General features: G+C 39.1%; 1 protein-coding gene and 1 pseudogene across 1 annotated transcript; one reads left to right on the top strand and one right to left on the bottom strand.

The window, feature by feature from the left end:
• Positions 1-70,723: 70,723 nt before the first annotated feature.
• On the top strand, positions 70,724-277,631 carry LOC149159683 (Polynucleotidyl transferase, ribonuclease H-like superfamily protein). The gene is made up of 9 exons (XM_089436539.1): positions 70,724-70,962; positions 71,094-71,181; positions 72,096-72,171; positions 109,766-109,850; positions 176,321-176,429; positions 176,828-176,916; positions 234,859-234,923; positions 235,036-235,117; positions 277,279-277,631. Exons 1-9 carry the CDS (start codon positions 70,861-70,863, stop codon positions 277,366-277,368), a joined length of 786 nt encoding a protein of 261 aa, XP_089292665.1. The 5' UTR covers positions 70,724-70,860; the 3' UTR covers positions 277,369-277,631.
• Positions 192,399-194,985, bottom strand: LOC149159684 (autophagy-related protein 9-like; annotated as a pseudogene).
• Positions 277,632-288,358: the final 10,727 nt, after the last annotated feature.

Below are 288,358 nucleotides of genomic sequence, written 5' to 3'. Positions count from 1 at the left end.
AAACTATTGACAGACAAAATTGCATTGAGCAGGTAGGTGAACATGAAGAATCTTTCTTGCTGATCCTTGGGCGGACTTCGAGCATTTGGTACATGCACTTTTAGCTGGAGAGCCAACATGTCGAACCAATTGAAAGGTTTTCCTTCACTTGCCAACTCATCCAACATAACAACCCAACTCTGCGGGAGGGTCTCCGTACTCTCTTGGCCATACGAGCGACATGAAAAGATGACTAGGAGTTGGTAAGCCTTCATGAGTGTCTTTGTCTTGTATATTTGGTTGGGTGCCATCTTGAACTTTGATGGCTCCCTTACCTAATGATTCAAGATGTCTCTTGTGTTCGCGTTGTTATTGGGAGTGTAGAACGATGCATCCATCCTATTCACCGACTGTGGAAAATGATACATCTATTGATAATCCTTATCCTTGAAGGCAAGAAGCTCGACTCCACTGACACTGCTGAGTATCATTGTCTCAGGATTAGTGTGTGAGACAATCCAGTGCATCATATCTTTACACGAGAAGGTGAGATATCTACATGCAACCTTGTACAACCCTGACTTATGAATGTTGACATAGACATGACGGTCGTCCAGATTCTCCTTAAAATTTCTTGCGAATATAGTGTTGATGTCTTGCCATGTGATCTTGATGTCTTTCTTAATGAATAGATGTGTGTTTTCATAAACGAGCAAGCTCATAGACACCTGTTCAACCACATCTCCAGTACTGATTTCAATTGTGTCCTTTAATCCCGCTCTCTTGGAGGTCATGTTACCTGTACTGTTGAGAAGCTGCTCAACACTTGTTGTACCTAGAGACAAAGAAGACACTCATGAAAAGCCAATGTCAGTTGAAAAACATAAAGCAACTCAGGAATCAATCATGCAGAAAACTAGGTGACTGTTCGGCAAGATTGCACAACATTGACTCTGAGAGGTTGGGAGACTATCAACTAGAACTTTGCATTGTGTAGTCCTAGTTACCAGTGAGGCCCGCTACTGACTAGAACTGCGCAATGTGCAGTCTAGAGAGGCTGACTGTGGACTGGAACTGCACAATACGCAGTTCAATCTAGCTGGGTTGTTGGCTGGAACTACGCATTGCGCAGTCCCAGTGGGCAGGACTGGGCACTGTCTCCTAGGATTGTGTAGAGCACAATAGGGATCTAGTGTCAGGTAGCCTCTGTGCAATTCCTGGAGGCAAGGTAGAGCCTTGACTTCCAGGAATGCGCAGTGCATGCTGGGAGAAGCAAGATCTGGGCCAAGGCAACCCAGATCTGCCCAAGGGCAACCTGAAAACACGAAGGACTAAATGAATGTGAAAATATGGTACAAATCTGAGTGAATAAACATGCATGCAATCAAAGCAAGTGCAGAAATCAGTCAAACGAAAAAACAACGAAGCTCATGAAGGGAGTCGCCACAACGACGACTGCTAGTGCGGAAACAAGGTCATGCATACGACACTAAGGAAATGCAATGAAAACTTGAAACAACACTTCTACAAGTTAAAATACATTGAAACACCAGCAGTCGTTCAATAAAATAAGGAAAAGAACACTCACACAAGCCAAGAAATCAAAAGTGACAGAAAAACAACAAAAGACATGAAAAGCAAAACTTACCCAGAAAAGTTGTGCCAATTGTGCCAAAGGTTCCTAGATGCCTTGGGAATGCCAGAGCTCCAAGATCAAATGAGCTTTGGGGCGTCCATTGAATAGATTTGTTAGATTTAGGGTTTATGACGCGCATGCCACAAATCTAGGAAAAAGCAACACTTGGCGGGAAGTTTCTAAAATCGACTTTGCATGTAACTCCTAGTGCTAAAAATAGATCCCTAAAATCTAGGGATGCTTTTTCACTTTTTACTTTTTGATTTTTTGGGAAAAGATGTCATGCATGCAAGGAAGAATTTTGTTGTTCTGGAGGGAACCGGGAAACCTACCGGCACATGCAACGAACAACCACTGAAGGGAAGCTTCTGCGTTGTTTCTGGACTGAGTGGCTCCGGTTGTCTCTCAAGTTTTGCGCAATTTCCCAGAGTAAGGCAGGTTGCCTGCTGGGTCAGCGCAGTTTTGAGCCTTAGCTCACTGCCGGGATGATCTGCGCAGTTTTCCAAAGGTTGGGCTTCCTGCTTTGTGCAATTTTTGAGTGCAAGGCAACTGTTGGGTTGGTCTGCGCAATTCCTGAGTGCAAGGCAGCTGCCCTCTAGGATGGTACAATTTTCCCAGATAGCACAAAGACCGAATGTGAACCAAGTGCCGAATAAACTTGTGGTTAGTCGACAGAACGAGTAAGTGAACACAAGTTGTTAAGCGAAATATAAAGTCAAAAGAAACACAAGTACCTGAGCAATACAAGATGGCTGCTAATATTTTGAGGAGGGAGGCTCCAAAACGAAGTGAAGGAAAATTTTTGGAGGATGGTTGTAGCCGCTACAATAGGTTATCATGTCATCACAAGGAGAGCATCTAGGGTTATCAATACCTCAATAAAGAATTAAACCATAGAATTGATCGAAAATCTAAATCTTGTTAGGGTTTCAATCATAGCGGAAGCATTTACACCTAGGTTTTAACTTTCATCCCTAAGATCTACCATCAAATTTTTCTAGGGTTTTGTCATAAACCCTAGATACTATCATCAAAACCCTAAAAAGATAGGTTTTTACCAAAGTGAACAAATAGTAAAAGATAATACTACAAGGGTTGATTTTAATCTAGAAATCAAACACCCTAACAATATAAGAATCTTTATGATTCTATAGCAAAACCCTAGAGATGGAATTCATAAAGAAATTTTAAAGACAAAAAATGATTGTACCTTCTTATATGATGGAGACCTGCTATAAGTCTTATAAGTTTAAACATATCTCGAGTTGTTCCTTCTACAAACCTTGAAAGGATTCCTCTAAATCTAGCCATAATCCTTTCTTTCACAAACATTCTTTAGAATATACGTGCAAAACTTATTTCCAAGGAAAACACAAGGGAAAGGATTATAATCAAGTGACAAAAGTAGTATTAGATCTAAAGAAAAAATTTGACAACAATGCAAAGAAAAGAGAAGGAAACAAAATCTTATATTTTTGTCAATAAAGGCTCCCTCTTGAACTAGTATTGATATTTTAGGGTCTTTCATGTTCCTTCCTTTCATCATGCTCACAAAACCATAAGGTTTTTTTTTCTTCTTATTATGTACCAGCAATATTCATTGACAAGTACTACCAAGCAAAAATATACCAGGATAACGACATGATGTCAAGTTTGTTAATCTAGGGATTTTGTGATATCTTAGAGGATGTCATACCCTATACTTCATTTAATTTCATCCTCTCTAGGATTTGATATACACCCTAGACTATATACAAACCCTATAAATCAAGAACAAGGGTTTCAATGAAGGAATAATCATATTAGGGTTAGGGTTTTCACATTGACTAGGGTTCTCTAATTCAATATCCATCTAGGGTTTATAATCCTAGATATTAAAAAATATTCAACAAATGTAAGACTACAAACCCTAGACTCAAAACATAAATAAAAAACTAGTGCATATTTATATCTAGACCCTATTACCCACCACTAGCGGGTGACACCCATGGGAGAAATGTTTCTCCCAAATTGTCTTAAGCTTGCAACCAACAACCTCTTGCAGTGACCAGATAGCTCGATGTGCCACCATCTCTGCCACCCTAGCCAACCATTATGTGCCATCACCCATCTATTATGATTGTATGTTTGAAGGTGGGCCTTCCAACCCCAAAGGTATGGATTTCCTTAAGTAATCGGGTAATTTTGCTTGCCTATCATGGACACATATGGGCATGGATTAGTGGGGGGAGTCAACAAAAAGAATGGGCTTGGTTTGTACTCTTGTCCCCTTGTCCAACTTGGTGGTTAGTCTTGTGTCCTAGTCCTGTGGGATCTCCTCTATTGGTTGCTAGCTTTAACAGTGAAAACACATGGGAAACCCCGATTTTGGTTGCGTGGTCGCACTTCCCGACATCACACATATCACTCCCCTCCACTCATTATAACCCATTTTCACATATTTCCCATATGAGTCCACATTTGTCCATTGGGTCCACAAGGAGTTAGCTTCCTCCTCCCCTTTTCCACACTTTGGGTCGGGCCTGAAACGATGCCCCAAAGGTTGATGCAACTAAAAATAAAGTAAAAAGTATATTTTAGCCGCTCTCAACAGGAAATGCACCATAAAATGCAAAAGATGGTTGGTACATACAAATTTAGCACGTGGGAAAAAGGCAACATGAGCTTTGCCCCTATCATTATGACCATCATCCTAGTTTCTAGGGCCCCTCATATTGGCCCCCTACATCATTAAGCAACCCATGATTGTCCCAAATCTTAGTGAGAGATGAAATACCCTACCTTAAGGGGGTATTCACTGCTATATCATTCACATCATGCTCTCATCCCTTCGAGCCCCGAGAAATTATAAAAGAAAAATCAATAAAAGGAAAAAGGCATATGAAGAAGGGTGGAAAAACAAAGGTCAAGGTAACTCTTGTACCATGATTTCTCCCTCCTACATCTATACACCCAAGTGCGTGCTTCCCTCATCATAGCTACCCTTGTACCATGACATGTGGCGTGGAGCCTTCCCCGATGCCCCACTTCGTTCTATCATTATTTCATATGACACCTCCCATCTAACATATGTACCATGGACCTTGTTGTAGCTCAATCTAGCATGGCTAAAAAGCTCCAGTAAAGGATTTCATTATCAATATTGTCATGTTTTGAATTGGTGTATCTGCAATGGCATCTGGTTTTTCATTGGATGTATGCATTGTTTCTTTCCTATTAAATGATGGAGGATGGAGCTGTAATCTGCCTATTATGGAAATTTTTATAAGATTGACTTGACTTCACACATTATAAGGTTGTTACATCCTTGAAGAAGTTCTTCTTACCTTTCCTCCTGACCAGGTTGAAAATCTAGTGTACCTCAAAGCAACTTCCCATGAAGGAAAGGGTAAAAATAAGGTTTCTATTCCACTTATAGTAAGCCTTTCTAAATCAAAGGATGCACTTGGTGGTATAATTTTATTTTCAATCTCTTTGGTGAAGGCACTAAAAGGTGATATTGTAACTATATAAGTGCTTTCAGTCTTCACACATTCAATAAAGAGGTCTCAGACACATTCAGCGTGTTCTTTATCCTGATAGTGCCTGCGTTCTTTCTCCTTATCTAGTGAAAGTACAAATTACAATCATCAAAATTCCAAGTCCTAGAATAGAATCATATTCCAAAGTTGATCCCACGAAATTGCTGGATACATAACTTAAATACAGTCCATATGGGAATCCTGCTACGTTTTCACTTTGAAGATTATCAGCCATTTGCAGTTAACAAGGAGCTGGTGCGAGAAATACAAATTTTCATATTGAGAAACATTATCTCCTTTTTCATGGTGCTCGAATCAAAGGTGGATTTTCAAGGATTAGATATCAAACAAGACCCAATGCTAGAGGTGCATCATCTTTAAAGAATTTAGTGACAAGACTGCCACCTCAAGCACATTTTATAACCGGGATGAAATTGGGATTATTACTATCTCACATTTGAGAGTTGACTCTAGAAAAGGTCAAGACAAAACTGGAAATTGAACCTCAATACCCTATGTTTGGAGGCTGACAAGCCACTTTTACAGTAAACCACTGCTTACTTCCACAAAATCTTCTCTTCCAAGCAACGGATGACAGGCATTATCTTAATATTATTTTTGCATCATCATTCAATGATGTTGGTCACAGATTTCTTCTGCTTCTTTCTGGCTTATTGTATTCACATGCGGATTTTTCAATTTCAAATTTCAAGCCTGTAGAATTTGACTTCCACTGCTTGCGATTATTGGAAGAAATTGACTAGTAAATTTAGCAAAAGGGTTATGAATTCTAAACCATGACAACCCTCATTACGATACAGGGATTTTTCATTCCAACTCGTTGGATGCTAAAAAGACAGTGAATTGAAGAAAGCAACCATTGTGTAAACCAATTTTCGCAGGTGTCTCAGGAGGCGAATTTTGATTGCTTATTGTACGCAAACAAAGAAAAAATTTAAAAATCCGCGATATGGGTTTTGTGTAGAACGACTCATGTTGGCTTCATCGCTGGAATTTTCTAGAAATTCTGAGCGATTTCAGAGATTTCGTAGGTTCTTTCAATGCCAGTTTTGCAAAAACGTCCTACAAACTTGGAAATGACTCAATTATACGACGACGGTTTCCTTCTCAAACCATACTTGGAGTTCAATCAACTGGCCTTAATCTGGTTCTATTAGCCATAATCTAAGTATTATGATATTGCCAAAATGCTTGAAGTCACGTTAATTTATTACAAATTTCATAAAATACCTGATTTCAAATATCTCTTATCATTTTTGTAGATGAAGTTCTTACTCAGCATGATCGCCATGTTTACTTTTTATTAATGCTAAAAGGTCAATCGCAGATATTCAATTGTGATGGAAAACAAAACTTTTGAAGCCCAACTGCTGAGATCAAAGTCTTCTTGGTTTAATAGATTTCGATTTCATTTGGTTTAATAGCTACCGGACCAAAAAAAAATTATTGGTCATCCAGATGAAATTCAAATAGATGCAGCTAAAAAGAGGTATCAACATTGTTTAAAGTGATAGAGCAACCGATGGCCCAGAGGTTCTGTTTGTAAAATCAATGAAATTCCGGGGGATAAAATACACGGTGTTTAATGGAACAGTGCTCTCCCAAAGCAATATGTTCAACCCACTTATCAAATGATCAACGGACCAGATTAATTACGGGAGCACCCTCCTTGACCTTCATAAACTGCCGAAGTGCCCCCCCTAAACAGTTTCTGGTTTTGATAAATGACATATGCATGACATTGATTGGGATCCACGGTGACATCCATCCTCCAGCGCAAAGACTTGGGCTTGCATGCAATGACTAAAGGATTCGAACACAAGCTTCGTATCATATTAAAGAATTTGAATCATATGAAATATTATATATGTTTAATGTATATAATATCTTAAAAAATTGTAATTTATATATTTTGTTTTAGTTGTAAATCTTTTTAAAAGAAAGGGCAGTTTTATAACCATTCCCAAAATCAGTTTTTGGAACTGATTGAGACAGTTAGTTCAGTGAGGCCAGGGAGCAAAATAAAAGAGCAGAAATTATATTTTAAAGGGGTTGGGAAGGGCATAGTTATCCATCACTAATAATGTAGACAAAATTCATTTTGAAATCTGAACATGATATTGCAGTTTGATTCCAGCATTGGTGTTGCAGTGATTGTTTTTCTCATGTGTTCCAACATTCATATATGTTTTTCCTCTCTTGGATAGTGTAAGATGCAGTTGGTGCTTTAGTTTAGTTTTTAATGAATTTACTTCATTGTACTCATTAAAATTGTGTTGTAATCATTAAAATTAATCCTGAAGCCCTTAATGAAGCGCTCCACATCCAAGAATCTCATTCATACTTTTTCTTCTTCATCCATCATTCTTTCTACAGAGTTGAAGCATAGATTCTTAATTGCATGTGCCAAAACTCTGTCTCCTTCATTTTCTGCTTTACATCTCCACCCTATAGCTCTCATAGTCTCTGGCCATTTTGTTTTAGAAGGCTAGGTTTTCAGACATAGAATTTTTGCTTGCAAAACCTCATGGCTTGTCCTTCCTTCCATTGATTTCAAAATATACTTTTATCCAATCTCAAAATGTCTCAAGTACTGGTTCCTCCACAACCAGGCACTGTCTCCTGAGGTATAATAGACCTGTCACTCCCTTAGAGGTTGTAACCACCTAATAGGGTCATTTATTACCCTCCTTCTTGAACTTGGAGACACCTATACACTCTAAAGTCCATTATGGAAGGGCATGCAGCTATAAAGTGCCCACTTGGTTCCATGACTTGTAAGCTCATTTGCTCAATTACACTAATGATTTGTTGCATTCGAAGATGAGGAGACACATTGGATATTATGCAAGGTTGTAGGCGGATCTTGATCTTGGGGTTTGGTCTCCATATATAGGGTCCAAGCCCTCTAGAGGGTCATATTGGCATTTATAGGTTGTGCATTGAGAGCCGTGGGCCTCCACTATAGAAGAAAGTATATAGCCATACCATGGGATCCTTCAAAACCTCCCATTGCTCACTTGTATTCCACTAATTTGATGATGATGATGCACTTGGACCACCTTGCCTATCGGGATACACACTTGCACCACACACTTGGTAGTTGATCCAAGATCTAGATGGGGTTTTGTCTCACCATGGGAGACAAAGGGAGGGCTTGCCTCATTGTTCCAACCCTTGCAGATGGGATACATTCTTGAGGATGATTTTGTGCCCCCATAGCCACTTGGGGGCACCATAGATCATTTGCTTGGAGATCAAGGGGTCATCCCCTTCATCACTATTTTTGGAGACCTTCCATTCATTTTTTTCACATGTTGGACTTCACTAGGTCTTCTAATGACCCTCCTAACTAATGACCCTCCTAGATATTGATTTATCCTTTCATATTATGGAGTTATTTGGTGGGATTGTCACCAAAAGGTTGTTATTTGTACATTATTTTATTATTAGGGGTATCTTTAGGCCCAATTAAGCAATTTAAATCCCTTATAGGATCATATAAATAGATGAGAAGTTCATTTATTCCTCATCATGACTTAGATTTGGGATATATCTTTTTAGAGATTTCAAAACTACAATTTGTGGAATGATTTGGATGATTAAATGCATTTTGAGGTGTGGAATATTTTCGCTATCTCTCTTAGATCCTTTGTTTTGCAAATGTGATGGACGGATATACTCTCTTGTCATGTAAGTGCTCTTTTCATGTGAATTTATTGATAATTTTTGTCTAATGTATGGAACGCTATGCTTTGATTTTGCTTGTGCCCTAAAATTTAATGCGAATTTATGAAACACTTGTAATCTTGGCTCGTTGCATATGTTATTCATCTTGGAAAGAATAATGAATTTTCCTAGGGGTAGGTTGTGCACCTTTTACCTTGAAATTCCATTAAATATGCATATCGAAGTATAAGTGTCTAAAGTTTCCATGTCTCTCCATATATTAGTGGTGAAGTTGTTCTTTAGGTCTCCTTGAAGAGTGAAGTTCCTAAATCTTGATCATTTTCACTCCAATCTTCCCAATAGCCAGGCACTAGTCCTAGATTCTTGATGGTCAACCCTAAAACTATTTTTCTAACACCTTTTTCTTATTTGTCTGCCCTAACCCTAGAAGGCCAATTAGGGCCTAACATTAATTACATTAGATACATCTCCTTGGGGTGAAAATTAGTACACCACTGCATTGTCCATTTCTTTAAGTGCCCTTAAAGTTTCAAGCAATTCCCGTGGCTAGTTTGAGAGAAATATCGAGCCCTAGCTCCAAAATTGTTTCTATGCTTCACCTTCCTTAGTTAGAGGCATTTCAAGGGTCATTTTCTCTCAAAATCTCAGTGGAATTTCACCTTTCTTTGACCCTTCCTTCTAATCCTTACTTGACCCAGTTATATTGTTGATGATCACCCCAACCCCTAGGCCTCGCTTGGAATCCATAGGTCTCTTTTGTGGTCCTAGCCTTTGTATGATCTATATTTCACTAAGCCTTAAGAGAGGTCTTCTTTCCCTTCTAGGAAACTTCGATTTAGGCATAAATATTTTATTGAATGTCCTTTCACATAGGTTTAGGCCTCCTTCCCTTAAGCCTTTCTTGGAGAGCCCATATTTTTCTTCTAAAACAAACAATCTGTTATCTGAGCCTCTTCTTTGAATGGGATTTGGAAATCACATTATACATTGTTACTGACCTCATCATTCTAGTGATTTCCACCATACTAGGACTCCTCCCATCAGTGAAACTCTGCAAAGAGTAGGGGACATTGACTCAGGTGACAGTGGGTCCTTGTCCTGTTGTTTCCACTTGGTCTAGTAGCAGTCCCTTTGGAACCTCTCCTAGTACCCCTGCAAAATTGAGTGGTAATAGACCCTTAAAAAAAACTCACAAATGAACATGTTATGTCATGTGTACCTTATAACATCCTTACCTTACCCTTCCTTGAAAGTGATTGCTTGTCAAGGATAAAGTTGTACCTCCTTCAGCGCTGTGTTCAAGAGGAACTTCAAAGATGTTAAGTCAATATGTTCTACCTAAAAATGATTAACTGTTGTTCCTTTGGTTAGGGTATGTTGTGGATACTCCTATAAATATTCAAAATGGATTTTTATTACAATTCCTTGCCTCAAATGAACTTTGATTGAGATACCATATTATTTCCTTATTTCACTATTTTTAAAGAGGTTTGATGCCTCTTTAAATTCTTTGAAACTTCTCAAGTTGCTTCACTTCGCTAGCTAGAATTAGGCCACGTAACTTATAATTTTGTTTTTCGTTCTTTCTTGTATATATGCATAGGACATTCAACCTAAAACAGGTCTCTCTTTTGAGCTCAATAAAAAATATGGACCTTTTGAAACTTGACTTATATTCTTCCTTCTTGTTTTATGGATAAATTCCTTCTGTGGGAAGAAGCAATCTCCCTAAACCTAGTGGCTTAGCCTTGAAATAACCAAAACAAAACTACAACGTTATTCCTTAGAGATGTTTGAAATATGAAATGGAAACCTACTTGGAATCCAATGCATGCTTCCTTCTTCTCCTTGCTTGTAGGTTCCAACTCTAACTCCAATTTTTAAAAGTGGAACCTGCAAATCATCCAAAACAAGCAAGATAACAAAATATACAAGATAACATATACAAACAACTCTAAATAAGAGGTCAATGATTCATGTTCCACATATGCATTATCAATACATAATGTATGGGAGAAACAATGCATTTTTGTATTAATAATGGTAAGAAAAGATTACAACCCTTGTAGGCCTTGACTTTGTAAATATCTCCCAACATTCTTGTTCTTCCTTTGCCACAATGGTAAGCCTTCAATCACAAATAAATCACATGGATGGATTATGTATCTCTAGACACAAATCAACAACATAAAGGCATAATCAGAGTCTCCAAAAGCTAACCCAAACCCTATAGTAGGTGCTACATTTATAGGGTAAAAGAGGCAGTTTCAGATTTACCATTCTAGGGCTTCGATCCACTTTAGAGGGAGGTAAGTTCTAGGAGATAAGAGATAATACCTCATTAGTAGGAGTTCGAGATCAAATCCAACAGTAAATGGTTAAATCCACTCTTGAATCTTCTAGAGGGAGAAACTTCAAAAATGTTTTTTTATTCTTACTCATTTGAGGTGTCATCAAACTTTTTGTGAAGGCATCCTACACTGACTAGCACAAGATACATGTGTGAAAATTGTGTCATTACAGGTTGTCTTAAGGGTAAGCGCAAGGATCCCACAAATTAGGGTTTTAAGCCAATGTAACCCAAGATTCTTGTAAAATTTGGAGAGAGAATGCTTTTGGTTTTGTATGGGATGATTGCAAGGTGTAAATGGATGACGATAGATCCAGGTTTAGGGCCATTAGTTTGAATGCGATAAAATGACCTGTAACAAACTCCCCCCTAAAGTACAGAGTCAGAATTTATGGCTGAGGACTGAAGTTTTTTACCATGGGAAAAGTACAGATCAAGAATCAACGGGTTGATATCACCAATTGAATGTTACAATGCATTATCATCATGATACCACTACTGAGGTAGGCATACCCATACTCAACATATAAGCCATTTTACACGTACAACAATTAAAGTCACATCCACTGATTGCACATTGTGGACCCATGCTTGGATGACTTTCTGTAAAATCACAACCATCATACTTTGTAGATCTTGTATGAATCCTAAAATCATAGCCTAGATGGATGAAACTAGATCCAAGATTTTCTACCTCGTCACTCGATAGTATGAGTCTAACCATGTAAATATATGTGTTGGAGTCAAACATGGTAGACACCATCTAATTACCGACCAATGATGAAAGTTGTTAACAGATGTGAGAGGAACCAACATTAATAACAATGGCCCTCAACATACTAAGCACAATCTATGAGGTGTGAATAGATGAGCTAAATTTGAACACCACACAGAATATTCTGGTCGAAGGGAAATGATGAGAACCTGATGCCAAAAGTGAGGAAACTTTCCATTGAGGCTTGCAAGTTCCAAGGCACTAAAAGGAGTTTCTAAGTCAACTTCCTAAATAATGTGTTGATGTCGATAGGAATCGACCCGTTGGAGGAGGGCTTTAATGTATCCCCATCAATGACACGAAGCAAGTATCAATATTTGAGACAGAATGTGATGACTCAAAGGCGGTTCAAGGGTAGTAGACATGAAGGAAGGTGTTGTCATTGCGACAACGACCCTGCAAATTTTTTTCCTAACTCAATTTTGGAGCCTACATGAACATTTCAAGCCCCTTAGTGTCATCACGTTGTTTGATTTGCTATTTTTATGTTTTCTCTAAGTGTTGCATCCTCCTAAGTCAATGTTTTTTAACTGTTGTCACCTAACATTTATAAGTTCTTATGTTATATTGTCTAAGGATAGGTGAAGTCATAGCTTTTCTTGACATAGAAACTAGCCTTATTTTCCACACAAAAGCAAACAAAAGCAAGAAAATCACTTTTAAGGAAAAAGTGCACTTCAAGATGATGAAGACTTGCTCCTGTGTTGAGCACACTCCTTCAGTCTGAAGAACTGCACCCTCCTTGAGCACACTCCTTCATGCTTGGCAAGTGAAACCTCCTTGAGTGCATTCCTTCGGCATGAATACATGTGCCTTCTAGAACTAATGCATGTGCTTTATTGTTGCTTGTGGGCTCCATTGCAACAATCAGAAGAAAAACTAAATTTGGTTAATCCTTCTAATGGTGCTAGGAAAAAACCTAGAAATAAGCCAAAGGGAGAACCCGAGCAAGGAGGCAGCGATCAACAACAATCCCCAAGGGCACCGAGAAGGGATAACCCCAACCAAAACCAAAACCAGGGTATGACCAACAATAAATCGCAGAAATAGGGAAAGAACACTAGTCTCCAGACTAATCATGCATGCGCTATCTGCGTGGAGTACGACTATTATACCCATCATTGTCCTCAACTTCTTGATTTGAAAAGGATGCAATATAGTAGGGGAAAAGGAGGCCAACAAATTGCAGTCATGCTGAACTCCTTCCCCCATCATGGAATTATTAACCCAAAAACAAACTCCCCAAACTCATCCATCTAGAGGGAACCTCAATAATGCTCCTAACCATGATATCTTCATGACAAGAGAGGACATCCTCTTACAAATGAGGAATCAAACTTATGAGACTCCCCCAGAGCCCAATCCATCCACCTCGGCTATGGCCATACCTACTGGATCGTTGACCATCATGCAACCTTCTGTAGATGCCATGCCTAAAATGGTCAAAGGACCCTTACGGTGTGCAGGGCACAATTCAAAAGTTGCCCATAGTTACAGCATAGTCAATGACTTAGCTCAATCACCATCAGCTATGTCAGTGCTTGAAGTCCTGCAGATGTTCCCAACCCAACAGAAAGCCCTACTTTCTGCTTTAGGCGCAATCGACCCATCTGATTCCCGCCTCATGGTCTTTGACTTGGACAAAGCTACTCCATGGCTTCCCTCAGTTGTCACTTTCCAAATCCTTATCTCAGTCCAGAATATCAACATCCATCGTTGCATTTTCGACGAAGGGGTGTCCACATGCATCATGTCAAAAATTTTATGGAAAAAATTAGGATCCCCTGAACTTAAGCCTTATGACATAATGCTTAGAGCATACGACAGACACCCTTCAGCCCCCGTTGGCTTATACCCTAGCGTGCTAGTTAAGTTGGCTGGAAAAATTGTGTTAATAGACATTGAAGTACTAGATTCCCAGTTGGATTACAACATCCTACTAGGTCGAAGCTATATGTACAAAATGCTCGTAGTCACCTCATCGGTGTTTAGAACAATGATGTTCCCCCATGATGGGAAGGTCATTACCATTGATCAACTCACATACTATGAGAAGGCAACTTCACCCACACCAGATGGTGTGTTTCCCTTAGTATCGTCCTCCCAAGAGGTGATCACTACTTACACTGAGCTCAGCCTGGGCCAGTTTAAGCCATCAACCCTCCTAGGAACATTCCCAGGAGACCCTCCGGTAAGACAAGAGTTTGTCCCAAATACCGGAGCACCGGTGTGCATGATGACTTCATCAAACACCGCCCAAACCCCGAAATAAGTTTGAGACACCCCACCCCCTGAAATTGAAGAATTCAGGACTTTACCTCAAGCCATTACACAAACCCCCTTCTTATGCCCCCCACTCGAGTTTGTCTCACACCAAGCCATGGAAACCCTCACATTACCAAATATGGCTCTCGCAATACCAGTTTGGTACCTGGTCCCCATGACCGTGTCGGCTGAGTCAGGACACATGCAGGAAGGAAGCTTCCCTATACCTCCACTTCAGGGGACCACCCCTACTCAAAACCATCCTGTGCCTACCACAACTGGAGTCACCAGAAGGGCGAAACAAAATGATAAAAAAGGAGAAACTTCCAACTCCTCCAGGACCGTGCAACCCTGCGCGTTATGTGAGGAATTCGGGCACCCAACTCATATATGCCCCGAATTAGACAAGTTAAAAAAAATCATGAATGCCTCTAAAACATCGATAACCCCAACTCCACCAAAAGGAGCGAAAGTAATAACCTTGCATAAAAAGGAAGTACGCACCAACCATGCATGCGCTATATGTGATAAACATGAGCACTATACTCATCATTGTCCTAATATCCTTCAACTCCAAGAACAAATAAAAATGCTCATTCAATCCAACATGAATAAGCCAATAGCACCAACCCAAACTCAAAAGGATGATAATTGTCAAAACATATTCTACATACAAGAAGAGGCATCGTCCAGATCTGCACCTGCCTACAACACACAAAGGCGGAATAAGAAGTATTTCCACCCCTCTACTTTACCATGAGCTATATGTGATGACCCTACCCATCTGGTAAATTGCTACCCAAAATTATGGACACTTTACCAAGTCCACCCCACCACCCAGGAGCACCAAAGAAGAAAACCTAGGCGCCAACACCATATATGCACGTTATGCAAGGATAACCATCACAAAAGGAGGTGCCATCACCTTCCCCAATTCCGCAAAACATTGAGTTTCGTATGAAATTCGTAAAGGAAAATCCTTAACTGCTAGACTCAGATGCAAAATCCAAAGAACCCATCCCCCCACTTAGTGAATAAGGACCCCTAGATGTCCTATGTTTTTTTGACAAGAAAAGACGACTAGACCCCTATCATTTCACCTCCCATCACCATCACCATTCTAGACCAGGTAAAAACAATAAAAAAACCACTTGGCAACGAAAGTCGCCCATCACATGCACATTATGTGACAAACCCAACCATTTGATCAATAAATGCCACGAACTGATTAAGTTTAATGACGTCTTTCGCTTAGTGGCCCACATCCCCTATAAGCACCTCTAAAGCCAAGAAAAAATTACGTGGTGTTATTGTAGCATATGCTCTCAATTCCACCACACAAGGAATTGTCAGTTCCTTGCACGGTTCCATGCAGCAAGAGCAACACTAAAACCAATCCACACAAACAAGCCACGCCATAATAAGACCTCGCCCCAGGGATGGATACCTCCATAAAATATTCTATCGTGAAACGACAACAAGGCATCAACATCCCACGCCTTCAGTAGCACTGCCTCTCATACAATCTATTTAGTTAGATCCAAACCAATTCAAAGAAACCTTGCCCATAGCACAACTGATAGCTTTATACCGCACAAATTTTCAGAACAACGAAGCCTATAAGAAGAGGGTCAAGGCCTCATTCGACGGCAACATCACCCCTCTGACATTCACCAAGGGAGTGTTAGTCCTCTGCTATAATGTTTCCCAAGAAACAATAGGACCCAGAAAGTTAGAAACCCTTTGGAAGGGTCCATATATCATCAATAATTTCCTCTGCAAGGGGGCATACATACTTTCAGAGCCCGACAGGACTTGCCTAAAAAATCTTGTCAATGGTCTCTACCTCAAAAAAAATCACCAATAAAATGTTAGAGCAAGCATGTATGTAGAATGACTTAATTTTTATGATGATCACCTCATCATGGACGTATTCTAAAAATCGCTCTCTCATCTGATGTCAACAAATGCATCTTCCACATGTTACAAAATTTTGTCCTTGTCCCTGTACTTCATCGTTCCTCGATCCTAGAGGACCTTACAGTGAACTCTATATGTTTTCCCATCATGAAGAGCATGCCTTTACATCCATCTTCATGTGCAGAACATTCCCCTCTTGCATCATTTCCAAGAATCTTCCTTTAATCCCAGTTTTCAAGAACGATGCTAGTGCTCAGTTCCTTCCCCGCACCGATGTGTAGATTTTGAAACTAGACCTAATGTCGAACGATGCAAGTGAGCCCTTCATCACTCGTGCCAACCCTCTTTTGGCAAGTTTTTAAAAATGGAGTAGAAGCTTCTAGGTCTAGAAGCTTCGTGAACGGAAGTCTTGTAAATGGTTGGGCTGGATAGAGTCGAGAGACTCTATTTGGGCTCCTTTCCCCTATTAAGATGGAACAAACCAAAGAGATAATCCCTCTCCCATCATAATAGGAACCATCTCCCCTTCATCAAAGCTATATAAACTCCTCCTTTTCCAAGTTGAACTTGTCTTTTTGGAGCTTGAATAAACAACATGATATCTATAGCTTTAGCCTTCTAGTTTATGTTTGTGAAGGGAGAATAGTGTAGTGTGTTTGGTTTGGAACTAAAGGGAAGAAGCCTTAAACTTCAATTGTTGAGGCTAACCATGAGATGCTAGAAGAGGTGTGGGAATCCGAATACGTCGAAGGAGACCTGCAACGTCAAGGCTTTGGTTGTATTTCCTTCTGAAGTTTTTATTAATACAACTAATGGTTTATTTCCTACATTAAGTGTCATATTACATTTGATGGCTTAAGATTCCTTGACTTTTTAAGTAGATTGAATGCGATTGTATGCTATCACGTTTGTTGTTGTCTCTTGTGTGTTTGTTTCAGGTATTTGAATGGAAAGAATGAAAGGAAGCTGGAGCAAAGGAGCGAGATCACCATCAAGCGGATTAGCGTTCTAAGAGGTAGGCCCTCTTATTCGATTCTAGTCTAAGGAAGTTTACATTAGGTTGTTTTGTTTGCGGCTAGACCCACTCTTGGGCTAGAGGGATCACCTCTGATTTACCTACTCCACAAATTGGCGACCATACTGGGGAGCCATCCCTCTCTTTTTATTGTTTTCCATTTCGTGGTTTGTGTGAACTTTTGTTGTATCACCCTTTCCCTTTGGTTTTCTATGCTTTGCCTGGTTTACTGCTTTGGTTTTGAAATTTAGAGTGACAGGTATGGTTTTGGTCTTTGGAAATTTTTATTTTTTCTTTTAAATCCTTGATCAATGCATTTTATTTTCTGACAGTTGCGCCGACCAGCGTGACTTGGTATTAAACAGTTGCGCCATACCCCCTTGTGGTGCTTGTTGTCAGTTAGGAAATTGTGTTGATTCGTGTAGGTGAAGATCAGGGTTTCTCCGAAATCATAACCATTGTGTCTTTTCCTCATAATTTCTACCTCTTAGCCTATTTGCCTTTGTTCTCCCTGGCTAGAAAGCTTCATTAGCTTGTTTTGTGTGCTTGTTTGGTTTGAGATTTCCTTACTTGATTTTTTGAGTCTTTGGATGGTTTGTGGCCCTAAAGTATCTAGGTCATTGTCCATTCAGCTATTTGTGTGCTCAAAAAGTCAAGTGGTTGGTTAAGTGCTCCATGAATTTTGTGTTTTAGTCCTTTTATTACTTTGGTTTCAATTGAACAGGTTTGAAAAGTTTCGTTTTCTCTTCTCTTGGTTGAATGTCTCTTTTTGAGCATAGATTACAATTGCCTATCTTGTTTCTATTGAGTCTTTGCATAATTGGTCTGGAAAGAGTTCTCTTTTTCGTGCTTTTCATATGATTGATGTTGATTGTTTGAAAAATTTTCATTGAGGTGTTTATGTGAAAGATTCATTTTATCATTCCATTGAAAAATACATCATTCTAGTTTGCTAAATTGATATGTTGCATTAAGTAGCATCATTGAAAGCTAGAATTGCATTATCATTTGCATTCAAAATGAAATGAACTTCTTTTACCATTGAAAGGACTAGTTGAAGTGCATTTGATAGGAAAATAGGAAGTGGAAAGAATTTTCATTTTTTTATTTTTTTTTAAAGCGAAGTGGTGAAGAGTCATCTTGCTTTCAGTTTCTTGTTTGTTGCATTGATTATTTTCTCTACTCACATTAGTGTAACATTCATCAAATTGAAAGGGTTTTGTCTCATTTAGCTCCATATAGGAGTTTTTTGAGTCACATCAATAGGGCCTGAAAACTGAGACATAATTTCAAGATAAACTTTAAAATGTATTCAATTAACCTAAGGCACATTTGAAACTTAACGCTCACATTTTAGAGGTCTAGGCTAGAGACGTGTTCTAGCGTCTTTAAACCTAGCATTTGTCGTTCGCTTCGGCATTAGACAATGCTAGTATGGACTTGTGCTCCCCGTACCGTCACGTATATAAAGGGAGACCCCACTAGGTTTGCAATCCTTTATCCATAGGAAGCCGAGTCTGTCGCCTTGTAAACATGATACACCAAACACAACATTCGGGGAGATTTCTTGCCCGTACTTCTCGGTTTGCTGAGAGGTATTCTGCAGTTCCCGGTTACCTGGTAATCATTTTGCCTAGATTACCCTGAGAAGATGTTTTGGTCTGTTTGGTCTAGAAACCCTAAAAATAATCTCTTTTCTCTTGAGTATACCTTTAATATATTTTGAAGAAACCCTAAAAATAATCTCTTTTCTCTTGTTGTTTGAGACAAAGTCATCATGGTAGAACCATCAGGTTCACCTAGTTCCTCTTCTCAGGGTAATCTAGGACCTCACCGTGAGTATAACTTTAATATATTTTAAAGAAACCCTAAAAATAATCTCTTTTCTCTTGTTGTTTGAGACAAAGTCATCATGGTAGAACCATCAAGTTCGCCTAGTTCCTCTTCCACTCCTCCATTTGAAAGATCATCTGAGGAGCCTCTTCCTGAACACCCGCAGTCACTCGAGGATCAAGGTGTTGAACTTGTAATTGTTCTGAGTATTCAACCTTTGTCATCTCATCCTCCCCCACCAGATACTGGGTAACCTTATGAATCTGGCCTAGAATCTCCGAATAATCCTATCTAGACTCTTGAGAGTCCACCAACTCCTGAAGGTCAGCAAGGACTGTTTGTTTACCCTCTGAATCCTTTGTTCGATCCTATTGTGATATCACCGCAGTATCGGTATAGTCCGTACAATCAACAAAGTATTCCTTTGGAATTATCCCCTTGAACATCTTTAGTTGTCCATCGTCGTTTGTTTCCCCCCATGGAATCAGAAGGCGAGATTTCAGTCTCCTCTCTAGGTCACTTGGAGGTTTTTGCTACCCACACTCCTCACGTAGTTGATGAACAGTGATATCCATTCACTCCCGAAGGTTTCCCCTACACGGGAAGCATTCCGACCAGCATTTACCCTAAGTATAACGTGAGTATAGCAGGCCTTCATTGTTGCATGGTTATACCTCGCTAGCTTAGTTGGCGTCGGAAACTTCTAGTGCTTTGTCGTTATATCACAACCCTATTTGGTCATTTGGCACTATGCCTACCTCAAGTCCGTTCGTTCAGAACCCGACCTCTCAACCGATTTTGCATACTGTAGTCACTTCATTTCCGATGCAACCCATCATTCTGAATCCACTTGTTTTGTCGTTCCAAGTTACTCTTCCAGTTCAACCAATGGTCTCGAGTCAAATCTCAGTAAGTTCTTCAACCCCCCCAGTGAGTGGACAGACTCTACCACCACCTGGGGGAAAAACCCGAATATTTCCATGATGTATGATGCAACCATTGTGAGTGGCTGACAAACTCACATGGTTGGAATGAACCAACCCTCTTCCGGTGTCATTTTGAACCCTGCTAGTCCAGCGAGATCGAATAATGTCCAATACCAGTAGCCGAACCCCATTGTTCGTCTGGGTCAAGTAACGTCTAGTACCAGAAGCCATATGTGGCTCAGGTTCAATACCAACCTCCTTATGTTCCATTTGGTTCACAAGCGATGGTAAATCCACCTTACATCCCTCAAGTTGGACCTTATGTTCAGCCTCGTCCATCCGTCGTGCCTGGTGGATATGGCTAGATCCAATTTAGGAACTTTCAATACCCTCAAGGTATCGCTCCAGGAACTGTCCAAGTACCCTTGCAGTAGCAAGGGAAACGCTTGCCGCATCAAGGGCGACCTTTACAGTAGCAAGGGCCATCCTTGTAGCAGCAAAGGTAGGTAGTGCAGCAGCAAGGACAGCTGCAACAACTGTAGGGGCACCCCACCCTTGCAACAGTCGCAACAAACTTTACAGCCGCAGATGCAGTTTGTTCACCAGTCCTCCCTATCTATGTCCTCACAAGGTCAAACTCTACAGCCACATGGACAACCTTTACAGCAGCAAGGCCAGCCCTTATAGCAACAAGGTCACCCCGGGCAGCAGAAACCCTTGTATTCATATCAACAGGGTCAACCTTTGCAAGGTCAAGGTCAAGTCCTGTAGTATTAGGCTCAAAATCCTTATGTCAAAGGGAAACAGGTTCAGAATCCTTATGTCCAAGGGCAGCAGATTCTAAACCCTTATGCCTAGGGCAGCAGGGGCAGAATCCGTATGTCCAAGGTCAACGAGCTCAATAGCCTTTTAACCCGTATGTTGCTTGTTAGCAGCCTATGGCTGGACAATATCAAGGCTACCTAGGTCAGAATCCTCCCTACGGGAAAGGTAACCTACAGTGGGGGAAAAATCAGATGCCATATGGACAAAATCCTCCACTATGGGGACAAAATCCTTACCAACAAGGATAGGTTCTGTAATCCGGGCCTACTAAGAGGCCCCAAATTCCTTTTAATACACAATTGCCATTCTTGGCCATAATGGAGCTACCATATGTTTCTAGACTCACGAATGATCCCATTCTTCATTCACCATACTGGCCTCCAATTCTGTCCAATATTTTGAGCAATTGTCCGAAGTTTGAGGGAAAAGCGAAGGAGGATCCACAAGCCCACGTGATGAAATATCACCTCTGGTGCTCCTCCAATTCGCACATTGATGATTCCATTCGTCTTTGACTTTTTCAACGAACTCTCACAGGTGTTGCAGCCAAGTGGTACATCGAATTGCCTCGAGGTATCTACAATGACTTCAACACTCTTGCTATTGCTTTCCTCACACATTTTCAACTGTCAATTCGCTATGAAATTGGCACCCATCTACTTACGTTCTTTAAGCAAGACACTGTGACCCATATCTCCGATCATATCTATGAATGGATGCGTCAGTGTCGCCTGATCAAGTTTGAAATTGATGATCAGTTGTTGACAGAATGGTTTACCAAAATATCCATCAGAAAAATTGTTGAAGACATAGCTATGGGTGTCTATGTCACTGAGGAGCAAGCCATCGCCTGTGCCCAGTATTTAGACCTCATCTACTCGCAATCTAGCATGTTATATGATATGTTACCCGATGCTCCAAGACCATCATCCGATCTAACAGCATTGAAGTCTCCGACTACCCCACCTGTTGATGGAGTGATTGGTTCCGTGTCTCATACCCCCGTGAAATTTTCTTCCAAACAAAAGGTGGTCTCAAACGCTAGTTCCAATGATCCCTCGCGAAATTCACGTGGTCTTGGTAAAATCTCTGAGGTTCATGATGTCTAGTCTAGTGCAGCGGACAAATCCTCTAAAGGTAAAAAGAAGGGACAAGGCAAGGCCAAAGTCGATGCCCTGAATAGGGCCCTCCTAAGTCATCTGTTGGCAATGCTTCTCAAAGGAAGCCCAAGTATCCATGCCTCATTTATGAGGAGGATCACTATACTAAAGATTATCCCCGATGGTCCGAAGTTAGTCGCTTGCTTAAAGGGACCCCAACTATCTTGAAAGAGCCCTTTCCGTCTGAGTAGGCTCAAATAGTAGACCAACCTCAGTCTTCTGCTTCCTCAGGTTCCCAAGTGTTTATGATGAGTACGCCTATAAATGTGGCTACCAGATCGAAAGATTATCAAACACCTACTCTGATAACAGGGAAAGAGAAAGAAGGTGCCCCTTCCTCCTCTATCTCGTCTACCTCTGGTCCTCTCCATATAGAGCGACCTAATCCTGATTCCACTATTCGACCACCCTCTCAGGGTGTGTTGTGAAATTCCTCGTATAATCCAAATGCTCAAGCCACTCAACATTATAACATTGTTGAGGATTTGGCTCAAGCACCATTAACCATGTCTGCTCTCGAGGTCCTTGAAACTTGTCCTTCTCAGCGGAAATCATTGATGTTGGCTATTGGAGGTATTAATCCATCTAATTCCAATCTCATTTGTTTTGATCTGGAAAACCATGTTCCACGTTTAGCTCATCAAATTTCCTTTCTCATTCAAGTGATCATTAATGAGAAGACAATTCACAGGACCGTCATTAATGAAGGTGCTTCCACCTGCGTCATGTCTGTCTCTTGTTGGAAGGAAATTGGTTCTCCTATGTTGAACTAATCACCTAACACTTTGGAAGCCTTTGATGGGCATGACTCTCAACCATTTAGTGTCCTTCCTAATCTTGCCATTACCTTGGAAGGCAAGACGGTACATGTCGAAGTGGAAATTGTGGATGCAAATCTTAACTATAATCTTCTACTCGGATGGAGTTGGACCCATGCTATGCATGTTGTGGCCTCTTCTCTATTCCGCATGCTCCATTTTCCCCATCAAGGGAAGATCGTCACGGTCGACTAGTTGTCTTTATTTGCCTCTTCTTCCTCGAATGGAAACATTCCTTACGTGAAGCATACGTGTTCCTTATGAGAGCGTGAGGGATGGAATTTTTACATATCCTGCCTTGATGGGTGTTTGTCCTCTCCCACCTCTACATGTTGCCTCAGCCAACATGATCTTGGTTAAGTCTGATCCTTGGGTCATTCCCCCTCCTGATCTTGTTGATACATGGGGTGATGTCATGCCGTTAAGCCCTGTCGAGATCAATTATCTGGAGATTGTTTCAGCTTTAGCTTTGGTACCTACTGATCATATTGTTTCGAATATGTCTCTTGACACATATTCCCAATCCCCGTGGCTTGGTTCTTCAGATTCTACCAATCCCTTAATCGAGACTTTTCCTTCTGACGAAAGTATCATGGAAATTATGTCTCTGGAGGAAGCACCATGGACTGATACTCGTCATCATTCCTTATTCTTGCTTGGCCTGGTGGTCATGTTTACCTGTCTTGAGAAGTTATCTTCTCATTTCCTGACCCAACCACTTCAAACACCTATTATGACTCATGAAGTTTGATCAAAAGGAAACATGGGTACTATTACCCAAAAGATGCCCATTGACATTTCCGTTAAACCACGTATCGTTGAAAATGTTCATATTGGGGTGACTTGTTCTCTTAATGAGATCAAGCTCTATACTTGTCTTTTTCAAGAGTTTCAAGACGTTTTTGCATGGTCGTATGAAGAGATGCCCGGCATTGACCCAATTATAGTCATGCATGAGATTCCAACTTATCCTAACGTGAAGCTTGTTCAACAACAACTTCGTCTAGTTCACCCTAGAAAAGTGGCCGCCACTAAAGTGGAAGTTGAAAAACTTCTTAAATATGGAATTCTTTATCCAATTCCTCTAACAGATTGGGTGTCAAATATCGTACCAGTGACAAAGAAGCAGGGCACCATTTGGGTCTGTGTTGATTACCGTGACCTTAATTGTGCCTGTCCAAAGGATAATTACCCCACTCCTTTTATCGACCAGATCATCGATGAATGCGTTGGGAGTGAGATTTTCTCCTTTATGGACAGTTTTTCTGGTTACAACCAGATAAACATTGCATTGATCGATCAAGATAAGACCGCCTTCATCTGCCCGTGGGGGATTTTTGCATATAAAAAGCTCCCTTTTGGCCTTAAGAATGTTGGGGCTACTTTTCAAAGAGTGATGTCCTATGCTTTCCATGACATTAAAAACATCATTCAACCTTATTTGGATGATCTTCTTGCTCATTCACGTAAGCGCCATCACCATCCCGATCATCTTCGACAAATATTTCTTCATTGTAAACACTATAACATTAAGCTAAATCCGCATAAGTGTGTCTTCTGCATTGAATGCAAGCGACTGCTTGGTTTTATTGTTTCGAAAGATGGAATTCATATTGATCCTCTCAAAGTCGAGGCTATTGTTAATCTACCCCCTCCCTCTTTGTTGCATCAATTACAAAGGCTGCAAGGGAAAGTGAATTTCCTTTTTCACTTTATGCCTAACTATGCTGAGCTAGCTTCAAGGTTCACCCGGTTGCTTACACAAGGGACATCATTCATTTGGGATGAGGTTGCCCAAAAATATTTTGATCACTTAAAATTTTTCCTCATTAATGCCCCTTTGTTGCACCCTCCGAACTATCATTGCGATTATTTCCTCTATCTAGTTGCAACCTCTAGCACCATTGCTATGGTGCTGGTGCAAGACGATGACGAAGATCATGGACATGTTATTTATTACCTAAGTTGCAATCTCCTCTATACTGAGACCCATTATGATCATGTCGAGAAGTTGGCTTTGGCTGATGTTCAGGTTGTTCAACGCTTTCAGCATTATATTCTCCTCCGCACTACAACTATGATTTATGAGTGTAACCCCATGACTTACATTCTGACTCGTCAGTTACTTGGGGGCAAGTATTCTAAGTGGATTTTCATCCTACAGGAATTCGATTTGGTGTTCACTACTGCGACATCCAAGAAATCACTTGTATTTTTTGAGTTGATTTGCTCTCTTCCCTCTGCTTCTCTTCCTACTGGTGTTGATGAGCAGCTCCCTGACGAGACTCTTTTTCTGATTAGCACTCTTGACCCTTGGTACGGTGATATCATCGTGTATCTCCAAACTTCCACCTTCCAGTCTGCGTTGACCAAGGATGATCGCCGATGCATTCAGGATCAATCCCAACCTTACTCCATCATTGGGAATACTTTATACCACATTAGTGTTGATTCAATTCTTCGCCATTGTTTAACTCTCGATGAGGTTGAAAGAGTCTTGAATGACTGCCATTCTAGCGCATGTAGCGGTCATCTGTTTGGCTATGCCATTGCTCAAAATATACTCTGCGCTGGTTATTTCTGGCCCTCTATCTTTAAGGATTGCATCCTTTCTTTTCACAAATGCCATGAGTGCCAGATTTATCAGTAGAAAATGCGTGCCCTGCCCACTCACCTTCACCCTGTTATTACAGTTGGTCGCTTTTCCAAACGGGGCATTGACTATATGACATGTAACCCTCATTCGGCTAGGGGGCGTGGTTATATTATCATTTCTATGGATTACTTCACCAAATGGGCCGAAGCGATGCCTACATATTCAACTGAAGGTAAAACGGCTGCACAATTTCTATTCAATCATGTTATTTCTAGGTTTGGCGTGCCTCACGCCATTGTCACTGACCATGGCTCCCATTTTTGCGATTACATGATGGTTGAGTTAACTTCTACATTGATCTTGTGTCACGACAACTCAACTCCATATTACCCTCAGGCCAACGACCAATTTGAAGCTGTAAACAAAGTGTTAGTTACTATGCTTCAACGCACCATTTGGATGCACAAATCCAATTGGCATCTCATGATTTTTTCATCTCTATGGGCCTACCAAACCTCGACTAAAGACGCAACTGGATTCACACATTTCCCGCTCGTCTATGGTCTGGAAGCAACTTTACCGATTGAGTGTGAAATTCCCTCCCTCAAGCTGGTTGTCGAACTACTGCCTGAAACCTCACCTCAAGAAGAGCACCTCTTGTATTTAGAACGACTGGATGAAACCCGTCGTCTTGTTGTTTTAGTCATTGAAGCGCAAAAAAGTGGGTTAAGTCCCATTTTGATCAGCCGGTTTCTCCTTGTGCTTTTTTTGAAGGCGATTTGGTCCTGCTATATGACCAAGCTAATGATAAGTTGGGGGCAGGTAAATTCAAACCCATGTGGCATGGGCCCTATATTTTCAAATGTGTGACATTTACAAAAAGGGGCCTATGAGTTGATTGATTATGAGGGCAACCCATTGGACAAGCCCCACAATGGGCTATATCTCAAAAAGTACTATGCCTGAGTCATCTCGCATGGCTACTTTTGTACATAAGTGTGTTATTCATTTTTGTGCAAGTTTGGTTTGGTGTGTTTTTTCAAGTAGCTTTCCTTCTTATTATGTCTTCACCTGCTTTGCAGATGTCTGTGACTCCTTACGTCGGTTTCGCTGATGGTGCTTGCCGTAGTACCCAGAATCTATCTTCCATGGCATGGGCTATCTATGCTCCTAATGGTGAGTTGATTGATCTTCAAGGTATTTTTTTGGGTCAAACAACTAATAACATTGTTGAATATAGTGCAGTTATCGAACTCTTGTCAGAAGCCATCGCTCTTGACATTCGGGAAATGGTTGTTAACCTTGATTCACAACTTGTTGTTCTTCAGCTCAATGGGCAATATTCTGTCAGAAACCCTCACATATTGAGAATGTATTTGTGTATTCATCTATTAGAAAGAAATTTTGATTATATCACATATCATCACATTCCTAGACATATGAATACATTAACATATGCATTAGCTAATTATGTGTTAGACAGACATTTACGCAACATGTGAAAAACAAAACATTGTATCATAGTAAACAGGAAATATAGCATATATATATATATATATATATATATATATATAATGTTTGAGTGTCATACATCAAAACCCAAAAATAATATATGTGTTCAGTACATCCGTGGCTTGCAGGCCTCAAAACTGTAAATGCTAAAACTATGGACTACTCGACATGGTGCTCATGATAGCATGTCACTGCTCATACTACTCGAGTCAGTAAACGACGGATCCGATTTGACACTCCCACTGTGTGCCGCTAATACTAGTGTGGGATGTTACCCATTCAGGCATACTCTGGGATACCTCAGGTCAAGTTGTCAAGGTTCCGTGCAATCTCCTCCTCCTTGTCGACTCCTTCCTGATAAGGAGCGATCTCAAACTATTGAGCAATGTGTCTAGCACTCAAGGACATCCCGGTTGGTCGATTTGGTCCCACATCTGCAATTACAAAATCGAAATGTCACAAATACATATATTTCAAAAACAATAAAAAATCAAAAAATCAAAAATATTTTTCCTACCTCCATCATCAAAATCTTCCCCCTCTAGAGCAGCATGTCAGGATTGTCGCATAATTCAATACCACTATATGGCCAATCCTCTACCACAATCAACTAACACCTCAGACACGCAAAGAAGGCGGGTTTGTATGACATGTGATGGCCCCCACCGGTTCTGGGCACCAGTTCACTCGATTGGACCATCTGTGGATCTCGTGGCAATGGGGGGATTACTTCTGCCAACTGATAGTGGAATAGTGGGATTCATTCCAAAAAGAAGGTCACCAGAACAGAACCACATCCAAACTGCCTTGGGTTCCCTGCCTTAGCTTTGGATAACTGGCGCTTCATGTTCACCTTCATGGCTTCTTCCCAGTTAAAGACAGTGGTTGTTGTGCAGTCTATGGCATACTGGAACTTAGACTTGTTGGACTCATGCAATGCCTGAGCCCCAACAACTTTGTTTATGGTCAAGAGAAGCACTTTCAGTACAAGGTCGTTAACAGTCATGATATCTACATTGCCACTCTTTGATTTCAGTGCTTCTGGGCAGTGTTCTGCAAGAAACATGTTCACACTTGCCTCAATGGGCCTGGCCCCATACAAATTGACTGGTTCCCCTCTTCGGGACAGTCCGATGATGAAGTAGATTTCTAAAGTCTCTAGTTCCATCTCTTGGTCATGGATCAGAAAGACTTCTTGTCCAACATCCCACAAACTGATCAAGTATTGTAATAGCTCAGGTTGAGCCTAAAGGCCCGGTGTAAGGAAGAATTTGAGGAGCCCACAGTTCCTTAGAGAATCTAGATAGTTTGGATCTACCAATGCCTGTGCATCAATTGCCTCATGCTCACATTCTTTCCAATCAACCATTTTTCACTGTATTTTGCTTGCAAACATCATGCATTCAAGTCAACATCAGTATTGGATCAATTAATTTCGAATTTGCGGCATTTAAATTGGGTAAAAATGAAATTTTTTCTTCTCTTTGTGCCAGCGCGACTGTTTTAAAAATAGTAGTGTTGATAGTGCAGGTACCTGTGCTATTAACCCTCAATCGGCGCGATCTCGTGCCTGGATCTCGCGCTGATCGAGGGTAATTTTTTTTTGTTGAAAGTCCCTCAAAAAATCTGAAAAATGGTTCAAAACAGGAAAAACAGGTATGAAAATAAAGCTTAGCATCTCAGCTCTTGCCTGCAACTGATGGTTCATCGATCGGCCTCCTGGATCTCTCGCAATCCGCTCTTGAAAATTTAGGGCACGAGTGGGTAAATATTGCTTCAAGCAAGGTGAAAAAGGTAAATGGTAAAAACTGATTTAATTTTCCCCTTTTTATTCACTTTTCATGATATTTGAGGGTTTTAAAATCATTTTTTGCCTATTTTTACCTTAGAAATCGGATAATGCGTTTGCTTCTTATGCAACTATAGGTGATGGATTGTTGATGATGGTATTAGAGTTGTGTTTAAGCTCTTTTCTCAACTCGTAAAAACTCAAATGAAAAGATCGTCGAGTATTTTTCCCTTTTTGACTCGTTAAAGAAAATAAAAATGGGGGGTCTTCTTTCAGCGCTTTTCCGACTCTTTAAACACTAAAATATTGTCGAGATCTTGTCGTTTTGAACTTGTTAAAGGCTGTGAAATGTCATTACCCAATATACGTTTACCCCTTTTTCAGGTTGGGATAAACTATTTACAAAAAAGGTACTCCTTGACTAACATGGTCAAGCGGTTTTCTCAAGTATTATTTTCTACCTTTTCGGGTTCAAGAGACACAAATATACAAAAAGGGACCTTTTGAAGTTTTCTTTTCTGTGTCTTTTTCAAACTCTCTAAACATGAAAAAGATACTGAGTTATACCTTCGTCAAACTCGTTAAAAGATTAAACGACGTCATATTTGTCACCATGACAAACATGAGCTTCTTGTTCCTAGGGCTCATTAATCTTACTAGGTCAGATTCATCCTAAGGATGGACTTACAGCACAATCACATGTTATCCCCTTCAAGCTTGCGGTAAAAAATAATTGGGGTACCTGCCATAAATGGTGCGGGAAAATGGGAAATTCTATTAGTTGTGTCGGCAGCTCACTCTTGAACATGACACTTTCTGCTTCGTGTCGAGTTGGGATATCCACACTTCATCGTTGACTTTCCTGGGTTGGGCCGTTCATTTTTTCCTTTTCCATTTGATCTTTGCCGCGTCATCATGACCTTCAATCCTATGGATCCAAAAGCTGCCAAACTCCAGAGTTGTGTCGCCGATATGTTAAAGAGTTATCCTTCTGCAGTTACACTCATTCCTGATTCTCTGTATAATCCATAACCGTTACATCCCTTTTTCTCACGTCGATGATGTGGGATACATCATGGCCCTCCTTCGACAAGGTCACTACCTGTTGACTTCAGCTCATTATCTGGGAAGTCGGCCAAGAGACTCCCTTCCAGTACCTTAGAGCTTGCATGCCCTAATGGCAAGTTCTTCACACTCGACAACAATTTCACATCATTGGATTTCGATCGAGTGATTTCATGGGTGTTTGACTTCAATTCCTTATTCACATTTCGTGGATTGTGCTACAGGTACCTTGAGAGCCATTGTCATTATTGGTGGTTTCTCTCGTGCTTGTTATCAGTTCACATCAATGACCGGTAATCAAGCAACTTTCTAGCATGTTTGACTTTGATACATCTATTCACATGTTATAATTTGTACTTTGATTGGGTCATGTTGGAGCGCAAGACCCTGAGCTCAGATTACTAAAGTCCAGGTTGCAAGGCGATGTGGCATGATCATGTTGATATACATCTCTCTTTCAGATGGATGGTTGCGACCCTACCATGAGTTGTTATATTTTATCCTTCTCATTATTGGATGGTTGTGACCATACCTTAGGTTTGATATGATCCTCCTTACTGGATGGTTGCACCCATACCTTGGATCCCTTTACATGGTATTTCTCTGGATGGCTGCATCCATAACATGATTCATGTATCATTTATAAAAAAATTCAGTGATGTATATGTATCTATGCTTGCTTGCAGGTTTTTCAATGACTGTCTCTAGTTCCACGCATCTACTTGTAAAGCATTTCACCCCTCACTCTAGTTCGGTCTTCACACTTTAGGGGGCATCTGTTACACATCATTTTGTCACTTTCCCTATACTCACTGTTCCTTGATCCTGGAGGACCTCTACAGTGAACCCTATATGCTTTCCCATCATGAAGAGCATGCCTTTACATCCCTCTTCATGTGCAGAACATTCCCCTCTTGCATCATTTCCCAAGAATATTCCTTCAATCCCAATTTTCAAGACCGACACTAGTGCTCAGTTCCTTCCCCGCGTTGATTTGCAGAGTTTGAAACCAGAACTAGCGCCAAACGACACAAGTGAGCCCTTCATCACTCGTGTTGACCCTCTTTTGGCAAGTTTTTAAAAATGGAGTCGAAGCTTCCAAGTCTAGAAGCTTCGTGAATGGAAGTCTGGTAAATGGTTGGGCTAGATAGAGCCAAGAGAGTCTGTTTGGGCTCCTTTCCCCTATTAAGATGGAACAAAACAAATAGATAAGCCCTCTCCCATAATAAGAGGAACCATCTCCCCTCCATCAAAGCTATGTAAACTCCTCCTTTTCTAAGTTGAACTCATCTTTTTGGAGCTTGAATAACCAACAATATATCTATACCTTTAGCCTTCTAGTTTATGTTTGTGAAGGGAGAATAGTGTAGTGTGTTTGGTTTGGAATTAAAGGGAAAAAGCCTTAAACTTTCATTGTTGAGGCTAACCATGAGATGCTAGCAGAGGCGTGGGAACTCGGATACGTCGGAGGAGATCTGCAACGTCAAGGCTTTGGTTGTATTTCCTTCTGAAGTTTTTATTAATACAACTAATGGTTTATTTCCTACATTAAGTGTCATATTACATTTGATGGCTTAGGATTCCTTGAGTTTTTAAGTAGATTGAATGCGATTGTATGCTATTGTATGCCCACGTGATCAGCTAGGTCGACCTTAAAAAGGCCATACAAGGGACCCCTATATGGCCTACCTAACCTAAAGGACTCAAAATTCAAAAAGGTTAGGGCTCAACCTCTTACTCGTCTCTCTCCGCGCAAATCCTAGGTGCACAGGCTTACCACAATGGCAATAAATGCTCCAGGAAAGCTCTCTAACCTCTACAACTCACCAATGCAAATTATTGATATTTTGGCCCCTTGGTCCTATCTATTGCCCTTTTTTCAATCTATTGGGGTACATTATAGAAGCTTGGGATCTCTGTTGAAAAAACTAAAAGAGACGCAAATATCAATCCCACAACATCTTCATCATGGAACTCTCCATTCCGGTAAATACAAAAAAATATTTTTTGGGCCTATCGCACATGTCAGGTACTTCTCTAGCTCTCTAAGTCCATAACATTCATTTTATATTTATGTCTTCAATGATTCTTTCACTACAGTTTTTGGTTGTATCCATTTTAGGAACATCTCACATGGTCTGCTTCAACCAACATCTCAACAAGTGAAAATAGAGCAAGTATCATTCTCCACTTAGGATGATAGGATTCCCCCTAAAAATATTTGCATATCCTGATATTGTTTCTCTAAAATGCATCATAAGGTCCATCATCTCAACCATGTTTATCACCATCCCGCACTTTTACATGATAAGCATTGACGTCGGTTGATAGAAACCTCCCCCATGGCTCCCTTCATCAATGTAGATCCTTCTTCACACAAAGGATCCATGACCACTCACTCTGGCTCGGGAACCATCTCACATGCATATCTAAAAGTTTAGCCTCATTATGCTACATTCATTATGCATTCACCTCATTTCCCAGGCCCTCTCACAATACTAACAGATGCACCTCCACGTCCTACATTTGGCCTATCGTTCATCCACATCACATAGCCCATTTGTACCACTTCACCCACGTCATCCACCCGACACGGAGACCAACCAATGGGGCCCCCACCCTTAATAGATACATTACACCTTCACACAGGTTACTATCATCATGGGGCACCCGTCTCCGTGGCTGTACATCCAAACTAACCCCTATTCTTTTAGCAAGTGTACAAAGATTTTTTTATTTTATTTTTTAAATCTCCCATCCACATTTGATTTTTTCAATCCATGGCCTTCGCCCAACTACAGTCTCTAAAAACCTTCAGTGATAGCTCACCAGCAAATCACCCCCATTTTTCACGTCTGTCAAAAATCACTTACACCCATCTTGGAAATCCTACCAACTCTAGGATCATCAGAAAGCATGTTTTTGACCGTCGTCGTTTGCATATCAAGCTTTGACCTCAGAATAGATATTTGTATCCTCCAATATTGATAGCCCTTGCTATCATGACTATCTGACCCAAGTTATTACAATATGTTCATATCTCACATTGATTTCCCGACTCACCATGTCGGGCGGATGACACCCCTTTCTTGTCGACTTCAACAAATATATTCCAGGAAAGAGGTAGTACCTTGGATACTCCCTCCCTTAATAGGGATATCCTCGGGTGGCACATTGGGAACCATTATTGCCCAGTGATGTCATCGGTCCCCTTGACATTCGACATCAACTCAATCATTCATGTCAAGGTGGTGTCGTACTTAGTTACTGTTGCAGTTCATTCACATAGTTGAAGACCCCCACATCACTAAGAACCTCATTCAGTAGTGCTTATATTATGATATGGGGGAGGTACCTACCGCCAAATACCTATGCATACCACAACACCCATCAACAAAGTGCTTCACCAAGATATGCATAGGAGAACAATATTTTGCCTATTTGACCAGAAAGCACCCCTGAGGGCATCAACATTTTTCATCGTCAGCTATCAACACGTCAACAACCACCACGTTGACTGGACAAAAATCAGTTGTTGTCCGATTGTAATCAGTTTTGATTAGCCATAATAATGAGCATGGGACATGCCTGCCTCGTATAGACACACCATTATTGTAGTTTTTTCACCAGAGCATGGGTATCATTCATACTCAGTCAAGGGGTTTTTCTCTACTCATCTCCGCAACAAGCTATCCTCTCTCTCGAAAATTTAATTAGAATCTCCAAAGGAAATGAAAACATGATGTATTTCGGCTATAGGTTTGCTCCTAACCTCATACATCTGGGGGAAATTGTTAACACTAAAAAATCGTACACTTGTTAGTACAATCCAGGAGACAGTAAAAGTGTCAAGCATAATGCACAGGTGGACATTTTTCTAGCCGAATACATTATGAAGATTTAAAAATCAAAAGTTCTCCGAAAGTCCAAAATTTATAAAGGAAATCAATTAAGGTCATGCGTATGTTTCTTGAATAAATGCACGCGCATGGCATAACCTCCAAAAGTCGCGCAGTTTCAGAAAAGGATGACTTAGTTGTCCAATACCACTCTACACACTTGGAGCTGATTTTGTGACATGAGATCGGCCTAGTACAGCCGAATTCGAGTCACCTTGGAGAAGTGAAACCCTCAATGGAATCCTCTTATACCACTCATGTGTCTTTATCATACATGTACAAAGAGAGGGAAGAGGGATTCAAAAAAAATCTATATAAACAAGCCATGGGAGAGCCAAAACAAGAGACATTGTTATGCTAGTGAAATTGTTGTTTGAGAAAACCACTATTCCATTATTGAAACCAAGGAAGTGAAGAGTGAGTGAAGAGGAATCCACCTTTTGGAAAGTCTTCACACTTATTTGAGAGAGAGGAGAAACTTGCAAAGAGATTGAGGAAACGAAAACCCCTTGCTGAGGATTTTTGAGCTCCCTAGCTTAAATAATTCTTATCAAATGTCTAAGATTCTAATTGTATTCAACCTTTACCACCAGCAATCAATAAAGGGATATTTTTCCATATATTATTTATGTGTTTGCTCCATTTGAGCATTGTTTTGTTTATGTGCCTCTTTGTTTAAGTTTATGTTTATGTATGCATTGTTTCCACTATTTACAATGTTGTGTTTATTTAAGTCTCTCCACTAACAACACCAATTTTTACTGTGATCATTTGCAGGTAACACTCCACTGCTAAGGGGGTGTTTTTTGGTACACTTGTGCTCCAAAAACACTACAACAATAGGAGCCCACTTTACTTCTCTTAACTAACACATTGATCCATCGACAAGTGAAGAGAATGCATGAGACGAATTTTCATGTAATATATTTTAAATCAACCCACTTAATCATTCTTTTGAATAATCATTATCATCTAGGTTGGCACACATCTTTGGATCAGGAATCTCTTTGTCGACCTTCATTCAAGGTAAGTTTTGCATGCCAAATCTATTGGTTTCCTTTCATGCTTTTACTGATGATCTTGCTTTCCTTCTATAATTTCTTTTCTTTTTAGTTTATTTATTAGCGTTCTAGTTCATTATTTCCTCTACCAGAGTTAATCTTCTGTCGTAGGTTGCAAGTCTACATATTCCTTAACTCTTCACATTATAATCATGATTGAGACAACACCCATAAAAATTTACAGATATTTCCTCTCCACATTTCTATCGTTCAATCTTGTTGTTGGTCTTGTCCTTGAGCCATTATATGACAGAGTGAACTTCTAGAAGCTGAAGGCCTGACTAACTTAGAAAACTGCGCCTAGAAAAGATAATTTTTCCTCAAGAGCACACTCCTTCATCACGAAGAACTACACCCTACTTGAGTGCATGAGCACACCCCGAAGGCTTGAATATTTTCCCTTCGTCCCTTCAACATGCACCCTTGTGCCCTCCTTGTCCTCATGAGCACATGAGCACACCTTGAAGGCCTAAAGGCTCGAAGCCTGAACCCTTCGTCTCTTCGGAGTGCACTCTTTCCCCCTCTTGTCTCTCTAAGCACATGAGCACACCTTGAAGGTATGAAGGATTTTCCTTCATGCTTCGTCAATGTGACTTGCACCCTTGATATTTTATCTGTCTTTCTTGAGAGCATGAGTGCACTTCAATGCCTCGAATGACCCTTGAACTCCCTTCATGCTTTAAAAGTGTGCACTCCTTATTTTAGTGCAGATTTCTTACCCATGCAAATAACTATGTGTCATCATTAATAGGCTTACATTGTAAGTTATATTTGATGGTTTTTTTAATATGATTTTCTAAGCTATTGCTTGTAATAGATAGAATATTTTATAAAGATAATCCTTGTTTCCATGAGTGTGCTTCCACATACATGTGTTCAAGTTGCAAGTATTGTTACTCTTTCATCATCTATTAGAACCATGCTCCCATTACATGTCAAGTGGCCTCCAAAGAAGCTTCAGAGGCGAGCACTGAAGAAGTAATTGAAGTTACAAATCATACCATTCTCATCTATGTAGATACAAAGTGCTTCATAGATAAGTCTACTGAGGTCACATGGAATTCCATCAAAGACACATTCATGCAACAATTCGTTGAAAACTTGGAAGATCTAGAAGTATACAATAATATCAAGCAGTCCAGGATACATAGGATCGCATGCAGGTTCCTAGACATCCCTTGTGCAGAAGTGATTGAGTGGATTCTTACACACATGGATGATTTTAATTTTGTTCTTTGTAGCGAAAGTGGTGGTCAACTTGCCACCTATTATGGGGATGACATGTAGACCTATAATAATATGCAAAGGCCCACTAAATATGCCAACAACAACTTTTACACTAGATGGGATGATCTTGACACAAGTGACATCATTACATATTAGTGTCAAGAGCCTGCTAAGTTCTGACACCACCCATCTACAGTTTACCCAATTAGGATTATAGAGATGTATATCAGTATCCCATTTCTATGTGTTGTAGGTTGCATGGGTGAAAGAACACTGAAGTATTTGAAGAGAACTAAATACATATGCTCAATATGGTGGTTACCAATGGTAAAGTCTTCAATTGGGCATATATATTGTCATTTGAGTTGCAACATCATGTTGGGTAGAGTAAATCATCTCTAAGGTCAAACCAGGCACCATAATTATACATGTTTGCATTACTATTTGATGGGATTTGGGCATGATATGCATTGCTAGGAATGTAATTGAACTAGACCCCATAGGATAAGTTCCCAATTTACTTCCACTGCAAGGTGTTTTCTGATTTGAGCTTTAGAGGGGCATACTAGAGGTTAGCAGAGAATTTCTTCACAGTCATATTTCAGATGATATATGAGATCGATCCTCCCTCCATAGTCGACCAAGTAAATGAATCCTTACATGATATTGCAAATTGGTTTGTCGCGCTTAAGGGTACATACATCTGATGCTTTGGATGTCATATTTCTCCTCATCTCATGCCACGATATGTAACTAATAAGGTGGTCATCCAAGAAGTGGCTTATCATTTGAGAAAGGGATTGTCATGAGTCCTTCATGGAAGGAAGAAATCCCCTTAGCCTACTTTTCCTTTGAGGATAAGATTGTATGAGTTTAAGAGCCATAAGGCAACGATGACAAAATTACAGGAGCTAGATTGCTTGCACTTTGTAACTAAGGATTTTCATGGATATGATCCCAGAAGAGTTCGCAGGTAGCATTGTGAAAGGATTGGTTTCACTTGGGGTTATTCATCAATGTCTACAATAGAATATGACAAGGTAAAGAACTAGTATAATGCAGTAAGAAGAACACATCGAGGGATTGAAGCCATTTCTTCTGAAGCTATACAGGTATAGAATGCACCAGAATCAATTCCTCGAGCAAAGAGTACAACTCCTAGGAAAAGGATCAAGCATGATTCGACATGAGAAAGTAGCACGAAGTGGAAAGAAGTAGGAATAAGAAGAGGACGAGAGGAAGAAGGAAGAGTTTCTCAGGAAGCAATAGGAAGAAGAGGAGGAGAGAAAGAGAGTAGAAAAAGAATGTAAAAGGCACTCGTAAGAGGATGAAGTAGCATAGAGGCTGGAGGAAGAACAATTGTCTCAAGAGATAGAGGAAGATGATACCATCCAACCCATAGATGTTGAATAAGGTTCTCCAGTAGAACCTCCTCTTACAAGTGGTCATCTATTATTCAATGAAATGGAAATAACACCTCCACCTGAAGAGAGAGTCATGGATGTGTGCAATGTCACGTTTGCTCAACTTAAGAATAAGATTGTGAAAAAAAGTGTAGATACTTCCCAAATGATCCTCAAAATCTACTCTCAATATCTATAGAAAATGTGATAATTGTTAATACTAGGAGGAACCCTAGGGCAATCACGATGATCGTTATTTCTTTTTCTATTGCAGCACGAGACAACTCATAGTATTTGTTGAATGATAATGTAGTATTAAGGAAGGAGTTAGTTGTGGTAAAGCAACAAGAAGAACATCTCATTGCGAAAAATCAACAACTATCTTCTAACAACTTCACCACGACATAATGGTATTCAACCATATAGGAGGAATTGGGGCCAATAGAAGATACCATGACACAATTGTATGATGGGATGATACTTTTACTACAATTGGTGGCTCCTCTCATTGACATTCAGAAGAAATCACAAGAAGTCTTAAAGCCCCTAAAAGTGGAAAACAAAGTGGTTGATTAACTCCAGGAATGGGCTGCCAAATATCTCAATGTTCCGCAACATATTGTTAAAAAGGACAAGGTTACCACTAAGATAGACATAGTGCAGTTGAGACTCCATCATCAGAATTACATCCGCCTTGGAGAACAATTGACTAACAATATTGATGCTTATGTTCAACTGCAAAATGGATTCGAATATCTGACATAGAAACATGGTATGCCTTTAGTAGGATCACCTGAAGAGATGAGAGGCAGGGAAATCATCTTTCAGGAAATCAAGTAGTACATAGAGCAAATCAATCAAGCATGAAAATAAGAAGGTTTGGATATCACCAAAGACATTATTGTATAATATTCCATTGCACCATTCAAAGTTCACATGAAACTCTCATGGATATGGAATAATGTACAATCAAGCTCCAAGATTATATTGACAGAAGCGTTGGAGGTGAAGATGCAATATGCAACAGATTTACTGGTTCAAATCAAAGTCATCTCTACGGAGTTCAGATCATGGCACACATACATCACCAATGAGGTCCATGAGGAAGCAAATGACTTGTCAATTTGATAACATTTTGTCCTATCATATGTGGAATGTGAAAATCCACATATGAAATGTAAAAGGTCATATATGGAATATGAATTTTTTTTTAGAATCCCATAGGTCATAGAGTTGGAGAGTCAAGAGGAAGCTCAACAGTCATTGCCATTTGTTATAAATAGCTCATCATAACTCAAGTAAAAGGCTTGGGTTCTTGGAGGTGCAACCATCACTTGACACTCTGGTGCTGGATATAGGAAGCAATTCAATTCCTTGGCTATCTTACAAGGAATAAAATTATGGGTACTTCCTTAATCAATCAACACTATAACCTTTTTCTTCTTGGTATGTTCTTCTATCTTGATAGTTTGAGGAGTGGTAATTCCAACTAATGCATTACAATATATGGTCAGATTCATTTCTTCTTTCTCTAGGGTTTGTTCCTAGTGTATATCCTCTTCTTTTGACGTTTCTTGTTCCTTTTCTTTCTCCTCTTCACAATCTATGTAAAATAATTTCTTCTCAACACACTTATGACCTTTAGTGTATGTGCTATCACAACTGTAACAAAGCCCTTTTGCTCTTTTTTCTTCCAATTATTGTGGTTTGAACCTTGTAGGTTGTGGAAGGCTAGGGGCAACAACACTTCAATCTTTATAGTTTTGAGTGGTAGGCTTCCTAGTTTCCATAATTTTGCTTTCCATTTTTCTTGCCAACTTGAACGCCTTCTCCAATGAATCAGGTTCCCAAAGGCGCACCTCATGCTAGCTATTATCCTTTAAAGTCCCTATGAACACATCAATCCTATGCTCCTCTGGAATATCTTTTACCCTTATATTTAATTTTTGGAAGTCCTCAATGTGCTCCATCATTGAACCCTTTTGTTTGAGATTTATTAATTGGCTAAAAAAGGTGTTGCTTTTTGTTTCCTCATAATGTGCTATCATTTATTCTGTAAAAATTGCCCAAGTGACAATTTGTTTACCAGAGCAAAGCCATTGATACCATACAAACTGATTTGGTTCCAAATATAAAGTTGCAATGTGTACATTTTGTGTGTTTTGCACACTATGGAGATCGAAATATTGCTCCATCTGTAGTATCCATGTTATGGGATCCTTGCCATCAAACTTCCTCAGATCGATCTTTGGAACATAGTTGGTCTTCAATCAAACATTCGAGTCTATGAAATCATGATTAACATTTCTTTTGTTCTCATCATGAGTTTCCTTTACTACCCTTTCACGATTATTAAACATTTCTTGCAACAACTTTGTCAAATCTGTCTTCGAATCTTCCATTTTTCCTTCCATCTTAGTTTCCACGTCTTCCACACCTTTCTTTAAACCATCCATCTTAGCTTCCATGCATTTCTTTAAACCATCCATCTTATCTTCCACGCCATCCATCTTAGCTTCCACTCATTTCTTTAAACCATCCATCTTAGCTTCTATTACTTTTTGTGAGAGTGAATTTTGCTGCACTTGGTCTTGTAATTTTGATATATCATGTTGCATTTCTTCCTCTTCTTCACGATTCATGCTAGATCTTTCAGATTGCTTCATTATGTCCTTTTAATTCCTTCAAACTAATTTTTCAAACCAAACTTATGCAAAATTAAAAATAAAAATAAAAAATAAAAAATAAAAGAAACTAAACACCTTTTTTTTCACTTTATAGGAGCTCGATATTGAATTTGATGTATATCTAAAATTTCGGATCTCCAAGGTCTGAAATTGTGAACCGTGGTAGCCCTCTAAGTCCTCTTTCCAACACCACCAATTTGATCGAAATTAGATTCTCCAAGGAAGAGTTATGTCCAATCTCCCAATATGACCTGATTATACACTTTTTCAGTAGAGCAAACTTGTACAAAGTGCCACAGGTCATTATTTAAACCTTCAGACCTGAAAACAATGTATAGAAAACTAAAGTTTGTCTATTTCTATAAATTCTTACGAAATTTCAATCTGATACCCAGAGACAAAGTTATGATGATTTTCCCAAGGTCACCTGTTTGGGATGTAATTCGAAAGCCTGCAAAAACCCTAACTTCCTTATATCATTTCTCTGAAAATATAGTGAGAGAAGATCTGAAATTTGAAATTGAGGATCATCGAGATTTCGACTCAAATGGGTTTTTTTTTTAGCTTCTGCAACGTCGCATAAAAAAAGTTATAAAGAAAATTCCATGATGACCCGTTTGGAGCAGCGAAACCCTATAACCCAAAGCTCTTATACTAAATGTTATGAACCAGCTCACAAAAAATATAGAAAAGATAGATCAACGACTTCACAATCAGCCTCTTCGAGGGGTCAACCTTCTTTGCATTACACAAATGAACAATTCTTGGATGATACAAATTACTAAACCTCCTTTCTGTATATAGGAGTCTAAGGGATCACAATATAATCAAAGCCAACATAACAATAATAATATAAGGGCACAACAATAAAAATAGTGGGCTTCTGTGGGGCACACTAATAACAATATGGGGACAATAAGGGCACAACAATAACAATAAGGGCTACAATAACAATAGTAATGGGGGAATCACTAGTATTATAGGGACCTAACATAATGTGGGATTTACTTGATTTATTGGACGATGTGTAGGTTTTATATGCACATTAAGTATGTGATTAAGGTATTGTATGTCATGACCGCACATGAAATACAATGTGTCGAAAGATCAATTTAAATTGTCTATTATCATTCACTCGACCAATATGGTAAATAACCATCTTGATTGCACCAGGTAAAAACAACAAGTCACTTGTCAAACCAATGATGCATTTTTTACGCAACCTAATGAATTTAGATCCTATTTTCTATGGATTAAATTGAGTTAAGTTGATTTTTAAAAGGAGAAATCATTGATAAAAAAAAATCATTATAATCCTTATTGTACGAAAACTAGAGTACAAGAAATGAGAGAGAATAAAGGAAGAATAGGACAAATAAGATGTCTTTCACGCCACAATATATGAATTGACCCCATTGTTCCTTATGGCAGTTCCAAAAAAGCGTACTTCTAGATCTAAAAAAAATCATAAAAATGTTTGGAAGGGAAAAGCATATCGGGCCACAATAAAAAAATCAAATGATAGGGGTAGGGGTACTATATCCCACTATCATAAGAAACTTTAATTTTTTCCTTTCTTTTCCTACCAACTTGATTTTGATGTCGCAAGCAATAAACTTGCGATTAAAATAATTGTCAAGAAATATATCAATAACAAACAAAAAAAAAGATAACAATAACAAAAAAATCAAAACAAAAGTTATATTTTTTTTCAATTGCATCATATATATATATATAAACCTAACCTAACCTGTAGATTATTATAAGATAAAGATATATATATATATATAGATTCAGTGATGAGTGTCCAAAAATCTGTTGAATATTCTTTTTCACCTCACTATATAACATCCTAAGTTATAAAAAAACATAAATGCAATTAATTTAGATTTTAAATCCATTTTATTATTATTATTATTATTAAAAATCTGTACTTTTTCAAATTTCCTAAACACAACTCAAATCAGATTTTTTTATGAATTGTCTCATCTTTTCACTCTCCATTCACAACTGAAATTCACTGGTACAATATGGATGAAAATCTAATAGATTTGATTCTAAGTTATATGCCTGAAGCACAGATTGAGCGTTCTCCTCATATCAATGGCCCATACAAGATTCGTGGCCAATAACTGTGAATAAGATGGTTGGATACAAAGAACTGAGAAAAGCTTTGAAAGAGTATGGAGTTAAGCCCATGTGCAACATTTGCCATCAAAGGAATACCAAGTTCAGGTATTTTGATAACAATTCTTCTCAGGTTTTGCAGGCCAGATACAAATGTTTGGATTGCAATAGTTACTTTACTCTAGGAGGAAAAAAATATTCTAAAGATCAGAGCTCTATTGTTAAAGCTGATAGCAACATAGTTGATCCAATAAGAAGGTTAAATGCGAGTTTCTTGGAAGAAGATGATTTAGAGACTGAAATTGCAGAGACAAAACGAATAAGAAGATTGGAATGGCTTCTGTTAGCAGGTCAGAGAGCATGAATATTGGAAGTAACATTGAGTTACATCATGATTGTCTATTACCCACTGAATAATCATTAGCTTATCAGTATCCCATAGTTGACTTACAACAAGGGCAATTGGGTGAACAACCTACACATGGTACCAATATCTGCATCCCCTTCCTCCTATTGAAAGTGACTTGATGAGGGATTTTTCTTCTATTCCACCCTTTCTTGCAATTGGAGAAGCAACTACATTTAGTGACATGCATCCTAGAGTTCAAGATTCTAATGATCCCATGTTTAATGAGCTTTTGTCTAACAGGGATGTAGAGTTGATGAAATCACAGGGGCTTTTGCAAGCTTTAACTCTGCCATATATGCAACCACCAAGAGTTGGTAATGTTGACTTTGATATTGCATTAGCAATGCCAATTATGCAACCACTAGAAGTTGGAAACATTGCTTCTGATTCTAATATCAATGCTTCTAGGTCTATTAAGGAGGGTGCAGACCAATCTAACATCAAAGAAGACACAAACACAAGCGATGAATTGAAGGCTCTACTTAACAGTCCTGAAAAAGAATATTCAACAGATTTTTGGACACTCATCACTGAATATATATATATATATATATATATATATATATCATTTTGTGCTATGCAATGAAAAAAATTATAACTTTTGTTTTGACTTTTTTGGTTATTTTTATCTTTCTTAATGTTATCAATAGATTTCTCGACAATTATTTTAATTGTAAGTTTATTCCCTGCGATAACAATTCGAGTTGGTAGGAAAATAAAAAAATAATAATTAAAGTTTCTTATGATAATGGGATATAATACCCCTACCCCTATGTGTGATTATGACATACTTAATGTGCATATAAAACCTACATATCGTCCAATAAATCAAGTAAATCCCACCAGGTCTATAAATAAATCTACATGAAAATCCATTTGAGATCCAAGTATCTAAAACATCATGATAATGTGCTTTAGAAGTCCTTCTAGATTCGGATACGTTGAAAACAAATGTAAACTTTATCCAAGTATTTGGAACTTTGCAAGTGATCTACTATATGCTAGCTCTTGGATGCAAATTTGATAACTCAACGAAAAGAGATCAGGCATCCAACTATTTTGAAAAGCACCATTCCATTAATTAATAGGAAAGTGCAGAAGTTTAACCCAAATCAACATTGCAGAGGGAATTTCATTTCTCTGGTTGCAATCAAGGCTCCATCTATCTAGATAGAGCCCCTGAGCACTAATAAATAGGGATTGCTTCTGAATATCATATTCGATCAATCTTTTCTTTGAAGTGGAAGGTGAAAAACCCCTTCCACAGAACGAAGTTGATACCTTTCCTTTTATCACAAGTCTCCAATTTTTATCCAGCTAGAGATTTTGGGATTTTGGGAAGAGACAAATCCCCATAAATTTCTCAATAAGATATTGATTTACCAAATGAAGAACCATGAAACATGATTAATTCACATTAATAACATTTTTTGGGATATCATTAAGTTTTTTAATGAGTGTGGTCGGGCATAACTTTGGAGCTCTACTTCTAGAGGAGATCAATGAGTTGATGTTTGGAATTGGGTGGAGTGGAGGAGGGGTTGAACCCCCAAAACCAAATGGCATCTAAAAACCTGCAAAATATCAGTCAGGTTTTCAGGGCTCATGATGAGAAATTCGAGCTAAAAAGTTGATTTGCCTATAAAAACACTAAAAACACACCAATATGTGAGCACGCACACACACAAATTGTATGAATCCGTGCATATATAATGCATGCACGCTGCACATATATGATTATAAATATATACATATATTGCATGTATATGGATATGTCACACATATACATACACAATAAAACACCATATATATATATATATATACATCCAATGATGTGTGTGTGTGTATTTGATGTATATTACAACATTTATATACTTGTTACATTTATGCATAAATATATCCCATTTAAGGTTGAAGATGCATGAAACTATCATCAACATTATGTTGTGTAAAATTATCATCAATATTATGGTGCATCTCTCTCTCTCTCTCTCTCTCTCTCTCTCTCTCTCTCTCTCTATATATATATATATATATATATATATATTACTTATTACCAAGATAGATGTGCTTATTTTGGAATATGGCTTTTAGAATTTTAATTTAAATATCAATAATTATTAGGTGATGGTAGGGATTCAATCTCAACCAAATATATTTTTAGTAGTCAAAAATATAGGTTGAGATTGAATTTAAAGGTAGTTATGCTCTTTTAGTTTTTCAATTTAATTTAAAAAATATCATGTCTACGAGTGTCAAACACTATTTGGTTTTTATTTATAGCATTGAACTCTGATTGCTTAGTGTTACTTTAGTATATTTTTTTAGTTATATGTTTTTTTTTAAATATATAATAATTTCCATGGTAAAGTGGAGGTGAATCTCCATGGTTAAGAATGTAAGATGTATCATGGAGCGAGTGTTATGATGCTCATCATGGATTAATGTCTATTGTAGTTTACCAACCATTTAATTTATATGACTGCCCTAATATATATTTAACTCATATATTAATTATTTTTATGATAAACAATAATATAGTAATAATTCAAAATAAAGTTATAATTTAGTTATTTTTTATGTTTTTTTTTAATCCTAATAGAGTGAGATGTATCACAAGGTAAGTGTCTTGATGTTTTTTATGAATAGATATCTATGTACATTTTACCAACCATTTAATTTATTAGGTTACTACGATTATACATGTTAGGTCTCTATAATACTAGTGTATTCCCTTATTATTATTATTATCATTGTAGCCCCTTATTGTTATTGTTGTGCCCATGTTTCCCCATATTGTTATTATTGTGCCCCATAGAAGCCCACTCTTGTTATTGTTTTACCCTTACATTATTATTATTATGTCGACTTTGATTATATTGTGACCCCTTAGACTCATATAGAAAGGAGGCTGTGTCATTTGTATCATCCAAGAATTGTTCATTTGTGTAATGTAAAGGAGGTTTCCCCCTCGAAGAGGCTACTTTTGAAGTCGTTGATCTATCTCATTCTTCTATTTTGTGAGTTGGTTGCATAACAATTGGTATGAGAGCTTTGGATTCTAGGGTTTCGCTGCTTCAAACAGGTCATCGTGGAATTTTCGCTATAACTTATTTTCTACGAAGCTTCAGAAGATGAAATTAAAACCCATTTGAACTGAAATCATGATGAACCTCAGGACTGAATTTCAGATCTTGTCTCACTATATTTTCGGAGATACGAACTGAGGAAGTTAGGGTTTTTGCATGTTCCCGAATTCGATCTCAAACATGTCACCTTGGGAAAATCGTTATAACTTTTTCTCTGAGCATTAGATTGAAAGTTTGTAAGCAATTACAGAAAGAGGACGGACTGTAGTTTTCTATGTATCATTTTCAAGTCCGAAGGTCAAAACAGTGACACGTGGCACTTCATACAAGTTCACTCTACAGAATCAATTTATAATCAGGTCATCGTGGGAGATTTGACATAACTCTTTCTTGGAGAATCAAATCTGGATCAGATTTGTGGGGTTGGAAAAAGGACACAAAGGTCTATCACGGGCTGAAATTTTAGACCTTGGAGATCCGAAATTATAGATATACAACATATTCAATGTCGAGCTCTTATAAAGAGAAAAAAAGGTTTGTATTCTTTTTAAAAATTTTGCATAAGTTTGGTTTGAAAATTTTTCTTGAAGTGATTCAAAGGGCACAATGAAGCATATTTATCATTAATTGATTCCTCGAAGAAAGAAAATGGAAACACCTAGGAGGCAACCTGAAATCTCTAACATGACTCATGAAGAAGAGGAAGAAATGCAACATGATATATCAAAATTACGAGACCAATTGCATCAAATTTCACTCTCACAAAAAGCAATAGAAGCTAAGATGGATGGTTTAAAGAAAGGCATGGAATCTAAGATGAGTGGCGTGGAAGCTAATATGGATGGTTTAGAAGTAAACATTAAAGATTTGAAGAAAGACATGGAAGGTTTGAAAGGAGGTTTAGAAAAGTTGGTACAAGAAATGCTTCCTAATACCGAAAAGGTAGTAGAGGAAACTCATGATGAGAACAAAAAGAATGTTAGTCATGATTTCATAGACTCTGATGTTGGATTGATGACCCACCATGTTCCAAAGATCGATATGAGGAAGTTTAATGGCAAGGATCCCGTAACATGGATACTACAAATGGAGCAATATTTCAATCTCCATAATGTGCAAAACACACAAAAGGTACGCATTGCGACTTTATATTTGGAACCCAATCAGTTTGTATGGTATCGATGGCTTTGCTCTCGTAAACAAATTGTCACTTGGGCAATTTTTGTGGAAGCAATGATAGCACATTATGAGGATACAAAAAGCAACACCTTTTTTAGCCAATTGATAAATTTCAAACAAAAGGGTTTAATGGTGGAGTACATTGAGGACTTCCAAACATTAAATATAAGAGTAAAAGATATTCTAGAGGAGCATAGGATTGATGTGTCCATAGGGTATTTAAAGGATAACATCCAACATGATGTTCTCCTTGCCTCAACTTGATTCATTGGGGAAGGCATTGAGGTTGGCAAGAAAAATTGGAAGCAAAATTATGGCAACAAGGAAGCCTACCAATCACAACTATAAAGATGAAAGTGTTGTTGCCCCTAGCCTTTCACAACCTACAAGGTTGACACCACAACAATTGGAAGAAAAAAGAGAGAAAGGGCTTTGTTATAGTTGTGATAGCAAATATATTACAGGTCATAAGTGTGCTGAGAAGAAATTATTTTTTACATAGATTGTGAAGAGGAAGAAGAAAAATGAATAAGAAATATCAAAAGAAGAGGATACACACCAGGAAAAAACCTTAGAGAAAAAAGAAATGAATCCGACCATATTTTTTAATGCATTGGCCGGAATTACCACTCCTTAAACTATCAAGATAGAAGGACATATCAAGAAGAAAAATTTAATAGTGTTGATTGATTCAGGCAATACCCATAATTTTATTCATTGTAAGATAGCGAAGGAATTGAATTGATTCCTATATCTTGCACCAGAGTGTCAAGTGATGGTTGCAAATGGAGGAACCATAAATTTTTATGGAAAGTGCCATAATATCAAGCTATCCATGGGAGAATATGTGTTGAATAGTTTAATGCTTTCCATTCCAATGGGTGGTGCTGATGTTGTACTAGGATTCCAATGGCTACAATCTTTGGGTACGATAGCTTTTAATTTTCAAGAACTTTTCTTGAATTTTTTTCAGAAGGAAAGGAAGTTGAATTAAGGGGTATCGCAGGGAAACCAGGAAAGATAATCAGCTCTAACGACATGACAAAGCTTCTAAAGAAAGAACAACGTGGCATAATTTCACTATTATGTTCGCTGGAGGTTCCCACATCGAAATCATCTATTTCTCCAGATCTCCAAAAAGTCTTGGAAAACCATTCCAAGGTATTTGAGGCTCCCAAAGGCCTCCCACCTATTCGTGATCATGATCATGCTATTCATTTGATTCCAAGAAGTGTTCCTCCAAACATCAAGCCTTACAGATATCCCTATGCCCAAAAGAGTGAAATTGAACATATGGTTGCAGAAATGCTAGAGGCTGGTATAATTCAACCTAGTCAAAGTTCTTTCTCTGCTCTAGTAGTATTGGTTCACAAGAAGGATGGATCATGGTGCATTTGTCCGGATTATAGGGAGCTCAACAAGCTCACTATTAAAGATAAATTTTCCATTCTCGTCATTGATGAATTGTTGGATGAATTGCATGGAGCAATTTACTTCACCAAGTTGGACCTTCGTTCAGGATATCATCAAATTAGAATGAAGACTGAAGACATTTTGAAAACAACATTTAGAACTCATGAGGGTCATTATGAATTTTTGGCCATGCCTTTTGGCCTTACAAATGCACCTTCTACATTTCAAGCTTTGATGAATTCCACTTTCAAACCCTTCCTTAGAAAAATTGTGTTAGTATTTTTTGATGATATACTAATCTGCAACAAGTCTTGTAAGGATCACGTTCAACATGTTGATAGAGTGCTCAAACTATTAGAGGAGAAACAATTATATGCAAAAACCTCCAAATGTTTCTTTGGAGTACAAGAGGTGGAATATTTGGGTCATATTGTATCTCGTGAAGGTGTTAAGGTAGACCCTAGCAAAATTAAAGCCATTAAGGAATTGAAAATACCCACATCCATAAAGCATATGCGAGGATTTATAGGGTTGACAGGGTATTATCGCAAGTTTGTTAAGAATTATGGGAGAATAGCAGCACCTTTAATAACATTACTGAAGAAAGATGCATTTTCTTGGACTCGAGAATCAATGAAAGCCTTTGAACATCTTAAAGAGGCAATGTGCCAAGCACAGGTCTTAGCTATGCCAAACTTCACAAAAACCTTTATTGTGGAATGTGATGCCTTAGGAAATGGAATTGGTGTTGTTTTAATGCAAGAAGAAAGACCCCTTCCTTTTGAAAGTCGTCCAATCAAAGGAAAGTATTTACATAAAGCTATTTATGAGAAGGAAATGTTGGCAATACTGCATGCACTTAAGAAATGATGACCTTACCTAATGGGAAGACACTTCAAGGTAAAAACAAATCATGATACCCTTAAATACTTTTTAGAACAAAGATTATCTTCAGAAGAGTAGCAAAAATGGGTCACAAAGAGAGAAAATTTTAAGAACCACCCTAAATTTATATGTATAATAAATGGGCGAATCCCCATGATACATACGAAAAATGGGAGACGATTGTGCCAATAATATAATATGTATATATAATTTTTTTGGCGAATCTCTCACCAGATTATATTATCTTGTAAAGTCATGGAATTTTTTTTTACTGAAGTATAAAATCTTGTAAGATCTTGGCAAATATTTCATTGAATAATAAAACATTGTGAAGTCTTGGCGAATGTTTTGTTAAAGTATGAAACCATATATGATAATAGGAAAACATATTCATTAAACTGTAATATACTAACATACATGTTTGGAAAAAAGAAACACAATTTTCTCTTCCTACAAACAATGTTGCAAGTTTTAGTGGCCGTGTTTGTCAAGGTTCTTACTGTACACTCTTTCATATCCTCATATTAGTTTTGATAATATTCCACAACAAATTTCTTGTAGGTGGTGATCATCAGTGGCTGTGTTTGTCAAGGTTCTTATAATACACTCTTTCATACCCTTCTATTAGATTTGATAATATTCCACAACAAAGTTCTTGTAGGTGTTGATCTTGACCACAATTCTGTCAACGCAGGAGAGATTAATCTTTTCTCTACCGCTTTTGTCAAGCTATCAAATTTCTTTCTTATTCCATAGACTCCAACTGCACACCCAAAAAAAAAAAAAAACACATCAAGTTTGTTTACCCCAACACGCCAACAAGTAGCAAGCCCCAACTATATAATATAAGAAAGTAGTAGATATCCCAAAGTCCTGAAGGGGATCTAATGGAAAGAAGTGACCGTTGTCAGAATCCTTCCAATCAATATATAAATGTAGATTTATTATTATTTTAATTGGAAATCTTCAATTAAATAATAAAATTTAATTATGTCTCTCCCAATCTAAATTGCTTATTAGCATAATTCACTACCTTCATACGTCTTGCATTTTTTAACAGCGTTGTAACATGTGGATTAATTTCCTTTTTGGTGCACAATCTCCACCTTTTAGGACAATATGGTGCAGTGGCCCAACCCCTACAGATCATTACGACAAACTAAGAATAATAGAGAAGATGAAAGGTTGTACAAACCAGCATATTTTTCAAACAACTAATCCAACATCAGTACCTTAACTTTTTCATGAAGATATCATATTGAGAACGTTTGAAAATGGTGGGAAATCTGGGCAGCGACTATCTCTCTTCTGCGAGGGTGATGCGGAAAGAGTGATAAGATTTCACTGTTTTGATTTTTTTTTGTTAAATCAGAAAAACCAATATTAATGGAGATATTGGTATTTTTTACTAAATTTTGTGAAGTGACTAAATGTAGCTTTAACCATTCACCTTAAGATGTTTTTTACAATATAATTTCCTAAGTCTATTTAATATATTCATTATCATAAAACCAACTTATATCCATCTTAACGCTACATCTACCACTCTTAGAAGGATGAAATCTATTTATCCCTCTCAGCACTTGGTAGACCTAGAATTAAGATGGATCTAAGCTAATAGAATTTCCCCTTTAAATAGTCTATGCTCACATGAATACCATGGTATTACCATGGGTTATCATAAACTTGAGCTTAACAACTATTATTAATAATTTATAACAATTAATAAAATTATTTTTTTATTTTTTTATTTTTATTTTTTTTAACCAAGTTAAAATGTTTAAGTGACATTAAATTACAAATCCCTTTTTACTCTTGATCTACCAAGCCCCGAGAGGGATCAAATATTTTTTCACTCTATGCTAGTTTGCATATCACGATATTTGATCCCTCTCAGGGCTTAGTAGATCGAGAATAAAGATGGATCTATGCTGATTTAATTTCCCCCCTTTAAATAGGCTACATTCCACATGAATACCATGGGTCAATACCATGTGCCATCTTTATTTTTATTAATACTAATATTAGGGTTAATAATGTTTTTTTGCATGGTATTAATAATCATTTGGCTCATAGGCTTCACCTAAATATAACGCATTTTTTTAGTGTTCGTAAATATGAGGTGACTTGAGTAAATATAAAAAAAAATGTTTTATTTATTTACCATACTTCTCATTTATTTATATTTATATTTTATAAATATGGTATTTGGCCCATAGTATTTACTTAAATAAAACCTCATTTTTTTAACCTTCTTAAATAGAAAGAGGGTTATGGACTAAATATAAAAAGAGGTTTTATTTATTTACCATACCTCTACTTTATTTATATTTTTATTTATATACACCCTTGCGTGTTCATAAATATAAGGTGATTTATGGAGTAAATAAAAAAAAAAATTAAAAAAAAAAATGTTTTATTTATTTACCATACCTCTCATTTATTTATATTTTTATTAATTTACCATACTTCTTTTATAAATATGGTATTTGGCCCTTAGGATTCACTTAAACAAAACCTATTTTTTGAGCCTTCTTAAATAGAAAGAGGGTTATGGACTAAATATAAAAAGATGTTTTATTTATTTACCATATCTCTAATTTATTTATATTTTTATTTATTTACCATACCTTTGGAGTAACTATAAAAAGAGGTTTTATTTATTTACCATACCTCCACTTTATTTGTATTTTTATTTATTGGGACCAAATACAACCTCCCAAACCAGAAAATGGGCGATTGCAAACAAATTTAACATTGCAAATTAGAAAATCGAGCGATTGTAATGGAATATAGCCTCCCAAGCCAGGTGAATCTGGTCAAATGAGTCTTTTCATAGTTTATCCGCCCGTTTTGTTTTGGGCTAAATTGAAAAAAATAATTATTTTTTTAATAAAAGTTGGGCTAAATATATGAAATTGGTATTTTATAAAAATTTCGCCCCTCTAAAATGAAAAACCCCTTAAATTTCGCCCTTGGGCTAAAATTCGCCCCTAAAATTTACCATGGTCACAAAGATGTTGGATTATGACTTTGAAATCATCTACAAAAAAGGGAAGCAAAATGTTGTTGCAGATGCACTCTCAAGAAAAGATGAGGATGTTGAAGCATTGTTTCGTGTCATTTCTATTATCCAACCAGATTAGATAAACGAAGCAAGGGATGAATGAAAGAATGACGAAAAAGTGTGGGAACTCATTCAAAAGTTGCAACAAGATCCCACTACATCTGATACATTTAGTTGGAAAAATGATTCGTTATGATACAAATATTGCTTATACCTCTGTAAGAAGTCCCAACTCAAACAAAAGATTCTTCTGGAATTGCACACATGTCCCTTAGGAGGGAATTCAGGATTTTTAAAAACTTACCACAGGGTTAAGAAGGAATTTTTTTGAGATGGCCTTAAATTTATTATTCAAAAGTTTGTGGCAGAATGTTTGGTTTGCCAACAAAATAAAGTTGAGACAATTAAGACCCTAGGTCTATTACAACCTTTATCCATTCCAAGTCAACATTCGGAGGAGGTTTCAATGGAATTTATCGCAGATTTACCCAAGTCCGAAGAAAAAAGTGTCATCATGGTGGTAGTTGATAGACTTACCAAGTATGCACACTTTTGTGCATTATCTCATCCATTTAAAGCCAATACAATTGGTACTACATTTATGGAAACAATTCAAAAGTTACATGGAAACCCAAAGATTATTGTAAGCGACAAAGATCTTATTTTCACTGGAAATTTTTGGATATAATTATTTTCTTGTCTCGGTACTCAATTAGCTCATAGTTCATCTTATCATCCTCAATCTGATGGGAAAACTCAGATAATGAACAAATGTTTGGAAGGATATCTTCGTTGCTTTGTATCTGATAAATAGACACAGTGGGTCAAATGGTTGCCTATCGTTGAATGGTGGTATAACACTTCCTCCCATACTGCAGCAAAAATGACCCCATTTATGACACTTTATGGATATCATCCACCGTCCATCACATCATATTTAAGAGAAAATTCTAAGGTTCAAGCAATGGAATATCACAACGAACCTCAACAAAAAGTTCTCCAACTCTTAAAGGATAACCTGACTTTGGCGCATAATAGAATGAATCAACATGCAAATAAGCATCGCAACGAAAGAAGTTTTGATGTAGGTAACTGGGTATTTCTACTACTACAACCATACAAACAAACGTCCCTCGAGCAAGTTAAGAAGGATAATAAATTATCACCAAAGTTTTATGGACCGTACAAGGTGTTGCAAAATATTGGTACTATGGTATACAAATTGGAACTTCCTGCATCTTCCCGAGTGCACCGAGTTTTCCATGTTCCAAGCTTAAAGAAGGTTATAGGTGACAAGCTCCCAGTTCAAACAATATTGCCAGAACTTGACGAGGAAAGAAAAATCATATTGGAACCTGAAGCAGTCATTGAAATAAGAACTCGACAACTATGAAATCGATCAATTTCAGAGTATGTCATCAAGTGGAAGAACTTACCCGCTGAAGATTCCACATGGGAGGATGAGAATTTTATACAAAATCATCAAGAACTACTCAGGCATTGAGGACAACACTTTTTTGAAGGAGAGGGGCATGTTAGGTCCCTATAATACTAGTGTATTCCCTTATCATTATTATTATCATTGTAGTCCCTTATTGTTATTGTTGTGCCCATGTTTCCCCATATTGTTATTATTGTGCCCCATAAAAGCCCACTATTGTTATTGTTGTACCCTTACATTATTATTGTTATGTCGGTTGTGATTATAGTGTGACCCCTTAGACTCCTATATATAGAAAGGAGGTATTGTCATTTGTATCATCCAATAATTCTTCATTTGTGTAATATAAAGGAGGTTGCCCCCTCGAAGAGGCTACTTTTGAAGTCATTGATCTATCTCATTCTTTTATTTTGTGAGTTGGTTGCATAACAATACATTAAATATACAATAATAAATATATAGTCTAATACTTAGAATAAAAATTATACAACTTAATACTAGAATAAATACTATACAACCCAATACTAATTAATAAGGCAAGTACTATAATTCATGGTTGACTTTGTATTATTTATGTTTTGACTATACATATTTACCTATTTATTAATGTAAAACATTTTTTTAAACAATAATGAGAACATTTAGAGAATCAACAACTTCGATGATCTACTGCCACTATTACGCCTACTACAACTATTCATAAATACCAGTGACAGGTTATACAATTCAATAGTAGAATAAATATTATACAACCCAATACTTACTAGTAAGGCAAGTAATATAATTCAAGGTTGACTTTGTATTAATTATGTTTTGACTATACATATTTACCTATTTGTTAATATACATTTTGACTATACATATTTACCTATTTGCTAATATAAAATATATTTTTAAACAATAATGAGAACATCTAATTGACAACTTCGATGATCTACTTCCACTATTACACCCACTACAACTATTCATAAATACCACTAACAGGTCAGTTACAACATGTCTTTGAAGACATGAACCTCCGCAATTAGGGCAACAAATTGTTCACCAAACCACTCAAGCTAAGATCCTTTGACTATAAATGTAAAACATTTGGCAACTATTGCAAAAAAAAAAATTACGAAAGTCAATTTTTTTCTTTGAATTGAAACTCATTGTATTCATAATAAAAAAAGAGTTACATTGAGTTCATCAAAATCTAACTCAGAACCCCCCAAAATACTAGATAAACTAAACTAATTGAACACCTCCATTACAACAATTAGAACAAATATGTTCTTCAATATATTAGTCACCACACCAACAGCTCATATGTATATGAGATTCCAGACTACAATGACAAAGTATGAGCCCGCTACATTATTAAGTGCATACCAGGAAACCAAAATGAAAGAGATCGCCATGAAACCAAGGAATACTAGCTAATGAGAGATATACCACTTACTCCTTAGTGGGCTAAAGTCTTCTATAATGACCTATTCAAACAATGCCCATCTACTCTTCACTTCAAATATTCACCAAGATGTGTACATATATGTCTAGAAACAATGAGAGAAGGAGGTAGTAGAAAACCTAAAGTTCAACAACCAAAATTTTGTATAATGTTTCCAGCACATAACGATCATCATCATATCTTGAGACAAAAGCATACTTAGCCAACGGACCAATATAAACCAAGTTGCAAATGCATGCAGGACATCAACCCAGACAAGCTTCGTCTACATCGAAAGAGAGTATTGTCCACAACAAATCTGGAACAAACACAACATGCCACAAAGATTTTTGAAAGTGTATCAACAAAAAAACAATGAGAACCATCCACCTCCAAACCGTAAACAAAATGTCTATAACAAGAGTCCCTCTAGAGTCCATGGAAAACTCGGGAAATCGAATTCACCATTGATAAGTCCATAAGAAAGGAAATAAGAGCCCAAATGCTCTAGATCAAATTAGGTAGACCATAAACATAAATTCCCATACAAATTGTAGCTGAAGGACACATGACCAAAACTTGACAAAAAAACCTTTTGAAGCCCATCATCATTAATCTTGATATGAGGAAATTATAGTAGGGGTTTGCCCACTACCAACTGGAGTATCAATGAGGTCTTCGGAGGTAGAGTCACTCGCCAAGAAACTTTCTACATGAGCCAAGCAAGAATCCACACTATCCAAACAATACATGAGATTACGAATCATTCATTTGACATCCTCTAGTGAAGAAAATATATTTGTCCTTGAATATCAAATGCAGTAGAGTGGTCATTTGTTGGTACAAGGCTAATGAATTCACAACATGAAGTTGTTTCTTCCTAAATCTACCATGGTCTGGTACCCATTTCAAATCCTTCCCCATCATCTCCGAATTTGAGTGATATAGGCAGTCCCCTACCTCTTTACTTTCCAACAGTAAAATATCTTCTCTAACTTCCAAAGGAACTGCATAAAAAAAGGTGGCCACAGAGTCATAGGCAAAAGGTCAACTTCTTTTAGAGCCAACATTGCCTCCTCCACCTCTCCTACTACACATCCTTTGCATATGAGGCATAAGCGTAACAACCAAAGAACACTAAGAACAAGAAAGAAAAGAACCCGTGCCTCCAAAACAAGAAAAGGGGTGATATACACTACCATGAATTCCATACTTGAGAACTACCAAATCATCCCCCAAATGCTAAACAATATGAGCAATTTCAAGCAAATTTTCAATCGCCCTACAACTTAGAGACATGATATTACACCAGAACCAATAGTGGAATACTTCAAAGCATAATCTAATTCAAAGAAGCTGAGACAACATCTAGAACTCTTAACACTTCCAATTGATAGAAAACTTAGTTAATTGACTAAATTAAACTGGGACAATTAACTAGGACCCCAACACATTAGGACGCAAAAACAAAGACCTTTAGTGGGCAAATACCATGAGTACAATTACCAATTACCCACCATTCAACAACGCCTTTAAAGACCATAAAAATATGAAAATGACCTTCAATAAATCACACAAGGAGAATAAAAGGAAAACCTTGCCAAAATCATAACACCAGTCCAACACATGAGAAGTGACAAACTTGACAACTTTCAGTAATCTTATCTGAGTAATATTGTGTGGCCTATTACACACCAATTGCCTAAGAAATTTACCATGCCACTATGGAAGAGTGAGGCTAATTAGAAAAAGCACCAACTTACAACACATAAGGGAGGACAAGGAGCAAACCTCACCTCCATTCACACATACCTCATAACTTTGCCACATTGTCTTCATAACTATGAAATTAAAGTAGCAAACCCAGCTAGTAACCTTACCTTGCACCTCAACCATCCTCTGCCACTTCATTAAGAAGACATTACATTTGTGAGGGATGGCACACCATCCAACGACTCTCCCATGACCAGAACATCACCCCCACCGGGGTATAAAAGGCAAAATTAAAAGGCAATAGTTTTTTAATTATTATTACGAAATTCAAAATTACAAAGCCAAAAAAAAAACAATAACAACAACGAACAAAACAAAAAATGTTGAAAATGCAACAATATGATGGAGCTTAGTGAAAAGAAGTCGCCTTCACTAAGTGGGCCCGCAGGCTATTTTTGGCGCAAAGTCTATTTTTAGACATATGGATCATGGTCCATGAGTTGCAAGATGTTATTTGTGGATGATTGGTCATGTTGGTAAAAATAGATGGACTTCTATTTTTAGACATATGGGCGGAGTCTATTTTTAGACTGCCAGGCTAAAAATAGAACAGTCGAATATTATTATCTCTTAATAATATTTGGACTATAAACATTATCTTATCCTCTTGGAGCACTTCAGTTCAAGCTACGGATGTGGCACATGCAACTGCCAGAAGGAAATACACTTTTCTTATGGGTCAGTTGAGCTATTGCATGATGGACTTCAGTTAGAACTCAAGTGATTGAGTTTGGTGGAGTTGATGGAGTTGTGTTCAGTTTGACTTGGTTGAACTAGTTGTATTTAGTCTAACTGCAGAATACACTAGTGATGAGTGATGTGAATCAATTACTAATTAATTCACTAATTATTAACTCATAAAGCAACTAAAGAATACATCAGTTAACTCAGCATATGGACAGTTCAATGGAGACAGGTGTTAGAGGTGGAGACTACTATCAGTTGTGAATATAGTTGTGCATGAGATTTGTACAATCAGTGATTGAGATTTCCAATGAGGATTGCGCAGTACAAGCCAAGGAAAATGAGCTTGGATCATTCCTATTCTGACATTGGATTGCGCAGTAGAGGCAGGCAGATAGCGGAGGAGATTTGAACCGGTGACTTGATTTAGATCTGAGCTAGTTTGTGTGTAACAGGTGGAGATAGTACTGAGTACTTGTGAGGAGTATTGTACTATGTATTGTTACATGTTCTCTATCATTATAATATAAAGATAGTTGGGGTTTTTCAGCTGTATGCTTTCCCGGTTACATACTGTGTTGATATGTGTGATTGATGTTTCAATGTGCGCATGTGATTGTTTTTGATTCCGCAAATTGATGACCAACGTAGAGGAGGTTATGTATTATGCATGCATTCCGCAAATAGTGTATAATCGGGATAATCTCTATGAATAAGTGTTTTATTATTCAAAATTTCTACATGGTATTGGAGCAGAGTTGATCATCAGATCTATTATTCAGAAAGTGATTACATTTTATTTCTTCAGGCAGAGTTTGTAATCGGGCCAGGTAGCCTCTGGATTCATCCTTCTTTTGGAAGGTGAGATATCCGGTAAAAGCCCATATAGTCAATCTCTGTACGAGAAATACTTTGTTCTCACGAATTTTAGATCAGAAGCGGTTGAGTTTTGAGCTGGTGGAATTCGAATTTGCAGCAGTGTTTTCTTGGTGTCAAAGTTGAAATGTCTTTCAACGGATTGCAATTGGAGTATGCTCTTGAGGGCAGCTCGAATTATATTGCATGGAAAGACAGGATGGAGGCAGTGTTAGATGACAGTGGGCTGAAGGAGTTCATAGAGGCTGAGGTCCCAAAGCCTACTCATGCTGCTCACGTTGAGGCTTGGCAAAAGAAGACAGCAAAGTGTCGAAGGATTCTGTTGGAGGGCATGAAGGATCACATTATGTCCAGCCTGCATGGAAAGGCTTCTCCATACTTGATGTTGGCGCTCAAGTATAAACTCATAAACATTAAGTGTGAGAAAGGAGACAATATGCCCAAGTATCTCACGAAGTTCACTCAATTCTGGGATGAGCTGGGAAGTGTGGGGTGATTGTCGATGATGAGGACTTGGTGAGCTTGGCTCTACTTGGTCTTCCGAAGAGTTGGCATTCCTATCAGGACTTTGTCAATGGTCGAGAGAAATTGCCAGGATGGGAGAGACTTTGGTCGGATCTTGTGCAAGAGGAGATCAGGCGGAATACCAGGGACGGATCTTCATCAAAGGCACCTGATGAAGAAAATTGCGCTTTGGCTGCCAAAGCAAAGAAGGGGAAGAAAAAGAAAGCTTCTCATTCCGGTGCGAAAGGCAAGAAGCAGGACATGTCCAAGGTGAAGTGCTTTCACTGTCACCAGCACGGACATTATGCCACAAATTGTCCGCAGAAGAAGAAAAATAAGCAAGTTGATGGATCTGCAGCGGGAGAGGCCTTAGCCTCGCAGTTTGAACAGGAATTTTCGTTGATCGCATGCTTGGTATCAAGTGTGATGGGATCGGTATGGTTCTTGGACAGTGGTGCGTCTTTTCACATGACAGGAGATCGAGATTTGTTTTCTGATCTAGAGGAGAAAGATCTTGGAGTGCACATCGAGATGGGCGATGATGGTAGATACAGTGCGACCGATATCGGTACCATTTCCTTTGAGAGGGAGTCTGGTAAACCCTTCATATTGAAGGAAGTGATGCATGTTCCAGGATTGAAGAAGAATCTTATCTCTGTGGCAATATTAGAAGACAAGGGATATGATGTTGTTTTCAGCGAGGGAAAGGCTTTCCTGCGCAGTAAGACAACTGGAGAAACCCGGAAGATAGGGGTTTGAATCAGGAACCTTTATCAGTTGCATGTAGATGGCTGCGCAACAATGGCATGCAAGGCAAAAAGATTGGTGAGCCGGGATGATGGTGAGCTGTGGCACAAGAAATTGGGCCACCTTCACCATGGAGCCTTGAAGATACTGCAGCAGATTACTACTGGGCTTCCTAAAGGCACTCTTGTGCAGTCAGATCAGTGTAAGGGGTGTACTTTGGGAAAATTTGTGAAAGCCACCTTTCACAAGAAGGATAGTCGCGCCACGACGATCCTTGAGAGAATTCACACAGACGTGTGTGGACCTTTCTCAGTAGCTTCGACAGCAAAGCACATGTACTATGTGATCTTTGTTTATGATTTCTCTCGAAAGTGTTGGATCTTCTTCATGCAGAAGAAGAGCGAGACATACTCAAAGTTCTGTGATTTCAAAGCACTGGTCGAGAAGGAATCGGGGAAGAAGGTGAAGGCTCTTAGGAGCGACAATGGTGGTGAATTCATCTCTAGCGAGTTCAAGGACTTCTGCAGCGCAGAAGGGATTCGAAGAGAGCTCATAGCTCCCCATAACCCACAGCAGAATGGGGTTGCTGAGCAGAAGAACAGAACGATCATGGGTGCTGCACGGGCGATGTTGCATGATGAGGGCCTACCCCTTCACTTGTAGGCGGAGGCATGAAATACTGCAGTATATGTGCAGAACCGTTTTCCTCACAGGATACTTGGCATGAATACACCCGAGGAGGCTTCTTCTGGTAAGAGGCCTGATATTTCTCATTTGAGGATTTTTGGTTCTAACGTTTACATGCATATGACGAAGGATGCCAGAAAGAAGCTGGAGCCGACTGCAGAGGTTGGGATATTTGTGGGGTACACTGATATGCCCCACAACTATCGTGTGTATTTTCCAGACAGTCGCAAGACTGTTGTGCGACGAGATATCAAATTTTAGGAGGAGAAAGCCATGAAGTGTTCGCTTGAGAGGGAACCACACTTGCATGCAGATGAGGAGCTATTAGTTCCTAAGGATGAGCTTCGGGACGTGGATCAGCCACAAGATGAAGTTCATGGAGTGGAAGAGACCACTCATGCAGCACCAACCATTAGAGGGTGAAAGCGCACTACAGAAGCTGAGTGACTGGCTCAAGATGCAGAGAAGGCTGTAGGACCACCTACAGGACAACGCAGACAGAGACAGTCACCTGATCGGTACACTGGATACATGGCTCTTGTGAGCAAATGTGCTGTGACTGAGCCATCCTCTTTCGAGGAAGCTGTGGAGGATCCCGCATGGGTAGATGCCATGGTGGAAGAGTATGATTCGATTGTCAGAAACAGTGCATGGGAGATTGTCCCAAGACCGGAAGGGAAATCAGTGGTGGGTTCGAGATGGATCTACAAAGTGAAGCAGGCAGCTGACGGGAGTGTGGAGAAGTACAAGGCAAGATTTGTTGCCCGAGGCTTCTCACAGATAGAGAGGATCGCTTATGAGGAGACCTTTGCACCTGTCACAAGGTATTCTTCCATACGGACGATTCTTGCTCTCTCAGTGCAGATGGGGTGGCACATTCATCAGATGGATGTGAAGACTGCGTTCCTCAACGGAGTCATTGAGGAGGAGGTGTACATAGAGCAGCCCGAAGGTTTCGAGATCTTCAGCAGCAAGTCGCATGTGTGCAGGCTCAAGAGAGCGTTGTATGGGTTGAAACAAGCACCACGTGCTTGGTACACACGGATAGACAATTATTTCACCGGACTTGGATTCTCCAAGAGAGGCAGATCCTAACCTATATTAGATTGTGGTGGAGGGTAAGTTGCTTATCATTGTACTTTATGTAGATGATTTGATTTTGACGAGAAATGAGTTGTTGATACTTTCATGCAAGGATGATCTTGCTAGAGAGTTTGAGATGAAGGACTTGGGCCTCCTTCATTATTTCCTGGGATTGGAAATTTGGCAGCGCAGTGATGGACTATTTGTTTCTCAGGGTAAGTATGCTTGGGAGATACTGGAGAAGTTCAACATGCATGGCTGCAAGCCTGTTGATACTCCTCTTCCTGGAGGTTGGAGGAATGAGGATGCTACTTTAGCAGAGGTAGTGGATGCCACTGTTTATCGACAGTTGGTGGGGTCGCTTATGTATCTGGTCAATACACGACCCGATATATGCTATGCTGTTAACCAGCTTTCACAAGCTATGGTTAAGCCAACCAAGCTCTTCTGGAAGGCAGGCAAGCATGTATTGCGTTATCTCAGAGGCACATCGGGATATGGATTGTGGTACAGACAGGAGGATGAGGTGAAGCTATGTGGCTTCACGGATGCAGATTGGGAAGGGAGCCCAACGGACAAAAAGAGCACATCTGGAGGGATCTTTAGTATCGGGTCGATAGCAGTTTCTTGGTACAGCAGGAAGCAGAGATCCGTGACACTCAGTTCAGTAGAGGCCGAGTATATGGCAGCAAGTTTGGCTGCATGCGAGGCTATATGGATGAGGAAGATCCTGGTCGGGTTGTTCGGGTCACACTTGGAGCCTACAATGATTTATTGTGATAACCAGAGTTGCATTAAACTCTCGGCTAATCCAGTATTTCATGATAGATCCAAGCACATTGACATCAGGTGCCATCATATCAGAGATTGTGTGCAGCGGAGAACCATGTTACTTTCATACATTCCAACGGAGGATCAGGATGCTGATATCTTGACGAAGGTGCTCACCAGGAGCAAATTCGAATACCACCGAGGCAGGATAGGGGTTGCAGATAATCCATATCTTGTTGAGAGGGAGTGTTGAAAATGAACAAGATGATGGAGCTTAGTGAAAAGAAGTCGCCTTCACTAAGTGGGCCCGCAGGCTATTTTTTGCGCAAAGTCTATTTTTAGACATATGGATCATGGTCTATGAGTTGCAGGATGTTATTTGTGGATGATTGGTCATGTTGGTAAAAATAGATGGACTTCTATTTTTAGACATATGGGTGGAGTCTATTTTTAGACTGCCAGGCTAAAAATAGAACAATCGAATATTATTAGCTCTTAATAATATTTGAACTATAAACATTAACTTATCCTCTTGGAGCACTTCAATTCGAGCTACGAATGTGGCACATGCAATTGCCAGAAGGAAATACGCTTTTCTTATGGGTCAGTTGAGCTATTGCATGATGGACTTCAGTTAGAACTCAAGTGATTGAGTTTGGTGGAGTTGATGGAGTTGTGTTCAGTTTGACTTGGTTGAACTAGTTGTATTTAGTCTAACTGCAGAATACACTAGTGATGAGTGATGTGAATTAATTATTAATTAATTCACTAATATTTACTCATAAAGCAACTAAAGAATACATCAGTTAACTCAGTGCATGGATAGTTCAGTGGAAACAGGTGTTAGAGGTGGAGACTACTATTAGTTGTGACTATAGCTGTGCATGAGATTTGCACAATCAGTGATTGAGATTGCCAATGAGGATTGCGCAGTACAAGCCAAGGAAAACGAGCTTGGATCATTCCTATTCTGACATTGGATTGCGCAGTAGAGGCAGGAAGACATCGGAGGAGATTTGAATCGGTGACTTGATTCAGATCTGAGCTAGTTTGTGTGTAACAGGTGGAGATAGTACTGAGTACTTGTGAGGAGTATTGTACTATGTATTGTTACATGTTCTCTATCATTATAATAAACAGATAGTTGGGGTTTTTCAGCTGTATGCTTTCCCCAGTTACATACTGTGTTGATATGTGTGATTGATGTTTCAATGTGCGCATGTGATTGTTTTTTATTCCGCAAATTGATGATCAACGTAGAGGAGGTTATGTATTATGCATGCATTCCGCAAATAGTGTATAATCGGGATAATCTCTATGAATAAGTGTTTTATTATTCAAAATTTCTACAAAAAAAAAAAAACAAAACTTATTACCCAAAAAAAGGTAAAAGCCATTTTAATATTTTTTAAACTTAAAACTCCCAATCTTGTGAAGTTTTTTTAACAACATTATATATAAATGTATAAAATATAAATATACTAATACTATATATGTTTATTATAAACATAGTTTATGATATATATGTACTATCTATCAATCATAGATCCATGTTAACTTCGAATGTATAAAATGTTAAGAGTGATAAAATCTCTCAAGATGCAAACATCTTTTTGAATGCAAAACTTGATGAAAGATTTAACATAATATATGATATATATTTAAGTCGTAAGGTGTTCCCTCTGGGAAAAACTCCCCCAATTGCCACTCTGTACTCCTCTACATCGTTAAATCCAATGTTAGATGATTAAAAGTTCTTCCACCCTTATATCTCACTCCTTTAACTGTCCACTGAATCTTGATTCGTGCAAGCATTCAACTTATTAATCTTTATTATAACCCATGAATGTATTGGAGATACGCTAAAAAGTAAGTAGACAAACAATCACTCCACCAAGGAAGTGCAATACTAAGGAATACCATACTTTCATGTCTAGGTTCCCAACCTGTGCGCTCGGATGCCAACACCCCGTCGTCTACCCCAACCCCCCTGGATAAGAGGACAACTGTCAATGCGCGTATACGTTTACAATGTAGGCTATAATGAAAATAAGGAAGCCAGATTCAGTATGACAACTTGCTCAATGCTTCTTTCGCTGAAAAGCAATGGACCAAGAAACCTGGACATAATTTTATGTCTACAAGTACTCAATTTCCACAAACTAACGAGCGAAATATTGATATGAATGAATCTTTCTTCCTTTCAGAGTCAACCCTAGAGGAAGGATCTTTGAAGTAATTATTCTAACAACCTCAAGGGACCTTTTGGAGCATAAATCCATGAGTAAAATAGGATCCAAATTGAAAAACAGAGAAAATGAAAACTACCGCTACTCCATGCATCAAAGTCTATGTGTGTGAAATTGCTTGACATACCTTCTCAAGCAAAAGAATGCACTATGCCTGGTTCACAGACGTAGTCTCATGCTTTTGGAGTACTTGAAGGACATTGAGCAAATGGGAGGCAATAGAATCATTGAAGTGTTGATCCAATGAACCTTGTGTAAGCACAACAACACAACCAACCTTGTTGAAAGGGCAGGGGACCACTTTATTTGGGCAGATTGTGGAACAATGGTTCTCCATGTCTTTCCTTAAGATACTGGCTTTACAACCTTGCTTGCAGGGAAATAATTTGAATGGACATGTACCATCATGCTCCTCATAGTGAATAGCTGACAACACCTTTGCACAACCTTCATTGGCACACATCACAGGCCTTAATGGGCATTTTGCCTTGTGTTCTACAAGCTCTAGTCTCTTCTCAAACCTCATTTGACAATAATAAATTCTACTCTAATCAACCCTTTTAAGCAAAGACTTGGCTACAACTTCTCTTTTTCCTGCTAGCCATGACCCTATCTTGTCGATCTCTTGAGAAAATTCATCAATCCTCCCATCATTTATGTCCCCATAAATAATTTTGCTCAAAACACGTCTAAACAGAATTCTCTTAGACCTTAGAAATCTTTGTAAAGCATTCCTTAAGACGTTAACTGGGAAAGGTGTACAAGTTTCAGCACAGGGGAACCCAGATGTTGTACGCCCTTAAGGTCGTCCATGACAACCATGACCTTTTCACCCGTCACCAGATCGTTTGTGAGATGGACATCCTGCGGAAAAATCTAATAGTCTTCCAGGTTTAGGGATCGACAGTGGCAAGCACAACAATGATAACACAAGGCATAACAGGAAGAGGGAGGGCGAAATATCTAGAACTGTAATTGAACAAATGTCATAATCATATGGTGCACATATGTGACACTTAAACAGAAAAAGGTAGACAAAAATCTGAGGTCAATTGATTCAAAAGAAAGGCTTATTGACCTTAATATTTTATTTTTCTTTTTACTTACTTTTGGCTTAAGGTCAATATACAATTATTTTTATTCATATGTAAATCAAAATATTTAATTTATTTATGGTCATATGAAAAATAATCGAGCACAGGTATATGGACTCTACTAGGGACTTTTGTTATCCAAAGAACATCAGGTGGACACACTTACAGTTATGGGAGATTCTTTCTTAATCCTACATCATCTAGTTAAAGGCTCCCTCCCAAATGAGAATTTGTGTAAAATATCATGAAAAGAGTGAGGAAAATGTAGAAGATGTCCCTTCAAAAGCATATTTCCATGTCATACGAGTTTTCAATAGAGAAGTAAACAAGTATGCTAATGCTAGGTGTAAATGAAAGATAGTTGAATTAAAGGTTAATGGCCAAATCAAGCCTACTATAATTACTTGACGGTGGATAGAGTCTATTAAAATTTTTTCCTAGTAATATTATGTGCCATACATTATGTTTTGTTGGGGCACTTTTGTATGGAATTCACCTATAATACCCCTTTTTTGTTGCTCACATATATTCTTCCGAGGATTATTGAATTTTTATATTACTTTTAATTAAAACTAACCAAATATATACAATCATTATGACTTTTTATTATAGCCTACATTGTAAAGGTAACATGCGAGTTCAAGTTTGAGCATGAAAAGAATTACACATCTTCCATATTGAGTTGTAGAATGTACTTTGTGCAATAAATATGTCATTTCACATGATATTGATATTATTAAAATATCATTACATCCTTCCCTTGAGTTACATGGGAAAATTGGAAATTTGGCAATTCCTGATACTTTGACACCATCTAAAGCAAGAATTTTTCAGCTTTACCATACTTTTTCCACACATACTTAATTATATCCAAATTAGATATTACTTTTATAATGTTTTTTAGTCTTCTAAATCATTAAAACTATGATAATTTTATAATTATTCCCTTAAAGAATAAAAAGTAATATTTTAAAAAAATCTAAATAATTTATTACTTTTTATTCTATTATCAATTTAAATTAATAATCATCATCATTAAAAACATTTAAAAACTAATAAAATACTAATAATTATTTTATTTAAATAAATTTATTAAACAGTGTTATTATTACTATTTATTATATAAAAAGTTAAAGAATAAGATGATGTTGATTTATATCAAAATAAGTCTTTCGGATTAATCACATTGTTAGGATTTGGTCGATGTTTTGAACCAACTAATGTGGTTCATCCTCAGGATAAGGTGAGAAATCCATTGATAAGAAGGAATAAATAGTAAGGACGCAACATTGCCCAAAGTTAGCCATTAGAGATTAGCTCTTTACCTACTAACTAATTCACCAACGACTAATCTCTAACGGCTAACTCTAGGCAATACCGCATCCTTACTATTTATTCCTTCTGATCAATGGATTTCTCACCTTGTCTTGAGGATGAACCACATTAGTTGGTTCGAAACGTCAACCAAATCCTAAAAATGTGATTAATCCAAAAGACTTATTTCTAAATCATAATATTACTTAATTAAAAATTAATGACGTCAAAAATATTTCGAAATTAAAAAATATATTAAACTATTTAAAAAATTATATATAATATAACTTACTAAACATTAAAATAAAAAATAAAATTTATTATAACTATTATAAATAGGACCCACCTTGTTGTTAAAATCTGTTGATCTTCAACTATTTTGTCAAGTTTTTGTAATTTTAACCAAAGATTCGGGAAATGTTGAATATTCTTATTTTTCATAAATTAAAAAATAAATTTCTATTTTTTGTAAATCTTATTTCTTATTTTCCATTGGTTCAATGAGTCTTGATGTGACATAATTCCCTTCGTGGAGGGTGATTTATTTTTGGGACAGGTCAGTTCCTAAAAAATCATTTAAAAAAAATAAAAAAACTTGAAAGTGGTCATTTCATTGGTGAGTGCTCTAACACTAACACTGTTATGCCTGGCATTGCTACTACTTTGCCTAATGATGCCAGAACTGATGGGGTCTAGGTCCCTTATGTAAGTGAGGGGGTGGAGGCTGAACAAATCTCCACAACGTTGATACATTATGCAGTGTGCGAAGGTGCGGATGAATCTTTCTTCCTCCACACCTCCGCACTTCACATAATGTATCAACGTTTCCTATCGGTAACGATAATTATTTTCAGTCAGTATTTAATTATGAACATGGCTTCTTGCTAAATTTATATCTTAATCAAGTCTATATTGAGAAATTAGGAGTCTTCATTGTGATTATGATTGCAAGTTATGTACATTTATTACAACTTTGCAAATGGACATGATCAGTCCTCTGCATATAAACATTTTCAATGCACTTAAATACAAGGATTCTCACTATAATTAAGAGCCAAATTATTCAGTACTCAATACATAATCTCATAATGCTTAATATCAAGAGTTGTAGTCCAATATAGTAAGGATAAGTGAATTATGATATTAGGTTTCGAGTGTTCCCAACTCATCCTTTGATACATCACAGCGAGAGGAGGACAACGATAACAATGTGTGGTGAGCCCACTGAAGCCCAACTAATTGCTTTGCATAAGTAGGCCTGACATGGTGATGATATATCAACTCCTGCTCATTAAAACCTAGAGGTTGGTAACTTTGTTTTATGATATCAATGAAATAAAATAGAATACCCAAAGTTGTAAGAGGGACAAGGAAGATACCACAACTAAACTGCAAATTTCTTTTTTCTATAAGAGATCAAGAAAGTTATGCCTAGTAGCCAACACCACAGAGCAAGACATGTTCGCCAATTCAACAACTGCTACCAAATCTCTCTCGATGCTAGAGTTATTTTCTCCATAGCCTTGTTTTTATTGCTTTTGAAGAAAGCTATGCCGAGTAGCCACACCGCAAAGCAAGACATGTCCACCAATTCCAAAGTTGCTACCAAATCTCTCTAAGTGCTAGAGTTATTTTCGCATTATCCTTGTTTTTACTACTCTTGAAGTGATGAAAGCCACTGCTCCATATATATTTTACTATTTGCACAAAGAACAAAAGTGACCAACTTCATATCAGCTACTGAAAAAACAAGAACATGGTAGACACCAAGGAGATTAGTGGTAAAGAATAATGTGATCTTTTGAATAGTTTCATGGATCATGAAGGAAATAATACAAAGGTGATTCAACAGTCAGAAGAGAAACATAGGCAATTTTATCAAGAAGAGTTGTTGTTGATGTTATTCTTGGGTTCAATTTCCAGATTGGAGATATGTGCAATTTTATTCAAGGGTAGATCTTAATTCACATAAAAATTCAAAATTTATTTACAAAATTGTTATAGTCCTTTGTAGACACATGTTTCAAACTATAAAAAAATTGCTTTGTACTGATTAAGGTTATCTATAGCACAAGGAAGTGATCAAGAAGAAATATGCAAGAATCGTACCAAAACAACCTTTGATTTCGAAAGTAGCAAATCATGATCTATTTCTTTATTTACGAGGCATTCCAGTTAGCATAATTAGACAAGGTATTTAACTTCAACATAGTCCTCATGATTTGTAAGGCTCAAAGAAGCAATACTGCAGTAAGATTTCATTATATCATGGTTAATGGATGTCATAAAATAATTTGGACTTGCCAATGACTAAATTCTCACGGGGACCACAAAGGTCACTATGTACAATTCCACATGCATGTTTTTTCTTCATCCATTTTTTTTGTCAAATTTATCCCTATGTTTCCTGTCTAAAATGCAAAATTCACAATAACTCTTTCATGTCTTTACCAGTTAGATAGACAAGTAGTTTATATAAATTTTGCGGCCAAAACTTTAAAACCAAGGTGAAGTGTGGTCTTTTGATGTAAAAAAATTGTATTTTCATTGTGGTGCTTATGGAAGGTCTTTAACTTCAACATAGGCCTCATGATTTGTAAGGCTCAAGGAAGAAATATTGTAGTGAGATTTTCATTGTAGCATGGTCCTTGCCTTTTCTTAATTTTTTTTTGGCTTTCAACAATTGTCGAATAAACATTAATTAGTGCTACATGCTATTGTCTTAAGACGTTTTATTTGCAACATCTGATGTAATTGCTAGTTATGTTACCTTTTATTATTTGCACAATATTAATAATAATATATATGAGATGATATGAGTATATTTCATAACAATAGTATCAATACTTAATTTATAGTTGATGGCTATTAATATGAATTTGTTTTTGAAAAGATTTAAATTTTCTTTTGCTTTTAAAATGGTTTATTTTTTTTACAAATTCATCAAATAAATGATATATTAAATTTAATTATCCATTATATATTTTCCAATTTCATAGTAAAAATCAATAATGTCATCAATAAATATGCAAAAGCTATATTGTGATGCAATATTTGTTGTGTGTGTTGTTTTAATGTTTGATGATATTATTATTACATATCCGTAATGAATATGCATTCTTATTCATTGCATTTGCGTGGGCATAGTCTAAACACTCAAACATCTAATTTTGAGAAAATTTTGCAAATTTTTTTGAAAATCCAAGTTATCACGCTGAAGATTTTGAATGTCCCAAGAGTTATTACAATGTTGTTTCTCCCATAAAAAATGATTTAAATACTTCCACACTCAAATTTATAAAAAAATTTGGCAGAAATTTTTGAAAATCCAAGTTACAACTATCAAATTTTGAATGTCTTAGGAGTTAGTTATTGATCATATAAAAAAAATAAATGATATTTTAAGGTTCACGAGACTAAAAATACTCTATGAGACCATTAGTTCCCTGTTTTTCACTTTTTGCAATTCAATCCTTTTCCGATTCAAATTGATGATGAGCTGGCCCAACCTTCCAACAATCCCTTGCTAAAAAGACAATGCCAACGCATTGATGCTAACATGTTCTCATAAATTTCTCTTATGTCTTTGAATGCATCACATTCCAAATGTTTTTCCGATTCCACAGCCTTAGATGTGCAAAATGTACACACCCGTTCTTCCCAAGCGTCTTTAGGCCTTTTCCACCTTCCTGTTTCACACCAAAATTAATGTGAGTTGGTCCTTAATTAAGCAATAAGAACTTTTTGTTTCTACTGTAAAAACGATTTAAACATTCCCGCTTTAAAATTTATTTAAAAAAAATCACCCATTCTTAAATTTTTTTTAGCAATTTAGTGACGTAGTTAGACAACGAGTTAATTGGTCGAAAGGTGTGTTGCTCGCCCACGTCATTTTATAGCATCAACACAGAGCGATCCCAAACGTAAACATAAAATATGTAGTTAGAAAGACCCGCTGACCTCCGCAATGCTGTTCCCACTTATGTTCTCCCACATGCACATACATATAAATAGTTAGTTTAGAAAGACACCCATCTTTCGTATTTTGTTTACGGACTGCACAGCAATGGCGGGCAAGAGACGTCGCGATGACAGAGATAACCCTAAAAAAGAAGGCACTCCCCTTACTTCTACGACATTGAATCCGAACTGGGCACAGCTCAAAGCGGTAAGTTTCATATTACCCTAAATTCGTTTCAAACATAAAATCGTCTGCGAATCGATGTTTATGCCCAAAACTGAAACAAGATAACGATACCGCAAACATTGGTGTTCTGATTCTGATTCTTAAATTCGCAGAAACTGAATTCTTATACTGACAAACGTAAGCACTTCAAGCCGGAGACCAAAATAACACAATTTCGGGCCCCAGGAGGGAAAAGTTCAGGTATAATGATGAGTTTCAGCTTATTCGAAGGGTTTACAGGGTTTGGTCGAGTTCTTTTTCGTTTATTTGTAATTGTTCTGTCCACAACAACAAACTTTAAAATAAAAGACGTGATATAAGCGTCGAATACTCTGAATTTATTAAACAGTTAGCAATATATAACAAAGAACATTTCTAAAAAAATGACTTCTTGTTATGATCCTATATAGCAAAAAAAGCACTACTACTGCAAAAGACTAAGATGGTCCGAATAGTAGCGGAGCTATAACAGAACTAAAACCCCAATTGAATAGAAGTAATTCAAAAATAGCAAATTATTACGGCCTAAGAGCCATTAACTCTGGATAATTGTTTTGAGTCTTTGTCTAGTGATACCTTCATTGAACCCTATTATTTACCGTGAGAAATAAAACAATCCCAGTACTTCTATACCGAGAGTCTTGGCTTGAACCATCCAAACGCCCCATGCCTGCTATTTGTTAATATTCAAATGCTGTATCTACCTTACCTTTTTCTGTACGACCGGAATTTTATATGCACATGCCAATGCGCTAATTTGACAGGCTACAGAGAATTATGTGCTAACCAAACCCTACAACAGGATAACCCCCCAACACGATGGCATTGAATTTGTTATGCATCGCACATAAGCAAAATGGGTTACATAAAGAACAATAAGACCGAATGCAATTGATATTACAAGTAGAGTGCTGGGCCATAACGGCACAAGGGTATGCTCTTTATCTATGGAAACTTCGTGAGTACGAGATTTAGGACATAATAGTTTCAGACGGATTTTGTTGTTTGGCAAATTTAATTTCCAACAATTTGGTTGAGAAGTAGATGTTTGGCGATAAACCATCCATAAATATTTTTGGTTTGATTGCCTAGCTGTCTCTGGTTTCCCTTGTTAGCAGACAACCCAGGAGTGACTGCGGATGGAACATCAAGCACGCTGGCCTCATTGAAGCCTGTAAATGATGATTGCAGGTATGGTAGATTCTAATTAATCATGGTGTCATTTCGTTTCCTTTTTCCTTTGTTTGTTGCCAGCCACATAATGCATTGTAAAAATGAAAACTTGAACAGTTTGCAGAGAGTAATTGTATGAGTTGAAACTTGTCAGGAAAAGTATGAATTGGATAAACGTGGAATGTGTTTTAGGTTGACAGGGTCACTAGCAGTATGTTTTTCTTTGACGAACTGATTCATAATTAAAAGAAATATTTACAACTGCGACTATGGTAGCTATGCCACTAGAAAATATATAACATACTAACCAGCTGTAGTTCCATAGCTATCCAAAAGGGCCAACTGAGAGAGGGTTTGCCTTCCTACTGTTTTCCTATGTTGCTAAAACATAAAAACAATTAAAATTCATATTACAGAAGTGCTTATTCCTTTCATAGAACATAGAAAGTCATCAGGAACAGCTTGTACAATTAAAAAAAAGTTATTCTGAAAGCTTGCACAAACATTTTTGCAATGTGGCCTAGTAGTTGAGGTGTCATCACTGCTCATGTCATGATATTTTAATCAGGTTAATATATCTTTTAATTTGTCGGTTTCAGGTTGCATCATGTTCACCCTGATTGGTAGTTGAGGTCCATTATGTACACATAGTATGGTAATTGCTGCAAAATATTGACTTCTCCATGGTCTGCTTAAGGTTTACCTCTCTTGTGCTCCTTTTGGGTATTTAAGCCCTCTTACTTATGTTATCCAACATTGTTTAAAGTTTACCAACCATTAAGCACATGGCAGTGATAAGAATTTGATGTATGTCACCTACCTTCTTCCTAGTTTTTTAGCAAGCCTGTCAAGTAATTATCTAGCCAATGTATTTAAAATGGGCCCTCCCCATTTTTTGGGTTGTGAATGAATGCTTTTGTCAGCCTCCATCTTTAGCTTATAGGGATGTGAGAAATGAACCTTCTCAAGAACTCAAAGGCTAAAGCAGTAGGGGAATTTTGATCACATTACAGCTTATTAGGAAAGGAGACTCCCGCAGCTTCATAGCTGAGCTGTCTGAATGACGCTCTTTGTAAAAAGAATCTCTTAAGGAAGATGCTGTGAAACAATGGGGTGAGACTACCATCATACACCAACCTTACATTTTCTTGGGTGGACATACATGGTAATGGGAAGTGAGGCATGAAAGAAGACCTGTCCTTGGCATAAAGCAGATTCAAAGATGTTCCCATTTAGGACTCTGGAATTTGGTGATTATATAAACCTTTAATTCGTTGTCTTGGAGAGTTGTCCCCACATATGCTAGGTGATCTACGTTCGTATTGTTGCATCTTTGGGGTACCTTCAAATGAGAAATACTTGAACTAACAATTTGATTTCTTCATCAAAACCTGGAGGTGTAGGTTTTTGTTGATTGATACATTGTTTGACTGATTGATTGTTTGTTTGGAGTCCCTTTTGACTTTGATGCTTCTAATTCCAATCTTCAATGGAAGTTATATACATGAAATTGGGATCTTAAACTTTTCTATGTTGTTGTTGCTAGGTCCCATCTCTCTATCAATCAAGAAAATCCAGTAGAAAACCTCTTGCATGAACCAGCAAAGAGTTTTGCTAGTCTGTCCCATAAAAGCATGATTTGCGAAGGTTGTCCTATTTGATCGAAAAGCCTCTGTAGGTGGACGAAGTTATTTTAGATTTTTGCCCAATTGACTAGTTTAAGTTCTTCCATCCACATTCTTCCATTATTTTCATATCTCTGCCATCCTTATTCTAGCTTGCAATTTGCCTAACTCAAATATATGATTCTCACCATTACATGAACTCAAAATTGTGTTTGTGTTTTGAGATTTTCCTTTAATTAATGTTCCACAAGGATGCAAGCCCAATAGTGGGGGTGCGTTTCCTTGAATTTCCTTCATCCAAGGGATTACAGAGGTGGGTACCTGTTTGAGGGAATGTCCTTTGCTGCCTCTAGAAAACAGGGGATGACTTTTACCTTGGGATGTCCAACGGACTTTTCTTAGCTTGGGGTGTTCTGTAGGCATCTGTCGACAAGGTTGGGGATGCTTGGACATCCTTTGATGTGAAGTTAAGTAACTACTCAAATATTCACTTAAACTAGTTGAGCTGAGAGGCTCATTATACAACCTGGTATGAGGGCGATGTGTAATTCCGCCCTTGCTTAAAGTGGAGTTGACAAGTGTCCCTTTCAAAATAAAAATAAAATATTCTTTAAATTAAAAAATAATGTCGCTATAATCAAAATAAAAAACAAATATACATACTTGGTTAGTTTTCCTTAAAAGTATTATAAAATGTAGTCCCACTCTAATTGTGCTTGCACTATTGGTTGTTGATATTACAACCCAATACAAAGGAAATATGGTAAAAATATTTTACTCTTACTTATAAATAAAATATTTCCATGTCCATATGCAATAAGATAATTTTATATCAACTTTTAAAATTCTTTTAAAGTAATTAAAACAAAAAACAAATAAAGTTGATATTATTTATATTTTCATATTTCAATTGGATACATAAATAAACCATTTTAATATCCATGTTAACTAATTTATTTTAATATCAACTTTAGGAAAAACATAAATATTTCAATATGTAAAATTAAGTAATATTGAAATGTATTTAAAAATATATTAATAAAAAAAATCTTTAATATGGACAATGTAATCCATAAATAAAATATCTCAATGTTCATGTTAACTAAATTATTTCAATGTCAACAATTTACATATTATATATGGTTTAAAATAATAATAATAATAATAATAATAATAAAATGTCTATATATTATATAAAGTAATTGAAAAATTAAATTATTATTGTTATAGCATTTCAAGTATCATTATTTTACATTTTGATCCTTTTATTAAGGGTTAATTTTGAATGGAGCAAATATTTGTTGGAATTGCATGTTTAAGCTATTTTATTCCATGTATTCAAGGGATTTTCAAGGGGTTGAATCCATTTTTGCACTAAAAAATGAATATATATATATATATATATATAGGATGAGAGAGAGAGATTCAGCTTAACCATCATCTATCAAGTCTGCAAAGAGATGCAATCTTTGGAGGTGCATATTATTTTAAGTTTTGCATTATAAAAATGGTTTGCATCTCAAGAGATTTGATCCCTCTCTGCTCTTGCTAGATCTGTGGTTAAGATAGATCCCTCTCAGCTCTTGCTAGATCTGTGGTTAAGATAGATTCCTCTCAGCTCTTGCTAGATCTGTGGTTAAGATAGATCTATACTGGTTATAATAGTTCTTTACTATACATCACAATTGGTTATCTTTAAACAATTTAATAGTTTTATGTTGAAAATCAACATTTTGCAAGGTAACACTAGTTGGTTGATTCTTAGTTGCACACCTATGGGAGTCCATTATAAGTTTGGGGGAGACTATGTTTTTAAATTCCAAGGTGGAAAAGGGAAAACTTTGCACTGGTTTAGGAGAAAGATTGGTTGGAATTGGCTAGTTTGGTTTGAATTGTTCAAATTTGAGAAAACTAGTCATATGTTGTATGCATTTGAAATTTATGTATTTGAGTTTCAAATTGGATAATTTGTAATTTCTAAAATATTTTTCAGTATGTCATTCCATGGAACTTGGGAGTCTCTCCAATCATCTTTGAAACTTGTCCTCTCACCTTCTTGTCCCCAAAACTTGGTGAAACAACTTTGTTCCTTTTGATTCACACGTTCTAAAGCAAAAATTTGACGAGTGATGGCTAATGGACTTTTGTTTTGAGGTGTTTTTGGATGCAAACGAGGATAATCTTAAATTAAGTGACACTAATGCCTGTTATAATTGAAATTAACTCGTGTATCTCTCCAAGTGCATCAACAAACCTCCTTTATGAAATTACACATAAAGGATGTCATGTCCTCTTCTTCTTGAGTCTTTGTAATTGACACATTTAGTAGGACCTTCAATCTCTATTATTTTAGAAGCTAGCAACTATTGGAATTTTATTATACGTAGTAAGCCATAAGACCATGACTTTGCAATTCCCAACATTCCAACATAATTTTGAGATTGCTTGATTTCCACCTCACTCCAAGGATCTCTTTTTGCTCACATCCTCATGGCCTTTTATCCCCATTAAACATCAAATGGACCTTTATCTATTGTCTCTATTCTATATCTGTGGACCACCCTCATCTTTTCTTTTTCTGTTTCTTCCCTTTTCAATATACCCTTACCCTTTTTTCGGCTAAGGAGGGCTTGTATGGTTCCTCTTGCTTCAAAAAGCATTTCCTTCCTCCTAGATTAGGCATGGTCAAGAGCTAAGTGAGACAAGTTTGAGGCTTAACCTAGAAAATCACTACAAGGTCAAGCTCATAAATAAACTAACATTAAAGAGTAGATTAATTAAATAGGTATTGAGGGTAATAAACTAACATTAAAGAGTAGATTAATTAAATAGGTATTGAGGGTAGAGAAGTGCATGAATAACTCAAAGGAAAAATGAAGCCCAACCCCTTATTGAGGATGAAAAACCAACCCCTTTGAAGACCTAGTAGTTGCACTAAAATTGAGAGGATATGTAGTGGGAAGCTTGAATATCTAAACCGATGGACCTGAAACTCAAAAGATCCAAGAGGCCCTTACTTCTAAGTTCTCTAGAGGCCAAGGCTTGCATGAAATCCAATAAACCTTGACCTAAAGAAACCATACATTGCCTCAAACTAGGCATTGGGCAAGGATAAATGAACTTGAGGCTTAATAACATCTTAAGATTCTCTTGCCATAATTTCCTTGTGTTTCCAGTCTCATCAATGACATCAATACCATTCATTTTCTCACACAATGGGGAAACATTTTATATTGTTATCCCTTGCTCATGCTTAATATGGGCATTAATTAGAATCACAGGAGGTAGTATGTCAAGGTTCCACATGGTCACATTGTTTAAAGTAGGGGTCTTGATCACTGTAGAAGGAACTGTCCCTTCCCCCAGACACCAAGGTTTGGAGGCTGAAACCACGCACCATGTGGATTTGTGCCCAAACCACCCTTGGAACTGTTCTCCCCCACCACCCCCCCGGGTGAATTTTGGAACCATAGTAACTCCAATTTCACATGCTTCTTGAAATTTAGCCCAAATTTTAATGCTGCTAACTACAATATACCTCCAAAATACAAAAACGATGAATTTCTCCACCATTTCAGTGAAATAATATGTTAGAATTGCACACAGTTCAGCTCTGCAAAAGTTTCAACTCCTCCAAATAGCAAATACAAACCATGCAAGGTCCAAAACTAAAGCTCTGGTGCACAGTATTAAGACAACAAGTCACAACAACATTTGACAAGGTTTATTACTGTCACAACACCACCCAACAAGGCCCAATGTTCACTATCCATAGCCCAACAGTGCCCAATGTCCACTATCCACTATCCACCAACACCCAACAAGATCAATTACTCTGTTAAAATTTGCAACTAGGGCCAAACTCCACCTTGGACAACTCATATGATGGAAATGATATTTTTATTGGATTCCTCTTTCCAAGAGGTGCAAGATTGATCTAAAGATCATCTCATTCTGACAAGCAGAAATGGAATTATGAATTTATTTCTTCTATGGACAAATTGTCAAGGTCGGCCAAAAGTCTAATATAGGCTCATTCTAACAAGCAGAAATGGAATTTTGAATTTATTTATTCTATGGACAAATTGTCAAGGTCAGCCAGAAGTCCAATGTAGGCTCATGAAGACCAACAAACATGTCTCTTCACCCTCAACGTTGTGTATAAATAGAAGAGGCATTTTCCTCATTTGGACACACCTCAACACACATCTTTCTCTCTCCTCTCCTCATTGGTTCGTACAACAAAGGAGCAACTCTTCTTCTTCATGCGTTGACTTGGGTTGACCAAAAATTTTAGGCTGGAATTTCAAGACTGTTTTTGGGTCATCTGCAGCAGCGTTGACCAGCGTTGACCGAGGGTCAAACTCACTCCTTTGACTGTGTTTTTCAAGCAGGAAATCTGATTTCCTTAGGCCACATCTCCTGGCACAAAAATTGAGGAATTTGCTGTTGTTTGGCCTATGTTGACTGAGTTTGACCGAATTTTTCAGGACTATTTTGGGCTGATTCAGATTGTCTTTGGAGGCCGAGTTGATTGGGTTTGATTGCGCGAATTTTGAGAAGACTTTTTGCTGGTTTGACCAACGTTGACTTTCTGATTAGGGCATCTTGTTGACTGCTGTTTGACTGGACTATTTACAGTGATTGGGCAAGTAAATTTTGTATGATGTACTCTCTCTGCTGAACTTTTGAAGAATAATAAGAAGATTTGATCAAAGGGTTTTCCCCACATTGGGGTTTTTCCCTGGCATTTGCCAAATATTGTGTCCTCTTGTCTTGGCTTGTCTTTTGTTTATTGTTTATGTTCTATTTGCATTTACTATCATTTTTGTGTGATTGCTTATCTGGAAATTGATATTGGGCTAATAAAAAAAATTGAAGTAAACCGCTCTAAAACATAGAACATACCATTGTTATCTAAAATTAACATGGTATCAGAACTGAGGTGAAAACAAAGCCCAAGCAAGAGTGAGAAAAGCAATCACTGAGTTTTGTTTGACAAGGACAAGATTCAATGGCCTCCTCATCTTACTCTAAATCTGATGACAAGCTCAATGATAAGTCTGATTATCATGCATGGAAGATGTCTTTTGACTTGACTTTGGAAGAGCATGATGCTATGGACTATGTGCAGGGAAAGATTGTTGAACCTCTTTCAAATGCACCCGTTGCCGCTAAGACAAAGTACAAGAAAGGTGAGGTCAAAGCTAAGAAGATGATCAGGGATTCCATTCATAAGCATTTAGTTGCTTAAATCTTCGATTTGGGCACATCTAAGGAGATGTATGACAAGTTGGTTAGCATGTTTAAGGCTAGCAATGCAAACAAAGTCCTCTTTCTCAAGAACGCGTTGAAGGACATGAAGGGAAGAGGAGAAGATATCCAATCCTACTTCATGAGGATCACTGAAATAAAAATGATCTTTTATCATTTGGAGAAGTTATTGCTGATAGGGAGCTCACACTCGTTGGCCTTGGAGGTCTCCCTCGTGAATGGGATGTGTTCAACACTACTATCCTCAACAATGACTGGATTCCAGGGTTTTATGAATTGTTGACTAGATGTACTCAAGAAGAAGCAAGGATGATAGAGAGAGACACACCTTCAAATAGGAATGATCCTACTGCATTCTCCGCTCATGCTAAAAGCACATTGTAGGTTCAAAGAAGCAATGTCAAGGAAGACCGAGATTCAAAGATGGAAGAAAGGATAGATGCTTCATTTGTAACAGGTTTGGCCACTATGGTAGGGAGTGTCCTAATAAAAGGGATACACCTCGGGATGATGACAACAACAACTGCAACAATTTCAGGGGCAACAACAATCAAAGGAATGGTAGTTTCAACAACAAAGGAAAAACGAATGCTCCTGCTACTCAACATGGAAATGGTCAACCTCCCAAAAGATCAAGAAACTCCAGATATGATAAATCTAATGTTTTAGATAACAAGTAGATTTTTTTTTATCTTATATCTGCCCTCTCTACTGCCACTCCTCCAGATACCTTGGGAAATTGGTTGATTGATAGTGGTGCCTCAAGGCACTTCACTGGGTATAAGGAAGCTATTTCAAATTTGATAGAAAATGATACAAATTTGGAAATCATTCTTGTAGACAATGCCACCTATCTCATGAAAGGAGTTGCGAATGTTACTCTTCAATTGAATCAAGGCAACACCATTCATCTACAAGAAGTACTATATGTACCCGATCTAAATAAGAACCTGGTATCTATCTCGACAATGGAGGACAAAGGATTCAAGGTAGCATCATTGATGGAAAGGTACGTGTTTGGAAAATAAATTTCAAAGAAGCATTTTTTCTTGGATCCAGGGTTGACAGCGTATGTCAAGTTGGAGGAAGTCCATTGGGAGCTATGTCTTGTGACACATCTCTTCAATCCGAATTATGGCACTGAAGGTTTTCTCATCTTCATTATAAAGCCCTACTGGATGCAAGGAAGATGGTGATAGGTATGCCCAAATTTAAAGTAGAACATGAGGGTGTTTGTTAGGGATGTGCCGAAGGAAAACATACAAGGGGACCATTCCCCTTAAGTGATAGCAAGACTACCGATATTTTGCAATGGGTTCATTCTGATCTATCTGGTATGTTGCTCGTGACATCTTTGGGAGGATATTTATATTATGCTATCTTTGTGGATGACTTTGCTCGCAAAACTTGGATTTATTTCTTAAAGAAGGACAAAGTGTTCACATGGTTCCGCTCTTTCAAAGCCTTGGTCGAAAATCAAACAGGGAAGAAGATCAAAATATTGAGGACCAATAATGGAACCAAATATGAATCAAATAAGTTCAATGACTATTGTAGAGAAGCTGGCATTGAGAGGGAGACTACTACTGCATATACTCTTGAGCAAAATGGTGTTGCTGAAAGGAAGAATCGTTCTATTATAGAAGCCACTGGTGCCATGCTTCATGATCAAGGCCTTCCGAAGTTCCTATGGGGAGAAGCTGCCAACACTATCATGTATGTCCAAAATGGATGCCCACATCAAGCATTGGACTCCAAAACTCCTGAAGAAGTTTAACCGGTAAGAACCTGCTGTTTCTCACTTTAGAATTTTTGGTAGCCCCATGTATTTTTATGTGCCGAAAGAAAAGAGAAGCAAATTGTATGCATCTGGGAAGAAAGGAACATTTGTGGGCTGTAGTGAAACTTCAAAGGCATATAGAATCTATGTGCCTGGTCAAAGAGAAGTGGAAATAAGTCATGATGTCACCTTCAATGAAGATGCTGCCCTTGGGAAGATTAGGAACCTTCCTATTCTAAGGAAGGACAAAGAAGAAGATACATGAAAGTAGGGAGAACCATAGGATGAGCCGATGCCTGATGCTGAAGGACCGATGGATCTTATTGATCCACCTCCCCATGAGCCCTCCTCCTAAAAACGAAGACCCTCATGGCCTAGGGACACTCTCAAAGATGCTGAGAAACATATTGCACCAAGGGGGACATTTCATGAAAGTAAGAAGCCGAATAGGTACCAAGGGTACTTAGCTGCCATGACCACCATTGTTCAAACTGAGCCTTGCACATTTGAAGAAGCTGTGAAGCACCAAGTTTGGAAGGATGCTATGACCGAAGAGTATGAGTCAATTATGAAGAATGATGTCTAGGATGTGGTCCCTAGACCCAAGTACAAATCTGTTGTCACCTTGAAATGGCTCTACAAGATAAAAAACGGAGTTGATGGAAGTGCTGAAAAGTTCAAGGTTAGGTTTGTTGCTCAAGGCTTCTCTCAAAAGGAAGGTGTGGACTATGATGAGATATTTGCACTAGTTGCCCGATATACCACCCTCCATTTTATCATTGCCCTTGCTGCCTCTCAAGGATGGAGTTTACATCAAATGGATGTCAAGACCGCCTTCTTACATGGTTCACTTAAGGAGGAAGGCTATGTATAACAACCCGAGGGGTTCGAAGTTCTAGATCAAAAGACACATGTATGCAGGTTGAAGAAAGCCCTCTATGGGTTGAAACAAGCTCCTCGAGCTTGGTATGAGAGGATTGATAACTATCTGATGAAGCTGGGTTTTACAAGAAGTGAAGCTGATTCGAACCTTTATTTCAAGGTTGAAAACAATAGACCTCTCATCTTGGTACTTTATGTGGACGATCTCTTTCTGACAAGTGAAAACCCTCTTATTTATCAATGCAAGAGGGAGTTGGCTTTCGAATTCGAGATGAAGGACCTAGGATTGATGCACTACTTCCTAGGCTTGGAGGTCCGACGAAAGCCAGGTGAGATTTTCCTTTCCCAAGGAAAATACATTATGAAGCCTACTTGAAAGATTTGGGATGGTGGATTGTAAGTCCGTAACTACTACGATGGAACTTAACTTCAAGAAGTTATGCGGAAGTGCTGCTGGGCCCAATTTGGGAAATCCTTATGAGTATCGTCAACTCGTGGGGGCTCTGATGTTCTTAGTGAAGTCCCGTTCGGACATATGCTTTATAGTGAATACACTGAGTCAATTTATGGTCAAGCCTCATCACATACGTTGGATTTCTGCCAAGAATCTTTTGAGATATCTCCGGGGCACAATCACCTATGGACTATGATACAGTGCCAAGAATTTGACGCTCCATGGTTATTCTGATGCTGACTGGCTTGGCAGTGTAGTGGATCGTAAGAGCACATTAGGATGTTGTTTCTCACTAGGTTCTGCTTTGATACCTTGGATGAGCAGGAAGCATAAATCGGTTGCTTTGAGCACCTTCGAGGTCGAATATATTGCTGCTAGTATGGCCTGATTTGAAGTTGTTTGGTTGATGAAGCTCTTTAGTGCGTTGTTTGGGCATGTGCTGGATACCGTTGTGATCTACTGCGGCAACCAAAGTCGGATTTGTCTTTCTGAGAATTCCGTATTTCATGACTGCTCCAAGCATATTGATTTCAGGTACCACTTTATCTGGGATATGGTACAACAAGGAGCAATAAGGCTCCACCACATTGGGATTGATGAATAGGTCGCAGATATTCTTACGAAGCCCCTGGGGAAGGTCAAATTCTTAACCTTCTGTGAACGACTTGGAGTCATGGAGAGACCCTCTTATAGGGTCCCGTTTGAGTTGGATATTGAGCTCTGGGAGCTTCGGGGGGCTTGGGGTACTTCTTGGAGCTATGAGCGATCATAGGGTGAGTGGTTCACCTTCCCCTAGTGGTGTGCTGTGTATAGGGTGAGTGGTTCATCTTCCCCTATGATACCCCATGATGGTTGATATATGCATAGGATGAGTGGTTCACCTTCTCCTATGGCATATGAGCAGGATGAGTGGTTCATCTTCTCCTTTTGATACATCCTACCCATGCAATTCGGGACTAATTGGAAGTATCTCTCATCTGGCCAATGCGTTGGGAAATGAGGATAGGGACCATAATATTACCAATGGACGCATTGTGTACTACCATACTCCCTATGCTAGGATGTTTGATATTGATCTAGGATCAATGGAGACTGACTTCTGGTTAGTGGAGAGTGGTATGATATAATCTCGATCATCTCTTCTTCATTATTTCTTCATGGTTCAGTAGAGTAGAGCAGGGATGACAGAGATGGTGCAGATTGACATATGGTTTGGTAGGTGGATTTCTCCCTAGTTGAGAGGGAGTGTTAAAATTGGCAACTAGGGTCAAAGTCACGTTGGACAACTCATATGATGGAGATGATATTTTTATTGGATTCCTCTTTTAAAGAGGTGCAAGATTGATCTAAAGATCATCTCATTCTAACAAGTAGAAATGGAATTATGAATTTATTTCTTCTATGGACAAATTGTCAAGGTTGGCCAAAAGTCTAATGTAGGCTCATGAAGCCCAACAGACGTGTCTCTTCACCCTCAACGTTGTGTATAAATAGAAGAGGCATTTTCCTCATTTGGGCACACCTCAACACACATCTTTCTCTCTTCTCTCCTCATTGGTTCGTATAGCAAAGGAGCAACTCTTTTTCTTCATGCGTTGACTTGGGTTGATTGAAAATTTCAGGCTGAAAATTCAGGATTGTTTTTGGGCCATTTGCAACAGCGTTGGCCAACATTGATCGAGGGTCAAACTCACTCCTTTGACTTCGTTTTTCAGGTAGGAAATCCGATTTCCTTAGGCCGCATCTCCTGGCACAAAAATCGAGGAATTTGCTGTTGTTTGACCTGCGTTGACCGCAGAGTTGAATGTGTGTTGAGCGAGTTTGACCGAATTTTTAAGGATTGCTTTGGGCTGATTCAGACTGTCTTTGGAGGCCGAGTTGACTGGGTTTGACCAAGCTAATTTGGAGAAGAATTTTTGTTGGTTTGACCTATTTTGACTTTCTGGTTTGGGCATCCTGTTGACTGCTGTTTGATTGGATTGTTTTATAGTGATTGGGCAAGTAGATTTTGTGTGATGTACTCTCTCTCTGCTGAACTTTTGAAGAATAATAAGAAGATTTGATCAAAGGGTTTTCCCCACATTGGGGTTCTTCCCTGGGATCCGCCAAATATTGTGTCCTCTTGTCTTGGCTTGTCTTTTGCTTATTGTTTATGTTATATTTGCATTTACTATCAATGTTAATGTGATTGCTTATCTAGAAATTGATATTGGGCTAATAAGAAAAAATGTCACATCACATAGTCTCTAGTCAATGTCTTTTTGAGTTAACTCTTCCCAAGTTCTCATGGTGGGCAAGTGAAATAAAGGCAAATAGGCGTAAGTTTATGTTAATTTTAGGCAACAATGGTATGTTTTATGCTTTAGAGCAATTTTACTTCAATTGCTTTATTAGCCCAGTATCAATATTCAGATTAGCAATCACATCAACATGATAGTAAAATGTGGATAAAACATAAACATAAACAGTAAAAGACAAGCCAAGACAAGAGGACACAAGATGTGGCACCAGCCAGGGACAAACCCCAATGTGGGGAAACCCTTGATCAAATCTTCTTTTAGTCTTCAATAATTCAACAAAGAGAGATAGTACAATTTACAAATCTGATAATTTATAACTGCAGTGATAGAGCCCTAACAAGAAAAGTCAACATTGGTCAACAAGGCAGATTTGACACTCAACAAATCGGTCAACATCAGTCAACTTCGGCCTCCAACAACAAGATAAAACAACCACCAAAACAGTCAAATCCAGCCTAGTCAAAGTCTGGTCAAACAACCCACCTGCGGGCAACCCTAGTTGCAGTCAACGTTGGTCAACAATCAACATTTAGCCTCGATTTTTGTGCCTAGAAATGCAGGCTGCCCAAACAGAGATATCCCTCACAAAAAACGCAGTCAAAGGAGGTCAACGCATGCTGGTCAACGCTTGGTCACACTGTCCAGAAATTCGGCCTCCTGAAATTTTGGCCTCCTGAAATTTCGGCCTCCTATTTCGCTCTCCTGAACTTTCACTCTCTTGAAATTTCAGAAGAGAGCGGCCCAAAAATTCGTACCCAATCAATGAGGAGAGAGAGAGAGAAGTGTGCAGATGAGTGTGTCCAAATGAGGCTAAGTCACCTTCTATTTATATGCAACGTTGAGGATGAATAGATGTGACTGTTGGGCTTATGAGCGTACATAAGTTTGCTGGTCGACCTTGGCAATTTGACCATAATCAAAATAAATTCATAACTTCAATTGTACATGTCAGAATCGGATGATCTTTAGATCAATCCTACACCTCTCAGAGAGAGGAATCCAAGAAAAATATCAGCTGTCATAAATAAGATGACCCATGTGGAGTTTGGCCCTATTTGCCAATTTTAACTGTTTATAATATATAGATGTTGCTTTAATGTACTATTTATTTATTATTATTATTATTTTTTTTTATAGAAACGGTTATGGGATTTCATTAGATTTTTGGCATAAAGCCACAATTCAGATTACAGATAATGGAGCTGGTTTTTGAGTGCCTCTCCAACAAGAGGATCAAAGCGCATACGCTTATGAATCGCCTCTTCTTACATTTTACAATGAGATCTATTTCTGTTATTTTCCTGAGCTTATGAATGCATACAAATTGCTTCAATAAAATGCAGTAAAACATGGAAGATTAAGGAATTGGATCCCATGAAGTTTCTTTGTCTCTGAGAATAGTCCCAGCAGATAACTGGACTGCCTTGTTTGCCTCAATGTCTGCCTCTTTGTTGTTTATTCTCAGCACATGGAAGAATTTCAATTTCAAGGGCTTTGCCATATCTTTGATTCTTGTAATCGTCCTTGCAAGACGCAAATCTGCTGGGTTAGAGTTTGTCGCCATTGTTTTGATGATGACTTGCGAATCGCCAAAAACATTTGCCTCCTTGAGTCCCAACTCTTTGAGTAGTTTGATCCCTTGAAGAAGGGCCAACGCTTCAGCTTGCATGCTAGAGGAGTGACCCAGTCCCCAAGCATATCTGTGAGTAGGAGTTTCTTCTATGTTTATTATGAGCCCTCCTGCGCCAGCAATTCCTGGATTTCCCTTGGCTGCCCCGTCAAAGAAGAGAGAAGGAAGTGTTTGCTTGGAAATCTAGGACTGAAATTCTTCTTCATTTTTTCTGATTTGCCATTCTTTGGGAGAAATGGGGATGGTGGTCGATTTTTGGAATTGGAGATTGAGTGCAACACCCAACTCAATATCTTGCTGGCATAGATTTGAATCATCCATTTTGTCTCTCAAACATTCATTTAGCTGACATTTTACTGTGTTTGCAACAAGTCTGAAATCCTGCTCTTTATTTCTGAATATCCTTCTATTCCTCTCTAACCAAATTTGCCAACTGATGAATTTGGGAAGAGCAGTCCAAGCTGCTATGATTAGTTTGTTTTTTGGGGTTGGACCTGGGTATCTGGCCAGCCATCCAGCAAACAGATCCGGGATGGAACAGGGGAAGATGAAGTTACGTTTCCAAGCTCCAAGGAGCTCTTGCCAGATAAGGCCTGCAAATTTGCATTCCAGCATGAGATGAAGGGCGGTTTCAGGCTTTTCTTTGCATAACATGCATCTTGAAGGACCAAGAAAACCCCTCTTTTGCAACCTGTCATCTGTAAGAATTTTTTTGTGGTAGAGCAGCCAACAGAAGTGGTCGATTTTTGGGATGGAGGGGAATTTCCATATCCCAATCCAAGGAGCAGGGTCAGGCTGGACGTAAGGCCTTTCCACGCACTTAGAGTACCCCAATGCCACCGTGTAACCTTCACGATGCATACCCCAACCTCAGACATCTTTCCTCCGAGCGTGGATGGGAGCCAGCCCATGTAGGAGGTTAAGGAGAGCTGCGCAATCATTTTGGAGAGCAGGAGGGACCGGGAGCTGCTTCCAGCCAGACCAACAATCACCGCTCCAGCACGATATATCCCACAATGAGTTGATATGGGCGTCCGACATCCATTTCCTCAGCGCGTGCAAGGGGTTCGATTCAGCCAGCGGGAGCCTGTTCATGATGCAATCTTCCCAGAGGTTGATATATTGGCCATTCCCAGGTATCCAGAAGGCCTGCGCATTCACCAGAGGAGCTGCTTTATTGCTAAGCATGCAGAAGGGGGATCTGAGGTGGGATTTGGGCTTATCCAAGCAGCGAAGTCGCCGTCCTCTGAAGTATTTTTTCCATAATGCTAAATGCGCCCAGCCTGGATTGGGAGCTATAATTCTCCAAATCAGCTTTGCTCCCATGGCTAAGTTTTGAGCACAAAGATTTTTGAAATTCAGTCCTCCCTCCTGAAGTGGCTTGGTAACAATTTCCCAGTTGACAAGAGGGATTTTCTTTTCGTTTTGCTTGCCTCCCTTCCAGAAAAATTTTCTAATTAGATCCTCCATCTTCTTGAGAATACCCACAGGTGCTAAGAGGACAAAAAATTAGAATAGAGGTAGGCTACTGAGTACTGCTTTGCCAGCAATATTGAGCCAGGAGGATCCCCAGGCCTGCATTTTTGATTTGAATTTCTCAAGCTGAGGGTTCCAATCTTTGCTCAAGGCCCTCTTGAGGAAGATGGGAAGGCCAAGATATTTGAAAGAGGTCCAATTTGAAGAGGCTGCAAAGCCTAGACATTTGGCAATGGAGTTTGCGGACGAGGTAGAGATATTCCAGCAGTAAATATGGCATTTGCCATTATTTAATTTGTTGCCCGAGACTTCACTGAAATCGTCCAACACTTCTTTAAATTTGGCAGCTGAAAGTGAAGTTGCAGCCCCCAGCAGCAAGGTGTCGTCAGCGAAGAGGGCATGGTTGATGTTTTTTACCCCTCTTGCTATGCTAAGGCCAACTATTTCTTGATCTTGCTGTTTCTTATCTAGATAAAAGCTGAGGACAGAAGCCTGCAGCACAAAGAGGAGGGGTGAGAGGGGACACCCCTGCCTCAGCCCTCTAGTGGCTTTGAAGAAATCTGCAGCCCTACCATTTACCAGGGGAGCAATCCAGGGCTCCGAGATACAAGCCCGAATCCAGTTTATAATATTTTGTCCAAACCCCATCTTGTGCAAAACATCTATCAAAAAGCTATGTCTAACTCGGTCAAATGCATTTGCTAGATCGAGTTTGATGACCATACCTTTTTCTTTTCGATGAAGGCTGGAATGGATCGCCTCTTGGACCAAGATGAAGTTGTCTACTAGCTGTCTGCCATGAATGAATCCTCCTTGGTTCTCCGGGATGATTTTGGGGAGAATTTTTCTCAGCCTGTTCACTATAACCTTGGTTATCACTTTGTATCCAATGTTACATAAGGAGATCGGGCGGAATCTATTGAAGGAGTTTGCTCCTTTTTCCTTGGGGATAAGGGCGAGGAATGCTGAATTTGTGCAACCTCCAATTTTCTGGCAATCTTGGGATTTTTGAATCATTTTAAAGAACTCCTTCTCCACAATCTGCCAACAAGTCTGGAGAAATCTGGCTGTGAAACCATCCAGTCCTGGAGCTTTGTCGGGGTCCATATCAAAGAGGGCGTCCCTGACTTCATTTTTGTTGATTTTGGCTTCTAACAGCTGATTCATTCTAGCAGTGATAAGGAGGGGAACTGCATCCAGGAGTTTAGAGCTTTGGCCAGCCTCCATTTCCTCACTATACAACTTCTTAAAGTGTTCGGAAGCTGCCTTTTTGATGCTGGTAAAATCATTTAATGTGCAGTTTTCTTCTTTGATTTCAGAGATGGAGTTACAACATTTCCTGGCTTGAGCTTGCTTATGAAAAAAGGAGGAGTTTCTATCACCTGCTTTGAGCCAAAGACTCCTGGATTTGAGCCTCCAGAATTCTTCCTCGGCCAAGCAAGCCTTGTGTAGTTTCTGCTGAAGCTGCGTCTCCTTGTCCAGATCTTCTTTTGTGATTTCAGTTGCTTCTAGGTGAAGATGGTGCATTTCTAAGGAGCTTTGAATTTTTTTCCTTTCAGTTGCAGGATTGGGCAAGGTCTTGGCCCAGCTTTTCAGCATTGCTTTTACTCTTCTAAGTTTTTCCTCCCAAACAAAAAAAGGGGAACCCTTGACTGGATCTTTCCAACAGTCTCTAACCTTTTGCATGAAGTCTGCCTCTTTGGTCCATAGAGAACTGAATCTGAAAGGGATAGGGCCCAGGTCCTTGGGAGCCAACAGCTCAAGTCTTACGGGCTTGTGATCTGAAACACTGCTATGAAGGATGTGCATTCTAGCCTCTAGACCGAGAAGAAGGAAGGAGCTTTGAACAAAGAATCTATCAAGTCTTGCAGCTATATGACCAGGACCGACTCTCTTATTTGACCAAGTAAACTTACCAGTAACAGGCTTGATGTCTAGCAGGTCCCAGTCCTGCATGAGATCCTCTGCCCATTCCCTTGCCGGATCCCTTACAATGCTGCCTCCTCTTTTTTCTGACGAGAGAAGGATGAGATTGAGATCTCCAGCTATGATGATATTTTCCAGATTCTCTAGATCTGCCAGACTTTTTATGGAATCCCAACAACTCTTTTTCTCACCTGCATTATTAGGAACATACACATTGAATAGGCAAATGATCTCCTTGGTTACTAGGTGCTGCATTTTTAAGAAAATCCAATGAGTATTCAAAGTCTCAGAGATTATTGAGAACTTATTAGGGTTCCAGAGCGATCCAAGCCCTCCCGAGGCTCCACGAGCAGAGATAGCTTGCGCTCCGCTTTTATTCCAAATTTTTTTACTTGCTTGGAGGAAAGCTGTGTCCTCCATTTTGGTCTCCTGGATGAGGAGGATATCTGGGGCTTCCAATCTTGTTAAACTTTTCATTGCTTCTTCCTTGGCTCTAGTGCCCATACCCCTACAATTCCAAGAGACTATCTTCATCATTATTATTTGTTGTGATGGACTCCCTTGGAGCCCTGGGATTGATTCCTCATCGTCTTCGGGGTTTTTGCTAGTAACTTCTCTAGTGTTGGCTGGCTGCCCTGAAGCTTGTCCTTGTAGGTTTCTTGTTCTCTTTTTTCCCTTGCAGACTTGCGTCCTCTTGTGGATCTTCTGGGAGAGGATTGAGAGTCTCCTATTTCTCCTTCTTCTTCTGATTCCTCAGATTCTTGGATTTCCTCCTCCTCTTCTGAGAGCTTCCCTTTGGATCTCTCTGTTGCACTTCCACCTTTGATCGAGACGGAGGGGGAAGCTTTGGCGGGAGAAATTTCCTTTGGGATCTCGACCTCTTGGGAGGTCATGATTTCAGATCTTAGGAGCTCGAATTTGTTCCCTTGTCCTTCCATGGTTGGTTTCTGAGCAGGACCCGTCTGCGGGGCTTTAACATTTGCATTTGCAGTCTTCTTGTGAGAAGTCTTGGTGCGCTTGACCTGGTTCCAGCCTTCTTCTTTCCCTTTTTCTTCCACCCCATTGGACGGACAGCCTCTGGCAAAGTGGCCATAGACGTGGCATTTCCGACATTTGAAGGGCAGCTGCTCATAGTCGAGTTTCTGCACATGAGTCCAGGGACCTACGATAATTTTGATGGCTTCCGGTAGCCCGACCTCTAGATCTACCTCCACGCAGATTCTGGCACAGTCATACTGGTCTTTGTTGTTAGCCCAGTCTATAAATTTGCCTAGGGTGTTGCCTATGTGTTTCAGAGAATCCCAATTCCAACAATGCACTGGTAGGTTGGGGAGTCTCACCCACACCGGGACCGCTGTGGGCACATCCACTGCCGGATCGAAATCTGGCGTCCATTTATTCAAATACAATCCTTGAGGGCCCATGAAGTAAGGTCCATTTCGGAAAATCAGATCCTTGTCCTCTTTTGCAGTGAACTCAAACAAAAAGTAGCCTCTCCCGAGAAAGTATGAGGTTACTTTGTCTTTTATCAAGGGTGCCCAGTTCTTGGTGACCCAGTTCTCTGTGGATTTTGGGGAAGGCCAGAGCCCTGTGAACTGGCCGACTAGGGCTCGATCTGCTAGAGACAGAGCGACTTGGATTGGCCCTTCTGGCGGGAGAGAAATCTCGGGAATGTCATCCAATTTCTTCACGAACTTTGCAGCTTCGACTTTCTTCTTCTTAGGTAAGGAAGCCAACAGAGATTTGAATGCTTCAAAGGCAGAAGGCGGAGGAGGAGAGATGGGTGGCCCCTGAGGAGTGCCCAGCACCTCCATGAAGGCGGGCGACCTTAGGCCCAGCCAAGGCGAAGACGGCCGCGACCTGCAGCGCAGATCAAAACTCCTTGGCAGGAACACGCATGCAGTTGTAGAGCGATGGAGCTATGTTGCTTTAATGTACTATTGATGGCATCTCTATCTTGATTTATGTACAAATGTGCATGTTTTCATATATTCTACAACTAATTTGGCATTTTGGATGTTTTTTTTTTGAATATTGATGCAATTTAATATTCTATTTATATCTATATCTATACACATGCACGCACATAGGCGCCTTTGAGGATTTTCGGAAACTAACATTTCTGACGTTTTGCTTTTGGAAAATACACTCTCTTTGTCCTTGCTATGTGTAACACTGGGATTGATGCATATCAACCTAGTTGTACGGGGTGACCATTGTCGTCACCTTGGGTGATCATTCATACACACCACACCTTGTTACCAATCATCCATTTTCCTTGGCATTAGCTCCCTAATTTGTTAGTGAAGTTAGTTGTTGACAACATTTTATTATTAGGTGTTTACCTATGTATGGCTCATATTATGGTGCTTAACTACACAATATTCTTTGGTAATTACACAATTATATTCCTTGAAATGTGTCACAAGGTGAATAAATATTGTTAGGGTCTTACCTTGACTTCTCTACTTTGGGGTACTTAAGTGTTAGTAATTAATGTAGTATGCTATCTTCTTTGAATGTGGCCCATGAGATAGTTACTCAATATAAAAGGGCCACGTTTATTAAATGAGGTTGAATACTCATTAGTGATGGGATTAGAAGACATTAGGGTTCTGCTAGATAAAAACTATATAATAAACTGGTAGGTTATGTAGTGTTTTGTTGTGTGTTATTACTCTATTTGAGCTCTATTCATAGGAGGCTGACCCCCCCAAAGAGGCTTGTGAACATTGCTCTCTCTTTTTTGAATTATCAATGCAAGGGTTATATTCTGTAGGTTCTATAACAATGTCTCTCTTATTTACTTTTGTGCAGTTTACATTTCTTGAATAATTTCTCAATAATCACTTTTCTTTTGGTTAAGTACATTACAAGTGGTATTAGAGCTATTGACTTGTGAACATTGCTCTCTCTTTTTTGGATTATCAATACAAGGGTTATGTTTTGTAGGTTCTACAACATTGTCTCTCTTATTTACTTTTCTATTGTTTACACTTTTTGAATAATTGCTCAATAATCGCTTTTCCACTGGGTAAGTGCATTATAGTGGTATTAGAGATTTTGTCTGTGATAATATCTACTAGAATTGGTTTTTCTTTTTATGCTAGAGATGTGTTTCAATGTCTTTAAACACAAATATTTGTTGAGTAAAACTATGGTTGGGGAAGCATACATGTGGGGAATACAAGTGGAGTTACTAGGTTGGACACCCTTGTACACCTTCAAGTAGTATTGCATTAGTCAAAATTTAGGTTTAGGTTCAATCGTCTATGTGCCTTTGGGTATATTGGAAGCCACCCTTGATGCAATGGAGACTAACCTTTTCATAAGCCTCTTAGCCGTCCTATTGGTATAGTAAACTAAGAACAATACCCAGGGAGATCACCCTCATGTATGACGGAATCAGTTAGAAAGGCGAAGGTTACAATCTATCCTTGTTAGTTACGCTTTGAAAGATTCAATCAAGTACTATTATTGGAAAACCTTAGGTATATCAAAAAGCTATAACGCTAGACGCTTATTTATCCTTAGAATCCTACAAACCCTAGGCTCTATATAATGGACAACTTTAAAACAATTTTGTTGGAATATCAAGAATTTGTGAATTTTGTCAATGTAGGGTTTAGGCCCGGTTTGCACCCTTAAGAGACCTATCTCAAAAGGTTCCTTGTGTTGCATTGGTCAAAATTGGTATAACTCTCTAGTAACTAATTATTTTGTGAAAGGGGTTGGCATATCTAACTGATGTAGCCAACTAACTTATTTTATTGAAATTTGTAGGAAGGTTGACATAATTTGAGCAAGGCCCATGGGCGCATATTTGCAAATAAGTCTAGACTTATTTAAAATTTTTGATATTCTACAATTTTCTATGATTTTGTATTTTGGGAGTGGTGGATGAAAATTATTTGTGTGGCTCTAGAAGTAGGGTTGTAGTTTACTTCTTTGGTGTGATAGGATAGTAGTAATACTTGTTCAAATTGATTTGGCATGTTTGGCATTATAAATGGATACTGTTACCCATGTTTTGTTGGAAGGCAATCATAAGTTCAATGGGAAAAATTCTAACATTGGAAACATAGAATGATTGTTGAATTGAGGCTTCTGTGATCCATATCAAATTTATGAGAGATTCTTCAGTGTAAATCACATAAAATTTCATTTGTCGACGCGTTTCGAACCAACTAGTGTGGTTCATCGTCAGGACGAGTTGAAGGAACAGATCCAGCTTAGCATGTTAAATAGTCTGAGCAGAGTCTCCAACGGCTAATTTGACCAATGGCTAATTTTGACTTTAGGACCAGGGTCAAATTTTTATTTATTTATTTTTTTAATTTAATGGAAATTAGTTAAATTAGGTGACCAATAAAAATATATAAATAAATAAAATAATTTTAATTGGTGTTAATGGTTAGTTAAAAAGGTAATTTATTTATTAATTATTATTATTATTATTATTTATTTATTATTTTAATTAAAAATTATAATAATAAGTTGTTAAGATAAAAGTTAGTTAGAATTAATAAAAATATTGGAACGAAGTAACTTAAATATCTTAAAAATAAAAATAAAAATAAATAAATAAATAACTACTAATATATAAATTAATTAAGAAAATAGATGGTTATAAAAGGTATTAATATTGAAAAAAATAAAAAATAAAAATAATAATAATAAAAATAAATAAATAAGTGATAAAAAATAAAAAAAAATAAAAATAAAAATAAAAAAATAAATAAAAAATAAAAAATAAAAATAAAAAAATAAAATAAAATAATATAAAATAAAATAAAATTAATTAATTAAAAGTTGGATATATATATATATATATATATATATATATATATATATATATATAACGAGAAATTACTATCAAGTTAACTTAAAAAAAATAAAAAAATAAAAAAATCATATTCCTTCAACTAGGAAGAGAGGGCTAGGATACAACAACTGCTTATCTTCCATCTGTCTTCTCTATTGAGATTGTTCGGTCTTTTCTCAATTTCAAGGGCTTCCCTAAATTTTCGGTGATGGAATTGCGAAACCCTAGCGATAACCCCCGCCTCCTCTATGCAAACATGAGGCGATAACACTCGCCTCCTCGCCTCATCATGTTTGCATAGAGGAGGCGAGTGTTATCGCTAGGGTTTCGCAATTCCATCACCAAAAATTTAGGGAAGCCCTTGAGATTGAGAAAAGATCGAACAATCTCAATAGAGAAGACGGATGGAAGATAAGCAGTTGCTAGATCCCAACCCTCTCTTCCTAGTTGAAGGAATATGATTTTTTGTTTTTTTGTTTGTTAAGTTAACTTGATAGTAATTTCTCGTTATTTATTTATTATATATATATATATATATATATTTATTTATTTTTTTTTTCCAACTTTTAATTAATTAATTAAATTTAATTATTATTATTATTATTTTTATTTTTTTTTTATTTTTTATCACTTATTTATTTATTTTTATTATTATTATATTTTTTTTTTCAATATTAGTACCTTTTATAATCATCTACTTTCTTAATTAATTTATATATTAGTTTTTTTTTTAAGATATTTAAGTTACCTCGTTCCAATATTTTTATTAATTCTAACTAACTTTTATCTTAACAACCCATTATTATAATTTTTAATTAAAATAATAAATAAATAAATAAATAATAATAATAATAATAATAAATAAATAAATAAATTACCTTTTTAACTAACCATTAACACCGATTAAAATTATTTTATTTATTTATATATTTTTATTGGTCACCTAATTTAACTAATTTCCATTAAATTAAAAATAAAAATAAAAAAATAAATAAAAATTTGACCCTTGTCCTAAAGTCAAAATTAGCAGTTGGTCAAATAATAATTTTTAATTAAAATAATAAATAAATAAATAATAATAATAAAAATAATAATAATTAATAAATAAATAAATTACCTTTTTAACTAACCATTAACACCAATTAAAATTATTTTATTTATTTATATATTTTTATTGGTCACCTAATTAAACTAATTTCCATTAAATTAAAAATAAAAATAAAAATAAAAAAATAAATAAAAATTTGACCCTGGTCCTAAAGTCAAAATTAGCCGTTGGAGACTCTGCTCAGACTATTTAACATGCTAAGCTGGATTGTTTCTTCAACTTGTCCTGACGATGAACCACACTAGTTGGTTCGAAACGCGTCGACAAATGAAATTTTATGTGATTTATGCTGAAGAATCTCTCATAAACATAGAATGATGTTAATTTTTGAATATACAGATTCATTTGAAACCTAGATATATTAAGCATCGCGAGGGATCGCTTTTTTTTTCATCTCTATTATTTAGGACAAAATTATTATATTAGCATAAGAGGGTTGCAGTAGAACTAACAACGGTTACATAATACTATCTAATGCTTCAAAAAACTAAACTAGGTAGTTCTCTATTGCTAGTAGCTACAACGTGTAGTTCAAAACAAACCATATGATAAATGTATAATGTATTCTTGCGTGTTGCTTGCTTGACAAAAACTTCTAAAATTCAAATGACTTTCAAAAACATAAGATTTAACGGAAGACAAGATCACTGTTTACTTCCTCTCGACCAACGTCTAAGGGTGGAGAGTTCTATGTGTATTGGTTGCTTTAGTTGATGGATTGTTTCTTCCGATTTAATGTTTGATTGAGTTGAGTTGCCAAATGTCTGATTATTTGTACCTATAGAGAACATATCTGTGCAGAGATTTAAGACTAGATTTCTTAGCATATTGCGGTCAAGTTCTAGAATGCTTATCTTTTGCTTTTGGTGGAACAACATATTCATATAGTTGGAATTCTAAGATATACAATGATGCTTGATTTCATTCACCTTTGAGGAGATTGAAAACAAAAAGCTTGAACTGTATACTTTACTCCTCTTGGAAAGATTCTCTTGAATTCCACACTTTCTCTATTGTCCATGCTTAGCACCTCTTTAGATTGGGACAAATGATGAGTTATCAAACAAAAGGAATACTTTTGGCTCTATCGAGCATAGGGGATGCCTTCAAAATCCTTGTTTTCTAATTCTAGGTTAGAAAGAGTGTCAATACCAAGAACTAAATTGATTTCGTTGATAGAATCACTAGAACTATAATTAGAGACAAGTAAAGAAAGGGAGTGTTGATGTTTGTAGCTTTGGCAGGTGCTTTTGCATAGGTCTAAGTGTCTAGGCATGCAAAAGTTGCCCACAAGGTCTCCCTAGAATACTTGTTTTAGGTTGAGCAAGTTGCTTCGTAACTTAGGAAAAACACAAATACTATGTTGGCTCATTGAGCTAGAGTAAACTTAGGAAAAGTAAAGTAATGTGCTTTAGTGATATTGTTTAATCTCAGCTGTTTATCTCAAGTTAGGCGAGATCTAATCTTGACTGTCAATCACTTTGGAGATTAGGGTTAGGGATTTAACTCAACATAAAGTTATAAAATAAAGACTAGGGAGAGGGTGAAGGCACACCATACAACTACATTAGCCTCAGGAGGAGTGTGATACTCTAGAGTGTTGGATCTAAGGAAGTACAAGAGGGAGCCTAGAGATCTAGATCTGCCAAGGAGATCGAGTGCTGATCTAGGGCCAAATCTGCTGACTCTAATCCAAGGCATTTGTAAAGTTATAAAATCAAGACTACGGAGAGGGAGAAGACACACCATACAACTACATTAGCCTCAGGAGGAGTGTAATAGTCTACCTACTCTAGAGTGTTGGATCTGAGGAAGTACAAGAGGGAGCTTGGAGATCTAGATCTGCCAAGGAGATCGAGTGCTGATCTAGGGCAGATCTGCTGGCTCTAATCCAAGGCATTTGTATTTTCTTAGTTGGGCCATTGTCTTAGGATGGGAGCTTAAGTAGGTTCTGGATCATTATTAATTATGAACTGGTTTGATTGGGTAGAATCTCTTTGTGTTATTATGATTGAGGTCAGTATATTTGCTTTCGCTGAATTTTCATGTATTAACGAATTTAGTTGTGTGTTTAATTAGTAGACCTATTAACTTTGCTAGGATTTAAGTGTCGGGTGCTAGGTTTGTAGGAAATTTGACATGGTATCAGAACATAAACTCTTAATTGATCTCAAAATCACAACTGTTGTTCATATTGGATTGCCAATGGCCATGTTTCGCTGCAATCATTTGAAGGGGAGAATTTCTTTTTTAAAACGAAGGTTGAAGGCATTGGTCGTATGACCCATCAAGTGATTTTTTTTTCAAGGTGCAGGAGCCAAATTCGTTTTTCTTTGTGTGGCCTGCAAAGAATTTAAAAAGAAAAGGAGGGTCTGTGGGTGGCCGACAAGACTAGCGACCCACCTAGAGGCACCTAGCCAAATCCAAAGTGGCCGACAGTGTTGCGCATCGACACATTAATTTTGGGTCAGCCTGACGAAAACACGACAACAGGAGCAAAGGAGGCCGACACTGTCAGAAGCAGACCGCTGACAAGTAGAGCATGGTGTGGGGTTGACTATCGAGAGAGGAATTAGCCGAAGACTAGTTGCTAGATCACGCTGGTGCATATATGTTTATAGGGTCAAATACCTGCGCGTAGAGGGGATTGAAGCGGAAGACAACACAAAGTGAACTGTCGGTCGTGGAATAGAGCCTATCACAAGTACCCAACAACCAAGCTGCTAGGACAAGAAGGCTGATAGGTAGTGGTTGGTCAACAACCAAGGTATACATATGCCTAGAACTAGTTATCATAAAAAAGTCTACAACAGAGAGGTCACAGGGCATGTGGGTACCTAGCTAACAGGTTGGGGTGTGCGACAAGTTGAAGTGTTGAAGTTTCCTTTGCCCTCTAGATTTGGTATGTGCCCTAGCTAGGAGCACGACACACTAGAGAAGCCCATCATAAAAGCACTTTGAACAGCGAGAATATAACAATAGTGAAATCAATAAAATTACATATGTTTTATGAAGCCAAATCTCGATTTTTATTAGTCCATTAATAAAGAATCCTTAGGGCTCTCGTACTAGGTATCATGGCCCTTTAGATCTCTGTTACAACTAGTATGCATAGTACACAAAAATCTAAGTCTTGAGATCTGATCCTACATATTCTCAATCTGCCCAATACAAATACAAAGACAAATCTTGATTTGCTAATGGCAATAATTTGCCCTAAGCTCCTTCAATCCTCTTGTCCACTGCTCTTTTGGTTGTCCTTTGCCTCCAGTTCACATAGTGGTTAACTCCCTTTAGATCACTGCCAATCTTGTTGCCCTTTTAGTGGACTTTGGAATCAACTCCTTAGATCTGGGCTTGTCTTTTTAGCCCACTCACTCAACAATCCTCCTTTAAACAGATTCCACTGCTTACACTTCATCCTGAGACACTTAGGCTTCCTGATCACAGGGTTGAGGCTTCTCGACTTCCTTTTCTGTATGCGGCCTAGCCCCAGAGCAACTACGATCACTTCAAATCACCTTGGATGACCTCCTTAAGGCCTCGACCCTCTAGACCTACTTAATCTGACCCTCTACGACCCTAACCAACCTATTTGTGCCCTTGACCAAGTCCTCTTGCCCTCAACTATTTTGTAAAACTCAAAATAGACCCTCCAATGGTCTATTATAGACCTTGACCAGTCTTCCTAAGCATAGATCTGCCCTTGACCTTTCTGTCCAAACCTTCTGCTGTTACTACAACAACCCTTACCCTCTGAACCAACCCTCTTTTAGCCATGATTAACTCTTTCTTGGCTTTGTTTTGCCCTTGATCTACTACAACCAGCTCTGTCCAACACTGTAACACCCCCTAGTTGATTTTCCATGTAAATAAAAATAAGACCAAGGTCATGGGACATATATTCCAAGCTGAATGTTGGGAAAAACATAGTGATGGGGATCACTTGTGAATAATTAATGGCTATGGAAATTGGCAAAGGCAAAGTGACATTAATTGACATTTTATTTATGAAATAAAGGAAAATAAGAGAAAAAGGGAGATGAAAGGTCACAAATTTGCATGAGGAGGAAATTGAAGGAAAAATGAAGGAAAATGAAGAAAATAGAGGCCTCAATGATAAAAAGGTTTCTGAAGATCAGTTCATAGCTTTTGTCAGTTTTAGCTTGGAGCTCTCTTCTATTCTCTCACACTCTTGCACACTTAGTGAAATCTTGGAGCATTATTGGAGCACTTTGGCATACTTGGATTGGAAAAAGAAGGCAAAGGAAAGCAGGAAAGCATAAGGGAACATGTGGATCAACAGCTACAATTGGATTGCTTTACAGGTAATAGGTTGCATGTGTGTTTTCCTTGTTGATCTATGGATGCATGGTGTATGCATGTGATTATCTGGTTATGTGTTGTTATTGGCACGGAGGATTTCCTGAATTGACAGTGTTTCTAGCCTTGCCTTGCCATTTCTTGGATAGCCATGGTGTGTGGGTTTTTCCACTTGATTTTTTTTTGATTGGTGCTCATGTTCCTTATGGCTGTGGGTTGGAGCAAATGCTCTGGAAGCTTTGGAACAACTTGGGTTGAGTTACTAGTCCTAGGGCCTAGGTTGGGACAAACGCTCTGGAGCTCTTGGTGGGTTGAGTTACTAGTCATTGGAGCTGGGTTGGACAAATGCTTTGGAGCCCTGGAAGGCTGTGGGTTGAGTTACTAGTTCTTGGAGCCCTAGACAACTTGGGTAGAGACTGATCTAGTTGGTGTCAGTGATGTTCGACAGTGAGGTGGAATCACTAGTTGAGGGTTGAGGTGGTTTGACCTTTGGAAGCCCCGATTTGGTTTGGTTTATTCCATGAGATCCCACATTCATGCTTGGAATATGGTACCGGGGTGATTGGCTAAAAGAGAGATTTGGTTCAACTCAATCTATGATCGGGTGGTAAGAGCTATTCTTCTATTGGGATTCATGTATATATGTAGCGATTATGTTGGTGATATTATGGCTGAGTTGCATGGTTTCTATGCTGGTCATTTATTGGTTATTTGCTAGTTACATTATGTATGTTATTTATGGCTCCTGTCATGAATGGTTTAGCCATTGATTGGTTGATGAATACATAGACTGATAACTGTTGTTGCAGCTATGTGAAGAGGGCATAGGGCCTTCTTGGCGATTCTCAGATGAATCTCAGACTATTATGATTAGATATGCATTCATGACCTGTAGCTTACATGTTTTCCATGTGTTTGACGAAATGTCTAGTGTGTTTTAGGCGGTTCAAGATTGAATGTTTAGCTTTGTCATTGTGTCAATTATGATTCTCTGGTGAGATTTTTGAATTAATGAACATATATGTATTTATAACCTATTGGTACTATGTACACAAACTGTTTGGTATAAATGAGTAATTCGGACCTCCAACTTCTTGGGGTCATAACTTTGGCATATGATCTCCGTTCGACTATCATAATACCTTGTTTCGAAGATCTACTTGAGAAGGCCGAGTGAAAAATTTGTGAAATAGATGTTGGCACTTTTCTAGTCTCTCTGTTTTCCCTAAAATGTTGTTTAGGCCCTCAAAACAACCGCAGAAGTTTAGAACCCGAAAAATTGCCAAAAATAGAAAGTTTTGTTAAATTTAAGGAGACAAAACTGAAAAGAAATAGTGTTAGGTCAAGTTGGGTTGATAACAGTGTGATCATGTGTCGCTGGGTGGTTGTAATGAGCTTTGGACATATGGACCCAATTTTCCATAAGTGCATCGGAAATCGGGTCTCGCATAATAACTCTCATCTTCATGTTTATCTTAGTGAGCATGTTAAAGTGGGTAAATATGGGGTGAGTTGGTTACAAACACTTTGCCCTACCCCTAGGGGTAAAACACCTGCCACTGCCCTTCTCAACCACAGGACAGACATGTGGTTGGGCTTACCAGGCCACAAATAGGCCTCGACCTAACAGAGTAAGGCATCGACCCTCTTCTCCATTCCACATCTTGCCCTTGCTAGGGTTCTGCACGTCCAAACCAATCACAAATTTGCTCCAACTAGACTCAGCTCACTCTTGCTTAGCGGATACTCAGCTGGACATCTTGAACGAACTTATTTACTTGGTCCTATGGCTTCTCTTGGGCAAATCTCAATCTCCATGAACAAAGCTTGGCCTTCTCTAGGGCTCTTTCACTCCACACTATTATCCTTCATAATGTGTCTCTAGGCCTGTCCTTTGGCCTCTTATTTATACTTTTGTGTGAGTGATCTGAGGGGTTTTCCTTGTCCATCAAGAAACACCTATTTTATCACTCAACAACAAATTAGATTAAACAATTAATTAACTCGAGACTCAATCCCACAACTTTGGGTCAAAACCCAAACCACATGGGTAACTTGCCCAACCAACCCCCTTTTGGTGGGTTTTCTCCTCTCTGCAATACCTTCCGAGCTACCCAATTTGCAACACTCCCTATTAGTGAGGAAGGTATTTCCATCATAGCTTGAAATCTCCAACTACACGACTTTCCTTGCGTACCCATGACTGTCCTCGCATGAGCCATGACTTTCCTTGCATGGCCATGACTGCCCTCGCATGTGCCACATCTTCTTTTGTACTAGACCTAGCTTTATCTTGCATGGTGCATGGTTGTCCTCACATGCAACATGACTTTTCCTTCCACCACCATGAGTGTTCTCACATGGTTTGTGACTGTCCTTACATGGGTTGAAAAGTCCACTTGCTTGCTTGAACCTAAAGGTTTGACTTCCATTGGGCGGCTAACATTCCTTTGCAGTTTCCCTTTCAGCACACACAACCTCCACTTGCTCACTCTACTTTCCCTCTCAGAAAGTGCTGCCATTGAATTTGTGTCCTTCCAAAGTGAGCCTCGAGCTGTGGTTGAACACTGGGTCTAATCCACTCTAGACTACCGCAACTCAACTCTGCGTGAGTCCTCATCTTCCTTCGTCAAATACCTTATGTGCACATGGCTTCATTGTCGGATGTGCAACTTCACAACCCAACGAAGATACTATCCAATGATTAATTTGCCATCCACACGGAGATATCTCGTCCATGTCAAAGAACTTTTTCTATTGAACCTTATGCTCCATGTCTAGCCGTTTCACACCTCCCTCTTTAGCTGCTTCTTGTGCACTCTTTGATCCACCTGTGTTCAAAGTAGCTCTGATACCATGTTGAAATTTCCTTTGCCCTCTAGATCTAGTATGTGCCCTAGCTAGGGACACAACACATTAGAGAAGCCCAACATAAAAGCACTTTGCACAACGAAAATATAACAATAGTGAAGTCAATAAAGTACACATGTTTTATGATCCCAAATCTCGATCTTTATTAGTCCATTAATGAAGAATCCATAAGGCTCTCGTACCAGGTATCACAACCGTTCAGATCTCTAATACAACTAGTATACATAATATACAAAAGTCGAGGGCTTGAGATATGATCCTATAGATCCTCAAACTGCCCAATACAAATACAATGACAAATCTTGACTTACTTGCTAATGGAAATCCTTTGTCCCTAGCTCCTTTAGTTCTCTTGTCCACCGCTCTCTTGGTTGTCCTTTGCCTCTGATATTCACACAGTGATAAGCTCCCTTTAGATCGCTGTCAATCTTGTTGCCCTCTTGGCAGACTTCAGGATCAACTCCTCAGATTTGTGCTTGTCTCTTTAGCCCACTCACTCAACAATCCTCCTTTCAACAGATTCACTTCTTACACATCATCCTGAGGCAAATAGGCTTTTTGATCATAGGGTTGAGGCTTCTCGGTCTCCTCTGTCTGCGGCCTAGCCTCATAACCGCTGTGGTCACTTCAGATCACCTTGGCTGACCTCCTTGAAGCCTCGACCGTCTAGATCTACCTGATCTAATCCTCTGCGGCCCTAACTAGCCTATTTGTTCCCTCGACCAAGTATTCTTGCCCTCAATTGTTTTATACAACTCAAAACAAACCCTTTGTCGGTCTATTATAGGCCTCGACCAGTGTTCCTAAGCACAAATCTACCCTCGACCTTTCTGTGGAAACCTTTTCTTTTGCTACAACAACCCTTAATCTTTGATCCAACCATCTTCCAACCACGATTAACTCTGTCCTGCCTTTGTTTTGCCCTTGATTTGCTAGAACTAACTTTGTCCAACACTCTTCCCTACTCATAGGGCTAAAACACCTACGATTGGCCCTTTATATCTCTGCGACTGCCTTAGAAATCACAGGACAAACTTGCCGTTGGAATTACTAGGCCACAAACAAGCATCTACTTAACAAAACAAGGCCTCGATCCCCTTCTCCAATCCACAGGTTGCCCTTGCTATGGTTCCGCACCTCCAACCCAGTCACAAATTTGCTCCACCCAGACATGGCTCACTCTTGCTTAGCAGATACTCAACTCAACATCTTGAATGGACTTATTTACTTACTCCTGTGGCTTCTCTTGGGCAGATCTTGGCCCCCATGAATACAACTCAGCCCTATCTTGGTCAGTTTCACTCCACACTATTATCCTTCACAATGTTTCTCTAGGCTTCTCCTTTGGCCTCTTATTTATACTTTTGTGTGAGTGGTCTAAGGGGTTTTCTCATCCATGCCCACAATTTTGGGTCAAAACCCCAACCACTTGGGTAACTTGCCCAACCAACTCCCTGTTGGTGGGTTGTGTCCTCTTAGAAGTACCTTTCAAGCTACCCAATTTTCAACATGAAGTTGCACATGGGTGTTCCAGAAAAAGGCAACTGACAATAGTTGTCGCGAAGAAGCATAGAGTAGTCATCCTGTCAACAGGGCCAATAGTTTGGAGAGTTCATAGTGGGATCCAAAGATTGGGTTGGGATACAACGAAGCAGTAGTAGACTTGAGCTTGGGCAAGTGGCAGCTGCGCAGAGGTATGATTGGATCGATGCTAGTAGAAGCCAACTAGGCCAGATTGAGGAGATAGGTAAACCAAAGCCAACAAAGGAGCTTAGACATCACCCCAAGTTGTGGGTGCAATAACTAAACAAAGGAGTATCATGTTGTAGGCAGAATGTTGCGTTGGGCCCTATCAAATATCTGGATCTAATGGGCAACAAGGAGTCGTTGGGTAGGGGATATGCTGCAATAGGTTATGAGTAGAAGTACCTGTAGGGTTTGGCCAAGGACAGTACCAGTAGAGCTTGCTAGACGGATTGACAGACTTCAATCCTCAGAGGAAGAGAGGGAGATTGTTCCAGTCGGGGGATTGAAAATAGATTTCTGTGGGTGTCTCAAAGGACCGAGACAGACCCACAAGGAAGATCCTTGTAGATTTATACATTGACATATTTTTTTGTGGGTGCCAGAAGGACTTAGCATAAGAGCAATGACAAGAAGCATTTTAGTGACAAAGAATAAGGAGCGGGAGGTTCCAAAGGTCGAGCAACTCAGAGGGAGTCAGTGTTCAGTTTCAAGTAGGGGGGAGCAACTGATAGATTCCTTCAAGTCTGTCAAGAAGGTATCTTGGGATGAGATGACCTTATAGGATGTTCAAGAGCAAAGGCTTCTAGGAACAATGCCAAGGGGAGTTGTACTTCGAGGATCTTTCTAGACCAGGTGGCAGAAAAGGTTCTAGCTTAGAGGGAGCTTCCAAAGTAGTGGATACAAGTCCAGGTCAAGGACAGTTTTAGGGGGAAGAAGTACCTCCCTTGCTAATTGGGAGTGTTGATATTTGTAGCTTGGGTAGGTGCTTTTGCACATGCCTATGTGCCTAGGTGTCCAGAAGTCACCCACAAGATCTCCCTAGGATACTTGCTCTAGGTTGGGCAAGTTGCTTTGTTACTTAGGAAAAGCACGTAAGTATTATGTTGGCTCATTGAGCTAAAGTAAAGTTAGGTAAAGTAATTTACTTTAATGATTGTGTTTTAATCTCAGCCGTTGATCTCAAGTGAGGCGATATCTAATCTTGACCGTTAATCACTTTGGAGATCAGGGTTAGGGATTTAGCTCAATGTAAAGTTATAAAAGCAAGGCTAGGGAGAGGGAGAAGACACACAGTACCAAGAAAACTTAATTATTGACCCTTGACCAAGTCAACACCAAAAAGTAAAAAAAATGACCCTCCAAAATCAAATATAAATTTACCTTGTTGACCTCTCATTTGGACATCACATCAAGCATCAAATCATCTCTGAAATGGCAAGTTGAGTTCACACGTGTGAAGGGGAGAGAGAGTTCTGTTTTGACTTGTGTTGACTTTTCTGTCTTGGGATTGTGTTGACCAGCGTTGATTTTATTTTGATTGGGCTATCTTCTACTACTTTGACTGTCTTGGAGGTTGAGTTGAAGGATACTTTGATCGAATTGTTCAAGGCACTTTGACTAGATTTGACTGCAGGCTGAAGCTAGGGTTTGATTGCAGGTTGATTGTGGAAGTTTGACCAAATTACAGAAGGATATTTTGGACCTGTTTTGATTGAGTTTGACTAAGTAAGGAAGGTCGAATTTAGGGTTGAGTTGACTGAAATTTTCTGAGCAGTTGGACCATTGAATTTGACTAATTAGGGTAGACCGTTGACTATTGTTGACTGTTCCTCCGCAGGCCAAAATTTTGTAGACTGATATTTTGACTTTATCTCTCATAATTGGATTGGTTTACTTGGGAAGTCAAAGCTTGACTTTGACTGGTTCTTGGATGTACTATTGAATTGATGTATCTCATGCTGAACATTGATTGATTAATAGCAGAAGAAGAATTGATCAAAGGGTTTCCCCCCTTGTGGGGTTTTTCCTTGGTCTTTGACCAAATCTCTGTCTCATTGTGCTTGGCTATCTACTATTGCACATTTATTGTTTACTGTTCTATCTATAATTGCTTATCTGTTATTGGGGTCATTAAAATTGAATTGTTTAAAGTGATTATAACTTCATAGAAATTTGTGAAAAATTAACACCTTGGAGGGAAAGTGGGGGCCACCAAGGAGGGCGCATGGGGCTAGGCTTATTTAAAGGCAAAGAGGGGTCACTCCACATTATTCTTTTGACTATTACACTTAACAATTCATCTTCTCTTGGAACTGTTCAACGCAAGGGTTGGAGTGCTATTTAGCACAAGGGTTTCAAGCGAAATTCAAGCTGGTTTCAGAGGACTTCGAGTGTCTCCCTAGCTGGATATTAGAGAAGTTTATCACGGGCCTCATCATAGCTTCACTTTCAGCGATTAGAGGAGCGGTGCATATTTCTAGGCGTGGGAGAGAGGTCGACTTGGCCAACACATAGATTGTGGAAGAGTTCGTGGGAAAATCTGCAGGGGTTGTTATCATGCCGGAAGAGTGTATTTTTGGTGATGGATTGTGGAGGATTTTTGGGGCCATTTTTGAGGGCTGAATTCATCATTTTCTGGCAGTGCGTTGGCTTCACTAGAGGAAGCTTGCGCAGACATAAGAGCTAGGAAGTTTGGGAGCTTGAGGGCTGAAGAATTTGAGCTTTTTAGAGGCAAATTTCTGATCAATTGGGAGTTCTTTTGTTGCAGAGTTGAGGGCTACTTCCAACAGAGGATTTTTGCAGTGGTGCACACTAGTTGGCCAGTTGGGCCATTCACACTAGTTGGAGGGATTCTTCGCTGCTTGGGACCGGACCAAACCATTTCCGAGTTTTTGTGGGTTTTTGGAGAGGAGACCATAGGAGAAGTTTCAAGCTGATCCGAGCAGTATTCGGACTAGAACCCATCATTCCAGTAGTCAATCAACAACAGTTTATTCGTTAGGCCAACAACATCACCATTATGAGTTCTCTATTGCTTGGGTCAACAACATATTTATGGGTTTTGCTCAGCGTGCTTGGCAAGCCCAGGTTCCATTGTTTTATCTCATTTTATGTACTTAGATCCATGTTTTAATACAATGGCTCAAATTGTTATGCTGGTTTCATTTGCGTATTAAATTTGTGGCCGTTGTTACTTCATTTTTTCGCTGTTCCAAGTTCATTGTTTTTGGTATCTACTGTTGATTTTCCATTAGGAATATTACACAGTCACCAAGGGCAAGTGCCATGTCCTAGATTAGCCTATCAATTTGTAGGGGGGTGGAGCTCATGCTTGGCTTTTGCCCATGTGCTAAACAAATTCCCCATCTATCTTTTGCATTTTATCTTTTTCTTTCATTGTGGCTTTCTTATGCTTATATCTTTCTTTTAGCTGCATCATTCTGCAGGGGTCAGTTTTATGGGCCCAAGCTCAAGGATGAGGATGTAAGGTGTCAATTCTAATAACCAATGACCACTGGCCTGAAGAATGGAGAGGATTAGTGGGGAAATATGATAGTGGTAAGTATGGAATGTCTTGGATATGTTACTCCAATTAGTGCCTTCCCAGTAGTGCTCTTCCTAAAACCATAGAGCCTCAGAGGAGATCCCACTAGACAAAAGTCAAAGACTAACGTCCTTGGTGAAGTGAGGGAACAAGAATACAATCAAGATTGGTCAATTATCCAGTTTGCCCCTTGATCCATATAAGTATGCCCATAACATTAAGAGAAAGCACATGATTGCAAAATGGTTAAGGTACCTGTCGATGGATGACCCACCTTCCTTCAAGAAGGAATGTTGGATGGGAGAGAGAAATTTGAGCACAACAAGAAGTGGAGGATCTTGGCATCATGTTAGATGCTGATCAAATAGGGCTGCTGGCTAGCTGGTTGTCCAAGGAGAACCGTTTTCTTCTGTGGGTTACCCAATTTTTGGTAACAGTTTGAAACCCCCCATAAAATTACAAGTTCATTTCCTCCCATTGTTTGTTTCACTAACACCAGCAAGAGTGAATCAAGATTTATTGCTTGTGCTTGTTATTAACTTATTTGTCAAAGTTAAAACTTTTACCGATGTATGAATTGCAGCTTCTACGTTTCCCAAATCCCGTGAAATTTGGTTCCAAAATCATTTCCAATTCTTAACCCATTGCTTTTTCCTATTTCATGCAACTTGGACTCAAAGTCTATTGTCTATCATTTCTGCTGAAGTTTACTGACTATTCCTCCTGAAACTCCTCTATCCATCATAGTTTTTTTAACTAAATACAAAACTTTGATGGGCTTCTTTGCTTTTTCTTCTAGAAGTATTTATTTTATTACTTGTTCCTGGTCCTTGTATTCTAGGAGAGGAATTTCATCTAAACTTCAGTTTTTTTTGGATTTGAAAAGGATCTTTGATTTTAGCTGGGTTTGTTTTCCTTTCTTGGCATTCTTCCAGGTATCTTTCTTGAGTGATTCTGCCTTAGGAAACCTTCCTGCTTTTCGCTTCTTAATTCTGTACCACTTCCCTTCTTAATCCTCTTTGTCATTTGGAGTGCTCATTTCCAATTAACAAGGGACTATTTCCTCATATAATCTGATTTATTAGATGAATGTTCTTTTAAGTCGTTGCTTGACTTGGAACGTTGGCTTACTTCTTGCACTCCCAGTACCATTACTAGTGAGTTGTCATTTTCTCCGTCTTCTTAGGGAGGAATGGGTTGAATACTTTAATAATTACTTAACAATAAGTTTTTCTTTGAGGTGGAGGCTCCTTCCTTTCCTAGTTCTTGGAAACTTAAGTTTCTCTCTTTAATAATGGAGGCTTTTCTTGTTTTGCTTGTTCCTTAGGATCCTTCTCTTTCTTTTGTTGATAATCAATCAGGAATGTTCATAAGCATGCATGATCTGGTATTTGGGATTTGATTATAGTCTAGCTTTTGTACATGTGTCTATTGTTTGTTATCCTGCTGAATTTTGAATTTGATTGGCCACCTTGAGGGTGCTTGCTTCTAGCTTTACTTCCAACAAATTTTGGCGCAGGCTATAATTTCTTCTTCTTTAATTTGGTCTGAAGACATCAAGTGTGTGCCTATTCGGCCAAGTCTCTGAACTGAAAAGAGATCGTGCACCAGGGAATAAAACCTCTTATAGCACCTGACCTCCCCGTCTCCATTTGGAGGATTTCAAATTTAGCGAGGTGCCTTGAATGGAAAGCAAGCCCAACTCAAACATGGCAAATTCAGAAGAACCAGGGAGCGTGGAATAAAAGAATATTGTTCAGAATATGTGAGATTGAAATAGTTACATTAAAATCTAAAAAGTTTGAATTTTTGATGAGAGAGTTGTTTCGTTCAGTTGTAGAGTTTATGTCTCCTAACTATTTTTCACCAACCCTTTCTAGCACCTATGATGTGCAACATTATATAATGTTTTCTGTTCCATGGGATTTTTGGTGTTTGTAGAAATTGGCCAAGCATTTTGGTCTTGGAAAATTTTGATAAGACAGAAGTTGTTAAATCCACTATATTACTTTCTTTGTAATTTTTAAAGGTCCTTGAGAATCCGTCTTGACTTCTGAATTTGAATAGCCCAACAAATGCAGTAGCCATGGATTGCGAAATGGTTGGTGTTGGCAGTGATGGCAGCAGAAATGCACTTGCAAGGGTTACGTTGGTATACACTTAACATTTTTTTCACTTCAATACTATTGATATGTAGTGTACTTTCATACATCTGAAGTGACCTTTGAGTCAAATTAAAATTCAGAATATTGCTAGGTGACAACGTATTGTGCTGAACCCAGTAGAATTCACTCGTATGTTATTGAATAAAAGCTGTATTGCATGTTTTACTTTAGATATTTCCCCAAAGAAGTACCATTATGGTCCAAAATTGTCTTCCATCAAAACTTTACTATGTATGGGGACAAAACACTCCAGCCTTGCCAAAATTGTATATTCTGAATTTTTTGATAGGATTCTTCTGAGTTAAAATTCTAAATATTCTGTTAAATGAGATATAATTGGAACAATTGGATAATTCTTGGACTTTTGCATTTAACTATTCCATATCACTATAGACATTGGTAGGTTTCCTGAAGAGTAATCCTGTTCCTTTCAGACATTTGAACAACGAATAATGCTAGGCAATTGGAAAGGCCTCATTAGATATTGGTAAACATTGTCTCAGTGAAATGTTGAAAGATTTGAAAGAAATCATATCGAATGTTCCATGCAAACTGAAAGCTATTTTTTCTCTAAGCTATTATGTGTGCTCTGCATGTTTCACAAAAGTTATCTTTAGGACATGACCAACATGATAAACATGAAATGAAATGAAACATTTATTGTCATCCATGTAATACTGTTAATTTTAGGATAACAATGGTATGTTCTATGCTTAGGGCAATTTTACTTCAATTTCTTTATTAGCCCAATATCAATATCCAGTTTAGCAATGACATCAATATGATAGTAAAATGCAGATAGAACATAAACAATAATAGTAGAAGATTAGCGAAGACAAGAGGACACAAGATATGGCACCAGCCAGGGACAAACCCCAATGTGGGGAAACCCTTGATCAATTTTTCTTATAATTCCTGAAAAGTTTAGGGGAGAGAGAGAGAGTACAATGTATAATATTCACTTGTCCAATTATAGTGAAAATCTGATCAGTCAAACAGAAGAAACAGAAAGCCCTAACCAGAAAGTCAATGCTGGTCAACAGGGCAGATTTCTTCCTCAATTCAGCTTGGTCAAACCCAGTCAACTTCAGCCTCCAACAACAAGTCTAATCAGCCCAAAACAGTCTGAAAAAGTCCAGTCAAAACTGGTCAACAAAAGTCAACTCTGCGGCCAGCCCTAGTACAGTCAACGCTGGTCAAACAGGTCAGATTGCCTCGGTTCTTGTGCCCAGAACTGTGGCCTGCTAGGACAGAATTCCTCCACCCAAAACTGCACCAAAACAGGTCAACGCTTGGTCAACGCAGTCCAAAAACAGCCTCTGCAATTTTGGTCAAATCTGGTCAACGCTGGAACAGAAAACCCTTTCTTCCCTTCGCACGTGTGGAGAGCAGCTTCTGATTTTTGTACCCAATCAATGAAGGAGAGAGAAGATGAGTGAGTGAAGTGTGTCCAAATGAGGAGGAGGCATCATGTATTTATAGGCTAGCATTGAGGATGAATAGACACGACCGTTGGGCTTCTGAGACTACAGGAGTTTGCTGGCTGACCTTGGCAATTTTTCCATAATCAAAATAAATTCATAATTCCATTTGTACATGTCAGAATGGGATGATCTTTAGATCAATCCTACACCTCTCGAAGAGAGGAATCCAAGAAAAATATGAGCTACCTCATATGAGTTGTCCAATGTGAAGTTTGGCCCTAGTTTCCAAATTTAACACTCCCTCTCAACTAGGGAGAACTTCACTTGCCAAACTGTCTGACAATCTGTACCATCACTTTCTCTGCTCTGGTGAACTATGAAGAAAGAAGAAATGATCGAGAATGTTTCATAGCATTCTCCACTGACCCGAAGTTAGTCTCCAATAATAGAGAGTGTCATGCCACTCTTAACCGACCCGAAGTCAATTTCCATTAATCTTAGATCAATATCAACATCCTAGCATAGGGAGTACAGTAGTACACGATGCGTCCATTGGTAGTACTATGGTCCCTATCCTCATTTCCCTACTCATTGGTCAGATGAGAGGTACTTCCCATGACTCTCAGACTGCATGGGTAGGATGTGCCGGCAGGAGAAGGTGAACCACTCATCCTGCTCATATGCCATAGGAGAAGGTGAACCGCTTATCCTATGCATATTCCACCATGGGGTATCACAAAGGAAGGTGATCCAAAAATGGATCTTGGATAAACCTCTAAGTCTAAAAGATTTCATATAAGAGGTGAAAGGTGCCAAATTGCACAAACCATTTGTAAATTAGAGGAAAGTGAAAGTCCAAGGAAGTCCCTGGAACTAGCCCCATTGCAGAGATCGTCCCATTCGGAATCTACTGCAACTTGAATGGGAAAAAGCTGACTTAGGATGCAGAAGCTATCATAAAATGAAGCTGCCCTTTTTCAAAGGAAAAAGAGGCAAAATCCCTCGATAATGGGTCCTAAAACCCTCCTAAGTCTTCATCAATCTCCTAAAAGGTCAAAACCACCGAAAAAGGGAAAGTCTTAAGGATATCGGATTACACTATTGGAACCTTAAAAACAGGAGAAAACAACGAAAATGAGGCAATCGGGGGCTTGAACAGTGTTTGCACAGGGGCCGTCGGATCTGGCCAATCAATGGTCCAAATCCGATCGGCAATCACAATCGGCGGTGACAGTCGGAGGCATAATGCGATGGAACCGGGCCGATGCAATACCGCAATCGCAGATATCGGCGGATCGCAATCAGCGAACACAATGGAGCGGGGCCTATGTATATATGCGGTGCAATATGCCGATCGCCGATGATCGGATTGGAGAATCAGTATCGGCGATGGCCGGACCCGATGGAAATATAGACTGTGTTCTATATATTTTTAAATCTGAAAAAATTGAAGTCCGGGAACAATGTTCTCTGCGGATTTTTCCGTGTTTTACAGTGTTCTCTATGTAAATAGAGAACGATTGTTTTTGAAGGATTTCAAGCGCCGATGGGTCCATTTCGTTACGAAACAGGTGGCCGCCTGCACTAAAGGCGTTATGCAATGATTATTGAACGCTAGAAGAGGGATTTGAGCGAACCAAAGCCGAAAGTTACAGAGCCCGAAAGGGAAAATGAACAGACAACACTGATTTGGCTTAAAAAGCCACAAAACAACAGAACGAGAAGAGGGTTGGTTGCTGTTGTTGATCGTTGGAGGTTTTGTTGCTGAAAGTGAAGCCAAGGCGAAGGAGGCAACACAGAAGCCAAAGAGGCAGCACAAAAGCAAAAGGCAACCAAGGGAGTCACTTGGAGTTCAAGTGAAAAGCTCAGAGAGAGCTGTAACCTGATAGAAGGCAGAAAGAAGCCAGAGCAAAGAGCAGAGAGCCAGAGCCAAAGAGTCAGAGTCAGAGCCAAGAGCCAGAACCAAGAGCTAAAGAGCCAGAGTCAGAGCCAATAGCCAAGAGCTAGAGCCAGAGCAAAGAGCCAAAGCTTCAAGAGCCAGAGCCAGAGCAAAGAGCCAAAGCTTCAAGAGCCAAGGGATAAAATGGTGTCTAAACCCACTGTTTATGTGTAGAACAACAGGAGTTGAGCCAAATAGCTTTTAAAAAGACTTATACCATAATCCCAGAGAGCCTAGTTGAGTTGACTAGAGCTCACAGAGATGTAGCCCAAGAAGTGTGGGTGAATTCCTAATTAAATTGCCGTTTCTGTGTGTGTTCTATTGTTGCAGTATCTCTGCTGTTTTATTTAGTGTTATATGTATTTATACATCAGTGTCAACACACTAATTTACAACACAACCACAGAAATTAAAGCAAGTAATCAGTTGAAAATAAATACAAGCATACACCCATATTTTCAAGCATTTCTTAATTCCGCATTGGTTAATCAATAAGACTTGGGAAAATTTAAAGCTTTGGAAGTGGGAGAGGTTCTTGTAAGTTAGACAAGAAGCCTTAAGTGCCCCATTTTCAGATCAGAAGGTGAACCACTCAGCCTGTACATCGCGCACCAATAGGGAAAGGTGAACCACTCACCCTATGGTCGCGCATTGCTCCAAGAAGTACCCCAAGCCCCCTAGAGCTCCTAGAGCTCAACATCCATCTCATACGAGACCCTCATAAGAGGGTTTCTCCACGACTCCAAGTCGTTCACGGAAGGTCAAGAATTTGAACTTCCCTAGGTGCTTCATAAGAATATCGGTGACCTGATCATCAGTCCCAATGTGTTGGAGCCTTATTGCTCCGTGTTGTACCATATCCTGTATAAAGTTGTAAGTGATATCAATATGCTTGGAGTGGTCATGAAACATAGGGTTCTCAGAAAGACGAATCCCACTCTAGTTGTCGTAGAAGATCACGGTGGTATCCAACACATGTCCAAACAACTCACTAAAGAGCTTCCTGAACCAAACAGCTTCACAGGAGGCTAAACTAGCAACAATGTATTCAGCCTTAGTGGTGCTCAAGGCAACCGACTTCTACTTCCTGCTCATCCATGATATCGAAGCAAAATTTGGAGAGGAGCAACATCCAGATGTGCTTTTATGATCCAACACATTGCTAGCCCAGTCTGCCTCAGAGTAACCATGGAGCCTCACATTCTCGACGGTGTATCTCAGTCCATAAGTGATTGTGCCCCGAAGATATCTCAAGAGATTCTTGGCAACAATCCAATGTATGTGATGAGGCTCGACCATAAAATGACTCAATGTATTCATTGCAAAACATAGGAGTTCACCAAGAACATCAAGGCCCCCACGAGTTGACGATACTCAAAAGGATTTCCCAAATCAGGCCCAACAACACTTCCGCATAACTTCTTGAATTTAAGTTCCATCGGAGTAGTCACGGACTTGCAGTGCACCATCCCAAATCTTTAAAGTATCTTCCCAATATATTTTCCTTGAGAAAGGAAAATGTCACCTGGCTTTTGCCATACCTCAAACCCTAGGAAATAATGCATCAGTCCTAGCTCCTTCAGAAGCCAACTCCCTCTTACATTGATGAATAAGAGGGTCCACACTTGTCAGAAAGAGATTGTCCACATAGAATACCAAGATGAGAGGTCTATCATTCTCAACCTTAAGTTTGGATCAACTTCACTTCTTGTAAATCCCAGCTTCATTAAATAGCTAGCGATCCTCTCATACCAAGCCCGAGGTGCTTGCTTCAACCCATAGAGGGCTTTTTTCAACCTGCATACATGTGTTTGATGATCTTGAACTTCGAACCCCTCAGGTTGTTCTACATAGACTTCCTCCTTAAGTGAACCATGCAAGAGGGTAGTCTTGACATTCATTTGATGAAGATTCCATCCTTGCGAGGCAGAAAGGGCTATAATCGAACAAATGGTGGTGTAGCGGACAACCGGTGCAAATATCTTATCATAAGCTACACCTTCCTTTTGAGAGGAGCCTCGAGCAACAAATCTACCCTTGAACTTTTTAGCACTTCCATGAGCTCCATGCTTGATCTTGAAGAGCCATTTCGAGGTGACAACAGATTTGTCCTTGGGTCTAGGAACCACATCCCAAACATCATTCTTCATAATCGAATCATACCCTTCGTTCATAGCATCCTTCCAAACTTGGTGCTTCACAGCTTCTTCGAATGTGCAAGGCTCAGATTGAACAATGGTGCTCATAATAGTTAAATACCCTTGGTACCTATTCGGCTTCTTGCTTACACGAAATGTCCCTCTAGGTGCAACATGTCTCTCGACATCTTCGAGAGTCTCCCTAAGCCATGATGGTCTCCTTTTCAAGGAGGAGGGATCATGAGGGGGTGGATCAATGGGATCCATTGGTCCTTCAACATCAGGCATTTGCTCATCCTGCGGTTCTCCCAGCTTTCCAGAATCTGCTTCTTTGTCCTTCCTTGGAAGAGGAAGGTTACTGATCTTCCCAAGGGCAACATCCTCATCGAAAGTGACATCATGACTTATCTCCACTTCTCTTTGACCAGACTTCGGCCCATAAGAACTTCGAAAGACTTTGATTATGAAGCATGGCACGAGTGGCTTCTGTTGAAGAATCTAGGGCAAACATAATTAAGGTGATTCTTCTTTAATATGATAACAATTTGTGAAGTATTCATACAATTTATCTTAGCTTGATGTTCCATTCATTATTAGTGTATTTGTTTACTTCATCATACTGCTATAAAAAACAAAAGAGACAAGAACACAAATGTTTGGCTTTCTGCCAGGGCCAAAACCTCTCCTTCTTGGAGAGGAAAACCCACAAAAAATTCTTCTAATAGAGATTCCATCGACAAATACCTATTTCCAAGACCATGACCCTTGACACAATCTGCCTCTCCAAGACCAAGACATCAATCCTCTTCTTCAATGTTGCTGGGATCATCATCCTTGCTGCACCTCTGCCTCACTGAGATCTTCATTATTGTTGACATCATTGTTGCACCATGATTGTCTCTTTGTCACTTATCATTGTTGTCAACATAGTTTCCTTTAGTATCATAACAATTACTGTCATCACTGCTTCCTCATCTTGCACCACTTGAAACATCTGGAAACCCTCATCACTATTATGATACCGAAACTACTATAGAGATATCATTTTGGATCTTCTTCATTGTCAGTATGCCGAGACTCTAGTACAACTCCTTATTATAAACAGACTGTAATACGGCTTCTTCTCCTTATGTCGAGATAGTGAGATTGTGACTGTGTCTTATTATGAGATCACCGAGATGCATACATACGGGTCCGAATCTCATTGTGATATATTCATAATTCTGTCACAGTTATGCTGAGATTGTTAGGGCTAGTGTAGGATTCAAAGATCCCTTTCTTCCATCAAAAGATAATCATCGTGCTTCCTTTCATTGAGATATGTGCCACCGAGGAGGAGAGCACTACCCTCTATATCACTGTGATCATCACCGAGACTTCATGTAATCTGAGATATTGCTGTTTGTCTAGACTGCTACAGGAACACTGTCGAGATTCATATGCCAAGACTTGCTCCTTGTCATGCGAGATCAGGCTGTCTTTAATGCCGAGATTATCATCATGGAGATTAGGTCTATATCTAGCCCAGACTTCAACTCATTGCTATGTCGTTATCCGAAGTTGCTTCTACTCCATATATGCGAGATCATGATTGCACCAAAAACCCAAACTAGGTGCAGTCAAGCCCTACTGTGACTCTGCTCCTATATGCGAAATTTCAGAGACATTCGAAATTTTCCTTGGTCTATTTTCGTTTACCCTTCGTGGGTATTTATCGTAGTTTGTGCACATATAATAAGCCGACGTGAATCCATTAACCGACATGACTAATTCACTGAGCCAACGTGACTTTCATTTATACATTTAATTCAGTATTGAAGTCAACATGAGGAATTCATTTTTGTTTTCACTTGCAGACTTCTAGAGGATTATGATTGGTCTTTGGAGGGCTGCTACACATCTTGTAGGTTAGAATACAGTGCATATAGGCTCATACAGAGCTTCTTAATACATGACATGACTCTTTGACATACAAATAAAAATCCTAAAGACATCAAGAAGAAGTCTTTGACCTAATTACTCTTCTTGCTCATGAAACCCATGAAGCAAGATATACAAAAATAATTTATTACTTCATTTAATACATCAGTTACAAAGATCATGTCATTATGAAGACCGAACCTAGTTACACTTTTTTCAACAACTTCTAAGATAGAATGATTCTTCCTTTCAGCAACACCATTTTGCTCAAGAGTATATGCGGTAGTAGTCTCCCTCTTAATGCCAACTTCTCTACAATAATCTTTGAACTCATTTGATTCGCATTCGGTTCCATTATCAGTCCTCAATATTTTGATCTTCTTCCCGGTTTGATTTTCAATCAAGGCTTTGAAAGAACGAAACCATGAGAATAATTCATCCTTGTTCTTCAAGAAATATATCCAAGTCTTGCGAGAGAAATGATCTATAAAGGTTGCATAATATAAGTATCCTCTCAATTAGTTCACGAGCATTGCACCAGATAGATCAAAATGAATCAATTGCAATATGTCAGTAGTCTTGCTATCACTTGAGGGGAATGGTCCCTTTGTATGCTTCCCTTCGGCACACCCCTGACAAACACCTTCATGTTCTACTTTAAATTTGGGCATACCTGTCACCATATTCTTTGCATCGGGTAGAGCCTTATAATGTAGATGAGCAAACCTCCAGTGCCATAATTCAGATTGAAGTGATGTTTCGCAAGACATAGCTCCCAATGGGCTTCCTCCAACTTGATATAGGCTATCAACCCTGAAGCCAAGTGTAAATGCATCTGTGAAATTTTTATTCCACACACGTACCTTTCCATCGACAAATGCCACCTTGAATCCTTTGTCCTTCATCGCCGAGATAGATACCAGGTTCTTCTTTAGAACGAGTACATATAGTACTTCTTGTAGATGAATGGTGTTACCCTGATGCAATTGAAGAGTAACATTCCCAACTCCCTTCACGGGATAGGTGGCATTGTCTCCAAGGATATTTTCTAAATTTCTATCCCTTTCAATTAGATTTGAAAGAGCTTCCTTATACCCAGTGAAGTACCTCGAGGAACCACTATCAATCAACCAATTTCCCAAAGTGTCAAGAGGAGATGCAGTAGAAAGGGAAGATATAGGATAGAATTCTTTTTGCTTGTTATCATCAATATTAGATTCATCATACTTGGTGTTTCTTGATCTCTTGGAAGGGCGACCATTTCCTTGATGAGAAGCGGGAGCATTCCTTTTTCCTTGGTTGTTGAATTTGCCATTTCTTTGATTGTTGTTGCCCCTGAAATTGTTGTTATTGTGGTTGTCATCATCATGAGGTGTATCCCTTCTATTAGGACACTCCCTAGCATAGTGACCAAACTTGTTGCAAATGAAGCATCTTCCCTTCCTTCCATTTTTGAAACCTGGCCTTCCTTGACATTGCTTCTTTGAACCTGCATTGTTCTTCTTTTTAGCATGAGCAGAGAATGCAGTAGGATCATTCCTATTTGAAGGCATATCTAGTTCCATCATCCTTGTTTCTTCTTGAGAGCATCTAGTCAGCAATTCTTCAAAACTTGGAATCCTGTCGTTATTAAGAATAGTAGTGTTCAACACGTGCCATTCACGAGGGAGTCCTCCAAGAGCAATGAGGGTAAGCTCTCTATCAACAATAACTTCTCTAATCTAAAGAAGATCATTTTTGATCTCAGTAATCCTCATGAAGTAGGATTGAATATCTTCATTTCTTCCTTTCTTTATATCCTTTAGCTTATTCTTGAACAAAAGAATTTGATTTGCATTGCTAGATTTGAACATGCCAACCAACCTGTCATATATCTCCTTTGATGTGTTCAAATTAGAAATATAAGCAACTAAATGCTTATGAATAGAATCCCTGATGATCTTCTTGGCTTTGACTTCACCCTTATTGTATTTGATCTTAGCAGCATCCGACGCATTAGAAGGAGGTTTTGAAATCTTTCCCTGCACATAATCCATCACATCTTGCTCGTCTAATGTCAAATCAAGAGACATCTTTCATGCATGATAATCAAACTTATCATGAAGCTTATCATCAGATTTGAAGTAGGATGTGAAAGCCATTGAATTTGTCTTTGATTAGTGATTGCTCTTTTCACTCTTTCTTAGGCTTTGTCTTCACCTCAGCTTTGATACCATGTTAATTTTAGGATAACAATGGTATGTTCTATGCTTAGAGCAATTTTGCTTCAATTTCTTTATTAGCCCAATATCAATATCCAGTTTAACAATCACATCAATATGATAGTAAAATGCAGATAGAACATAAACAATAACAGTAGAAGACTAGCCAAGACAAGAGGACACAAGATATGGCACTAGCTAGGGACAAACCCCAATGTGGGGAAACCCTTGATCAATTCTTCTTATAATTCTTCAAAAGTTCAACAGAGAGAGAGAGTACAATGTATAATATTCACTTGTCCACCTACAGTGAAAATCTGATTAGTCAAACAACATAAACAAAAAGCCATAACCAGAAAGTGAATGTTGGTCAACACGGCAGATTTCTTCCTTAATTTAGCTTGGTCAAACCCAATTAACTTCGGCCTCCAACAACAAGTCTAATTAGTCCAAAACAGTATGAAAAATTCCAATCAAAACTGGTCAACAAAAGTCAACTCTGCGGCCAGACCTGGTACAGTCAACACTGGTCAAACAGGAGGTCAGATTGCCTCGGTTCTTGTGTCCAGAACTGCGGCCTGCTAGGACAAAATTCCTCCACCCAAAACTGCACCAAAACAGGTCAACACAGTCCAAAAACAACCTCTGCAATTTCGGTTAAATCTGGTCAATGCTGGAATAGAAAACCCTTTCTTCCCTTCGCACGTGTGGAGAGCAACTTCTGATTTTTGTACCCAATCAATGAAGGAGAGAGAAGATGAGTGAGTGAAGTGAGTCCAAATGAGGAGGAGGCATCATGTATTTACAGGCAAGCGTTGAGGATGAATAGATGTGACTGTTGTGCTTTTGAGCCTACATGAGTTCACTAGCTGACCTTGACAATTTGTTCAGAATCAAAATAAATTCATAATTCCATTTGTACATGTCAGAATTGGATGATCTTTAGATCAATCCTACACCTCTCGGAGAGAGGTATCCAAGAAAAATATGAGCTGTCCAATGTGAAGTTTGGCCCTAGTTGGCAAATTTAACAAATACCAACAAAATTTAAGGGATGTCTTAAAAATAGAGTACATAACTTTTGTACAGTTCTATATAGTTGTATAAGAAATGTGATATTTTTCTTCTAGGTAACAAATCTTTGGGAAATCCCTTGGGCACTTCCCCTCATTCTAAGAATGGTATCCAGAGTAAACCCTAGATGCTTCAGGGCACAAAGCCTGGTCAACAGCAGGGCTCAAAGCCATTACAGCCATATACTCATTGTGATCTCAACATGTCACTTACGGGAATAGAACCTGGGTGGAGAGGATAACTCTTCATTCTACAATCACTCAATCTAAACCCAATATATATATATATGATATGTAAATAGAAGATATATATTTCCAAAAATAAAATCTAAACCAACAAATTGAGTAAACATGCAGGCTTAAGCCTTATAGTGAATAGACAGAAAAGTAAATTGTGGGCTTATCTTTTGCAAAAGGTAAAGGCCCATAATGATGATTGGAAGGGTTCTTGAATGGCCTTTGTCAAAGACTAGCAGTCTGATGGGAATCAAATGAGTGCTTGAAACTTTGACATAAAGAAGAACTCCATTCCAATTGCAGAGAATACTCCATTTTTCAATCAGCTAAGTAAATGCAGGGGCATTTTTTTATTTTTTACCCATACTTTGCTACACCTTGACATGTATGGGTAACTAGCAGATACTTTTTACTTCTGATTCTTATCACAATCAGTGGTTCCATAGATGAGATTTATGATTTTCATGGATAGTTGGCCAGAGATGCTCCCTGCATTTACTTAGCTCGCTCTCAACGATGATTATTCTTGTGAGGCTTGATATGCATGTTGTACATGGTCATATTTCATTACATTGGTCATATATGGTGTCATATTTTTAAAAACCGGAACTGGTGACCGGACCAGTCCACCTAATAAACCGGGTTTCAAACCGGAACTGGTCAGGTCTCAATGAACCGGTTTTAAAAAAAATACATTAGATAATTAATTTTAATGAAAAAAACTATTTTTAAGATTTAAACCTATGATTCCAAGCCAATAGAGACAAAATATGCAAAGTTTGCTCATTTATATACCATGTAAAGGTGAATATATTAAAATGGCACCAAGTGCAATACATATCATTGGCAAAATAAATAAGCAATGAGGCTCTAAATGGTCTATAAAGTCCAAAACAATGCTACAAGCTATGAGGCTATTGGGCCACTACAAGACTACAAATCTACACATGATCAATCATCAAATTCATCACCACTACTAGACACAAGACCATCATCAGGGGCTACATAGACATCATCTGGTTCAGAGTCTGAGGATGCCTCAGCCTGATATGCAACCTCAGTAGCACTACCACCAATAACAATAGAAGTGGACCTAATGAAAGCACGAGTTGGTCGAGTTGCACGACTAGTGCCTTCCATTAGTTGTTTGCCTTTCCTTGATGCAACTACTAATCCTAGCTTTGATGGCACCACCAAATCTGCTTCATCCCCCGCTAATGACATGTCAATATCAAAATCAACATCAAACACAGGATCTTCAATCTCCTCCACCCATTCTGATGTTGGATCAATATCGTCCAACACAATGGGATCTAGATCAGGTGTTCTGTTCATCATTTGGTTCCGCCTTTATTGAAGGTTGTATTGCACGAAGACAAGATCATTTAACCATTTTTGTTCCAAACGATTTCTCTTCTTCGTGTGTATGCGCTCAAAAACAGAGCAATTACGCTCACAACCTGAAGCACTACAAGTTTGACTGAGGACTCTAATTGCAAACTTTTGCAATTGAGGACATTGGCCACCAAATGACTCCCACTAATGTACTGCAAAGAAAAACACATTAAATAGTAACTTAGTTCATTTCATTACTTATCTACAAATTACAAGTATTTATATATTATTTGAATATTAAATTTGTAAACAATTTAACTTGAAAAGAAAAACAAATTGGAATTTCTTACCTGGTTGATCCACATCTCTTGCCAAGTTTTTGCAAAGGTACCAACTGCCATAGTGAAAAGAGTAAGTTGTTTAAGTATTTCCAATTGGTCTGCATGGATAGGGACGATGCACTCCAAGCAATCAATCAATCCAGCTCTGACCTCCCCATCCTGCAAATCTCCTAGCCAAGCTTTATAATGACATTTGGCTTCAAAAAATACTAAGCTGCATGTATAGGACGATGCAATTGATTGTTTCATCTGTTATCAGTGATCTCCCATATACGACCATACTTAGCTAACCTATCCTTGTAAACTGCCCATATTTGCTCCTATGCGTGATCCATAGCTTCATAAATGTAGCCCATGGCCAATTTTTCCTCATCCAACATCGTTAGCAACTTAACAAGGGGCTCGGTAATTTTCACAAGCCCTGCAGACCTATTCCAAAAATAATTGTCAAAAACTTTCTTTTTGGTGTCTTTGCCATCTTGTCTACGAGCCCACTGAGATTCGATCTAATCATTAGAAGAAAACATTTTTTGCAAGTTTTTCTGTTGAGAATTGAGACATTCCAGTGTGAGGAAGTGAGTTGCAAATCTCGTAATTGCAGGGCTGACAAGCTCTTTGCCCCTGGTGTGTTTTCTCATTAGGCACAATACCCATGAGTGGTTGTAAATGTATTTTGTAATGCACTTGGCATGCTCTACGATGTTTTTTACCCACTCCACTCTGCCTATGTCCTCAAGTATGAGGTCTATACAATGTGCAACACATGGAGTCCAAAATATGGTCTTATATTTGGACTCAAGCATCTTTCCAGCAAGAAAGGCATTATGTGTGATGACCTGCACAACATTCTGCTCCCCCACTTCCTGAATAATGTCATCTAAAAGCTCAAATAGAAGGGTTGCATCCTTCACCTTATCAGATGCATCAATTGATCTAAAAAACATGGTTCCATGAGGGCAAGATATAAGGAAATTAATGATAGTGCGGTTCTTTCTGTCGGTCCATCCATTTGACTTGATGGAACAACCTGTTTTGAGCCATGACTTTCTATACTCAGCGAAATACTCATCAATCAAAGAAATATCTTTCTGCAAAAGAGCTCCCCTCAAGTCATGCATACTAGGGCCTTTGAAGCCCTTTCCTGCAGCTATAATGGAGTCCCACGTAGCTTGGTAATAAGGGAAGCGAGCAACATTAGATGATATATCTGCATCATACCACCATCGAGCAATGTATTGATAAGAAGTTTCTTTGCATTGTTTTTTCCAATCTTGATCCAAAGTGGGTTGACGACTTAGCTTGGAGGAAGTGGGATTAGCAGAGGCAATGGTGTTAGAGGATGAGAAATAACTCTGGATGTTTGTTCTCTTTGTTCCTCTTGATTGTTGGCCAAGAGAAGGAGGAACATAGTGAAAGGGGTCATTGGTGGAAGGGATAAAAGAGGAGTCTTGAATCTCGTAATCATCACACCCACACTTTCATGGCTTCTAATAATTACCTCTTCATTGCAATTTCATCTTGGATGACCTTCTCCCTAGCCTTATTCTCCTCAAACTTTTCAAGCTTGGAAAGGTATTCTGCCCTAACAGGACCTAACACTTTATTTGGTGCTTCACATGGCTTTACTTGGCCTCTTATCCCAGCCAAGTGTTGTTTCAATTTGAGAATACCCCCACCTCCAATAGATTTATTGCAAAATTTGCATATCATTTTTCCATAAATCAAAATACAATGAGCACATGCACTGGCCTTGGCTTTTGGAGCCATGTTGGCTTGAAATAATTAAAATTTGCAAAGAAATCTGCCATTTAAAAATATTGCAGCTAAGAAAAATGGAAAACCAAAGCTAAATTTAGGAAAAAAATGCACATTGTAGGCTACAAAATTTGATAGCATAGAACACAAAAAAATTTAATACATGGAAAACAGTGAAATGAGGAATTTTTCAAGTGAAAATCCTTACCTGGAAATGCAAACTAACTTCCTTAGCCTCCTTTTGAAGATGCCAATTCTACTGAAAACTCCAAACTATCTCCAAAATAGCTCCAACTTCAACTCCAAGCCTCTAAGATGACTACTCCATCAAAAACTCAACACTCTCCAAGCTCCCAATCAAACTCACAAAAACTCCAAATGAGATGTGTGAGACAAATGGGAGGGGTAAGCTCCTTTTAAAGGCTTGTAGAGGGTGTTTTTGGAGGGAAACAACCCTTATTTTCCCTCCACAACACCTTGGAACCTTCCTAAACCACGGGTCCACCGTGGCCTTGGCAATGAACCAACCGATTTATGATGGAACCGACTGGTTAGGCCGGTTTAGGACAGAACTGGCTGGTTAGCGCTGTTTTTTATTTTTATTTTTGGGCGAAATGGAGGCATCATGAACTTGGTTTTTGTGCTAGTTTGACCCAGTCGGCCAATGAACCGACTGGTTTGACCATTTTCCAGTTCAAGTCGACTAGTTTTTAAAACTATGTATGGTGTTAATGTCTCATGTACTTGTCATGAAGGTGGTGATCATTGCTTGAGTCAGATAAGGAATCATAACGCTCTAAATTAATGTTATTTTCTTGTTTTGCCATGGTGGATCATAATCATCTGTTATACAAGTGATTGTCACTCGTGGGTTGAGTTGCACCATTGGGTGCTTAGGAAGGTGTAGCGTGTCCATATCCCAATCTGTAGTTAACACGTTCTATATCTTGATCAATGGAGGAAGATACTCCACTCATGGTTGGTTGCCATATGTCATAAAAAGGTTAGTACTTCATAGTCTCCTTAGAAAAGCCTCATCTCTAAAAAATGGAGCGGTAAGCTTGAGGTTGATGCAACCAAATAAAAAATTCAAAAGCCGAAATAAAGCTTGAGCAATGCCCCCTCACTATGAAGCCATTACCCTAAGTCCTATGCTTAACAATGCATATCTAAATAAAATGTACTACTTGAAATTAAAAAAAAAGGAAAAGAAGGGGTAGTAAGAAATTATGTCGAGGGAATGGTAACTCAATGCAAAAGTGCACCCTCATGTTTTAAAGGCACTCATATGGTTGAATATCTTTAACAAACCTCACCTAGTTATGTGATGCAACTCATGGAGTTACTTATCAAGTCATACTATCTAGCACTACACATTCTCGTTACCTAGCGTCCTAAGAACTACTACTAATCTTAAGGCTTGGCACATGTGATAGGGGTTGATGTTGCCCCCATCATGTTTTAACTTGGAAAATGGTATAAATTTTAAGTTATTGTGAAGTTAGAAGATGATACTTAATGTTTCTCTACCTAATGGCATTTGCATTTTGACGCAACAAACTGTTTATGTTGCATTGAGATTTGTGTACACGCCTTAGGACCCACGTATTGTATTGGGATCTGTGAGCCTTGCCTTGGATGTTGTACACTACATGGTCATTGTGCTTGCATGGGAGATGATGTTAGGTCCATTACACACTTGGATGGGCCTGTTTGCACCTTTGGAGGAGGTCATTGAGACCGTTTAGGAGGCTATTCCACTTGTTGAAAGGATCGTTCCCTATGTTGTGGGGAACATTACACTTTGGAGACCATTTCATGCCTTGTTTTGTGCTTGTTGAGTGAGTTGTCCACTCCTAGATGTCAAGCCAGGAGGTAACTCCTCAAATGAATTGTGTTTTTGCATTAAGGTTGATCATATAAATATACATGGAGGGAGAGACTCTTGGGCTTCATCTCCCAGTGTCTCTTCTTATTCCAATTCTCCTTATTTTCTATTTACACTATTTTACATGGATTCACCTAATCCCAATGATTAGGTGTCAACATTCCCCACCTTAATCTGAAGGGATGTTGGTGAATCCAAGCATCGTTCTGAATCATTTGAACTTTTCTCTTCTGAGCGCTTTGGTGAAGATGTCTACAATTTGCTCATTGTGGAACAATGGCGTAGATGGATTGTCTTGGCCTCAACATGATGTCGAATCAGATGGTATTTTGTATTGATTTGCTTCTTTCGATCATGGAACTTTGGGTTCTTGGCCAACTCTATTGCATAAGTGTTATCAATCATGAGAGGAGTTGAATGCACTTGTTTATCCTGCAAATCTTCCAAAATTTTCTTGAGCCACACAATTTCCTTCTGTTGCTTTAGCTGCTGCCACATACTCTGCCTCAGTTGTGGAGTCCGCTAGAACTGATTGTTTGCGTGACCTCTAAGAGACAACTCCAGATCCAAGACTCATAGCATAACCTGAAGTAGATACCCCAGTTTTTTTATCTCCATCGAAGTCTGAATCAGAGTATCCAATCAAGTTGAAGTCACCCACCTGTGTATACATAAGTCCAAAGTCTTGAGTTCCCTTAAAGTACTTTAGAACTCTTTTCGTAGCGGACCAATGTCCCTCACAAGGCTTTTGCATAAACTTAGAAAGGATTCCAACAACAAATGAAATGTCTGCTCTGGTAGTAGTCAGGTAGTTGAGACTTCCTACAAGCTATCTATACTTTGTTGCATCCTCAAATTCTTTTCCTTCAGTGGACGTGAGCTTTAAGTTTTGTTCCATTGGAGTAGTCAAAGGATTGCACTCAGCCATACCAAACTTGTTTAACAAATCTTCAATGTACTTCTTCTGAGATAGGAATATAAACTTCGGATGTTGAGTTACTTCAATACCAAGATAGTAGTGAACATACCCAAAGTCTGTGATCTGAAAACCTTTCTTCAATTCCTTATTTATGGATGCAATATAACTCTCATTGTTCTTTGTCATCAAAAGATCATCTACATACACCACAAGATATACAACTATTTTGCCAACTTTTTTGACAAACAAAGTTGCATCATCAAGATCACAATGTTTGAAGTTGAGTTTCAGAAGATGCTCAGTTAACTTCTCGTACCAGGCTCACGGTGCTTGCTTGAGGCCATACAAGGATTTTACAAGCTTGCATACTTTATGTACTTGTCCCTTCACAACAGATCCTTCTGCCTGGGACATAAAAACATTCCCTTTCAGATCTCCATTCAAAAAAACAGTTTTTACATCCATTTGATGGACTTTCCAACCGTTCCGAGTTGCCAAGGCGAGAGTGTTTGGATGGTAGCCCATTTTGCTGTGGGGGCAAAAGTCTCCTCATAGTTAACCCCTTCTTTCTGTGCAAAACCTTTTTCCACAAGCTTGACTTTGTGCTTGTCAAGTGAGCAATCAACTTTATACTTGTTCTTGTAGGCCCACTTGTAACGTATTGGTTTGGTTCTCAATGGAGGATCAACCAGCTTCCAAGTGCTATTCTTTATCAAGGCATTATACTCTTTTTGCATCGCTTCTTTCCATTCATCATGAGAAACAATTTCTTTGAAGGAAGTTGGTTCAAAATCTGTAGACAAATTCAATTCACAATCATAAGAAACATCCATTTCAATAGATGAATCATAATCGTTTACATCATCTCCATTATGTGTAGTAGAGCTCCTTGTTCCTGTCTTTCCAATCTCATCAGGATGAACACTTTCAAGTGTCTTTGTCAGCCATTTTGGAGGACCTTTTTGAGATGGCCCAGGCTGCTCAATTGATTGAGTTGGGGCTGAATCAAGATTTTGTCTCCCAATTTTGTTAATCACATCACTTTAAGTGTCATCTGGATTAGTGGGTGGAGCTTCATGCGGGGGAGAAAGTGCTTTAGAAGAAGATTCCACAGATTGATCCAATATAGGAACCCCCCCTCAAGATGTGGAATCTCATTATCAAGTTTTTGAAAAGACTTTGCATATCCGAATCTATCCAAGCGATCAAGCTGCTGCTCAACAACATTGTCAGCCTTGGAAGATTCAAGAAATATCACATCTCTAGATACTACAAACCAATGTTGCACAAAGCGCGATCGGGATTTAATCGGCGCCGGGAAAAAAGCGGAAAAAATCGTTAAAAGTGGGAAAAAAGCGTTTGGCACAAAAATATTCATTTTTTTTCAATTTTTTTAATATCTAAACCATCTACAACATAAAATAAATACATTGACACATAAATATGATAAAAAAACTAATATATAAGATGTTTAATATCATTTCTAGCGCTAAAATCACACATAACATTGAATCATGTCCTGAATAGTAAGTCCTGAGTCCCAACTCAGCCTCAAAATATCAACAAAAAATATGATAATGTATCTCATTATGTCATAATGTCATATACAATAAAATGAAAGTCTAATCCTATTGATTTCCTCCAGCTCCTCTCCCTCACCTCTTCTCCTCCTCCTCCGCGCGCAAACAGCAAAATGACATAAAAAAAATCGATTTTCGCCTATTAAAAGCCCGCTGCCCCGTGCCTCTGCGATTTTTTCTGTAAAAATCGCGATTTTTTGGAAAAAATCGCTATAAAAAAAAGTCCGCGATTTTTTGGTATAAAAATCGCGATTTGATCGGGCAGAGGAAAAAATCGCGATTTTCCGATAAAATCGCGATTTTAACAACACTGCTACAAACTTCTTATTAACTTCATAATAGAGACAATATGCCTTGGAGGTATTTGAATACCCCAAGAAGATACACTTACGACTCCTTTCACCAAGTTTATTTCTTTGTTCCTTAGGTATCAAGCCATAACATGTGGAATCAAAGACCTTGAGATGCTTTATCTGGCCGTACCACATTTCATAAGGGTCTTGTTTTTAATAGCATTAGATGGACACCTACTTTTTACATACATAACACATAGAACTGCATCAACCCAAAACATTAATTTTACATTCTTGAAAAACATCATGGAACGTACCATATTTAAGATTTTCCTATTCATTCTTTCAGCTACTCCGTTTTGTTGGGGATTATAAAGCACAAATGTTTGATGTTTGATCCCATGTTGGCGAAGATAGTTTTCAAATTCTTTTGAACTGTATTCTTTTCCATTATCAGTGCAAATAGAGCCAATATGAGATTGTGCAGCATTTTCAATCCATGCATGAAAGTTCTTGAATGTTTGAAAAGCATCAGATTTGTTCTTCAATAAATAAACCCAACACATTCTAGTGTAGTCATCAATAAATGTCATCATATATTTATTTCCACTTGCAGAAGGAATAGGCATTGGGCCACATAACTCTGAATGAATAAGTTCAAGTTTTCTATGTGCTCTGGAATGTGAATCATGAAAAGACAGTTTGCTGTGCTTTCCTAAAATACAAGCATCACATTGCTTAATTTTCCTAGGAATTGTAGGAAAACCAGTGACACCACTTTTCTTCAACATGCAAAGGCGGTCATAATTCAAGTGTCCAAATCTATCATTCCATAAAAGACTTGATGGAATTGCACCTTCATCATAATGAGAACTGTGTGAGAAGCTCTTTGCATGAGCAAAGGTTCCTTGCAACTTCTAAAGTCTTTCTTCTTCTATCCCTGTCATGACAAGTGAGCGATTTGATGCTTTTCTGACCTCAAACTTGCCATCAAACATATGAATGGAGTGTCCTTGCTGGCAGATGTGGACCAAAGACAACAAGTTTCTCCTCAGCTCTAGGAGATATAGAACATCATGCAGAAGAAAGTCTAGAAGACTAGACAGTTTGAGCCTGATGGTGCCAAGCCCTGATGGCTTGAGTTTTGACTTGTCTGCAAAGAATATTGCTCCATCAACATTTTCAGTAAATTCTTCCAAAAAATCTCTTCTAAAAGTCACGTTGCAAGTTGCTTCCGAATCAAGCAACCAATCATTTTTCCAAGAAGCAAGTGAAGCGTTAAATAAGTCTTCAATTACTCCAATATTGCAATGTGCCACAACATAGTGAGTGGATTCGGGTGCTTTACCTTTCCCTTTGTCATTGGTTTTACCTTTGCCTTCATTTCTTTCCTACTCAATTCGGTCCCAAGGCAACTTACATGTGGATGCATCATTTCCATCTCTTTTGCATCGTATGCAATGAAGATCAAACTTTTTTCCTTGGAACAGTTTGCCCCCTCTGCGTCTAAAATTCCTTCTTCCTCTTTCTCTTCGGCCACCTCTTCTTCTTGAAGAATCTTGTGCATGATTCTTCTCTCTATGTGCAAGACACACAACTTCTTCAGAAGGCCGAGCAACTGTCTCCTTCCCAAAAGCCTTCTTTCTCTCAACAAACTTCTTCTCAAGGGAGTCAAAGGTAATCTCCTTGAGGTTTCCGCTTGCTTGCCATGATTCAAGGTAATTTGAATAAGTGGGATATAGTGCCTTGACATAAGCTATGAGAGGAATGTCTATTTCAACACCAGTGGCTTTTATATCATGCATAATGGATCTTACTTTTGATGCTAAAGCAAGAGGGTCATCATTTCTTAATTCAAGACTGAACAATTTAATGATCAATTGGACAATTTCAAGTTCAGAGTGTGAGTCATACAATTCCTTCAACTTCTGTAAGGCTTCAAAAGCATTTGAAAATCGTGAAATATGACGACTTACCTCTTCATTTACATATGCTGCAATCAAGGCATAGGCGTTGCTGTTCTTACTTTCCCAAATGGCAATCTCCTTATTTGAATTGGGCTTTGCAGGTTCATTATTTCCTCCTCTTACACAAACTCCTTTCCACAACTCATTGAAAATGACAGTGTGTTTTATCTTCCTTGACCATTCATAATAGTTCTCTTTTCTAGAGAGAACAACTCCAATAATAAATATCAATGAATGCATTTTAAAATCTGTGTAATGTGTTATAAAAATGTACTTCTGTTGGCAAAAAAATGCACTTCTTTTGGTAATTTTGTAAAAAAATACAATTCTGATATATATATATACACACACACACACACAAAACAGAGGTATTATTTGGGGGAGGTGGTATGGGGAGGGTGTATATGGGGGAGGTATTATTTGACAGGTTGTTTGGTGGGTAGTATGGTAGTTTCATATGGTGGGTCATATGCCAGTTTGGTGGGAGGCGGTTATATATTAATGGTATGGCAATTATATATTAAAACCACAGTTATATATTAAAAACTGGGAGTTGGGAGGAGGCGGTATTGGTGGTATTGACTATTGGTATGGCAGAAGAGTATGTGGTATGGGAGGATTATACCATCGGAGGAACAATCGTGCTCTAATACACAGTGTTATTAAGCGGATTATGAACCGATGGGAGGAGCGCAACAGGGAGCCACGAGCGGTGGTTTCAGGCCACCTGCAAAGGAGTAGTGGTATGGAGAGGAGGAGAGGTGATGGTATTGGAGCGATATGGATAGGGACAAAGCAATGACGTATGGTGGGAGTCGAGTGTGGTATGGCAGGAATGCGGTGGTATGGGGAGCAGTCGGGCATTAACAAACCAACTGCAAGTAATATAGCACTGCAGACCACGAGCTCGACTGAGGGGGAGTGACACCAGTGGTAACACTGGTTAATATATATCGTTGCAAATACACAGTCACAGTGACACAGTAATACCATCAATGCCATTCAACGTAACCTCCAACAACCATTCAGGTTCAGTCATTCACCATATACTCATCGACCATTGCAAAAAAAACTTCAATGCAAAGTGCGTGAATGCACACCAGATTTAATCAATGCATATAAAATAATTTGTACTGGCATATAACTCATGTTAATCTCCTCAATCAATGCAGATTCTCCACAGATTGATATATTGCAGGGTCATTCATTCTTCTACCAAATGCAGAGTGTACTCTATGCAACACCATGCTCCAGTAGACAAGGTTTATGTGCATTCAATGGGCTCCAACAGACCACATTTTCACTACAAACTCTATGCAGGAACAACGCTCCAGGGAATAATAGACTGCAAATTCTATGTAGGGATTTGACAGATTGCAAAAAAAATGATAGAAGGGAGTTACAAGTGTAGAAAGGGAAGCCAAAAATGGAGTTGGCTCTAATACCATGTTAGGCAAGGAGGTAACTCCTGAAATGAATTGTGTTTTGCATTAAGGTTGATCATAGATATATATATGGAGGGAGAGACTCTTGGGCTTCATCTCCCAGTGTCTCTTCATATTCCAATTCTCTTTATTTTCTATTTACACTATTTTACATGGATTCACCTAATCCCAATGATTAGGTTTCAACACTAGAGCTCACATGTCCCACAAGTGGGACTTTTCATGCAATTGAGGAAAACAACTTGGTAGTTAAGCTCACTTTGCCTTATTTGGGGAGCATCTTGACGGTCTCTTGACTTAATTACTCATGTATCATGGATATTATTGCATAGGTGGCAATGGGCATAACCACCTCATAGTTTACTCATTATTTACCAGACCTCTATGACCTCTATGGTTTGTTGAGGTCCGAAGAGATAATGGTATTTTATGTTTCTCTAGGCTAGATCTAGGAGAATATTATTTTATATTGAGAAGAGGTGCTTATATTGATAAGCACCTGTTGTTGTAATTCATTGCTAAAATTTGTGGAGAAAACTCTTTGTCTACTTTTTGTATGATGCTGTGGATGGCTAGCTAGAGTGCTCTCTTGGAGACTTTTGTCTCATGGATGCTTTGCAATTGATGGATGTTCATGGATCAATGGTTTTGTGAATAGATTTGATGAATAAGTGGTCTGTTTGAATCCTTTTGGAATTTCATTTTGAATTGTTGCAAGTGTGGTTATGCCCTCTCTCTCTTGTTGATAGGTCCTTTCTCAAAACTATTGGAGCATTTATAGTGGAGGATCTTTCCCTTGATCATCGTGATGAAGCTTGTAAACTACTAGGATGATTTGCTGGGGTTTGTGTTGAGAAATCTAGAGGGCAGTGTTTAGGATGATTTCTCTTATCTTGATAACTACTTGTGATGTCTTTTTACTTTTTTCTTACTTAATAGCTTCTTCTCTTATTATTATGTTTGTTCTTATCATCAAACAACTACCAAAGCAAGAAGAACAATAGTACACAAGAACACAGGTTATAGGCTGCAAGCTAGGGCTAAAACCTCTCCAGTTGAGAGGAAAACCCATAAATCTCCTCTTTGTATACATTCTTCAATTGACGAATTCCAAGACCTCTAGACCAAGACCAATACCTTTCTAAGACCAAGTTCGACCTTCTTGATGATGTGCTTCTTTTGTCCAAGTCAAACCTAGTCAAATCTCTTCCAGCAGCACAACTTCGACCCCTAGCTTTAGAATTTCGACCTCTACTATAGGTTTTGAAATTTTCGGCCTCTGCAACTGCTACTGCATACACACATGTGTGAAATTTAGCCTTCCAAGGCCTCCTAGCAGCTTCGCTTGGCTCGCTTCCTTGTCTAGGGCTAGAAAGTGACCTATTAGGCTCCTCTTCCAACAACTTTGATCTTCTTCCAACAACTTGAGAATTTTGACCTTGAAGTAGTAAAACCCAAGCCTTCCTTCTCTGCACGTGTGAGATTGAGAGAGAAATAGCCCAAAAACAACTTCTTTCGTCCTTCTCCTTCTTTGCTAGCCTTCTTCTGCTTCTCCTTCGCTTGGATGATGAAAATTGAATGTGTGTCCAAAGGAGGTCAAGTTCCCTCCTTTATATAGGCTTCTAAGGTGGATGTGGCTCCTCAAAATAGGCCGACTTCTTAGCTTCCAGGCCGACTTGGTCTTGAAGGGTATTCTGACACTTTTAAATACAAAATTAATTCTTTTTACAAGTTACAATGTGCCCGGTGGGGTCTTCAACTTATGACAATGACTCTTTAAACTTCTTGACTTAGGACAAACCCTAGAAGCACTCAATGGGTGCTTGACCTCTAAAATAAAAGACCTTGAACATGAAACCCATGCTCCAAAATATTAATAATAATTTTTCATTCATTTTAAAATATTCAAGAATCAAATGTACATTTCATATTTATGAAGACTGAAACTAGTTACACGTTTTTCAACACTCCCTCTTAACTAGGGAGGTATTCGTAAATGGTACATGGACATTATCAATCTCAAGATATCTCATAAGAAGAGTCGAATTGGTAACCCATTTGTTTAGCATCATAACAACCAATATTGTCACATAGCAAGGCCTTGACTAACAACTCTATCTCTCCACAAGATCAGAGCACAATGCTGGTGAGACCAATGATTTATAGACACCATCATCATTGTCTCTCAAGGCACATACCCCACCCAAGTGTTCACAGAGTATGTCCTTCCAGGACTATTCTTATCTTGGATAGACAATCCTCAAAGAATATTGGTCCTTTACAACTACTCTTATCTTGGATGCCCTGCCTCATCCTCAAAGAGTATAGGATGCCAGATGCTTACCCAATCCTCCATTCTTTCTTCCCAAGTGAAGACAAGAAATGATGTGTATATCTGTCCTTCTCAATTAGGGAGGATATATCAACCAGACCAAGCTTGTCTCTCAAATACGCAAGCTTCTTATTAGGAAGCGATTTAGTCAATACATAAGCTACTTGCATATCGGTGGAGATATATCGTAGCCGCAACACACCATCTTGTACTAGCTTTGGAATGTAGTGATACTTGTTATTTATATGCTTTGTCTTTCCATGAAAAACTGGGTCTTTAGGCAACCTTATACAACTGGTGTTATCACAATGTATCACTATAGGGTCTATTGTTCCTTCAAACAAGTCAGACAACAACTTCCTCAACCAGACAACTTCTCTGCTTACTTCACAAGCTGCAACATATTCAGCCGCAACACTACTAAAAGCAATCGATTCTTGCTTTCTACGCATCCATGAGACCATGCAAGATCCCATACTAAAACATCCTCCTGTAGTGCTTCTTCCATTTTGCTTACTGCCTCCCTAGTCGAAATTTGTATATCCAATCAAGTGGACATGCTGCTGCTTATCATATTTCAGGTAGTAGTGGATCGTTCCTTGTAGATATCTCAGTATGTGCTTGTCTGCTATTCAATGATCATGCTTGGGATCCATTTGGAACTGACTGAGAATATTCACTGCAAAACATGTTTGTTCGAGTATTCACCAAGTACATCAACAAGCCAATCAATTCTCTATACCTGGTAGGATCCAATGGGTTTGATTCCTAACTTCTTAGCCTCTTCAAGTTTGTGATCATGGGGGTTGTTGTAGGTTTGCAATCCATCATGTCAAACCTCTTCAACATCTTGATCACATACTTTCCTTAACTAGATAAATCCCATCCAGTACCTGCCAAACTTCTAGTCCCAAATAATAATGCATCAACCCTAGATCATTCATGTTGAATTTTGCTACTAGGTTCCTCTTACATTCTTGGATTTGACCTTCCACACTTGTCATGGAAAGATCATCCACATATAGAAGAATGATTACAGGGTCATTCTTTAGAACTTTGATATAGAGATTCAGATTAGGAGAACTCTTTGTGAAGCCCAATCTTTGTAGGTATGCATCCATCCTTGCATACCATGCCCTTGGTTCTTGCTTAAGGCCATATAATGCCTTCTTCAATCTGCAAACATAAGCCTCTCTATCTTTGACTTCAAATCCCAAGGGTTTCTCTATATAGACTTCTTCATCTACAGTGCCATTCAGAAATGCAGTCATCGATGTTGCGAGAGAGACCAGTGAATATATAGTTGTATAACTTGCTGTGGGAGCAAATGTATCTTCATAATTGATGCCTTCTTGTTGAGAGAAGCCCCTAGCCGCAAATCTTGCCACATGTTTATTCTTGTAGACCATTTGGAAGTTACCACTGATTTGTATTCAGGCATAAGTACGATCTCCCAAACCCCGTTCTTCATTATCGATTGATACTCTTCATTCATGGCATCTTTCCATTCCTGATGATTAACAACCTCTTCAAAGGTGGATGGTTCTCCTTCTACTAGCTTTGTCATATAGGCTGCACACCCAAAATATCTTTTGGGTTTTTGCTTTCTCTGAATGTGCCTTTGGCTGCCCCATGTCCCTTTGCATCTAATAGAGCATATTTCAATTTTCAACCAGTTAGGTCTCTTTCTAGTTTCGGGGATGACCACAGGTTGCATGGGTTCACTAGAACCTTCATCTTCATGATTTGATTCTTCTTCCTCCCTTGGAACTTCCTCTTCAAATATATGAAGTTCTTCATCACTTGAGTCCATCGGGAGATCCTTTGATTACTTGAATGCAATACTTTCATCCAATATCACATCTCGACTAATCTCTATTCGGTGTCCTTCTTTTATGTAGATCCTGTATGCCTTTGAAGTATTACTGTAGCCAACAAATGTTCCCTTCATGCCTGAAGGATCCAATTTCTTTCTCTTGTCCTTTGATATATGAATATAGTCAGGACAACCAAAAATTCAGAGATTCTTCACGCTCGATTTCTTCCCAGTGAATGCTTCTTCAAGAGTCATGTTGTCTAGTGATCTTTGAGGACATTAATTTTGAATATATACAACAGCCTTTGTTGCTTCACCCCACAATTTTTTTGCTAATCTTGATCATGTAACATAGCTTTTAGACTTTCTTCAATAGATTGATTCTTTCATTATGCAACTCCTTTTCTTTTGGGATTATATGGGACTTGTTAGAGTCGGTCTGGTCAACCCTCCGTTAGAGATCAAAAGTCTTTGTGCATTTCAATTTTAGGTGTCCCGCTCCATTCACTCAACTGCATTTCACTAGGGGCATGCCATGATCTGACGAAGAAAGTCATGCTAATCATTTCCCTTCATGTCTGGCTCTTGCTGGCTCAGGTCTTTTGCCAATAATCACCAAAGTCCATGACAGTCAAGGTCTGGTCCTTTACAGGACAAAAGTCATTTTCTATGTTTGGGTCTAGGAATTCATCAATTTGGTCTTTGAAACATGTCCAGAAAAGCCATGCAGGCCAGAGGGAGGCCCTTACACAGCTATGGTTCAGAGAGCTTCATCGTCACGTGGATAGACTTCGACTCTTCTTCAAAACTCTGTTTTGAAGAAAAGTCAAACAAGGTCATTTATGACAAAATTTTCCAAAAAATCACCAGTTGACTTTTCAGATGCAGTTATGGTTTCCGTGGCCAAATGCTCTGTCATACAGTCCCTGCAAAGATGTGCCGAAAATTTCATCATTTGAGCCAAAATGTCAAAGGGAAAGTGAAAATCAGTGTGTTCTAAAGTCAATGAAAAAGTGCAAAACACAACATTAGAAAAATGGGTTTTCAAGGAAGCAAAAATTAAACCCATCTCTTCCAAGGCTATATATACTTGTTTTTACCCAAATCAAAGGCATTGTGCTATTACAAGACTTGGAGAAGACATTGCAAAGGTGTGAGTGTGAGATTGGAGCGTTTGAGTGAGTGGGAGCAGGTTTTAGAGGGCGCGGCACACATACCCAGGAGCGCGGCAGCCAGCCCACAGTTGAAGGTTTACACAGGCGCGGCGCATACCCAGCGCGCGGCGCACACAGACCAGGGGCCGAGAAACATTGCCAAACCACTCCAAATTTTGGTGAAGGCTATCAAATCGAGAGGTAAGCCTTACGACATCACCTGTTCATCAAATTTTATCAAGGATATGGTGTTTTTGGAGATGTTTGAATGTCACCAAAATGCATAAGGTCAACCATAAGAAAATCACCAAGAAAACGATGGCTAGGGTTGTCAAATTGTGTTGTTAGTGCCAAGGTTTCACTCCACTCACCTTTTTCCCCTCACCTATCATTTTTCCCATCTCCCCTTGATCATTTTTCCTAAAACCCCACCCTAAATCACTACCAAACCCTCTCCCTATTCCTCCACTATTTGGTTAACTCAAAATCACCATAAGACCAGCTTATTGTGCAAGCAAGGCTGTGGAAGAAAGGTGCATGGTCGAAACGTTGAAGAGTCAAATGATTAGGAGCAATTTAGGGTGATTTCAGGGCGCGCGGCGCACACACCAAGGAGCATGGCGCACTCATTGGGCGCGGCGCACACACCAAGGAGCGTGGCGCACTCATTGGGCGCGGCGCACACAGAGCCCGTCCACTGTGTAAATCCGCCACTGGCGCGACGCACTCAGAGCACGCGGCGCATTGGGCATTGCATGCGGCGCACATAGATATAAAGCCCAAAAAATAATTAATTTGCTTAAATTTTTTTGGATGCTCATCAAATTTGAAAGGTAGGCAACTTACCTCCACTCTAGCATCAAACTTGAAAGGAATAGCATGGTTTTAGGAGTATAAATCAAATGCAAAAATTTTTATAAAGCAAACAAAAGAGAACACAAAGAAATCATGATCCTAGGGTTTATACTACAGTGACAGTGCGGCCAAGGTGTTTCAAACCCTACCCCATCAACACTATACCCAAAGTACTCCCAAATCCCTGACAAATCTCTCCCTTTAACCCCTATTCCCATTTCATCATTCCCCTCCTAATACTCCCTGTTTTATTGTCCCCTTGGTGGCAGATTTTCAGAGCAACTACCAGCTTCATTGGAATTAAAGGGCAGCATAAAACTCAGGGTACAAACAACAGTAATGGCATCCGAAGTTTCATTAGAATATGAGGAGGAGACCCACAGTGACACAGCTTTAGGAGAAAGGGCCCAAAGGAGACATCACCAGAGTGGCAGACATCTTAGAGATGAGCCAAACACCCTCACCAAGTTGCAGGCATGCCCTCTTGCTATGTCTTGTTTCCAGCACTTAGCATGTTTTGAATTTTGTCAGAGGGTGGCAAATGTCAGAGTTCATCATGAGTTGGCCAGTGTTCTTGCACTTCACCTACATGGAGGACAGTTTATCTTGGCTGGGGTCACTTTCACATTGACACCTGAAACCATATCAGTGGCAACAGGCATACCAAACATTGGAGAGCAGTGGCATAAGAAGAAGAAGGTGGAGAGGCATCATTATGAGCCTTACATCAAGGACAGCTGTTTGAGCCACCTCACGAGAGTTTTTCCGTTCAGATTTCTGAAAGATGAGTATGCCTCGCTCATGAAACTGATCATGAAGTACTTCAGTTGCAAGAGGAGGTTTTCTCGCCTTTATGCCTATCACATCAGACTGCTCATGCACTTTACCAGGGTGCGGATGATGAACCTCCCATTTTTCATCTGCGGGAACATAGAGAAAATGAGAAATTTCATGCAACACAAGACCCCTCGATAGCAGCTCAATAATGTGTATCACTTTGCCCTTATCCGGATTTTGGTGGACCATAAGTTGGGATTGCAGGGTATTGCTTGGGAGGACTTCATCTCCCATGACTTCTTCAGTGCTCCACAAGTGGTTTCAGAGGCAGAGCATGAGATAGGGGGCCCATCTCATCAGTATGAGCGACATGAGACTGCCACTATGCCAGTATACATCACCTATCAGAAAGGCAGTAGACCCTTATTTGTAGTAGCAAAGCGAGTGTTATCTCCACCCGAGGTGGAAGGGGCCTCGCTTCCGACATCAGCATCACAAGAGCAGGGTAAGGGTAAGGAGCCAGTGCAGGAGGAAGGGCCATCAGGTGAGTTAGAGATTGAGTTTGTTCTCCTCCAAGATGATGAGACAGATGCAGAACCAACAAATGCGGAGCTTACAGAGATCATCCAGGAGCAGCAGTCAGTGATTGAGTCCTTATCCCTTGACTTGGAGAGGGCCAAGTGGAACATGAAATACCTGGAGCAGAGAAACAAACAGCTTGAGGACCAACAGACGATCATGGAGCTGCAAAATATTCGTGAGCATCACCAAGCTGCTCAAAGAAGAAGGGTTGCGCTCACATCTTTGGAGCAAGCAATCAATGAGGATCGGGAGGCCAACCTTGAGAGGGTCAACATGCATTTGGAGAGGCTGCTGGACAAAGCCATCCAGGACCTTGCTCTGTTGAGATATATGGCTTTCCGTTATAGGGTGCGAAACATGAGTGCACAGGCCCGGATAAGGAACTTGAAGGCAAAATTGAGGAAAGCAATAAGAAGGGCAAAAAGGGCAAAAGAGCAAGATCGGCTTCGAATCTTGGCTGAGGCTTCCTTGGCCATCATAACACCCCATAGAGATCCTCCAGCCCAAATTTCAAAAAATTTGGGGAAATTTTGGTCACTTAGTAATTTTTTGGGTAAAAAACAGGGATTTTCTCCTTGTGCGCTGCGCCACTGGCGCAACGCTAAAATTCTAGGGCTCCAAATGAGGAATGGCTTGCAGATTTGGATTCAACATGGAAAATTACGACTACTGGTGTCCGGGCAAGAGATTTGGGCAAAATCTGGGTCTCCTAAAGGTAAAAAAACACCCAAAAATGGCCTCTCTGCCACTTTTTTGACACACAGAAAGCAGTCTTGGGAGAATGGAGATTTGGAGGGGCAAATGAGCACCAAATTTGAAAATTCCAGTTGGGTTAGGAAGTAGACAGGACAGGCTTTCCAGCAAGCCCACTTGGGCACATTTTGGACACCTGCAAGTGCCCCAAAATAGGTCCCAAAGTAGCGCGACGCACAGAAAAAATGGTGCAGCGCACAGAGGAAAAAATTGCCAATTTGCTTCCATTTCGCGAAATTTCGGTTCGCGACTTCTCCAAGTGGGCCCGCTCATCTACATTTCAGTTTTTTGGCACCAAAGGAGCATTTAAAGAGTTTTTTCTCCAGATTGGCTTATATCCAAGTGGCGAAGGAAGGCAAACGGTCACCCCAAGCCAAATGTCATGTTTGCAGCGCTGCACCTGTAGCTGATGGTTGGCTCTCCATCTCCATTTTGTAATGATTCGAGTAACTCCCCAACCCTTGGGCGTTCTATCTCTTCCTCACACATTCTATATATTGTATGCAAGTTATTTGCAAAGGGTTGGTTGGCTTGTAACTTCTTGGAGACTGTGGTAAAGAAACTTTGTTTCTTCACTGTGTAATTTTGACAGATAATTAATGAAAGGCAGCGACTCTGTTTCATGAGATTCTTGTGGTTGTGAGTGTAGCAAATGTGTCTCTTATGTTTTCATATGTATTTCGTTATGTTTCATAATTCAATTCATGTTCATTTCCAGTGAAATTTTCTGAGTGAGATTAGGTAGAATTCAATTTTATTGCTCTGCTTGTGGGAAAATTTCATGTTCAGTGTTATTCTTCTGTTGAAAAGGATTCATGTCACTATGCCCTTTTCACTTTCTTCAGCAATCTATTCATGCCGCGGTACCTCAAACTAAATTGTTACATTTTCCGCCTACCTTGCCTCACGAAATAATCTGTGCCTTTGTATTAAATTCTCTGTTCTTTGCTGAGCGCCGGTCCCATAACATCCTAGAAGCTCAGTCATTCATGAAAATTGTTTCCAGAATCCCTATTCACTTACTAGCCTACGGTAAATATTGCATTGTAAGTCATCTCAGATCGTTTTTGATTATCTATTCACTGAGCGTGACTCGGAGAGAGCCCTCTCTTGCTCTGGTAGGGCTAGCTACCAGACTGAGCGTGGTTTGTGGTTACCCTAATTTTTGCTTTCCTTCAGCCTAAGGCAGATTTAGGTGCTAACAGGACTACCAACTCCTTCTTAATCCCACGCTCCTTACAGAAGGCTATGATTTCCTTTGAAGTATATTCTCCTCCATTATCAAACCTTAATATCTTTATTCTCCTTTTTGTAAGGTTCTCCACTTCAGCTTTGAATTCTTGAAATTTGACGAATACTTCATCCTTGGATTTCATCAAATAAACCCAAGTTTTCCTTGAATGGTCATCAATGAATGTTACATAATATAGATGACCTCCAAGAGACTTTGGAGACATAGGACCACAAACATCGGAATGAATGAGATCCATAATTTATTTTGACCTTGAAGCACTACTTCCAAATGGTCTCTTGGTATTTTTACCCAATGCACATCCCTTGCATACTCCTTCATAATCCTCCTTGAGTTCGGGGATGCCATTCACCATTGAATTTAGAGTTTGTAAGATTTTGTAGTGAAGGTGCCAAACCTTCTATGCCAAAGTTCACATGGGCTAACTTCAATGTGAACCAAAGCTTGAGAGAGGGGAGTTAGCAATCTGTAGAGTCTTCCATCACGTATCCCAATCATCTTTGAATTTTTGATGCTAGAGTTTTTATCCCATACTACATACAACCTTTCCATCTATGAAAGCGATTCTATCTCCCTTATCTTCTAGACATTAAATGGAAAGCATATTCTTATGCAAACTTGGAACAAATAGGATGTTGTTGAGATGAATATTTCCTCCATTCTCCAGCTCCAACAAGTTTGATCCAATTCCTTTCACAGGATATCTCTTCTTGTCACCAAGCTTAATGGAGTAAGAAGATTTTCCTCTTGACAATGTCTTTAGTTGCTTGTGCTCACTAGTCATATGTCTTGATTCTCTACTGTTGATCACCCAAATATTTTCATCTTCAAATGTGCCAGTAAGTGCTAAGAATAGTCCTTCTTCCTTTGTAGATGTCTTGGTCATATCCTTCTTGAGAGAAAGTAGGAGATCCCATAGTTCTTTAATGCCCTTCTTGAGATGACTTGCCACCATAGTACACTTCTTTAGGAACTTATTCAATGTAGTAGAGATCTTCGTCATGCCCTTAGCTAACCTTAGCTCTGATACCATGTTGAGAAATCTAGAGGGCAGTAGTTAGGATGATTTCTCTTTTCTTGATAACTGCTTGTGATGTCTTTTTACTTTTCCTTACTTATTAGCTTCTTCTCTTATTATTATGTTTGTTCTTATCATCAAACAACTACCAAAACAAGAAGAACAATAGTACACAAGAACACAGGATATAGGCTACAAGCCAGGGCCAAAACCTCTCCACTTGAGAGGAAAACCCGTAAATCTCTTCTCTTCTTATAGATTCTTCAATTGACGAATTCCAAGACCTCTAGACCAAGACTAATACCCTTCCAAGACCAAGTCCGACCTTCTTGATGATGTGCTTCTTTTGTCCAAGTCAAACCCAGTCAAATATCTTCCAACAACACAACTTTTACCCCCAGCTTCAGAATTTCAGCCTCTATTGCAGGTCTGAAATTTTCGGCCCCTGCAATTGCTACTGCATCCACACGTGTGAGCGAAATTTAGCCTTCCAAGGCCTCCCAGCAACTTCGCTTGGCTTGCTTCCTTGTCTAGGGCTAGAAAGTGACCTATTAGGCTCCTCTTCCAACAACTTTGATCTTCTTCCAACAACTTGAGAATTTTGACCTTGAATTAGTAAAAACCCAAGCTTTCCTTCTTTGCATGTGTGAGATAGAGAGAGAGAGATAGCCCAAAAACTTCTTCCTTTGTCCTTCTCCTCCTTCTTCGCTAGCCTTCTTCTGCTTCTCTTTCGCTTGGATGATGAGAAGTGAATGTGTGTCCAAAGGAGGTCGAGTTCCCTCCTTTATATAGGCTTCTAAGGTGGACTAGGCTCTTCAAATTAGGCCGACGTGGCCTTGAAGGGTATTTTGACACTTTTAAATACAAAATTAATTCTCTTTACAAGTTACAATGTGCCTAATGGGGTCTTCAACTTATGACAATGATTCTTTTCACTTTTTGACCTAGGACAAACCCTAAAAGCACTCAATGGGTGCTTGACCTCTAAAATAAAAAACCTTGAGCATGAAACCCATGCTCCAAAATAGCAATAATAATTTTTTTTTCATTTTACAATATTCAAAAATCAAAAGTACATTTCATATTTATGAAGACCAAACCAAGTTACACATTTTTCAACAGCTTGTAGTGGATAGCCCTAACTATCACCTTGTTTACACTTGTTTTTTTTGAAGAGGAGCCTTAGTTGACCCCATATGCCTATTAAATCAAATGGGTACTACTCTTCATTATTTTGTCAATCATAAGTTAAAAATTCAAAATCTTCCTTTTTGTTTAGGGTAAATCTGAATTTTGTAGCTTGCATTTAAATTTTTAACCATAAAAGCTGAGAAATGCTTGCATTTTTGGTCATTGCATTTTAGAGGCTCGCTTATCTGAGGTTCTTATTACACTTATACTACTGTGACTTGCTCATCTGAGGCTCGCGCTGCTTGATGGCTCGCATATGTTTTGTAGCTTGCCCACATACTTATACTATGAGGCTTGAATCGTTATACCCCATGGCTAGCATTTCATGGATCATATTATTACACCAGTGAATTCGTTTAGCTTTGAGGATCGTGGTTCTATATTACTTTGATTGACTTCGCATTAGTGGTATCTCACATTATGGCATAACATCATATTATGGCATCATTTGATTTTGTGGATTACATCATACATTACAGTGAGGGATCACATCATGTTTTACAGGTGGACTCGCACCTTTGTGACGTGTTCTTTGTAGCACGCTCTCCGTGGTTACCGTATTACAGTGGCATCAAATTATATTGATACATTGGCATCGCTTGACTGACTAGTGGCATCACTTGACTTTATATTGATTGCGTATTGGCGTTGCTCTTTATGCTCTGCGGCATCGCAAAACACTCCGTGGTATCACACATTATATTCTATGGTGGCATTACATTATATTCAGTGGCAATGTGGTGGCCTGGGTGCAGGTGTAATGGATAATCGTTCAAATGCAGAAATGATTTCTACAAGTTCAGGTGGAATTTCTTCTTGGATTTCCTTTGGAGTATCAGTCATCTACCTCCAAACTTAGCTATTCTGCTAAATTAGTAGAACTGCTTAATTTTAACTACAATATGACAAACCTTTCATTTGCCACGGAATCAAAAGGAATTCAAACTTTGGTTTATTTCCTTATCGCGTCCGCTTTTTCACAAATACTACCGCGTTAATTCTTCGCCGTTGATCTTACACTTCAATCCGACGGTTGATGGTTCACCTGATCAAGGAAACTAATCAACAATCCTCCACTGTTGATCAAGACACATTTGATCCAACGGTTAACAATGACATTAGATGAGCCACTTGCACGAGGTTTACCCGCCTGATAAAGTGGTTTTCTCTCTCCACCTGAGTGCTACGTGTCGGTTGATTAATGGAATCGGGTGACCACCCCGAATTACCACTTACCACTTTTTCTTCACCCGATAAACAACTTCTCTGAATAAACCGCTTTTCTTCTTTGACTATCCCAAGAGCTTATTGGCGCGTGATGACTGTTAGATCTATTGGATCTATAGATTGGACGTCTCTTGCTCTTCTTCCGGGTTTACCACGATTTGTTAGGCTTCCCTCTGTTCCGCTATGATTTTAGCGCTTCCGCTAGGTTGAGTTCTACTCTTTGTAATTCGAAGCTTAGTTAATTAAAGCTCTGTGGTTCGAAACACATTCAATCTAACTTAATACACAGTGAAAGAGGAATTAAACGCGACCACACCAGATCATACAAAACTCTAAATTTTCAGGCCAATCTGAAATTCAATAAGACACAGAGATACTATTCGAAGGAATGCAACATCCAGAATTGACCAATTTTACACGTTACACACACAGAGATTCAGTTTCTGCAACTTAATCTTATATGGCCAAATCAACGAAAATCAGTGAAAATCCCCTTACAATCATTCAGAACTTACATAAATACCATTTCATTCTAACAATCAGATCCTTAATCACTGGATCGAATTTGCCTAATCTTAAACAATATCTAATCTGGTTGATATTCTCCTCGAGAATCTCCGCTGAATCTAAGCTACTTGAATTAATTACAAAATCACTCAATCCCTAAATCCTAGCTCAAATCCTATCTAGAAAACTTGTGAATTGATAGCTAAAGGATCCCACTCCTTTGATTATAAACTTTTTTTGTATTTTTGGAATAAATCGAAGCCTTTTGTCTTCAAGCCTCATGCTCCTGCATCAGACTCTTGAGGACAAAATTATTCATGGGCTCTTGTCCATGAGCTCTTCTACAAAACTGCCCAACTTTTGTAGCATGGCATCTGTCATCCAAGTAGCTTCAGCAATTGGCTGATCCTTCCACTTGACCAAATACTGAAAATACTCCTGTCCTCTTGTCTTCTTCAATAATTTCTTGTCCAAAATCCTCTCTGTCTATAATTCTTTTGCTATAGGTAATTGTTTTATCCAATCAATCTCTTGTTCTTCTTGATCCTCTGCTTTGCCATCTGCATTTCCACTTTCATACCTATACAAATCAACAACATTGAAAATTGGAGATATTCCAATATCAGGGGGTAATTCAATTTCATATGCATTTGCAGAAAATTTCCTCAAGACTCTGCATGGTCCAATTTTCTTAAACTTTAGCTTATTATACTCCCTTTTTGGAAATCTTCCCTTCCTTAGGCGTGCTAAAACCAAATCTCCAACCTCAAAATTAACTTCTCTTTTCTTGTATTTTATGTTGTTGTCCTGTAGTTGCTGTTTTACCTATTCATATATTGCTTGAACTTATGTAGCAAAATCTTCTCCTTTAGCACTTCTCCTCTCAGCTTTTCCCAAGTCTCTCAATTCAGATACTCCTCTTGGGTGCATTCCATAGATTATATGGAATGGACTCTGCCCTGTACTCCTGTTAGGAGAATCATTATATGCATATTCTGCTTGTGCCAATACTTGATCCCACTGTTTTTGATGTTCACCTGCAAGACTTCTCAGAAGATTACCTAAGCTTTTATTTACAACTTCTGTCTGTCCATCAGTCTGAGGATGATAAGCAGAACTGAAACTTAGTTTAGTTCCAAGCTTCTTCCACAATGTCCTCCAAAAATGTCCAACAAATCTGGTGTCTCTGTATGAAACAATGCTCTTATGTAACCCATGTAATCTTACAATCTCCTTAAAAAACAGATTAGCAATGTGAGTAGCATCACTGGTTTTATAACATGGAATAAAATGTGCCATTTTTGAAAATCTGTCAACTACAACATAAATTGAATCATTTCCCCTTTGAGTTTTTGGTAAACCCAAAACAAAATCCATACTTACCATATCCCAAGGCCTATCTGGAATAGATAATGGAGCATACAAACCTGTGTTTTGGCTCCTTCCCTTTGCATACTGACAGACTTTACAATTTTTCACATACTTTCCCACTTCAGACCTCATTTTCGGCCAAAAATAAAACCGATTCAACTGTTCATAAGTCTTGTCTGCACCAAAATGTCCTCCTAGTCCACCACTATGTTTCTCCTTGATCAAATTTGCTCTCATAGAACAACTTGGTATGCATAGCTGATTTCTTTTAAACAACAGTCCCTCTTGCAGGAAATAATTCAGCCACTTGCTTCTGTCTAACAAAACAGGATTTCTACAAGCTTCAAATGCCTCTTTAAAATCTAGATCTTCCTCATATAACTCCTTAAGGAAATCAAAACCCATTACTTGAATTTGACTTTCTTGCACTAGAATGTTTCTCATGCTTAAGGCATCTGCTACTTTGTTTGATTGACCAGTTATATGTTTTAACACAAAATTAAAACTTTGGAGGTATTCTACCCATTTTGCATGCTTCTGGTTAAGCTTTGGCTGTTGCATAATGTACTGTAATGCATGGTTATCCAAATACAATATGAACTCCTTGGACATCAAGTAATGTCTCCACTTCTTCAAAGACTGCACCACTGCATAAAACTCCTTGTCATAAGAAGAATATTTCTTCTTTGTCTCATTTAATCAATGAATGAATTGAATTGATATTCATGAGCAAATGAAGCTCAATAAGTAATACATAGATATTTAGTGTAATAGAAACATCAAGTTTCTATTAGGAAATAGAAACAACCAGTTTCATCTAAGAAACTGCTAAAATAATAAAAATAGCAACAACAAATAAGAATGAGCATTAAACACTAAATAACATTATTCTAATACCCTCCCTTAATGCTCAATCTATTTACAACATCGATAGACCCTCTGAATTTTACAAACTTAATTCAGATGTCTCACATGTTGTGGGAACATATCGCAACTGAACAGATCCGTCTTCAACAAGCTGGTGAATGTCGTGGCAATGGGTTTCCACATGCTTTGTTCGTTCATGAAAGACTGGATTCTTGGCAAGTTTGAGCACTCCCTGATTATCACAGAACAAGGGAGTAGGACTTGTCTAAGATACATGCATATCCGCAACCATACGTCGAAGCCAAACTGCCTCACAAGATGCCTTAACTGCTCCCTGATACTTTGCTTTTGTTGAGGAGAGAGCCACTGCCTGCTGCTTCTTACTAGTCTAGGTGATAGCACCAGATCCTAGACTAAACACATACCCAGCTGTAGATTTACGGTCATCAACCGAATCGGCCCAGTCAGAATCTGTGTAACCACTGAGTATAGGATCGGAATTTAGAGTGTATAGGAGTCCATAATCAGGAGTGCCATGCACATAATGTAGCACACGCTTTGCTGCTATCCAATGATAAACCTTAGAAGCTGACATGAAGCGGGAAATGTAGCTCACTGCAAAACTGATGTCAGGGCTAGTGGTAGTAAGGTAGATGAGGCTGCCCACTAATTGCTTGAATAAAGTTTCATCCACAAGGGGGGAGGATGACTGAGCTGAAAGTTTGAGCCCTGGTTCCATAGGAGTCGTGGCCGGTTTGCAATCCTGCATTCTGAACCTGTCCACAAGATTTTTGGCATACTTGGACTGAGAGAGAAAGATGTTGTTCTCAGTCTGCCAAACTTTAGCCCCCAGACAGTAATGAAGAAGTCCCAAGTCTGTCATATCAAAGGTGCTGCATAGTCTTGTTTGATCCCATGGATCAAATGTGCAGAGCTACCAGTAATGATAAGGTCATCCACATAGACAACCACAAACAAAATATCATCACCAGTATGCTTGATATAAAGGTTTGCATCAGATGGGCTCCGCTGAAAGCCATGATCTGTCAAGTACTGATGAATTTTCATGTACCAAGCCCGAGGAGCTTGTTTCAATCCATAGAGTGCTTTAACTAATCTACACACTTTCTGTTCTTGACCGGCAACCTTGAATCCTGGAGGCTGCATCATGTAGACTTTTTCCTGTAAGTTACCATTTAGGAAAGCACTCTTTACATCCATCTGATGAACTTTACAATTGAACTGAGCTGCTAGGGCAAGGACAAGCCGTATGGTACTCATCTTGGCTGTAGGAGCAAAGGTCTCCTCATAGCCGATGCCTTCCTTCTGTGAGAACCCTCGAGCAACAAGACGAGCTTTATACTTGTCTAGGGTTCCGTCAGCTTTGTATTTCACTTTATACACCCATTTGCAGCTGATGGGCTTTTTCCCTGCAGGAAGATCAGAAGGGGTCCACGTGTGATTCTTCTAATGTTGCCAAATTTCGGCAGCTGTTTTGCCGGAAGGAATTTGTGGTAATTGATCATCAGTCATAGAGAGTTTGAGAAGCATAACAGCCTCTTGATTTTGATCATCAAACTTATCTTGATTTGTACCAGGTGTACCAGGCTTGATCTCTTTTCCCAAAACGAGTTGGTCAAGACGCCTATATTCAAAAATGGTCAACATTCTCTGTTTCCAAATGTTATAATTGGTGCCATTAAAGCGCTGATTGCCTTCCAACATCAAATTGGTTAGCGAGGCCATCGGACAAAATCTGACCGGAGTTGGTGCAATATAAAAGAGAACCAGAATGAAAACTTGGTCCTTGCAACCAGCCTTGAAATCTCACTGATTAAACCTCAGACTCTGAGCCAAATATAGCAGAAACTCTCCTGGTAATACGTACCTCAAATGTCAGGCTGATATTTTCTGGGCCTTCTTACCCAAAAAATCTTGGTCTGACTTCTGCCTGGAAACCACCACAAAATAGCCTGTACCAGTTTCTGCTAAATCGAATTATATAACTATGAACTGATGTTTGATTTTTGCAGTCTGATGATCGATTTAGGCCAAGAATTTGTTTCGGGAAAATCAAAACGTGATGACAAATGACGTCTGGCAGAGAGTAGCACATACCATAAAAAATTCTAAAGTGCGTGCCCGGCACAGCGTGTTCGCCCTCGTCGTCTCCAGTTCTGCCGGAGCTTCACTTTCAATCTTTCGGTAATATCAGACAGCAGCGCAGTGTACCTGGTGGTCGGAACGCTGCCTTTTGATCTGTCGTTTACCGTTTTCGTCCCAGTTTCTGCTAAATCGAATCAAGATCCTTGGTTTTCTGTGACAAACTTCTCCGTGGCCCTCCCAAGAGAAAAATGAAACCCTGGACGCAAAAACTTCACACGCTTTGATGAAAAAATTCCTTCATGCTATCGCAAAGAACAGAAGCGCGCCGCATCACTCGTCAATATTTTATGACAAATCGCATAAAATTCTCAAAGTTGCCGTTAATGCCGCGAGTTTACTCCCAACGAGAAAACCTACGGGCTCATTGATTGTGCTTGCACTTGTGGATTGAATAAGGTAGCGGAAGCAAGAAGGCGAGGATGAAGCACAAATTGTAGCAACGACTCTGAGATCCGCGCGAGTGAACGATGACGATAAACTAGATTTCTTGTTAAGTCAGGTCGAGGGCAAAGACATAACATAAGTGAACAGAATGCTGGACGAACAGGTGAATAGAATGCTGGACGAGATGCTGGCGATGAGCTGCGTGCCCGATCTCGAATTCTGGCACAGATCCCACACCAACGGTTTTGGTCTTTCAACAGCCCGCTGGTCTTGACTTAGCCGACAAAGAAATGACTATCCAAAAAAATTTCCAGACTCGTAGAGAGCAATTTCGAAATGAAGCATGAAATTTTTCAAACAATGAAAAATTAGTTCGAAAAAATACCTAAGCTCTGATACCATAATCAGTGAATGAATTGAATTGATATTCATGAGCAAATGAAGCTCAATAAGTAATACAGATATATTTACAGTAATAGAAACATTAAGTTTCTATTAGGAAATAGCAACAACTAATAAGAATGAGCACTAAATAGCATTATTCTAATATCATTTAGCTTTTCACTAAAATAAGCTACAGGTCTGTCTTCCTGACTCAAAACAGCTCCAATGGCTTCTCCACTGGCATCACACTTTACTCGAAAAGGTTTATTAAAATCAGGTAAAATCAAAATAGGCTTCTCAGTAATCTTTCTCTTCAACAACTGGATGTTCTTTTCTGCTTCAACAGTGCATTTAAATGGTTGTCTGTTCTTCTTTATTGTGTCAATAATTGAAGCATTAATCTTACTAAATTTTCTTATGAATTTCTTGTGAAAACTAGCAAGACCGTGAAAACTTCTTACCGCAAAGACACTTCTTGGTGAAGGCCACTCCATGATAGCCTTGATTTTCTCTGGATCCATCTTTAACCCATCAGTAGAAACAACAAAGCCCAAATATACCAATTCTTCCTTCATGAATGAACATTTCTTTAAATTTAACAATAACTTTTCTTGTTGTAGCCTCTGTAAGACTTAATTCAGATGTCTCACATGTTCCTCTTTTGATATGTTGTAAACTAATATATCATCCAGATATACTATTACGAATTTACCAATAAATTCCTTCAGAACTTCATTCATAAGTCTCATAAATGTACTAGGAGCATTTGATAACCCAAAAGGCATTACCATCCATTCGTACAATCCTTCATTGGTTTTAAAAGCAATTTTCCACTCATGTCCCTCGTTAATTCTGATTTGATGATAACCACTTTTTAAATCTAACTTTGGAAAATATCTAGCTCCACTCAAACAATCCATCAAATCTTCGATTCTAGGTAAAGGAAATTTGTACTTGATTGTTATCTTATTGATTGCTTTTGAATCAGTGCACATTGTCCAACCTCCATCTTTCTTTGGGCTCAACACTGTTGCCACTGCACAAGGACTCAAATTCTCTCTATAATCAGTCCCTTGTCTAATAGTTCTTGAACCTGTTTCCTGATCTCTTCATTCTCTGTGGGAGTCATCCTGTAAGCTGCTTTATTAGGTAGATTTGCTCCTAGAATCAAATCTATGTGATGACTGATTTTTCTAATGGGTGGTAATTCATCAGGCAAATCATCTACAATGATATCACAATAACTGTCCAGCATCTCTTGAATTTCAATTTGTAAATCATAAACTTTTGTGGGAGTAATTATAACTTTGGGTTTGCAAACCAATGCAAAACTTACCTCATCTTCTTCCATCTGCTTCAAGTACTCCTTTCCACTCAGCAAAAGGGTCTTCGGATTAGGTTTCTTTGATGTATCCTCCTCTTCTATTGGCAGCAATGTATGATTGACACCATCTTTGCTAAATTTGTACGTGTTCTTGTTTCCATCATGCATAGCTCCTCTGTCATACTGCCAAGGTCTACCCAACAATATATGATACACATCCATAGGCATCACATTGCACAGAATTTTGTCTTTGTATTTACCCAACTACAACTCCACTTCACATTGTTCATTCGCTACCAACTGATATCCCTTTTGAAGCCATGACACCTTGTAAGGTGTTGGATGTTTCTTTGTTTTCAATTTCAACTTCTCCACCACTTATGTGGAGACCAAATTATCTACTAACCTTTGAAATCCTTTCAAATACTAACAATGACTATTTTCTGTTTTACACAGAGAAACGTTGCAACACTGTGAAATCCCGCCAAGCTCTGTTCATTTTGGACTTCAAAAGTCCTTAAACATGGTCTATTCATCTATTGGGTCCGTCCTTATCGCTATCGCAAGTCGTAAATCGCCTATTCCCAGTCTTCCCTTTGTATTTTGAAATACGTTAAAAACACTATAAATCTTGAAAAAATGGCTTTGGCGGATCTGAAATATTATTTATTTTCATTCCCGAGCCCCTTCGGGTCCGGGTTTTATCGCATCAACGCTGTCTCTTTATATTTCGTTAAATAACGAAATATGTGAAAATACATAGGAAAATGCCTTTCGGCGGATCTCAAATCTTATGCAATAATATTTATATAACCGTCGGGTCCGGTTAATTGCATCGCACATCGCTCATGCCCCGGGCCGATGTAAGCGCTCCTTGTATTTTCCGATAGCGATCCTGCGATGCAACGTGGGCCGTCGATCTGCGTGCTTGATCGACGGTCCACGTTGCATCGTCGAGCCATCGCAAGTTCCACACAGTCCGCCCTCAATCCACCGATTGCCTCCACCGATCAGATTTGGACTGTTGATCGGCCAGATCTGACGGCTGCTGTGCATTTCACTGTTTATGCCTCCGATACTCTGTTTTTCACTGTTTTTATGTGTTTTTGGCTTCCTGATAGTGCTTTTTCGCCATTCTAATGGCTCTCCTCCTGCGATTATTTTGATCTTTGCCCTGATTTTACTAACTTTTGAAGACTTAGAGAGCATATTTGGATCCATTTTGGCCCACATGCTAACAAGGCTAACAAAGCCTACATCAAATGGACGTCAAATTGCTTTCTTGCATGGCTTGCTTAAGGAGGAAGTCTACTTGGAACAACCTCAGGGGTTTGAGGTTCAAGATCAAAGGACACATATATGTAGGTTGAAGAAATCCCTCTATGGGTTGAAGCAAGCCCCTAGGGCTTGGTACAAAAGGATTGACAATTATTTTATGAAGCTGGGATTTACAAGGAGCTATGCTGATCCTAACTTATATTCCAAGGTTGAAAAGGACATGCCTCTTATTTTGGTCCTTTATGTTGATGATCTCTTTCTAATAGGTGCAAACCCTCTCATTTATCAATGCAACAAGGAGTTGATTTCCGAGTTCGAGATGAAGGACCTAGAACTGATGCAGTACTTCCTAGGCTTGGAGGTCTGGCTAAAGCCAGGTGAGATTTTCCTTTTTTCAAGGAAAATACATTGTGAAGTTGCTAGAGAGATGCGGGTGTTGGCCCCTAATTTTGACCTTTTTCACCATGCACATTCTACCATTCTATCATTCCTTACCACCATATCATGATCATATTTGTCATATTTTGGCCTCTTTTTGCACATTAAGGTAAAATAATTATGTCTTTTAATTTTTAGAATTTTTAGTAAAAATTGAGTATTAAAAAGTTTTATTGGCAGAAACAAAATTTCTTGTAATGGCTCTATTAAAGGCGTATGTGCAAGACACCTGGGCACAAACTGAAGATAGATTCAAGAAGTACAATAAACAATGATGAACAGACTCCTATTAACACACTCCAAATGAGTCAGAACAAGCCTGGACAAAGCTGGTCAAACTTGACCAGTCACTCAGGAAAACACCTGATTTAGGAGCAATTCTGTAATTTTGTGGAAACTTCCCATATTTTGTGCAACAAAGGGATGAATTTGACCCTAGTAGGTGGAATAAGACTCTCATTGGTTGTTACAACCATTATAGCTGATTTAGTTATACTTTTAGCTTATTTAAGCACAACAACTAAACAACTATGGGCATACATTATTATCATTGTGATTACTCTCTTTCTGAATACATTTGAAGACTTTCTCTATACTTTTTATGCTTCATTGCTATGGGATTTGAATGGTGAATTGCTGTAGTTGATTGTTTTAGAGGTGTACCAAGCAAAGGTGGAGGGCCCCCATTCTAAGCTAAGTACACTATTTTGTGAATTAATATGCATAATTGTGAATAAGTTAGCATTTTAGTTTTCTGTATGACCTATTGTGAAATTTTTCTATATAAATTCATTAGCATTGTATGATCACTTAGTTTTTGGAATTGATCTCCTTTCAGTGACTAGTTTTGATAAAGAAGGACAACCGAGGCCTCCAAGTTGGAGCCTCTTCTTTTTGGACTAAGAATTGGATTGAAATCTCTTTCTTGCATTCATCTTTTCTTTCTTTATTAAATCAGTGTCTTTCTTAAATCAAGTGTTATGCTTTATGGTGGAATTGGTTTTGTTGGAATAGGAATGATGAGGAAGGACAACTAGGACCTCTAAGTTAGAGCCTCTTCCTTGTTGGCTATACTCCACATAAAATCTTTGCACATTTGCTTTTAGATCAAAATTTCAATGCCTTTTTTACAATCAATAAACTACATTTGTAACATGCATTTGCATTATTTTAATCTAAACAACTACTTCCTACATTAGTTAAATCTAACTTCTATGCCTTGGTGTGATTTTAAGTTTACTAACCCGGATTGATATTAAAACAGATGCTCTAATTCAACTCCATAAATTAGACTGACAGTGGGTTGGTGGAATGCAAGTCTGTGTCTACTCCAATGGAACTTAACTTCAAAAAGCTATGTGGAAGTGTTGCTGGGCCCGAATTGGCAAACCCTTTTGAGTATAGACAACTTGTGGGGGCCCTGATGTTCTTGATAGACTCCCGCCTGGACATATGCTTCACTGTACATACTTTGAGTCAATTTATGGTTGAGCCTCATCACGTACATTGGATTGCTGCTAAGAATCTCTTGAGATATCTCGGTGGAACAATCAACCATGGGCTGAGATAGACTGCCAAGAATTTGAGCCTACATGGATATTCCGATGCTGATCTGATTGGCAATGTGGTGGATAGAAAGAGCATGTTAGGATGTTTCTCATTGGGATTTGCTTCAATTTCATGGATGGGCAGGAAACAAAAATTGGTTGCTCTAAGCACTGTCGAGGCTGAATACATTGCCATTAGTATGGCCTGTTGTGAAGCTATTTGGTTGAGGAAGCTCTTCAGTGAGCTATTTGAGCAAGTGCTAGATACCACTGTTATCTATTGCGATAACCAGAGTGGGATTCGCCTTTCAGAGAATCCTGTGTTCCATGACCGCTCCAGGAATATTGATATCAGACACCACTTTATCCTCACGAAGCCCTTGGGGAAGGTCAAATTCTTAACCATCCGAGAGAGACTTGGAGTCGTGGAAGGACCCTCCCATGAGGGTCCCACTTGAGTTGGGCATTGAGCTCTAGAAGCTCGTGGGGGCCTAGGGTGTTTCTTGGAGCTATGAGTGACAATAGGGTGAGTGGTTCACCTTCCCCTATAGGTACATTGTGTACAGGGTGAGTGGTTCACCTTCTTCTGTGATACCCCATGGTGATATATGAGAGCATAGGATGAGTGGCTCACCTTCCCCTATAGTTGATGATATATGCATGGGATGAGTGGTCCACCTTCTCCTTTGGATGCCCCAATATATATCCAACCCTTGTAGTTTGAGACAAGTGGGAAGTACCTCTCATCTGGCCAATGAGTTGGGAAAAGTGGATAGGGACCATAACACTACAAATGGACGTATTGTGTACTGCCGTACTCCCTATGTATAGGATGTGTTGTATTTAACAACTTGATCTGGGATAAAATCTGATTGGTATTCTACCATTGGAATAACTTTTGTCAGTGGAGAGTGGCAAGGTCTTGTGACTCACTCTTGATCGATTCTTCTTCATTATCTACATCAGTGTTCAACAAAGTTGAGACGAGACGCAAATATGGTATATGACGATCGCTTGTCAGATATTGGCAGGTGGAATTCTCTCTAGTTGAGAGGGAGTGTTAAAATTGACAACTAGGGCCAAATTGCACTTTGGACAACTCATTTGATGGAGATAATTGTTGCATTGAATTCCTCTTTTCGAGAGGAACAAAATTGATCTATAGATCACTAAATTTGGACAAGGAGAAATGTGTTTTTGAAGTGAAGCCCACACATGTGCAATTGTCAAGGTCAATCACATCATCATGTAGGCTCATGAAGCCCAACAAACATGTCTTTTGGCCCTCAACGACTTGTGTGGTAGGAAGGAGGACGAAATTACAGGACCGAAATTTTGAAGTTTTTTGTAGTTTGACCAGGGTTTTACAATTGTTGAGTTTGACTTTTTCGGCACCTTTTGACTTCAATTTTTTGGGAGAATATCTGTCTTAACGGACCACATTTATTGGCACAAAAATCGAGGTGATTTGAGCACTTTGACCTGCGTTGACTGCAAGTTTGACTTCAATTTGATCGATTTTGATTACTGTTTTTCTGACTGTTTTGGGCTGACTTTGAATAGTAAGGAAGGCCGAATTTGATTGGGTTTGACCCAATGTTTTAAAACTCCGACTTGGGTTTGGAACTGGCCAAGGGTCGACTTCGACTCAGACTCAGACTCAGTGTTGACTCAGTCGGTTTGATTTCAATGACTTTGTTGTTGTAAAAAATACATCAAATATTTATTTTTTAATGAAAAAACATAATTTTAAAGATTTTCATTCATGTTTCCAAACACAAAGCATTAGAATATAGAAATAAGAAAAGATATGTTCAAAGTAAGCTCATGAATATATCCATTATATCAAAATGGCACCCATGCACTGTCCAATACATACATTATATAGAGATCAGAACAAAAACACATAACCAAGGAGGCTCTAAATGGCCTCTACAGGAAAAGTAAAACATCACTAGTCATTAGTCGCTATTGGCTACAGCTGGAGAAGCCAACATCATCTAGCTCAGACTTTGAATCAGAGTTAGACAGGGAAACCGATGACTCCTTCTCCTCATCACCATCTCCAACTGCAACTGTAGAAGTAGCGGCACTAGCAGGCGCAACAACTGCACACTGAGATAGATGAGATATGTGCTTCTGTCGTGGCTGAGTAGAGGAAGTGCCTGCAACTAGAGGAGTTGGGGCTAGGCCTAGTACTAGTGGATTTGCATTTAACTGAACATGATGTTCAGCGACTGCCTCCATCTGTAATTCCAAATCAATACCAATATCCTCATCAGAATCAAACTCTATTGGATGACTCTCCACTACCCAATCTGATGTTGGATCAATATCTTCCAACACAATGGGATTTGTATAAGGTCTTATGTTCAACAATTGGTTGTGTCTTAGCCAAAGGTTGTATTGCACATAGACAAGATCATTTAATCGTTTTTGTTCCAAATGGTTTCTCTTCTTCGTGTGAATCGTCTCAAAAACAGACCAATTGCGCTCACACCCAGTAGCATTGCAAGTTTGACTTAAAATACGGGTTGCAAACTTCTGCGATTGAAGACAATGGCTACCAAATGCCTCTCACCATTGTGCTGCAAAAAGCATAGTTGCGTAATGAGTTAGCTCAGCAAATTATATCCAACTTTCAAATTGTAAACAATTTAACAAAATAAGAATTGGAAAATTGAAATTGTTTGTTTACCTAGCTCATCTGCTTCCCTTGCAATCCTTGCTAGGTTCTTGCCAAAGGTACTTGTGGGTCTGCTAAAACAAGTGATTTATTGGTGTATCTCCAGCTGGTCACTCTCCTTAGGGACCATGCGATCGATGTTGTCAATCAATCCATCTCTAACCTCCCCAGTCAAAGCTTCTGCCTCTAGAGCTTTATAATGATACCTTGGGTTCAGAAAATACCTAGCTGCACGTATAGGGTGATGGAGTTGATTGTTCCATATTTGATCAATGATTTCCCAAATGGGCCCATACTTAGCCACTCTATCCTTGTATGCTGCCTTTATTTGGTCCTTTGCTTGATCCCTAACCTCATAAATGAAGCCCATAGCCAATCTTTCCCATCCACCAACCGCAACACCTTAACGAGTGGCTCAACAACCTTCACAATCTTTGCTACCTTTTTCAAAAATATTTCTTCATTAACTTTCTTTCTCACATCTTTGCCATCCTGTTTGCAAGACCATTGAAATTCATTCCATTCATCAATGGAAATCACCCTTTGCAAGTCTCTAGGTTGGGAAAGCATAGATTGCAATGTCAAAAAATGAGTTGCAAATCTAGTGATGGCAGGCCTAATAATATCCCTACCCCCTGTGTGTTTCCTCATAAGGTTCAAAATCCATGAGTGATTGTAGATATATTTTCTTATGCTTTTGGCATGCTCTACAATGTTCTTGATCAAATCTATTTTACCAATATCCTCAAGCATGATGGCTATGCAATGTGCAACACGTGGTCCAAAAGATGGTTTTGTGTTTTCCTCTAACATTTTATTAGCAAGAACATAGTTAGAGGCATTATCTGTGATGATTTGAACAACATTAGCCAACCCCACCTCTTCAACAACCTCATCCAAAACTTGAAACAACAAGTGTGCATCTTTCACCCTATCACACACATCAAATGATTTTAGAAACATGGTTCCCTGAGGGCAAAAGATGAGAAAGTTTATGATGGTACGGTTTTTTTGACCAGTCCACCCATCTGACGTGATGGTACATCCTGTTTTTGCTAATGAGCTTTTGAAATCTTTCAAATATTCATCAATGGACAAAATCTCTTTTTGCAAAAGAGATCCCCTTAACTCATGCATAGTAGGGCCTTTGATGCCCTTTCCAACAACAAATATGGCGTCAAACATAGGTCCATAATATGGTGAACAACAAGCATTGAAGGGGATATCAACATCATACCACCATCTAGCTATGTAATCACAAGCAATTTCTCTGGACTCTTTCTTCCAATAGTCATCTAAAGCAGGTTGCATTTGACCTCTATTAGCTTGAGGACCATGTGCACTATCAAAGGGAGAGGAGGGTGTGAAATAACTTTAAATATCACCCTTCTTTTTCATTTTACCCTTACCCTTTTCTTGAATAGACTCCAAAAAGGGAGGAACATAGCGAAAGGGGTTGGATGCATTAGTGCAAGGGATAGATGAAGAGCCCTCATAATCAAAATTGGGGTTGGCAGCCATCATGTGTTTTATACTCCTCTTCCTCCCAATTTCAACTTCTATTTCTTTTTGTCTAACTTTTTCTTCCTCAAAGTTCTCGATTTTTTCTATCAACTCTTTCTTAATATCCCCAATTTGTTCTGTTGGTGCTGCACATGGAGCAATTTAGCCTCTAATACCAACTGAGTGTTGTTTCAACCTATGAATGCCCTCTCCACCTTCCTTAATTTTTCTATGACAAAATTTACAATGCATTTGATTATCAATCATTTCAGCATATGCCAAAGCAACATCTTTCATTCTAGGAGCCATTTTCTAATATTTGGACTTGGAAACGAAAGGAAACAAATCTAAAAACGAAAAGAAAAAAAAACAACACTTCAATGTTCATTTCTTTTACAAAAATTACTCTTTTCAATTTCCAGATTTGCAAAAAACACAAGCAAAGGGAGATTTTAGAAGTGAAAAAAGAATACCTCTAGGCTCTAGCCTCCTCAATGCTGCTCCAAGAAACTAACTCCTCAATCCTACTCCGTTGGCTGTCCAAAAAGCTCCTTACTGCTGCTCCAAAAGCCAACTCCACAACTTTTCACAAATTTCTCACAAATTCTCACACAAATGCAATGAGATAGCTGTGAGGAAATGCGAGGGGGTTGGATGGCTTTTATAGGCTTGGGAGAGCTTATACGGGCAAACAGAAAACGTAAAACCAAAATTTAAATGAGTTTAGGGTCCGCATTCCCTCCAAAACGTGTCGCTGACCGAGTTTGATTGGCTCAACCAGTGTAAGTTGGACTCGGTCGAGCCGGTTGGTCTATTATCGAACCGGCTGAGTTGGTGACCGACTTAGCTGGTTCAGTAACAGACTGGCCAATGAACTGGTTTTTGTATCGAGTCGACTCGGGCAAGGGTTTGGCTCGGTCGGCTTGGCCGAATCTGATTCAGTTCGGCCGAATTTTAAAACACGGGTTTGACTGAGCTCCAAAAGGCACTGCTTGTTGCTGCATTGACCACGGTTGACTCTCTGGTTAGGGATTTTTGACTGGAAGCAGAATATTATTGTTTTGACAACACTGTTTTGGATAGTGATTTTGCAAGTCAATTTTGACTTTATTGTACTCTTTCTCTTTGCTGAACATTTGATATAATAATAAGAAGAATTGATCGAAGGGTTTTCCCCATCTTGGGGTTTTTCCCTGGCATTCGCCAAACACTGGTGTTCTCTTGTCTTGGCTTGTCTTCTACTTCTATTGTTTATGTTTTATTTATAGTTACTGTTAATGTGATTGCTATTGGAAATTGTCATTAGGCTAACTAAAGGACATTGGAGTAATTGTTGCAACCATAGAACATACCATTGCTATCTAAAATTAACAAATTAACACAAGAGAATGAATTAATGCCTTTCTCAATGAAGGGTTAATGGAGTCTAAGGCGAACTATCTATGTAAGATGATCAATGGAAGCAGTTTCAAGGAGAGAGAGAAAGCTACACTTAAGTTTCTCAATCCTTTAAACCTTAACATCATTCTTTCTCCTTTGGAGATAAAATGGGTGGAAGCTACACCTAGGTTTCTCAAGAGAAAATTGATGAAAGTCTTGTGATGGAGATGTTAGAGCTATGAAAGATTCAACAATACTTTGGTGAAAATTTCTAGAAGTTACACCATAGTTAGATTAATACCCATTAATTATTTTAATTTCCTAAGTTTAGACTTAGGTACCCATTAAAAATAATTAATTATTTTAATAAAACTGTCTCTGGGTGGAATTCCCAAAACACTTTCTGGGTTCTTTGGAATACATGTGCTCAAGCCTCCCTACAAAATTTGAGACTTACAACACATTCGATGCTACTAGAAATCAACAAGACCCTAATACTAAAACAAATACGCGATCAAAGAAGATATTTACGATAAATTGGCACAAAATCATCATGGAAATACCATGCATCATGCAAGAGAGAGAACCATCCAAGACAATATCTTTCCAAGGTAAATTTGCTCATTTAATGCTCCATAGAGACCAAGAGAGAAGAAACAAGCTAGTGGGCACTACACTTCAAGTGTGTGTGACAATCATCCAATGCTAAATTGAGTTCCCTCTACTTAGATGGGCACAAACAAGCTGTTAGACTAAAGGCCTGCGCTGCCACTATGTGGGCCAACGTCTACCTCTATTTGGACGTCGTTTTGCCCTCTATGATTTGTACTATTCGGCCCAGGAAAACTTCCTTCTTCCGGATACTATCTCTGCCCCCCGTTGCAAAAGATCACTTTGATCACTCCTCTAGCAATTGCTGCGCTTCCCTCTCTGAGAAATTTGATCTTCTTGATCTCTCACGGTGTGTTTTCCAAATGACCCTCAAGCCTCCTTAAATAATCTTCTCGTTGACATTCAATGACCCAAATTAGAAGCTAATCAATGGCTAAGATCATTTCTGCTTGATCCTCGTCTTCTTCTAGAAGTTATACCCACAGTCAGATTATACCCATTAATTATTTTAATTTCCTAAGTTTAGACTTAGGGACCCATTAAAAATAATTAAATATTTTAATAAAACTGTCTCTGGGTGGAATTTTCCAAAACGCTTTCTAGGTTCTTTGGAATACATGTGCCCAAGCCTCCCTACAAAATTTGAGACTTAGAGCACATCCGATGCTACCAGAAATCAACACTCCCTCTTAGCGACAAATGTGCTCTAGAAATGCTTCCCACTAAAGCATCACCATAACTTGATAACATTGTCCCACTCAGGTGCTGCATCTGTGCTGCTGCTAGTACTGCCACTGCTAACACTTCATTTGCACTGAAACTAAAAAACATCCCAAAATATGAACAAGTGTTCAACATAGATGCATCTCGATGCTGAAGATCTGACTACTGCTAGTCCCACGCTATCCCTCTGAAGCCATTGTGCTGCTGTTGGTACTGCACTGTGCCTCCCTGCACTTCTGCAGCTCTGCACTGTGCTGCTCAGACTTGGCGTTCTAGCCATTGCATCTGTCGCTCCAACACTCCTCTGCACTAACTAACATTGGTCCATCTTGCTACTTTTGGTCCGGGCTCCCGTAGCAAGGAATTGATCCAAGAGGTGGGCTCCTCAAGGATCTTGCCCATTTGTTGCTCTTTCGAACTACAACTCTAAATCAGCCCACCTCCCTCTTGGAGGTATCTTGACTGTCATGGCAAACTTCTCCTCCTCGATCTTCGCGGGTGTAGCCTTCGGATTGTATTTTTCATCTTTGTCCTTCTTCCTGAGAGGACACTAAGTTGCGTAGTGACCCATTTCACCACGCTTGAAAGATTTTCTCTTCGAGACGTCCTTCTTCCTGTAAGAACCGAAAAACAGATGCAAATACAGTAAAGGAGTTTATATCATGAACTTGTAATTAATTTCCTGAAAACTTACAAAATTTAAGTATGGGGGATTTACGCAGTGCATTATATTAGATATCATTTTTGGGATTCAACTGCGTTAAGTAAGTCATTCAAACGTATGACCATTTCCATGAGAGGTAGTCGTAACTGACTAATTTCTCATGATTTTTGAATAGTTCACTTAGCACTCATTGCATCGGGTGATGCTCACAGGGGTGAAGAAGTGGGATTGAAACTAGTGAAATGTGGAGAACGAATCACATAGCATCAATCATCACTAACTTACAAAATTAACCAACAAAACTGCTGAGGTACCTACTTGTGCGCCTGCGGTTGAAGATGCCTTCGGCTACCTTGCTTCGGTTACCAAAAGACCGAATCCACCCAGCCAAACTGAGTAGAACCTGGCTGCTCAGTCCAGTAAGCTTCTTAGTTGAAGCAAATTGTTCCCTTCGTGCCCAGAAACTCAGAACAATTCAGGCTCTTCCTGTGGATAATTTCAGTTTATCACGTTCTTCTTCCTTTAGTTTTCCTTTCCTCTGTGCTTTTCTTCTGTTACTCCCATTCCCCGTAAACTTCTGCTTGGTGGCCTTTATCTGGTTTCTTGGCAATGGCCGCTCTTCCACCAGCAGGCCACCACTTAATCCCCTGGTGACACCCTCCCATGTGACATATCACCTTCTCTATCTCATTTTATGGTCACATATATATATATATATATATATACTTTGTGATTTACTAAATGGCATTTCTTTATGTTTTATTAAAGTACTTTTAAATATTAAAATTATAACATTATTTTAAGTACCCTTTTAATTAATTTCTTATATATATTTTTAATCATTTTATTAATTTATTAATATAATTTTTATTAATAATCTGAGATATATAATTTATTAGCCCTCTTTTAGTATTTACTCATTAATCATAATACATTAAGCAATATGGGTGTTGATGGATGAGTAGAACCTCCGTTCGAAGAAGTGTCATGATATTTAATACCTATAGTTAATTTCGTATATAAATACTAGTGTGGTGTATGCGACACATGCATATGTAGTTATCATACGCATGCATTGTATCCCTGCTATTATTCTCGCGTTCTCTATATTTATAGATAGGTCGTTACACTTCCGCTTTCGTTGCTCCTGCCACCCCTTGGATGCAAGGGTTGCATTCTCTTCCTCCTCCTTAGGCTTCGACCCACTGCTGCAGCTTCCGTCAAGCTTACACTTGACTAGATCTCTCCTCAGCTCTTCCTGTTTGAGAGCTGCCCACATACTATCCCAGTTTGGAAAAGCTACCTTGCCCAGGATGCTCTAGACAAAGACTTGCCACTCTTCTGAGACTAAGTTTAGGGCCAGTCTCACCATCTTAGAAGCTTGAGGTGTAGACCCGACAACTGCTAACTCATCCTGGGTCTCCTGAAGCTTCATGAGGAACAGATCTATGCACTCCTCCTTTAGCATATGTGCAGATCTCAATTTCTGCTCTAAGTACATCTACCACTGCTCGAAAGATCCTTGATACAACATCGCCAGGCATCCCACATCTCTTTAGCAGTCCCTCTGCTAGTGATGTGACAGACTACATGATCCTTTACTCCATCAAGGATCATCCTCTTGGCCTTCGCTATTTCTCCCTTGTACTTCTTCAGCTGATCTGGATTCGCGGGCTCAGCCACCACGCTGTCGACATAGACCTTGAGAAAATGTTCATCTAGAAGGCACGACATCCTTGCTTTCCAAATCACATAGTTGGATACCCCATCCAACCTGTCCTGATCTCTCAGTCCACTTGCTGCCATCTTTGCCACAAAAATGTCGAACTGCCCCTCTTTCTCTTACTGCTGCTACTCAGTCAATAAGAAAACAAACTTCTTGGCAGGAAGTTTACTGAGAAAAGAATTCTCACTGTGCTTCTTCTCTCTCTGCTGACGATTTTCTACCTAGCAAAGTGCCTGCAGAAAAACTGCATCCCACCAGTGCTTCCTCAACGCTGAAGCTTTGCACTGCTCCCTCTGGCATGAAAAAATTTCGATTTGGAAGCCCTTCCTCTCTTTCAACTCACTCAGAGAGAGACTTTCCTCGAAAATTCAGCCCTCTTGGCCTGGACAACACAATCCCTCTAGGGATTCGAACTGTTGCCTCCTGCAGCTATTTGACCTCCTTCTCTGCTCAGTGCTGGGTTCTCTGGCACCACTCTTCTTGTTTCAGCTGCACTCTGTTAGGTCCCTATACCACTAGTGTAACCCATTATTTTTATTAGTACAACCCCCTTATCATATTGTTGTGCCCATGTAGTCCCCATATTGTTATTATTGTGCCCCATAGAAGCCCACTATTGTTATTATTGTGCCCTTATATTATTATTGTTATGTCGGATCTGAATATATTATGACCCCTTAGACTCCTATATATAGAAAGGGGGTCTTGTCATTTGTATCATCTAATAATTGTTCATTTGTGTAATGTAAAGGAGGTTGCCCCCTCGAAAAGGCTGATTTATAAGGTGTTGATCTATCTTTTCTATCTTTTTGTGAGCTGGTTTCATAACATTTGGTATCAAAGCTTTGGATTCTAGGGTTTCGTTGCTCCAAAGAGGTCATTGTGGCATTTTCGCTATAACGTTTTTCTTGCAATGTGTCAGAAGCTAACAAAAATACCCATTTGAGAGGGAAGCTCGCTGAACCTCGAGTCCGAATTTCAGATTTTGTCTCACTATATTTTCGGAGATATGATCTGAGGAAGTTAGGGTTTTTGCAAGCTCCATAATTTCATCTAAAACAGGTCATCGTGGAAGTTTCGCAATAACTTGTTCGCTACGAAGTTTTAGAAGCTAAGAAAAAAACCCATTTGAGAAGAAAGCGATTTGAACCTGATCTGAAAATGGGGCACTTAGGCTTCTTGTCTAACTTTCAAGAACCTCTTCCACTTCCAAAGCTTTAAATATTCCCAAGTCTTTATGATTAACCAATGCAGAATTAAATATGTGCTTGAAAATAAGGTGTATGCTTATGGTTATTTTAACTGTTTATGTGCTTTAAAATCTGTTGTTTGTGCTGATATGTAAATACATGTAATAGTGCAAACAGTGTGGCAAATAATAAACACATAAGACAACAACTTAATATGGAGTTCACCCAAAATTCTTGGGCTACATCTCCTTGAGCTTTAGTTAACTTGACTAGGCTCTCTGGGATTATGGCAAAGTCCTTTTACATGCTCTTTGGCTCAAATCCACTGTTTTACACAGGAACAATGGGATTAGAACACCATCTCTTCCTGGCTCTTGAAGCTCTCGGATTTCTGGCTCTCGGCTCTGGCTCTTTCTTTTCTGCAACCTTCAGCTCTCTAGCTTTTCACTTGACCTCCAAGTGACTCCAAAGACTCCCTCAGCTGCTCTGCGCATTAGCTTTCGCTCCCTCTGGCTTTTTGTTTTTTTTTGCTTCTGCACCGCCTGCTTATTCTGTGTTTTAGCAACAACAACTCCCCTCTGTCTCTGTCATTCTGTGGCTTTAAAGCCAATCAGCGCTATCTGTTCATTTCCTCTTCACGGGCTCTTTCGCTCCCGACCTCTATCCGCTCGAATCCCCCTCTGAGCGTTAGCAATCATTGCTAAACGCCTTTAGGGATGGTGGCCACCTGTTCTGTAATGGAAGGAACCATCGGCGCTTGAAATCCCCTAGAAACAATCGTTCCCTTTTTACACAGAGAAACACTATAAAACATGGGAAAATCTACCGAAACGCAGCCTATCAGAGTTCAAATTATGTCGCATCCACCCTAATATTGCATCGGGTCCGCCGTTGGCCTCTATGGCGCTGTCCACCGTCGATCTACGGGATCCCTGATCCAACGGTCACCATGCAGTTTCAGGCGGCTTAGGAGTACGGGGGTTACCCGCCCAAAAAGGCGGTTTCCCTGTTCCTTCGCCAAGCCATGCGTCGTTCACTGTGTGGGATCGGGCGGAGCCAGCCCAAAACCATTTTCCGCTTGAGGCCCGCCCGAAATCCGCCTTTACGGAACTCAAAACACATCTTGCTGCGTATAAAACCCTTTCGGGTCTGTTATATCGCCCCATTCGCATTTCCTTTGTATTAATAAAAATACATTAGAACACTGAAAATACTGTCGAATGGCTTTATGGCGGACTTTGAATAATATACATTTGTATTTATAAACCCTTTCGGGTTCGGATTCATCGCTTATCACATCGCATATGTGTTTTGGGTAAAATCCCAAATACACGGGAAATACGTGAAAATCCGAATTCCCAGACCTAAAATTTTATACAATTGGGCTTTGAAAACTTATCGGGTCTGGCCTTTTTATCGACATCGGGGGTCATCGATCGCCGATCGCCGATTTCAGCGATCGCAATGTCGCTCGGTTCGGGGTTTTGTGCATCGTCGATGCCGATTCGCTGATCCGATCGTCAGCGATCGGCGTATCACATGATCGTAATCGCCAGATCTAGGGTCCCGATATCGCATATGTGTCTACTTCTGATCTGATATGTTGGGGATTGGCGATCGGGGGTTTCTCCCCTTTCCGCTTAAGTCCGCTCTTTTGCCCTGGTCCGATGTGATTCCCCTTTATAAGGGTTTTTTGCTCATTTTTAGGGGATTTTGCCTCTTTTTCTAAGGAACAAAGGGCATCTTCTTTGAGCGATAACTTCTGCATGCTAAGTCCATTTTTGCCCATTCAAGTTGCAGTAGATTCAGAATGAAAAGATCTTTGCAATGGGGCTATGTCCAGGAACTTCCTTGGCCTTTCATTTTCCTCTGTGAGGAACACTTAGACTTAGGAGTCTATCCCAAAATCCATTTTGGATCAGAACCTCGGGTCCAAATTTCAGATCTTGTCTCACTATATTTTAGGATATATGATCTGAGGAAGTTAGGGTTTTTGCAGACTCTCGAATTACATCTTAAACAAGTGATCTTGGAAAAATCATCATAACTTCCTCTCTGAGCATCAAATTGAAAATTCTATAAGAAGTTACAGAAAGAGGACGGACTTCAGTTTCTTGTTTATATTTTTCAGATTCGAAGGTCAAAACAGTGACACATGGCACTTCATACAAGTTCGTTCTTCTAAAAAGGTATATAATCAGGTCATCTTGGGAGATTGTGCATAACTCTTCCTTGGAGAATCCAATTTCGATTAGACTAGTGGCATTGGAAAGAGGACGCAGAGGGCTACTACAGGTCACAATTTCAGAACTGGAAAATCCGAAATTACAGAGTTATAGTCGTTTCAAGATCGAGCTCCTAAAATCAAGAAAAGGCAATATGAGGAAGTTTGATGGCAAGGATCCGGTAAATTGGATACTACAGATGGAGCAATATTTTGATCTACATGAGGTGCAACTATTACAAAAGGTACGTATTGCATCTTCATATTTAGAACCGGATCAATTTTTGTGGTATAAAGGGCTGTGTTCTTGTAAAGCACTTGTCACATGGCCAATTTTCATGGAAGAAATGATAGCACATTATGAGGATACAAAGAGTAACACCTTCTTTAGCCAATTGATAAATCTCAAACAAAAGGGTTCAATGGCAGAGCACATTGAGGATTTCAAAAAATTGAATATAAGGGTAAATGATATTCCAGAGAAGAAAATGATTGATGTCTTCGTAGGGACTTTAAAGGATAACATTCAACTTGAGGTTCGTCTTTGAGAACCTGATTGATTGGAGAAGGCATTCAGGTTGGCAAGAAAAATTGAAAGCGGAATTATGGAAACAAGGAATCCTACCACTCACAGCTATAAATATGGAAGCGTTTTTTTTTCTAGCCTTCCACAACCTACAAGGCTTACACGACAACAATTGGAAGAAAAAAGAGAAAAAGGACTTTGTTACATTTGTGATAGCAAATACACTAAAGGTCATAATGTGCTGAGAAGAAATTATTTTACGTAGATTTTGAAGAGGAAGAAAAGGATCAAGAAACATCAAAAGAAGAAATGAATCCAAACATATCTTGTAAAGCATTGGAAAGAATTACCACTCCTCAAACTCTCAAGATAGAAGGACATATCAAAAAAAAAGGTTCAAGAAGTGAAAGATCACATCGAGAAAGAAGAAATGAATCCGGCCATATCTTGTAATGCATTGGCCAGAATTACCACTCCTCAAACTATCAAGATAGAAGGACATATCAAGAAGAAAAAGGTAATAGTGTTGATTGATTCGGGCAGTACGCATAATTTTATTCATTGTAAGATAGCCAAGGAATTGAATTGCTTCGTATATCCAACACCAGAGTGTCAAGTGATGGTTGCAAGTGGAGGAACCATAAATTGCTTTGGAAAGCGCCATAATATCAAGTTATCCATGGGAGAATATGTATTGAATAGCCCATTGCTTTCCATTCCAATGGGTGGTGTTGATGTTGTACTAAGATTCCAATGGCTACAATCCATGGGTACAATAACTTTTAATTTTCAAAAACTTTTCATGAAATTTTCTTCGGAAGGAAAGGATGTTGAATTAAGGGGTATCACAGGGAAACCAGGAAAGATAAATCAGTGCTAACGGACTGACAAAGCTTCTAAAGAAAGAAAAGCAAGGTGTAATTGCACAATTATGTTTGCTAGAGGTTCCCACATCGAAATCATATATTTCTCTGGATCTCCAAAAAGTCTTGGACAATCATTCCAAGGTACTGGAGACTCTCAAAGGCCTCCCACCTATTCGTGATCATGATCATTCTATTCATTTCATTCCAGGAAGTGTTCCTCCAAACATCAGGCCTTACAGATATCCCTATGCCCAAAAGAGTGAAATTGAACGTATGTTTGCAAAAATGCTAGAGGATGGTATAATTCAGCGTAATCAAAGCTCTTTCTCTGCTCCAGTAGTATTGATGCACAAGAAGGATGGGTCATGGCGCATGTGTTCGGATTATAAGGAGCTCAACAAGCTCACTATTAAAGATTAATTTCCCATTCCTATCATTGATGAATTATTGGATGAATTGCATGGATCAATTTACTTCACCAGGTTGGATCCTCGTTCAGGATATCATCAAATCAGAACGAAGACTGAAGACATTTTGAAAACAACATTTAGAACTCATGAGGGTCATTATGAATTTTTGGTCATGCCTTTTGGCCTTACAAATGCACCTTCTACATTTCAAGGTTTGATGAATTCCATTTTCAAACCCTTAGAAGATTTGTGCTAGTATTTTTTGATGATACGCTAATCTACAACAAGTCTTGGAAGGATCATGTTCAACATGTTGACAGGGTGCTCAAACTATTGGAGGAGAAACAATTATATGCAAAAAGCTCCAAATGTTTCTTTGGAGTACAAGAGGTGGAATATCTGGGTCATATTGTATCTCATGAAGGTGTTAAGGTAGACCCTACCAAAATTAAAGCCATTAAGGAATGGAAAATCTCCACATCCATAAAGCATCTGTGAGGATTTCTTGGGTTTATAGGGTATTATCGCAAGTTTGTTAAGAATTATGGGAGAATAGCAGCACCTCTAACAATATTAGTGAAGAAAGATGCTTTTTCATGGACTCCAGAAGCAACAAAGGCCTTCGAACATCTTAAAGAGGCAATGTGCCAAGCATCGGTCTTAGCTATGCCGGACTTCACAAAAACCTTTATTGTGGAATGTGATGCTTCAGTGAATGGAATTGGTGCTATTTTAATGCAAGATGAAAGACCCATTGCTTTCGAAAGTAATCCAATCAAAGGAAAGTATTTACACAGTTATTTATGAGAAGGAAATGTTGGCAATACTACATGCACTTAAGAAATGGTGACCCTACCTAATGGGAAGACACTTCAAGGTAAAAACATATCATGATAGTCTTAAATACATTTTAGAACAAAGATTATCCTTTGAAGAGCAACAAAAATGGGTCACGAAGATGTTGGGTTATGAATTTGAAATCATCTACAAAAAAGGGAAGCAAAATGTTATGGCAGATGCACTCTCAAGAAAGGATGAGGATGTGGAAGCATTGTTTTGTGCTATTTCTATTATCCAACCAGATTGGATAAACGAAGCAAGGAATGAATGGAAGAAGGATGAAGAAGTGCGACCACTCATTCAAAAGTTGCAGAAGATCCTAGTTCAAACTATATTGCCATAACTTAACAAGTAAGGAAAAATCATATTGGAGCCTGGAGCAGTCACAGAAACAAGAACCCGACAGCTACGAAATTGATCAATTTCAGAGTATCTCATCAAGTGGAAGAACTTACCTGCTGAAAATTGCACATGGGAGGACAATAATTTTATACAAAAGCATCAAGAACTACTCAAGCATTGAGGACAACACTTTTTGAAGGAGAGGGGCATGTTAGGTCCCTATACTACTAGTGTAACCCCTTATTGTTATTAGTACAACTCCCTTATTATATTGTTGTGCCCATGTAGTCCCCATATTGTTATTATTGTGCCCCATAGAAGCCCACTATTGTTATTATTGTGCCCTTATATTATTATTGTTATGTTGACTTTGAATATATTATGACCCCTTAGACTCATATATATAGAAAGGAGGTCTTGTCATTTGTATCATCTAAGAATTGTTCATTTATGTAATGTAAAGGAGGTTGCCCCCTCAAAGAGGCTTATTTTTAAGGCGTTGATCTATCTTTTTGTGAGCTGGTTTCATAACACACTCGCTTTGATACCATTGTTATCTAAAATTAACAAATTGACACAAGAGAATGAATTAATGCCTTTCTCAATGAAGGGTTAATGGAGTCTAAGGCGAATTATCTATGTAAGATGATCAATGGAAGCAATTTCAAGGAGAGAGAGAAAGCTATAGTTAAGTTTCTCAATCCTTTAAACCCTAACGTCATTCTGTCTCCTTTGGAGATAAAATGGGTGGAGGCGACAGCTGGGTTTCTCAAGACAAAATTGATGAAAGTCTTGTGATGGAGGTGTTAGAGCCATGAAAGATTCAACAATACTTTGGTGAAAATTTCATTAAGACCCTAATACTAAAACAAATACAAGATCAAAGAAGATATTTACAATAAATTAGCACAAAATTGTCATGGAAATACCATCCATCATGCAAGAGAGAGAACCATCCAATACAATATCCTTCCAAGGTAAATTTGCTCATTTAATGCTCCATAGAGACCAAGAGAGAAGAAACAAGCTAGTGCGCACTACACTCCAAGTGTGTGTGACAATCATCGAAGGCTAAATTGAGTTCCCTGTACTTAGATGAGCACAAACAAGTTGTTTTAGTCTAAAATTAGATTAAAAGCCCTAAAAATAATGGAGAATGTGATTACAAGTTGGATAGGTCACATGTCGACCCCAAAAGATAACTAAATCAATATTAGAACATAAAACAAGCCTTTTTAGACTCACACTTGTGAGCTAATATGCCTCCAAGGGAGATGCCATCCTCGAAAAGGTACATTTCTCATCAAAATATGCCATGGATGACTTAAGGAAGTACATTTGATTCCAAATGTCGCATCAACTCATCAAAAGGTATCCAATCATCAAGCAAAGGCTCCCTCAACAAGGCATTACCATCAAATAAGCCCACATCATCAATCCAAGCTTCATGAAGGGGACATCATGGAGCTAGGGCATGACCTCCTCATGCAAAGCTGTGTACCATTCTTGCTAGAGGGGTCTTAAATCATCATCATACAAAAATCATCTCAAAAACAGGGCAACATCTATCAAGAAGGTGCAATGTTAGCCTAGGGGCGTCTTGTCATATTTGGGGTACATTAGCTTTCTAAGCAACGCGTTGGCTCAGATTTGCAACGTTCTAAGTCCTGGAGGGAGAAGAAGTGTCATTAATTGAGTTGAATACATCCTAAGGTCAACACTTCTCAAAATTGGTCATCGTCCTAGCTATAGTGCCCATTAGAGTTATGAAGTGAGGTTGGATGTACTCTCTGAAGTGTTTGAGAAGCATCATACAATCCATCAAGGGTTGGCAACTATACTTGGGAACAAACATCTAACACAACTTACAGATCAAGAGTGATTAACATCATAGGTGCAAGGACCATAATAGTATCGGAGTGGACCACATTTAATGTAAAAGGCACCAAAGTATTTTACACAAGTATCATCTTCAAATGTTTTCCTAGTTTATGATTTGTAAACAAGTTATGGGAGGGTTATCACAATACCCTATTATGTGTTTCCATTCCTAAAGGGGGATAATTCTTAGGCGACGCATTGATCAATAGGTGCAAGCAATTAATGACATGACATTGGGTTTACTTGATGGAGGATGCCCTTGTCTTGTGCCAAAAATTTCGACATCCTTGAGTGTTATGATGTGAAGAGGCAGCAATAATGGGACTTGAGTTACCCCTTTCCTTGGCCTATTTTTACCACCTCCCTTGTGCACCTTTTTATCAGTTGATTTTCTTTTTCTTTTATGAATATAGATTGAGTTACAAGCTCTCACCGATTCATCATTGACCCCCTAAAGATAAATTGTTTCAATGATCATCATGGTTGGGATATTCAAAGTTTCTTTTATTTAGATAGGTTGTGTATGAGCCAGGAGCTGGGTGAAGGCTAATGAGGGGGTAGAGCTCAGGCTAGGCTTTTGTCCACACACTTTCATTTATCCTTGCCAATATTTTGCGTTTGTAACAGTATGGCTCATGCTTTTTCTTTTATTTCTGTTGCATCAACCTGTTAAAGGCAAGTTTTCAGGCCCCTACCCAAGGATGAGGAGAATAGGGAAGCGATTTCAGTGATGGATAACAATAAACCTGAAGATGGGATGTGGATACAAGGGAGAGATGGAAGGTGTTAAGTATAGATTACCATGGACATGCAAAATCAATCTGAATCTCCTATTTGTGCTTGTCCTGGACAGTGAAAGAGAAGGCCTCAAGGAAGGTCACATTGGACTATGGGCAATTGATAACCACAAGGTGAAGCATGGGAAAAAGAGCACAACCAAAAGCAATCTGTCATCCAATTTAACATGTGATCCCTTTAAACATTAAATGAAAGCACTTGAATAAAAAAATTGTTTGATGTACCTTATTATAGACGATCCATCTTCATTGGATGAGCAGGCTAGATGAGATAAAGCACTGATCGGAGCATGGATTAGAGGCATTTGAGACTAGCCATCTGTTGATCATGATAGGTCTGCTGGCTGGCAAGCTGAAACAATAGGAGGAAATTTTCCTCCTAGGGGTTATCCATGTAGGTGGGTAACAGGTCCATATGGGGCAAATAGGTGTGCTAAATCATTGGTGTGACAACTCTTAATAAGTGCAATCACCTTTTAGTATTTACATAGCAATAAAGTGAGTAACTAGGGCTCCTACAAATCATGTGTCCTAGTAGATCCATCCCAAGATACCTGAATACCTACCCAAGACATAAATGCATGATATGATGGGGGTTACTGCCACCAAGGGATAGTTGGTCAGTGCAATTAAACCAAACCCCTTGAGAATGGGGACTAAAAGGTTCTTCCATGGCCATTCACCATAGGGGATCCAAGCCAGTACTAGCCAAACCTGTACAAGTGGTCATCCCACATGGCCACGTGCATAGAAATCATCACGCTTTGGGTATATACGTAGAAATCATCACACTTTGGGTATATACGTAGAAATCATCACAATTTGGGTTCATCAGCAGTCACATTTTGTAAACAAAATGTAGGGCACACAACAGAGGATCTGAGATGTAACACGAACAACTTTATAGTTTGCTTTGTATGCACCCTGGATTAGGCTTCATCGTTGGTTTTCAACTTTTCCCCTTTAGTCCATTTATAGTCTCACTCTTTTTTTAAGGCCAAATTATCCTTATGCTGTCATACATTGCCTCTTGGGAATATACTCTGCAGAGACTGCAAACACTCCCATACAGTCATAGATTTCGAGAACATGGTAGGAGCTGGATTAATAGGTGGTGGCCGCCTTCAATTCATAAGAATCTTCTGCCGAATAGTGGGGTCAAAACTCTCATTCAAGACAAGAGCCATACCTTTGAGTGTTGAATGCCAATGCCAGCAGCAGCTCCGTTTGGCCCTCTTAAACAATGTTGTGAACATAGCGATCGGCATTAAATCAGAGAGGGTCCGAAATCGGAAAAAATCGTAAAAATCGGTAAAATTCGGCAAAATAGCGGCAAACTTAAAAAAATACAAAAATCAAATTTTTTTTAAAAATGGCGAATTTTTTTTATTTTTATTTTTATTTTTTATTTATTTATTTATTATTATTATTTTTTTTTTTCCAAAAAAATCGGGATTAAATCGTTTCACGCAAAAAAATCGCGATTTTTTGAAAAAATCATGATTAAATTGCGATTTTCGCAACGCTGCTCTTAAATGAGGAAACAGAGATTCTTTCACGAACAATGAGCAAATACATGTTACTTGTTCCACCAACATGATACCATATGTTAATGGGTGAATATGTAAAACCTCCAAACATCAAACATTTCATCCCCAAGGTTTCTTTCAAATGATTTGCCTACTGTGCACTATTGAATAAAACCCTGAACCACTTTGTGGAGTTGGTATTTCCAAGGGATGACACAATGATTTGCTTAGGCTGACTGATGGTTCAAATCCTTTTTGTTATCACACACAAACCTTTGGCAACTTCAAACCTTCTCATCTATGCAACCTTCAGTCCTGATCTCTAGAAGCCTGAACGCAATAAACCAATCTGAGTGTCTTCCACTTTTGATGTGCCATCAAGGAATAAAGGAGTTCTTCATTGATGACAGTACCAGCTAGCCCCTTTTAAACTTGCAAACTATCTGGGATTGTGTTCACTGTTAACTATATGCCATTGATAAAGATACCCATTCTCCCAAAGAGTGCCTTCAGGATGTTCAAATTTTGAGACAACACAGTGATTTTTTTCTTTTGTCCTTGCAATTGGTCATTTCATACGTGGCTCTTTATTATCATGACATGTATTTTCAAGTTTAACTAAAAATACAGCTGGATGAGATGATCTAAAAACTGGAGAAGTCAGACTTGTCCTTGGAGAAAATTTGTCTTTTTGCACATGCAATGTTTGATATGGTGAAGACACTATCAATTTTCAAAATATCATAGCTCATTAAATTATTACGTGCTGAATAGCAGAAGCTGCAACCGCATAAGATCATTTCGCAGTTTCCATTCCATCTTCTCCATTCGTTGTCACTTTTCAGAATTTTGAGAGCTTTATTTGAAATGCATGTCTCAGGTAAATGCATGGGGAAATGCCATATATGATGAGTATGTTCGTCCACTAGAGGTTGTTTCTGACTTTAGATCAAATATTAGCGGAGTTCGTGCTCATCACCTGAAGAAAGGTTGGCTGATTTATTTTACAATTTTTTTTGATGGAATTTCTCTATTTTTTAAGTCTTAGATTAGACCATAAAATGCTCCTATAAATTAGTTTGGTGTCATGTTCTTCCTCTGAAGCTTTTCTTATCAGAGTAGTACTTATTTGAAGCTTGCTCACGATCTAAGGTATACTGAAGTCAATAGACTTGGGTTTCTTGCCTTGCATTGTTAATCACATCTCATTGCCTGCTCCTTTCAAAGTTCATTTCTGATTGGATTTAAAAGTTGATACTGAACTTCCCATCAAGTTTAATTTGTACTAAAGTTAATTCAAAATTTCTTTGGTCCTTGATTTTTGTGCTTTAGGAAAGTATTACCTGTTGCTTCTACACTCATGAAGCTCAATCGTATTTTTCTGCAGCGAAGGACTTGTGGAGTGTTCAGAAAGATGTATCAGAACTGATCAAAGGGCGGATTCTTGTAGGCCATGCACTACAAAATGATTTAAAGGTAAATCAAATATTATATATATTGCAGAATTTGTGATATATTTTTCCAATTTGGCTGCTTAATTATTTTCAAATGCAAGGAAATGTCTGATATTGGGATTTAAATTTATTTTTGGAGCCTTGATTAATGTTGTGGCTATGGTATTGGATTCAAGCATTTAGTTGAAGGATTCATGTAACATGTTACAGCACGAGGATCTTGAGTTTCTGTACTATTTTTTATTCACAATGCGTTGGTATTACTATTTTGTTTGCATTATTTATAAATAATAAGCAACTTGGAGCTGTCAACTTGACCAGTTGATGAGATATGCAATATAGTCACCATTCAATGCAGTAATGGTTGTTGGATCAGTTACGTTTCTTAAAATTCTGGTGTTCGCATCTATGGGAACTCAGTTCCAGAAAACTCTGCCCCATTGTACTTTATTTACTATTCAGATTTGGGACTTGAAAATAATTTAATACTCATGGATTATTTGACAGTGCTGGAAACACAGTAAATATTTTTGCATTGTTGGACATGTTTTCATGCTTTCCAGATGCATTATCTTACACTCGTTGCACCTTTGTTCAGTTTTTTTAAACTGGTTCTTTCTACATCTTTCTTTCCCTTTTTTAGTTTGCTGAATGAGCTGTTATTTATGTGTTTTTGAATTGTTTGATATGCTTTCCCTGTCAAGGCAGAAAACCTTAGCATTAGCATTTTCTTAATTCCTTATTTTTGAGTTTCTGCTTCCTTGTCTTATTCTCAATGCCATTATTTCTTATTTCATTATAATGATTTTATATTTTATTGCCTCATGTGGACTGAAGTAGCTTTGCCAAACTTGCGTTAGATGAAATTGGCAAACAGGTTTTGCGGAACATTTTTTGATACTTGTTCCTGGTTACATGTAATCAGGCCAGAGATTTTTTTATTTTCTTCTTCCCAGTTTTTAATTATTATCACTTGTATGCCTTTTGCATTCTGCGATTGATATTTCAACTATGCATATACAGATCTAATAGATAAGTGTTGATCATGTGTGTTATGGATTTAATTTCGTTTCTTTGCTTTTCATCATTTTATTGTTTATTTCAGTGCTAAACAAGTTCAAAATATACTGTTTATACTTTTTTTAGAGATGCATTATAATTACTTCATGGAACAAAGAGTCACATCAATCTAACAACTGGATTACAAGGAAATTCATTTCCTGAAAAAGACGGAAATGTAACGTTTGAGCTTGCACCCCAATAAGTAGGGACTAGATATTTATGGAAAATCCCAAATTTGGCTTTTACAAGCCAACCAAATGCCTGCTTAAAAAGCCTCAGTTTCCCTAAACTAATGGGGGATAGTTCCTCATGAAAAGTAGCTTTGCAGTTGGATTTCCACAGAAATTTTGCAGCTCTCTCTAATCAGTCAAATGTTTCCAAGGAGAGGGCCTTTACAAGAAAGTAAAGCATTTAAGAAATAGTTGAATTCAGCCTGAAACCATGCTCAAGGAGTCTTGACAGATGTGCATCTCCGAAGACATGCTCAATTGTTTCATCTACCACAAAGCTTGCATGCAATATTTTTAACACCAACTTTTTGAAACCTGGCCTTGACAACCAAATCTCAGCAGAGCATAATGTGGCAATTTTAACCAGACAATGTAAAGCCCTGATTGTGCAATTTTAACCAGACAGGAGTTGGAATTTAAAAATTTAAATTGCAGAAGAATACCTGGAAACAGTTGAAGGTGTTTTGGATTGTGGTTGTTCCCGTTGCTGCAGTTACCAAGCCACCCTTTAGCTCCCAGCCTATCTGGGGTCTACCTGTATGGTCTCTTGATCCAGAAGACAAATTTTCTGGCCCCTGTGCCCAAAATTCCAAGAACAATCAAGCTCAATATCTGTGACTCTGTTAGAAATTCCCGTCTCTCTGTAAAGCTCCCCAAAATCTCCTCCCTGTTATGGTCTTCTTCACTCCCTTATATGCTCAACTCTACCGCCTCCCTACTTCCTCGCTGTCGGCCTCCTTCCTCCACCGTTTCCTCTTTCTTCTCGCTGTCACCCTCCCCCCCCACCAATTTTCTTGACCCTTCTCTTCCTTTTGGATAGAGGCGGTGGTCCATCTATTTAGTTTAGTTTTTGACAATGTTTTATTAAATTAATTCCAATTTATTAAATTAATTTCCAATTAATTAAATTGATTTATTTATAGCTTTAACAAAGATTGATTTAAATTTTATTTAAATATAAATAAATGATTTTATTTACTTTAATTAAATATAAATTAAATAAAATTTCATATACATTTCATTATCTTTATCATATATATTTATATACATATCGAGGCCCCACTTGATATATTTATTATATTCCGATAAGATAGGAATTAATTTCGATAATCAATTCATTAACCTAAACTTAGACATTTTCCATTTTAGCCAGTGTGTATACTAGTGTAATACATGTGGTTCATGCATATGTAGCTATCATATACATATGCATGCGTCGTATGCTTGGTAATGTTCCTATGTTCTTTGTAATTTGATGGGTCATTAGATTATATCCTTCCTTTAGAAAAACTTCGTCCCAAAGTTAGGGTTTATGTAGTATATCAACAATTATTTAGTGATTAATATAATTATGTAGGATTTCTGTTTTGAACATTTATAGTTTTACAATCTTAATAGTCATACTCTGCCCCAGCTGAGCTCCCAAGCTATCTTATAATCATCATATCCTTCTTAATCTCTTCCGCTCCCATCCTATCTGTCCTCTACTAGAATATGCCATGGCATTAGTTACACTGACCTAACCATTCATAGACCTCAAGGATGACAACGTCGATCATATCGACTTGATTTCCTGGTAGGTCTCCGACAGTCATCATCACATGTCTAAGGGAGCGTGACTCCCACAGTCCTCCCATGACTCCAGGTTTTGGAGGATAAACAGTGGGCAACACATTCACCCCTCCTAGCCAGAGTCAACACCCTATCATGGAATTTCATTGAGCCTCAATTGTTCTTGGAATTGTCATCATGTGGTCAGTTTGGTAACGATGTTATCTGCAATCTAAACATTTGTCCACACATTATAACATATGAACAATATATATTCAAAACAAATTGTATTTAAATAACAATTTTTGTGTATTTCACATATGTTGCTATCTACGGTATTGATCTTTTCGTTTATATAACGTACATGGCTATGTTCAACCCATATATTTGTATATTAACTTTCATATTAAAATGTAGTCATTTTTTTATTTCCATCTCATCAATTATGTCGATATACATAAATGAAATAAAATTATAGACATCTAATCCATAACATAATTCATAATTTAGATTTCATAGCAAGGTTAATCAAATATTAAACTTCATATTGGTACCCATATTCTAGCATTGTTAATTAAATAACATATTTCATATTGGTATCCACGTACCAGCAAAATAAAAATTCATTTTTATATGTGATAATCCAAAATAATAGTTTTAAGTATCCAACTTTGTTAAGTTTAGGTATGTCTATGCTTAGAGCAATTTATTTCAATTTTCACACTTAGCTCAATATCTTTAGCAATCACATCAGCATTAAAGTAAATTGCACATAGAACATAAATATAAATCGCAGAGTACAAGCCAAGACAAGAGGACACAAGATGTGGCGCTAGCCAGGGACAAACCCCAATGTGGTGAAACCCTTGATCAATTCTTCTTATATGTTCTTCAATAGTTCAGCAGAGAGAGAGAGAGAGATAGTACATTTACAACAGAAGTCCATACTTCGACTAATATATTATCTCTACATGAGATTAGTTGAAGACATGCTGCTTCAATTGATTCTCCAAGGTGACAAATTCACCTATCATGTGCTGCATCTCGTCCATATGCTGCACCTCAACGTGCTGCACCATGCTGTACCCATCATCACAATACTGGACCTCATGCCGCAGCTATCCCAGTGTTTACCCAGTGCCACGACTGCGCCATGCTATGCCCATGTGCTTGCTGCACCATTGTTGCTTTGTGTCCTAGCTGCATCAAATACTATACTGCTGTCCCATAAAGCACTCTACTTGCAGCTATCCATGCTTTACCATGTTGCTGTTGTCCATGATTCTTCATGCTTGCAGCTGTCCCATGTTGCATCATGTTTTACCATGCATGCTATAATACCTCATCATTGCCATGCTGTCCCATTGCAGCACTAATGTCTGGCAATATTGATCATATGTATTGCTGCCCATTGTTGTTATGACTGTGTTCAGGTTAGGGCTACCACACAGTCAGGAGATAAGTCCTTTTAGGATTGCAGTTTATCTTGAAGAGCTTTCCCTCATGCCACATGCCTTTTGAAGGTGCTGTCCACCTTTGACAGTCCTTGACACAACCTCGGTTGTGTGCTCTGGTTTGCAACCTAGCACAACAACTAGCTGTAGCACTCCGCCTTCCCAAATGACACCCAAACAACAATGTTTCTTTCCTCATGAACTCGGGCAAGCTGACAACACTTACCTGCACTCAAACACATACATATACAGCCTTGAATCTCTCCTCCTTGTGACTGCGACTTCCTTGTCTTGTTGCTGTCCATGCCCACGTTGCTTCATGTTATGATAAGGTCCATTCTGCTATGGATGAAGTCCTTCTTATGCTATGGCTAAGGCCTTGACTCAGGGCTTCTCTTGACAGTAGTTTAGGGCTTCCTCTTGACATTGGTTTAGGGCTCCCATTAGCTACAAATAAGGGCTTTTCCTTTGCTGTGGTTAGAGCTCCCTTTGCTGTGGATTAGAGCCTTCCCTTTGCTGCGGATTAGGGCTCCCTTTGTTGTGGATTAGAGCCTTCCCTTTGCTGCGGATTAGGGCTCCCTTACTGTGCATTAGAACTCCTATTGACTGCAGCTAGGGCTTCTTAGATCTGCGGCCAGATCTCCTCCAAGACTGCGGCTAGGGCTCTCCTAGATGACTGCATCTAGGGCTCTTTTAGATGACCCTCTCCACTGCGTCTTCCTTGAGAGAAGACAAACCCAAAACAAGTGGAGAGAGGGAGATCATGAGAGTTGTGTTCTCAAATGATTCAAGGCACCTTTATTTATACAAAAACGTGGAGCACATGAGGGGTTTATTTGGTTGTTGGCTGACCTTGACGAATTGTCCCATAACACAAATAAATTCATATCTCCATGAATACTTATCGGAATCGGATGATCTTTAGATCAATCCTACACCTCTCGATGAGAGGGATCCAAGAAAAATATTAGCTATCATTAATAAGATGACCCACATGGAGTTTGGCCCTAGTTACCATTTTTAACACTCCCTCTCAACTAGGGAGAACTCCATTCGCTGATCTATAGGTCTGACTGTACTATCTTTGCCATTAGTGCCCTGCACTGTTCTGCTTTGCTCTGGTGAGCTCTGCTCAGTTTTGCTCTGGTGAGCTCTGCTCTGCTCTGCTGAACCATGAAGAAGAAGAATTGATCGAGAATGTCTCATACCATTCTCTACTGACGGAAGTCAGTGTCATCTGAAGAGAGTGTGTCATATCATTCTTGCTGATCCGAAGTCAGTTTTATTGATCCCAGATCAATATCCCAAGAGAGTGTCTTAAACCACTCATACTGATCCTAGATCAGTTTCATTGATCCCAGATCAATGGAGGTCATCCTAGCATAGGGAGTACATAGATACAACGATGCGCCATCGATAGTACTACTATGGTCCCTAACCCCATTTCCCTGTTCATTGATCAGATGAGAGGTACTTCCCATGAGTCCCAGACTGCATGGGTAGGATGCTCGACAGGGGAACTAATCATCCTGTCCACAGGAGAACGGATCATCCTATCCATTGGTCGCCATATGAGAAGTAATCATCTGGGCCTAGAGGAGAACTAATCATCTTGGCTCATAGTCGCCACGGGAGAACTAATCATCCCGGCCCACAGGAGAACTAATCATCCTGTTCCATAGTTGCCACGAGAGAACTAATCATCTCGGCACACAGGAGAACTAATCATCCTGTTCCATAGTTGCCACGAGGTATCATAGGGAAAGGTTGACCCTGTCACCATGTACATAGTGCACCACCAGGGGAGGGTGAGTTTCCCTGTGGTTGTATGTCGCTCCAGTAAGTACCGCAAGCCCCCTAGAGCTCCCAGAGCTCAGTGCATGCAACATGTAGGACCCTTATACGAAGGTCTCTCAACGACTCCAAGTCGTTCGGGAAAATCACAGATTTGACCTTTCCCCGGGGCTTTGACAAAGTGTCTGCGACCTGTACATTAGTCTCAATGCGATGGAGCCTCCTCACTCATCGACTTACCATATCCCAGATAAGGTAGTATCTGATGTCTATCTACTGGAGCAATCATCGAATACGAGATTCCTCAATAATCGAATCCCCCCCTGGTTGTCACAAAGAATCACAATGGTATTCATCATGAAACAACTCACTGATGAGCTTCCACAACCAGGCAGCTTCACACGAGATCATACTCGTAGCTATGTATTCGGTCTCGACGGTGCTTATAGAAACCGACTTCTGCTTCCTGCTCATCCATGATATCGAAGCAGAATCCAGAGAGAACCAACACTGAGAAGTGCTCTAGCGATCCTCCACACTGTCTGCCCAGTCAGCATTTGAATAATCATGCAGCTTCATATATCCGACAGTGTATCTCAATCCATGAGAGATTGTGCCCTAAAGATATCCCAAAAGATTCTTGGCACCAATCTATTGAGGCTCAACCAAATATGAGCTCACCATGCTAACTGCAAAGCATATATACGGATAGAAGTTCACCAAGAACATCAATGCAGATGAGTTTATGAAACTTAGAGGCATTTCCTAAATCTAGTCTGGCATCACCACCATATAACTTCTGAAAGTTAATATCCTCGAGGTAGTCACGAGCTTGCAGTTTGCCATTCCATATCTGGAATCCAACTCCCTCTTACTTCTGCAAGTGAGAGGGTCTGCACCTGTCAGAAATAGGTCGTCCTTAAAAGGTGTTGGTATGAGAGGTCTATCGTCCACAACCTTCGAGCAATGGTTTGGATTGGTTTCACTCCTAGTGAATCTCAGCTTCATCAGATAGTTATCGGTCCTCTCATACTATGCCCGGGGTGTTATACTTCAAGCCATAGAGGGATTTCTTCCACCTGTATACATGAGATTCCCGATCATGAATCTCAAACTCCTTGGGTTGTTCCAAACCTGTGGACCTGCTATATGAGGGGAATGGTCCCCTTGTAAGATTTTCCTTCGGTACATCTCAGACATGTACCTTCATGCTCTTCTTGAATTCAGGCATCTGAGTCACCATCTGACTCATATCGGGTAGGGCCCCATAAGTAGACCTCCTATGCTATAGATCAGATGTGTCAACTGATATGGTCCACAATGGACCATCCTGCAACTTGATACAAATTACCAACCCTGAACTCAAAATCATCTTAGAAAGTTTTTTTTTTTGAACACGTACCTTTCCATTGATGAATGCCACCCTGAAACCTTTGACTTCCATTGCCGAAATGGACACTATATTCTTCTTGCAATCAGGTACATAAAAGAGATTTTGTAAGTCAATCAAGTTACCCTCATTCAATTGATAGGTAACATTCCCTACACCCTTTTCGGGATAGGTGGCATCGGCTCCAAGTATAATCCCACGATTGTTTGCATCTCTACTAAATTAGAGAGAACACCCTTCTATACAATGGAGTACCTTGAGGCACTACAATAAATAAGCCATATTCCCAAAGAATCTGAAGGAGAGGGCCAATACAAGATAACACTTCTTTATCTTATCAGAAACAACATTTGATTCTTCATATGTGGGGTTCCTTGCTTTCTTGAAGAGTTAGTTGTTACCTTGATGACCTGCACTGTCATTCCTCTGATCATTGAAGATGTCCCTGGAATGATTGTTATCGTCATCAAGTGATGTGTCCCTGCCATTCAGACACTCCTTCACATAATGGCAGAACTAGTTATCTGCCTTTCCTTCCATCCTGAGATCCGGTCTTCCCAATGAAGTGACCTTTAGGTAGGCCATATTCCGCTGCGCCATTATGATAATATTCTCTGCTTCGATTTCACCCTCAGTGAATTTGAAGAGGGATGAGGAACCCATTGACCCTTTTGTCCTTTCCTAACTGTCTTGGGTGATTGCTCTTTCACTCTTGCTTGGGCATTGTCTTCACCTCAGCTCTGATACCATGTTAAGTTTAGGTATTTTCTATGCTTAGAGCAATTTATTTCAATTTTCACAGTTAGCTCAATATCTTTAGCAATCACATCAGCATTAAAGTAAACTGCAGATAGAACATAAATATAAATCACAAAAGACAAGCCAAGACAAGAGGACACAAGATGTGGCGCTAGCTAGGGACAAACCCCAATGTGGGGAAACCCTTGATCAATGCTTCTTATATGTTCTTCAATAGTTCAGTATAGAGAGAGAGAGAGATAGTACATTTACAACATAAGTCAATACTTCGACTAATATATTATCTCTACATGAGATCAGTTGAAGACATGCTACTTCAACTGATTCTCTAAGGTGACTCATTCACCTATCATGTGCTGCATCTCACTGCGCTGCACCATGTTGCACCCATCATCACAATACTGGACCTTATGCTGCTGCTATCCTAGTGTTTACCCAGTGCCAAGGCTACACCATGCTATGCCCATGTGCTTGCTGCACCATTGCTGCTTTGTGTCCTAGCTGCATCAAGTACTATACTACTGTCCCATAAAGCACTCTACTTGCAGCTGTCCATGCTTTACCATGTTGCTGCTGTCCATGATTCTTCATGCTTGCAGCTGTCCCATGTTGCATCATGTTTTACCATGCATGCCGTAATACCTCATCATTGCCATGCTGTCCCATTGCAGCACCTATGTCTAGCAATACTGATCATATGTATTGCTGCCCAATGCTATTATGACTGTGTTCAGGTTAGGGCTACCACACAGTCAGGAGATAAGTCCTTTTAGGACTGCAGTTTATCTTGAAGAGCTTTCCCTCATGCCACACTGCCCTTTGAAGGTGCTGTCCACCCTTGACAGTCCTTGACACAACCTCAGCTATGTGCTCTGGCTTGCAGCCTAGCACGACAGCTAGCTATAGCACTTCGCCTTCCCAAATGATACCCAAACAACAACGTTTCTTTCCTGATAAACTCGGGCAAGCTGACAACACTTACCTGCACTCAAACAAATACATATACAGCCTTGAATCTCTCCTCCTTGTGACTGCGACTTCCTTGTCTTGCTGCTGTCCATGTCCACGTTGCTTCATGCTATGATAAGGTCCCTTCTGCTGCGGATGAAGTCCTTCTTATGTTGCGGCTAAGGCCTTGACTCAGGGCTCCTCTTGACAGCAGTTTAGGGCTTTCTCTTGACACTGGTTTAGGGCTCCCATTAACTACGGATAAGGGCCTTCCCTTTGCTGTGGTTAGAGCTCCCTTTGCTGTGGATTAGAGCCTGCCCTTTGTTGTGGATTAGGGCTCCCTTTGTTGTGGATTAGAGCCTTCCCTTTGCTGCGGATTAGGGCTCCCTTACTGCGGATTAGGGCTCCTATTGACTGCAGTGAGGGCTTCTTAGATCTGCGGCCAGATCTCCTCCAAGACTGTAGCTAGCGCTCTCCTAGATGACTGCATCTAGGGCTCTTTTAGATGACCCTCTCCATTGCGTCTTCCTTGAGAGAAGCAAACCCAAAACAAGTGGAGAGAGGGAGATCATGAGAGTTGTGTTCTCAAATGATTCAAGGCACCTTTATTTATAAAAAAACGTGGAGCAGATGAGGGTTTTATTTGGTTGCTAGCCGACCTTAACAAATTGTCCCATAACACAAATAAATTATATCTCCATGAATATTTATTGGAATTGGATGATCTTTAGATCAATCCTACACCTCTCAATGAGAGGGATCCAAGAAAAATATCAGCCGTCATTAATAAGATGACCCACATGGAGTGTGGCCCTAGTTGCCAATTTTAACATTCCCTCTCAACTAGGGAGAACTCCATCCGCTAATCTATATGTCTGACTGTACTATCTTTGCCATTAGTGCCCTGCACTGTTCTGCTTTGCTGAGCTCTGCTTTGCTCTGCTCAGTTCTGCTTTGCTGAACCATGAAGAAGAAGAATTGATCGAGAATATCTCATACCATTCTCTGTTGACCGGAAGTCAGTTTCATCTGAAAAGAGTGTGTCATATCACTCTTACTGACCCGAAGTCAGTTTTATTGATCCTAGATCAATATCACAAGAGAGTGTCTCAAACCACTCATACTGATCCTAGATCAGTTTCATTGGTCCCAGATCAATGGAGGTCATCCTGTTCATTGATTAGATGAGAGGTACTTCCCATGAGTCCTAGATTGCATGGGTAGGATGTCTCGACAGAAGAACTAATCATCCTGTCCACAGGAGAACGAATCGTCCTGTCCATTGGTCGCCATAGGAGAACTAATCATCTTGGCCCAGAGGAGAACTAATCATCCTGGCTCATAGTCACCATGGGAGAACTAATCATCCCGTTCCATAGTTGCCATGAGAGAACTAATCATCTTGGACCATAGGAGAACTAATCATCTTGTTCCATAGTTGCCACGAGGTATCATAGGGAAAGGTTGAACCTGTCACTTTGTACATAGCGCACCACCAGGGGAGGGTGAGTCACACTGTGGTCGTATGTCGCTCTAGTAAGTACCCCAAGCCCCCTAGAGCTCCCAGAGCTTAGTGCATGCAACATGTAGGACCCTTATATGAAGGTCTCTCAACAACTCCAAGTTGTTCGGGAAAATCACAGATTTGACCTTTCCCCGAGGCTTTGACAAAGTGTCTGCGACCTGTACATCAATCTCAATGCGATGGAGCCTCGTCGCTCATCGACTTACCATATCCCAGATAAAGTAGTATCTGATGTCTATCTGCTGGAGCAATCACCGAATATAGGATTCCTCAATAATCGAATCCCCCCCTTGGTTGTCACAAAGAATCACAGTGGTATTCATCATGGAACAACTCACTGATGAGCTTCCACAACCAGGCAGCTTCACACGAGATCATACTCATAGCTATGTATTTGGTCTCGACAGTGCTTATAGCAACCGAATTCTGCTTCCTGCTCATCCATGATATCGAAGCAGAATCTAGAGAGAGCCAACACTGAGAAGTGTTCTAGTGATCCTCCACACTGTTGTGCAGTCAGAATTCGAATTATTATGCAGGTTCATTTTTCTGCAGTGTATCTCAATCCATGAGAGATTGTGCCTTGAAGATATCTCAAAAGATATTTGGCACCAATCTAGTGAGGCTCAACCAAATATGAGCTCACCATGCTATCTGCAAAGCATATATATGGACGGAAGTTCACCAAGAAAATCAATGTAGATGAGTTTATGAAACTCGAGGCATTTCCCAAATTTGGTCCGGCCAGATGCCCGATGATTACCCAATCCTCCCATTCTTTCTGCCCAAGTGAAGACAAGAATGTTGTGTCTATCACTTCTTCTCAATTGAGGAAGACATGCCCAAGTATCCTTTAACAAGGTACTTGTCCAAGTTCCTTTGTAATTGGGAACTTGTTATAACTCCCTCTTCGCTAGGGACTTGTCCCTTCATCAACAACATCTTCTCTGTCGGTTTTCCAATTGCTTGATCTCCTTCTTTCCTTCGATGTCATGAAGTCTCCGTTCAAACTTCTTTGTGGTAGGGTACCATCCATTGATTACTTTCCTTCCTTCTTTGTCATGTCATTGCTTCCTTCGTGGAAAGTGGCATTCTTGTCATATATTAGGTTCTCTTGTCATCTGGTTATCTCTTGTCATCTTGTCTATGCTTCAGACTACTCTTCACATGGATGCTTCTTTGTACTTGTTTGTTCCCATGGTTTGATCTAGTAGCCCTTCATGACTTCATCCTGATATTGCTTCAACATTAAATGGAACTTTTACTAGATGACGACTTCATCATGACATCTTCGTAGAGTAGAATCAGTTATTTGCACCTTTCATATCTCCAAGGCCTTCACAGACGTCAAGGGTCCTTTGATCTTTTTCTTCCTTTGTCAGAGTTGTCATGCCTTCTTTCGGTAGATACCTTCAAATTATCTTGTCAGATAGTGATTCTTGGTGATCATGGTGTTCTTCACATGCTTGATCTCTTTCCTTATTTGCTTCTTCTTGGATAGATTTGTCAACCACCTTATGCTCCTTGTTAGAGCACTTCTTCATTGCTTGCTTCTGGGACTAGTTAGCATTCTTATACTCCTTATGTGAGTATTTCTTTTGTTGACCTTCATTGCATTGTAGTACATGCCTTCGAGCATGTCATTGGTGAAAGAGATTCTTTCCTACTTGATCATGTCATAGAACTATTGCCATGACTCAATAATATACATATGATAACATGACTAAACTTTTATGCATACATACCTCATCTTGATTCTCCTTTGATCATCTTAGCTTCATTTGGTTGTCCTTGGTGTGGCCCTTTTTGCTTCATCTTAGCTTGCTTGCATATCATCATTTTCTTGAATCCCATGAATGAGATTCCCAATGAGACATCTGCGTTTGTTTATGAATCTTATTTTGAAGATTCCATCATAGGATCTTGAAGACCCTTACCCTGCAAATGTTTCTTTCCTTTTGATGATGGAGATCTTCTAAGATTTTTAATTGTGATTAATTTCCTCTCATTGTGGATGAGTTCCTATTCTAGGTATGCTCCTTCTACATGAATATCTTGAGCTATATCTATCATGCTCCTATATTCTCAAAGATATTTTTAACCATGCATATTGTTTTTATTTATAAATGCTCTTTCTACATGAGTATCTAGAACTCTATGTACTTCATGCTTTTAGATTTTAGAAGATGTTTCTAGCCATGCAATTTTATTTTATTCCTACATTCTCCTATCCTACTAAAAACTTTGAAAGAAGACTTTAAGTAAAGAGTTTGACTTAGTCATAGTAGAGATCCAAAGGATCTTCCTTTTTTTGCTTCTTTTTTTTTTGTTTCACCTCTTGAGTCATGTGAGCTTCTTCCCTCTTTCTTTTGTTGTTGTTGTCCTTCTTAAGTTTAGGACAATTCCTTTTATAGTGACCATATTATTGGCATACAAAGCATTGGACTTTGGACATATCTTTGTTGTTTGTTCTTCGTGGACCAAATTTACCAAATTTTCCCTTTCTCTTGGACATGGTAGCAAATGCTTGCTCTTTTGATCCCACATCTTCCTTGGCTTTGAGTTTGGTTTCCTCTGTCTTGCATAGAGACCACATTTCACTTAGTGTGGTAGCTTTCGTCTTGGCATATATGCTTGATGTGAAGTTGCCCCAATCCTCAGGTAGAGCATTGAGTACTACAATTGTCATTTCTTTATTGGACATGAATTCCCTAGCTCTTGAAGTTGATCTCTCATCTCAAAGATTTTCATGAAGTAGGGAGCTATTCCTTCCTTTCATATCTTCATCTTGTACAATTCGTTTCTTAGAGACATCACTTTTCCAACTGTGGTTAACGAGAATAGCTCTACTAGTTTATCATAGATTTCTTTTGATGTTTCAAATTTGGAGACATAAGGAATGAGAGAGCCCTTGATAGATTCTATTAGAATCCTTTGAGCTCTTGTTTCATCCTTATTGTACTTGGCTAAGGCTTGGGTTTGTTCCTTAGCAAGGATAGTGATATTCCCTTTGATATGTTCTAGAAGTTCATTCTCCTTGAGAAGTAAATCAATCCCTTCTTCCATGCAAGAAAGTTATTGGTACCTTCCAATTTTTTGCTTTCCTTGCAAAAAGACATTGATGTATATTCAGAAGGGGACATATACTTACATGATAGATTTTTAGATGTAGTGGATTTGCTTTCTCTTTGAAGTCTTGATGGCTTGCCTTCCTAGGATGTTGATGTTCTTCAAGTTGCCTTTTCCAAGTGGACTTGCTTGATGATGAGATTTGCTTGATGACTTGTAGATGATGTAGGTCCCTCTTTGATCTGCTCTTCTTTGTGGGTGCCTTTATGTAAGGCACTTCTTGCTTTGTAGTCTTCCTTGATGAATGATAGATGGTAGACCTTCTTGTCCTTGAAGTGATTGAGACTTCTTGGCTTGATGCTTCAACTTTGTAGATGTCCTCCCTTTATGAGTCACCTTATGAGTGTTCTTGAGATGCCCTTTCCTTGATGTGTCACCTTAGCTTTGATTCCATGTTGAAGAATCTAGGGCAATAAGATGTAGAGTGATTCTTCAGGACTAGATAACAATTTGTGAAGTCTTTTTACAATTTGTCTTTGTTAGCTTAATCTTCTTCTTCTCTTATTAATGCATGTGTGTACTTCATCAAACTGCTATTAAAAACATAAAACAAGAACACAAGATATTGGCTCTCTGCTAGGGCCAAAACCTCTCTTCTCTTGAACGGAAAACCCTTCAGTAAGTTTTTTCTCGTTGAAGCTTCTTTCTTGATCAATGGCAAACCCTAGACCCTTGACTAGAAGATCCTCCAAGCACAAGTCAAGTCCTTCCTTTTCTCTGCACTATGTCTCCCCGACACTTTGTCCACCTTCTTCCGACACTTTGTCCTCCTTCCGGCACTTTGTTCTCCTTCCACTGTTAGTAGTTGTTAAAATTGGCAACTACGGCCAAACTCCACATGGGTCAGCTTATTTATGACAACTAATATTTTTCTTGGATTCCTCTCTCCGAGAGGTGTAGGATTGATCTAAAGATCATCCCATTCCGACATGTAAAAATAAAGATATGAATTTATTTGTATTATGGACAAATTGTTAAGGTCGGCCAGCAAGCAAGACAGGCATTTTAACCCCCTGCTGTAACATAAAAACTATGACTGAAGTATGAAAACTGATAGCTTGTAGGCTTAATTGTATAAATACACACAGGTATTTTTAAATAATAATTTATTAATATATATAATGTATAAGATGATTTGAATGTACAATGAGGCCCTGCTTTTATACCTCAGTAGGTGATTTTTTGTGAATGGGCATGTCTTTTAGACATGCCTTTTCACTTAATTTAATGACTATTTAATGTAAATAATATTTATTTAATATTAATATTTATTTTATTTATCTAATTGTTATGAATTATATTCATAACATAGCCTTTTCCTTCGAAAGCTTTGTCCTCAAAGCTTTAATGCTTGGGTTTTTCTTCACTTAGTATATGTCGTCTTCGATGTATATAATCTAGCCATCCTCTTCTCTTATAGCTCATCGGTAATATTTCTTTAGATTTATTTATTATTATTTTTTTAATATAACTCTAATAATTTTTTTTTTTTTAATGATGGTAACTGAGGTCAGAGAAATTACATATATCATTCAGCAAGAAGCAGTTCATGAAAAAGCCCATCCATTAACCTGTTAACTTTTTGATGGGCTTTCTTGAAATTACCATTTCAACAGAGTGAAACAGCTTTGTTCTAAGAAGATGAAGAATCAAATGAAGGAATGCCCAGTACTCTATTTCATTCTTCTTTATCCTCATTAGCGTCAAGTCTCAGCTTCCATTTGGACGTAGTAACTGGACGTTCATACACATCACCAAAGGGTAGATCAAATGCAGCACCGTTTTCATCTGTAAAAGGAAAACCTGCAAAAGATTCTTTCATTGCCAGTATTGTGTCGCTCATTTTGTCATCATAGGGAAAATCAAATGCATCCAAATTGTCATCAGTGAAAGTAATTTCATAGGCAGCAGAGGACCTCTTCATTCCCCATGTTGCATCGTGCTCTTTGTCACTCTCATAAGAAGCCTCGTCAATAGTATTTTCTAAGTGACCAATCCCAAACAATGGAGGCGGCTCCAAGAAGCTTCCCTGGCCATGAATCGATGCAGGTCTTTTTCTTTCCCACCAGTTTTCACCCACGTGTCCTGGCTGCTCAATGCCACTTTGTCGAATCATACTCTCGTGAAAAACTCTACTTGAAGTTGAGGCTTCCATGTTACTTCCTAAATGCTCATCCATGCCAAGTCCATGAGCTTCCTTTTGGCCCCTTGGCAGTTGTCTGCCTGCAGAATAAGATATACCAAAACCACCCTCGCTTGGAAGCAAGTCATGTTGCAATCCAGATGTACCAGCATTGTTGTACCTCACATATGAACCATGAAGTGACTGGAAAGTATAGTACCGATCAAGCCAGTACAAATTATCTTTTTGTTCCATCTCGCTAGTTCTAGATGGGTCCAATTGACCAGGCTGAACTTCAATAGAATGTGATCTAGGCAAGGGCCAACTGTACAGAAGTCCTTCCCTCAAACCTGAACTATAGCCACTACCTAAAGCTCTTAAAGCTGGAAATCTTTGTGAAATTTGATCAGGTGAATACATCTGTATTGTTTGCCTGTCCTGTTCTTGCTGCCGGAAATCCAAAAGAGTAGATAGGAATTGCTTTCCCTGGGCATTTGGCTCCCAACTAGGGTAGCTGCTCTTAAAACTAAGGAATGATTTCTCCATTTTCCCTTGGCAGCTCCTGCGGTCCTTTGACGTATTGAAAGGTGACCCATACTTACTATTTCCATGATGCTCAAAATCAAAGACACTTAAACTACAAACATCCCCAACACCTTCTACATTCACAGCGAAATCCATTATGAATTGCAGAATATCATCAACACGCTTTGGTAGTAAAAGGAAAAGAACGTATGGGGTCACAAATATTGAGATCATCTCCTCCAATAACATCATGCCAGTATACTGAAAAAATGATTCAAATTCGCTTCTAACATCTTCAGAATTTTCTGCTCCACGCCAACTCTTTGGCATATAATGTGTATGTTGAGCTACTAATGCCATCGATCCTTCAGGATCAAATACTAGGAACTCATCAGTAATAGTTGCTCTACTGATTACTGTCACAGTTCCAAAGACAGCAGCAAGCTGCTCTACTGATTGCTGTCACAGTTCCAAAGACAGCAGCATACCAAAACAAATTGTGGCCAAACAGATGTGCCTCAAGAAGAGATTCATCCAAGAATGCAATAATGATAAGAATCGCCGCAAAACCACCTGCCACAAATGCGTTGAACTAGAGATTAGAGATACAATTGAAGAAGGAAACTGCTTCACATAATCAATTGCATGTTTGATGCTAGCATTTAGCCTGTGTTTGAAAAGATGGTCCAGCTCATTGAACTCTCTGAAAAACCACCTTGACAAGTTAGACCACCTCGGTGATGCCACTGTGCTTGGACGGTCGTAAAACTGTTCTGTGTGCCACCGATTCCGACGTATGTTATGACCATTAACCGACGCGACGTGATCATTAGTGGATGGTGACCACAACGTTTGACTAGCGGAACGTTTATTCCAATCAAGCCGTCGTTTGAGCATGGAGCCTTCGTGGCTTCGAATAACAAGGGCGATTGGAACTCGGAATAGAACCCACATCGCTTTGATCTTGTTCGACTGATCCATTAACCCATGTTGCGGTAAACGAAAATAAAATGCTGACATAACTGAACCCTTGCCGGTGACCCAACACTTGACCGGGGACATAGCCTGTGACGACGACATGTTAAATTGGTGCTGAAAGCGAAGTGAAGGGCGGCTAATGGGTTTGTGTGAGGAATTTGTAGGGGTAGACGGTAGTGGTCGGAAATTGCAGTGGTCCGAGGAATTGCAGTGGTCGGCGAAAGCAGAAGCATCCGCCTCTATGCCATCCTCTAGAATCCTTCCAAGAATTCGCAGGATCCACGACAGTTGCTCCAACATATGTTGTTTATCATCGATACTACGGACTTGGTGGTTTTGATTTGCAAGGGTGTTGAAAACATAGATTTGCAGTGTGCGCTGAAGGGAGGGTGGATTTTTGAGGGCTTCCTGGATATCGGTCTTCTTTCTGGTCAGAGCGGCGTCCACCCTAGCCTCAAATTCAAGCAACTGGGTATACAAAGCGGACTTCGGTAGTAGCGCAACAACTCGGTCGGGAACCTGCTTCTCGAGAGCCTTGCGCTTCTTCCTTCGAGGGTTCGGGCCTAACTCTGTGGGTTTGAATGGGGACGATGAAGGATTTCCAGTTAGAGATATGGCTCCCATGAGGTGGACAAAAGGCTTCTTCTGACCACGCTTAGGGTTTGACGAGGTGGAAACGCCAGGTTGTGGTGGCGTAGCAGCCAACTAGGGTTGGGGTTGGGTCTGACTCTAACCGTGGCTGGACCTAGAAGTGTGAGGATGCAAGAGTTGAATGTGTAATTGTTGAGTGGAGGTTTGTCACGTGTGCAGTGGGGTTAGGACTAGGGTTTGAAAACCCTGCCATATTTGTTGCAATGGAAGAGGGATTCGGCCTAGTGGGTAATCCAACATCACCCATATGGAAACCTTCACTGGGAGGTTTTGTCAACTGCTTTACCTGAAACCTCACACACAAGGGAACATTATCGTCTTGATCTACATTATTCTCATCAGGATCATCATCTAGATCATTTTCTGCGACATCTACTTTTGTTTCACCATCGCTATCATCTTTCTTATTATCAATTTCTTTTTGATATTCATTAACTTCTGCATATGATTTTTCTAAACGCTGAAATGCTTCTTGAATACTAAACTGTTCAACGTAATCAAGATGTGAATGTACTGGCACATTGTGTGGCGAACTACGTTCAAAGGCCTGCATGATTATTTCGTGTGCCATAGCTCTGATACCACTGTAACAAAAAAACTATGACTGAAGTATGAAAACTGATAGCTTGTAGGCTTAATTGTATAAATACACACAGGTATTCTTAAATAATAATTTATTAATATATATAATGTATAAGATGATTTGAATGTACAATGAGGCCCTGCTTTTATACCTCAGCAGGTGACTTTTCGTGAATGGGCATAGACACGCGTTTTCACTTAATTTAATGACTATTTAACCTAAATAATATTTAATTATTTAATATTTATATTTATTTTATTTATCTAATTGTTATGAATTATATTCATAACACCAGCTCATCCTCAACGTCGCATATAAAGGGAGGAGACCTCGAGTCATTCTTTCATCATCTCATCTCATGATGTCTTTCTCCACTTGTTTGGGTATGTCTTCTCTAAAGGAAGACTTGGTGGAAAGGAGGATCTCAAGCCCTAGATGCAGTAAAGAAGGAGCCTGGAAGGACAACGTGGGAATTTCTGTTTGCTGTAGGTGATAGCGTGGTGAATGAGGCTGTTCTAGGGCATGAGTTAAGGGTTGTTTTAGGTGTGTTTGCAAGGCAAGGAAGCCACAACTATAAGGAGAAGTTATGCGTTGAAGAGGTCTGCCCTAAAAGGCTAAGGACAGATCAACGTAGGGCTGGATGTGTATGCGGTTGGGTGCTTGAAGGCGCAAACAGCTAGGCTGAGTACTTGAAGGCTAAAATGCTGCTGATTTGATGGTAGATAGAACATTAACTTAAGGATCATATGAAGACAACCAAGCACAAATATGAGACACTGGGAGTTAGGTCCAATGACCAGGGCAAAACCCCCACAAGGGGAAAACCCAAATGATTCTCCTTCTATTAGATTTCTTCAATTGTTTAGCAGAGTACAAAGAGAGAGAGAGAGAATGAGAATAAATAAATTCACCAATGTCTGATCAACTTGCAGTTGAAGTGCTCTTTCTCTTTGCTTGAAGATCTCCTCCTTTTCTTGATTAAATCTTGTTCTTCACACTTGCTCCAGATCTTCACTTGCTCTTACTCTTCACTTGCTCTCACTCTTCACTTGCTCTCACACTTCTCTTGCACACACTCAACACTACCTCTCCTTTTTCACAATGAACATCCTACATCGACTCTCACTTTCCCTTGCTTAAGTAGATGAGAAATGAGAGGAGTTACAAAATGAATTCATGCCTTGAGCCAATAATAGGAGAATCCAATTTCTTGAGGGAGGAGTTACTTGAGGAGAAGTGTAACTTATTCCAAGAATAGAGAGAGAGATACACATGTCTTTAGGAGTTACAATTTGAATTAAGGAGAAAGAGAGTTACACTTAGACATGAGAGAATATTTGGTGAGAGTTACAAATCGAATTGAATGAGGGAGTTACAAGTGCATTTAATGAGGTGTTACACTTCAGCCATGCATTGAATTAGTGAGGGAGAGTTACATTCTCTTAAGAGTGGAGTTACTATTTTATTCCAAGAGATAGGTTCAATTTGCCAAGTAAGAGATTCTCAATTTAATTTACTTATTTCATGATAGAATTCGTTTTTATTAATCCATTAAAAGTGAATGACTTTAAACTATTTTATAAATAATAGTATCATAATAATAATAATACTAGTAAGGATAAAAATATTGATTCTTGACTTGTATAATCATGATTGACTTGATTTTAAAGTGGATTCTATATGTCGAGATCATCCTTGATCATTTAGACATGACTTTCTATTTTTGGAAAGTCACTTCCAAATTGAGATGTGACTTACTATTTTTGGAAAGTCATATTAGAATTATTAAAAATGAAATTCTATTATAAGAGGTTCAAACAGAATTGAAAGATATGATTTCTTCTAGGAGAAATTCATCCTTGAGCTACCAAATTTTAACAAGAATCCTACGGAACATCTTTCAAGTAAGTCTCTTCAAAGATCTTGAAGGCATCAAGAAGATTGAAGACATCATCAAGGAGAATCTTGGTTTCAAGAAAATATCATATTATTACATCATGTTTGCAAGGACAACAATAAGCTCATTGGAGATTCAAATTATTTAGGATGAAGGAAAAGGGTTGACTTGATACTCAAAGAACAAGAAGTAATGGAGTATGTTGTTGGGGAAATTAATGAACGCAACAAAGACAAGACACAAGAACTAGCAAGAAAGGGGAAGTAAGGGATCAAAGGGTCATAGTTGAATCAAGTAAGGATTCTCTTGTTCCATTTGTTGCAAACTTGAAGACTTCCAAGGCTATGTATGACAGGTTAGCGAATTTGTACTCTATAAGTACAAGAAGACAAAATATGTCTTTGCAGAATAAATTATACAGAATGAAGAAATCAAAGGATGAGGATGTGGCATCCTTTCTCATGAGAGTCTCTCAACTAAGAGACCATCTGCAAGGACTTGGGAAAATATTTGTTTCAGAAGTGACCATCTGTGTACTAAATGCACTACCACCAGAATGGAGCAACTTTGCAACAAGCAGCGACTCCAAGAAGGATTCAACTCAATTTGATCAGTTGTGGGCCCAATGCATATTCGAGGAATCAAGGATCAAGGTCAAGAATGATATTGGATCAGATGAGCAATCTCAAGCTTTTCTAGCCTAAGTCAAGAAGCAAAAGAAGGGAAAGTTTAGTAAGTCCAAGAAAAAAACATGTCCAATGTTCAATGCTTTAAGTGCAATGAGTTTCGACACTTTAAGAGGGACTGCCCAAGTCAACAGAACAATAAGAGAAAGGAAAGAAGCGAAGATCATGTAGCGAGGAAGTGGGAGAACTTGAGAAGAAGCAGAAGAAGGAAGAAGTAAAGGATCTTTACTACTATAGAAGGCACTCTATTTGGCAGGTTCTTTATATGAAATGTTCTTTCCTTTAGATGGTAAGCTTTGTTAATCTTGATTATGTATAACATCATAGAAAGAAGCATACGATATTAGCATGTCTAGAATTTACTGTTGGTTTTTGGTAGAGCATCGAATGTGCTCTAGCCATGAAAATTGGTGGAGAGGCTAAGGCACATGAGTTCCAAGAAACCATTTGGTGAAATTCCACCTGGATTGTATTTTATTAAAATAATTAGTATTTTTAATGGGGTTCCTAAGTCTGAACTTAGGTAAATTAAAGTATTAATGGGTATTAATCAAAATATGGGTGAGAATGATCTAGAAGGCAGATCAAGTCAAGTTTTAATCTTAGCCGTTGATTAGAGACATAATCTCGGCCGTTGAAGTCTCAACGAGAAAAGTATAAGAAGGGGGGCTTAGGGTTCATTTTGAAATACACACAGAGAGAACGAATTGATCCGAAGTTTGATTTTTGGGGCTAGGAAGTTGAGAATTTGAACTGAGTGATCATTCTGCAGCAGAGGGGCAGGGATACTTCGGAAATATTGAACAAAGAGGTGGAGAGCCACTAGTGGAGGTAGCACAACAGCTAGAAGGATTGACGGTGGGCTAGTATGGGCCCACGTAGCCCTGATGCAGAGCAGAAGTTGCCCTCACGTAGAAAGCCGGAACTGTTGAAACAGTCTAGAGAGGTTGACGCAGAAGTTCCAGAGGCAGAAGAGACAACGTAGAAGCTGATGCAGAGCCTATAAGGTTGACGTAGGGTCTACGCAGGGCTAGTGCAGAGATAGCTGGGGTTAGCCAGTTTTGCTGTTGGATCAACCCGAATCTGTTGGGTGAAGTGAGGTAAAACTCACTCAGTTTTCTGCCATTATATTTTCTCTGTCACTGGATTGCCGGGAGGGCATCCAACATTGTATTCAGAATTACTGCTTAATAATAGAAAACCCTTAGAGTTGCTGCACCGGTTTTCCCGCATTGGGTTTTTTCGGGGACTATTTTGTGCAAAAATAATTGTGTTCTATGTATCTTGTTCTTTGCTCAGTTTTCTGTTTCATGTAATCAAATTTAAGGGAGTGTAGGCTGCAAAAGTAATTTACTTCATTTTTCAGAAAATAACTTGATAAATGTATATTAAGTTCAAGTAGGAGAAGTAAATTCAGTTTTTGTTGCAGTAGGGGTTCCTTTGAGTAGGAATTTTCACATTTACATGATTAAGTTGCTTTGTAGAGATCATCTAGATAGATGGATAGATAGACCATTTTTGCATAATGTTCATCTAGGTATTATCTAACATTATGTTAGAAGTTGTCATCCTGCTTAGTTGGATCATCATGATTTAGGAAGAACCATCATTTTGGAAGGTCCTTGGGAAAAGCATCATGACAAGGTTAGTAGACATTCCATGTAATGTGGAATCAATATTGTTAAAGGGATGAAGGAATGCAATGGGTCAAGTTGCAGGCTCACTTTAGGGAAGATAGCTAGATGATTGGGTGAAAGCATAGGAATGCATGTTGGATGTAAAACTTTGGATAAGATTCATATGTATAGAATCTTGTGAAAAGAAAGTTGGTCATAGAATATGCTTAAGTATATGGATATATGATGCTTGAAAAAATAGGATTTGACTTACTTTAAGGTGAATAAAAGAGTAGGACTTTCTCTAGAATATATAAATAGTGATTAACATCCAGTATAAATCTCCAGAAGAAAAGTTGTAACTTGGTAATCAAGTTCGATCCTTGGGCACTTTGATGCATGAAGGAAGTTTCAAGTGGAGATGGTCGATGAGGATGTTGATGGTACGATAAGGTCATCATGATGAGGTATGTCTGATTTTAATTGTTGGTTATCTGGTTAACATATTATTTTTGCTACCTGGAAGAATGTTGCAGGAATACATGATGACAATTGAGGCAAGGTCAACTGTATGGATGAAGAGTATTGAGGGAAGCTCAATATCTGGTACTTGGCAAATATGAAGTCAAGATATGATCATCTTGAGGGCAGCAAAATGAGAAGATAACCATAAGGTCAAAGAAGATCACTTTCATAAAAAGCTTGAAGTTTGGGAAGGCTTAATGCAATGCCTTCATATCAAAGAAGAAAGTGACAAGTAAGAGAGATGCCCTAGATCCTGTCACGAGAATGAAGAGTGAAGATGGCTCCAAGACAGCTCGAAAGAAAGCAAGCTCGATACAAGGAAAGAGGGAGCCTAACAACTATGGAGAATTGGTAGCTTGTACTTTGTGTTATGAATATAATTCATATAAATATAATAATAACAAATAATAATTAATTAACTAATAGATAGTTAGTTAGTAATGAAGAGGCATGTCTTAGAGATATGACCATTCATAAAAGGGCACTTGCCTAGGTATATAAGCGGGTCCTCATTGTAATCATTACACACATATTTTGCACATTCAACAATTCTTTTATATAATTACTACTTGTCCTATAATGAATACTTACATATTTCAATTCTTTTGAATTATTCCGCATCGTATTTGTTTTGTTCGTAATATAATATGAATATAAAAATATAAAAATAATAAATAAATATAAAATAATAATTAAATAATTAGTTAGTTAGTAATGAAGAGGCATCTCTTAGAGACATGACCATTCATAAAAAGGCCCCTGCTTAGGTATATAAGTGAACCCTCATTGTAATCATTACACTCATCTTTTGCACATTCAACAATTCTTATATACAATTATTACTTGTTCTACGATGGACACTTACATATTTCAGTTCTTCTGAATTATCCCACTGCATATACGAATCATTACATTGTTATTAGAGTTACGTTCTCCAATTCCTGCCATTGGCCATTAAAATGTTCGTCAATGTAGTTGTCATCACGATCAAGCGTTTCGCTATATAGTTGGAGGTTCTCCATTCCGCCGAATTCGCTGTCAGGCCTTTGGCCATTGAATTTAAAAAAAAAATCATATAAACAATATATATATATATATATATATATATATATATATATAAGAAAAAAGGGTCAAGAAAGGAACAAAAAAAGAGTGAGAAAATTTACCCAAAGAAGAAAAATAAAAAAATAGAAAACAAAAAAAATTAGAAGAAAAGTATATAGTTCATGTAAAGGAAAAACCAACGTACTTGACTAGCCCGCACACAACCTCACAGGCCATCAAGCCACATTTAGATTGAACAAGCGTGCACTGGCTCATCTGCAACCAATTTTTTGTGCTAACTGCTACCTTCATCCGCCGTCTTCCAGCCAGCCGGTTGACACCCTGCAATCAATTGATTTACGCTGGCTTGATCTTGTGCCACCACTGCACCATTTTCCCTCACCGTTGTTCGACCACCTTTTGCTTGCCACCATAGTTGACAATTCACATGTTTCCTTTCCCCGCTGACGTGCCGCAGTCCCTCCATTCACGTCGTTGTCCCTCTTTCCCTCCATTCAGCCTTCCGACCTCTACCTATCTCCTGTGCCTCCATCTCGCTTTTCCATCCGACAATACCTCGTCCATATTTCCCTTAGCCGCTACTTCTTCTAAACTGCAAAGTCATTGGTTGACTGTCTTGTCCTCCACGAATTGCGACGTCTCTGTACGTTGTCCTTTTCCCCACCATACGAAGGCCTTTGAAAATTATAAAACCTTATTAAATAGTTTAATATATAAATTTATTATATAGTTTGAATTTATATAATTAATTAATAACTAAAAGTATATAATTCAAAAATATATATATATATATATATATATATATATATAGCGAAAAAAAAGAATATACAAATCCACCTTATATAATTAAGAATTAAGTTTATAAGGTATACAGATTTCAATTACAACAAGTCAATGGAAAGTTATTGAAGGAATAAATAAGTTCCAAAGTTTTATTAAAAAAAGGTGTTTGAGGTACAAAAGAACAAAAAAAAAGATATTCAAGGGGCCAGTTATCATTGAGGTAAAAAAATATTTAAAACAAAACAAAGAAGAGAAGATGAGTTCCACACAATCTTTATTTTGGACTAAACGTTTATTTTGCCTAAACGAAATTGGATATACATATATTCAAATAAATTACAATTTAAGTTGTCCAGCGCGTGGAAGATTATTTTGTACCGAAGAGCATCAAGGTAATACACGAACACAAATAAAAATATTAGAGAAAGAATTTGCAAAGCATGAACAAAAAAACAATGCTTCGGAAAAGAAATATAAAGATTTGAAGACATTCTACAATAAGTCAAAAGAAAAGGACGAAGAAATTTTACACCTAAGCGACCATAATAAAAAATTACTTGAATAGATCAAGAAGTCCAAGGTTATGAAGCAAAAATTAAAACAAGAAAATGAAAGTTCTAAGAAGGAATTCAACGAGAATCTATCGAAGAAGGAAGAAGAAAATTTGCACTTATAAAACCTTAATCAAAGGTTATTGGAACAAATCAAAGATTTAAAAAATAGAAATCTTGAATGTTAAAACTCTGAAAATAAGGTTGATAAATTCGAAACTAAAGAACTCATACGTCTCAAAAATCACAATCAAAATCTGCTCACTCAAATTAACAAACTTAAAAATGAAAAATATTCATTGAAAAACAAACTAGAGGAACTTATTACGAAAGAAGCATTGAAGTCCTCAGACATAATAGTCCAAGTTAAAGATAAAGAAACAAATACCGATCTAGTCAATATCATAATTCAAGAAGATGGGAAACCAACAAAAGTTAAAACATATTTAGATGTTGAAGTTCAAACAATGACAATTTGTTAAAATTGGCAACTAGGGCCAAACTCCATGTGGGTCATCTTATTAATGGAAGATGATATTTTTCTTGGATCCCTCTCATCAAGAGGTGTAGGATTGATCTAAAGATCATCCAATTCTGATAAGTATTCATGGAGATATGAATTTATTTGTGTTATGGGACAATTCGTCAAGGTCGGCCAGCAACCAAATAAACCCCTCTTGTGCTCAACGTTTTAGTATAAATAGAGATGGCCTTCAAGTCATTTTCAACGCACTTGGGATCTCTTCCTCTCTACTTGTCTTTGGGTTTTAGTAGGAGGAGAGATCCTAAGGGATAACGCTGCCCTAATCTAAAGGGTAGAAGCCGGAACTGTCGGGAATTGCTGGGAAGAGCCGGAACATCCGGAACTGCCGAAACTGCCAGGGATAGCCAACACTGCCAAAACTGCTAGGAATAGCCAACACTGCCAAAACTGTCAGGAACTACCGGAATAGTTGGAAACAGTCGGAACTATCGGAACTGCTGGGATTGCTGGGACTACCGGGAATTGCTGGGAACAGTCGGAACATCCGGAACTGCCAGAACTGCCGGGAACAGCCGGAACTGCCAGAACAACCGAAACTGTAAGAGCATTTGTCTCCGAAGGAGAGCAACATGCAAAGGACAACTAACTAACATTGGGATGGTTGTATGGTACTTAGCAGCAAATACGTCGAGCATGCAATGTTACAGCTAACATGCAAGGGAGAACTAGCATGCAACAACAAGCATGCTAAGGACAACAAGCATGCTAGGGACAACAAGCAAGCAAGGTGCAGCCAGAGCATAGGTTAGTACGACAACATGGTGTAGCAATGGCACATAATGCAGTACAGTGATGGGTACAATCATGATTAATGAAGCGTGATGAGATGTAGCATAGTGATGATGGGTGCAGCATGGTGCAACGCGATGAGGTGCAACATGATGACGAAATGCAACGCAACGATAGGTGAAGGAGTCACCTTAGAGAATCAGTTGAAGCAACATGTCTTCAATCGAGCTCATGTATCATCTTCTTAGAGATGATCTTTGCTCTTATCTAGATAAGTCAAAGTGTTGACTTCTGTTGTAAACGTACTATCTCTCTCTTTGTCTGCTGAACTATTGAAGAACATATAAGAAGAATTGATCAAGGGTTTCCCCACATTGGGGTTTGTCCCTGGTTAGCGCCACATTTTGTGTCCTCTTGTCTTGGCTTGTCTTCTGCGATTTATGTTTATGTTCTATTTGCAGTTTACTTTAATGCTGATGTGATTGCTAATCTGGAAAAGATATTGTGCTAACTATGAAAATTGAAATAAATTGCACTAAGCATAGAACATACCTAAATTTAACATGGTATCAGAGCTGAGGTGAAGACAATACCCAAGCAAGAGTGAAAGAACAATTATCGAAGACGTTTGGGAAAGGACAAAAGGATTAGTGGATTCTTCATCCCTCTTCAAATTCACCGAGGGTGAAGTCGAAGCAGAGAATATTATCAGAATGGTGCAGGGGAAGTTTCTGATGGCCTACCTAAAGATCACTTCATTGGGAAGTCCGGATCTAAGGGTGGGAGGAAAGGCAGATGCCTTGGTTGTAATAAGTTCGGCCATTATGCGAAGGAGTGTCCGAATGGCAGAGACACATCTCTTGATGAAGATAACAATCATTCCAAGGACATCTTCAATGATCAAAGGAATGACAGGTAATGCAAGCCATCAAGGAAATGGCCGACTCTTAAAAAAAGAAGCAAGGAACCCTAGGTATGAAGAATCAAATGTTGTTTTTGATAAGATAAAGAAGTGTCATCTTGTATTGGCCCTCTCCTTCAGATTATTTGGGAATTTGGCTTATTGATTGTAGTGCTTCAAGGCACTTCATCGGATAGTAGGGTGCACTCTCTAATTTGGTAAGATGGAAAAAATCGTGGGATTATACTTGGAGCCGCTGCCACCTATCCCGGAAAGGGTGTAGGGAATGTTACCCCTCAATTGAATGAGGGTAACTCGATTCATTTACAAAATCTCTTTTATGTACCTGATTGCAAGAAGAACCTGGTGTCCATTTCGACAATGGAAGTCAAAGGTTACAGGGTGGCACTCATCGATGGAAAGGTATGTGTTTGAAAATAGAGTTTTCAAAGATGTTTTTGAGTTCAGGGTTGTATCAAGTTGCAGGAAGTCCACTGGGGACCATGTCCATTGACACATAGCATTGGAGGTCTATGAGTCAGATGGTGACAGGGATGCCTGAATTCAAAAGGAGCACGAAAGTACATGTCTGAGATGTACCGAAGGAAAATCTTACAAGGGGACCATTCCTCTTATGTAGCAGGTCCACAGGTTTGGAACAACCCGAGGGGTTTGAGATTCATGTTCAGGAATCTCATGTATGCAGGTGGAAGAAAGCCCTCTATGGCTTGAAGCAAAATTCCCCGGGCGTAGTATGAGAGGATTGATAGCTGTCAGATGAAGCTGAGATTCACTAAGAGTGAAGCTGTTCCAAACCATTATTTGAAGGTTGTGGATGATAGACCTCTCATACCAACACCTTTTGAGGACGACCTATTTCAAATAGGTGCAGACCCTCTCACTTGTAGAAGTAAGAGGGAGTTGGATTCTGAATTTGGAATGGTAAACTGCAAGCTCGTGACTACCTTGAGGATCTTAACTTTAAAAAATTATATGGTGATGATGCCAGACCAGATTTGGGAAATGCCTCTGAGTTCCATAAACTCATTTGCATTGATGTTCTTGGTGAACTTCTGTCCGGACATATGTTTTACAGTTAGCATGGTGAACTCATATTTGGTTGAGCCTCATTGGATTGGTGCTAAGAATCTTCTCAGATATCTTCGGGGCACAATCTCTCATGGATTGAGATACACTGCCAGAAATATGAAGCTGCACGATTATTCGAATGCTGATTGAGCAGGCAGTGTGGAGGATCACTAGAGCACTTCTCAGCGCTGGTTCTCTTTGGGTTCTGCTTCGATATCATGGATGAGAAGGAAGCAGAAGTCGGTTGCTATAAGAACCGCCGAGACCAAATACATAGCTACGTGTATGATCTCGTATGAAGCTGCCTAGTTGTGGAAGCTTTTCAGTGAGCTGTTTGTACATATGATGAATACCACTGTGATTCTCTGTGACAGCCAGAGGGGGGATTCGATTATTGAGGAATCTCGTATTCGATGATTGCTCCAGCAAATAGACATCAAATACTGCCCTATCTAGGATATGGTAAGTCGATGAGCGAGGAGGCTCCATCACATTGAGACTGATGTACAGGTCATAGACATTTTGTCAAAGCCTTGGCAAAGGTCAAATCTGTGACTTTCCCGAACGACTTGGAGTTGTTGAGAGACCTTATAAGGGTCCTACATGTTGCATGCATTGAGCTCTGGGAGCTCTGGGGGGCTTGGGGTATTTACTGGAGCAACATACGACCACAGGGCGACTCACCCTCCCCTGGTGGTGCGCTATGTATAGGATGATAGATTCAACCTTCCCCTGTGATACCCCGTGGCAACTTTGAAACAGGATGATTAGTTCTCCTGTGGCAACTGTGGAACGGGATGATTAGTTCTCCTGTGGGCCAGGATGATTAATTCTATCGTGGCAACTGTGAAACAAGATGATTAGTTCTCCTGTGGGCCGGGATGATTAGTTCTCCCGTGGCGACTGTGGGGCAGGATGATGCGTTCTCCTGTGGACAAGATGATTAATTCTCCTGTGGAAGCATCCTACCCATGCAGTCTGGGACTCATGGGAAGTACCTCTCATCTGATCAATGAGCAAGGAAATGGGGTTAGGGACCATAGTCGTACTATCGGTGGACACATCGTTGTATCTACCGTACTGCCTATGCTAGGATGACCTCCATTGATCTGGGATCAATGAAACTGATTTGGGATCAGTATGAGTGGTTTGAGACACTCTCTTGTGATATTGATCTGGGATCAATAAAATTGACTTCGGGTCAGTAAGAGTGATGTGACACACTCTCTTCAGATGAAATTGACTTCGGGTCAGTAGAGAATGGTATGAGACATTCTCTATCAATTCTTCTTCATCATGGTTCAACAGAGCAGAGCAAAGCAAAGCAAAGCTCAACAGAGAAGAGCAAAGCTTAGTAGAGCAGATCAAAGAAAAGCTTAGCAGAGCAAAGCAGAGCTCAGTAGAGTAGATCAGTGCAGGGCACTAATGGTAGAGATAGTATAATTGGACATATGGATCAGCGGATGGAGTTCTCCCTAGTTGAGAGTGAGGGTTAAAATTGGCAACTAGGGCCAAACTCCATGTGGGTCATCTTATTAATGGAAGCTGATATTTCTCTTGGATCCCTCTCATCGAGAGGTGTAGGATTGATCTAAAGATCATGCAATTCCGATAAGTATTCATGGAGATATGAATTTATTTGTGTTATGGGACAATTCGTCAGGGTTGGCCAACAACCAAATAAACCCCACTTGTGCTCAACGTTTTAGTATAAATAGAGGTGGCCTTCAAGTCATTTTCAACACACTTGGAATTTCTTCCTCTCCACTTGTCTTTGGGTTTTAGTAGGAGGAGAGATCCTATGGGATAACGTTGCCCTAATCTAGAGGGCAGAAGCCGGAACTGCCGGGAACAGCCGGAACTGTCGGGAACAGCCGGAACATCCGGAATTGTCGGAACTGCTGGGAACTGCCGGAACATTCGGGAACTACTGGGAACAATCGAAACTGCCGAGAACTGCCAGAATAGTCAGAACAACCAGAAATTGCCGAAACAGCTGGGATTGTCGGAACTGCCGGAACATCAGGAACTGCTGGAACTGTTGGGAATTGCTGGAACTGTCGGAACTGTTGGAAACTGCCGGAGCTGGTGGAACAATCGGAACTGCCGGAGTATTTGTCTTCGAAGGAGAGCAACATGCAAGGGAAAACTAACATTGGGACGGTTGTATGGTACTTAGCAGCAAATGCAACAAGCATGCAATGTTACAAACCCCAATGCGGGGAAACCTTTTAATCAAATCTTCTTTTATCTTCAGTAATTCAGTAGAGAGAGAGATAGCACAATATCACTAATCAATGATTTACAACAAGAGTAATGAAACCCTTGAACAACAATAGCAAAAGGGATCAATCAGCTCCCAAAATGTCTTTGTGAACTCCCGTCCAGATATATGCTTTGTAGTCAACACATTGAGTCAACATATGGTTGAACCTCACCACACACATTGGATTGATGCCAAGAATCTATTGAGATATCTTCATGGCACAATCACTCATGGGTTGAGATACACTGCCGGAGATGTGAGACTACTTGGATATACCAATGCTGATTGGGCAGGCAGTGTGGTGGACCAAAAGAGCACTTCCAGGTGCTGTTTCCCTTTGGGATTTGCCCCAATATCCTGGATGAGTAGGAAGCAGAAGTCGGTGGCTTTGAGCACCGTCGAGGCAGAGTACATTGTTGCTAGTATGGCCTCTTGTGAGGTGGTCTGGCTGAGAAAGATCTTCAGTGCGCTGTTTGGATTTACATTGGATACCACCGTGATCCTGTGTGACAACTAGGGCGGGATTCGTTTATCAGAGAATCCCGTATTTCATGATCGCTCCAAGCATATCGATATTAGGTACCACTATATTCGGGATATGGTGCAGCCGGGAGCAATAAGGCTCCAACATATCGGTACAGATGAACAAGTTGCTGACATTTTGACGAAGTCCTTGGGAAAGGTCAAATTCTTGACTTTCCGAGAGCGACTTGGTGTCGTTTAGAAACCCTCTTATGAGGGTCGAGTATGATGTATTGAGCTCTGGGAGCTCCAGGGGGCGTGGGGTACTTCTTGGAGTGACATGCGACCACAGGGCGACTCACCATCCACTGCTGGTGCACTAGGTACAGGGTGAAAGGTTCAACCTTCCGCTCTGACACGCTGTGGCGACTATGGGACAGGATGATTAGTTCTCCTGTGGGCCAGGATTATTAGTTCTCTGTGGTGACTGTGGAATAGAATGATTAGTTCTCCTATGGGCTAGGATGATTAGTTCTCTTGTGGCGACTGTTGGACAGGATGATTAGTTCTCTTGTTGAGGCATCCTACCCATGCAGTCTGGGACTCATGGGAAGTACTTCTCATTTGATCAATGAGCAGGGAAATGGGGTTAGTGACCATAGTAGTACTATCAATGGACGCATCGTTGTATCTACCGTACTCCCTATGCTAGGATGACCTCCATTGATCTGGGATCAATGATACTGATCTGGGATCAGTGAGAGTGGTATGACACACTCTGAGACTGACTTCGGGTCAGTGGAGGATGGTATGATACATCCTCGATCATTTCTTCTTCTTCATAGTTCGAGCAGAGCAGAGCAGGGCCAAGCTGTGCAGGGCAATGCATTTGATGGCTGGGATAGTAGCGATGGTCAGACGAATTGCAGATGGAGTTCTCCCTAGTTGAGAGGGAGTGTTAAAATTGGCAACTAGGGCCAAAATCCATGTGGGTCACATCATTTATGCCAACTGATATTTTTCCTAGATTCCTCTTGTCGAGAGGTGTAGGATTGATCTAAAGATCATCCGATTCCAACAAGTGTTTATGGAGATATGAATTTATTTGTAATAGATTGACAAATTGTCAAGGTCGGCCAGTAGTTAAGTGTGTGGCACTCTTGCCCATTGTTGCATATAAATAGAGGAGAGGTTGAGTCATTATCAAAACTCATCTCATCCTCTCATCTCTTCTTTTGTCTCTTGGGTATACAAAGGAAGGAGGATGCAGATCTCACGTGTGAAAGAGGACACAACTAGGGAAGCATTGGAGGAGGACGCAGTTAGGGCAGCAAAGATGAAGGAAGGTGCAACAAGTGGTTTAGGCCTGCGTTGACCAACATATTGCCTCCATTGATTGCGGCCTTGTGTGGGTAGCCTCTCCTAGGCTAGCCGAAGAGCTAAACAAGTCTGTGTTGACTGTTTGAGGGCACATTTATGACAGCGTTGACTGGTTAGGGCTGGCTGCAGTATGTTGTAGCATTCATTGCTGTTTTGACCATGTTACTTTGACTGTTTTGGGCTGCCACTACTTCTGTTGGAGACCGAGTTCTCCTAGGTTGTCTTGAGGACATTTTGGGAGCTGATTGATCCCTTTTGCTATCGCTGTTCAAGGGTTTCATTGCTGCTGTTGTAAATCACTGATTAGTGATATTGTACTATCTCTCTCTCTCTGCTGAATTATTGAAGCTAAAAGAAGATTTGATCAAAGGGTTTCCCCGCATTGGGATTTGTCCCTGGCTAGCTGCCACATCTGGTGTCTCTTGTCTTGGCTTGTTTTCTGTCGATCTTTTAATGTTCTATCTGCACTTACTTTATGTTTATGTGATTGCTAAATAGTGGTTAATAAGAAGAAAAGAAGTAAACTGCTCTAAGCATAGAACATACCATAATTTAACAATAATCCATTACAAAATTCTGGTGATCGGAAGATTCTACAAAAGATTAATCTTGGATGGTTAGTTCCATTCTCAGTTTGACAATTTTGTTTATTACTTAAAGGATCATATCATCTTGTATCAACAAAGATGAAAGTTATGAGACAAGAAGATATTCAAAACAAGAAAGGAGATCTAGTCCTTTCATCAGTAAGCTTTGAGGACAAATCTTTTTGAAGAGGGGCAATGTTATGAATATAATTCATATAAAAATAATAAATGTATATGTAAATATAATAATAATAAATAATAATTACTTAACTAATCGTTAGTTAGTTAATAATGAAGTGGCATGTCTTAGAGACATGACCATTCATGAAAGGCCCCCTGCCTAGGTATATAAGCAAACCCTCATTTTAATCATTACATACATCTTTTGCACATTCAACAATTCTTATATACAATTACTACTTGTCCTATGATGGGTACTTAGATATTTTATTTCTTCTGAATTATTCCGCTGCGTATACAAACTTTGTTCGTTACACTTTGATGAAAACAAACTATAAGGTGTTGACTTTCCAGTTTGAAAGGAAGTCAAGAATCTCCTCTGGTTTTGAGAGGGAATAAAGGAGTCTCCTTGAATAATGAGCAAGGTTCTATCCTCAAGATTAAGCGAGAATAGGGATGTCCTCTCGGTTTGAGAGGGAGTGATGTTAGACATCACATGGGCATTCTTTTCTTCATGTGTCATTCACTTGACCAAGACTAATAGCCGTAAGTCTAAGTGAAGGTCATGAAGAAAGAATGGAATAGGATTGGATAAGCATATGTGGTTTCCTTGATGATATAACATCCAAGAAAGGAAAGGTATTTACACTCTTTGAGGATGGGACAGGAATCCAAGAGAAGAATGGTTGGAGAGGACCGATATTCTTCGAAGACTCAAGTATCGAGATCCAAGATAAGAATAGTCCTAAAGGGACATACTTTGTGGACATTCGGATGGGGTATGTGACTTGTAGAGGTAGTGCAATATCACACGTAAAGCCACGCAACATAATGCTCTTAATTAAAGAAGAGCTTGTCTAGTTAGGCCTCAGAGACAGTGCTGGTCATGATGATGCTTACAATATGGCTTATCAATCTGACTCTTCTTATGAGAACTCTTCAGATTGAGAATGATGTTGTACTAGTTGTACAATTATGAATACGTCCCTAGTTAACAGGGAGTGTTGGTAAATGTAACTAATTTGGGTCTTCATATTTGGTGTACTCATTTCAATGTGTATCTTATGAACAAACAAGAAAATAAAAGAAAAAGTTATTATTATTAGAGCATGGGTTTCATGCTCTTTATTGATGGTCCTCTAGGTAAAAGCATGTTCTTTGTGCTTCTAGGGTTTGTTAGGTCTTAGGATTTATTGTCATGAGTTTAAGGAGTCAACGTCATGTTTATAAGACCCTTCCAGGCAATTTGTAATTGTAAAAAGAATTATTTTTGAGTCTAGAAAGTCTAGGAGACTCCAAAAGTACAAGTCGACCCAAAGGAGGGAAGTCGACCCTTTGAGAAGGATATATAAAGGAAGTAATTCGGCCTCATTTGGCAATCACTCAAGAAGATCGATCTCTCTTGAAAGGTACCAAACAGATTTGAAGGTATAGAACTGGGTACAAAACAAGCCGAAGTTATAGAACTGGGTGCGGAACAGGCCAAAGGTACATAATCGGGTGCGAAACAGGACAAATGTATAGAACTAGGTGCAGAACAGGCCGAAGGTGCATAACCAAGTGCGGAACAGGCCGAAGGTACAAAACCGGGTGCAAAACAGGCCGAAGGTACAAAATTAGGTGCAAAACAGGCCATAGGTATAACTGGTGAAGGTGTAGAACTAAGGTAATAGTTGTAGGTTGTAGCTAGTTGATGCAGGTTCAAGGAAGGACTTGTTGGAAGGGTTGACTTGGTACTTGGAGAAGGACTTGGTCTAGGGTTTGGGTCTTTGTGTCTCAATTGAAGCAGATTCTAAGAAGAGAAGAGTTTTTGGGTTTTCCCCTTGGAGGGGTTTTTCCCTAGCTTGGAGCCGAATTTCTGTGTCCTCTGTTGTTGTTGTTTCGTTATTGATATTTGTTTGATGAAAAGATCTAACTAAAGAACACAAGAGGAATAAGTAAGGTCACAAGCAAAAATTAAGGTTAAGGAAAATAAGATTTAAATAAGTTGTCACTTTAGATTTTCTAACACATTGTTACCAGATTCCAACTGATTGGATGTATTCGCAATTCCTTTGACTACATTGCTATGGTTGTCTCCAAGCTCTACACTTTGTGATAATGTTCTTTTGTTCATGCTAGTGAGATTGCCACGATTTCTTGTCATATGTCTTGAAGCACCACTATCCACCAACCACATATCATCGTCATCTACAATAGACCCTGTTAGAGTAGAAAAATAAATGAAGTCTTTGTCACCTTTGGATTTCTTTGGATGTTCATCAATGTTTGTTGTTGAAGCATGTTGTTTACCTTTTGTCTTTCTATCATTCGTGTCTTCAAGACATTGGCTCATATAGTGACCAAATCTGTGACAACGATAACATTGAATTTTTGACATACCTTTCTTTCCTTGTGGAGCAGGTCTTCCTTTTGTATTTCTGTTTTGGAAGCCAAACTTCTTCTTTCCTCCATTCTTCTTCTTGAAGCATGTTGCAAATGCTTGAGAGTCTCCTTCCTTTCTATCTCTTGATGTAATTATTGATTCTTCTTGAGCCCAAGAGGTCCATAGTTCTTCAAAAGAGGGATTTTCCTTCCTACTACTTATACCAGCTGCAAATGCTTCCCATGATCTAGGTAGTCCATTAAGTGCTGTAGTCACAAGTTCCTTCTTGGAGATGATTTCGTCAATTGCTTGAAGTTGGTCTTTTAGTTGAGAGATTCTTATGAAATATGAAGCCACAATGTTATCATTTGCCATCCTTACATCACGAAGCTCATTCTTCAAACTCATGACATGACCAATCTTGTTGACTGTATATAGATTATTCAGGGCATCATAGTTCATACATCTTGTTTGAAGTTTCAAGCTTTGATATATAGGGGATTAGATGATCTCTAATAGATCCACAATAAGGCTCATGGCATTGATGTCATCCTCAAAATTTTCTTTTCTTGCATCATCTGATGGTTCTTCAATATTGCCCTTTACAATATCCAAAACTTAGTTCCTTGCAAGAATAAGATCAATCCTAGTTTTCCAAGCTCTGAAATTTGAAGCCCCTTCTAACTTGTCCTCTAACTTCATAGAAGAAGCCATGGATGTAGATCAACAATCAAGAAGGTCTAAACAATAGTGATCTTAATGTAGGTTTTTTCAAGAGTGATCTCAGTGTCCCTTCCTTCACTGAAGCTCTAAAACCATGTTGATTTTTTCAAGTGCAATAGATACAAGCACAACATTTCTGAAAACTGATAATTACTTCTAATGATGTTGAACTTCTTTTGACTTTTCTAATATATCATTAAGCAATTACACTTCAGAAATTCAACCATATAAAATTAGTGTGACAATAGAAATCATAATGCACAAAGAAAACACAAGATTTACCCTGGGAAAATCCCAACAACCTTTTCAATAGAGAAATTCTTCTTTTCAACAAGAGACACACCTAGACATCTAGTCAACAACTAGGTCAAACTTGACCTTCAGCAAATCAAACTTGGTCAACAACCTCCAAGTCAAGGCTCCACCCAACAACTCGGCCTTCTTGTTCTGCCCTCGCTCGAAATTTGGCCACCCAGTAACTGCCCAAAAAAATCAGCCCTGCAACTGCAACTTGTCCATAAACTTATGTGAGCTGGAGAGAGAGAGAGAGATCCTTCACACGTGTGAGCTAGATAGAGAGAGAAAGAGATGAATTCCTCTTTTTTCATCCTCCTTGTCCTCCTTGTCCTTCGCTTTGATGCCCAGTGTTGGATTTGTATGGTCAGTCTTCATATTGATGTACTTGTCAAAAATTTTTATTTATCAAAAAGAAAAAAAATTAAATTTTTGAAATTTAGTTTTTGCTCCCAAGTGTTCAAGTCAGCCCTTCGTCTCCTCAAGTCGGCTCACCTAGCAATGGCACCCATTTGACCTCATAAGTGGCTATAAATAAGTGTTATTTGTCCTCCATGACACAATTCGTCTGATCATATATACATCATTTTGGGCATGCAAAGCAGGTCAAAGAAGTCTCTTGAATACAAAGTATCTTGGTGAAATCTCTTGAAGTGATTTGTATCCTGTACACAAGCCAAATCTCCATGTCAAATATTCTGTGGTGATATGTTGTGAACAGAGATCCGCATTTGTGCTAGAAGGCCGAGACTGTGGTGATATGTTGTGAACAGAGGTCTGCATTTGTGCTAGAAGGCTGAGACTGTGGTGATATGTTGTGAACAGAGGTCCACATTTGTGCTAGAAGGCCGAGACTGTGGTACATTGTGAATAAAGGTTCGCATCTGTGCTAGAAGACCGAGACTGGTGATATGTTGTGTACACATATCAAATATTCTGTGGTGATATGTTGTGAACAGAAGTCTGCATTTGTGCTAGAAGGCCAAGACTGTGGTGATATGTTGTGAACAGAGGTCTGCATTTGTGCTAGAAGGTCGAGATTGTGGTGATATGGTGTGAACAGAGGTCCACATTTGTGCTAGAAGGCCGAGAATGCGGTACATTGTGAATAGAGGTTCGCATCTGTGCTAGAAGGCCGAGACTGTGGTAATACATTGTGAACAAAGGCACAAATTCTGTGCTAAAGGACATAGGTTTGTGGTGAATGGTGTGATAAAAATCCGAATCTACAACAGAGGTCTGAACCTATGACAGAGGGTTGACGTGGACACTTGGTGAGGCTGGTTACTTTGACCATAACTTGACTTTGATATCTATTGTTGGATTGATTCTCTAAGGAAAGAAGCTTGCTAGGTTTTCCCCTAAGTTACCAGGATTCGGATACGGATACGGATACGGATTCGGATCCGGATCCGCCAATGTTTTGAAAAGTCAGGATCCGGATACGCGAAGGAAACAGCAAGTACAAATAATATAAATATTTTTTTTATAATTTTAAAAATAAGAATTATAAATTTTATAATATATAGTTTATATATATTTGTAAAATGTAATACTTATATAAAATAATTAATATATTCCATTAATAAGCTTAGAATTAATATATTATTTATGTATTAAATAATAAGTATTCATACAAATTAAATAGTTTATAATTAACGTAAAACATAATAATAACTATTATAAAAATGATTATTATTATAGTTTATAAATTACCTATTAAATTTTTTTTATTATAAATTAAATTAAAGAACAAAACTATTGAGATTCATTTATAAAGTGAATTGAATTATAAATTATCAAGATAAAGTATCGGAGACCAAACTCTTGGGAGCTGGGAATTTAAAATATTTAATTATTATAAATTAAATTAAAGTGAATTGAATTATAAATTATCAAGATAAAGTATCGGAGACCAAACTCTTGGGAGCTGGGAATTTAAAATATTTAATTATTATAAACTAAATTAAAGAACAAAACTATTTAGATTCATTTATAAAATGAATTGGATTAGAAATTTAATAAGATAAAGTATAGAGACCAAACACTTGGGAGATGGGAAGTTAAAATCCACGTTAAGTGCTATGTGGGCAAAATAATTTTACGTGGAAACTGGAGGCTAACAATCGCGTGACACACATATGTTCCGACAGACATTTATCAATGTTAAATAATATGTTAAATGCCCATTTGAATAATCGTTTGACGCACATATGTTCTGACAGACTTTTGTTACCCAACTGGTCCAACCAACGCACCTTCATTTGCAGAATCGATCAAGCCGCCGCCATAGAACACATGATTTTGTAGGTTTGGATTTATTTACTACGAAAGGTTCATTATTTTTGAAAGTGACTCTTAAAGTGCACAGTGCGGATCCCAGTGGATCCGGATCCGGATCCGTATCTGATCCGGGGATCCGCGGATCCAACTACCTAGCCCCACGGATCCGGTAACATAGGTTTTCCCCTTGTGGGTTTGTCCTTGGCCACTGGCCTAATTTCTGGTGTCTCTTGTCTATTGTGCACTGTGATCTTTGCTTTCTTGTCGTTGCTATTAGTTGAATTTCTGAAGTGTAATTATTTGATGAAGAAGAAAGATTAAAGGAAGTCCTAATAACTCATAGATAATTATCAATAATTCATAAATAGTACTTATACACATTGTAGTTGGTTTTTCAAGATGGTATTAGAGCTAGTTCGGAAGAGCAGTCTGAGATGAAGTACGAATTATTTTTGTGGTTAGGGTACAAATTATTTTTGTGATTAGGTCCTCCTCTTTGTGATCTAAGTTACCTATGTAAAGTAATCCGAGTTCTCTCTGTGGAGAATGACATCCAATTTGAAGTTGTGATATCTCTGTGATACCTGAGTTGAAAGTATTGCATTCTAGCCTCCTCTTATAGGTCCGAGCTCCTAGAATAATCCAAAGTCCAAGGAAATGCTCAAAGTTGAAGTTCGAATTATGAAAAAGTAGTCCAAAACCTATCCAGCAGGTCTGAGATCTGAGTCTTTTCTTTGAACAAATCTGGAGACAAATCTGAGCATAGTTCAAGAAGGAGACACTTTACAGGACAAGGTTCTGAGCTTATTTCTGTACTCAAATTAAAAATCTGTGGTGATAAGACAGAAATCATCGAAAGAATCAGATTGCTCCTCAAGGTGTTGCAATTGAAGGCCATCAAGAATAAGTTTATCCTCAAGATCAAGGTCTCATACCTTACTCCATGCAAGTCTTCAAGAACGAAGAAGGATAAAATCTAGTTTCAGCAGGCCGAAAATCTTGAAAGTTGTCTCAACTAATTCTTAATCTCAGAATTTATGACCGAGAGGAGACATCCGCCAGCTAAGGTCTAAGTGTCAGACCGAAGAATATAAGTTATAACGTATTCAAAAGTTCAATTTTTGTTTAAGACACCTCCGAACCAAATCTGTGTCTGAAGATTGATCTTATTATAGTGACGAGATATTTTTGATCTAGCCATGTCATGTTGATTGACCTCTGTTCCATATATAATAGAAGGTGACATCTCATTGAAAAGGAGCTGACCTGACAATGAAAGCTCAATGAAATTAGAAGATCCTCTGATCTGGTATGTATTTCTTATTGTTCTTATAGATATGTTATTTTAAGCTTGTTACTATGTGAGCTCTTTTGAGGACTGAAAGGCCAAGATCTCGAGTTGCAATGGGATTTGAAGTTTAACATGTAAGTCTATAAGCCAGAGGCAGGCCTTTGTTCATTGATGACCTTGTATGAAAGGAAAGTTTTACAGTTCAAGATTGATATACTTAGTAGACAGAACAAGGAGATTAAACCAAGTTATATTTGTGTCAAGAATGCTGGATATTTTGTAGATGAGTTGAATTAAGCCTTTGTATGGACCTGCGGTCATCACTCCCTCTTGCAGTGATGAATGAGAGAGTCATCACCTGTTAGAAAGAGATCATCCACATAAAGGACTAGAACGAGAGGCTTGACCTTTTCAACCTTGAAGTATAGGTTTGGATCAGCATCGCTTCTTGTAAAACCCAGCTTCATAAGATAGTTATCAATCCTCTCATACCAAGCCCTACAGGCTTTCTTCAACCCATAGAGGGCTTTCTTCAACCTGAATACATGTGTCTTACGATCTTGAACTTCAAACCCCTCGGGTTGTTCTACATTGACCTCTTTAAGCGATCCATGCAAGAAGGAAATTTTGACATCCATTTGTTGTAGGCTCCATCCTTGCGAGGCAGAAAGGGCTATGATTGAAAGGATGGTGGTATATTGGGCAACCGGTGCAAATATCTCATCGCAGTCCACTCCCTCCTTTTGAGAGAAGCCTCGAGCAATGAATCTGGCCTTGAACTTTTCAGCATTCCCATCAGCTCCATGTTTGATCTTGTAGAGCCATTTTGAAGTGACCATAGATTTGTACTTGGGTCTAGGAACCACATCCCAGACATCATTCTTCATGATTGACTCATACTCCACATTCATCGCATCCTTCCAAACTTGGTGTTTCACGGCTTCTTCGAATGTACAGGGCTTAAAGTGTACAATGGTACTCATGGCAACTAAGTACCCTTGGTACTTGTTTGGCTTCTTACTTTCACGAAATGTCCCCCTCGGTGCAATGTGGTTCTCAACATTTTCAAGAGTATCTTTGAGCCACAAAGATCTTTTTCTTGAAGTAGAGGGCTCACTAGAAGGTGGATCAATGGGATCAGGTCATCAGGCATCGGGCATCAGGTCATCAGTCGGAGGTTCATCTTGCTTTCTTGCATCATTATCATTATTGTCCTTCCTAGGGATAGGAAGGTCTCTGACTTTCCTAAGGGCAAAATCTTCATCGAAAGTGACACCGTGACTTATTTCCACTTCCGTTTGACTAGGCGCATAGATTATATATGCCTTTGAAGTTTCACTATAGCCCACAAACGTTCATTTCTTCCCAGATGCATCTAGCTTGTTTATTTTCTCTTTCGACACATGAAAATATATGGGACAACCAAAAATTATAAAATGAGAAACATCAGGTTTCTTACTGTTGAAAACTTCTTCGGGTGATTTGAAGTCCAATGCTTGATGTGGGCATCTATTTTGAACATACACAGTGGTGTTGGCAACTTCTCCCCATAAGAACTTTGGTAGACCTTGTTCATGAAGCATGGCACGGGTGGCTTCTATGATAGTTCAATTCTTCCTTCCGGCAACACCATTTTGTCCAGGAGTATATGTAGTAGTGGTCTCACCGTCTCCCTCTTAATGCCAACTTCTCTACAATAGTCATTGAATTCATTTTACTCATATTCGGTCCCATTATCAGTCCTCAATATTTTGATCTTCATCCCTGTTTGATTCTCAACCAAAGCTTTGAAAGAGGGGGACCATTTGAACACTTTGTCCTTCTTCTTTAAGAAATAGATCCATGTTTTGCGAAATAAGTCATCTATAAAAATTGCATAGTACAAATATCCACCCAAAGATATCAAAGGCAACATACCTGATAGATCAGAATGGACCAATTGAAGAATATTGGTAGTTTGACTTTGACATGAGGGGAATGGTCCCTTGTATGTTTTCCAGTGGCACAACCCTGACAAACTACTTCATGATCTAAGTTGAATTCGGGCATACCTATGACGATCTTCCTTACATCAGGTAAGGCTTTGTAATGAAGGCGAGCAAATCTTCAGTGCGATAATTCAGATTGAAGAGAAGTATCGCAAGTCATTGCTCCCAATGGACTTCCTCCACCCTGATAAAGACCTTCAACCTTGACTCCAAGAGTGAATGCATCTCTCGAGTTCCTTTTACAAACACAAACCTTCCCATCAATGAATGTTACCTTGAAACCTTTATCTTTCATCGCAGAAATAGAGACCAAGTTCCTTTTCAGATCAGGTACATACAACACTTCTTGTAAATGAAGGGTTTGATCTTGATTTAAGTGAAGAGTAACAGTCCCAATTCCTTTCATAGGATAAGTAGCATTACCCCAAGTATAATCTCCATATTTGTCTTCTTCTCAATCAAGTTTGATAGAGCCTCTTTGTACGCAGTGAAGTCCCTTGAGGCACCACTATCAATCAACCAATGATCCAATGTATCCGGAGGAGAGGCGACGGTGAGGGTAGAAATAAGATAAAATTCTTTTTGCTTTTCTACAACATTAACTTCTTCATACCTGGAGTTTCTCGACTTCTTGGGAGGATGAACATTTCCATTTCGAGTAGCGGGAGCATTTCTTTTTCCTTTGTTTTTGAACCTGTTCCTTTTTCCATTGCCTTTGTAGTTGTTGTTATTGTTGTCATCATCTCTTGGAGTATCCTTCTTGTGAGGACACTCTCTAGCGAAGTGGCCAAACAGGTTGCAATTGAAGCATCTCCCTTTTCTTCCTTCTTTGAATCTCGACTTGAACCCTTGACCTTGTCTTTTTGGACCAGCATTGTTCTTCCTTTTAGCATGGGCGGAGAAGGTGGTGGATTGTTTCCATTTGAGGGCTTGTCTTTTTCCATCATCCTTATTTCTTCTTGAGTGCATCTAGCCAATAATTCATCAAGTCCCAAAATCTTGTCATTATTGAGGATGGCAGTGTTAAACACATCCCATTCTCTTTTAAGGCCTCCAAGTGCAATAAGAGTGAGCTTCCTGTCACCAATGACTTCTCCAATAGATAGGAGATCATTCTTGATTTCGGTAATCCTCATGAAGTAGGATTGAATGGATTCTCCTCTATCCATCTTGATGTCTTTCAACTTGTTTTTGAGAAAGAGAACTTGATTTGCATTATTTACTTTGAACATCCCAACCAACTTGGCATACATCTCCTTAGATGTTTCCAAATCAGAAGTATAGGCAACCAAAGGCTTGTGAATAGAATCAACAATAATTTACTTAGCTTTAAACTCACATTTCATGTACTTTGTTTGTGCAGCAGCGAATGCATTTGAAGGAGGCTCCACTACTCTTCCTTTGACATAGTCCATGGCATCATTTTCTTCCAAAGTCAAATCTAGAGCCATCTTCCATGCATGATAATCAGATTTATCCTTAAGCTTGTCCTTAGATTTGAAGTAAGATGTAGTCCTCATTGGGACTAGTTCCAAGTTCTTGTCCAATAGCATCCCTTATTGATTGTTTTTCCTCACCCTTGCTTGGGCTTTATCTTCACCTGAGCTCTAATACATGTTAATTTTAGGTAATAGTGGTATGTTCTATGCTTTAGCACAATTTACTTCAATGTTCCTTATCAACCCGATGACAATTTCAAATTATTTCCAGCAGCAATCACATTGAAAGTAACTACAGATAGAAAATAAAAACAAGTGCAAAAGACAAGTGGACAAAATATTTGACGAATGCCAAGGAAAAACCCCAATGTGGGGAAAACCCTTTGATCAAATCTTCTTATTATTATTCAATAGTTCAGCAGAGAGAGAGAGTACATAGATCAAATTCACTTGCCCAATACATAGTCAAAAACAACCCTGTCAAAATCAGTAGTCAATTTCAGCCCTAACTAGAAAGTCAACGTTGGTCAAAATAACAACAACACTTCACCAATGTAACTTGGTCCTCCTTGGTCAAAATCGGCTTGGGGAGGAGGCCAAATGCAGCCCAAAATAACTTGGTCAAACCTGGTTAAAGGAGAGAGAAAATCTGTTGTGATTTTCTCTGGTTTAAACAGAAGTCAACCTGAAGTCAACGCTGGTCAAACTATCCCAAACACTTCGATTTCTGTGTCAATAAATGTGGCCTCAAGAGATAAAAAAATTTCCCCTGAAAACGCAGTTAAACATGGTCAAATCAACATTGGTCAACGCTGAACTGTTGCTTTGAAATTTCGGCTTGTTCTACCCTTGAAATTTTCGGCCTCCTGCCACATGTGCGAAGAAGAGAAAGAGGTTGCCCAACCTGTACGAACCAATCAAGAGAAGAGAGAGAAGAATGATGTGTGTGAGTGATGTCCAAATGAGGAGAGGAGTCACTCCTATTTATACAATTCGTTGAGGGTGAGGAAACACATCGATTGGGCTTCTTGAACCTACTTTTGACTAAGGCCGACCTTGACAATTTGTGCAAGAGAGAGAATAAATTCAAAATTCTACTTCTTCTTCTCTGAATGAGATGATCTTTATATCAAAATTGGACCTCTTGAAAAGAGGAATCCAATGCAATAATCATCTCCATCATATGAGTTGTCCTAAGGTGGAATTTGGCCCTAGTTGCCAATTTCAACATAAGCCTTAGTACTTAGGGTTGTTAATGAAATCTAGAAAACCTATTCATTTTTATGTTTATGGGTTTTGGTATGGTTATGATAGAAACCCTAGTCCTTTAGGGTTTGTTGTTAATGTTTAAGTTATGTATTAAAACCAGTGTTGCGAAAATCGCGATAACAATAAAAAATCGCGAGTTTTTAAAATCCCAATATTATCGCCCGATTACTACGCAATTTTTTCTCCAAAAAATCGGTGAAAAAATCGTGATAATTGCGAAGTTATCATGATTTGATGGGAAGTTATCGTGGGGGTGGCGGACAACGCGTTTTTATGAGGGAAAACATGTTTTTTTTTTTGTCATTTTGAACAGACAACAACGTGGATTGAGAGCTGAGGAGGAGAGGAACCTTGGAAGGCGTCTACTAGGGCAGAGGAGGAGGAAGCTTGGAGATTTTAGCATTCCAAGCAAGAGGATTTCGTCTTTGGATCAAATTTCTTCGGCAAACCGTGGTTTCCAGGTATGGGCACCAAATTTGGCCATTTTGTTTTGGTTTTTTTCTTGTTTTTGCTTGGGTTTCTATAATCCATTGTTTATCAAAGATTTTTGAGTGGATTTGATGGTGTTTTTTTTCATTTTTGTTGCACAGAGTGGAGAGAGTTCATTTTGGATTGAGTTGAGGTTTTTTTGTTTGTTAAATTGTCAAAAATTCAATGTGTTGTGTTATGTATGTAATTTTTTTTTTAAATTTTTGTAACTTGCAATTCTTATTGTGGCATAGGTTCAACTTCAAATTTCAAACTTTATCTTACATTAAAACTCAAGAGTTCAACCAAGTTACAAACATGCCAAGGAAATTGGATCCTCTGTGGGAATTTGGTGACCTTGATGGAGGGTTTGATAGATTGAACTTGTCTTACAAGTTGTGTGGGCATCATATGTCAGGGGGGCCTTATAGATTGAAGTATCACCTTGCACAAATCCCTGGACATGATGTAGGGCCTTGCGACAATACAAATGCAGAAATCATCCGAAGAGCCATGAGATCATTGGAAGAATTAGAATAAGAGAGAGTGGCCAAAGCAAAAACGAAAAAGCAACTAGCAGGGAGGGTGTTAGGGTCAAGTGAATATGGAAGTGGCACTGGTTCTACTTCAGCATCAATGTTTACAACCAACCTTGTAGCTGCCTCATCATTTTTTGTTCCTAGAACCACGCCTGGTTCACAACCATCTATCACTTCAATGCTTAAAAAAAATGAGAAAGAATAAGCTGAAAAATTGTTGGGCAAGTTTCTCCTTTGGAGTGATATTCCTTTCAGCGTTGCAAGGAATAATCCATTCTTCCAGCCTGCTATTGATGCTATTGCAACTGTTAGCCCAGGGTACAAAATCCCTTCTTATGATGTCTTTAGAGGCCGCATTCTTCAAGATGAAAAGGTTGATTGCACCAAAAGATTGGAGGAGTTTAGGGCATCATCAACACAAACAGGATGCACTGTGATGTCAGATGGTTGGATCGACCAAAAAGGGAGAACCCTTGTAAAATTCTTGGTTAGTTGTCCCAAGGGGACAATGTTTATGAAATCTGTTGATGCATCTTCACATATCAAATATTGAAAAACTTTATGTGATTTGCTGGATGTGTTTATTTTGGAGGTGGGTGTAGAAGTTTAGAACATGTTGTCCAAGTCATAACGAACAATGCTGCAAATTATGTTGCTGCTAGCAAGATACTTATGTAGAGACATCCTACTTTATTTTGGACACCTTGTGCTGCATGTTGTATTGATTTGATGTTGGAGGACATAGGAAAAATTTCCTTTGTCAAAGATATTGTTGACTTATCAAAAAGCATTACAAAATTTATGTATAATCATGCATCTGTGCTTAGCTTGATGAGAAAATTCACCAACAACAGGAGTTGGTGCGCCCCACCATTACACGGTTTGCCACCAGTTTCATATTTTTTCAATCCCTCTTGAATTCTATGTGGGATGTGAAGAGAATGTTTCTTTTAGATTAGTGATGTGATTTGACAGTGAGCCACAAATTATAGGGAGAGGCCGTATGCAGATTAGTTTCATACTAGGAAGACTTCTAGGCGGGAGTGCAGGAGGTGTGCACCATTACTGAACCTTTGGTAAAGGTTCTTCGATTAGTTGATGGTGAGAAGCCCACAATGGGCTATTTGTATGAGGCCATGGACAGGGCCAAAGAATCCATTTGGCCTACTATGATGGTAAGGGAGATGAGGGGTTTCAGAAACAACTCCTATGGGAAGTGATTGATGAACGATGGAACAACACACTCCATCGTCCCATTCATGTTGCATGGATCTACCTGTACCCCGCATTTTCTTATCCATGTGGGTTTGTATTTGATGCTGAGATCATGGATGGATTCTTAACCTATGTTCAAAGGATGGTGCGATCTCCAGCAGAACGTGAATGGAGATATACAGGATGGCGGGTGGCAAATTTGGCTTTGAGATGGTTGTGAATGATAGGACAACTAAAATGCCAGGTATTTTTTAGTTTGTTTCAAATTTCATTGTCTCTTCAAGTTCATAACTTCATACTTTGCTTTAACTTTCAAATATCATTTTTTTCTTGTGTTTATTTTATTTGTAATTTTGTTGTAGATGCATGGTGGAGAATCTATGGTGCCAGAGTACCCCATCTGCAAAAGCTTGCCATTCAAATCCTCAACCAAACATGTAGCTCCTTAAGATGCAAGTGCAACTAGAGTGTATTTGAAAAAATACACAACAAGAAGCGCAACAGGTTAAACTTAAAACTTAAAATATTGCAAATTTTCAATTAATTTTTTGAATTCATTCAACAATATTTTTTTTTTATAGTTATTATTTTATGATTTTTGTACAGGTTAGAGTCCCAACGATTCAATGACATGGTCTATGTGTACTACAATATTTGATTGTGGGTGAGGCAACTTGAGATGATAACTGATATGGGGGCCATCTCATTGGATGGGATTGAGACCACTGCTGCATGGAGGGTTGAGGCCGAGAGGCCTCTCATGGAGGCTGCCGATGATTGGTTAGAGCAGGAGGTAGTGGAAGGCGTAGAGGGGGAGGAGGAGGAGGAGGAGCAACAGGAGGAGGTGACAACACCTACCCGAGCTACCCTTGCCACCAGTAGAGGACGTGGTGTATCTCCTCTAGCTTCTACTTCTTCAGGTTCTAAAGCACAACAGAGTCCACTACCAACTCCACCGACATTTACATCTAGAGGGAAAGGGAAAGCTATTGCATTTTCTCGCAAGAGGGGCAGAGGAAATCAATGGTATTAGACTTTAGTTATTTGGTTCATTTCATTGTTTATGACATTATGACTCATTATAGGACTTAGGAGTCAGGACTTACTATTCAGGACATGATTCACTGTTATGTGAGATGTAGCACTAAAAATGATATCACACATCTTATATATTAGTTATTTTATCATATTTATGTGTCAATGTATTTATTTTCTGTTGTAGATGCTTTAGATATTAAAAATATTGAAAAAAATGAATATTTTTGTATTTTACAATTTTTTCTCAATTATTTCCCGATTTTATGATTTTTTTTCCGATTATTTCCCTCGTCGATATTATCCCGATAACGATTTTCGCAACATTGATTAAAACCCTAGATCTTTAGGGTTTGGTAAATTAGGGTTTATAAGCAAAACCCTTGTATTAGCTAAAAATGAGGTCCTATGAATGAAACCCTAGGTGTATATTCGTCTGTTTATTCGAAGCCCTAGTCTGAATGAAATTATTAACTTTGATGTATTGATGTTTGTGTCTTGGGTTTACCTAGTAGATATTGATGTGAAATCAATGTTTTAAAACTCCGACTCAGACTCTGACTCGGTCGAGGGTCGACTCCGACTTGGTATCGACTTGGCTGGTTCGATTTCAATGACTCGGTCGTTGTAAAAAATACATTAAATATTTTTTATTTATTTATAAAAAAACATAATTTTAAAGATTTTCATTCATGTTTCCAAACACACAGCGTTGGAATATAGATGGAAGACAACATATGATCAAAGTAGGCTCATGAATATATCCATTGTATCAAAATGGCACCCAGTGCATTGTCCAATAGTAAATACATTCAAAGGACATCATGCCAGACATTGTGTATATGGATCAATTGTTAAGCAGAAACACAGTGTGAACAATAATTCCAATCCTAAAATTCGTGATGGTGAGAAGATTTCAAGTAGTTTGTTTGAGGCAAATGGTAGAAAGGATAGTCAATCTGTTGCAAAGCATGCAGCGTGTCTTGATGAGGCAACAAAGGTCTTATGAAAGTTTTTGATAGAGGTAGGTGAGCTGAAGGAAAACGGTGAAGTCCAGGTTGATGAGTTGTGCAAAACTTTACTGTGTCGGTCATTTACAAGAGAGAGCGTTAAACTTAAAGTTGCTGGCATCACAAAATCTTTGAACATTGTTGGACAACGTGAAGATTCATGTTACAGGAATATGCCTTGTAAAGAGTGCAGGGACTATCTGACAATTAAAGATGCGTTAACTTCTTTTGTTGGCAATGAGTTAGTAAAACAAAAAGGGCTTGAAAGACAAGTTGCTATCAGCATTGACTCTCCTAAGACGGGAGGGTGTCTTATACCTCATTCAAGTACGATGGCAGCAGAAAAGCAGAACACTGAATTATTGTTTTGGACTCCTAATATGGAAAGATTATCTGAAGAGAAATTTCTTTCCAACATAACTGAAAGGAGGCATTCTTGTGGAAATATGTACAATGAAGCAGATGGAAAATACAAGGATCTTTCAAATCATGAATCAGTGGGTATACTTGATCAAACAGTTACGGACACAACAGTTACTCCTCAGCATGTTAACAATGGTGGTCTGGTTGATCTATAAAACTTAGTGTTTATATTGGAGATTGTGAACAAGGTAGGGGTAATTGCTTGGATAATGAATGCCACGTTGACATTAAGGATAACAACAGTGTAAAAGTTTTTATGGTTTATTGGCCGCATTGATTGACCTGGCTGAGAAGTTACGGATCCGGCCGAGTCGGCCGAGTTATGACTGACTTGGTCGAGTCATGCTATAACTTGGCCGGGTCAGTCATGACTCGGCTGACCGAACCGTTTTTCTGCCGGGTTGAAATTTTTTCCTGGCTCAGACCAACTCGGCCGAGTCGGTTCCGAGCCGATTGGATCTTAAAACAATGTGTGAAATGCATCTTAGATATGTATATATGTTGTCCTAATGTTAATGTTCATGTTTTAGTTCTTGAAACCTAGGCTCTGTAAAGCTCTAGTAGAAATTGATATTCTAGGATATGATATTGTTTTCAATATGAGTTAGTCTAGGGTTTGCAACAAACCCTAGTAAAAGTTTGTCATGTAAAAGCATATTGTTGAAACCTTAGATAGTACTATGATTGGATTGTTATTGAATCACTGATATCTAAGGCTTTGTGTCTCAAAGATGGAATCTAGGGTTTACATTAAATCATAATAGAATTTGTGATATATCTCTAAAAGTAATATTGAGGCCCTACATATAATGAGACTGATATCTTGATTGAGTTGCTCGACGTCTTGATGATGATGTGAAAAGTTTATGACAAAACCCTAGCAAGAAATTGATGTCTAGCATGTAAAAACATGTATCTCATCAACCAAACGAGGTTTAGTTGTTTAATGTCCAAAGTCTAATGCTTCCATTATAGTATTGACATGATTTTGATATAGCTAACTTCATGCTTTTGTATATTTGTTTTTGGTTGTACTAACTATTAAAGTTTTGTAGGTACATAATCTTTAAGATAATAAAGATGTTTGTATAAGCATGATGAAGGAAGCATATGAATGATGATGATAAAGGAATGAAGCCATGAAAGGTTCTTTGATGTTATAAGAGAACGAAGTTGTTGATCTCCCTAAGTTAAGAGGGAGCCTGGATAGAAGAAAGAGTACACAGAGTTGTGCAATCTCGCAGAGTGTCAACTCCGAAGGATCATACATCTCCTGCGCAGTTTGAGGAACGAGTGATCGTGTCTGACGTGCGCAAACATCGAACAACATTGGCCGATGATATCAGAGCATATGTCGAAGCCACTAGCTTGAGTGTTCGCTTCTTGATAGCTGAGAACGAACGAATGGCTAAGGAGCTACAGATGACCAAGCAGGGAGGAGAATTGGTTACAACATCTGCCCAAGCAGAATTGAAGAAGGAAATACTGGATGAAGTATTGTCCCTTGACACAGTCATGTGGGCGTTGTATTCCAAGTTTGGTACCGTGCATAAGGTAGTCGTCCATCTCAATGGATGGCAGCGTCGATGTGCTAGAAGAGCACGTATCTTGTCGAACGTGCATGCTGTTGTTGATTACATGCAAACATGGACGATGAGATACAAGGGAGCTCTGTTCACTTGCTTAAGATGATGAAGCCCAGAGCGGTCGAGCTGAAGGTACGCACTCGAAGTCAGATCCGGAACTATGAAGAGCTCTTGCAGCTCATCATTAGTCTACAGGCTTCCCATGCAAGTCTATTCAAGAGTATGGATGTTGTTGTGCATGCACCTGCGATCCCATCTATTGGGAAACTCACCTAGGCGAAGACAAAGGCACAGGTCCGACTAGAGCTTGACTCGTACTTTGACGAGTTGATGCGCATAGCCACCAGCCCAGACTTGTCCATCAGTGCAGACACCATGCACAAGTATGTTGCTGGTCCGACCGCACTCAAGACAAAGATGCGCATGCTATCAGATGAGTTGGACAGAGGAGCTCGAGCAGTGTACCCGGATGGAGGCAAGAGTCAGGTTCTAGAAAGATGTCACCTTAGAGTACACAGACACCATCGCGGACTACTGATCTTGGCATCAGTTCACTACTGTCGATCATCATGAGGATGTCGAAGAGTTGGCTTTCCAACAGTTGTCCGAGTCATAGTGATGCCTTGCATGGCTTGCTCAAGCCATTTTGTCTCACATGGGTACATGTGCATTGTAATGTAACGTCTTGACAAGTGTAAGTTCAAGTGTCGATAGTGGATGTAACAATCATAGCGTAGGTGAAGAGTCATGAGGGTAGATGAACGGTCATAAAGGGGAACGTCAAGGGCCACCCCACCCTTTGCTATAAATAGTCCTTCATAACTCATTGTAAAGGATTTTGGTCAACCAAGCTTCCGATAAGACTATCTTAGAGAGAGCTTGGACAATTTTGTAACGCGGCTTGGCTTCTCCACTACGCAGAACTAGTATATCTCTTTGGAGGAGCAGGCGGTTGTGGCTGTAACATTCCGTTGTCGGAACTAGTGGTTGGACATGGATGTATTGTATGGCTGGACCTTACACTTCTAAATATAACAAGAGCCAACACATTTCATGCATATGTTGTATTGTATTCCAGCTATCTTGAGTACTCTAAATGATATATGTATCTGTTTGCTTACGCATGCATGTGTAGCTTTCTGTATATGTATGTATGTATCTTTCTGAAATGTGCTATTGGCTTGACCATCACTTTGGATTGCTAGCTAACTTGCCTTCCATGTTGTGATGCATCTTTGCTCGTGTGTTCCCTTCTTAACCCTGTGGTATCACTGGTTTCCAATGGGCGCACTCACCTCACCCTCCGAGTTTTAGAACCGCTCATGCACCTTCCTTGGCTTACTGCAACTGTCACACCCTTGCTACCAACAGAGACATCTTACCTGCCTCTGTGCAAAACCACGGTCAAGGCATTACCGTATGACCCATTGCTTGGACTCCTACACCAAACGGTCTGAGGTCTAATTGGGACTTCTTACCGAGGAGATCCCCGGACATGTTGGCGGGTCCAACGTCGTCAACAGGCTCCCAAGTGTTCAAGTCGGCCCAAAATCTCCTCAAGTTGGCTCTTCTAGTAATGGCACCCATTTGACCTCATAAATGGCTATAAATAAGTGTTATTCATCCTTCTCCATGACATAATTCGTTTGAGCATATATACATCATTTTGGGCATATAGAGTAGGTCGAAGAGTCTCTTTAATACAAAGTATCTCAGTAATCTCTTGAAGTGATTTGTATCCTGTACACAAGCCAAATCTCTGTGTCATATTTTGTGGTGACACATTGTGAACAAAGGTTCGCATTTGTGCTAGAAAGCCGAGACTGTGGTGATACATTGTGAATAGAGGTCCACATCTGTGCTAGAAGGCCGAGACTTTGGTACATTGTGAATGGAGGCCCGCATCTGTGCTAGAAGGTCGAGACTGTGCTAATACATTATGAACAAAGGTCCGAATTTTGTGCTAGAACACAAAGTTTTGTGGTGACTGATGTGAAAAAAATACGAATCTACAACAGTGGTTCGAACCTGTGTCATAGGGCTGACTTGGACACTTGGTAAAGCTAGTTACTTTGACCATAACTTGAATTTGATATCTGTTGTTGGATTGGTTCTCTAAGGAAAGAAGATTGTTGGGTTTTCCCCTTGTAGGTTTTGCCTTGGCCACTGGCCTAATTTCTGGTGTCTCTTATCTATTGTGCACTATGATCTCTACTTTCTTGTCATTGCTATTGGTTGAATTTTTGAAGTGTAATTATTTGATGAAGAAGAAAGATTAACACAAGTCCTAATAACTCATAAATAATTATCAATAATTCAAAAATGGTACTTGTACACATTGTACTTGGTTTTCAACACCCAAAAGATTCTTGCTTGAGAGAGATCAAATTGCTGCCTTGGAGGAGGAGGTTGAATGCCTTTATATAATGATTTGCTTGGTCAAATGTGTGTCTCTTCTACCTCGTTTGACTCGACTTGGAGGAGGGTTGACTTGACAATTTTTGGAGCCAAACATTCAATTTCGAAAATTCAAATTTTTCTCTTTTTAAAATTCTATTAGGAAATGACTCAAAAATAATTTTTTCTTTTGACTCTAGCATGAAGAACATGCTTAACATTAATCAATATAAATACATCAAGGGCTAAAATATTCATTATGAGTACCGAACATGGTTACAAAGTTCAACACATGACCTAAGATTCCCTTGCATGTAGAATGGATGAGTGTTGGTGTCTAGAAGGAGCTAATTATGGGTTGGTAACTTGGTAGTTTCACTATATTACAACACAAAATTATCTATGTTACCAAATCGACATTTGGAGGATCCAATATTTGAACTTGCTTGGGATATGTTTCCGAGAATCCGATTTGCAACTATTGGAGGATTTGCTCAAGCTATTTTTTCGAATTGCTGAAGATGTCGTGTTTGTGGATCCTCCATCGTTTTAGGGGGCGTTAAAAGCACATTAAGAAAACAAAAAAATAAAAATAATAAGAAAGGCAAAGTGTGATGCTCTAAAACTGATTTTTTTTTTCTTCTTTTTATAAAGTAGCACTCCCACAATCCAAAATCAAACAATCCAAGTTCTTTGTAAAGTAGTATGAGTGATTTGGACCAAAATATATTTTGAGATCTAAGTTTGGTACTAGAGGTGATAAGCATTAAGTAGATTGACTAGTGTTGCAAGAATTGTGTCGCCCTGGTTTCAGAAGCCAGATTTCTGTCTGTGCTGGAACTATGGTTCTGCCCGAAATTCATGCTTCTTGTACTTTCGGAACCGTGACGATTTTGAGCCAGGGTTCTACAAGGCCTGAATTGCAAGTTCAACATGATTTCTCAGGCTCAAACTGTGGTTCTACAGGCTTGAATTACGGTTTTGGCATGGTTTCGCATGCCCAAACTACAGTTCACCATAGTTCTAGAAATGGCTTGCATGGTTTCGAGGGTTTTTTTTTTTGGAATCTTCGAACCACTATGTGAGGAACCATGCTTCTTAGGCCCTCCCAAGGGGCTCCCTTGATGCTCCCTAGACGCTTCTTAGATTCTCCCTAATGATAATGTGAAATTCTTAAAGTAAACGTGACATTCTCCTTTATCTTTCATTTTCATCCTTTTACTTCTTTTACTTAAAATTTTAACATTACCATGAAATGACTCAGGATGTTTGAGAGTGGGTCCAACCTCATCGGACTTCATATGGAGAAAATATAATTTTATATCCCATTCAAAATTCAACAGACTTAACATTTTTCAGGATTTCAGGACCAATGGGATTGTGACATTTCATTAGATTATATCATGTATGAGGGTTGGTGATTGGCATTTAATCAAGAGCACCAAGCCCTATATGTACCCCAGTGTTGGTGGTGTTAATTGTTCAACTCCTTTGTCATGGCCTTAGCAAAAATGTACCCTATACTCAAGTTAAAATCGTTGATCAGGCATGTTAAGCTTTTTCTACCGTATTATAAGGCTTGGATTAGGAAGTTTGATCAAAATTGGGCAATGTTGACTAATATCCCTAGAGGATTGAAGTAGAGGCAAAGGTTGGACAAGAGGAGAGGAATCTAGATTCTAGATGGTTGATGCTCGAATACTTAATCATTAATGTTCTACGGATGCCATTTCTTTCTTTATTTGTGTACATTTATGCATGCTTTGATATATTCTGCATGCTTTGATCTATATAATAGACACTTCCAGGATGCTTTGCTTCTGAGGAATTTTTGGAAAATGATGCTTCCAATGCTTCGCTTCCAAAAAATGCGCCCGCTTCATCCCCACTTCATGCAACATTGAGATTGACCAACCTTGGATCTTGGTGGTGGCAGATCTATGAGACAACAAACATCTTTTTGCTATGTCATCAAAGATTCCACTTTTATGAGATCTTAGAGCAGGAATTTCTCTCACCGTGTTTGTTTTAGAAACGAGGCTTCCATCTTAGACTCTTTTTTCTTGTCTTCATATTTTATGAGAGAGAGTTCTTTTTGGTCCATAGCTTATCTTAGGATAACCTAATGAAATCCCCTCGACTGTGGGTTCTCCCTAGAGTACACTATTAGATTTTGCATTGATCCCCTTCACAGTTCATTATGATAGAGGATGAAAAGGATGATTTTTCTCCCTCCTCCACTTGTCTTTGTTTTTTTAATTCTACCTTTTTACCTACATCTCTGAGTTGAGTTCAAACTTCATGCATTTTCACGTTTGCACGGCTTATTTAAAGGTGGTCTTTTCTCATTCCTTAATGAGATTTGTATCTCTTCTACTTAACTTCTCTTTGTTGCTAGGAATATCCTTGGCGCTCTTATAGTCCATTGTCAGATGTCTGAGTATATTCTGTAGTCCCATTGACCTTTTTCCTTGGTCATATTTTGGACATTAATAAAACCATCTTATCTAATGTTTTTTTTTTCTCTTCTAAACAGCAACCCATATTTTTTTATGGAAAGTAAACTTGGAAATAACCCATTCCACCTGCTTTCACTTGAGCAAGGAATTTTATAATTTGTAAACTCAATATTTTTCCCAGTGGCTACAATATTTATTGCCACATCTGGCAAAACCCATGCGGTGGGGAGCATGCTTGTTCCGATTGAACCTTAGCAATTGTCATAACGACTGCTTAGAGTTGCTGCTAGGCCACAGTCTGACATACATGTTTTTGGTTATATATATATATATACTTCCAAGGAAAACCTTTCAGGGAAAGCCAAGGGATGCTTCTCCACATTCTTGGATAGCATCCCTAGTAAGCCCATCAGTGTAGGTTAGTGCACATCAGCCAAGAGGATTTCAATTGGGCAGTTGTAGGCATAGAACTAACCAAAGGCCCAATGACATTGGTTACAACCAGTTGAGCTACTCCCTTGGGCCAGTTTATATATGTGTGTGTTTGTGTATTTTTTATATTGATATTTACATTTATATATTTTATTTTGATATATTGGTTCCTTTCTTCTCGTTTCTGCTTTTCTATTGGAAATCACAGCATTACTTCGAGAGACCATGATAAACAATCCCATCATTACTTCAATGTGCTGTGAAGCCAAAGTGGTGGTATTCCTGCAGATCAATTTTACAGTATTGACAAAAATAGAAAGGAGATTAAAGTTTAAACAGAAAGGGAATTTTGGGAAATCCCAAAGTTCCTAAGGAAAACATAAGCTGGTTTCGGGAATTATTGGCAATTTTCAATGCAATAAATAATTTGGAAAATATTGTTGGATGGCGATTTTGCAATTTTGGGTTCCAGATAATACAAATAGGTTGTGATATTTGAACAACATAGGAAAAAATGATTGGTAAGGGAAAAGTTTCGTATGGTTTGGTATAGCAATTATTTTTATGTGATTGAGATAGAAAATTGACAGATTGTGCGTACAGTTAAAAAATGACAATGTAAAATCTCTCATTTTCTCTTTTCCAATGACAATGTAATGTCTCATTTTCTTTTCACTGATGACGTAACCTCTCATTATTCTCCTTGCTTATCATAAATTGAAAATGATCTCTGATTTTTCTTTTCATGGATTGTTTTTGATTATATGTTTTCATGTCTGCATTCAGGTGTTGTTTTTGAGCCATCCAAAGAAGGACATAAGGGATACCTCTGCTTATAAACCTTTGAGAAGGTATCATTTCTTGTGATATTGAAATATACCATATTATATCATAACTTGCATGTTAATTTCACATGGTAAATTTTCCTCCACAACTAATTAAAAAAATGCATGATGTTTGCAGTAAAGAAGGACGGCCTAGAGCATTACGTGATCTGGCAGCTGAAATATTGGGAGTGAAGATTCAACAAAAGGAACATTGTTCTGTAAGACATTTCTTTTGATGTCTAAATTTCGTGTCTACAATATTCACAAAACAACCATATCTGATACAACAAGATAGCTACGTGATCATATTGTTGTGGAAGTGTAAGCCTGTGAACACTAACTGCTGTTCTACTTCAGCCTTTTGCAGAATACATCCTGCCATACATACCTACTGGAACTGTAGTTATACTGCTTCTGGCAGTTTCCATTCTTTTTGTAAAGCTTGCACTATTTAGGCATATAATAGCTAGTGCAGACAAAACGGAGTTGTATTTTGCAAGTTGCAACAATTGTAGTAATTGATAAAAATCAATCTACTACCATTTCTAGATGATCGTTTCTTGTCTATTGAATAGTTTGATTTCTTTAAAATGCACCTTAATAGCTGTTTCCAAAATCTGAGCAGATGGACTTTTTGTGGCTATTACCCTTTTCTCCATGGATATCAATTTTGACGAGTGTTTGATGGATAATGTGCTGTATTTCATAGAGGCTGTTACGTCTGATAGTTGCTCCTTAGAGTTGGGAGGTCCATCAAATGGATGACGACTGTGCATTTCTTCATGTAGATCTTTAAGAAGAAATCTATATGCAACAACCACTTGGATTTGTTCAAGATGAACCTGTTACGGACCACCAGTGGGTGACCCCATAGGATACATTTTTTCTCGTAGATTTGTCTTCAGCCGACAGCCAGCAGCTCCTGACAGCCACCAGTGTAGCTGATATATTGTGCTAGTTGCTCTCTATTCCCTGAACTAGTCATATGTCCCCTTGCCCATCTGTCGAGAGCATATGTTTGAAGTGGGCCATCCAATCTTAAAGTTATGTCTTTCATTGTGCAATCCGGTGCTTATGCTTGTTTTTCCTTAGGCACGTTGGGTATGGATTATTGGGTGACTGGGAAGGAGGAAGGGTTTTGACTGTAGTCTTGTTCCATCACCTTAAATGGGGGTTATTCCTCAACCCTAGTTCTATGGGATCTCCCCTACTGGCTTATAGCTTCAGGATGGGCACTAGGGAAATCCAAATTTTGGTTGCACGGTACCATTTTCTCATTTCATATTTTTCACTCCCCTATGCACATTACATTCCCTATTTCATCATCTTCCCTCCTTGGGTCCACATGGCCACTAGGTTCACAAGGCTTTGGTACTCCCTGTCCCCTTGTCTACATGACCACTGGGTCCACAAAGGTCTGGTACTCCCAGCCCCCTTGTCCACATGTCTGGGTCAGGCCTAAAATGTTGCCCCGAAGGTTGATGCAACTAAAAAAAGAGATAAAAGCATATCATGGCCACATACAAAAGAAAATAATATCACAAAATGCAAAAGATTGTTGGGACATTATATTAGCATGTTGGAAAAAGCCAAACATGAGCTTTACCCTTCATTATGGCCATCACCCTGGTTCCTAGGGCCCCCTTGAGTACCCCCCGCATCATTAAGGAACCCATGCATGTCCCAATCCCTGGTGAGCGATGAATTGCCCCACCTTAAGGCTATAATAACTGCTTATATCATACACAACATGTTCTCATCTCCTGGAGCCTCGAGCAGTATAGTAAAGAAAGATCAAGAAAAGGCAAAAGGAAAATGAAGAAAGGTGGCAAAAACAAAGGTCGGAGTAACTCATGTACCACGATTGTGCCCTCCTACATCGATACACCCAAATATGTGGACATCCCTCATCATTAACATCATTGAACCGATGGCATTTGACGTTGAGACCCCTGTGTCCCTATCCACCTCATCATTATCCACATGACCCCTACCACTTAAAGGATGCACCTTGGACATGTCTTTCCCTTTAGGGGTTGGGAACACCTAATAGGGTTGTTTATTAGCCACTCCTACCTATGGAGGTAACACTATTACTTGCTCAAAGCCGAATTTGGAAGGGAAGCCCATTATGAAGTTTCATTTGTGCCCATGACTAACAAACTTGGTTCACATAGATGCATTAATGAATTATTGTACCTGAAGGTGAGGAGACGTATTGGATCTTATATGTAATTGGAAGGTGGTTTCGTCATGGGTTGGGAAACTTAATTGGGGCCCAAGCCCGACAGAGGATCATATTGACACTTGTAGGGGATGCATTGAGAGGCATGGGACTCCGCCATGTGATAGAGAATTATCTCATCTCATGGGCACACTTAGTGCCTTTAGCAGATTGTTCATTGACCCACATTATTTGCGAGATGATGCACTTGGACCAGCATTGCCCCTAGTCGGCTTAGCAATGTACACATGGTTTGGAAGTTGATCCAAGGCCAAGAGGAGGTTTGTCTCACCCCTGAGACATAGGAGGGAAAGCACCATCGTCAATGCCCTCAGTCTACACTCTACAGGCTTATCTTTCACCAGGAGACCCATGATGCCAGTGTTTGTGCCCCAGAGCCACTTTGGAGCACCACATTATGACTTACAAGGACATCAAGGGGTCATCACCTTGTGCATTGTTTATGGATCCCTCTCTCTCATTTTGGCACTTTGAGGACTCAACATGGCCTTACAACAACCTCATTTCATCATGACATCATCATTTCGGCTTACTATTGGATGGTTTATTCACATTGTTGGAGCTAATTGGTGGGATTGTCACCAAGATTTGTTATTTGCACATTATTTTATAATTGTTGGGGCTGATTAGGCTAAATCGAATTAGGAGAGACTCATATAAATAGAACTAGCTCTCATTGTGAGAGAGGATCATCATCACTTGGATCTTTTCTCTTGTACAAGAATTTCACACTTTTCTCTTGGATGCTACTTGGAGATTCTTTGATGCATTTCGATATCTTTGGAAGCTAAATTTCGATCTCTCTTGGAGTTGCTTCTTTTTCTATGGTTGGAATCTTGTAAGTACATTTTGTTGAAAATTTCTCTTAGATAATGTCTAATGTGTGGAATTATTGCAACTAGTTAATTCTCTAAAGCCCTAATTTATTGAATATCATTCTAGAAGGTTATTTGGTTGTAAATTGCACATGTTACTCATTGTATGACAATAGATGAATGTTCCTAGTGGATGTGATTTTGTTTTTCTTCCATGAAAATACATAGATATTGAGTAGGTAATTGTTAAAGAGTGCTTGCTAGGGCATCATTCTTTGGCCTCCTTGAAGACGATTTTGGCAAATCTTGAATCATCATAAGCTCCATAGCCCAAGGATTAGGCATTGGTCCAAGCAAAAATGGTGGTCACCCTTCCTTCCCTCTCTTTTCTACTTCCAAAAATTTCAGCCCCCTTTTCCCTAGATAGGTTACCTAGGGCCTCTGACAAAATTCATTAGAGGAGGAATTTTGAGATTCCACTTGGACAAAACTTTTCCATAGTGTTTCCTCGTCAAATTTTGTTGGAATTCTCACGCTTAATTCTCCAGAAATCTTATGCCCTAGGTGTGCCCTAGAAGGGAAACCTTGTTAGTTTTCCTTGGATAAAGGTGGTCTTCTTGTGGGTCATATGATCCTACTATTCTATGGAATAAATACAAGACACTTTCCCCTCTCCTACCTTGACCTAGTGAGAACCTTGGAGGGACTCCTCTCATGAATATCCTAAAACCCTGGATCTAGTGTAGCCTCCTTATAGGTCTCTCAAGTGAAGCGAAAACCCTATTCCAAGTGACAAATCACCTTACAAGGCTTCTTGAGAGGTCCTATATCTCATTTGGAATCTTGATCTTAGGTAAGCCCATTATCATTACAAATCCCAAGCCATAAGTCTTGATTTCCATTTTAGGTCTTTCTTGGAGAGCCTTTAGCTTCTTGGAAGATTGAGCATTGATTGAGCATATCCTTGAATGGGCTTCGTGAAATCACTCCATACTTAGTCATTGGCATATCCATTTCGAGTGATTTCTTCCTACTACGACTCCTCCCATCAATGAAACTCTGTAAAGAGCAAGGGACATCGACTGAGGTGATAATGGGTCTTTGTCCCATTGTTGTCTCTTGGCCTAGTAGTTGTCTCATACGTTCCCCTCCTAGGGCCCTGCTAGTTTGTGTAGCAACATAACCTACGTGCTTGGTTTGTAGACTTAAGATATCTTTACATGGACTCAAGCAGGCACCTTGTGCTTAGTATGAGAAGAAATCTATATGCAACAACTACTTGGATTTGTTCAAGATGAATCTACATGCTTTGTTTGTACGCTTAAGATCTCTTTACATGGACTTAAATTGGCACCTTGTGCTTAGTATGAGAAAATTCATAATTTTTCTCAAAGGCGGTTTCTCTCATTGCAAAGTTGAAGTAGATTTCTATATTTGTCATTAGGATAGACTAGTCCTCATTGTTGTTCTATATGTGGATGATGTTATTTTGATCCATAACACAAACTCCCGCATTAAGGAACGAAAGCTAACACTTCAGGACTTGTGTGAAATGAGTGATCTTGGTCTACTTGATTACTTTCTTAGCATTTAGATCACTTAGTTCCTCTCAAGGAACTTTCTTTCACAACCTTGGTATGTACTAGGTCTGCTACAAGGCTTTGGTTTGGATGATTTTAAGCTTGTTGGCTCTTGGATGAAATTTCAGGTCCATTTTACCTTCTCCTTTATTTTTTACTTTCCATCGATCCCTAGTAGGTGGTCTCCTCTACCTTACTCACAGTCAACTAGATATAGCTTTTGTTGCCAACATGTATATAGAGTCACTTGTAGGGGGTCAAATGTATTTTATGCTATGTGAAAGGAACTACTCATTTGGGCATTCACTATTCGACTTCAAGGATTTTCTGATGTTGACTGAGCTAGTGGTCTTGATGGGCTTTGTTTTTCTTTTGGCGATTTATCTACTTTGGATTTTGGACTAGTTTTCTAGTGTTGTAAGCAACAATAGTTTGCGGGTCGGAAAATTTTGATAGATATCTTGTAAGTTATCCCATCCTCATCTACCAGGCGCTAACTAAGCAATAAAAGCGAGTGTATTTAGCAATGAGGATTCTTTATGGATAGACAGTGGTTCTAGCGGGGGGTTCAAGGAGAAATCTCTCACTTAGATTGATAGGGAAACATAGTAAATGTTTCAACACGTGTATTCTACAGGTAGATCACTAATAATTACTGTTTTACCGTAATAATGACCTGAGTTATTCATCGTACTAAGTGCTACATAAGTATGTTTCCCTTTATCATTCCCTAGATCGAGACCAACTATCAACCTTCATCTGCTTCGCGAAAGCTACACAACACATAGCTGGAAGTCAGAGGGCCCATACTACCTACCTGCGACCTTGACTTTACCATCTTCCTTGTTATTAACATCATGAAAGTTGTTTTCCAGGGAATAGTCTGTGCTTTTATAGTCATAGCCTGAAGCTCATTGCTAGAGAAGCTCTAGTTAGTACTATTCGATCATAGCCAGGAGTAGCCTTAAGGGCATAACCAGTCTCATAACACAATTTTGAGTTTCTCCGATTCCTGGTGAAGATCCAGGCCGAGAGATCGAGAGACCATATTTTCAGGGGATATTTTCCCAAGTCCGATCAGTTGCTTGAAACCTTCCAGCTATGTCATCAATCGTGTCAAGTAATGTTGCTTGTTCTCATCAATCATATCTTATAATGATTGTAAAGGTGCTTCCTTTTACTGGTGTGGCAAGCAAGCTCACATGCATTATATCTAATGCTCATTTCAATTCTATTCATCACAGGATTCATATGGGCTATTGGGGAGTGGGCAATAATCTTCTTAGGATTGATTTGTCTCAGAGTGGTCGGGGAAGTATATATAATAGCAATCGCGACGCAGGGATGGAAGGAGGGATACTTCATTTCTTTCCTGAATGTTTGATGTTTCGGGAAAGCCTCATTGTCATTGAAGGAGGGTTTACATCTATAATAGACCTAATACTCGGTTTACATCATGTTCAAAACCGGCTAAGAACCCACCCCCAATGACAAGGGGATTTAAGTAGGCAGGTCTCGCTTCTTCGTTTGTTGAGGCTGAGTCCGTATCTTTAGGGGCGTGTTCTAGTTATCCTTATTATTGCAGGGCGAGGCGCCTTTTGCTTTTCATCACATCCCTTCTTATCCCGAAACTCACCTTTCCACTGGCAGACAAAGAAAGATAGCTTGCTTTTATCACCTTATCATACACCTTGATTAATGAAATTGTTCTTTTTGAGGGTCCGAGGTCTCATTACCTACCAGAAGCTTAAAATATATTTGTTATTGACTGAGCTATTCTCTTTTAGATCGTTTTCCCTTGAATGCTTGTTCTAAGCCCGATATTCCTTCCTTGAAGTAGTCTGTGTGCCAGCTAAGCCAAGATAAGTACCAACTGGTGATCTGCGTTCGATCCGTGTCATTCTTTATTTCTCTAGGATAGGCTAGTAAAAAAGGAAGGGTTTCTCTCGCACATAGCCTTGTCCTGGGCACATAGTTGAAAAAAGCACATAGTCAAGTTATTCGCCCCTTCTCTTCTCTTCCCCTGTCCCACCCACGAGCTAGGCGTAAACTCGGCTAGCACGTAATCGCATAGTAGTTGTGCCTAGTTGTCTCTGCCATGCCTTGCTCGTTTCGATCGGCAAGTAACACTAGGCTGACTGGTCAAATGGGGTAACATAATCCATCTATCTCGTTCGGTGTCTCTTGTTCATTATATGTAACACATCATGTATCTATTGGCCGGGTTGTTTGGTGCGGTGCCTTCTTCAGCGCCCTTAGCATAAGAAGGAAAGCGGGTAATTGTCTCAATAGGTCTGTTGTGTTGTTGGGGTGGGACCAGAAAGACAGGTTGGGCCCAAGCCAAAGGGGTTACATTCTAGGGCACTTCTTTTTGTGGGTACCTCCGGGCATATTCATAGAGAATATGCATTTTTCGCCACTCGACTATGCCTTCTTATAAAGAGCTCCCACTATTCTTGTGACAACCCGGGAAATGACAATCGGAGGAGTGCTTAAATGAATCGAAGGATTCTTCCTCCTTTCTTTCCATCCCGAATCTCTTCAAAATCTCAATTGCATAGTTGCCCTGCCTTACGAAAATCTCTCCTAGCTGCTGCTACACCTGCAATCCCAAAAAGTAGTGCATCAATCCAATATCCTTCATCTCAAACTTCAAAGCAAGATCCTCCTTGCACATCTCTATGAGCTTCTCCAATCCTGTCAAAAAGAGATTGCCAACACATAGTACGAAGATAAGCGACTCACCATCAACAAGCACATAATACAAGTTAGAGTCCGCCTCACTCTTAGTGAAGTCCAATCCAAGTAGGTACCCATCAATCCTAGAGTAACATGTGTGAGGTGCCTGCCTAAGTTAGTATAAGGCCTTCTTCAGTCTGCATACGTGTGACTCCATTCCATGCACATTCTTACCGCTCAAACTAGCAGGGGTCCTAGGAGGGGATCCTATAGAGAAACTACTAGGTCAAGTGGCAACAATGGAGCGATAGCCCATTGTCACCTCAGCTAAAGCTCCTTGCTCTTTACAGACTTTCATCGATGGGAGGAGTCCTGATATGAGAGGAATCACTAGAAATGATAGATCAATGATGGGATGAAAGGTGATTCCTAAAGCCTATTCACAAGAGACGCTCAAATAATTGGCTTGCTTGCTTTAGAAGCAAGGTGATTGGCTCTCTAGGAAGGGCTAAGGGGATACGTAAGCTTAGGTTTGGAGAATATCCCTTAACAAGAGGTATCCTAGACCTAGGGATCCCAAAGGAGAAATGGTTTCTATGTAATCCTTGTGGAATTTGAGTCACAAAGTTGTGGGACCACAAAGAACCCAAGTGGGCCCAAACTAGGTCAAGGGTATGGAGTTGATCGACAACAGAGGGGCTTGACCAGGTTAGGGAGGAGAATAGGATCAAAGGAATAATTTTCTTTTGAAATTCAAGTGCAATGATCCAAATGGAACACTAACCCAAAGCAACCTAGGGAGAGGAATGATCGTTGAGGTAGGGCTTGCAATATCTCGGGATTGCATCGTTGCATTGAGCTCAAATTTGGAGGACCCCCTGAGAAAACCCCAATGTCGTTGTGGACCAGATTTCAAGGGTTTTGGATGGCTACAAAAGATTTCGCTTGATGCCCTAGGAGAGCTTCTAGGGTAGGCCTAGAGAGAGGAGGAAAAGGTGAAAAATATGTTCGTTTAAGTGATCTCCAAGGGCTAGACTTGTGTCTTGTTTTAGGGAGAGATGGAGTCAAGGAGATTTCGAGATTTGGAGAAGCTTTCACCCAATCAAGGAGACCTTAGGCAACTTCGCATGGAAAATTAGGGCATGAACTTGGCTACCAAAGGAATTTACACTTTGATGTGCAAGAATTGATGACTTATCAAGGTATTATCAATGAATTTTAACCTCTAGGAACATTCGTTCATCATACATGACACATGTAACATATGCAATGCCTCATAAGTCTAAAAGTCCCACAATTTTGCAAAAAATTAGGGAAATTTCAGATCTAGAGAGCAAAAATCCCATACATTATTCATGTGACAAGAAAAATGTAAAAATAGACATGAAAAAGAGCACTTACATGTATAATGAGTATATCCAATCATCAATCCAAGACAAAATTTGAAGCTCCAAGATCAAGAGATAGTATCCAAACATCAAAATTCTTCCATGAAACCAAACTCCTCCTCCAAAAGGGAATGCAAAATTCTCGCAAGAGCTACCAATCCAATCCAAGTGATGATGAGATGAATGAATGAGCCTTTCATCTATTTATATCCTTCCTAAAGAGTTTGATAACCTTGCTTCTAAAGCAAGCAAGCCAATTATTTGAGTCTCTCTTGTGAATAGGGTTTAGGAATCACCTTTCATCCCATCATTGATCCATCGTTTCTAGTGATTCCTCTCATACCGGGACTCCTCCCATCGATGCAAGTCCCTAAAGAGCAGGGAGCTTTAGCTGAGGTGACAATGGGCTATCGCTCCATTGTTACCACTTGACCTAGTAGATGCTCTATAGGATCCACTCCTAGGACCCCTGCTAGTTTGAGCGGTAACACACCTCAAATCCATGAGGTTGCTTAGTATACACGTCTTCTTCAATTTCCCTATTGAGGAAGGTGTTGAAGTGAGCGGTAGCTTCGAAAGGTCTTTGGAATAGGTTTGGTATTTTAGCATGTTGATGACATTTGATTTGCCTCTTCTAGGTGCTTGCTTGGTGGAATAAGTGATTTATGTCTTCTTTTCTACATCTAACTTAAGAAAAATACAATAATTAAAGTAAATTAATTATAGTGGACAATTGAGTCATTTTTTAAGGATAAATAATTAATTGTTTAAGTGGCTTAGAAATAATCTCAACTGTTGATCTTCATGATAGTTCTAGAAGGGAGATTAGAGTGAGGGATTTGGACTCAATGAAGATTATAAAGGGAGCCTTGTGAGGAGGTGAAGACACAAGTGTGAGCAAGTCATCATTAAGAGAAAATGATTTTCTCTAAGTGATAGTGGCTTTGTGGATCAGGAACATAGAGAAGGAGAAGTGCGAGTGTATTGGGGCAAATCCAGGAGGGCCGAGTAGGAGGAGATTGTAGGACCAAGTTTTTTCCTAGTGCACATCAGTGACATGCAAGGAGAGCATAGGTCGAGTTGCTGGATGAGAATTTGAGTCAAGTTCTCCAGGCCAATTTCATCTGGAGGCTAATTTCCTAGAGGCATAGTTTCTTGGGACAAATTCATTCTGAGGGAGCTGTGTTACAAGTTATGGGGTTTTGTATTTTTCCTTGTATCTTTGTGGGTAAAAAAACCCATATTTTACAGATAATTAAATGGCAGAGAATTATTGTGGTTGATTTTATTTTGCAATGTGTGATTAATCTCTTTGGTTTATTTCTGCTACATATATTTAATTCTATAAGTTAAAAATACGAGTGATTTTCTTTTTTGGTGATTCAATATTTATTTAGATAAATAAATAAATTGTTGGGGATAAATTAAATTGTTGTGGGAAAATAAATTTGGCTGGTATTAGAAATTTAATAGAAGGAAGTCTTCACATCCATCTGATGAATCCTCCACCCTGTTGGAAATATGGCAGCCATGGTTGTTATTTTCATCATGAGGAAAAATATAAAATTTTGCCTCTAATAGTTCAAGTCTGCCTCCTATTATTTTAGGTCGGCTAGGCCTACAAGAGGCACCCATTCGACCACCCTTTAAAGTCTATATAAAGGAGAGCCTTCCTTGAGCACATCAAATTTGTCTTGTCTGTCTTTGATCCAAAAAATTTCAGAAAGAGAAAAGGAGGGCCAGATTTCAGAAAAAAGGGTTTTGGATTTCATTTTTTTCTTGGGTATTGGTTTGGCTATTATCTTGATGGTGTTTCTAATGTATTGATGAATCTTGAACTCTCTCTCTGATAAGGAAGGATTTCTGGGTTCCCCTTGTGGGTATTGCCATGGCCTCAGGCCTAATTTCTGTGTCTCATGGTTTCATGGTTATTTTCTACTTCTCTTTCATGGTTATTTTCTATTGCTCTTTCATGGTTTAATGGTTGATATTTTCTTCTATATATTTGCTTAATGATTTTGAATGAATTTTATCTATGAATTAATGCTAACTAATCATTGGAAGTGTAGTTATCATGTCGAAGAAAATGATTTCTAGTTTGTTCCCTAGAAAATCAACATGGTATCAAAGCATGTTGAAGAGTAGTGACTCTTGTGAGCTTCTCTAGAAAATAGTTTTGTGGCAAATAGTCCTATAAATAAAGGGTTGAATTTTGAAATTCGTGGGATTTGAACAAAGGTCCGAACTTGTGATAGAGGACTGCATTTCTTGAGGCACTACGCGAAGTTTCCTAAGGAGAACAATGATCTGAGCTCTATGTTTCAAAGCATGATAGTATGCGAGAAGGCCGAGCCTAAGTGCAAGAAGTCCTTTGTGATTTGAGCCACAAATTCTATAGGTGATTCGAAATCCTAAACATAAAGTGATCCGAGTTCGTTTGTTAATGAGGTTAGGGAGGCCTAGATCGAATGCCACCTGCTAACCACTCTGTGTCAATCACCCTATAACAACATACATTTTTTCAAAGCACTCCATCATGCTCGAGCAGTCAAGCAGTCAGAGATCATCATTATCTTTGAGAATTCTGTCAAGTCATGTAAACCCAAATTCTGCAGCTTTGTGGGCCTTTATTGTAAAAATGATTCTATTATGACTATGAAGCCATGCAACATACCTAGGTAAGGTTAGGACTTTTCATCAATGAGTTTCATCCTAGGGAGTTTTTTAACCTCAACTAATTATCTATGTTTCTAAACAGGCAGATAATTAACAAAGTTTTTCTCTCAAACATACCCTCAAAGCTAGGGTGGGATTTGATGATGATGTGTTACGTGAGTCCTAGTGTATTGGTTCCATGTATAATTATCATACTAAATCATGTCTTAAGTATTTGGTCAAGTCTAAGTGTCTATTTTTAATTATCAAAATTTTCAATTGGTCAGAAATGTAATAATTTGGATGTAAATTGTCAAATGTAACGATTGTAAAAGTTGAAGGGGGTAGAGTACTCATAATTAGAACCTCTGCACCTCAACTTTGTGTTTAGACACCTTTCTATTGAGAAATCAATGCTAGTAGGATTTAGGGTTTGATTCCTTTTTCTTGATAATTACTTGTGAATTAAGATGGCTTTTTTACTTCTTATTTAGTTTATTTTCATCAAGCAATCACAAAAATATGTGTATGAAGATCACAAGAACAAGAGATACAAGATGTAGGCGCACAACCAAGGAAAAACCCTACAAGGGGAAAACCCAGTAAATAACTCTTCCTTAGTATACTCAAATCAATATGAGACACTTCCAGACTTCTAGACCTAGACAAAGAGCTCCTCCAACCACCAAGTCAACCCTCCCTTCTTGTAGATGTCGTTTTCTTAGCCTTCCATGTGTCAACACTACATGGTGCAACTTTAGATCAAAATTTCGTCCCTTGCAGCAGATTTTCGCCCCCCCTAGCTTCAAAACTTCGACCCTGCAACATAAACAAAATTTCGGCCCCAACTTCAGCCTAATATCTTCGCACATGTGAGAGAAAGGTAGCCCAAAAACTTGATTTTCTTCTTCCCAACTTTTCTCCTTCTTCTCTAGCAACTTAGCACACTTTTCCAGTTACTGCTTCTTAGAGATTGAACTTGTTGATGATTCCTTCCAAATGAAGTCGAGCTGCTCAATATATAGGCTTCTTGTGAGGTCGAATTGCCCTAATCCAGGCAGACTTGTTGAAGGTAGGGCCGACTTGGTGTGGAGGTGACCAGTTACCTTTTTGACTAAAAAATAATTCTTTTTACATGATACAAAAGGCCAAGAAGGGTCTAATAATAATGACAATGACTCTAATGACTCAAGACAAAACCTAGAAGTCCTCAATGGGGAGTTTGACCTAGGCATGAAACCCATGCTTTAATAAATCATTTTCTTTAATAATAAAATTTTCTTTTGACAAGTACAATAATGAAGACCGAAGCTAGTTATATTCTTCAACACTCTTACATATATATACAAGTACATGGAAGATTTTAAAATGATCTTGAACTATGATGAGTTCTAGTACACTCAGTGTTGTGGACTGGATTCTTGACCAGGGTAATCTATTCGGGTGGGACTAAGATGGACTAAAGCTTTTAGCTAGTCTAGGTACCTTTAGGCTTACTAACTAACCATCAACCCAAGGATCTAGGTGCGTATCGTCAGAGCTCCAAGAGCAACGCCACCCTCCCTCTTCAAGATCTAGACATCAAACACACATAGGCTGGCCAGATGTCCTCCCAAGCTTCTGCCATTAGATGATTCAACTCTCCCTATCGAACTAGATATATCCATTTGTCCAAGCATGCTTCCAGAGTGTTCAATCTTCTTGTGGAGAGATTTTATTTATACAAACACAAACCCCATCGATAATAAACTTTCAAATATACAAATAAGCACAAATCTTCGGGGTCCTCAATTATTCAGATGTTGCTAATATCATCATCAAGTTATCCATTTTCAATTTGTTGGAAGCTTTCTTCTTCTTTTATTTCTTTGGAACTTGTAAGTTCAACCAAGAATCCTTGACTCTTGACTCTCCTAACTAGATTGTAGATGATCCTTCCAATCCAACTTCTTGCAATTCTCATGATATTGATTCCCATCTTAACTTGCCATAGAGGGAGTAACCTTTTCTTCCAAAATTGCTTTTCCTTTCATCAAGTAATTGCCAACAAAGTGACCTTCAACCTTCTTTGACCTTAGCTTTGATACTATGTTGAGAAATCAATGCTAGTAGGATTTAAGGTTTGATTCCTCTTTCTTGATAATTACTTGTGAATTAAGTTGGCTTCTTTTACTTCTTATTTAGTTTATCTTTCATCAAGCAATTACCAAAATATATGTGTATGAAGTTCACAAGAACAAGAGACATACACTGTAGGCGCACAAGTAGGGAAACCCCTATAAGGGGAAAACCCAGTCAAGAACTCTTCCTTTAATAGATTCAAATCAAGATGAGACACTTCTAGACTTCTAGACCTAGACAAAGACCTCCTCCAACCACCAAGTCAACCCTCCCTTCTTGTAGATGTCCTTTTCTTAGCCTTCCAAGTGTCAACACTTCAAGGTGCAACATCAGATTTTTCAGCCCCTGCAACAGATTTTTGGCCCCATAGCTTCAGAACTTCAACCCTGCAATATAAACAAAATTTTGGCCCTAGCTTCAACCTAATATCTTCACACATGTGAGAGAAAGGTAGCCCAAAAACTCTATTTTCTTCTTCCCAACTTTTTTCCTTCTCTAGCAACTTCACACTCTTTTCTAGCTACTGCTTCTTAGAGATCAAACTTGTTGATGATTCCTTCCAAATGAACTCGAGCTGCTCAATATATAGGCTTCTTTTGAGGTCGAATTGCCCTAATCCAGACCGACTTGTTGAGGGCAGGGCTGACATGGTGGAGGTGACCAATTACCTTTTTGACTCAAAAATAATTCTTTTTACATGATATAAAATCTCAAGAAGGGTTTAATAATAATGCCAATGACTCTAATGACTCAAGACAAAACCTAGAAGTCCTCAATGGGGACTTCGACCCAGAAAACTTTGACCCAGGCATGAAACCCATGCTTTAATAAGTCATTTTCTTTAATAATAAAATTTTCTGTTGACAAGCACAATTATGAAGACCGAAGCTAGTTACATTCTTCAACACTTGTGAGGGTTGAAATTATGTCTTTCCCCTCAAATTATTTTTATTTTTGGTTTTCTGGCAAAATACAACAAAAAAATAGCTAGAAAATAGGCAACGAATTAAAATTGAGAGAAAATAAGGCTTCAAAATCGATTTTCTTGCCCACGGATTTGATGAAAATTCCTGTCAAAACACATGTTAAATTTTTGTAAAAGATAAGGCTAGTGGATAAATATTTAAAGCTTGCAGATTAGTGAAGACACAACAGAGTTCCCTTCAGGGCTTGGCACGATTTCCCAAGCATTGTTCTTCATTTTAGATTGATATTCTTTGATCATGGCATGTTTCCAAACTTGATGGTTAGATGCTTCCTCGTACTCAATGATCTTACACATCATTATTGCATAGCCAAAGTACTTCTTTGGCTTCTTACTTTCCCTGAAGGCCTCACAAGGTGCAACATGCCCTTCAACTTCCTTCAATGTTATTTTAGTCTCAGGTGTGGTGGATTTTGGAGATTCAACAAATTCATGATTACCAGATTCTTCACGAGGATCTAGTTCCATCGATTTAGGTTCTTTAAATTTTGAATCCACATTCGGCAAAGCCACTTGCATTTCATCATCATAGTCCAAGTGTGAATGCTTGGATTTCCAAAATGAAGCATCCTCATCAAATATATCATCCCTGCATGTTTCAATAGTATGTTGTCTTGGTACATAGACCCTAAAGGTCATTGAACTTTCACTATAGCCAACAAAAGTTCCTTTCTTACCGGAAGGTTCCAACTTCGTCCTTTTCTCCTTGGGCACATGAACATAAACAAGACAAACCAAAGATTCTTAAATGCTCAACATTTGGTCTCTCACTTGCAAAGACTTATTCCGGAGTCTTTTAATCTAATATTCGATGTGGGCATCTATTTTGAACATAAACAACTATTCTTGCAACTTCTTCCTAAAGAAACATAGGCATCTCTTGATCATGAAGCATGGCCTTGACAACTTCCATAATAGTTCTATTCTTCCTTTTGAAAATTCCATTTTGTTGAGGATACTAGGGAACTATCAACTGCCTCTTAATTCCAGCATCCCAGCAGAAAGAAATGAGTTCTTTGGATACATATTTGCCTCCATTGTCAGACTTTAAAGTCTTGATCCTTCTCCCTATGCCATTCTCAACTTGTGCTTTGAATTCATGAAACTTCTCAAATACTTGATCTTTGGAATCTAAGAGGTAAATCCATGTTTTATGAGAGTAATCATCAATGAAGGAGACATAATACCGTTGAGAAATCTATAGGGCAATGATGTCTTTTTACTTATTAGCTTTGTTACTTATTATTATGTGTGTGTTTCATCAAACAACTACCAAAAAAGAAGAACAAGAGCACAGAATATAGGCTACAAGCCAGAGCCAAAACCTCTCCACTTGAGAGGAAACCTCACAAATCTCTTCTCTTCCCTATAGATTCTTCAATTGACAAATTCCAAGACCTTAAGACTGAACCCAATACCCTCCAAGACCAAGACCAACCTCTCCAGATGATGTGCTAACCTTGATCCAGTCAAACCCATTCTAATCTCTTTTAGTAGCACTTCTTCGACCTCCAGTTGCAGAATTTCGGCCTCCACTGGAAATATGAAAATTTTGCCCCCCTCTAGCCGTTGCTGCTGCCACACGTGTGAGCTTCGATCTGCCTTCTGAGCCTTCCTTTGACCTTCGCTTTCCTTTCCATGACTTCTGGAGCTTGAGGATGACCCTTGGTGACCTTCGCTTAACCTTCTTGTCTTCTTTTCTCCAAGATTGAACTTGTAGATAGAAACCCTAGATCTGTTGCAGAAACCCTAGTCCTTCGGCCTCTTCGTTTCTTGTTGCCTTCTTCTTCCTCCTTCTTCATTAGAATGAGGGATGGATGCATGTGTCTCAAGGAGGTCGAGTTTCCTCCTAGATATAAGCTCTTCAAGGTGGACGTGGCTCTTCCTTTTAGGCTGACTTGCCCGCTGTCAGGCCAACTTGGTCTTGGAGGGTATTTTGACTCTTTAAATGACAAAAATATTTTTCTTTACAAGTTACAATGTGCCCAAAGGGCAATTTATGACAATGACTCTTTTGACTTCTTGACCTAAGACAAACCCTAAAAGCACTCAATGGGTGCTTGACCTATAAAATAAAAGACCTTGAGCATGAAACCCATGCTCCAAAATCAATAATAATACTTTTTCTTTCATTTAACAATATACAAGAATCAAAAGTACATTTCATATTTATGAAGACTGAATCTAGTTACACATTTTTCAACACTCCTTCTTAACTAGGGATGTATTCATAAATGGTACATGGATATTCTCAATTTGAAGAGATCTCATAGGAAGAGTCGGATTGGTGACTCATTTGTTTAGCATCATACCAACTAACATTTTCACATCACAAGGCCTTGACTAACAACTCTATCTCTCCATAAGATCAGAGCACAATGCTAGCCAGACCAATGATCTATAGACACCATCATCATTGTCTCTCAAGGTACATACTCCACTCGGGTGTTCACAGAGTATGACATTCTTTGGACTATTCTTATCTTGGATAGCTAGTCCTCAAAGAATATCGGTCCACGACTACTCTCATCTTAGATGCACTACCACATCCTCAGAGAGTATCAGATGTCAGATGTTTACCCAAATCTCCATTCTGTCTTCCCAATTGAAGCAAATAATGATGTGCCTATCTCTCCCTCTCAACTAGGGAGGATACATCAACCAAACCAAGCTTGTCTCTCAAATACACAAGCTTCTTATTAGGAAGAGATTTTGTCAATATGTCAGCTACCTGCTCATCGGTGGAGATATACTGTAGTTGCAATACACCATCTTGTACTAGCTTCCAAATGTAGTGATACTTCTTGTTGATATGCTTTGTCTTTCCATGAAACACTGGGTCTTCAGACAATCGTATACAAATGGTGTTATCACAATGTATCACTGTATGGTTCATTAGTCCTTCGAACAGGTCAGATAACAACTTCCTCAACCATAACACTTTTTTGCTTACCTCGCATGTTGCAATGTACTCTGCCTCAGCACTACTTAAAGCAACTATAACTTGCTTTCGGCTCATCCATGAGATCATGGAGGATCCCAAGCTAAAACATCCTTTGTTAGTGCTCCTTCCATCTTGTTCATTGCCTCCCCAATTGGAATTTGTATACCCAATTAGGTGGACATCATTCCTCCTATCGTACTTCAGGCAATAGTGGATGGTTCCCTACAGATATCTTAGAATATGTTTTGCTACTATCTAGTGATCATGCTTTGGCTCCACTTGGAATTGACTGAGAACATTTACTGCAAAGCATATGTCTGGTCGAGTATTCACCAAGTACATCAGTGAGTCTGTCAATTGTCTATACTTGGAAGGATCCACAGGGCTCGATTCAGAACTCTTTAGTATTTTCAAATTTATGATCATTGGGGTTGTCATTGGTTTGCAATCCATCATGTCAAACCTCTTCAACATCTTGATCACATACTTACTTTGACCTAGATAGATTTCATCAGGGCCTTGCCAGAATTCTAATCCCAAATAGTAATGCATTAGCTCTAGATCCTTGATGTCAAATTCTGTTGCTAGTTGCTTCGTGCATTCTTCAATTCGACCTTGTACACATGTCAAGAGAAGATCATCCACATATAGAAGAATGAATATTGGTTCACCCTTCACAACCTTAATATAAAGGTTGAGATCAACAAAACTCTTTTTGAAGCCTAATCTTTGAAGGGATGCATCCATCCTAGCATACCATGCCCTTGGTGCTTGCTTGAGGCGATATAATGCCTTCTTCAATCTACAAACATATGCCTTTCTATCTTTAACTTCAAATCCCAAGGGTTGTTCTATATAGACTTCCTCATCAATTGTGCCATTTAGAAATGCAGTCTTGACATCCATTTTATGGATGTTCCATCCCATCGATGCTGCCAAAGAGACTAACGAACATATAGTTGTATACCTTGTTGTTGGAGCAAATGTCTCTTCATAGTCGATGCCTTCTAGTTGAGAGAGACCCCTAGCCACAAATCTTGCCTTATACTTGTAAATACTTCCATCTGCGGCATGTTCGATCTTATAGATCGATTTGGAAGTTACCATAGATTTGTCTTCGGCCTAAGCATGATATACCAAACTCCATTCTTCATTACAGATTGATATTCTTCATTCTTGGCATCCTTCCATTGTTGATGATTAACAACTTCGTCAAAAGTGGATGGTTCTATTAGTTTTATCATGTAGGTTGCATAACCAGAATAGCTTTTCTCGAATGTGCCTTGAGTTGCTCCATGACCCTTTGCATCAAGTAGAGTAGACTTCAATCAGTTAGGTCTCTTTTTTGATTCGGGGATGAACACAGGTTGAAAAGGCAGATGAAAGGTCAAGTGGATTTTCAATGAATAATTTATCATTTCCATTGTCGGATGGTGCACTGACATCCTGTGTGTCTTTCGAGTGATCAACAATGGGTGCATCCGTAGATGAAGATACACATGCAAAATCATGGATGGCAGGTTCACCAAAGATGTCAGGAAAGAACAGAGGGGGCTCGGACAGAAGGGAGTCATCCTTCGCCGAGTGTTGATGCTCAAGCTCCCAGTCATACTCTTCATGAATGACAACGCATGTTGGTTGTGCAACACCAACTCCGTCAGTGGCTTGATCCTTGTTCACAACAAGTGTAGAGTTCGGAATGGAAGAACACAAGACAATATCATCTGGAGGATCATTCGAGTACGAAGACGGAGGTTGTGGTACAAAATGCATATGACAACTCAATGGAATCACAACCAAATCTGTGCGAAAATTAAGCGAAGTGATGTTGGGAGGATGTGACAACTGAACAAATGTGTGAGCATGATCTCCCACATCACTCTGCAATGGTGAAGCTGTTTTATGAGGGGACGACAGGCAATGACTTTTGACCGTATCTGTCTGTGATTGCGCATCTCCATCACTGAAGAATGCTGAGCGAGGCTTGAGTACAAACTTCTTCTTGGTATGGGCAGATTTCTTAAGACAATACTTGAATCTATCCCAAAGATAGAAAAATTTGGCTCTTCAGAGCTTGAAACTACAAGTCACGAAAGCGTTGGGAAAAATCCATAGGCGATATATGCGGAGCCTTTCATTGTTATAATAGTTTTTGGTCAAGATGTTCTGGATCAAAATGATAGAAAGTGTCTTCAATGAGATCACATACGTGTTGAAGTGAGTGCAAGCTGTTAGCCGGTAGGTTGCACAACCCTTGATGTGGAGATTCGCGAAGCGTGTATGCAAGCAGCAAATAGGCTTGCTCATCATAACATCCATCATCCTCATGAAGTAAGGCAAGGAAGTCATGTAAGAACTCAGGCTAGGCCACTTCGCCTTCACCATCATACGTGTATGTGGATAAGAGATTGAAAAACTCCCTCGTGATGGTAATGGATTTGGCATGCGAAAAACATCTTGGAGAGAGAAGAGTGCAAGACTCCATGATAGATATATGCAAAGCTTCAAAACAGGATGAGAGGACACAACTTGTCATCTGGCCCTGCTTCTAGCGCTAGAAATGTGGATGGTGCTGGACCTGCCAACATGTTCGGGGATCTCCCTGGTAAGAAGTCCCAATTAGACTTCAGATCATTTGGTGTAGGAGTCCCAACAGTGGGTCGTACGGTAATGCCTTGACTGCGGTTTCACATAGAGGCAAGTAAGATGTCTCTGTTGGTAGCAAGGGTGTGATAGTCGCAGTAAGCCAAGGAAGGTGCATGAGCGGTTCTAACACATGGAGGGTGAGGTGAGTGCGCCCCTTGGAAACCTATGATAGCACGGGGTTAAGAAGGGAACACACGAGCAAAGATGCATCACAACATGGAAGGCAAGTTAGCTAGCAATCCAAAGTGATGGTTAAACGAACAACACATTTCAGAAAGATACATACATACATATACAGAAAGCTACACATGCATGTGTAAGAAAACAGATACATATATCATTTAGAGTACTCAAGATAGCTGGAATACAATGTAACATATGCATGAAACGTGCTGGCTCTTGTTATATTAAGAAGTGTAAGTTCCAGTCATACAATAGATCCATGTCCAACCACTAGTTTCGACAGCGGAACGTTACAGCCACAACCGCCTGCTCCTCCAAAGAGATATGCTAGCTCTGCACAATGGAGAAGCCAAGGTGTGTTACAATACTGTCCAAGCTCTTATCGAAAGCTTGGCTAACCAAAAGCCTTTACAATGAGTTATGAGGGACTATTTATAGCAAAGGGTGGGGTGGCCTTTGACATTCCCCTTTGTGACAGTTCATCTACCCTCATGACTCTTCACCTACTCTATGATTGTTACATCCATTATTAACACTTGAACTTACACTTGACAAGACGTTACATTACAATGCACATGTACCCATGTGAGACAAAATGGGTTGAGCAAGCCATGCAAGACATTACTATGATTCAGACAACTGTTGGAAGACCAACTCTTTGACATCCTCATGGTGATCGACAATAGCTAACTGATGCCAAGATCGGTAGTTCGGGGTGGTGTCCGTGTACTCTAAGGTGACATCTTTTTAGAACTTGACTCTTGCCTCCATATCATTTGGGTACACTGCTTGGGTCCCTCTGTCCAACTCGTCTGATAGCATGTGCATCTTTGTCTTGAGTGCGGCCGGACCAACGACTAACTTGTGCATGGTGTTTGCACTGATGGACAAGTCTGGGTTGGTGGCTATGAGCATCAACTCGTCAAAGTACGAGTCAAGCTCTAGTTAGACTTGTGCCTTTGTCTTCGCTTGGGTAAGTGTCCCAATAGATGGGATTGCATGTGCGTGCACAACAACATCCATACTCTTGAATACACGTGCATGGGAAGCCTGTAGACTAGTGATGAGCTGTGGGAGCTCTTCATAGTTTCGGATCTGACTCCGGATGTGTGCCTTCAACTCGAACGCTCTGGGCTTCATCATCTTAGGCAAGTGAAGCAGGGCTCCCTTGTATCTCATCGTCCATGTTTGCATGTAATCAACAACAGCATGCACGTTCGACAAGATACGTGCTCTTCTAGCACATCGTTGCTGCCATCCGTTGAGATGGACGACTGCCTTATGCATGGTACCAAACTTGGAATACAATGCCCGCATGACTGTGTCAAGGGACAATACTTCATCTAGTATTGCCTTCTTCAATTCTGCTTGGGCAGATGCTGTAACCAATTCTCCTCCCTGCTTGGCTGTCTGTAGCTCCTTAGCCATTCGCTCATTCTCAGCTATCAGAAAGCGAACACTCAAGCTAGTGGCTTCGACATATGCTCTGGTAGCATCAACAAATGTTGCTAGATGTTTGCGCACGTCAGATATGATCACTTGTTCCTCAAACTGCGCAGGAGATGTATGATCCTCTGGAGTTGACACTCTACGAGATTGCACAACTCTATGTTGAGACTCGTCGAATGAGATGTTGTGCATTTCTCCTTCCGGCTGATCTCCAAGGATCTCTGTGTCTCCTTGGTCGCTTGGGACTTGCTCCTTTTCTGGATGCGGTGAAGCTGGTGGGTTGACCTCTTGGTGATGAGTCATGAGGTCGATGTCTTTCTCTAACTCCTGTTGCTCCATATCCGTATCCATATGTTCAAGTGCTTGCTCTATCTCCTGAGCGAAGTCCTGCTCTTGCGATGGTTCACCCTGTCTGCCTAATGCCAGCTGTTTTGATGAGTCTACTACCTGTATGGGCGCAGTTTCATCTGTCTGTACAAGTTGTGCCCCTGTTTTACCTGTCCTTGCTGCGCTTCCTTCTCTTGTGTGCGCAACTCCTATTCCTTCCGGAGTTGCTACTTCAACCCATGCAACTCCTTCTCTGTTTCCTCCATTCTCCGTTTTTCTCTCTGCCTTTGCGCGTTTCTCTTGTCGCGCTATTGCCTCTTCGCCTCTATGGCCAAAGATGCTTTCTGCACAAGTGGGTCTGCTCAGAACTTGCAGCTTTGCTCTTCCTCCATGCGGTCGACAATCTTCCTCTTGCCCTTGTTGCGCACTGGTATGTTTACCTCTACTGCTGCTGCTGCTTCTGGTGCTCTCTGAGATGCTGCTTCACGCTGCTTCACTATCCATTCCATAGCAAAGCCGACCACTTCATTGAGTCTGGAGGAGTTGTAACAATATCTCCATGGGTCTTCCTCCGCCCAATGACATGCCCCGTGGATCCAGTTGAAGTGTAGTCTCGCGTAGTGATCTTTCACAAGACAGTGCGGGTCATACGTATTGTAACTCCGGAGGTCGAATGGATACTTCTTCATCTGCTCTACTTCGACATCCGCATGCTTGGAACTCCATATCTCGTATAACCTGATCTGCAACGAAGAGTGGGCCAAAGTGCCTTCTTCTTCCTGTGCAGCCTAGCTGTCAAACTTGTTGAGATGTGATATGATACTTCCTGCTTGACGAGCTTGTCCAAGGCAAACTTTGGTGGAACATGTAGAGGCTTCTCCGCGTTGTACATCCATATGAAGGTGTCGGATAGTGAGGCATACCAACCAGCTATGCCAATCAGTGTCTCCATTGCTGCCTTCGATATTCAGGGTGGATCCTGTTCTAATATCATCTTGTAAACCGAGGTAACAAAATGATTGGACAACTATGTGATAACTCCTCTGAAGCGGCATCCAGACAACATCTTACAATATTTCCGCTGGTGTCCATGCCCACTTCAAGTCCGAGAACTCTTGACGGGCACATATTGCATCCAATATTTCTGCTTACATACCTTTGGGCGGTTGTCGAGCCTTTGTTACCTGTTCCTTTAGCTGATGAGCCAACATGTCGAACTAGTTCCATGCTTTGCCTTCTCTGGCTAGTTGGTCCAACGCGATCACCCAACTCTGTGGGAAGGTTTCCGTGCTTTTTTGGCCATACAGTTGACATGTAAAGATGACCAAGTATTGATACGCCTTCCGCAGTATCTTCATCTTGTAGACCTGGTTGGGTGTCATCCTGAATTTAGCCGGCTCCTTCACCCAGTTCTTCAAAATGTCTCTGGAGTTAGCATTGCTGCTGGGTATGCTGAAGGGAGTCTCCATGATGATCACGGACTTTGACATCTGATACATCTCATCATAATCTTGAGCCCTGAAGGTACGCCGACACTACTTAATGCCATCGTCTTAGGATCACTGTGCGAGACGATGCAATGTATCATGTTTGCGCATGGGAGCACGAGATATCTACATGCAATCCGGTAGAAGCCGAACTTGTGGATGTTCACGTAGACTTGGCGGTCTTTGAAGTCTTCCCCAAATGTGTCTGCAAATGCATCATTGAGCTCTTGCCATTTCAGCTTGATGTCCTTGTCTACAATGAGCTTGGTATCTTCATAGATCGACATACTTGTAGATGTTGGAAATACTGGGGGGGGGGGTGAATCAATATTCCTTCTCAATTATTACTTTTACCAGTTAGATCATTTATATTTAAAACACAATGAACAATAAGAATAAATGCTTTTATTAATTTCTTTTTCTCAATAAATCAAGTACAATGTATATAGGGCTCCAACCCTAGATGAAGACACTGATCTTCAATCTTCCACGCTCCAACCTGTTTGCCAAGCACCAACTTGGACTTTTGTGAGGCTCCGACCTCTAGGGCATCGCCCCTATCAAGGCTCCAACCTTGCATTTAGAGGCTCCAACCCCTAGGGCACCAACCCTTTTCTGGTACATGCTTCGACCTGGTTTCTTGAGGACACCGATCCTCTAGGGCTCCAATCCTATCCTCCAAGGCACCGACTTTGTATTTTCGAGGCTCCAACCCATTGCAATACTTCGTCAAGATATGTTTGGTAGTAACTCACGGCTACCAAAATCTTCTTCACAGAGCCCTTGTCAATCTCCGACAATGCCTTCCCTTAGTCTCCACGTCACTTCATCAATGACAAGCTTGTTCTTCACATGAAGGTGTCTCCACTGTTCTTCATGATATGCAAAACAAAGATTTCCAAGATCACTTCATGATGGCTATTGCATCATAGTCTTCAATTGTTAAAATTGGCAACTAGGGCCAAACTCCATGTGGGTCATCTTATTAATGGACGCTGATATTTTTCTTGGATCCCTCTCATCGAGAGGTGTAGGATTGATCTAAAGATCATCCGATTCCGATAAGTATTCATGGAGATATGAATTTATTTGTGTTATGGGACAATTCGTCAAGGTCGGCCAACAACCAAATAAACCCCACTCGTGCTTAACGTTTTAGTATAAATAGAGGTGGCCTTCAAGTCATTTCAACACACTTGGGATCTCTTCCTCTCTACTTGTCTTTGGGTTTTAGTAGGAGGAGAGATCCTAAGGGATAACACTGCCCTAATCCAGAAGGCAGAAGCCGGAACTGCTGAAACTGTCGGGATTAGCCGGAATTGCCAGAACTGTTGGGAACAACTAGAATTGCAGGAACTACCAAAACTACCGAGAATAGCCAGAACTGCCAGGAACAACCGGAACTGCTGGAACAGGTGGGAAAGTTGATGCAGAGGGCAGAAGCCGGAACTGCTGAGAAAAGCTGGAATTGTCGGAACTGCCGGGAATAGTTGGAATTGCCAGAATTGCTGACCTGTCGGGAACAGCTGGAATTGCCGAAACTGTTGGAACTACCGGAACAACCAGGAAAGCTGACGCAGAGGGCAGAGGCTGGAACTGCTGGGAATAGCCGGAACTACCGAGAACAACTGGAATTGCCAGAATTTCCGGAACTGCCGGAACAGCTGGGAAAGCTGACGCAGAGGGCAGAAGCCGAAACTGTTGGGAATAGCCGGAACTGCCGAGAACAACCGGAATTCCCAGAATTGCCGGAATTGCTGGGAACTGTCGGAAACTGTTGGAACAATCGAAGCATCTGTCTCCGAAGGAGAGCAACATGCAAGGGACAACTAACTAACATTGGGACAGTTGTATGGTACTTAGCAGCAAATACATCAAGCATGCAATGTTACAGCTAGCATGCAAGGGACAACTAGCATGCAACAACAAGCATGCTAAGGACAACAAGCAAGCAAGGGACAACAAGCAAGCAAGGTGTCGCCTACACATAGGTCATTATGGCAACATGGTGCAGCAATGGCATATAATGCAGTACAGTGATGGGTATAGTCATGATTAATGAAGCGTGATGAGATGCAACATAGTGATGATAGGTGCAGCATGGTGCAATGCGGTGAGGTGCAGCATGATGACGAAATGCAACACAACGGTAGGTGAAGGAGTCACCTTGGAGAATCAGTTGAAGCAACATGTCTTCAATTGATCTCATGTATCATCTTCTTAGAGATGATCTATGCTCTTATCTAGATAAGTCAAAGTGTTGACTTCTGTTGTAAACGTACTATTTCTCTCTCTCTGTGCTGAACTATTGAGGAACATATAAGAAGAATTGATCAAGGGTTTCCCCACATTGGGGTTTGTCCCTAGCTAGCGCCACATCTTGTGTCCTCTTGTCTTGGCTTGTCTTCTGCGATTTATGTTTATGTTCTATCTGTGGTTTACTTTAATGCTGATGTGCTTGCTAATCTGGAAAAGATATTGAGCTTACTGTGAAAATTGAAATAAATTGCTCTAAGCATAGAACATACCTAAAATTAACATCAATGTTATCTCCAAGATGCTCCAATGTGTCCTCAATGTGCTCCAAGTACTCTTCAAGAGTTATAAGTATTTCACTGCTCCAAAGGTCCTAATACTTCATTGTCTAAGGGCTTCCAAAGCTTCTGCACTGGTACAAGCTTCCAAATTCACTTAGTCTGGGCTCCAACTATCAAATCTCCATATACTTCAATGATGTTCAATGATCTGCTTCAAGGGTGACTTCAAGGTATTCCAATTGTCTTTCTTGCCAATCACATAGATCACCACAGGAGTTCACCATAGGAGGGCTATTCCACAGTCATGTGACGAGCTCCAAAAACTGTGCTTGACTGTCCAATATAGGTCTCCACCACCTTCCTTCACTGTAGCTATATCTTCACTGTAGATATAAGAGTGTTGATGCTGCAATCATAATTTAACTCTGAATCTAGGCTTGATCTCCATAGTCTGAGAGAAACATTTGTCACAGCATTGTTCCTTCAATGCTTCATACAAACTGAACCATCTGAGCCACTGTCCACTGTACCTGACCCACAGAAAGTCTCTGTCCACAGTATCCGAGCCTTCTTCAAAGTTTAACGATGTTTCATACTCCAAAGCTGTCACAACTCTAAAATTGATGCCACAGGTTCCAGTTGCTCACAAAATAAATTCAGATTTGAAACATAACAACTTCGACAGGTCTAAAATAATATATCATAGGTTTGAAGCTTTTATGCACAAGTCTGAGCTTTGTTTTACAGATCTGAGCTCATAAAACTTTGCTTACATGTTAGGAAGAGGTCCTATACAGGTCGAGGCTTTGTGACACAAATCTGAGTTCTTAATCTTCACAGGTTTGAAGTATTCTCCTGCCCAGAACCGAGGTTTGTCCACAGGTAAGCACAGGACCAAACAAAAAACGTTGTTCTGTCCACAATTTTGATGTTTTAGCCAATCTGAACTGTAAAGTGAAGAAGGCCTGCAAAAGGAGGACGAATAGCCCAAAAACCAACCACAAAAAAAACTTAAAGATCTTGCCCAAACTGAATTCTTCATCCTCTTCTCCTCCTGTTCGTTTCTTCTTCTTATCTCTGTGCTTCTTCACCGAATTACAGTCCTCTGAAATCATCACCGAAAAATTGACTGAAACAAATGAGATTAGGTTTATATTTATAGTGGTTTGTCCTCAATGAAAAGACGTGATGGTTGGAGAATAGGCCGACATGAGAGCCGACATGAATGTGTAAGTGTAGGTCGGCTAGCAAATAGGTATATTTATCTTAACTTAAAAATTCAATATCTCAACAGCTACTAGGAGTTTCAGGACAAATAAGGGCTCATTGGAAAGGAAAAAATCCTCTTTCAGATGGTCGCCTCCAAGATCTTCAATTTTATTTTTATTTGAAACTGTCCTCAAATTGTTTGGTGCAGAAGCTAACTAGGACAGTATGACTTCTCTTTGTTTGGCTAATCCATTGTTTGTATTCTCCATTTTTTAGCTTTTTTATCGTCGTAGGATCATGTAGGACATCCATGTTATCATGATAGTGTCCAGCAATGAGTGTATCATCATTGTCATCACATAATGGTGCAGTGATACGTTATAGTGCAACATCATTAGGAGAACTCCAAAATAGTCTTCCAACCCTTAAATGATCTCCAACCATGTTACCACCATCAAGTGTATGACATCATCAAGTATCATCAAGTGTGGTCACTCTTCAAGAGTCTGATATCATTAAGTGTATGACTCCATATGTCATCAAGAGTTAAGGTCTAGATCATCAAGTCCATGCAACATTAGCTCAAGGACTTCTTAGGACTTCTTTCATTAGTGACTTGACATCTTCATTGATGGTATCCTTGTCATGACATCATCATCTGGAACCAAGCATCTCAAGAATATTGACACCTCGGTCAATGCCATAATGACATCAGTGACAACCCAGATTAATAGTAGATTCTCGCTCAACTGCTGCTCTAGTTGCACTTTCGTCATTGTCCTTTGATCCTGCTCTCTTGGAGGCCATTGATCCTGAACTTCTAAGAGGCGGACAAACACGTGCTAGATCTGGAGACAAAGCGATATACATGGCAAGAACTCTATCAGCAAAAACCAAAGGAAATTTGAGGAACGACATGCAACATTCTTGGGGATTGACTGACAAGGATTGCACAATTTTTTCTGGGAGGCTGGGAGACTGGTTGCCAGAACTGTGCAAAAGGCAGTTTGGGCTGTTTGGAGAGATTGGTTGGCTATTGGAATTGCACAATGTGCAATCCACACTGGCCTGCTCGCTGTTGAAACTGTGCAATTTCAGCTGGCAGTGGTTGCAGGCCCAGTGATTGCATTGCGTAATTTTCTGGGCCAACAATCACTGTCCTTCAGAATTGCACAATTTTTTGGGCCAGTAGTCACTGTCTCTCAAAATTGCACAATGCAAGACTGGAGGACAGTCACTGGGCAGAAATGCGCATTTCCTGAGAGGAAGAAAGAGCCTTCCCTCTCAGGATTGCACAATGCTGTCTTGGTGAGGCAGAGTGCGGGCCAAGGCTGCCCAGACCCGTCGACGGGCAATTGAAAGCAAATGTGAATGTGATTTTATGGCGATACTGAGTGTAAGTAGGAGAGAATGATCGTGCATGGAAACAGTGAATGAAAGATTCAGAAAACGGAACCACATGCATGTGGGTGAAGCGAGTCGCCGAATTAGCGACTGTTCATGCAAAACAATTTCATGCATGCACAGCAGTGAGATGCTAACGAAAACTGAAACGGTGCTAGTACAAGCTAGTATGCATGTAAATGACAACAAGCGTTCACAGAAATCAAGCAAACAACACTCACACAAGAAAAAACACAAAAAGCGACAAAAATGCTACAAAAGACAAGTTAAGGTGACATACCCGTGAATCGCTGAGCTGGATGTGTCGAAGACTCCTGTATGTGCTGTGGGATGTCAGAGCTCCAAGATCGATGTGAATAAGTGAGCTCTGAAGCGTCGAATAAATAAGTTTGGGGCTCATGACGCGCATGCCACAAATCTAGGAAAAAGTAACACTTGGAGGAAAGATTCTAAAACGATCTTTGCATGTAACCTCCAGTTGCTAAAAATAGCTCCCTAAAATCTAGGGATGTTGTTTGCTTGTTGTTTTTTTCTATTCTAGGAAAAAGTAGCCCATGCATGCAAGTCAAGTTTTCTTGGTCCCGGGTGGAACTGGTCAATGCAACTGCACATGCAACAGTCTACTCAGTTGGGAGGAAAAAATGCACATTTCTGGGAGGGAGCTGGGTTGGCTGCCCAGAGGGATTGCGCAATTTCTGGGCAGAGCAACCGACTGTTCCCCAAAATTGCGCAATTTCTAGGTTGAAAAACCCTGTTGGGAGGAATTGCGCAATTTTCTCAGTGAATGGTGACAGAGATATTTGCGCAATTCTGGAGCCCAACAGGCTGCTAGACAGAATTGCGCAATTTTGGAGGGAAGGCTAGTTGACCAAGTTTGGAGAAACAACCTGTGAGGGGGATGGAACAAGCTTTGATGGACACGCTGTCATTTTGCAAGAAAATCACTGAAGCTTGTGTACTTGAGAAGGCAAGACATGTTGTTGGGAAAGGTTGGTAGGGAGGCTCCAAAACAAAGCTAAGGAAAAATTTTGGAGGGTGGTTGTAGCCTCTACAACACTTGGCGACACACTGGTAGAACTCCAGCTCTCTGAATGGACTTTGTTCGTGAAAAGCAAGTCTAACACCTCCGGAAGTATTGTTCAGTTCTCAGTTCGTCTTGATTTCCACAGTCGCTTGATTGTAAGATGTAGCATTTGCCAAGATCTTGGTCGATTGACATGCATTACAAGCCAAGGCAACACAGTTGTTTCAATTTGGGGTTGAGGGGTATATTGGTGCACAAACAGTATAGTCATCAGAGTCTTAGTTTCATCTCTGGTGTTGCTTCGCTGCCAGCAGGCCTGGACAGTACCCCGACGGAGTCATGTAGGAACACAAGCATCGCTCGTCATATCATGGACCAAAAGGAACAAGTTCTTCATACAGAGGTAGGACAACAGATAACCAAGTAGTGAAAGCTGCACAAGGCTTCTTGTACTTGTACCCAACTCGTTTCAAGAGTTATGCATGGTTTCATGCGAAACTAACCTACGAACAAACAACAAGGCAAACAAACAACAAAGCAAAGCAGAAGCAGAAGTAAATGCAAAGTGAGTAAGCAAACAAGCAAGCAAACAAGCAAACAAGCAAAGCAGGTAAGCAAACAAGCATGCAAGCAAACAAACTGAAAGCAAACACTACTCTTACTCCTAAGCTAACGGTGCATGATTACGTGAAGTGATATTTCTAATGCAACCACCAGTGCATTGGTTGACCCATGTTGGTGAAGGCTTGGTCCGCGAGCAACTCGGTTGTGCGAACCAACAAACAAGAAAGATATAACAATGAAGACAAACAAACTTCATGTTTCAAAATGTCCACAGGACATAAGTGAGTGCAAGTGCATGACATGTGGTCCGTGGACTTGTCATGGTGCTGTGCGACACTATGTGCAGCTTTGAAGCATACACATACTTTTGACCATGACATGCAAGCAAACGAAAGAAACAAAGACAACTTGCGTTGTGCACATGTGCTTGCAATGTAAGATTCCTCCAATGCATAAGCGATGGGATCGTGCAGTTCGAGTGGAGGAAGCATGATCTGTGTGTGAGATTGATCTTTAATGCATATAGATGAGTGATGAGGAGCCTCGGGTGATTTAACAATTTCCTGATCGGAAGTGAAACCAACTTCAGGACAGCGACGACCTGACATAACCATTAGCTTGGGCTGAAGTGCCTTGACAGTCTGTGGGGTTTCGACTTCATCATCAGATAGATCATCATAAACAGGTGGCTTCGAAAAATCAACTGCGATACAATCATCATTGTGATCGAATACATGAGTAAATGAATCACGACAGCCACGATTAGAAAAATCAATGTTTTCATCGGCATCCTCATGATTTGCTAAATCAAACAGAGGAGTAGATGAGAAGCGAACAAATTCATCCTCTGTGTTTCCAGAAAAAGGCAGATGAAAGGTCAAGTGGATTTTCAATGAAGAATATTTCCTCTCCGTTGTCGAATGATGGACTGACATCCGGTGTGTCCTGCGAGTGATCAACAATGGGTGCATCCATAGATGAAAATACACGTGGAATCATGGATAATAGGTTCACCAAAGATGTTAGGAAAGAACAGAGGGGGCTCGGACAGAAGGGAGTCATCCTTCGCTGAGTGTTGATGCTCAAGCTTCCAGTCATACTCTTCATGAATGACAACGCATGTTGGTTGTGTAACACCAACTTCGTTAGTGGTTTGATCCTCGTTCACAACAAGTGTAGAGTTCGGAATGGAAGAACACAAGACAGTATCATCCAGAGGATCATCTGAGTACGAAGATGGAGGTTGTGGTACAAAATGCATATGACAACTCGATGGACTCACAACTAATTTTACGCGAAAATTAAAAGAAGTGATGTTGGGAGGATGTGACAGCTGAAAAGCTGTGTGAGCATGATCTTCCGCATCACTCTGCAGTGGTGAATCTGTTGGATGAGGGGACGACGGACAATCACTTGTGACTGTATCGTATGTGATTGCGCAGCTCCATCACTGAAGAATGTTGAGTGAGGCTTGAGTTCAAACTTCTTCTTGGGATGGGTAGATTTCTTAAGACAATACTCGAATCTATCCCAAAGATAGAAAAATTTCATCTGGCTCTTCTAAGCTTGAAATTGCAAACCACGAAAGCGCTGCCGAAAATCCATAGGCGATTCATGTAGAGCCTTTTGTTGTTGTAACAATTTTTGGTCAAGATGTTTTGGATCAAAATGATAGAAAGTGTCTTCAATGAGATCACATAAGTTCTCAAGTGAGTGAAAGCTGTCAGCCAGTAGGCTGCACAACCACCGATGTGGAGATTCGTGAAGTGTGTATGCATGCAACAAATAGCCTTGTTCGTCAGAACAACCATCATCCTCATGAAGCAACGCAAGGAAGTCATGTAAGAACTCAGGTCAGGCCACTTCGTCTTCACCATCATACGTGTATGTGGATAATAGATCGAAAAACTCCCTCGTGATGGTAACATATTCGGCATGCAAAAAACATCGTGGAGTGAGAAAAGTGCAAGACTCCATGATAGATATATGCAAAGGTTCAAAACAGGATGAGAGGACACAGCTTGTCATCTGGCCCTCCTTCTAGCGCCAGAAATGTTGATGGTGTTGGACCTGCCAACATGTCCGGGGATCTCCCCGGTAAGAAGTCCCAATTAGACCTCAGACCGTTTGGTGTAGGAGTCCCAGCAGTGGGTCGTATGGTAATGCCTTGACCATGGTTTCACACAGAAGCAAGTAAAATATCTTTGTTGGTAGCAAGGATGTGACTGTTGCAGTAAGCCAAGGAAGGTGCATGAGCGGTTCTAACACACGGAGGGTGAGGTGAGTGCGCCCCTTGGAAACATGTGATAGCACGGAGTTAAGAAGGGAACACACGAGCAAAGATGCATCACAACATGGAAGGCAAGTTAGCTAGCAATCCAAAGTGATGGTTAAGCCAACAACGCATTTCAAAAAGATAACATACATACATATATAGAAAGCTACACATGCATGTGTAAGAAAACAGATACATATATCATTTAGAGTACTCAAGATAGCTGGAATACAATACAACATATGCATGAAACATGTTGGCTCTTGTTATATTAAGAAGTGTAAGTTCTAGTCATACAATACATCCATGTCCAACTACTAGTTCCGACAACGGAACGATATAGCCACAACTGCTTGCTCCTCCAAAGAGATATATTAGCTCTGCGCAGTGGAGAAGCCAAGGCGCGTTACAATACTGTCCAAGCTCTCTCTAAGATAGTCTTATCGAAAGCTTGGCTGACCAAAAGCCTTTACAATGAGTTATGAGGGACTATTTATAGCAAAGGGTGTGGTGGGCCTTGACATTCCCCTTTGTGACAGTTCATCTACCCTCATGACTCTTCACCTACACCATGACTGTTACATCCACTGTCGACACTTGAACTTACACTGGACAAGACATTACATTACAATGCACATGTACACATGTGAGACAAAATGGCTTGAGCAAGCCATGTAAGACATCACTATGACTCAGACAACTGTTGGAAGACCAACTCTTCGACATTCTCATGGTGATCGATAGTAGCGAATTGATGCCAAGATCGATAGTTCACGATGGTGTCCGTGTACTCTAAGGTGACATCTTTCTGGAACCTGACTCTTGCCTCCATAGCATTCAGGTACACTGCTCGGGCTCCTCTGTCCAACTCGTCTGATAGCATGCACATCTTTGTCTTGAGTGCGGCCAGACCAACAACATACTTGTGCATGGTGTCTGCATTGATGGACAAGTCTGGGCTGGTGGCTATGCGCATCAACTCGTCAAAGTATGAGTCAAGCTCTAGTCGGACCTGTGCCTTTGTCTTCGCTTGGGTGAGTGTCCCAATAGATGGGATCGCATGTGCGCGCACAACAACATCCATACTCTTGAATACATGTGCATGGGAAGCCTTTAAACTAGTGATGAGCTGCGAGAGCTCTTTATAATTCTCGATCTGACTCTGGATGTATGCCTTCATCTCGACCACTATGGGCTTCATCATCTTAGGCAAGTGCAGCGGGGCTCCCTTCTATCTCATCATCCATGTTTACATGTAATCAACATTAGCATGCATGCTTGACAAGATACGTGCTCTTCTAGCACATCGCTATTGCCATCTGTTGAGATGGACGACTGCCTTATGCACGGTACCAAACTTGGAATACAATGCCCGCATGACTTTTGTCAAGGGACAATACTTCATCCAGTATTGCCTTCTTCAATTCTGCTCAGGTGGATGATGTAACCAATTCTCCTCCTTGCTTCATTGTCTATAACTCCTTAGCCATTCGCTCGTTCTCAGCTATTAGGAAGCGAACACTCAAGCTAGTGGCTTCGACATATGCTCTAGTAGCATCGGCCAATGCTGTTGGATGTTTGCGCATGTCAGACACAATTACTCATTCCTCAAACTGCGTAGGAGACGTATGATCCTTTGGAGTTGACACTCTGCGAGATTGCACAACTCTATGTTGAGACTCGTCAAAGGAGATGTTGTGCATCTCTCCTTCTGGTTGATCTCCAAGGATCTCTGTGTCTCCTTGGTCGCCTGGGACTTGCTCCTGGATGCGATGACGCTGGTGGGTTGACCTCTTGGTGATGAGGCATGAGGTCGATGTCTTGCTCTAACTCCTATTGCTCCATATCCGTAACCATCTATTCAAATGCTTGCTCTATCTCCCAAGCGAAGTCCTGCTCCTGCGATGGTTCACCCTGTCTGTTCTGATGAGTCTACTACCTGTATAGGTGCAGTTTCATCTGTCTATACAAGTTGTGGCCCATGCTGTACCTATTCCTGCTGCGCTTCCTTCTCCTATTTGCGTTGCTCCTGTTCCTTCCGGAGTTGCTCCTTCAACTCATGCAACTCCTTCTCTGTTTCCTCCATTTTTCGTTTCTCTCTCTGCCTTTGCGCGTTTCTCTTGTTGCGCTGTTGCCTCTTCGCCTCTATGGCCAAAGCTGCTTTCTGCACAAGTGGGTCTGCTCAGAACTTGCAGCTTTTCTCTTCCTCCATGCGGTCGACAATCTTCCTCTTGCCCTTGTCGCGCACTGGTATGTTTACCTCTATTGCTGCTTCTACTTCTCGTGCTCTCCGAGATGTTGCTTCACGCTGCTTCGCTATCCATTCCACAACGAGGCCGACCGGTTCATTGAGTCTGGAGGAGTTGTAACAATATCTCCATGGATCTTTCTCCACCCAATGACATGCCCCGTGGATCCAGTTGAACTATATTTTTGCGCAGTGATCTTTCACAAGACAGTGCGGGTCATGTAACTTCGGAGGTTGATTGGATACTTCTTCATCTGCTCTACTTCAACATCTGCATGCTTGACGAGCTTGTCCAAGGAAAACTTCGGTAGAACATGCAGAGGCTTCTCTGCGCTGTACATCCGTATGAAGGTGCCAGACAGTGAGGCATACCAATCAACTATGTCAATCAATGCCTCCATTGTTTCCTTCGACATGCAAGGTGGATCTTGTTTGAATATCATCTTGTAAACCGGGGTGACAAAATGATCAGACAACTGTGTGATAACTCCTTTGAAGCTGCATTCAAACAACATCTTACAATAAGTGTTCATAGCAGTCTTCGTCAGTGTCCATGCCCACTTCAAGCCTGGGAACTCCTGACGGGCACAGATTGCATCCAAGATGTAAGCGGACATGTAGATTTCTACTTGCATACCTTTGGGTGGCTGTTGAGCCCTTGTTACCTGTTCCTTCAGCTGATGAGCCAACATGTCGGACCAGTTGCATGCTTTGCCTTCTCTGGCCAGTTGGTCCAACGCGATCACCCAACTCTGTGGGAAGGTTTCCGTGCTTTCTTGGCCATACAGTCGACATGCAAAGATGACCAAGTATTGATACGCCTTCCGCAGTATCTTCGTCTTGTAGACCTGGTTGGGTGTCATCTTGAATTTAGCCAACTCCTTCACCCAGTTCTTCAAAATGTCTCTAGAGTTGGCATTGCTGTTGGGAATGATGAAGGGAGTCTCCATGATGATCACAGACTACGACATCTGATACATGTCATCATAATCCTGAGCCCTGAAGGTAGCGATCTTCGTCTCGCTGACACTACTCAATGCCATCGTCTCAGGATCAGTGTGCGAGAAATCCAAAGTATCATGTCCGTGCATGGGAGCACGGGATATTTGCATGCAATCAGGTACAAGTCAGATTTGTGGATGTTCACATAGACTTGGCGGTCTTTGAGGTCTTCCCCAAATGTGCCTACAAATGCATCATTTTCCTCTTGCCATTTATGCTTGATGTCCTTGCCTACAATCAACTTGATATCTTCATAGATCGACAGACTTGTAGACAGTTGCTCAACTGCTGCTCCAGTTGCACTTCCGTCAGTGTCCTTTGATCCTGATCTCTTGGAGGCAATTGACCCTGAACTGCTAAGAGGCGGACAGACACCTGCTAGATCTGAAGACAAAGCGACATGCATGGCAAGAAATCTGTCAGTGAAAATTAAAGAAAATTTGAGGAACGACATGCAACATACCTGGGGATTGACTGGCAAGCATTGCGCAATTTTTTTAGGGAGGCTGGGAGACTGGCTGCAAGAACTGTGCAAAAGGTAGTTTGGGCTGTCTGGAGAGGTTGGCTGGCTGCTGGAATTGCGCAATGCGCAATCTAGGCTGGCCTGTTGGCGACTGGAACTGCGCAATGCGCAATTTCAGCTGGCAGTGGTTGCAGGCCCAGTGACTGCAGTGTGCAATTTTCTAGGCCAGCAGTCATTGTCCCTCAGAATTGCATAATGAAATATTAGAGGACAATCACTGGGCAAAAATGTGCATTTCCTGAGAGGAAGACAAAGCTTTCCCTCTCAGGATTGCGCAACGCTGTCTTGGTGAGGCAGAGTCTGGGCCAAGACTACCTAGACCTGTCGACGGGTCACTGAAAGCAAATGTGAATGTGATTGCATGGCGATACTGAATGTAAGCAGGAGTGAATGATCGTGCATGCAAACAGTGAATGAAACATTGAGAAAACGGAACAACAAGCATGTGGGTGAAGCGAGTCGCCGAATCGGCGACGGTTCATGCAAAACAGTTTCACGCATGCGACAACAGTGAAATGCGAAAGAAAACTGAAACGGTGCTAGTACAAGCTAGTATGCATGTAAACGACAACAAACATTCATAGAAATCAAACAACACTTACACAACCGAAAACACAAAAAGCGACAGAAATGCTGCAAAAGACAGGTTAAGGCGACTTGCCCATGAATAGCTGAGCTGGATGTGTCGAAGAGTCCTGGATGTGCTGTGGGATGTTGGAGCTCGAAGATCGATGTGAATAAGTGAGCTTTGAAGTGTCGAATAAATAAGTTTGGGGCTCATGATGTGCAATCTAGGAAAAAACGACGCTTGGAGGAAAGATTCTAAAACGATCTTTGCATGTAACCTCCAGTTGCTGAAAATAGCTTCCTAAACTCTAGGGATGCTTTTTGCATGTTTCTTTTTGCTACTTTGGGAAAAAGCAGCCCATTCATGCAAGTCAAGTTTTCTTGGTCCCGGGTGGAACCGGCCAACCCAACTGCACATGCAACAGTCTGCTCAGCTGGGAGGAAACGATGCGCATTTCTGGGAGGGAGCTGGGCTAGCTACCCAGTGGTTTGCGCAATTTCTGGGCAGAGTAGTTGAATGCTACCCAGAATTGCGCAATTTATGGGTTGAACAACCCTGCTGGGAGGAATTGCACAATTTTCTCAGTGAACAGTGACAGCGGATTTGCACAATTCTGGATCCCAGCAGGCTGCCAAATGAAATTGCACAATTTCTGGAGGGAAGGCTGGTTGCCCTCTAGAGTTGCACAATTTCTTGAGGGAGCTGCTCAGCCTGTAGCTGGAACAAGTCCGGAGAAACAACCTATGAGGGGGATGCAACAAGCTTTGATGGACAGGCTGTCATTCTGCAAGAAAATCACTAAAGCGTGTGTACTTTACAAGGCAAGACATGTTGTTGTGAAAGGTTGGTAGGGAGGCTCCAAAATGAAGCTAAGGCAAAATTTTGGAGGGTGGTTGTAGCCGCTAGAACAGTTTGGCAACAATAACATTGAACATTTGTCAGATTTCTTCTGTCTCTTGCATCTTGAGAGGGTGGAGGAGGTCCTCTTTGTGGAGTAGTTTCCCTTTTTGGAGCAGATCTAGGAGTAGGTCTTGAATTAGCTCTTGTACCAGAACTTCTTTGAAATAGTCCTAAATATATTCTTCTATTACTCTTAGAGCGAACTACAAAAGCTTCTTCACTTGGATCTTCAATCTGGTCTATGGAAAGGAGTCTTGATTCTTCTTGTGTGCAACCAACACATAGCTTATTGAATGAAGGTGCATTTTCTCTTCCATAGATGCTTGATGCAAAAGGATCCCACGATCTAGGAAAGCCACAATTACCAATTCTTTGTCGGATAATTCTTCACTAATGGCTTTGAGTTGATCTCTTATTTGAGAAATTCTAATGAAGTATGATGCCACAATATCATTCTTTGTCATCTTGATATTGCAAAGTTGACCCCTTAAATTTATAGATTGATTGATGTTGTTGATAGTGTACAATCCAATAATGGTATCATACATCTCCTTGGAAGATTGATGATCAACAATATAGAGAATTAGATGATCCATAATAGATTATAATGATGATTCTAGCCAAGATGTCATCTTCTTGAAAATTTCTTTTCTTGCTTGGTCAGATGGTTTAGTAACCTTTCCTGTAACAATGGCCAAAATCTTGTGCCTTGCAAGTACTAGGTCAATCCTAGCCTTCCATGCCTTATAATTAGTAGCTCCTTCAAGCTTGTTTTTTGCCTTCATGAAGGAATTCATGATGAAGATGGATGATCAAAAATTGAAGGTAGAATCCCAAACACTTCAAAGTGCTTCTCAATGTTCTTCAAGATGGTCTCAACTCTTTCCCTTCACTAAAGCTCTGATACCATGTTGATTCTCTAGTGCAATCAAGGTTAGTATAGTTTTTCAAAATTGCTAACTACTTCTAATGATATAATTAGTCTTCTTATAACATTCCAATCATTAACTAGTTATACACAGTGTTATCAGGTTCAAACCGAACTAGCCGGTTCAAACCGGTCCAGCCATTTTGAGGCAAAAACCAGTTCAAACTGATGACTTGAATAGTTTTTGCCGGCTTGGTATAGAAAATCCATGTAGAACGCAACAAGTGCAGTTTATTTTTCTTTTTTTTTTCTTTTAATTTTTGTTTTAGCTGGGCAGTAGCCCATAATAAGTGCCTAATATTGAAGCCTATGGCCCTTACTATTGCTATGCAATTCATGGTAATGTTAGATTCCTAAAGTAAAAGTGACATTCTCCTTTATCTTTCATTTTCATTCATCAACATTACAATGAAATGACTCAAGATGTTTGAGAGTGGTTTCGACCTCATTGGATTTCATATGGAGAAAGTAGAATTTTAGATCTTACTCAAAATTCAGCAGACTTAACAGTTTTTCAGGATTTGGGGGATTGCAATGTTTCCATTGGATTTTATAATGTGTGATGGTGGTATTGAACTAGCGTTTAATCAAGAGCACCAATCCCTCTATGTACCTTGATGTTAGTGGCATTGATTGTTGAACTCCTGTATCACGATCCTACTAAAAATTTACCCATCACTCAAACGAAATCTTGAATTGACTTGCTAAGCATTTTTTAATCTTATTTTAATGCTTAGAGGGTGATATTGATGACGAAGATCCGAATGTAAGCAAATATTTTGATGATATGTAGGTATTTGTTGTAGCATGATTTTAATTGGATGTTAGAGACCATCTCATTCTTGTTTTTTGATGTATTTTTGGCTATGTTGCTGGATCCGTCAAGTCTAATGGCTGGATCAGCAGATCCCCGGATCAGAGACAGATTCGGATCCGGATCCACAAAGATCCGTTCCGTTCAGCTTTTCTCGGGTAAAAAACCATCAACGCCAACGCACAAATCTGCAGCAAATGTCAGAGCAAAATTCGAAAACAGAAAATTTAATCATCCAGACGCAAGCCAATTAAGGAATGATAAGAAATGGATTAATGAATTGGCGTCTGCGAATAAACTTCCATTCGGTCCAGCTTCTCTCGGGTAAAAAAACGTCAAGGTCAATGCGAATAAACTTCCATTCGGTCCAGCTTCTCTCGGGTAAAAAGCCGTCAAGGTCAATGCACAAATCTGCAGCAAATGTCAAAACAAAATTCCAAAACAGAAAATTTAATCATCCGCGCAAGCCAATTAAGGAATGATAAGAAACGGATCAATGAATCCACGTTCGTGAAAATAAACTAGGGAGTCTGCCAATGCCAATTTATTATTTTATGTTATTTGACCATATTTAAGGTTTAATACAAAACATTATAAACCTTAAAGTTTAATGCAGGTTACGTGAAGTTCTTTTTTTTCGGCACGAGGTTACGTGAAGTTTATAATCCTCTCATATTTATTCAGATATTTTAAAGTTTATTTTGAAATTTAAAATCTAAATTTTTATTTACATATTTCTAAAGTTTAAAATCTAAATTTTTATTTAGATATTTTTAAAGTTTAAAAAGTAAGAAGTTATTTAGATATTATAAAGTTTAAAAATAATTTTTATTTTAATCAATTTTAAAGGTTTTTTTTTTCAAGTTTTAAAAGTAAGGTTAATAATTTGCTTAATATAAATATTATAACTAATAATTAATGTTTAAATATATATAAATAATGTATTAATTTTATTATAATTAAATTAATAATTATTTTTAAAGTATTATATTGGAGTTATATATTTAAAAATTCACATAAATTTTTTATTTTTTTATTTTTATATAAATTTAATTAATATTTATAAATGATATATTAAGTTTGAAATTATTTATATAATAATTATTTACTGTATGTAAAAATTATATATTTAAAAATTAGCATATGCTTTTTTTTTTATTTATATAACTTTAAATTTAAAATTTTAAAATATTTTATATTTGCATGTACTTGCCGTTTCCTTGACGTTTCCGGATCCTGGTTTTTCAAAAAACTGGCGGATCCGAATCCTGGTAATTTAGATTTTTGGTTGAAAGATGGATTGCAATTGATGTTATTTTGGTTGTGTACCCTTACATGCTCTATAAATGAGAACCTTTGCTTATTTATGTATAAATACTTTGGATTAAGATGGATGCATATGAATATATGTGGTTTTCTTTAAAATTTGAATATTTTATGTGTTTTTGGCTGATCGTTTTTTTGGTCTGGTTTTTTTACTGGTTTTGGTCTGGTTCTGATAACATTGGTTATACATGAAAAACTTCAACCATTCACTTTCATCAATAGCGCGATAGATATCACAATGAACAATGAAACATGAGACAAGAGACACTAGAAATTAGGCTCACGGCTAGGGAAAAACTCACAAGGGGAGAAACCAACCAATCTTTCCTTATGAGAGAGAAATGCAGTGCATCAATAGTACATCAAAATATTCCAACAAGATTCCAAACTTTTTGACTTCTTAAATGTCAAGTCAAATCAGTCAACGAAGAGAGAGAAATAGTCAATTCTGGTCAAAGTCTGATTTGCAAGAGTAAAGGCGAATTTCAGTTTGTGGAAGAGTCAAACCTCACTCAATGAACCTCTGAAATCTTCGGTCAATGTCACAGGTTTGACTTGCGGTGAACCTGCAGTCAACAACCCAGAAATAAGTCAAAGTCTCAGTTAAATAGAGTCAACCGATCCTTGGAATATTCAACCTCAAAAACAGTCAAAGAGTACAGTCAAAAGTTCTTAATTGGAGTGGCAGAAGTACACTCTCCACCAACTGTTCTGTACAGTAGGATTGAGGGCTCAAGAATATTTATGGAGACACAGATAGAGGGCACATGCATACTTTTGGCATGCATGCTCCACCGTCAGTTTATATGCTTTTTGTATATTTAGCAGTTCAGTTCTATTTATGAGTTTTCTTGGTTAGTAGTTACATGAAGTTAGTTTGGGTGCTTTGAATGTGGGAAGTTTCCCACATTATATAGGGCGCAGATCCCTATGACAGAGATGCATGCATGAATACTTGCACTCTGCTCTAGTGGGCAAACCTTCCTAGAAATAGTTATTTCACTTTGAGGGCATTGATTTAAAGGCCAGGAATAGATCTATGGTTTATGTTTATTTCAGTTAAGGTGCTGTTGTGCATCCTAGTCTATAAAGAAGAAAGCAGGGGGTATAGGTTCTATTAATTTAGTTTTTCGAAAGAGAGGGAGCAGTGGCTGAAGGGTAGAGTTTGAAGTTCTCCATGTATTTCCTTTTTTCAAGAATAATAAACAATGATGTGATTTGAATTTCGTATGTGTAGTTTTTGCTACGTAAGTTTGATGTAGATTTTGACTGGCACAAAGAGGGGAGAAAATGTAAAGCTTTCTTTTATATTGCCTTTGTAATCTTATGGTATGCATAGCTCCTTTTAACCCTTGTACGAATAAAACTCCAAAAATTATGTTTCATACGCCCCATTGCTCTAGATACATTTCTTGGTTATCTTCAGTGTTATTTGATTATTTGTAGGTTGAAGATGCTCGTGCAGCTTTGTTCCTATATCAAAAGTTTAAAAAGGAATGGGCTCTCTATATACATTTCTTGGTTATCTTACAGTGTTATTTGATTATTTGTAGGTTGAAGATGCTCGTGCAGCTTTGTTCCTATATCAAAAGTTTAAAAAGGAATGGGAAAAGAGTATTAGGGAGAAGCGGAGAAAAAGGTAAGATTACAACCTCACTGAGCTTCGTGGATGATAACAGCCAAGTCCTTCATTAAAACGCACAGTAAGTGCTGTGAACCTCTGGGAAAGAATATTGCGATTCATCATGTTTTTGTGGTTTTCACTGGAAAGCGAGAAAGCATTGTCTCTGAAAATGATGGGACTTGAGATAGGAATGGGGACAAATTGAATTACCCAAGGACTGATTTTTTCAGCTCTGATTATCCAGTTCTGCTCTCTTATGTAAATGAGTAATACGTTATATGATATCTCTCCTATTGGGATGGTTTGCTACACAAATTTTTCCTTTCATGTTTTTTTAAAATGATGGGACTTGCCCTTATGAATGGGGACAAATTCAATTATCCGAGGACTGATTTTTCAGGTTCTGATTATCCAGTTCTTTTCTCTGCTGGAGATGAGTAATATATTTATATGATCTCTACTATTGCTGTAATATTGGGATGGCTTGTTACACAAATTCTTCCTTCATGTATTTTAAAATTTTTGGCTTCTTTGCAAGTACCCAGTCAATTCGATTTTGTAGATATTTTCGACATTTATTGGCCAGCGTTTGCATTCGGAATACGTTAGTATCAAATTCCTTACATGCAAGTGAAAGGAAACATAGATTATTTGACTGCGCTGTTAATCTAGTGCTTCTAATTAGGCAGTGCATAAAAAACTTATGCTTAAAACCTCATTTTTATGATTTGTTAAATTGAAGTTTTCTTTCAAGATGTTTTCATATTATCATACTTGTGTTTAGCGAGTATACTGTAATTATTCATCAGTCAAATTAGTTGTTATTAGTTTGAATTGAACTAGTTGACAATTAATTTTTTTTTTTTTTTTAAGTTTACTAGAGTTTATGTAAAATTGGATATATATATATATATATATATATATTCCTTTGGTTTAATTGGTTATGTATAACAATTGACAACTTTTATCTTATTTAATTTTAAGTGTTAAAAAAGTAAAATTAAAAAATCTGATTGCTAGTTATCGTAAAAATTATTACCAACTTGAGAACATTGCTTCAATGCTTAGAAAATTAATTTTACATCTTGTTATTATTTATTACTTTGTTTTTGGCTAGGGCTGGTACACAATAAGTCACAAAGGATGGCCTCATAAGTTTCATAGTCACCTCACATGTATTGTGATGTATAGGGACAATATTGATGGGATGCGTCTGGGGAAATATATGAGTAGAGTTTCTATGTGAAATTTGTTGAAATATCCTTGCATGCTGCAAGAAGAAAAGGCTTTGCCACATTAAGAGTGATGAAATTGGATCACAAGCTGCTCTGCAACTGCACTCACTTATTGTCAGTCTATAGGAACGGAAATTTGTTCTTAAAATGTAGTGTACCCGACACCTAAAAGCTGATAAGCCACAATTAGTGGGAAAGTCTCTAGCAATCAACATATTGATCAACATATGTTAATATCAAGGATCCTTACACATCACAATTTGTCGATATCTAATCTTGTTAAGGGTTATATCAACCCCATGTTAACCTAGAAATCACTTATTAAACTCTAAATATTGAGTGATTACATTTTTATTGTTGTATTGTTATGGAGGTTAGAACCCCTCATGGTCCTATGTTATTGTAGTTGTACTCTTTGTCTCCTATATATATATACTAAGGAGACATAGTCTTAGGATCATCAAATATTGTCTTGTTCCTTGTATTTATTGTAGAAGGAGGTTTCTCCTTCGAAGAGGGCTGCAATTATTGGTTTTTTATCATTTTCAAGTTGCAAGAATCATAACATTTGGTATCAGAGCTTGTGACCCTAGGGTTTTGCTACTTCAAACAAGTCATAATGACATTTTTGCTGTAATTTTTTTCTAGGAGGTTTCAGATGTCAAAACTTGGAGAAGAATGAGAAGACAATTCCAGCAATCTTTGACATTTGTTTCAATTTTTAAATCTTGGTTCCCTATAGTTTCAAAGATATGGTTCAAGGAAGTTAGGGTTTTCGATGTAACAACCCCTCCCACCCCTTTGTACTATCTCAGGATATAAATTTTATCTTGATTTGATTCTCAAATTGAAATTTATCTATTTGAAGTTTTGGCCAATTAGGAAAGGCCGCATCATCATGCTATCCACATTGCATCCTCGAGGCCTCCATGTAAACCTGACAAGTCAATGTTGTGGGATCTATCGGGCAGGTCCATGTCATGCCACTCAGTTGCATTGTTGCCCACAACATTATAACATCATCCAAATGAGGAAAGAGTGGAGGGTGATTATCGATGGGCAGAGTTCCATTGGGTTAAGTTTCCACCAAAAACCAATGTGGTTTTTGTTGTGGTGGTCTCTCGTTTCAAACGCCCCTCGTTAAGTCATAGCAGAACAGGGGGCTTTGGGTGAACCAAGGCTGTAGATCGGACCCATATTGGGCCCACACCATAGTTGCACCATTCATAAGTAGTACCCTTTAATGAGGGCCTTGCAACGGGAGATCCAACATTAGGGCTGGTACACAATGGTCACAAAGGATGGCCTCGTAAGTTTCACAAACACCTTACATGTCATTGTGATAGAGTATAGGGACGATATTGATGAGATGCATCTGGGGAAATATACAAGCAGAGTTTCCATGTGGCAAGTTATCTTGTAATGAAATCCCGTCCGACAAAATTTTTAAAGGTAGATAGATAACCTCAACTAACTGTTATAGCCTATTTCATTGGCTTTTCTTGAAAGGAGTTTTATTATAAGCGATCAAGTTTTTCAAAGATCTAATTACTACATCAGATGCCCAAAAACATGGATTTTGTTTGATGGATAATTAGATGTCATTTAAATTCCGTAGGTGTTGGCAACATTTTTAGAGCAAGGGTTAAAGTTGCATAGGTATTGTTTGGATTTGCAAGACAAATTACTAGTGCAAAATAAAATTTAAATCATTTTAAGATGGCCTTGTCTTCTTATCCTTCTTTGACTCCAAATGTTTCATCTCTTGTTCATGTCTCATCTCTTATTTATGCTTCTCTATCCTTCTTAGCTCAACCAACTAGGTGTATATTTTCCTTTCTTTTAATTGATCACAGTATCATGTTTGATCTTTTATGTTTCTAATTGAAATTTGCTGATACCTCCTCGCATGTTGCAAGAAGAAAAGGCTTTGCCACACTAAGATTGATGAAATTGGATCCCATGTTGCTCTACAACTGCACTCACTTATTTTAAGTCCACATGTATGGTAATTAGTGGTAGTCTCTAGCAATCAACGTATTGGTCAAGATCTGTTAATATTAAGGATCCTTTCACATCAAGGTTTGTCAATATCTAATCTTGTTAAGGTCTATATCAACCCTATGTTAACCCAAAAATCCCTTATTAAGCCCTAAATATTGAGTGATTACATTTCTATTATTATATTATTATGGGGGGCGAGAACCCTTCATGGTCCCATGTTATTGTATTATATCCTTTGTCTCATATTTATATACTAAGGAGACATTCTAATCCATAAACTGTCGTGGATATTCTACTAGACAATTTGTCACAATAGATCTGATAATAATATATTAAAATTCTGAATTTTTATACTATTACAATTTTATTTAATTTCTAAATCTGTAGATTTCATTGTAATTAGTGCATGCATGTGAATGTAAATTATGCAGAAAAGTAGAGAACAACAAAATAAGCTCACACACATAAGACACAAAATATGCTTTTGGAAACCCTTTCAAGAGAAAACCCAGGTGGAAGTTGAGGTCACGTCACTCTCTTTTCTGTTTGGAAATATGGCTGCAGGTACAAAGGAGTAATACTTGTGGCCTGTGGATTGCTACAGTGCACATATCCTCTGTGTGTGTTCTACCCCCTATCTCTCCTGGCTATCTTTGCTCAACTATGGAACAAAATGCTCTCGAAAGAATGGAATGCCTCTTCCTCCTAGTGGCCTGGTGATAACACAAATCAATAGCCTATTAGTGATTAAGTTTGGCTACATCAACTTTTAACTAGAGTTACAATATAGACCCTTTTAGAGTCTTTTACATCATAATTACGTGGCTAGCCCCCTTTCCATGAATAATGGAGGCTGACGCAATATCCTCCCGAATTATAGGTGTGAAAACAGGGATGTCAACTTATGAGTGGCAAAATTCTTGCATACAGACTTCAATTGACACACTTCTTGCGTCTTGGAAAGATCTCAATGAAGAACAACATGAAATGGTGTAGTGTTAAGGCGATAAAGTTTTACACCCAAAAAACGTCGTTTGATGCCTCAAAACACTCTGGGAAGGTTTTAGAGTCTGTTTTGTCAAACTGAGTCTTGCTGGTAAAAATTGTCTCGTGAGATGATCCCTCCACTTTTTCCACTTCAAATGCATCGAGATGGATGACAATCAATATAATAATCCAATCCGGATCATAGTCTTAGTATCATCAACTATTGTCTTGTTCATTGTATTTATTGTAAAAGGAGGTTTCTCCTTCGAAGAATGTAATTATTGGTTTCTTATCATTTTCAAGGCACAAGAATCATAACATTTGGCATCATAGCTCATGACCCTTGGGTTTTGCTACTTCAAACAAATCATCATGGAATTTTTGCTATTAACTTTTTTTCTAGGAGGTTTCAGATGTCAAAACTTGGAGAAGATTGAGAAGACATTTCAGGCAATCTTTGGTTCAATTTTTAAATCTTGGTTCGCTATAGTTTCAAAGATATGGTTCAAGGAAGTTAGGGTTTTTGATGTAACAACCCCTTCCACCCCTTTGTACTATCTCGGTATATATATTTTATCTGGATCTAATTCTTGAATTGAAAGTTACCTATTTGAAGTTTTGGCCAATTAGAAGAGGCCGCGTCATCATGCTGTCCACATGGCATTCTCGAGGCTTCCATATAACCCTGACAGGTCAACTTGGTGGGATCTGTTGGGCCAGGTTCATGTCATGCCACTCAGTTGCATCACTGCTCACAATGTTAGAAGATTAACCAAATGGGAAAAGAGTGGAGAGTGGCAAGAGATGGGCAAAGTTCCACTTGTTTAGGTTTCCACCAAAAAGCAATGTGGTTTTTGTTGTTGTGGTTTCTCGTTTCAGATCCTACTCGTTAAGTCATAGTAGATCAGGGGGGCTCCTCGGTGAACCGAGGCCATAGATTAGTCCATATTGGGCCCACACCATCGTTGCATCATTCATAAGTAATACCTTAAATGAGGGCCCTGCGGCGAGAGTTCCAACATCTAACCCCCCGATCCTTCTTGTTAAACCATGGTAGACTTGTGGGCCTTGAATGAATGTGGGTCGTTGATTGAGCCATGCTTGCGATCACGTTGCGAAAAGAAGAGCACCTAATAAGATAAGGTAGGACCAATAGTGGTGGGTAGTCTTGTCAGTTGAATGCCCTGACACTCAGGAATATTCCCATCAATTGTAGTTACTACCCTTGCCCCCATGTGTAAGGCATTGCGGCTTGTGACGAGTGTTGGGGCGACAACCCAAAACTGGTCTTGTTCATTAATGAGTTCGATAGACGAAATTTTTCATAATAGCTGTCGCCACTACTACACCCCCACCGCTCATTCCATTGTACATTGCATGTGTTACAAGGGCACACATTTGGAAATGGTGAGGTTCCACCTCAGCATAATATGGTTCCACACCGTCTTACTATTGCTATGTGGTATTCATGTGGGATTGCCATGTAAAAAATGACATGTTGGCCCCACTAGGCCCACTTTGTATTGATGATCATTTTGCGTTAGGTTTGGTTCTAAGGCAAACCTGAAGTTACAAAGCGATGCCAACTGATGATACACCTCGAACCTCTAGATCTATGGACCCACTGTTGTTTGGGTGTGATTTGGCTTGGCATCCACTCATGCTTTCACAAAGTTGGAATTGCTAGCTTGATCTGGATCCCGGATACGAGCACCAACAATAAAATAATAATTTGGCTAGGAGAAATATTTGGCCTTGGTAAAGCTTGATAGCTTCGGTGTTAGTTTTTGTAGCTTGGGAGCTACCTCTACATTGGAAGTGCCTATCATGTAAAAGTGACCGATCACATTTCACTTTTTAGGCACTTTATATTATAAAGTGATTTTATAAAGTTGGAAAGTGTACTTTTTAAACTAACAACTAAAAAGTGACTTTTTATAAAGTGAGTGTGACTTTATAAAGTTGGGTCACTTAAGTGATTTAAGTGGGCCCAATGTGAAATTAAGCCTTGACCAATGATCTTGAAATTTTGGTGATTAAAGAGAAATAAAAAGAGAAAGAGAGAGCAAAGATGCACACCATTTTTCATAAGATTTGGAGAAGAGGAGAAAGAGAGATAAGGGGAAAACTTCAACAAGAGGAGCTAAGCTAAAGAGAAAGAGAGAGCATTTCATACAATAGTTGAGAGAGGGAACAAATCCCCAGGAGCAACACAAAAATCAAGGTAGGTACAACACAAATTTCGAGGAGTTGTTCAATATTTAATGCACAAAAAACAACATGAAAACCCATCGTTGATACAATGTTTTTAATGCACACTCTTTACAATGGTGGGCATGGTTTTCAAGGGTTGGTTGGGAAAAATATTTGAAAGCTATAGAACACAAATTTTTGAGTAGTTGGGCATGGTTTCCAAGGAGCTTGGGTGCATAAATCAAGGAGTTGAGGAAGCGTGAAATTTTGGGAAATTTGTGCATATTTTCCAAGGGAGTGAAGATACACAACATTCTTCATAAGATTTGGAGAAGAGGAGAAAGAAAAGGGGAGAAGTTCAACAAGAGGAGCTAAGCTAAAGAGAAAGAGAGAGCATTTCATACAATCGCTGAGAGGGAACAAATCAAGGTAGGTACAACATGAAAATCAAGGTGGGTACAACACGAATTTCGAGTTGTTCAACATTTAATGCACAACAAACAACACGAAAATCCATGGCCGGTACATTGTTTTTAATGTGCAAGTCGTACAATAGTGGGCATGGTTTTCAAGGGTTGGTTGGTTTTCAAGGGTTGTTTTGAGTAGTTGGGCATGGTTTCCAAGGTAGCTTGGGTGCATAAATCGAGGAGCTAAGGAACCATGAAATTTTGGGAAATTTGTGCATCATTTCCAAGAGATATAAGCTGTATTTATTGCTGATTTGATTGTTGTAAAAATTTCTCCTCTTTATCTTAATGGTTTTCCCTTGGGGGCTTTATTGGCATTTGACCAAAAACACCTGTGTTAAATTTGTGGATTGCTTTTGTTATTCTAATCAAAAGTGAGTAGAGTAGGTTCATGTGTTTTAAGTTTGATAATATTCATGTTTATGACATCAACATGGAATATGTTGCGTTGGGAATTAAACTTGATTTGACTACATGAACTTGAAACCAGGTTGGGCCTAAACTTAGTGTTTTTTCTACATGGTATTAGAGACAAGTAGACAAATTTGCTGAGAATAATGATTAAACAACAAATATAACAACAAATTAAATAGGGTTTTGTGGTTGAGAATGAGTTGGTGCTTACCCTTGCACAAATTTGAAACCTTGTGTTTGCAAGGAAGTTAATGGAAACAATGTTGAGGGTGGAAGATAGGTTGAAATTTTGGGAAATTTGTGCATCATTTCCAAGAGGGTTAAGTTGTATTTATTGCTGATTTGATTGTTGTAAAAAATTTCTCCTCTTTATCTTAATGGTTTTCCCTGGGGTTTTTTCTAGGCATTTGACCAAAAACACGTGTTAAATTTGTGAGTTGCTTGTGTTATTCTAAACAAAAGTGAGTAGAGTAGGTTCATGTGTTTTAAGTTTGATAATATTCATGTTTATGACATCAACATGAAATATGTTGGGTTGGGAATTAAACTTGATTTGACTTCATGAACTTGAAACCGGGTTGGGCCTAAACTCAATTTTTCTACATGGTATTAGAGACAAGTGGACAGATTTTCTGAGAATAATGATTAAACAACAAATATAACAACAAATTAAATAGGGTTTTGTGGTTGAGAGGGAGTTGGTGTTTACCCTTGCACAAATTTGAAACCTTGTGTTGGTAAGCAAGTCAATGGCAACAAGGTTGAGGGTGGAAGATAGGTTGAATGGGGCTGGTAATTGTAGCCCATGGAAGTAGATGTTTGTATTGGCGTTTCAAGAGTTTGAGTTGCGGGACATTATTGAGAAGGCAGTGACAATACCCATTGATCTGATATAGTTAGTTGATTTTAACAAGAGGAATGTTAAGGCCAAGAGGCTCCTTCTACATGTTATCAAAGAACACTTTATTCCTCATGTTTTGAGGATGTCTTATGTCTTTGAGATGTGGGCAACCTTGATTAACCTCTTTCGGAGCACTGACGAAAATAGGAAGATGGTGCTGTGGGAAAAACTAAGGCAAAGTAAGATGACCAAAACTGACATTGCTTCCTCATACCTCACTAATGTCACTCAAAAGATGAGCATGTGGCCATGGGAGAAATTATCTGCAATGAGCGACTGGTTAGATCAGCTGTGAGTGGTTTTTCCAAATAGTGGGATGCCTTCATTGATGGGATAGCTTCCCAGGGACATCTTCCATATTAGGGAATAATGTGGAATGATTTCCATTAAGAGGAGATAAGGTGGAATGCCAAAGAGTGGTGGGAAGTGCGGTGGGGAAGAAGAGGAGAATGTTGCTCTTACTGTAAAAGGTAAAGACAAAGGTAAGGTAAAGGGAATGGGGGATATGCTTTTGTGAAGAAAATGAGCAAAGTGAAATTCCGAGCAATGGGGACAAGTTGAATTATCCAAGGACTAATTTTTTCCCTGATGCAAATGCGTAATATGTTATACGATTTCTCCTATTGGGATGGTTTTCCGCACAATTTTTTTGTTTCATGCTTTATAAAATGATGGGACTTGCCTTATGTTGGGGACAAATTCAATTATCTAAGGACTAATTTTTCAAGTTCTGATTGTCTAATTCTTTTCTCTACTAGAGATGAGTAATATATTTATATGATCTCACTTATTGCTATAATATTGGATGGCTTGTTACACAAAATTTTCCTTCATGTATTTTAAAATTATTGGCTTCTTTTTAAGTGATTTTCTAGATATTTTTATACATTTATTGGCCATCGTTTGCATTTGGAATATGAAAGTATCAACTTCCTTACATGCAAGTGATAGGAAACATAGATTATTTGACCTTCACTGTTAATCTAATGCTTCTAATTGGGTTGTGCATAAAAGAATTGTGCTTAAAACCTTAGTTTTATGATTTGTTAAATTGGAGTATTCTTTCAAATTGTTTTTATATTATCATACATGAGTATAACATAGTATAATGTAATTATTCATTTGTCAAATTAGTTTGACTTGAACTAATTGACAAAATTTGAAATCTTTTTTTTTTTTTTTTAATATAAAGTTTACTATAATGTATGCAAAATTTAAACATTAAATTGAATATTTTAATATATATCTATACATACATATATATATATATATATATATATATATATATATATTTATATATATATATTTTTTTTTTATTTTTTTTTATTTTTTATTTTTTATTTTTTTATTTTTTTTTAAATACACATTCTTTTTCTTTAATTGGTTGATGTACAATAATTGACAACTTTTATCTTGTTTAACTCTAATTGTTAGAAAAAAGTTACGTTAAAATATTAAAATAAAGAAAGCTTTGATTACCAATTATCCTAAAAATTATTACCACTTGATAGTAGAACATTGCTTCAATACTTAGAAAATTAATTTTACATCTTGTTATTATTTATTACTTTGTTTCTCGCTAGGGCTGGTACACAATAGTTACAAAGGATGGCTTCATAAGTTTCATAGTCACCTCACATGTCGTTGTGGTAGAGTATAGGGACAATATTGATGAGATGTGTTTGGGGAAATATATAAGCATAGTTTCTTGGAACGAAATCCCGTTCGACAAAATTTCTAAAGGTAGATAGATAACCTTAGCTAACTGTTGTAGCCTATTTCATTGTCTTTTTTTAAAAGGGTTTTATTACAAACAATCAAGTTTCTCAAAGTTCTAATTACTACAACAAATGCCCAAAAACGTGGATTTTGTTTGATTGGTAATTGGTTGTCATTTAAACACCGCAGGTGTTGGCAACATCTTTAGAGCAAGGGTTGAAATTGCATAGGTATTGTTTGGATTTGCAAGACAAATTACTTGTGCAAAAGAGAATTTAAATAATTTTAATGTGACCTACCCTTCTTATCCTTCTTTGCCTCTAGATGTTTAATCTCTTATTCATGTCTCTTCTCTTATTTATGCTTCTCTATCCTTCTTAACTCAACCAACTAGGGGTATATTTTCCTTTCTTTTAATTGATTATAGTATCATGTTTGATCTTTTATTTTCTTAATTGAAATTCACTGAAATCTCTTTGCATGTTGCAAGAAGAAAATGATTTGCCACACCAAGATTGATGAAATTGGATCCCATGCCACTCTACAACTATACTCACTTATTTTCAGTCTACAGGAATGGAAATTTATTCTTAAAATGCAATGTACTCGACACTTAAAAACATGATAAGCCACAATTGGTGGGAAAGTCACTGACAATCAACATACTGGTCAAGATCTGTTAATATCATGGATCCTTGCACATCATGGTTTGTCGACATCTAATCTTGTTAAGGTGTATACAATCCCCATGTTAACCCAATAATCCCTTATTAAACCCTAAATATTGAGTGATTACATTTCTATTGTTATATTGTTATGGAGGCTAGAACCCCTCTTGGTCCCATGTTATTATAATTGTACCCTTTGTCTCCTACATATATACTATGGAGACATAGTCTTAGGATCATCAAATATTGTCTTGTTCGTTGTATTTATTGTTAAAGGAGGTTTCTCCCTCAAAGAGAACTGTAATTCTTGGTTTTTTATCATTTTCAACATGCAAGGATCATAACATTTTTTATTAGAGCCCATGATCCTAAAGTTTTGTTGCTTCAAACAAGTCATCATGGAATTTTTGCTATAAATTTT

This window comes from Pinus tabuliformis, chromosome 5_2 (assembly GCF_031772625.1).
Source record: "Pinus tabuliformis cultivar Carrire ecotype Pingquan chromosome 5_2, CPIR1, whole genome shotgun sequence".
Lineage (NCBI taxonomy): Eukaryota > Viridiplantae > Streptophyta > Pinopsida > Pinales > Pinaceae > Pinus > Pinus tabuliformis.
This window is presented reverse-complemented; position numbering and strand designations above follow the sequence as displayed.

What these genes read in the sequence shown, in the direction of transcription:
- LOC149159683 (XM_089436539.1), top strand. Translation starts at nt 70,861, where the DNA reads ATGGCGGGCAAGAGACGTCGCGATGACAGAGATAACCCTAAAAAAGAA. An exon ending in CACTTGCAAGGGTTACGTTG is followed by an intron (nt 109,851 to 176,320) that starts GTATACACTTAA and finishes TGCATGTCTCAG; the next exon opens with GTAAATGCATGGGGAAATGC. An exon ending in GCTTATAAACCTTTGAGAAG is followed by an intron (nt 234,924 to 235,035) that starts GTATCATTTCTT and finishes TGATGTTTGCAG; the next exon opens with TAAAGAAGGACGGCCTAGAG.